General features: G+C 43.2%; 8 protein-coding genes across 27 annotated transcripts; 5 read left to right on the top strand and 3 right to left on the bottom strand.

Annotated features, from left to right (window-relative positions):
* Window positions 1-3,379: 3,379 nt before the first annotated feature.
* On the bottom strand, window positions 3,380-38,618 carry rnf157 (ring finger protein 157). Of its 2 annotated transcripts, XM_021581018.2 has the most exons (18): window positions 38,129-38,618; window positions 35,805-35,923; window positions 31,686-31,774; window positions 31,279-31,428; window positions 30,852-30,969; window positions 30,574-30,684; window positions 30,145-30,192; window positions 29,846-29,917; window positions 27,219-27,378; window positions 26,877-26,989; window positions 19,092-19,324; window positions 17,490-17,592; window positions 17,299-17,407; window positions 16,974-17,182; window positions 11,933-11,981; window positions 9,998-10,105; window positions 8,613-8,647; window positions 4,358-4,449 (listed from the first exon to the last, which is right to left on the bottom strand). In XM_021581018.2, the coding sequence occupies exons 1-17, from the start codon at window positions 38,214-38,216 to the stop codon at window positions 8,613-8,615; spliced, it is 1,914 nt and encodes a 637-aa protein (XP_021436693.2). In that variant the 5' UTR covers window positions 38,217-38,618; the 3' UTR covers window positions 4,358-4,449. The 2 variants fall into 2 exon arrangements, with proteins under 2 accessions (XP_021436692.2, XP_021436693.2); XM_021581017.2 differs by lacking the exon at window positions 8,613-8,647 and having other exon boundaries at window positions 3,380-4,449.
* Window positions 38,619-49,805: 11,187 nt separating this feature from the next.
* Window positions 49,806-55,220, top strand: srsf2a (serine and arginine rich splicing factor 2a). 6 transcript variants are annotated; one of them, XR_002470366.2, is made up of 4 exons: window positions 49,806-50,312; window positions 51,774-52,048; window positions 53,066-53,685; window positions 54,655-55,220. XR_002470366.2 is itself a non-coding variant. In XM_021581015.2 (3 exons), exons 1-2 carry the CDS (start codon window positions 49,951-49,953, stop codon window positions 52,021-52,023), a joined length of 612 nt encoding a protein of 203 aa, XP_021436690.1. In that variant the 5' UTR covers window positions 49,806-49,950; the 3' UTR covers window positions 52,024-52,048; window positions 53,066-55,220. The 6 variants fall into 6 exon arrangements, 3 of the variants coding, with proteins under 3 accessions (XP_021436690.1, XP_021436691.1, XP_021436689.1); XR_002470367.2 differs by having other exon boundaries at window positions 51,774-52,056; window positions 53,589-53,685; XR_002470365.2 differs by having other exon boundaries at window positions 49,807-50,312; window positions 53,589-53,685.
* A 1,876-nt stretch (window positions 55,221-57,096) lies between these two features.
* On the top strand, window positions 57,097-80,024 carry LOC110502750. 4 transcript variants are annotated; one of them, XR_002470364.2, is made up of 5 exons: window positions 57,097-57,758; window positions 75,927-76,086; window positions 76,362-76,464; window positions 77,386-77,475; window positions 78,790-80,024. XR_002470364.2 is itself a non-coding variant. In XM_021581013.2 (4 exons), the coding sequence occupies exons 1-4, from the start codon at window positions 57,372-57,374 to the stop codon at window positions 78,902-78,904; spliced, it is 765 nt and encodes a 254-aa protein (XP_021436688.1). In that variant the 5' UTR covers window positions 57,098-57,371; the 3' UTR covers window positions 78,905-80,024. The 4 variants fall into 4 exon arrangements, 2 of the variants coding, with proteins under 2 accessions (XP_021436688.1, XP_021436687.1); XR_002470363.2 differs by having other exon boundaries at window positions 57,098-57,776; XM_021581013.2 differs by lacking the exon at window positions 77,386-77,475 and having other exon boundaries at window positions 57,098-57,758.
* An 11,829-nt stretch (window positions 80,025-91,853) lies between these two features.
* On the top strand, window positions 91,854-99,207 carry trim8b (tripartite motif containing 8b). Its single transcript, XM_021581011.2, has 5 exons — window positions 91,854-94,633; window positions 96,066-96,161; window positions 96,298-96,563; window positions 96,779-96,894; window positions 97,024-99,207. Exons 1-5 carry the CDS (start codon window positions 94,031-94,033, stop codon window positions 97,686-97,688), a joined length of 1,746 nt encoding a protein of 581 aa, XP_021436686.1. The 5' UTR covers window positions 91,854-94,030; the 3' UTR covers window positions 97,689-99,207.
* An 11,687-nt stretch (window positions 99,208-110,894) lies between these two features.
* Window positions 110,895-132,762, bottom strand: arl3b (ADP ribosylation factor like GTPase 3b). Its single transcript, XM_021581010.2, has 6 exons — window positions 132,626-132,762; window positions 121,488-121,631; window positions 113,059-113,175; window positions 112,869-112,919; window positions 112,587-112,772; window positions 110,895-112,485 (listed from the first exon to the last, which is right to left on the bottom strand). The coding sequence occupies exons 1-6, from the start codon at window positions 132,626-132,628 to the stop codon at window positions 112,438-112,440; spliced, it is 549 nt and encodes a 182-aa protein (XP_021436685.1). The 5' UTR covers window positions 132,629-132,762; the 3' UTR covers window positions 110,895-112,437.
* Window positions 132,763-132,804: 42 nt separating this feature from the next.
* Window positions 132,805-138,933, top strand: sfxn2 (sideroflexin 2). 2 transcript variants are annotated; one of them, XM_021581008.2, is made up of 12 exons: window positions 132,805-133,154; window positions 135,879-136,182; window positions 136,559-136,729; window positions 136,871-136,969; window positions 137,092-137,167; window positions 137,254-137,339; window positions 137,448-137,508; window positions 137,635-137,701; window positions 137,896-137,945; window positions 138,147-138,196; window positions 138,345-138,392; window positions 138,514-138,933. In XM_021581008.2, exons 2-12 carry the CDS (start codon window positions 136,028-136,030, stop codon window positions 138,611-138,613), a joined length of 963 nt encoding a protein of 320 aa, XP_021436683.1. In that variant the 5' UTR covers window positions 132,805-133,154; window positions 135,879-136,027; the 3' UTR covers window positions 138,614-138,933. The 2 variants fall into 2 exon arrangements, with proteins under 2 accessions (XP_021436683.1, XP_021436684.1); XM_021581009.2 differs by having other exon boundaries at window positions 133,015-133,154; window positions 135,966-136,182.
* Window positions 138,934-148,622: 9,689 nt separating this feature from the next.
* On the bottom strand, window positions 148,623-162,612 carry timp2a (TIMP metallopeptidase inhibitor 2a). The gene is made up of 5 exons (XM_036960448.1): window positions 162,164-162,612; window positions 153,061-153,161; window positions 152,847-152,955; window positions 152,040-152,164; window positions 148,623-150,063 (listed from the first exon to the last, which is right to left on the bottom strand). The coding sequence occupies exons 1-5, from the start codon at window positions 162,291-162,293 to the stop codon at window positions 149,866-149,868; spliced, it is 663 nt and encodes a 220-aa protein (XP_036816343.1). The 5' UTR covers window positions 162,294-162,612; the 3' UTR covers window positions 148,623-149,865.
* Window positions 162,521-226,646, top strand: LOC110502744 (cytohesin-1). 10 transcript variants are annotated; one of them, XM_036960446.1, is made up of 15 exons: window positions 199,490-199,674; window positions 201,789-201,885; window positions 202,393-202,474; window positions 205,846-205,928; window positions 214,047-214,111; window positions 214,828-214,894; window positions 214,997-215,115; window positions 215,504-215,584; window positions 215,684-215,796; window positions 215,904-216,052; window positions 219,833-219,945; window positions 221,789-221,867; window positions 221,992-222,063; window positions 222,173-222,327; window positions 225,010-226,646. In XM_036960446.1, exons 6-15 carry the CDS (start codon window positions 214,835-214,837, stop codon window positions 225,086-225,088), a joined length of 1,020 nt encoding a protein of 339 aa, XP_036816341.1. In that variant the 5' UTR covers window positions 199,490-199,674; window positions 201,789-201,885; window positions 202,393-202,474; window positions 205,846-205,928; window positions 214,047-214,111; window positions 214,828-214,834; the 3' UTR covers window positions 225,089-226,646. The 10 variants fall into 10 exon arrangements, with proteins under 10 accessions (XP_036816337.1, XP_036816338.1, XP_036816339.1 ...); XM_021581006.2 differs by lacking the exon at window positions 201,789-201,885 and having other exon boundaries at window positions 199,657-199,674; XM_036960441.1 differs by lacking the exon at window positions 199,490-199,674 and having other exon boundaries at window positions 201,421-201,885; window positions 219,833-219,944; window positions 221,791-221,867.
* Window positions 226,647-241,732: the final 15,086 nt, after the last annotated feature.

The following is a 241,732-nucleotide window of genomic DNA, read 5'->3' as shown; positions in this document are numbered from 1 at the left end:
TAGTTTGTGTCACGGGGCTAGGGTATGTTTGTTATATTTGGAGTACTTCTCCTGTCTTATCCGGTGTCCTGTGTGAATTTAAGTATGCTCTCTCTAATTCTCTCTCTCGGAGGACCTGAGCCCTAGGACCATGCCTCAGGACTACCTGGCATGATGACTCCTTGCTGTCCCCAGTCCACCTGGCCATGCTGCTGCTCCAGTTTCAACTGTTCTGCCTGCGGCTATGGAATCCTGACCTGTTCACCGGACGCGCTACCTGTCCCAGACCTGCTGTTATCAACTCTCTAGAGACAGCAGGAGTGGTAGAGATACTCTTAATGATCGGCTATGAAAAGCCAACTGACATTTACTCCTGAAGTGCTGACTTGCTGCACCCTCGACAACCACTGTGATTATTATTATTTGACCATGCTGGTCATTTATGAACATTTGAACATTTTGACCATGTTCTGTTATAATCTCCACCAGGCACAGCCAGAAGAGGACTGGCCACCCCTCATAGCCTGTTTCCTCTCTAGGTTTCTTCCTAGGTTTTGGCCTTTCTAGGGAGTTTTTCCTAGCCACCGTGTTTCTACACCTGCATTGCTTGCTGTTTGGGGTTTTAGGTTGGTTTCTGTACAGCACTTTGAGATATAAGCTGATGTACGAAGGGCTATATAAATACATTTGATTTGATTTCGTGTAACAGGCAAGCTCCTCGTGAGGCAGGTGGTTAGAGCCTTGGACTAGTTAACCGTAAGGTTGCAAGATTGAATCCCTGAGCTGACAAGGTAAAAATCTGTCGTTCTGCCCCTGAACAAGGCAGTTAACCCACCGTTCCTAGGCCATAATTGAAAATAAAAATGTTCTTAACTGACTTGCCCAGTTAAATAAAGGTGTAAAAAAATATATCCAAAAATACCGATTTCCGATTGTGATGAAAATTTGAAATCGGCCCTAATTAATCGTCCATTCCGATTAATCTGTCGACCTCTAGTCGCCACCATATAAATCTCCATTCTGGAATGTAAGCATGGCTTTTCTGTTCTATTCTAGAACCCTGACCAAGCTCATCCACAATCTCAATGCTCGAGACATTGCTCCCTTCACAAATCAATCAAGGGCACTATATAGGAAATAGGGTTACATTTTGGAAGCATCCCATGCTTTCTCTGGTCTACAGAAGTGAACCACGGTCCATATACCGTAGATCAGAGGGATACAGGTAGGGGTGTTTGAGCTGACAGTGTGTAAACACTAGCTAACTGAGAGCTGTTGCCAGCTTGTAGTTGGGGATAAGGAAGAGGGCATCTATAGTGTGTCTTATTGACAATCTGTGCATCTCAAATGGCACCCTATTCCCCATATAGCTTACTACCTTTACTTAAAGGGGAATTGGGCTCTGGTCAAATGTAGTGCACAATATGGAGAATTGGGCTTGGGTCAAAGTAATGCACTATATAGGGAATAGGGTGTCATTTGGAGACAATGGGAAGGTCTCAATTGCATACTCCTCACATACTCTCTCCTAATTTCCTTCTCAAAACCCATTGGATGAGAAAGCCAGAGGTCCCTCCACTCTGACCTCCTCCAATGGGTTTTGAGAAGACAAGGAGAGAAGAGAGAAGATGCAAGGAGTATACAATTGAGATCGTCCCATAATGACAATACAGAAAGGTCAGAGGTGTGTACCACTGTGGGTACAGGGTACACAGGGTTGTTGAGACTGACCTAGACTTTCATGTTTTACTCTACAATCGCCTCATGCACTGCAAAGTCTGTTGCCTAGGTAACAGCTAGAAGTGCATTCATTGTTGCACTTCAAAACAATTAATCATTTCACATACAGTACCAGTCAAAAGTTTGGACGCTCCTACTCATTCAAAACTATGAAATAACACATATGGAATCATGTAGTAACCAATAAAGTGTTAAACAAATCAAATATCATATGTTTTATATTTGAGATTCTTCAAAGTAGCCACCCTTTGCCTTCATGACAGCTTTGCAAACTCTTGGCATTCTCTCAACCAGCTTCATGAGATAGTCACCTGGAATGCATTTCAATTAACAGGTGTGCCTTGTTAAAAGTTAATTTGTGGAATTTCTTCCCATCTTAATGCGTTTGAGCCAATCAGTTGTGTTGTGACAAGGTAGGGGTGGTATACAGAAGATGGCACTATTTGGTAAAATACCAAGTCCATTTTATGGCAGGAACAGCTCAAATAAACAAAGAGAAACAACAGTTCATCATTACTTTAAGACATGAAGGTCAGTCAATGCGGAACATTTCAAGAACTATGAATGTTTCTTCAAGTGCAGTCGCAAAAATCATCAATCGCTATGATGAAACTGTCTTTCATGAGAACCGCCACAGGAAAGGAAGCCCCAGAGTTACCTCTGCTGGAGAGAATATGTTTATTAGAGCTACCAGCCTCAGAAATAGCGGCCCAAATAAAAGCTTCAGAGTTTAAGTAACAGACACATCTCAACATCAACTGTTCAGAGGAGATGGCGTGAATCAGGCCTTCATGGTTGAATTGCTGAAAAGAAACCATTACTAAAAGACTCCAATAAGAAGAAGAAACCTGCTTGGGCCAAGAAATATGAGCAATGGACATTAGACCAGTGGAAATCTGTTGTTTGGTCTGATAAGTTAATATTTGAGATTTTTGCTTCCAACCGCCGTGTCTTTGTGAGACACAGAGTAGGTGAACGGATGTTCTCCGCATGTGTGGTTCCCACTGTGAAGCATGGAGGAGGAGGTGTGGGGGTGCTTTGCTGGTGACACTGTCTGTGATTTATTTAGAATTCAAGGCACACTTAACCAGCATGACTATCACAGCATTCTGCAGCGATACGCCATCCCATCCTTTTTGTGCTTAGTGGGATTCCTCATTTGTTTTTCAACAGGACAATGACCCAACACACCTCCAGGCGGTGTAAGGGTTATTTGACCAAGAAGGAGAGTGATTGAGTGCTGCATCAGATGACCTGGCCTCAACCCAATTGAGATCAAATCTAATTTTATTTGTCACATGCGCCGAATACAACAGGTGTAGTAGACCTTACAGTGAAATGCTTACTTACAAGCCCTAAACCAACAATGCTGTTTTAAGAAAATACCTAAGAGTGTGCAAAGCTGTCAAGGCAAAGGGTGGCTACTTTGAAGAATCTAAAATCTAAACTATATTTTGATTTGTTTAACAGTTTTTTTACGACATGATTCCATGTGTTATTTCATAGTTGTTTACTATTATTCTAAAATGTAGAAAATAGTAAAAATAAAGAAACATCCTTGAATGAGTAGGTGTGTCAAAATTTTGACTGGTACTGTATAATCATCCACATAATAAACAACACATTTTTGTTTAAACAAATAAAACACAAGAACATGTGACAAAATTACCAGGAGAGCTTTACACTAAAAACAACATAAATTAAACAAAATAAAGGTTTTCACAAAATGAGGAGAAAAAGGTTCAGGTTTGTCTATCAAACAGCACGTGTTTTTGTAGGGTGGTGTATGTGTTGGGAAAGGTGTGCAAGGGGTACATGGGGTAGTTCAAAGTTCAGAGGTCATTCTTCTAAAGTTAATAATCCCCAAACAAATCATTACATTACATTCCCCTCTGAGTTACACATACTCCATCGGCATCGGACATTCTCCCCTGTCTCCTTTACAGTTGAGTATCTACCACCATTTTGGAGCAAATCAAGTCCTCCATTTTGGATCAAATCCTCCATTCACCACCACATACAGCACATCCAGTTTCTTAGCTAACAAGGATAATCCCATTCAGACCAGGTAGTTGTGGGAGGACAGAACACTGCTGAGTACAGTAGGGCTGCTTGGAGACATCAGAGCGCTCTATGCAAAACCACAGCCAGAGATTTCTGGTTCATGGACCGGAGTACACTGACCGGTTGGTTGTTAGAGGCAAGGGGAGGCATCTCAAAAGACGAACTCGTGACACAAAACACAAGAAAGACATTATGACACATTGAGGGGGGGAGTGGTCTAACTCTACCAGTCTCCTTCTTGGACTGTGGATTGGTTAAATCCTTGTCTTCAAAACTTCCCTTTTAGAATTAGCAACTGAGATAAATGTTCCTCCTCTTTAGTCCAGAGTGAAGAGAAGTGTGGGATGGTTGAGTGAGGACACTGCCTCAGGATGGATGAGGGACATGGGAGTTGGTTAATCAGGTGAGGAGATGCAGTAAGGAACGTCTACTGCGCAATCATGAGGTTGCCTAAAATGAATAACATATCAGTGTGTGCTGTTATAGCACTGAGGTCGAAATTGGACGCGTGTGTGTGTGGTCAGCGGCGTAGTGTGGGAGGTATGTGTTTGGGACTCTGACTGTCCATTGTCTTCACCCTCTGCTCCTCCAGGTTGATATTACTGGTGGAGGCATGGTGGGAGAGGGGCTCCAACACTGGCCTATATCCTCCCAGATACATCAGACCTGAGAGAGAGAGAGAGAGAGAGAGAGAGAGAGAGAGAGAGAGAGAGAGAGAGAGAGAGAGAGAGAGAGAGAGAGAGAGAGAGAGAGAGAGAGAGAGAGAGAGAGAGAGAGAGAGAGAGAGAGAGAGAGAGAGAGAGAGAGAGAGAGAGAGAGAGAGAGAGAGAGAGAGAGAGAGAGAGAGAGAGAGAGAGAGAGAGAGAGAGAGAGAGAGAGAGAGAGAGAGAGAGAGAGAGAGAGAGAGAGAGAGAGAGAGAGAGAGAGAGAGAGAGAGAGAGAGAGAGAGAGAGAGAGAGAGAGAGAGAGAGAGAGAGAGAGAGAGAGAGAGAGAGAGAGAGAGAGAGAGAGAGAGAGAGAAATAAAGGATGTAAAATAAAAACAACATGCAAGGCCCTTGTGTTGAGAACTGCTCGCTGGTCTCTCTCCACCTAGTGGTCTCTCTCCACCTAATGGTAGTCTAAAGTCTGTGGCTGGCCAGTCTAACATGCTGACCAGACCACTTGCCCGTGCGCACCCGCCATCGAGTGCATGTTAATTTTGTCCACCCACACCAGACGTGATCAGGACATGCAGGTTGAAATATCAAAACGAACTCTGTACTATATTAATTTGGGGACATGTCAAAAAATCCTTAAACATTTATGTTAATTTAGCTAACTAGCTTGCTGTTGCAAGCTAATTTGTCTTGGGAATATAAACATTGGGTTGTTATTTTACCTGAAAAGCACAAGGTCCTCTATTCCGTGAGTTAATCCACAGATAAAAGGGTAAACCGAGTTTGTTTAGAGTAATCTCTACTCCTTAGGTTTCTTCTTTTTGTTTGGACTTTATATGGCGGTTGGCAACCAACTTTAAGGTGCATTACCACAACCAACTGGACTGGATTGGGGACCTCAGTTCATCTTTCAATCACCCAGGTGGGTATATGCTCCTAAAAACCAATGATGAGATAGGGGAGGCGGGACTTGCAGCGCATCAAGTGTCACAAATAGAACCAAGTTCTATTTTAGCGCCTGGCTAAGCAGACGCTAGTTGACGCCCTCGAGCAGTGTGGGTGCAATGATTGAATAACATGTAGAGTGGCAAGAAAAAGTATGTGAACCCTTTATAAATACCTGGATTTCTGCATAAATTGGTCATGAAGATCAGATCAAAATTTATCGAGGTCACAACAATAGACAAACACATCCTGCTTAAACTAATAACACACAAACAATTACACGTTTTCATGTCTTTATTGAACACACCGTGTAAACATTCAAAGTGCAGGGTGGAAAAAGTATGTGAACCCTTTGATTCAATAACTGGTTGACCCTCCTTTGGCAGCAATAACCTTAACCAAAAGTTTTCTGTAGTTGCGGATCAGACCTGCACAACGGTCAGAAGGAATTTTGGACCATTCCTATATACAAAACTGTTTCAGTTCAGCAATATTCTTGTGATGTCTTGTGTGAACTGCTCTCTTGAAATCATGCCACAGCATCTCAATCGGGTTGAGGTCAGGACTCTGACTGGGCCACTACAGAAGGTATATTTTCTTCTGTTGAAGCCATTCTGTTGTTGATCTACTTCTGTGTTTTTGGTCATTCTCCTGTTGCATCACCCAACTTCTGTTGAGCTTCAATTGGCGGTCAGATAGCCTAACATTTTCCTGCAAAATGTCTTGATAAATTGGGAATACATTTTTCGTCGATGATAGCAAGCTGTCCAGGCCCTGAGGCAGCAAAGCAGCCCCAAACCATGATGCTCCCATCCACCATACTTTACAGTTGGGATGAGGTTTTGATGTTGGTGTGCTGTGCCTTTTTTCTCCCGACACATAGTGTTGTGTGTTCCTGCCAAACAACTCAACTGTAGTTTCATCTGTACACAGAATATTTTGCCAGTAGCGCTGTAGAACATCCAGGTGCACTTCTGCAAACTTCAGACGTGCAGCAATGTTTTTTTTGGTCCACAGTGGCTTCTTCTGTGGTGTCCTCCCATGAACACCATTCTTGTTTGGTGTTTTACGTATCGTAGACTCGTCAACAGAGATGTTAGCATGTTCCAGAGATTTCTGTAAGTCTTTAGCTGACACTCTAGGATTCTTCTTAAACCTCATTGAGCATTCTGCACGGTGCTCTTGCAGTCATCTTCACAGGATGGCCACTCCTAGGGAGAGTAGCAACAGTACTGAACTTTCTCAATTTATAGACAATTTGTCTTACCGTGGACTGATGAACATCAAGGCTTTTAGAGATACTTTTGTAACCCTTTCCAGCTTTATGCAAGTCAACAATTCTTAATATTATGTGTTCTGAGATCTCTTGTGTTCGAGGCATGGTTCACATCAGGCAATGCTTCTTGTGAATAGCAAACTCAGAATTTGTGAGTGTTTTTTATAGGGTAAGGCAGCTCTAACCAACATCTCCAATCTCTTCTCATTGATTGGATTCCAGGTTAGCTGACTCCTGACTCCAATTAGCTTTTGGAGAAGTCATTAGCCAAGGGGATCACATATTTTTTCAAACCTACACTGTTAATGTTTAAATTATGTACTCAATAAATCATTTCTGTGTTATTAGTTTAAGCACACTATGTTTTGTCTATTGTTGTGACTTAGATGAAGATCAGATCAAAGGATTCACATACTTTTCTTGCCACTGTATGTGCACAATTATTTTGCAACGCACGTGACATGAGCAGTGTGGTCAGCATGTAACTGGTCATAGAGATGGGGGGTAAAGTGAGCCCTGCTGGGCTGGATGCACATTCAATAAGGGACCAATCCCAACTTCAGAAATGTGCACAAAACACTTTTACTAGACGTGTTTCTCAAGTTGGATTCGTCCCTGAAAAACAGGAGAGCTGCGGTAGCTAGATGCAGGGTTTTGTACCAGCCCAACACTGACTGCACCTGATTGAACTAATCAAGGTGTCCTTGAGGATTAGTCAAAATGGGTGATTGAGTGCTGGACTGAAACTAATATAAACTCTCCACACCATTTGACTCTCCAGGACCAAGGTGATAGGTCACTGCTCTACATCATGCAGCTACTAGTGGTTAATAACAGGTAGTGCATCTCCTTTGTTTTGTTGACGTTGAGTGAGAGGTTATTATCCTGACACCACACTCCGAGAGCCCTCACCTCCTCCATGTAGGCTGTCTCGTCGATGTTGGTAATCAAGCCTACCACTGTAGTGTTGTCTGCAAACTTGATGATTAAGTTGGAGGAGTGCATGACCATGCAGTCATGGGTGAACAGGGAGTACAGGAAAGGGCTGAGAAAGCATCCTTGTGAGGCCCCAGTGTTGAGGATCAGCGGGATGGAGATGTTGTTTCCTACCTTCACCACCTGGGGGCGGCAAGGAGTCCAGGACCCAGTTGCACCCAGTTGAATTCCCAGTTGAATGCTGAGCTGTAGTCAATGAACAGCATTCTTACATAGGTATTCCTCTTGTCCAGATGGGATAGGGCAGTGTGATGACGATTGCATCGTCTGTGGACCTATTTGGGCGGTAAGCAAATTGGAGTGGGTCTAGGGTGTCAGGTAGGGTGGAGGTGATATGACCCTTGAATAGTCTCTCAAAGCACTTCATGATGACAGAAGTGAGTGCTACCTGGCGATAGTCATTTAGTTCAGTTACCTTTGCTTTCTTGGGAACAGGAACAATGGTAGCCATCTTGAAAAATGTGGGGACAACAGACTGGGATAGGGATTGATTGAATATGTCCGTAAACACACCAGACAGCTGGTCTGTGCATGCTCTGTGGACGCGGCTAGGGATGCCATCTGGGCTGGCAGCCTTGCGAGGGTTAACACGTTTAAATGTTTTACTCACATCAGAGGAGAGCCCACAGTCTTTGGTAGCAGGCCATGTCGGTGGCACTGTATTGTCCTCAAAACAGGCAAAGAAGTTTAATTTGTCTGGGAGCAAGACGTCGATGTCCGCGATGGGGCTGGTTTTCTTTTTGTAATCCCTGATTGACTGTAGACCCTGCCACATACGTCTCGTGTTTGAGCCATTGAATTGTGACTCTACTTTGTCTCTATACTGACGCTTTGCTTGTTTGATTGCCTCCTTGCCATGATTAAATGCTGTGCTTCGCGCTTTCAGTTTTTCTGAAAGTGCGAAGTTTAGTGAACAATCTCTAACCTATCAGCTAGCCACAGCTATAGCCATACCTATTCCTCAATGTGCACAGGGCATGAGTCCGCATCTGTCCATCCGAAAGAGAGATAGAGAGGAGGGGCATCAAAGAGGAGACAGAAAATATTAAATGATGGATAGAGAGAAACAAAGAGAGAGAATAGAACACATTTACGGCACAGAGAATTCATCTGACAACAACCACAGTAGGGGGAGCGAGGTGGGGGGGCAGTGGGGGAAATACGTTGGGAGTTACAGGAATGGGAGGAGCTAAGGCTTCGTCTGCAATTATTATAATATTTTTAAATTTAAGCAGAGTCCTTAAAGATTGACTTCCTTTTAAGACACAGCTTTTTGATAAAAAGTCTGGAAAACAGGGACTAGTCGTTTGAGAGTTGGTGGCCACGGAAACAGCACCCATGTTAGAGTGCTACAGACTTAGAGAAACAAAGCTAAAGGGCAGTTTTTACACCTGTTTTTGGATACTAGTTGTTCTTGCCAAAACCAGCACCTGGATCTTGACAGACTGCACTGGGTTTTCTCTTGCTCTTTGCATAGAGAAAAAAGCCTTTCACTCGCCTTCCCTCACTGTAACTTTCTTCAGCACAGCAGAGAGAGGACATCAGGCAAGCGAGGGAGAAGCAAAGGAGAAGGAGAGATGGAGGGATGAGTCGCAGACGATAAGCAAAGCGGCTCAGAGCTGGCAGACACTGAACATGAACTTGGAACTCTGGGATGGAGCAAAGAGAACAACCACACACCCACACTCTCACACACACACATGCTCTCACATACACGCGCTCACACACAAATGTGAAGACACACACACTTTGTCACACACACAGGAGCTTTTTGCTGGGAGGAGAGGAGGAAGAGAATGCATAACTACCCACTATTGAGAAAAACAACAAGAACGAACAACAACCACAGCAGTGAAGGATGGGGGGATGATAAGAAGAAAGAAGCCTCCTGTTCTAACTGCTGAGAAAGATACACTGTCTTGTGTTTGGTATGGATGGATCACCAATTACAGCCTCATTTATTTTGGGTCAATATTTTCTTCCTTCAATGTCACTGAATCTATTTCCTGAGCCATTTGAGCAAATTGTCAATGAAACAACTCTAGTAGACCGACATTTTATGTGGTATATAATCCGAATAGCTCCCCTCTTCACTTTCTCCATTTATAGTAATTAAAATCTCAGCTAGAAACATAGGAACCTCAGTTTTGACTAAAAACGGTCTCCCTCTCGCTCCACCCTCTCCAATGTCTCTCTACCCTGACTTCTGTTCCACTGTTTCTCCTCTCCATGATCCCTCGCTCCCTTCTTATTTCCTTTCACTGACATCCCCCCTCTCTACCCCGCCCCATGCCCAGTCTCAGCTTTGATTGGTCCATGTTCAGTAGGTTGCCACTCACCGGCGAATCGGCTGACGGGAACCTGCTCATTGTCCAGCCCCCCCAAACAGGGTGTGTCACAGAGGGCGTGATTGTTATTGGCCAACTCTGGACACCTGCTCCGCCCACCTGCAAGCGGGGGCAAAGGTCAAACAACAGTAGCCAGGCACAGCAGGGGGGAGGGAGAGGGGTGTGTAAATGGGGGTCAGTAGCTTTTCGATGACTCTGCTTGTGTTGTTGTGTGTGTGTGTGTGTGTGTGTGTGTGTGTGTGTGTGTGTGTGTGTGTGTAAAAGAGGGCATGGGTGAGATCATGTGATGATAGTTAGCATGTGGCTCAGGCTCAGAGGAGAGAGAAGCAGTGACACAAGCGTGCAAACATACGTCACATGCACATGAACATATAGAGAGACAGGATTCCTTTGGTTTCCTTATTAACTCATTTATTCATTGTTTGTTTATTGTTCACCACTCCACACATGCACACATCCACTACAACTGGACTGGAGAAAAATACACATTAAGAAGGTGCATGGTGATTCAGATAATGTCACAAACAAACACACACAAAAGACACACAAACATGCAGACATAGTATTTAAACACACATTCATAAATAACACACACACACTGACACACACTCAAACTCTGGACAAACAAACACACACACTAACTCTGAGTTCACGCACACGCACATTCATACACACTCAAACTCTGAGGACACTGAGAGGCAGGGTTAGAGATTCAATCCCAATGTATCTGACTTTTGAATGGTGGAATAGAGAAGGGAAAGCAGAGGAGAAGGAGAGGTGGGGAAGCTATGACTCCAAACATATACACACAAAAAGAGAGAGGGAGAGACACACACACACACAAATATACTGTAAACACAATTGCATATCAGATTGTGGAATCTAAGCAGTGCATGCAGAGCACAGCAGGCAAACATACACAAGCATTGGCAAACCAACGACACACACACACACACACACACACACACACTAAACCAAATGCATATGTGCAAACGGATGATTAGTGATGGTTTCACCGATGGTCAGTGTTGTAACACTTTTTCGGATAGTCCATATGTAGATGCTCTAACCCTAACCCTAACCCTAACTCTAACCCTAGCTCTAACCCTAACTCTAACCCTAGCTCTAACCCTAACTCTAACCCTAACTCTAACCCTAGCTCTAACCCTAACCCTAACCGTAAGCTTAGCAAGCAATTGCTTATCAACAGGTAGTTTGTTGATAGTATGACCATTGTTCGAGCATCTACAGACGGAAAGTCCGGACTAGCCAAATAAAGTGTGACCAGTATTTTAGCCCACATTATCATTTACAATAGCATGGCACCCCTTAAAACAGCCTTGCTATCTCACTAATAATGAGCTTTATATGGTAGTTTACTGGATAGGGTGCTGTACCAGGGTAGTCAGTCACTAAAAGGGCATGTTAGAAAGGACAAAAGTGGAAATATTGTAAGAAATGATGAGCGAGTAAACCCCGAGGCATTTTTTACTTAAATATTTATAGTAATTTGAATTCAAAGTCAATGAAAGGTAATTACTACTTAAAATGTATATGTGGTACTGACTCAAAACTAAATGAGAAGTATAATAACAAATTAACTTTTTCCCAGCATGCTCTACTGCAGGTATATTTTTTTGAATTGTTTTTAATATCTGTGTTTTTGCATGTACATTTTGTGATGACAGCACATTGGAGTTTACAGTGCAGTGTACAGGTGATATTTGTTCCCTAATGTAGGGCTTAGGCAAGGAGTTAGTTAGGGTGAGGCTTTAAGTTAGGATTAGTGGGTAACATTGTATTAGTGCTTAGACTGCCACGTACTTCTGTCCTTTCCAGCATGGCCAGATAGTGAGGAGAGTAAAGCAGAGAGAGGGGTCAGAGGTGAGAGGTATAGGTGAGAGGTCAATGAGAGGTCCTATTTACCCTGCTTGTGGAAAGGGGAGGGGCAGTGTTCCTCTGTGACATCATTTCCCTGTGAGAAGGAGAGAGACAGATTCATGTTGTGTTGTATTGTATTGTATATTTGATATGTTTAAAAAAAAATCTATAGCCATTCCTATAGTTTAGGTACAATACGATATATGTAACTCTGAATCCTGCTCTTCTGACACAGCGACTGAGAAGTTATGTTCTTTTGGCTCTATGGGTAGTTCCTTCACTATGAGGAAACACTAAAACAGTACAGAAATGCACTAAGAAAAAATAAGGAACAGCATGTCAGAAAGCTCAATGTGAAGGAAGAACCCATAGAATCAAATCCCTTCTGGGAAAATTGGAACACAAACAACAACACGAAGAGCTACCTATGGATAAAGATGTATGGATAAAATACTTCTCCAACCTTTTTGGCCATATAACAAAGAACCAAGAACAGAAATGTATACATGATAATTTATGAATCAGTTATTAAAAAGTACTACCAGAACCCATTGGATTCTCCAATTACATTGGATAAGCTACAGGACTAAATACAAACCTTCCAACCCAAAAAGGCCTGTATATTGATGATATACTGAACTAAATGATAAAATATACAGACCCCTGAATTCAAATTGACTATTCTTAAACTCAATATTATCCTCAGCTCTGGCATCTTCACAATATTTGGAACCAATCCACAAAAGTGGAGACAAATTTGACCCCAATGATTACCGTGAAATCTGCGTCAACAGCTAAATCTTCTACAGTATCATCAATAGCAGTGAAAACAATGTCCCAAGACAATGTCAAATTGGCTTCTTACCAAAATACCGTACGACAGACCACGTATACACCCTGAAAATCCTTACAAATAAACTAAACAAAAGCTAATTTTTCTCATTTCGTTTTTAAAAAAATTAGTTTTGACTCAATTTGGCATGAGAGTCTGATGTACAAATTGATGGAAACTGGTGTTGGAGGAAAAAAATATGACATTATATAATCAATGTACACAAACAACAAGTGTGTGTTAAAATTGGCAATAAACACACAGATTTCTTTCCTCAGGGCCATGAGGTGAGCCAGGGATGCAGCTTGAGCCCACCCTCTTCAACATTTATATCAATGAATTGGCGTGGGCTCTAGAACAGTCTGCAGCACCCGGCCTCACCCTACGGGACTCGGAAATAAAATGAATACTGTTTGCTGATGATCTGGTGCTTCCGTCCCCAACCAAAGAAGGCCTACAGCAGCACCTACAGTCCTGTGAAAAAGTATATTTGAGATTCTTCAAAGTAGCCACCCTTTGCCTTGATGACAGCTCTGCACACTCTTCGCATTCTCTCAACCAGCTTCATGAGGTAGTCACCTGGAATGCATTTCAATTAACATGTGTGCCTTCTACAGGAGAATGTCAGGCCATCCGTCTTTGAGCTGAAGCTGAAGCACAGCTGGGTCAAGCAGCAAGACAATGATCCGAAACACAATAAAATCTGCATTTATTTAATTTAACAATGAAAATTGATAAAAAGCAACACATTTGAAGTTTTGGAATGGCCTAGTCAAAGTCCAGACCTAATCCCAATTGAGATGTTGTGACAGGACTTGAAATGAACAGTTCATGCTTGAAAACCCACAAATGTCGCTGACTTAAAGCAGTTCTGCATGCATGAGTGGGCCAAAATTCCTCCACAGCGACGTGAGAGACGGATCAACGACTACAGGAACAATTTGGTTGCAGTCATTGCAGCTAAAAATGGCACAACCAGTTATTGAGTGTAAGAGGGCAATTACTTTCACACACAGGGGCATTGGGTGTTGCATAACTGTGTTTATGAAATAAATAAAATAAGTATCCATTTTTTGTTTGTTAAATGTAAACTCAGTTTCCCTTTATCTAATCATGGGTTTCGGTTGAAGATCTGATAACATTCAGTATCAAAAATATGCAAAAGTAGAGAAAATCAGAAAGGAGTCAAATACTTTTTCACGGCACTGTAGATCTTCTGCACAGATTCTGTCAGACTTGGGCCCTGACAGTGAATCTCAGTAAGACAAAAATAATGGTGCCCCAAAAAAGGTCCAGGTGCCAGGACAACAAATACAAATTCTATCTAGACACGGTTGCCCTAGCGCACACAAAGAATTATACCTACCTCAGCCTAGACATCAATAACACAGGTAACTTCCACAAGGTTGTGAATGATCTAAGAGACAAGGCAAGATGGGCCCTCTATGACATAAACTCGACATCCCAATTAGAATCTGGCCCAAAAATACTTCAATCAGTTATAGAATCCATTGCCCTTTATGGTTGTGAGGTCTGGGGTCCACTCGCCAACCAATAATTCACAAAATGGGACAAACACCCAATTGACACTGCATGCAGACTTCTAAAAAAATATACTTTGTGTACAACGCAAAACCCCAAACAATGCATTCAGAGCAGAATTAGGACTATAGTTATCAAAATCTGGAAAAGAGCTGTTAAATTCCACGATCACCTAAAAGGAAGCGATACCCACACATTCCACATCAAAGCCCTCATCTACAGATGAGAAGTTCTCATCTACCTAGATAATTCCCCTCAGCCAGCTGGTTCTGGGGCTCTATTCACACACACAAACAGAACCCACAGAGCCCCAGGCCAGCAACACAATTAGATCTCAACCAAATTATGAGAAAGCAAAAAGATTACTATTTGACACACTGGAAAGAATCAACCAAATAACAGAGCAAATTAGAATGCTATCTGGCCCTAAACAGAGAGTACACAGTACACACTGAGACTGAAAATGATTGACTATGTACAGACCCAGTGAGCAGAGCCTTGCTATTGAGAGAGGTCGCCATAGTCAGACCTGGTTCTGAAGTGCCCACTGTCCACAAAAAGAAACTGAGCTACACTTCCTAACCTCCTGCCAAATGTAAGACCACATAACCACAGATCACACAGACCCACAAAGAATTTGAAAACAAATCCAACATTGATAAACTGCCATACCTATTAGGCGAAATACCACAATGTGCCATCACAGCAGCAAGATTTGTGGCCCGTTGCCATGACAAAAGGGCAACCAGTGGAGCACAAACATTCTAAATACCACCAATATTTATCTGTTTATTTATCTTCCCCCAGTATTCGTACTACAACTATTTGCACATTGCTAAAACACTGTACATGGCTGATAAATATAACACTTGAAATGTCTTTATCTGTTTGAAACCTTTTTGAGTGCAATGTTTACTGTAAATTTCAAATAATTTTTTGTTTATGTTTAAATGTGTTTCTTCTCACTTTTGTGTATTGTTTATTTCACTTGTTTTGGCGATGTCAAACAGACCCCTTGACTTTTTCCACATTTTGTAATGTTACAGGCTTATTCTAAAATGTATTAATCTTTTTTTCCCCTCATCAATCTACACATGTCCCATAATGACAAAGAAAACAGGTTTAAGATTTTTTTGAGAATTTATTGGAAAAAAATGGAATATCACATTTACATAAGTATTCACTCTTTACTCAGTACATTGTTGAAGCACCTTTGGCAGTGATTATAGCCTTGAGTATTCTTGGGTATGACGCTACAAGCTTGGCACACCTGTATTTGGGGAGTTTCTCCCATTCTTCTCTGCAGATCCTCTCAAGCTCTGTCAGGTTGGATAGGGAGTGTTGCTGCACAGCTATTTTCAGGTCTCTCCAGAGATGTTCGATTGGGTTCAAGTCCGGGCTCTGGCTGGGCCACACAAGGACATTCAGAGACTTGTCCCGAAGCTACTGCTGCTTTGTCTTGGCTGTGTGCGTAGGGTCGTTTTTCTGTTTGAAGGTGAATTTTGCCACAGTCTGAAGTCCTGAGAGCTCTGAAGCAGGTTTTCATCAAGGTACTTTGCACCGTTCATCTTTGCCTCGATCACCCTTAGTCTCCCAGTCCCTGACACTGAAAAACATCCCCACAGCATGATGCTGCCACCACCATGCTTCACTGTAGGGATGGTGCCCATTTTCCTCCAGACGTGACACTCGGCATTCAGGCCAAAGAGTTCAATCTTAGTTTCATCAGACCAGAGAATCTTCTTTTTCATGGCCCGAGAGTTTTTAGGTGTCTTTTTGAAAACTCCAAGCTGGCTGTAATGTGCCTTTTAATGAGGAGTGGCTTCCGTCTGGCCACTCTACCATAAAGGCCTGATTGGTGGAGTGCTGCAGAGATGGTTGTCTTTCTGGAACGTTCTCCCATCTCCACAGAGGAAATCTAGAGCTCTGTCAGAGTGACCATTGGGATTTGTGGTCCCCTCCCTGACCAAGGCCGTGCAGCCAGCTCTAGGAAGAGTCTCGTGGTTCTAAACTTCTTCAATTTAATAATGATGGAGGCCACTGTGTTCTTGGGGACCTTCAATGCTGCAGAAATGTTTTGGTACCCTTCCGTAGATCTGTGCCTCGACACAATCCTGTCTCGGAGCTCTACAGACAATTCCTTAAACCTTATGGTTTAGTTTTTGCTCTGACATACACTGTCAACTCTGGGACCTTATATAGACAGGAGTGTGCCTTTCCAAATAATGTCCAATCAATTGAATTTAACACAGGTGGACTCCAATCAAGTTGTAGAAACACCTCAAGGATGAGCAATGGAAACAGGAAGCATCTGAACTCAATTTCAAGTCTCATAGCAAAGGGTTGGAATACTTATGTAAATAAGGTTTTTCTGTTTTTTATTTTTAATACATTTGCAAAAATGTCTAAAAACCTGTTTTCACTTCGTCATTATAGGGTATTGTGTGTCGATTGCTGAGGAAAAACATTTATTTAATCATTTTTAGAATAAGGCTGTGACGTAACAAAATGTGGTAAAAGTCAAGGGGTCTGAATATTTCCGAAGGCACTGTACGTTTCCAATGCCAATACATCCCCATTGAATTGAATTGAGAGAGTGAGAGACAGAGAGAAAGAGAGAGGGGGGTATTCTCTATATCACAACAAACCATTTTTCTAGGAGTACCCCACTCTCTCCTCTCTCATCCCCCTGTTCCCCCTCATGTTTCTCACCTCCCCGTCCTGCTGTAAGGGTCCCCGGCTCTCCATGGGTGCGTCCTGGATCTTCTCCCCCTCTGTGTCTCCCCCCTCCACCTCTCCCTCCGGTCCGGCCAGGTAGGAACCAGACATGGAGGACAGGGTGTCAGTGCTGATCTGAGAGTGCTGGCTGTGGGAGAAAGCCATGGACATGACTGACTGAGCCAGGCTACTGCTCACTGGGTCTGTGTGGGAGAGAGAGCGAGAGAGAGAGAGGAGGAGACAATTAACAGTGTTTTATAATTTGACACATTGGACACATTTTCCTTTGCCCACCCCCTGACAGCCCCAGCAGGACTACCTTCGGGGGAGGTGATGGTGGAGGAGAAAGGTGTCCCAGTACAGGAGGACTGGTCTATGGCTCCAGACGAGGATAGAGTCAGGTTCTCACTCTCTGAAGTTACACCACTCTGGAACAGAGAGAGTAAGGTCAAACATACACCGGACACAGACAAACACGCATACACAAACTATGTCAGAATGTCAGTGTACCTCAAGTTGTTGCTTCCGGCGGCAGGCCTGAACCTCTGATTCACTGTGTTGTGACTTCTTTCCCTCCTCCCCTGGCAGCACTGAAGAATTCTGGGAGAGAGACCTGACACATCCCACAATGCAACAGTCAGAATCATAAACACCACAGCAAACACTCTCCCTTTGTCCGGACATAAAAACACTACATGAATAGTAGCAGGTGTCCATCTGTGGACACATGCTCGCTGAACATCTCATTCCAAAATCATGGGCATTAATATGGAGTTGGTCCCCCCTTTGCTGCCACAACAGCCTCCACTCTTCTGGGAGGTTTTCCACTAGATGTTGGAACATTGCTGCAGGGACTTGCTTCCATTCTGCCACAAGAGCATCAGTGAGGTTGGGCACAGATGTTGGGCAATTACGCCTGGCTTGCAGTCGGCGTTCCAATTCATACCAATGTTGGTCGATGGGGATGAGATCAGGGCTCTGTGCAGGCCTGTCAAGTTCTTCCACACCGATCTCGACAAACCATTTCTGTATGGACCTCGCTTTGTGCACAGGAGCATTGTCATGCTGAAACAGGAAAGGGCCTTCCCCAAACTGTTGCCACAAAGTTGGAAGCACAGAACCGTCTACAATGTAATTGTATGTTGTAGCGTTAAGATTTCCCTTCACTGGAGCTAAGGGGGCTAGTTCGAACCATGAAAAACAGCCCTAGACCATTATTCCTCCTCCACCAAACTTTACAGTTGGCACTTTGCATTCGGGCAGGTAGCATTCTCCTGGCATCAGCCAAACACAGATTTGTCCGTTGGACTGCCAGATGGTGAAGCATGATTCATCACTCCTGAGAAGGCGTCCAATGGCGGCAACCACTCCAGCCGACGCTTGACATTGTGCCTGGTGACCTTAGGCTTGTGTGCAGCTGTTCAGCCTTGGAAACCCATTTCATGAAGCTCCCAACGAACAGTTATTGGGCTGACGTTGCTTACAGAGGCAGTTTGGAACTCGTTAGTGAGTGTTGCAACTGAGGACAGAGACATTTTTTTCAGCACTCTGCGGTCACGTTCTGTGAGCTTGTGTGGCCTACCACTTCGTGTGGCCTACCACTTCACCGCTGAGACATTGTTGCTCATAGACATTTACACTTCACAATAACAGCACTTATAGTTCACCAAGGCAGCTCTAGCTGGGCAGAAAATTGACGAACTGACTTGTTGGAAAGGTGGCATCCTATGACGGTGCCACGATGAAAGTCACTGTGCTCTTCAGTAAGGCCATTCTACTGCCAATGTTCGACAATGGAGATTGCATGGCTGTGTGCTCGATTTTAAACACCTGTCATTAATGGGTGTGGCTAAAATAGCCAAATCCACTAATTTGAAGGGGTGTCCACATACTTTTGAATATATAGTGTATTTTCTATTAGCTAAAACTTTAAAAGTCATAGGAAATTAATTCCTATTCAAATGTACAGTATGTTTGCATCCCAAATGGCACCTTACTCCCCATGTAGTGCACAACTTTTGAACAGACTTCAGGTCAAAACTAATTAACTTTATAGGGAATATGGTGCCATTTGGGACATAACCTATGTCTCCAGGTGTTTGCTCCACTTACTTGGAGCCGCTCTTCTTCAGTTTGAGTCCCTGGCTTGAGGTGGAGTGGTCCAGGGGGGACATGGAGTGTGCCGGGGCGGGGTGGGTCTCACTGCTGTAGGGGGGTAGGGTCCCCGAGACGTGGCACCCAGAGAGGTCCTGCAGAGGGGGGGCAGAGGGAGACACACACAGGGGCCCGTTCAGAGCCTCCAGGAGGGACACGACCTCATATCCGGGGGGAATGTGATCCGACATCTGGGGAAGGGTGGGTTGAAAGGAGAGAGAGGAAGGATGGGACAGGGGTAGAGAGAACGAAAAAAAAGAGATGAGCTGTTATGTTGCTATACGTCAGCGGTCACCAACTGGTCGATCACGACAAGTCGATCACCAAACGATTACATTTTTTCGTGTTGCTCTGTTGGCGGGAAGGTGCACTTCATTCAGAAGCCCAGGACACCGGGTAGGCAAAGTGTTCCCATTTTGAACCATTTCATCTGTCTGAAAAGACAAACTCCACCTACCCTGTGGACCGGGAGATCTGTGGCTAAATCGAGTGCGCCTACTGCCCAGGCCAATCGGATAGCTAAAATCACCATACTTACAGCTGTATATACAGTTGAAGTCGGAAGTTTACATACACTTAGGTTGGAGAGCTAACCATGTCTTGCTCCCAGACAAACTAAACAACTTCTTTGCTCACTTTGAGGACAATGCTCGCTTTGAGGAGAATAGAGTGCCACCGACACGGCCCGCTACCAAAACCTGCGGGCTCTCCTTCACCGCAGCCAACGTGAGTAAAACATTTAAACGTGTCAACCCTTGCAAGGCTGCCGGCCCAGACGACATCCCTAGCCGCATCCTCAGAGCATGTGCAGACCAGCTAGCTGGTGTGTTTACGGACATATTCAATCAATCCATATCCCAGTCTGCTGTTCCCACATGCTTTAAGAGGGCCGCCATTGTTTCTGTTCCCAAGAAAGCCAAGGTAACTGAGCTAAACGACTCACTTCTGTCATCATGAAGTGTTTTGAGAGACTAGTCAAGGATCATATCACCTCCACCGTACCTGACACCCTAGACCCACTACAATTTGCTTACCGCCACAATAGGTCCACAGATGACGCAATCGCAATCACACTGCACACTGCCCTAACCCATCTGGACAAGAGGAATACCTATGTAAGAATGATGTTCATCGACTACAGCTCAGCATTTAACACCATAGTACCCTCCAAACTCATTAACCTCAAGACCCTGGGTCTCGACCTCGCCCTATGCAACTGGGTCCTGGACTTTCTGACGGGACGCCCCCAGGTGGTGAGGGTAGGAAACAACATCTCCACCCCGCTGATCCTCAACACTGGGGTCCCACAAGAGTGCGTTCTCAGCTCTCTCCTGTACTCCCTGTTCACCCATGACTGCGTGGCCATGCACACCTCCAACTCAATCGTCAAGTTTGCAGACAACACTACAGTGGTAGGCTTGATTACCAACAACGACGAGACGGACTACTGGGAGGAGGTGAGGGCCCTTGGAGTGTGGTGTCAGGAAAATAACCTCACACTCAACGTCAACAAAACAAAGCAGATGATCGTGAACTTAAGGAAACAGCAGAGGGAGCACCCCACTATCCACATCAACGGGACAGTAGTGGAGAAGGTGGAAAGTTTTAAGTTCCTCGCGAACACATCACGGACAAACTGAAATGGTCCACAGACACAGACAGCGTGGTGAAGAAGGCGCAACAACACCTCTTCAACCTCAGGAGGCTGAAGAAACTTGGCTTGTCACCAAAAACACTCACCAACTTTTACAGATGCACAATCGAGAGCATCCTGTCGGGCTGTATCACCGCCTGGTACGGCAACTGCTCCGCTCACAACCATAAGGCTCTCCAGATGGTAGTGAGGTCTGCACAATGCATCACCGGGGGCAAACTACCTGCCCTCCAGGACAACTACAGCACCCGATGTCAAAGGAAGGCCAAAAAGATCATCAAGGACAACAACCACCCGAGCCACCGGCTATTCACCCTGCTAGCATCCAGAAGGCAAGGTCAGTAGAGGTGCATTAAAGCAGGGACCGAGACTGTAAAACAACTTCTATCTCAAGGCCATCAGACTGTTAAACAGCCACCACTAATATTGAGTGGCTGCTGCCAACATACTGAATCAAATCTCTAGCCACTTTAATCATTAAAAATGGGATGTAATAAATGTATCACTAGTCACTTTAAACAATGCCACTTTATATAATGGTTAGATACTCTACATTACTCATCCCATATGTAGATACTGTATTCTATACCATGTACTGCATCTTGCCTATGCCGTTCGGCCATCGCTCATCCATATATGTATATGTACATATTCTTATTCATTCCTTTACACTTGTGTGTATAAGGTAGTTATTGTGAAATTGTTAGATTACTTGTTAGATATTACTGCATGGTCGGAACTAGAAGCACAAGCATTTCGCTACACTCGCATTAACATCTGCTAACCATGTGTGTGTGACCAATAAAATGTGATTTGATTTGAGTCATTAAACCTCATTTTTCAACCACTCAACAAATTTCTTGTTAACAAACTACATTTTTTGTAAGTCGGGTAGGACATCTACTTTGTGCATGACACAAATCATTTTTCCAAAAAATTGTTTACAGACAGATTATTTAACTTATACTTCACTGTATCACAATTCCAGTGGGTCAGAAGTTTACATACACTAAGTTGACTGTGCCTTTAAACAGCTTGGAAAATTACAGAAAATTATGTCATGGCTTTAGAAGCTTCTGATAGGCTAATCGACGTAATTTGAGTCAATTGGAGGTGTACCTGTGAACGTATTTCAAGGCCTACCTTCAAACTCAGTGCCTCTTTGCTTGACATCATGGGAAAATCTAAAAAAAATCAGCCAAAACCCCAGAAAACAAATTGTAGACCTCCACAAGTCTGGTTCATCCTTCGGTGCAATTTCTAAATGCCTGAAGGTACCACGCTCATCTGTGCAAACAATTGTACACAAGTATAAACCCCATGGGACCAGACAGACGTCATACCGCTCAGGAAGGAGGCGCGTTCTGTTTCCTAGAGATAAACGCACTTTGGTGTGAAAAGTGCAAATCACTCCCAGAACAACAGCAAAGGACCTTATCAAGATGCTGGAGGAAACAGGTACAAAAGTATCTATATCCACAGTAAAACGAGTCCTATATTGACATAACCTGAAAGGCCGCTCAGCAAGGAAGAAGCCACAGCTCCAAAAGCCCCATAAAAAAAGTCAGACTACAGTTCGCAAATGCAATTGGGAACTTTTTGGAGAAATGTACTCTAGTCTGATGAAACAAAAATAGAACTGTTTGGCCATAATGATCATTGTTACTTTTGGAGGAGAAGGGGGAGGCTTGCAAGCCAAAGAACACCACCCCAACCGTGAAGCACAGGGGTGGCAGCATTGCTGCAGGAGGGGCTGGTCCACTTTACAAAACAGACGGCATTATGAGGTAGGAAAATTCCATGGATATATTGAAGCAACAGCTCAAGACATCAGTCAGGAAGTTAAAGCTTGGTCACAAATGGGTCTTCCAAATGGACAATGACCCCAAGCATACTCCCAAAGTTGTGGCAAAAGGGTTTAAGGACAACAAAGTCAAGGTATTGGAGTGGCCATCACAAAGCCCTGACCTCAATCCAATAGAAAATTTGTGGGTAGAACTGAAAAAGTGTGTGCGAGCAAGGAGGCCTACAAACCTGACTACACCAGCTCTGTCAGGATGAATGGGCCAAAATTCACCAAACTTATTGTGGGAAGCTTGTGAAAGGCTACCTGAAACGTTTGACCCATGTTAAACAATTTAAAAGCAATGCTACCAAATACTAATTGAGTGTATGTAAACTTCTGACCCACTGGGAATGTGATGAAAGAAATAAAAGCTGAAATAAATCATTCTCTCAACTATTATTCTGACATTTCACATTCTTAAAATAAAGTGGTGATCCTAACTGACCTAAGACAGGGAATATTTACTAGGATTAAACGTCAGGAACTGAGTTTAAATGTATTTGGCTAAGGTGTATGTAAACTTCCGACTTCAACTGTATACAATACCAGTCAAAAGTTTGGACATACCTACTCATTCAAGGGTTTTTCTTTATTTTTACTATTTTCTACATTGTAGAATATTAGCAAATACATCAAAACTATGAAATAACACATATGGAATCATGTACTATCCAAAAAAGTGTTAAAAAAATCCAAATATATTTTAGATTTTGTAGCCACCCTTTGCCTTGATGACAGCTTTGCACACTCTTGGCATTCTCTCAGCCAGCTTCATGAGGTAGTCACCTGGAATGCATTTCAATTAACAGGTGTGCCTTGTTAAAAGTTCATTTGTGGAATTTCTTTCCTTCTTAATGCATTTGAGCCAATCAGTTGTGTTGTGACAAGATAGGGGTGGTATACAGAAGATAGCACTATTTGGTAAAAGACTAAGTCCATATTATGTAAAGAACAGCTCAAATAAGCAAAGAGAAACGACAATATATTGTTACTTTAAGACATGGTCAGTCAATGCTGAAAATGTCGAGAACATTGAAAGTGCAGTCGCAAAAAGCATCAAGCGCTATGATGAAACTGACTCTCATGAGGACCGCCACAGGAAAGGAAGACCCAGAGTTACCTCTGCTGCAGAGGATACATTTATTAGAGTTAACTGCACCTCAGATTGCCCAAATAAATGCTTCAGAGTTCACGTAACAGACACATCTCAACATCAACTGTTCAGAGGAGCTTGCGTGAATCAGGCCTTCATGGTCAAATTGCAGCGAAGATACCACTACCAGAACATACCAATAAGACGAAGAGACTTGCTTGGGCCAAGAAACACGAGCAATGGACATTAGACTGGTGGAAATGTGACCTTTGATATGATGAGTACACATTTGAGATTTTTGATTCTGACACTGTCAGTGATTTATTTAGAATACAAGGCACACTTAACTAGCATGGCTGGTTTGCGCTTAATGGGACTATCATTTGTTTCTCAACAGGACAATAACCCAACACACCCCAAGGCTGTGTAAGGGCTATTTGACCAAGAAGGAGAGTGATGGAGTGCTGCATCAGATGACCTGGCCTCCACAGTCACCCGACCTCAACCTGTCACACCTGCTCCTGCTCCCCCTCTCTGGCGCTCGAGGGCGCCAGGCTGCCCATCACTATGCACACCTGTCACCATCATTATGCGCATCAGCACTTCATTGGACTCACCTGGACTCCTTCACTTTGTTGATTGCCTCCTCTACATCTGTCTGCTTCTCAGTTTGCTCCCCGTGTCAGCATTAATGTTGTTTTGTGTTCCCTGTCCAGACGCTGTCTGTGTTTTGTTTCATGTCCGTTATTTATTAAATGTTCACTCCCTTTACTTACTTTTGTCTCCCAGCATCTGTCCTTACAAAATGCTGACACCAATGTTGGAAGCATCAGGGAGTTTGTTTTGTTTTTTGTTTTGGTTGGTGCTGTCGGGTCCAGGTGCCGCTGCCGAAGGAACCGGGGGTGCAGCTGACTCGTCAGGCTCCTACCCCTCAGCCGCCTCGTCATGCTCCCACGCCTCAGCGGGCTCGGCAGGCTCCCATCCCGCATCATGCCTCAGCCGGCTAGTCGGGCTCCCACGCCTCAGCCGGCTCGTCGGGCTTTCACGCCGCAGTTGGCTCGTCGGGCTCCCACGCCTCTGCCAGCTAGTCAGGCTTCCACGCCTCCGCTGACTCGTCCGGCCCCCACGCCTCGACCGGGCCGTCAGGCTCGCCCAGGTGGGACGCAGGGTGGCGCCCCTAGAAGGGGGAGTACGGTCACTCCTGCTCCCCTCTCTGGCGCTCAAGGGTGCCAGGCTGTCCATCATTACGCACACCTGTCACCCTCATTATGCGCATCATTGCTTCATTGGACTCACCTGGTTCCACGGATCTCTCCGTAACTTTTATTACGCACACCTGTCCCCTATTCCCACTGATTAGTACTTGTATAAGTGTGCCCTTTGTTTTCCATTGGGCTGTCGTTTGTTGTTACTATGTCCGTTGGTGCGTGTGAGTACCTGTGCTGTGTGTTTTGGCTTTTTTGCTTTTTTTTGTGGATTGTGCAGATGATTACAGGTCTCGTCCCATGTGTTAATCATTGTGTTATTTATTTGAGGTACTCCTCACTCTTTTGTTTTGGGTTTCTACCCTGTGTTTTGTTAAGTGTTTGTATGGTATTTGTCCCCGTGCCTTTACACAGGACACCGTACTTTGGGCTTAATTTAAATAAAATATTACGTATTCCTGTGCCTGTCTCCCGAATCTCTTCATACCAACGTGACACCTGGACTCTTCACTTTGTTGATTGCCCCCTCTATATCTGTCTGCTCCTCTATTAGTTCCCCATGTCAGCATTAATGTTGTTTTGTTGTCCCTGGCCGTGTTTTGTTTCATGTTCGTTATTTATTAAATGTTCACTCCCTCTACTTCCTTCTCGTCTCCCAGCGTCTGTCCTTACACAACCCAATTGAGATGGTTTGGGATGAGTTGGACTGCAGAGTGAAGAAAAAGCAGCCAACAAGTGCTCAGCATATGTGGGAACTCCTTCAAGACTGTTGGAAAAGCATTCCAGGTGAAGCTGGTTGAGAGAATGCCAAGAGTGTGCAAAGCTGTCATCAAGGCAAAGGGTGGCTACTTTGAAGAATCTCAAGTATATTTGTATTTGTTTAACACTTTTTTGGTTATTACATGATTCCATATGTGTTATTTCATAGTTGTGATGTCTTCACTATTATTCTACAATGTAGAAAATAGTAAAAATAAAGAAAAACACTTGAATGAGTAGTTGTGTCCAAACGTTTGGATGTTACTGTATGTATATACACTGCTCAAAAAAATAAAGGGAACACTAAAATAACACATCCTAGATCTGAATGAATGAAATATTCTTATTAAATACTTTTTTCTTTACATAGTTGAATGTGCTGACAACAAAATCACACAAAATTATCAATGGAAATCAAATTTATCAACCCATGGAGGTCTGGATTTGGAGTCACACTCAAAATTAAAGTGGAAAACCACACTAAAGGCTGATCCAACTTTGATGTAATGTCCTTAAAACAAGTAAAAATGAGGCTCAGTAGTGTGTGTGGCCTCCACGTGCCTGTATGACCTCCCTACAATACCTGGGCATGCTCCTGATGAGGTGGCGGATGAATCTCCTCCCAGACCTGGACTAAAGCATCCGCCAACTCCTGGACAGTCTGTGGTGCAACGTGGCGTTGGTGGATGGAGCGAGACATGATGTCCCAGATGTGCTCAATTGGATTCAGGTCTGGGGAACGGGCGGGCCAGTCCATAGCATCAATGCCTTCCTCTTGTAGGAACTGCTGACACACTCCAGCCACATGAGGTCTAGCATTGTCTTGCATTAGGAGGAACCCAGGGCCAACCGCAACAGCATATGGTCTCACAAGGGGTCTGAGGATCTCAACTCGGTACCTAATGACAGTCAGGCTACCTCTGGCGAGCACATGGAGGGCTGTGCGGCCCCCCAAAGAAATGCCACCCCACACCATGACTGACCCACCGCCAAACCGGTCATGCTGGAGGATGTTGCACAACAGCATGTGAAATTTATTGTCAATCAGTGTTGCTTCCTAAGTGGACAGTTTGATTTCACAGAAGTGTGATTGACTTGGAGTTACATTGGGTTGTTTAAGTGTTCCCTTTATTTTTTTGAGCAGTATATATAATTTTTTTAAAGTAAGTGTATGCGTACATATTACCGAGTGTTCCTCTGAGTCAGAGGTCTGGCAGGTGATGACGGGGTTAAATCTGGCAGGAGAGAGAGGACTCAGCTTCTTCTTCATGGCTCGGATCTGCAGCAGCGCCCGGAACGCTGAAGATGCATTATAACATGCTTAAGTATTGATGTGAAGGTCTTATGCAGCATTATGGACTCACACAGTCTGCAGATAGGGCAGCAGTTAGCCTGATATCTGAGCATGTATTACTGTAGGTATTGCTATGAAGGTCCTAAGCATCTAAAAACTATTGCTATGAAGGTATTAGGAATGCCAACATATGGCTTACAAAGGTCTTATGTAGCATCATAGACATAAACTCACGCAGTCTGCAGATGGGGCAGCAGTTGGCCTGGTAGCGGAGTGTGTCTGCGCAGGCATTGCAGAGACACAGGTGTCTGCAGGGCAGGATGAGTGTGTCGCGGACATCCGACAGACACACCACACACTCCGCACTGTTATCACTGATCTCATCATCCACAACCTGGGGCCAACATAGTCAATCATTCAAACTGCACCTGTACATAGCCCACCTATAATTTAGCCCAAACAACTACCCCTACTGTATTTAATTTATTTATTTATTTTGCTCCTTTGCACCCCATTATTTTTATTTCTACTTTGCACATTCTCCCATTGCAAATCTACCATTCCAGTGTTTTACTTGTTATATTGTATTTACTTTGGCACCATGGCCTTTTTGCCTTTACCTCCCTTATCTCACCTCATTTGCTCACATCGTATATAGACTTGTTTATACTGTATTATTGACTGTATGTTTGTTTTACTCCATGTGTAACTCTGTGTCGTTGTATGTGTCGAACTGCTTTACTTTATCTTGGCCAGGTCGCAATTGTAAATGAGAACTTGTTCTCAACTTGCCTACCTGGTTAAATAAAGGTGAAAAAAAAATCAATACATAAATCAATAAATACATAATTTACATTCACAAAGCAGTATGGTAGCTTGAGCAAGCAATATTGTAAAAATAATTAAATTCCTTTGCATATTCATAGGAAACAACTTTGCCAGCATTATCATGTCATAAAATAGCCAGATGGAAATGTCATTAGCTAGCAAAGTTTGTCAAAAATAGCTAGCAATGCTAACGTTAGCTAGCTAAAATCCGGTGGCCTCAGCTCAATCTTAGCAAGCTAGCTAATGTTTTACTGCATATAAAGTGAATCTGGAGACATCAAAATGATGACAAAGGGGTTTCCTACTAGTTATTTGCCTTCCTTTGAATGTCATTGTATTTCAAAGCCATTGTAATGCACTTTTGATGAAATCTTCTTCAGCGCTAATTGACAATGTATTGAGTGGAATGCTCAGTCGGGCATCAGTCCAAAACGAATGTTCAAAACAATATTGTGACGAAACATGCAACTTATGAATACTCTAACCAATTCTACAGAGAGTGATTTGGAAAGTTTTTAACAAAAAGCATTGTGATCACTACACTGTAACGTAAAACTGTAAATTATACGGTAATTTTGGGTATAATCAACAGTAAAATACTCTGAAACGTTTTAGTGCAGCATACTGTAAATTATTGTGCATTGTGGGAAAATGTTGTGGAATTTGAGTTGTGCTGTGTTTCGATTGGTACTCTAATTCTACCCCACAGAAGACAGTACTGTACCATATCTTTGGATTGACAAAAATCTTTTGACCACTAGTGGATACATGATATAGTTTCTGGCTCATTAACATATTTTGAGGGGCACCTTGTAAGAGGCTATATTTATTGCACCCGTGAGAGAGAATGCAGTTCGAATTGAACTCCTATGTGGTTATAATGCCCCATCTAATGGTATAGGGGGAAGAGTTACAGGGTTTGTTGAGTGGTGGTGTCCTGTCCTCCCAGGCTGTTGGTCTGGTGTAGGACCAGATATAATTAAATTAGGGTGGTGGGTTTTTAATGATGGTAGGGTAAGTTTTTTCCTAATTTTGTGTCATAAAGTATAATGAATTTATACACCTGTCCTGTTGGTGGTGGTAATGAAGAAGGGAAGGGCATGGGTTCCCAAACTTTTTCACTTAGGCCCCCCCTTCCAGCACTGGGGAACATCCCACCTCCCCTGTGCTGGTGTGTGCCAAGTCTATTTCTATGGGCACAAGCACTGTTCTTGACTCAAGTTGTTCACATCCCTCTTTAATTTTCTTATAATGCTACACATTTTGCCATGTCTAATGTGTATTTGTGTGATATTTGAGTGACAGGAACATTACTACAAAATCTATGGCCTACAAAAACTAGCTAAAAAGCGTTAGCTGACATGGGCTAGTTGATTGGAACATTTCTGACAAGTTATAAATAGCTCTCTAAGGTATGCAATGACTGACATGACAAGAGGAAAACTGATGATGCACAACTCATGAGTATGATGCACCCCCGAATCCCCCTGCCGCCCCCTCGCCCCTCCTAGGGGGTACGCCCCACAGTTTAGGAGCCACTGGTATAGGGGAAAAATTGGAGTGGCAACAAGTCTTAAACCTTAAATGGTTGAGCATTTTGCCATGTCCTTTTGGTCTGTTTTGCCCTGTAGTCACTACCAGTTTGGAAGCCTTTGTGAATGTCTCTAGAAGTGCAAGTGATACAAACACCAAATATTCATGAATAAACCTGCTGTAATGTGTAAACACTTCACCTAGCAGCCAATCTGCTTGCACCAATCCCTTGTAATTACAGTAAAATACTGTGAAAAGCAAACTCTTCCCCTCTGTTCATTCATTCATTTATTCCGATGTACTTCTTTTTTTTACAGTAAGATAAGGTCAATTTTACAGTATTGTACTGTGCTTTGATATCCTATTTATATTACAGTAGGTGAACTGTAATATGACACACATCATTTCACTTGCCACTGAGCTGCCTGTAAGCTACTGTCAAATTCACAGGAACCCCTTTACAGTGTAGTCCCTAAACAACCAAATGCTCAGCTGTGTACCTTTGATTCTTGGCTGTTGTACTTGTTCTCGATGCCGTAGATCTCCTGAAGAAGGTAACTCACTCCATCTACCTGGAGAGGACAGGAAACATGTTGGGGATGAGAGAGAAGGTTTCAGTATAAAACATAGCAGGAATGATAGTGAAAGGGGGAGCGAGAGATTGGAAGAGAGAGAGGAAAGAGAGGTAAGCAAGGCAGGAAAAAGGGATGGTAAGGTACAGTTCAGAGTGAGATGAGATGAGATGAGATGAGAGCAGGAGGAGAGAGAGAAGAGGAGAACTTGGTGGAAACAAACTCACCACTTGTTTCTGCTTCAGAGGTTTGACACAGTAGCTTCCGTCCATGTGCTGTGGAACAAACAGTAGATACTTAGCCAATGCTTATACCAATCCAGTCCCACTGGACAAAGACATCAGTTCAACGTCTAGTTTTGATTTACATTTTATTGGGTTGTCAACTAAAATGAATTCAACGTGAAATCAACATAACATTTAACCACGTCACTGGGTTTTAAAAGTTGAATGAAAAAAATACAAACATTCCCCAAATTCCTTTACGTTGATGACACCACTCAGTTTATTTATGTGTTGAAATGGTGTGGAAACAACATTCATTCAACCAGTTTATGCCCAGTGGGATGCTTTTAAATCCAGAGTCAACTGCATCTCAAAACATGATAAAACAAACTTTCAATTAATTGAACACACATCCGACTCCAAGCTCCTTACCTTTTCAAAGGTGGCCAGGAGGACATGGGAGTGACCCATGTGATCTTCCCCCTCGTCTACTGTCGCTTGAATGACCATGGGAAACACATCCTTATCCATGTCAAACAACAACTTTTAAGACGGAGGGAGAGAGAGAGAGAGAGAGGGAGAGAGAGAGGGTGGAGGAAGAGAGAGAAAAGAGGGAGATAAAGATAGGTTATGCACTGAAACACACACACACAGACTTCCTACTAATATGAATAAACACACTCACACGCTCACACACACACAGCCCATACCTCCTCATCGGCCCACTCTGACAGGTTGACAGAGTGCGAGGGCAGACAGAACTGCTGACAGACTCCTCTCTTAAAGTGCACCATTTCTGACTGGAGAGAGCTGTCCTGGGGAAGGTAACTATAGGAGATACACACTCTTAGAAAAAGAAGATGATATCTAGAACCTTAAAGTGTTCTTCAGCTGTCCCCATCAAATAACCCTTTGAAGAACCCTTTTTGGATGCAGGTAGAACGCTTATGGTTCCAGGTAGAACACTTTTGGGTTCCAAGTATAACCTATTCTACATGTTACCCAAAAGGGTTCTACCTGGAACCAAAAAGGGTTCTCCTATGGGGACAGAGGTAGAACCCCTTTGGAAGCCTTTTTTTCTCAGAGTGCAGAAAGATAAACACACAAGCATGCACACACACACACACACAGACTTACATTGGCACTCCGTTGTGGAACTCCTCTATAGCTTGATAGTAGATGGTGATGGCCACCTGTGTGTCAGCATCGAAGGTGAACTCTATGTTGTAACAGGCTTTGCTTTTCCCTGCCACTTCCTCCCCTGGCAGCTTCAGGCCGTCAATACACCTGTCATACCACACCGAAACACAGCTAGCATCATCTACACACCGTTACAATTAGCATAGTAAGAGTAAAGGGAGTAATCACAGGACCCAGAACAAAGCTTGCGAAAGCCTCAGGCCAGCTACTCGACTTGGTTCTGGGGGGGATAAGTGGAGATGTTGGACTAGTGCAATAAAACACAGACTAAGCATAACTGAAATAATAACAGTAAAAGGGCTATAAATTACAAATCAATTGTGTGTTTTGTGAGAGATACTCACCGTACAAGCCTCAGCGTATCCTTACGGATGTTTATAAGGCTTCGTAGCGTCTTCACTGGCTCCTGAGGTGGCGGGGCTGCATAGGGGAACTGTAAAGGAACCAAACACAAAAGGTCACATCAACAACAATATCAACAACAACAAAGGGGTCACATGATCTGATTTACTAATCCCCAAGCCCTTGATCAGTTGAATCAGGTGTGTTGGTGCTGGAAAGCTTGCACACTATCTGCACACCCTATCTGCATACCCACTTAAAACATTAGATATCTTTTCTTTACACAATTGTTTTACTGTACTTTGCACAATCTTTGCACAAACCGTGTTTTTGTTGCTGACTCTGTGTAAGAAGAAAGTTGAGTGGGTCTAAAAATGCTTTTTATGTCAGACGCTTAACTATTTAATTGACATTATTCTTTATTCTTACTGGCACTGATCTTCCTGATACCGGGCTATTCATTTTTTTTTTTTTAAGTGCGATGATCTGGATCTGTGGTTGTTATACTGTACCTGTTTTAGAATAATACACTTACTGTGCACTTAAGTCATTTTGGATAAGAGTCTGCTAAATGACTGAATGCACTGTAAAAATGTGTATAGAATAACCTTTGAAACCCTATTGAACATGCCGTCTAGTAGGAATGGAGGATGTGGTTAGATACCTCCACACCCCTCTTTTGGGACTAAGGGGAGGTGTGTGTGTGTGTGTGTGTGTGTGTGTGTGTGTGTGTGTGTGTGTGTGTGTGTGTGTGTGTGTGTGTGTGTGTGTGTGTGTGTGTGTGTGTGTGTGTGTGTGTGTGTGTGTGTGTGGTTTACAGGAAAGGCTCCTGATGGGCCCAGATGTGTTATTATACTGAATACTGTGCCATTCATTAAAACACACACACAACAGGAAAATTCTGCTATGGGATCTGTAGAGTAGGAACGACAAGGCTGTTTTTCAGTACAGGGAAGACACACACATTCATGCACACACTCACATAAACACTCCCTTCCCTCTCTCTTTGCAGTCTGAATATGACTTTATTACAGCAGTCAACTGCTGTTAAATCCCCAATATATTAGGCCTGAGTGTTTATAGCTGTCGAGGTCCAGCCACACACACAGGCACACATAATGTAGGCTATACATAACTAGTGCAGGGGGACTAGACCTACGCTGCAGATCACAGTTAACAACTCAGGGACAGATGAGAGAAATGTACTGAGTGGGGTAGGGAGATGTGGTTCTGCATTGCCATCTGCTTAGGGAGGGCAGTATGACTTATATAGCAGGATATGACTGAGAGAGAGAGAGAGAGAGAGAGAGAGAGAGAGAGAGAGAGAGAGAGAGAGAGAGAGAGAGAGCGTTTGAACTGCTTTGGCTGTAAGCTATTATGACCCCACTCCTGAAAGCTAAGATCCTCTGGAGCATGGATGTGCTTTCTGTTCCCCTCATAAGAATATAGTTGAACGGCCCTGTCATAGCCCTTCTATGGATAGCCTTTCCACTCCCTATTTAATCTTGCGACTGACTGAGTTCGAACCAGGTCTTCTGCATGTCACAAGACTGTCAGTCCACTATGTTAGCCCATATGGATTAGTTCAGGAAGCGAACAGAAGTCTTCAAATCTCCAGCAAGGTTCATCGAACCCCCTCGGCTACAATTCAACCCCCTTTGACCTCCCACTCAGAGATCACAGCACCAATATAACTGACTGGGTTCTAAATCAGGCCTACTAGACAACAACACTTACAGTGGTAGACAGAAGCAAAAGGATCTGTGCACCCCATTTAATGGAGTGCAACAGAGGTGGTTTGGTGATCCGTCCATGTGATGAGTACCAGACTGATTATCACGTGTAGTGAACCATTCATGTAAGCTCGGGGGATTAGGCCGCTCGCAAGGCTATGAGATGAGCAACCTTGGCTGAGACATGTAGACGTGTTAGTTTGGCTAATGAGGGTCTAACCCAGGTCTCCTGTGCACCAGATAATGCAACTTTTCAGGTCTTTTCAGACAAGTTACTCATCACATGAATGTGGTTACCAAACTACCTGTGTTACACTTCTCCCCCCTTTTACCTCCTCCTTGAAGAGACCTAACCTAACAAGGCGAGACCCAAATGCAGACACATGAGGCAGATGGTTGGAGTCTTACAATGTTTATTAATCCAAAGGGGTAGGCAAAATAATGGTCGTGGACAGGCAAAAACCAGATCAGAGTCCCAGAGGTACAGAGTGGCAGACAGGCTTGTGGTCAAGGCAGGCAGAATGGTCAGGCAGGCAGGTACAAAGTCCAGTATCAGGCAGGGGTCAAAACTGGGAGGACTAGAAAAACAGAGAACGCAAAAAGCAGGAGAACAGGAAACCGCTGGTTGACTTAGAAACATACAAGACGAACTGGCACAGAGGAACAGGAAACACAGGGATAAATACCCTGGGGAAAATAAGCAACACCTGGAGGGGGTGGAGACAATCACAAGGACAGGTGAAACAGATCAGGGCGTGACAAAACGAAGTCAAAGGACCAATGTTTAGGGTTTTAGCTCAACAGGCTAACACATTGTTAAGCCAGTCAGTCACATGTTAACCTTATAATATCTACAATAAATCAGCCCATTCCGGCCCATTATTTACCTTGAGGCCCCCATACCGGCCCCATACCGGCCCTTTTCCTCCAGGCCTCTGAAGACTTGCATTAGTGTAGCAGATGGGGATCCGTGAAACTCACTCCTCAGCCTGAAGTGTCGCCCCTTGCGCAATTGAAGAAGGCCTTTTTTAATAGTAGGATGAGTTGGAATACTTCAGGAGGGTGTTTTCGAGGAAGAAGTTCTTAGTTCGAGTCTATATATGAGCTGAATAAGGGGGAAGCGGTACTTGTTAAGCAAGCTGCATGCCGTCCTTTACCTGAACTTCCTGAACGTATCCCTCCCTATAGGCTTTAGCTAAGTGTACTAACACAATCTTGTGAGATACAGGAGACCTAGTTCAAACCCAGATCAAAGTTAAATAGGGAGTGGAAAGGCTATCATTAGAAGGGCTATGACAGGGCATTTAAACTATATTCTAATGGGGGTCAAATTTAGTTTTTGTGTGAAACTCTCTTCTAATGCATCCTGCCATCATCATAGAGGGAAACAGAAGGCATGTCCATGTTCCGGAGAGTCTTAGCTTTCAGGAATGGGGTCATAGTAGTTCATAGCCAAAACATTTCAAATGCTAGAGCCAAATTCATTGGAAGAGCATTTAATCAACATGCCACATTGACTTCAGAAACCGCCATCAGTTTCTGTTTACCAAAGGAAACGTTTGATTCTATGTGCTGTTCTCTACCTTTCCTGGCTGGTAAAGTACCAGGTGTTGTCTCTGGTTTTGAACCTAAATTTAAAGAACTGAATTTGAAAACTGAATCTGAATGCATCTGAGAAGTTGAATGTATGAAACTCTGATACACTTGAAATTATAGTTTGTAAACTTAATACACAGACAATGAATGCAATATCTACCATAATGAAATTGAACAGGCCTATATAAATATATATAAATGAATTTGAATATTCAATTGAATTTATATATAATTTTTAAATTAATGCAATATTCATTCAATTCCACTTCAATTCATGAAATACAAGTTCAATTTACAAATTCAATGATTAAATTTGTACATTACAAATTTAAAAACTTGACATTTAAATTAAATTTCCTAGTACAAATTCAAAATGATTAAATTCAAATACAATTCCTGTTGTCACTGACATCGCTCCATACCACACCCCCAGTCACAGAATTCTATGGTATTCCCCATGTCCATACAGCAGAGATGATGAGAATTGCGATCGGAGGTATTTGGAACAAAACCTAACGCCCAAATGGGACCCTATTCTCTATATTGTGCAATACTTATAAACAGGACCCATAGGGCCCATAATTAGACAGACAGTATTGTAGCTGGAGACTTAGAAGCTAGTGTAGTGTAGTGTAGTGTAGTGTAGTGTACTGTATTGTACTGTAGTGTACTGTAGAGTACTGCAGTGCACTGTGTAGTGTAGTGCAGTGTAATGTAGTGTAGTGTATTGTACTGTACGGTACTGTGTAGAGTCCTGTGTAGTGTAGTGTAGTGTACTGTGACAATCCGTACCACCACTGGTCTGGTTCCCAGAAAGTTGAGGTCAGTGTTCTCTCCAAACAGGTATCCCTCGGGGTGGGTGGAGTCAAACTTCTCCCCGCCCATGATGAAGTGGCTGGCAAAGTAACTTCCTGTGGGGAAATATGCATATAATACATCCTCCAAATGCAACGTCTGCCTACACCCACACCCATTGTCTCAATTATTTATTTTTATTTTTAATTCCCTCAAACACCAAATTAGGGTTAGCCAATCATTTGATCTCCATCAGTTTCGTGGGAATATGCATTTAGATATTCTTGAATGATCTCAGCCTACAGTGTAGGCCTAACCAGTGGCGGGCGCTGATTGGCTGAATACCCATGGTGGATGGAGTTGTCAAGAAAGCATTAGGACAGAAATATGATGCCAAGTTTTCGAACTCCCAGTAGTTTCTTTTAGAAGATGTATAAAGCAATCTGTGCATTTGAACAGCAGCATGAATACTCATATTTCACATTTGGATGTCATAAACCGAATGACCATTTCTGAACATGCTGCCACTGTTTTGAACAGATTAGAACATACTATTTACCATTTAGAAAGAGCAGCCAGCTCATGAACGCATGCAGATGCAATAAATGAAAACACATTATCTTACTGGGAATAGCTAACACAATGTCACAAAGCATGATGCGCTAGCCAGTTCACTTTCATTCTGAAATAACTTCATATTTCCGAGTTAGAACGATATTAGTTTAGATAGACTTGAAATTGCTGCTTATCAAAGGTAGATAACTAGTTCATTTCACCCAGAAAATGTACCAAACTACTCTCATTGTTTCTCAAAATTACTGCAGCTCGCTAATTAATTTGATCATGCTTTGTGATTACTCCCGGTTTTATGCTGTTTTAATCCACACAACACGTCGCCCTGTCACGTACAATAGAGCATGATGAACACCATGGCATGGTAGGAACAATCAAATTGGCCAGCCACAGTCATGCTTTTTTAACGGATGTGAAACGGCTAGTTTAGTTAGCTGTCGTTCGCGCTAAATAGCGTTTCAATCGGTGACGTCACTTGCTCTGAGACCTTGAATGAGCAGATCTAGTTTCATGTGCGGAAGAAAGCCGTCTGGAGCGAAAGACTCATTGGGAGACAATTGACCACTCCAGTACAGTCCATTTACCTTGTGCTGTTGAAATGTATGCTATGAAATCCTGCGATTTCATTGAGGCAATTCCCCCTCTTAGCAAGTCACTGAGGGGCACAATAGTACGTTTGTTTTTATCAACTGAGTGTACAAAACATTAAGAACACCTTCATATTGAGTTGCACCCCCCCGTCCCCTTCTGAATCATTGTACCATCTCAACCGCTGTGAAATATATTTTACATAACCAAAAATATTAGATTTTCAGCTGTTTGAAGCTGGTGTACACAACTAAAAGTAAAAGATGCAAAAATTTAAGAACGAGAAGCATAAAAATAGTGCACATGAAACAAATCTACCGCTTCTAAGATTTGCTTCAATGCGAATGATATGTATATAACACATTCTAATGTGAATTTGGTCGGGTCACTCAAAAAGTTACATATTGCAGCTTTACATTTTGGCGCATATTTTTTTTCACTCAAGTAATCAACCTAAATCTCATAAGAAATTAGGTGGTGTTTTTGGTTCAATAGTAACGTTATACTATGCTATTCTATTCGGTTATGTTATGTAGAATACAAATAAAACATTATGTGACTTTACAGACATTAATTCAGCTTTGATCTAGACCTAATGGAGCACCATAGTGAGAGGTGTCTGGGCGACGCTTTGTGTGCGCTGCAGCAGCAGTACGTACACCCCTGCACACTGCAATCTTCACTTTTTCCTATTTTAATTGGAATGGTAAAACATGAATGTGGTATAATGCTTTTCAGCGTCATTCTGCTTGGAGGCTGGTGGTCAGGCTGATATTGACCGACCAACATCACATAGGCCTCGTGTTTTTCCATGTGTGTTTCAAACATGACAATTATATGATTGGCACTCGATGTCTGGTAAACATCCACATTTAGCCACCCTAGCACTGAGGCCTATAGGTGCGGACGGGGTATCGGACACCTTGTCCTCTGATGTAATGATTGTGATTCATCATTATATTTAAATAATAGATAGTACAAATAAGTCATAGGCCTATAATTATCTGAATATTAATAAATAGGCCTTATAATATCCTAATAACATATCCCTATGTCTTTTTTACCAAACCGAGAAGGTTTGGGCTGTCCTGGAATATGCTGTGGGTTGAGTGGGATCGCTCCTGTTAGGCTACTGTCGTCTATGGGGAACAGGCACCTACCAGATTTTGGTGGATAGCGGTACACCGAGGTGGACGGTATATCGACCTCTTCCACTCCTGCGTTCTGTCTGCTGGTCAAAGCTCCCATTTCCACAGAAAACAAAAGCTCAAATTAACGAACATAACAAGAAAACATTCGCTATTCTCTAAAACCCCTTTACCCCCTTTCATTTAATCCAGTTCGTGCTGCCATTTCGATTTTTTAAATCTCGGTTTATATCCTTGGTTCCCTGCCGGTGGCAGCTATAGCCTGGTTGTGCTCGTTCTGGGATTAGTTGTTGTTCTTGTCTGCTTTATCCAAAGCCCAGTGGGGTTGGTGCTGTCGCCAAAACCGATCGATAGTTTGTTTTCCGACAGAAAAGCAGTAGTATGCACCCCTTTAATGGCAAAGCAATTTATCCATTCACTTCGTGACGCATTCTTCGCTCCAATTCAGCGCGTTTCGGGGGAAAACGAGGTCTCTCACTATGTATCACTGGCAGGGCCGGCCCTAGCCTTTTGGAGGCGCTAGGGTCCCTCACATCGCAGGCAAAACATTTTAGTGGCCCCCTCTTGACAGAGGAGATAAATAATTGAAGATTCCTGATATTATTAGGCGTAGAGAAATTTCGGCAGTTTTTAAGCTAATTTATTTTACAGTACAGCTACTGTAGGGAAGAGCCAGGATGAAAGTACCATGCCCATTTTCACAAATTACAAGAAACTAGAATTTTGTATTGAGGCATGCATGTGCCAGAAGTTGACCTCCCTGCAAGATATCAGCACGCTGTGTCAACATTTGAAGGTTGTTTTAAGCAAGGTAAAGTAAAAAAGAATGACCCGGAATAGTTTTTCAGTTGTAGAGTTGTGTTTCTTTTTTTACGTTTCCAAACATATGTTATTTTCTTAACCCATCTAGTGACTGTTAAGGGAATTTTTGTCTATAATGACTTAATGACAGCATAGGTTTGAACTATTGTGCTAGATAGTCTTTGATGCTTGCAAGGAGAAGTTTCACAGTGAGAGGGGTTGGACGGAAGTAACAGAATGTTACTTTTGCCCCGCAATAACTTAGAATGTGTTTTCATTTGTGTTTCACTTGTTTATTGACAGAATATTGACAGGACATGCCCAGAAATAGGGTCAAAACAACAGACAGAGCAAGGTTTCATCCAGAGACCTACGAAAGAGCTTCCCAGAAGTGCTGGTAGGAGTCCAGTCAGTCAGGGGTGCAGCAAAAGCACATGGTGTGTACCATGTTACACTCTAAAGATACTGTAGGAGGTTGAAGGATAGTCCTAATGCCCGAATGCCAGCCTACAGAGCCCACAACAAAGTATTTAGTGAGGAGCAGGAGAGGAGTCTGAAGGAGTATCTGTTAAGGGCTGCAGATATTTACTTAAAGAGGTAGTCTTACACAATATAAATGGCCCAAAAGTGCAAACTCACAATTATGATTATTTTTTAATTATGTTTAAAAGGTTCAAAGTTTTTTATTTTTTATTTTATTTTTTTAAAGAAATGTTGGGTTTGTTATTTAGGTAAGGAAATGTGCATATCAGCTTGCCCAACGCTATCGCTTCAAGTATCCTGAGACCTGCGACACCAAGGAGATGTCCGGGAATGATTGGTTCACTTCTTTCCGCCAAAGGCACCCCAGCTTCTTCATCCGCCAGCCACAAGCAACAAGTCTGTCAAGGGCGACTAGTTTCAATCCAACAAACCGCTCCCAGTTCTTGGAACTGAACGACACCGTCTATGACTGTAGCCTATTGCCGCTTTGATTACTTATGATTGGCCAACAACAAGCAACACGCTCCACTCTCATGAAAAGCAAGAGAAGCAGCATAAAATATAAAATGCCTCTCTTTCTCTGCAGCAGTCACATTTGGATCTGTGCAGGCCCTTCCAGTCAAGTCAGTTAAAATTACACAATCCCAAAACCCGTGACAATCATATCAGATTCGACCCAGACCCGTAACATTATTTAGAATTCAGGATCCAGACCCACTCGGGTCCCGGATCGGGTCTCGGGTATTCGGGTACAGGTGGATCCATGAAGACCTCTAGAAGCAGGTCCAAGTCCAATCCACCTCTGAGGATCACTTGCTCCACACTGTCCCAGGTTCATCGATGTTGGACTTCAGCTCTGCGTCTGTCCGACTTTTTCCCAAGGATGGGCCCAGGAATGATGTGATAAAGGGCAGAAGGAGAAGATCGACTGCCATCCTCACTGATACACCTGTTACAGTAAGTGTGCCATGGAAGATGAGAAAATAAATTAAGTGAGACCAAAGGCCAAACCGAAGGCCAAGCGCAGCTTGAATGAGTGTGGCAAGGGCGCTCAAAAGAGAGCTAACCAGAAGCGTGCCAATATCAATGACACATGTCTCGTCTAAAAGGAGTTTTTGGGCTCCTCCAAGCCAGGGAGGTCTGGGTGCAGTGCCTGTTCTGCTTGGGAGGTCACACGAAGACTGCACTAAAAAAGAGCAGCCCATTTATCTCTGACACTTGTAAGGAAGAGTAGAACAAACACAAATGCAAGGGTTAGCTAAGGGTTTTTGTTCTACAGTGCTTCTATAATTCTTTTTTGAAATGGTTATTGTTCATGCACCTCTTATTGCCCTTTCGTTACTGCTGTTTAACCTGGCAGTACTTTTTCATTTAGGCCTTAACTAATTAGGCCTACCTTGAATAATTCTGACAAGAAAAGCTTGAGCGCAACTGATTGGTAAGGCATGATGGATTCAGGTAGAACAGTCATTGAAAATTATGAAAAACATCTCCTACTCCATTGCCATGAACGTGAATTAGGAAATAATGGTTAATATAGCTATAATGTAACCCATTTTAGTCTGATTCATATTGTAAGGCAACATGTGGATGTTATCTCATGGTTAATTTTCATATATATCGAACCTATGGCAATAACATCTGCTAAGCACGTGTATGTGACAAATATTATTAGATTTTATCTGATTACTCAAATCAACACAAACATGAAATTATGGCTGATAGTACATTTGTTGAAGGTAATATTATTACAAACCAGAAATAAGAGCCCTGAGAAGCTCTATCAAATACAAAAGATCTAAAAGTGTTACTTCTATCCCGACTGTTACGGTGAGTGAATGAGGACCCAAAAGCGAACTAACTTAAACAGAGCTTCTTTAATAACCAAACTGTGGTAGGCTCAGATAGACCGGCAGATTCCGACAGGACAGGACAAGGTTACAGCAAACATGACGATAGTCTGGCTCAGGCATGAAACACAACAAACAAGAATCCGACAAGGACAGGAACAAAAACAGAGAGAGATATAGGGGACTAATCAGAGGGAAAAGGGGAACAGGTGGGAGAAGGGGTGACGAGGTAGTCAAGAGGAGACAAGGAACAGCTGGGGGAAAGCGGGGGAGAAAAGGTAACCTAAGACGACCAGCAGAGGGAGACAGGGTGAAAGGAAAGGACAGAAAGACACAACATGACAATACATGACAGTACCCCCCCACTCACCGAGCGCCTCCTGGCGCACTCGAGGAGGAAACCTGGCGGCAACGGAGGAAATCCTCGATCAGCGCACGGTCCAGCACGTCCCGAGAGGGAACCCAACTCCTCTCCTCAGGACCGTACCCCTCCCAATCAACGAGGTACTGGTGACCACGGCCCCGAGGACGCATGTCCAAAATCCTGCGGACCCTGTAGATGGGTGCGCCCTCGACAAGGATGGGGGGGGGGGGGGGGGGAAGACGAGCGGGGGCGCGAAGAACGGGCTTAATACAGGAGACATGGAAGACCGGGTGGACGCGACGAAGGTATCGCGGAAGAAGAAGTCGAACTGCGACAGGATTAATGACCCGAGAAATACGGAACGGACCAATGAACCGCGGGGTCAACTTGCGAGAAGCCGTCTTAAGGGGAAGGTTCTGAGTGGAGAGCCAAACTCTCTGACCGCGACAATATCTAGGACTCTTAGTTCTACGCTTATTAGCAGCCCTCACAGTCTGCGTCCTATAACGGCAAAGTGCAGACCTGACCCTCTTCCAGGTGCGCTCGCAACGTTGGACAAAAGCCTGAGCGGAGGGGACGCTGGACTCGGCGAACTGAGATGAGAACAGCGGAGGCTGGTACCCGAGGCTACTCTGAAAAGGAGATAGCCCGGTCGCAGACGAAGGAAGTGAGTTGTGGGCGTATTCTGCCCAGGGGAGCTGTTCTGACCAAGACGCAGGGTTGCGAAAAGAAAGACTGCGTAAGATGCGACCAATAGTCTGATTGGCCCGTTCTGCTTGACCGTTAGACTGGGGGTGAAAGCCGGAAGAGAGACTGACGGAAGCCCCAATCAAACGGCAAAACTCCCTCCAAAATTGAGACGTGAATTGCGGACCTCTGTCCGAAACGACGTCTGACGGAAGGCCATGAATTCTGAAAACATTCTCGATGATGATTTGTGCCGTCTCTTTAGCAGAAGGAAGCTTAGCAAGGGGAATGAAATGAGCCGCCTTAGAGAACCTATCGACAACCGTAAGAATAACAGTCTTCCCCGCTGACGAAGGCAGTCCGGTGACAAAATCTAAGGCGATGTGAGACCACGGTCGAGAGGGAATGGGAAGCGGCCTGAGACGGCCGGCAGGAGGGGAGTTACCGGACTTAGTCTGCGCGCAGACCGAACAAGCAGCCACGAAACGACGCGTGTCATGCTCCCGGGTGGGCCACCAAAAACGCTGGCGAATGGAAGCAAGCGTACCCCGAACGCCAGGGTGGCCGGCTAACTTGGCAGAGTGAGCCCACTGAAGAACGGCCAGACGAGTAGGAACGGGAACGAAAAGAAGGTTCCTAGGACAAGCGCGCGGCGACGGAGTGTGAGTGAGCGCTTGCTTTACCTGCCTCTCAATTCCCCAGACAGTCAACCCGACAACACGCCCCTCAGGGAGAATCCCCTCGGGGTCAGTGGAGGCTACTGAAGAACTGAAGAGACGAGATAAAGCATCAGGCTTGGTGTTCTTAGAGCCCGGACGATAAGAAATCACGAACTCGAAACGAGCGAAAAACAGCGCCCAACGCGCCTGACGCGCATTAAGTCGTTTGGCAGAACGGATGTACTCAAGGTTCCTATGGTCAGTCCAAACGACAAAAGGAACGGTCGCCCCCTCCAACCACTGTCGCCATTCGCCTAGGGCTAACCGGATGGCGAGCAGTTCGCGGTTTCCCACATCATAGTTACGTTCCGACGGCGACAGGCGATGAGAAAAATACGCGCATGGGTGGACCTTGTCGTCAGAGAGGGAGCGCTGAGAAAGAATGGCTCCCACGCCCACCTCTGACGCGTCAACCTCGACAACGAACTGTCTAGAGACGTCAGGTGTAACAAGGATAGGAGCGGATGTAAAACGATTCTTGAGGAGATCAAAAGCTCCCTGGGCGGAAACGGACCACTTAAAGCACGTCTTGACAGAAGTAAGGGCTGTGAGAGGAGCTGCCACCTGACCGAAATTACGGATGAAACGACGATAGAAGTTCGCGAAGCCGAGAAAGCGCTGCAGCTCGACGCGTGACTTAGGGGCGGGCCAATCAATGACAGCTTGGACCTTAGCGGGATCCATCTTAATGCCTTCAGCGGAAATAACAGAACCGAGAAATGTGACGGAGGAGGCATGAAAAGTGCACTTCTCAGCCTTCACAAAAAGGCAATTCTCTAAAAGGCGCTGGAGGACACGTCGAACGTGCTGAAGATGAATCTGGAGTGACGGTGAAAAAATCAGGATATCGTCAAGGTAAACGAAAACAAAGATGTTCAGCATGTCTCTCAGGACATCATTGACTAATGCCTGAAAGACAGCTGGAGCGTTAGCGAGGCCGAAAGGAAGAACCCGGTATTCAAAGTGCCCTAACGCCGTCTTCCACTCGTCCCCCTCCCTGATGCGCACGAGATGGTAAGCGTTACGAAGGTCCAACTTAGTGAAAAACCTGGCTCCCTGCAGGATCTTGAAGGCTGAAGACATAAGAGGAAGCGGATAACGATTCTTAACTGTTATGTCATTCAGCCCTCAATAATCTATGCAGGGGCGCAGAGACCCGTCCTTCTTCTTGACAAAAAAAAACCCCGCTCCGGCGGGAGAGGAGGAGGGGACTATGGTACCGGCGTCAAGAGCTACAGACAAATAATCCTCGAGAGCCTTACGTTCGGGAGCCGACAGAGAGTATAGTCTACCCCGGGGGGGAGTGGTTCCCGGAAGGAGATCAATACTACAATCATACGACCGGTGTGGAGGAAGAGAGGTGGCCCTGGACCGACTGAACACCGTGCGCAGATCGTGATATTCCTCCGGCACCCCTGTCAAATCACCAGGCTCCTCCTGTGAAGAAGAGACAGAGGAAACAGGAGGGATAGCAGACATTAAACATTTCACATGACAAGAGACGTTCCAGGAGAGGATAGAATTACTAGACCAATTAATGGAAGGATTATGACAAACTAGCCAGGGATGGCCCAGTCAACAGGTGTAAAAGGTGAACGAAAAATCAAAAAAGAAATGGTTTCGCTATGATTACCAGAAACAGTGAGGGTTAAAGGTAGCGTCTCACGCTGAATCCTGGGGAGAGGACTACCATCCAGGGCGAACAAGGCCGTGGACTCCCTTAACTGTCTGAGAGGAATGTCATGTTCCCGAGCCCAGGTCTCGTCCATAAAACAGCCCTCCGCCCCAGAGTCTATTAAGGCACTGCAGGAAGCTGACGAACCGGTCCAGCGTAGATGGACCGACAAGGTAGTGCAGGATCTTGAAGGAGAGACAGGAGTAGTAGCGCTCACCAGTAGCCCTCCGCTTACTGATGAGCTCTGGCTTTTACTGGACATGAAGTGACAAAATGACCAGCAGAACCGCAATAGAGACAGAGGCGGTTGGTGATTCTCCGTTCCCTCTCCTTAGTCGAGATGCGGATACCTCCCAGCTGCATAGGCTCAGCTCCCGAGCCGGCAGAGGAAGATGGTAGTGATGCGGAGAGGGGGGCAACGGAGAACGCGAGCTCCTTTCCACGAGCTTGGTGACGAAGATCAACCCGTCGCTCAATGCGAATAGCGAGTTCAATCAGGGAATCCACGCTGGAAGGGACCTCCCGGGAGAGAATCTCATCCTTTACCTCTGCGCGGAGACCCTCCAGAAAACGAGCGAGCAAAGCCGGCTCGTTCCAGCCACTGGAGGCAGCAAGAGTGCGAAACTCAATAGAGTAGTCTGTTATGGATCGATTACCTTGACATAGGGAAGACAGGACCCTGGAAGCCTCCTCCCCAAAAACAGATCGATCAAAAACCCGTATCATCTCCTCCTTAAAGTCCTGATACTGGTTAGTACACTCAGCCCTTGCCTCCCAGATTGCCGTGCCCCACTCACGAGCCCGTCCAATAAGGAGAGATATGACGTAGGCGACACGAGCAGTGCTCCTGGAGTAAGTGTTGGGCTGGAGAGAAAACACAATATCACACTGGGTGAGGAACGAGCGGCATTCAGTGGGCTCCCCAGAGTAACACGGCGGGTTATTGATTCTGGGCTCCGGAGATTCGAAAGCCCTGGAAGTGGCCGGTGGATCGAGGCGGAGATGGTGAACCTGTTCTGTGAGGTTGGAGACTTGGGTGGCCAGGGTCTCAACGGCATGTCGAGCAGCAGACAATTCCTGCTCGTGTCTGCCTAGCATCGCTCCCTGGATCTCGACGGCTGAGTGGACAGGATCCGAAGTCGCTGGGTCCATTCTTGGTCGGATTCTTCTGTTACGGTGAGTGAATGAGGACCCAAAAGCGAACTAACTTAAACAGAGCTTCTTTAATAACCAAACTGTGGTAGGCTCAGATAGACCGGCAGATTCCGACAGGACAGGACAAGGTTACAGCAAACATGACGATAGTCTGGCTCAGGCATGAAACACAACAAACAAGAATCCGACAAGGACAGGAACAAAAACAGAGAGAGATATAGGGGACTAATCAGAGGGAAAAGGGGAACAGGTGGGAGAAGGGGTGACGAGGTAGTCAAGAGGAGACAAGGAACAGCTGGGGGAAAGCGGGGGAGAAAAGGTAACCTAAGACGACCAGCAGAGGGAGACAGGGTGAAAGGAAAGGACAGAAAGACACAACATGACAATACATGACACCGACTCTACCCTAATCTATTTTACCGTAACAAAAATGTTACTGCAATCTAATTTACAGTACCAAGTCAGATACTGTAATCTAATTTCCAGTTCTAATTACAATTACAGCATATAATTGTAATTACCAAATGCCATATAACTCAGTTGAAAGGTTTAAAGACATTTACATTTTGGTTATTTAGTGGGCGCTCTTGTCCTTTGCAATTTACAATTGGTGTATTCAACCAAGGTTAATTAATAAAACACAGATCACTGTCATAGCAAGTAAAACATCTCTGTAACCATTACTGAAAATGTTGTTTAAGTTAAGGATACACTGGTATTCAAAATAATTTGAAGGTATGCGTCGAAATCGTAGAGCGGTGTACTTCAAAGCCGTGTGCCGAAGCCTGTATCACTTTATCAGAAGCACGTGATCAATGATGTCTGAAGCATTGTTTCGTCTAACAACCAACTGATTGGTTTGGTATTGGTTTCGGTAGAAGACAAAAAAGCTACGCTGTGCATGCGCTATGGAGTGTGGGACATCATCTATAATAATTTGTCTGCTCTGAATTCTTTTGACATGCAGGTGCCACTAGTGTAAACTTTGTTGATCATACTTCTGTATATTTCTGGCCCTTCCTTGGACACTGTGCTATCTAACCTCCAAACGAGCTTCAATGCCATACAACACTCCTTCCGTGGCCTCCAACGCTAGTAAAACCAAATGCATGCTTTTCAACCGTTCGCTGCCTGCACGGGCACGCCCGACTAGCATCACCACCCTGGATGGTTCCGACCTAGAATATGTGGACATCTATAAGTACCTAGGTGTCTGGCTAGACTGTAAACTTTCCTTCCAGACTCATATCAAACATCCCCAATCCAAAATCAAATCTAGAATTGGCTTTCTAATTCGCAAAACAAAGCCTCCTTCACTCACGCCGCCAAACTTACCCTAGTAAAACTGACTATCCTACCGATCCTCGACTTCGGCGATGTCATCTACAAAATGGCTTCCAATACTCTACTCAGCAAACTGGATGCAGTTTATCATAGTGCCATCCGCTTTGTTACTAAAGCACCTTATACTACCCACCACTGTGACCTGTATGCTCTAGTCGGCTGGCCCTCGCTACATATTCGTCGCCAGACCCACCGGCTCCAGGTCATCTACAAGTCCATGCTAGGTAAAGCTCCGCCTTGGTTCACTGGTCACAATGGCAACACCTACCCGTAGCACGCGCTCCAGCAGGTGTATCTCACTGATCATCCCTAAAGCCAACACCTCATTTGTCCGCCTTTCCTTCCAGTTCTCTGCTGCCTGTGACTGGAACGAATTGCAAAAATCGTTGAAGTTGGAGACTTTTATCTCCCTCACCAACTTTAAACATCTGCTATCTCAGCAGCTACCCGATCGCTGCAGCTGTACATAGTCCATCGGTAAATAGCCCACCCAATTTACCTACCTCATCCCCATACTGTTTTTATTTATTTACTTTTCTGCTCTTTTGCACACCAGTATCTCTACCTGCACATGACCATCTGATCATTTATCACTCCAGTGTTAATCTGCTAAATTGTAATTATTCGCCTACCTCCTCATGCCTTTTGCACACAATGTATATAAAAAAATTATACTGTGTTATTGACTTGTTTATTGTTTACTCCATGTGTAACTCTGTGTTGCTGTCTGTTCACACTGCTATGCTTTATCTTGGCCAGGTTGCAGTTGTAAATGAGAACTTGTTCTCAACTAGCCTACCTGGTTAAATAAAGGTGAAATAAATAAATAAATAAAAAAATGTAAAGCCTCAAGTAAAGAACCTATTTTCAACACAATTGTCTGGAAAGCCTCAATGCTTCAGGAAGCTTTGTTTCCCCACCACTAATGAATACTATGTGTTTTATATCACTTGCACTTCTATGGGCCTAAACAAAGGCTTTGAAATTGGCTGTGATTACAGGGCAAAACAGATCAAATGATCATGGTTAAATATTCAACCATTAAACGTTTAAGACCTGCTGCCACTCGGATCAGTCCCCTATATAAATGTAATTCTTAGGGAACTACTACACATATCACTTAAATTGGTACAGGACTCTCAACAAATATGGCCACTTACAAAGCATGCCTTAAAATATGTTAACGAATCAAAAAAAATGTACCTTACACGGGCTAATTGAGTAACTGCAGTGACTGATATAACAAGAGAAAACTGCTGATACACAACCACATTTCAAAATTGCACCTTGTGTATTCTAGTATTCTAACACTCAACAGTACGTTGAGACTGCCAATTGAGTTCCTAAATATATATATTTTTTACTTTGTTGAGGCCGTGGGGCCCTAAGCGGTCGACTCGACTAGGGCCGGCCCTGAGCACCATATAATGTTCCACATATTTTTGTTCCTTCTCTCCCATTTGTATGGCTGTGCTGGGATGCTGATGGCTAGGTTGAAGATTACATATATTTTCGACCAAGGCTGATGGCTATCTGTGCTGAGTGTGCTCATGCTCTCCATGCTCTTCTTGCCCCAAAGAACAAATCTAATGGCTACCCATGACGTCATGCACAAATCTGGACAATGGGGTCTGCTATGGGTTTTGCTCAGTACAATTCAGCAGGCAAGCAGTTCCCACTGGACCTTCCCCAAACGTGGGAATTAATCACTGCCATGCAATGCAAAGTTGCGTAATTATATTTATCTATCAAGTCAAATGTATATTTTACATTTAGAAAGAAATAGATAAACAATCAACTTAGGCAACACAGAAATATTGATAGGCAATTCGACAATAAATGTATAGGCCTGTTTTGTGTTAGAACATGATACACACTGGTAGCATCCCAATAGCTAGTCTCGTGTAGCCAAACTTCCAAAATCAACTTTTTTGTCTCCTCATGCAGTAGTAATAAAAGCCCAGTGCACTAATTCTGTTGAAAACAATATTTTCTAAAAAAACTCAAACAAATTTGTATTCTGATTTATCAGGGGGAGCTTCAGCACCCGCACTTCTCGCGGCTATGGTTGTTGGGGAAGCCTAGATCACAAAGTGTCATTGTAACCGATGTGAAATGGCTAGCTAGTCAGCGGGCTGCGCACTAATAGGTGACGGTGACGTCACTCGCTCTAAGACCTTGAAGTAGTTGTCGCATGAAAATCTCTTGCCAATTGAAAGAAAACCTACTGTAGCTAGAGTTACACGAACCAGACAGTTTTCACAATTATATGCAGCAACATAGTAGTGAGTAGTGAGTAGTGAGACTCCAAGTTTACTTCGATATGATGGTTATTATATAAGTATTTGCGCATAAGGCGTTCCACTACCATTTCTCGAATCATTCATTTTACTAACACAAAAATGTACTGTTTCCATCACAGCTGCCGTGATTTAAAAAAAATATGGTATGCTTTACTGGCATAAAAACTGGATGGAAACGTGGGTTCTGTTGTTATTTTAATCTTGACACCGTCAGTTAGCATTCTAACTGTTCTGCCACTCCAATCCGCTACGGCGCGCTGTAGTTCCAAGAGGGAGTAGTTATTAACCCGCCTACCAGCCAACACAAAAAGGAAGCTCCTGAGCCGCCATTTCATGTGCGAGCAGCTAAGAGAAAGGGGTGAGTTTAGCATACAAATCAGCAAAACAAAAACAAATTTAGTCTAGAATAACGATTTTAATCTTCGTCTGGCTGTCTCATTTTGAGGAGCAAAGATGAGCTACGGAAGGCCTCCGCCCGATGTCGAGGGTATGTCCTCGCTCAAAGTGGACAATCTCACGTACCGGACCTCGCCTGAGACCCTACGCCGAGTTTTCGAGAAGTATGGCCGGGTGGGAGACGTGTACATCCCCCGCGATCGGTACACTAAGGAGAGCCGTGGTTTCGCCTTTGTGAGGTTCCACGATAAGCGCGACGCTGAAGACGCGATGGACGCCATGGACGGGGCCTTGCTCGATGGGCGGGAACTGCGAGTGCAGATGGCGCGATATGGCCGTCCACCAGACTCCCACTTCGGGCGCCGAGGCGGCAGTGGACCCCCAAGGAGGCATGGAGGCTACGGGCGCAGGAGCAGAAGGTAAGCTCTGATTCCAGTTTTAGTTAAATTTAGTAGAACATTGTAGTTGGCCAATTGTAATCTTGATGTAACTACAATATACTGGCCAATTTCAGCTAAATGTGCAATGGTATTTACTTTAGCTAGCTAGTTTAACTTTTTATAGTTAACGTAGCTAGTTAGTAGCAAATAGGCCAGTTGATGGCGATAATGAGGTATTTCATTTTACCAATCCAAAGGCAATGTATTCAGCGGCTATACACATCCCCGTGGACCGATTTTGTAGATAGAATATTCTCCATTCAGGCTGCAAATGTGTTGATTTCCTCAACTCTATTTAATGGCGAGAAGGCGGGTAAAGAGGAGCTAAAATCTTTGTGGCCTGAATGGAAAATGTTCTGTAAAAAACAGACAGCGGGTGATATAGCCAGCTAACTTAAACTCACCCCATTCCGTACAAATGTGCGCAACCGCAACATTCAAACGAGGCTACAAAGAAAACTAATGGGACTGTAGCGACTGTGTTGTCTTCAAAATCGGGGGTGTGAATTTGTTTTCTATTCAAGTGTTGATCGACATGGTAATGGCTCATAGTATTGGAGAAAAGTTGGGGGAAAAAACGGACCCTCTGTTACGTCTAGACGTGTCATGTCGTAACGTACACCACGCATAAAGCAACTATTTCGGTCTTACAATCTCTCTCCACCAGGTGTAGCACTTCTCTCATCCTTTAAAAACAAGAAATGGACAGTGACGGGGATAAGGGGGGATACCTAGTCATTTTTTGCGTCATCATTGCATGCAATCAGCATTCTCAAAGCCGCTGTTTACTTCTAAGATCACTTTAGCACCGCCCTAAAAACCCGATTCAAATTTGACACAAACCTTTAAATAGGTATGTAATGACACATTAGATAAACTCTTTATAGTGTTTTATTTACATTTTAGAGGCGATAAGGTGATACGTTGGACAGATCGAGTGGAAAAAAGCAATTTTCCCACACATCTCTCCTTCTCACTACGCATTAGTTTCTCTTCCCCACCCGCCATTTTTTTTTTAAAAGACCAGACGGGGCTCATTGCCTGCTTGAATTATGCCAAAACAGGCATTGTTTAGGTCATGTAATTGATTCTGTTGGACAGGGGAGAAATTGTGCTTTACAATGGTATTGACATCACAGTTGATCTGGAAGTATTGTGTTTTTGGGGCGCTAAAATAAGGGCAATTGTACAGACAAAGGTGATGTATGAGTTTACGTGAGTTTACATTACATAAATTCCCATTGGATGGTAAGATGAAGCAACATGATATCGCCATTTGCCGGCCTTTGGGCTAGTTAGCTAGCTACTACGTTATCAGTTGAGTTTGCAAGCTGCCATCGCAAAATCTAATTAGTCAATAAAAAACAGACTTGTATGAACCAAGTTGCAGTTATTTTTATCTAACTAAACATTGTTCCATTTTCTTCTGACCCTCCCCAGTCGTTCGGCCAGCCCCCGCCGGCGAAGACACAGCCGTTCCCGAAGCAGGAACCGCAGTCGTGGCCGTGACTACAGCCGCTCACGGTCTCGTTCCTACTCTAGATCCCGTTCCAAGTCCCGCACACCCCGCAAGAGCAAGTCCCCATCCCGATCAAGGTCCCGCAGCCGCACCCCGGCTTCTAACAGAGGCTCACGGTCGAGGTCCAAGAGCATGCCCAAATCCCCCGATGACAACGGAACCGAGTCTTAGTAACAACAGTTCCAAGCCAGACCCAGTAAGACGGTACACAGGGCATGGGAGAATTGGGGTGACCATCAGACAGCCACATATGTTTGAGTCATAGAGATAGTTATAGGATGCCGCGTTGCGTCTGTCCTGTTATGGCGTCTGTGAGAGTATGTGCAGTGCCATTGAGGCCATCTCCATACATTTTTATTCTACTATGAGTTGGTAAACAAACTGAACGGTTGGTGATTTACTGCCACCTGCAGTTATGGAATGTTTGCTCACTAGTATAATTAATTTGCTGTTGACCTGGATGGAATTATGTTTTATTTTATTTTACCTTTATTTAACTAGGCAAGTCAGTTAAGAACAAATTCTTAACTGGGCTGAGGTATCCTTAAACCTTAGGAAGTCCCACCCCGTTGACTACAAAGTGATACAATTCCTCAATGGTGTTGCCCATGCTAAAACTGGCTTCTGGGCACTAGTCTGTCTATGGTTTGAGTATAGTTTGCTGAATGTAGGGCACATAATTATGTAAGGAACAATTATAGGAACTCTATGGTAGGACAGGTTCAATTCAATTGCAGTTGGACAGTGTTCTGCAACCTTAATAGTCCTTTGAATATTAGTGTTTAGTAACCAGAGTTGCAGTGTACCCGTCAGTACTTCAGAATCCTGACCCTGGAATTTTACTTGGTGTTGTAGAGGAAACTGGAAATGTAAGGAGTGTACAAAACAAATGACAAGTTGTGTGTAGAACGTGCAAGCGACACAAAGTAAAGTCAGGAAATAGAGATGGATACCTGCAGTGCACACTGAATGTGCCCACAGATCTAATCAACAGTGTGTGGGTGTCTGCCAATGTTTTATCCCCAAACAGTCACATCAGCTAACATTGGGGTGGATGTTATCTGCAGGTCAGGGGTATAGTTGGCCAAAATTGTTTACAACATTTATCAAATGTGCCAGGGCCTATATCATTTTTTTTGAGATGGGGTATATTTGTTGCGGGGTGCTAAAATCAAACATTCGTTTACCTAAATGTGGAATTCTCTTCTCCAAGCTGCGGTGTCCTGTTGTCAAACCGAGAGGGTGTGGCAGATGGCAGTGTAAGAGCAGTTAGTGTGTTGTGACGCGACCTGCCTGAGGCTGTTGGTGGGGGGCGATGGCGGTTGCTATGGAGCAGGTCGTCACTGGCGGTGCGGTGGTCCGTGCTGTCAGTTGGTGAGGTACTGTATGTTCACAGGACCACAGACAGAATGCTGCTGGCTGTACCGCTCTGTGTCTGGTGTCACTGGTGCAGGAGGGAGGACCCCAAGGTTTGTTGTCCAATAAATGCCTGAGTAAAAATAAGAACAAATTGAGTGGTGGGTGGGGGGGTCCTTGTAGTGAGAAGACATCCCACGTTGTTAGGAACTCTGTTCTATGCCAGTAACGTGGACAACTGACGAGCCCTCAATGGAATGGTTAAAAGGGGGTGTTTTCTATCCGATTTTAGATTGAGAACAGTTGATTGTCTAGTTGTGTCAAGCTAGCAACCTACCCTTTGACCTCCACTAATGCAGCTTGTCTTGTTTTCTTTCCAGATGTCAGACGATTGAGACTTCTTCTCTGTGGACGTCAACCAGAGCTTAAGTCTGCCAGTGGACACCTCTCTACGCCTAACAGAATACTGACCAAAAGGTTGTGACTTGGTCTAAAATGTTTCAGTTGCCCAGAAATAGACTACTATATATTTACCAATGCGTGTAATGCCGTTGACTAGAGTGAAGGACATGTTTTGAGGTTAACTGTATTTTGTCCCATTGTTAGTGCAGGTTTGTTGCATATTAATTTGATTTAAACTTTTATGAAGTAGCCCCCCCCCTCTTTTTTAAAAATGAATTGAAGCCCTTATTTAGTAGTCTAATTCTCTACAGAAGTATTCCCGTATTGAGTTACTGCTGTTCTTCTTTTGGAGAGTTGAATTTAGCAGTTACCCTAAACCAGCAACATGTAGAGGGAAACCATATAAGCCAAAATTGTATAAAAAATATGTAACATTTTACGTAATTCTCTAACCTAACTAGGAGTGCAGATAGTTTTTTCTATTTTTATGTATGTACACCAAACATTAGGAACACCTTCCTAATATTGAGTTGCACCTCCCTCTTTGCCCTGGTGTTGAAAGCGTTCCGCAGGGATGCTGGCCCATATAGACTCCAATGCTTGCCACAGTTGTCCAGTTGGCTGGATCTCCTCTGGGTGATGAACCATTCTTGATACACACGGGGAGCTGTTGAGCATTAAAACCCCAGCAGCTTTGCAGTTCTTGACACAAACCTGTGTGCCTGGCACCTACTATCATACCCTGTTCAAGGGCACTTCAATATTTTATCTTGCGCATTCACCCTCTGAACGGCACACATACACAATCCATGTCACAATGCTTAAAAATCCTTCTTTAACCCATCTCCTCCCCTTCTTCTACACTGATTGAAGTTTATTTAGCAAGTGACACCAATGAGGGATCATACTTTCACCTGGTCAGTCTGTCATGGAAAGAGCAGGTGTTCTTAATGTTTACTGTACTCAGTGTATATTGTTGATACTTTTTTTTGTCTCTGGTATGCATTTACTTAATCCCCTCTTGTGTCATCTTTTGTGCACTAGGCGCAGTTGTGTAGCAGTTGAGTATTGCTGGTTAGCTGTTAAGGTGCGATGCAGTGCTGATGGTGAGGTGGCAGTGCTGTGGCTGGCGGGGGTGTTGCGGTGCCCGGTGAGTGCCCGGTGCAGTTGCCGCCCTGCTATCGACTTGGTGCTGCTGCCGTTTGCCTGGTTCTGGTCTGTAAGAATAAATCAATCACTGCTGTGGTGGCAGATCTGATCATCCCATCTCTCTCCCTCTGTTGTCTTATGGTCTCTTACCATTGTGGATGTACCAATACTATTCTCTTCCTCCCCTCTTTCTTCATCCCTAGCCTGGTGGAACCAGTCTGATCATTGTATTATCCTACACACACACACACACACACCCCCCCCCCCCCCAACTGTGCTTTAGTCCTCTGTTGTGAGCTGGTTGTATCCACTGATGGAAGAGTCTGTTATGGCTCGAAAGAGGAGGGTTGGATAAAGGGCATCCCACTAGCTTGATAAATTAGTCTCATTATTCTTTTGTGAACCCTCACAAGATGTCTTGTAAATGATCCAGGTGAAGGCTAATAAAAATGTCAAATTTGTTTTGTTGTGGACTGTTATTTGAGCAGATCTTGCAAGAGCCTGGTCTATAATGGCAGCTTTGTTCCTTCAAAGTTAGCCAAGACACAAATAAAATAATTTATTGGGCCAATACATTTTTTTGTAACCATAATCCTTGAGTTAATAAAGCCGAATACAAACATGGTCTCTTGGGTAAGGTGAGAGCGCCAACATGAACGTCTGTGGTGGGAAAAGTACCCAATTGACTAAAAGTGGCAGGCCACACCTGCCCAGGATCGGTTCACCTGAACATCACACCAGGTACAGGATGGCAACAACTGTCCAAGTTACATCAGGAACGCACAATCCCTCCATCGGTGCTCAAGACTGTCCGCAATAGACAGAGAGAAGCTGGACAGGGCGTGTAGGCCTGTTGTAAAGGCAGGTCCTCACCAGACATCACCGGCAACAACATCGCCTATGGGCACAAACCCACTGTCGCTGGACTGGCAAAAAGTGCTCTTCACTGACGAGTCACGGTTTTGTCTCACCAGGGGTGATGGTCGGATTCGCGTTTATCGAAGGAATGAACGTTACACTGAGGCCTGTACTCTGGAATGGGATTGGTGTGAAGGGTCCGTTGTGGTCTGGGGCGGTGTGTCACAGCATCATCGGACTGATCTTGTCATTGCAGGCAATCTCAACACTGCGTTACAGGGAAGACCTGACATGACCCCAGCCGTACTGCTCGTTCTGTGCGTGAATTCCTGGAAGACAGGAATGTCAGTGTTCTGCCATGGCCAGCGAAGAGCCTGGATCTCAGTTCCATTGAGCACGTCTGGGACCTGTTGGAAAGGAGGCTGAGGGCTCGGGCCACCCCCCCCCCCCCCCAGAAATGTCTGGGAACTTGCAGGTGCCTTGGTGGAAGAGTGGGGTAACATCTCACAGCAAGAACGGGCAAATCTGATGCAGTCCATGAGGAGGAGATGTACTGCAGTACTTAATGCAGCTGGTGGCCACACCAGATACTGTCTGTTACTTTGTTCAGGGACACATTATTCCATTTGTTAGTCACATGTCTGTGGAACTTGTTCAGTTTGTCTCAGTTGTTGAATCTTATGTTCATACAAATATTGACACATGTTAAGTTTGGGGGGAAAAAACAGTTGACATTTATTTTTTTGCTGAGTTTTAAAAGTAAAATCAATAAATATTAAGTTACCCAGTAAAAAGCACTACTTGAGTAAAAGCCTAAAAGTATTTGCTTTTAATACAACTAAGTATCGAAATGTAATTGCTAAAATATACTTAAGTATCAGAAGTGAAAATATAAATAATTTAAAATACCGTTATATTATGCAAACTAGATGGCACCATTTTCTTGTTTATTTTTAAGTTACAGATTGTCGGGCACACTCCAACATTCAGACATAATTTACAAACGAAGCATTTTTGTTTAGTGAGTCCGTGTTTATTGTGTGAGTTGAACCATTGTTCTGTCCTGCTAAGCATTCACAATGTAATGACTATTTTCGGGTGTCAGGAAAATGTATGGAGTAAGAAGGACCAACCTTCCTGTTCAAGTGAGCACAGCACAACAGCTTTATGTAGGTCATAACAGTTTGTGGGCACCATTATAGTGCAATTCATGTATTCGTGTTGTGTAGTTGCTTTGCTGGCATGCAATATTTACATGCTAAAATCGCCACGGGTCACAAGTATGCTCACTTTCCACTGATAGGATTACCTGTAAAGCACCAACTAAGTGAGAAGCTTGCAATGTGATGGTCACCCTATTTATCCTGTCCTGTGTGTTTTGGTGCTACTTGGGTGAAGCTTACCTAAAGTATTAGCTATGGAGGCGTGGCCTTAGGAAATTACGTTTCGTTTCGAGGCGTGTCAAGGCGATCAAAGTACAGTACATTTTTTCTCCCACTACTGTCTCGGAGCTACAGTGGACACGGTTGTCGGCAGGCTAATATTACAGCAACAAAGCGAACGGGATGCAGGGTAGGAAAACCGACTGACAATTGCATGAGTGAGGATACCAGGGAGAGGCTTTTTTTAACGGTATTTCTCCGGTATAGGCTGTAGAGCCTACATGTTTTATAAGAGACAAAAATAGAAGACAAAAGGACAAACGGGTCATATTTTGCTGCCTCGAAAAGTCGACTCGCTTTCAGTCTGCAACAATGGAATTAAGTTTTATATTGCCTGCTATTCTTTTCACGCTGTTCGCTATTATTCTGGTGACAGCATTGTTCAGCACCAACGATACTTCTACTGTCTCGTCCTCTGGCTCTGCTGCATCCAAAGCGGATCACTCAGGGGAGGGATCTTTGGCGCAGTCCGGGAGAGAGGATGTGAAAACGGGATTAGCTAAATCAGGACCGTCGGTAAATCTTACGGAGAAACAGGGGACAGCAGCAAGGCTAACCTTAACGGACAAATCGGAGGAGGACAGTAAATGTCGATCTGTCGGAAAAATAATGGATCCGATGGCAGCGGACAGAAGGACAGTTGAGGAGGAGGGGCTGCCCGCTGCAGAAGTTAGGACCCATGCTGCTCACGAGAAAAAGGTGAAATCCGGCATTATGGTAGGCTAATATAATGTGCAGTATGAGTAGTGTATATGCCTAATATTTTTCATCAGGTTTGGGGAGTAGCGGATTACAATAAAACTAGATGTAATCCGTTACATTATACATTTAATCCGATTACATATATTTGAAAACATTACTTCTAGGATTACTTTTCAATTCAGAAGGGATGTTTGCGAAAAAAATATTTGACACTTATTTTTTTCTGAATAGGTAGGTTTTTATCCAAGTGGTGACAGATTTTAATGAGAAGACTCTAGAATCCACATAAGAAAATATGTGCATTTTCCAACCAGTGGTGTTTTCACCAAATATACTTTTTGCTGATAAAAATCTGTGCTTGATGACAGTGCACACAAATTGTACTTTTTCAGTTGAAGTTTTCATGTATCGAATAAAAATCTAAAATTCAATATGTTTCCATCCCATTTTCAACTCTTCCTATAGTTTTGTCACAAACACGGTTGCAGGTATAGTCTACACATGATGAGATTATTATGGACAGGAGCGAGGTTATTTTTATTTGTCAAACGGCAGCCAAACGTCGATGATCATGTCACCAGAATAAGATCCTCGATATGTATTCCATTCAACTGGCAACAGATTTTCATGCAAGTATAAAAAAATCGGTATAAAACAATATGCTAATTTTCTCACTAGAGATGTGTTTCCATCAAATTGACGTGTGGTTAAAAGTCTGTGCGTGATGACGTAGTGCATATAAAAATACATTTTGCGGTTCAATTCCCATGTACCTAATAAAAAAATACAAATTAAATGTTGCCATCGCATTTTCAACATTACTGATGGTTTTCTCAAAAACAAAAACAAAAATGAGTTATAGCGAGCGTGTCTACTCTGGTATTGGCAGGTGTGCTCTAGCCAACAGCTCACATAAATAGTGCGGATAGGCTACCAACATGATGAGATTATTATGGACAAATTATTAAAATTATTTTTATTTGTCAAAAGGCAGCCAAGCATAGATGATCATGTCACCAGAATAAAACCCGTTGATATTTATTGGAAAGGAGCATCAACCTCATCACCTTGCACTTTCACCACCCCTTGAAGTTATTTAATCTGTAGCCTAATAAACTGTATGCTTTCCCGAGTTGTAGTGGACATTTCTCGCATAATTCATTTTACCGACACAGAAAGAACCCACCATGTCTAACATATTTATTTTGTCGACATTTGGAACGTTTACCTACAATTTTCTGTTTCTTTCAGGCCTATCATGTCATGTTTTATACGAAAACTACGTTGCTCATAAAAAGGTTGGATGGAGACCTGGTTAGTGATACCAAATTAATTTGATAGATCGTGGGAAAATAGCCGGTATGGGTTTTTGTAGGCTACAGCATGTCTTCCAATGGTGCGATTGCTGTCGGCATCAAAAGATTATCAAATTTTAACAAACACTTGGAGGTAAAGACGACAGCAGTGATGTAGACTACGTGCGATACGGATATAATTATTATTGATATCTACATAGCACATTGATGGGAATTACACTGCTGCTCTCTCATTTAACTATTTGCTCCGTACCGATTGTGGTTGTTGTTGATGGCTGTTCACAAATGTATGTGTATTTTAACCCAATAATGGTTCAATTGAAGAAGATTAAGCTACCTATCAATCATTGTTTTTGCGACCAGTGGACAGCCAGTGGAACAATGCTCTCTTGCAACAGCCGCAGTACGGATCCCAAACTATGGAATAAAATTTAAGAGAGTTCCTCTCTTCTGAACTGAACCGTGTTGTAGTGCTCCAAAAACTTCTTTAATTTAAGAAGTCCACGAGTAGGGCTTTTATTGCTCAATCTAATTCGTACTGATTCCCCACCCCCCACAAAGTCCATAGGCCAAAGTCCATAACCACATATGCGCAAACTCGCGCACTTTTGATAGACTTCCACAGCTGCAAATTATCGAGATATCAAAGTGTCACAAACAAAAAAGTTAACAATAGGCCTATAGCAAATGCTGCACATGGCATTAATTGTTCATCTGCAAATAGCACTTTTCGGTAGTGCTCAATGCATGCCATTCCAAAAGCAGCATTTCTTTTTCAACTCGACGCAATGAGCTCAATCAATCCTCCATGACAACAAAATAATAAAATCATCTGATTTTCTGGCTCTGCCAGCTACTGGCCGCTCTGCAGAACTGCCTCCAGAAAAAGATTCATGACGAAAATCGCTAGCCTGCGCCTCTTAAGGGAAAAGTAATCAAAGTAATCAGGTTATGTTACTGAGAATGGGGTAATCCACAAATTACGTTGCTGATTATAATTTTGGACAGGTAACTCGTAACTGTAACGGATTACATTTAAAAGTAACTTACCCAACCGTATATTCAAATATAATATAATTTATATATTATATTAGTCACAGAATACATTTTACATTACTTTTTAGTCATTTAGTAGATGTTCTTATCCAGATCTAGTTACATGAGACAACAACACATTACAATTGTATAAAGTACAGATTCCCTCAACAGAATACACCACTTCTCTCCTTGGTCAGGTAGGTATTGCAGGTAATGCACATTATATGCAGCTTTCTGGACCAATAAGTCAACACTGTTTGCTACACAGCCAACTCAATGGGCTTGTTCGCAATTGCAGCTGACAGTGCAGGCGACTGTCAACTGACTGATCTAGAAAGAACCTTGCATCATAAATAACTCATTATTATTTGTAGATCAGTCACTCACAATCGCTGCCGGTCTTGTGGTAATTGACCATTCATTTGAGTCATTTAGCAGATGTTCTCATCCAGAGTGATTTACAGTAGTGAGTGCACACATTTTCATATTGGTCATATAAGCTCGATCCCTGCAATGTCTCATTGAAGATCTAGATAACTTTTCTGGACTCTGGACTAAAACCTAATTATGATAAGTGTACAATATTACGTATTGGATCTTTATAAAAATACAACTTTTACATTACCTTGCAGTTTACCTAAAGAATGGGCTAACGGTGAAATAGACACACTTGTTATTCATATCATTAAAAGATAGAAATGAGCTCTCCACAACAAATTTCAATAGAAAACTAGTATTAATAGACAAGTTCCTGCAACCATGGAGAAGTAAATACGTCTCTGTTTATGGAAATATTACACTGATGAACCCCTTAGTCATATCTCAGTTTACACACTTACAGTGCCTTGCGAAAGTATTCGGCCCCCTTGAACTTTGCGACCTTTTGCCACATTTCAGGCTTCAAACATAAAGATATAAAACTGTATTTTTTTGTGAAGAATCAACAACAAGTGGGACACAATCATGAAGTGGAACGACATTTATTGGATATTTCAAACTTTTTTAACAAATCAAAAACTGAAAAATTGGGCGTGCAAAATTATTCAGCCCCTTTACTTTCAATGCAGCAAACTCTCTCCAGAAGTTCAGTGAGGATCTCTGAATGATCCAATGTTGACCTAAATGACTAATGATGATAAATACAATCCACCTGTGTGTAATCAAGTCTCCGTATAAATGCACTTGCACTGTGATAGTCTCAGAGGTCCGTTAAAAGCGCAGAGAGCATCATGAAGAACAAGGAACACACCAGGCAGGTCCGAGATACTGTTGTGAAGAAGTTTAAAGCCGGATTTGGATACAAAAAGATTTCACACGCTTTAAACATCCCAAGGAGCACTGTGCAAGCGATAATATTGAAATGGAAGGAGTATCAGACCACTGCAAATCTACCAAGACCTGGCCGTCCCTCTAAACTTTCAGCTCATACAAGGAGAAGACTGATCAGAGATGCAGCCAAGAGGCCCATGATCACTCTGGATGAACTGCAGAGATCTACAGCTGAGGTGGGAGACTCTGTCCATAGGACAACAATCAGTCGTATATTGCACAAATCTGGCCTTTATGGAAGAGTGGCAAGAAGAAAGCCATTTCTTAAAGATATCCATAAAAAGTGTTGTTTAAAGTTTGCCACAAGCCACCTGGGAGACACACCAAACATGTGGAAGAAGGTGCTCTGGTCAGATGAAACCAAAATTGAACTTTTTGGCAACAATGCAAGACGTTATGTTTGGCGTAAAAGCAACACAGCTCATCACCTTGAACACACCATCCCCACTGTCAAACATGGTGGTGGCAGCATCATGGTTTGGGCCTGCTTTTCTTCAGCATGGACAGGGAAGATAGTTAAAATTGATGGGAAGATGGATGGAGCCAAATACAGGACCATTCTGGAAGAAAACCTGATGGAGTCTGCAAAAGACCTGAGACTGGGACGGAGATTTGTCTTCCAACAAGACAATGATCCAAAACATAAAGCAAAATCTACAATGGAATGGTTCAAAAATAAACATATCCAGGTGTTAGAATTGCCAAGTCAAAGTCCAGACCTGAATCCAATCGAGAATCTGTGGAAAGAACTGAAAACTGCTGTTCACAAATGCTCTCCATCCAACCTCACTGAGCTCGAGCTGTTTTGCAAGGAGGAATGGGAAAGAAATTCAGTCTCTCGATGTGCAAAACTGATAGAGACATACCCCAAGCGACTTACAGCTGTAATCGCAGCAAAAGGTGGCGCTACAAAGTATTAACTTAAGGGGGCTGAATAATTTTGCACGCCCAATTCTTCAGCTTTTGATTTGTTAAAAAAGTTTGAAATATCCAATAAATGTCGTTCCACTTCATGATTGTGTCCCACTTGTTGTTGATTCTTCACAAAAAATACAGTTTTATATCTTTATGTTTGAAGCCTGAAATGTGGCAAAAGGTCGCAAAGTTCAAGGGGGCCGAATACTTTCGCAAGGCACTGTACTTAGCCTACTCCTGATGACCAGTTTTTCAAATAATACGAGCAAAAAATATTTTGTTCTATCTGGGCTGCTAAACCAGACAAAGCGGGTTGAGATGATTAAATATAAAAGCACTATACCTCTCTATAAAAGCTTCACTTACACAAAAGTTTTACTTGAAACCTAAATGGTTCTCAAGTAGATTACTAAGAAAAGCTCATCCATTGTTTAAAAATGACCTTTTTGCCTTTGTGCAGATTGCCATGTCTCATTTTCAATTAATTGAAGATGAAACGTTTTTCAAAGTGTCTCTTTTTTGAACAAACATTGCAGAGATGTTTACAATTTCAATTTCATCCCCCTGAAAAGATAGAACAAATATTAAAACAAATATTATGGTTGAACTCAAATATGCTGGTTGATAAAATACCTGTATTTATGGAAAAAGGGTATTTTGTTTTAAAATCATGATGTAAATTAGAATGGTAGAATTATGTATTTCGTGGAGTTATCAGAATTGTATGGGAAGGTCTGCTCAATCCAAGATTACAACCAATTGATTACAGAATTACCACAAAAATGGAGGAGGCAGGTGGCAGCGGGAGGAGGTAGGGAATTGGTCTATCTGCCAAATATAAACAATCAAAACTCGCTGAGGAATAAAAATAGATTTTTGATGTACCAACTCCATGGTACAGGGTGTATGAGTTGATATATACAATTACGTAAGATTCAAGACTTCGTGCCTTTCAGCTAAAATTATTGTACAGAATTCTTGCCACCAACAAAATGTTGAATATTTGGTGCATACAATCATCAGAGCTCTGCATATTTAGACCATTTGTTATGGTATTGCCCTAAGGTAGCCTGTTTCTGGTCTCAAATTCAGGAATGGCTGAAAAACACTACAATAATCTAAAATTGACCCTAGAAATCTGGAGAGATCTGGAGAGACCGGGTCAGTCAGTTACTAATATACTAATAATCTTAGCAAAATGATTTATCTTCAACTCACAATCTGTGGATTCAATTCGATTAGATAGATTCCAATTGTATGTTAAACATCACAGCGTAGTTGGAAGATATATGGCGCATAGAAATCGGAAGAGGGTGGCCAGCAGAGATATGTGGGATGGGTTGAGGGAAGGTGAGGGTTGGGAAGTGGAATTGGAGACAAGTGGGAGTGGAGTTGCTAGGTGGGAGATTGAATGACTGTCAAAAAGTCAAAAGTTAAAAGTCAAAAGTAAAGACAAATAAAAAAAAAGTAAGTAAATGACACTGAGGGGCAACATTGTTACATCTAATGCCTGTTTTTGTTGTTGAATTTTACCCCTTTTTCTCCCCAATTGTTAGTAGCTACTATCTTGTCTCATCGCTACAACCCCCGTACGGGCTCGGGAGAGACAAAGGTTGAAAGTCATGTGTCCTCCGATACACAACCCAACCAAGCCGCATTGCTTCTTAACACAGCGCGCATCCAACCCGGAAGCCAGCCGCACCAATGTGTCGGAGGAAACACCGTGCACCTGGCAACCTTGGTTAGCGTGCACTGCGCCCGGCCCGCCACAGGAGTCGCTGGTGCGCGATGAGACAAGGATATCCCTACCGGCCAAACCCTCCCTAACCCGGACGACGCTAGGCCAATTGTGCGTCGCCCCATGGACCTCCCGGTCGCGGCTGGTTACGACAGAGCCTGGGCGCGAACCCTGAGTCTCTGGTGGCACAGCTGGCACTGCAGTACAGCGCCCCCACTTCGCCACCCGGGAGATCTAATGCCTGTTTGCCCGAGGCTGATGCCGCGCAGGTGTTTGTACGCGTGTACACATGCACACACTCGCATTCAAATGTGCACACATACACACATGTAAATAGTGCCATACATGCACTAAAACATATTCAGTTGGCCTTGCTGTTATGATTTTTTGTTGTCCTTGATGTCTTTTGTTTTTGCATTGTTGATTTCTGTTTTCCTTTGTTTTTCTCCTTTTTGTCTTTTGTTAATTTTGTTGGTTGTTGGTGCATTGGGAGTCTGTTAGATGACTGAATGTAATGTAAATGTTTAGCGGCTTCACTGCAAATAGATTGTATGTTTTAATATTAATATTACTAACTCTATTTTATCAATGTACCAATCGGGCTTCAGGAACAAGCATAGCACAATTACAGCAGCCATGAAGGTTTTAAATGATATCACTGAAGCCATTGACAAAGAACAGCACTGTGTCTCACTTTTTATTGATCTCTCTAAGGCTTTTGATACAGTTGATCATGCTATACTAAGGCAAAGATTGTCGAGTGTAGGTCTTTTGGAGCATGCAGTTGCATGGTTTGCTAACTATCTGTCTGATAGAACTCAGTGCACTCAATTTGATGGGCTTATGTCTGTTAAATTGTCTGTCTTGAATGGTGTGCCCCAAGGCTCTGTACTTGGTCCTCTCTTATTCACTATTTATATAAATGATTTAGACAAAAATGTCCAAAATGCACAAATTCATTTTTATGCTGATGATACTGTTATTTACTGTTGTGCCTTGTCTCTTACAAAAGCTTTCCAGAACATGCAAACTGCTTTTTATACTGTTCAACATACCTTGTGTCAATTGAAGCTTATCCTCAATACTGAGAAACTAAACTAATGCTGTTTTCTAATGCAAGAAATAGACCTCTGAACCTTTCACCTATTACTACCTATCAGGGCAAGGAGATTGAGGTTGTAACCTCATATAAATATATTGGAATTTTAATTGATGACGGCCTCTCTTTTAAATTGCATATTCAACAACTTACAAAAAAATTGAAGCTGAAATTGGGATTTTATTTTAGGAATAAGGCCTGTTTTTCTTTTGAAGCCAGACGGAGGCTAGTATCAGCTACATTTATGCCTTTACTAGACTATGGGGATATTTTATATATGAATGCTTCCACTCCGTGTTTGAGATTAATTGACACTCTTTACCATGGCACTTTGAGATTTATTTTAAACTGCAAAACCCTTACGCACCACTGCACTTTGTATACCAGGGTTGGCTGGCCTTCTCTAGTCACTCGTAGGCTCAGTCACTGGTATACTTTTATTTACAAAGCCATTTTGGGTTTACTACCTTTTTATTTGTGCATTTTTATTGTTCAGAAATGTGGTGGCTACTCTCTTCGTTTGCTGGACTTTATCCTGCTAACTGTTCCAAATGTCCGAACTGAATTTGGTAAAAGGGCTTTTATGTACTCTGCGCCATCGTCTTGGAACACCTTACAAAATACTTTTAAACTGGAAGAATTTGTCCCGATTGGTGTTTTTAAATCACTGATGAAGGATTTTGAGGCTGATTCCCTGACCTGACAATGTTTTTAATTTGCTGTTTTATACTCTTGTGAATTCAATGGTTTTTACTAGATTACTTGTAGTTTTTCATGTTGTTTGTCTGTATTTTTTTTGTAACGACTTGGTGCTGCCTATCTTAGCCAGGGTGCTCTTGAAAAAGAGATTTTAATCTCAATGAGCCCTTCCTGGTTAAATAAAGGTTAAATAAAATAAAAAAATCAATTAAAAAAAAATACTAATTAAACATCAGTGGCGACCCGTCATTCAGGGCAGGTTGGGACGAGCCCCACCAGTTTTGAACCGTACCTGTTTAGCAAAATACTATACATATTTATATTTATATACTGTACATATTCACCCCTTGGGTGCTGTCATAGATTTACATTAGAAGTGCCCGTCCAAGAAGGCACAAGGTCATTGACCACAGATAAAATTACATCAAATCACGTTATATCTACTGTAGCTTTGATTAGACTGATCATGTCAACATCATACTTAAAAAATCTTAGATATACTGATAAAAAAATATATAAACGCAACATGCAACAATTTCAATGATTTTACTAAGTTACAGTTCATATAAGGAAATCAGTCAATTAAAATAAATTCATTAGGCCCTATCGATTTCACATGACTGGGGAGCCAGCCCCAGCCCCAGCCAATCAGAATTAGTTTTTCCCCACAAAGGGGCTTTAATACTCCTTAGTTTCATCAGCTGTCCGAGTGGCTGGTCTCAGACCATCCCGTAGGTGAAGAAGCCGGATGTGGAGGTCCTGGGCTCGCGTGGTTACACATGGTCTGTGGTTGTGAAATTAACATTAAATTATCTGGCAACAGCTCTGTTGGACATTCCTGCAGTCACTATGCCAATTGCAAACCTTGAGAAATCTGTGGCATTGTGTTATGCGACAAAACTGTACATTTTAGAGTGGCCTTTTAATGTCCCCAGCACAAGGTGCACCTGTGTAATGATCATGCTATTTAGTCAGCTTCTTGATATGCCACACCTGTGAGGTGGATGGATTATCTTGGCCAATGAGAAATGCTCACTAACAGGGATGTAAACAAATTTGTGCACAACATTTGAGAGAAATAAGCTTTTTGTGCATATGGAACATTTCTGCGATCTTTTATTTTAGCTTATGAAACATGGGACCAACACTTTACATGTTGTGTTTATATTTTTGTTCTGTATAGATAAAACGTATCGGTGCTCATCGGCCATAAATGTTACAAAACAAGTCAGAAATCACAAATTCAACAGTAAGTGGTTTGGAAGGAATCAGTGGCTAACTGATTCAAAGCCATCACTATTTGGTGGAGAGGGTGTATGTTCCAAGTCTGGGTTTAAGGATTTGAAACATCTGTCTGAAAGGGTACCTTTTCCAACCTTAAAAGGATAAACATTCACACTTAACACCATGGCCAGATTGAATACATTCAGCATGATTTCAGCCGTGTTCATAACAACTGAGAACTCAGAACTTTGACTTTGGTTCTTTCAAGGCAACTGGGAACTCGCATAAAAAACGAGCTCATACTGGGAAAATACGTTTTGAACGGTCATCCAACTCTGAGTTCCAAGTCAGGAACTCAGGTCTCTTTCTAGAGCTCCGACTTTCCAACCTGAAGATCACTGACGTTATGATTCAACCTCGTTTTTTCCTGAGTTCCCAGCACCATAAATCCAGAGAATGCCAGATTTTGATGACAAAGTTTGCCCACAAGGACAACCGTGCCACCTTCCTGTTCAAGTGAGCTCAGCACAACAACGATGAGTCCAAAAATAGGCCTAGTCCTTGTATGCTGCTACATAAATGATGTAATATACCAGGGATATACAGTGCCTTCGGAAAGTATTCAGGCACATTGACTTTTTCCACATTTTGTTATATTACAGCCTTATTCTAAAATTGATTAAATTTCCCCCACCCCATAATGACAAAGCCAAAACCGTTTTTTAGAATTTTTTGCAAATGTAAAAAATAAATAAATAAATACAATTTCACATCCCGTTGGCTTTGTTACTGTAATATTAGACTACCGACAACCATGTCCACTGTAGCTCCCAGGCAGTAGTGAAAAGGTACTTTGATCGCAGTGACACGCCCCATAGCTAATGCTTTAGGAAAGCTTGACCCAAACAGCACCAAAACACGCAGGACAGGATAAATAGAGTGATCCAACACGTTGCAAGCTTCTCACTTAGTTGGTGCTTTACAGGTAATCCTATCAGTGGAAAGTGAGCATACTTGTGACCCGTGGGGATTTTAGCATGTAAATATTGCTGGGGAAAACGCATGCCAGCAAATCACTACATAACACTAAACAATACAGTAATTGCACTATAACGGTGCCAAACGGTGGCCACAAACTGTTAGGGCCTACATAAAGCTGCCCCGACAGCGGCACTTTCCTTTAAGCACTATGGAGTATATTATTACACCGGCTACACCTTGCTATCAGCTGAGCCTCCAGTGTCAGCGAAACAGTTCATTCAGCCTCATTTACTGCGTTTTTACATAGCTAATATGTCTGAATTGATTAAATACATACAGTGCATTTGGTAAGTATTCAGACCCCTTACAAAAAAAGATAGCAAAAAAGTGCAGTAACTGCAGTCAACTGGTATTTTGGACACAGTACATGCAGAATAACTGCATTGTACTGCAGTTGAGCTGCAGATATACTGCACTCTAACTGCAGTTACACTGCAAAATTACTGCAGTAAAAAAATGTTATTTTGGATGCAGTATTTGCTGCAGTTATACTGCACTCTGAATGCAATCTTTTTTCATAATGAACACCTTGACTTTTTCCACATTGTTTTTTCCCCCCATCAATCTACATACAATACCCCATAATGACAAGGCAATAACAGGTCTTTCATTTTTTTGTTGCAAAATTATTAAAAATAAAAAACGGAATAATTACAGTGTATTCAGACCCTTTACTCAGTACTTTCTTGAAGCACCTTTGGCAGCAATTTACAGCCTCGAGTCTTCTTGGGTAGGACACTACAAGCTTAGCACACCTGTATTTGGGGAGTTTCTCCCATTCTTCTCTGCAGATCCTCTCAATCTCTGTCAGGTTGGATGGGGAGGGTCGCTGCACAGCTATCTTCAGGTCTCTCCAGAGATGTTTGATCAGGTTCAAGTCTGGGCTCTGGCTGGGCCACTCAGAGAAGCCAGTCCTGCGTTGTCTTGGCTGTGTACTAAGGGTCGTTGTCCTATTGGAAGATGAAACTTCACCCCAGGCTGAGGTCTTGAGCTCTCTGGAGCAGGTTTTCATCAAGGATCTCTCTGTACTTTTCACCGTTCATCTTTCTCTTGATACTGACTAGGTTCTCAGTCCCTGCTGCTGAAAAACATCCCCAAAGCATGATTCTGCCACCACCATGCTTCACCGTAAGGATGGTGCCAGGCTTCCTCCAGACGTAATGCTTGGCATTCAGGCCAAAGAGCTCAATCTTGGTTTCATCAGACCAGAGAATCTTGTTTCTCTTGGTCTGAGAGTCCTTGAGGTGCCTTTTGGGAAACTCCAACCGGGCTGTCATGTGCCTTTTACTGAGGAGTGGCATCTGTCTGGCCACTCTGCCATAATGGCCTGATTGGTGGAGTGCTGCATAGATGGTTGTCCTTCTGGAGGGTTCTCCTTTCTCCACAAAGGAACTCTGGAGCTCTGTCAGAGTGACAATCGGGTTCTTGGTCACCTGTCTTTATGGGGCCAAACTTCTTCCATTTTAAAATGATGGAGACCACTGTGTTCTTCGGGACCTTCAATGCTGCAAAAATGTTTTGGTACCCTTCCCCAGATCAATCCTGACTCGGAGAACAATCCTGTATCCTTCGACCTCATTGTTGATTTTTGCTCTGACATGCACTGTCAACTGTGGTACCTTATATAGACAGGTGTGTGCATTTCCAAATCATGTCCAATCAATTGAATTTACCACAGGTGTACTTCAATCAAGTTGTAGAAACATCTCAAGGATTATCAATGGAAGCAGGATGCACCTGAGCTCAATTGAGTCTCATAGCAAAGGGTCTGAATACTTATGTAAATAATGTATTTCTGTTTTTTTATATGGAATACATTTGCCAAAATTTCTACAAATCTGTTTTTGCTTTGTGGAAAAAGTTTTAAAAAAACAGTAATTCTAAGTGTATGTTGTGTAGTAAGCTGTTAGTAGCCCATGTGTCTCACCCTAAGAATTTGGTCCCTCTTCCCCTCAGAACTTAGCCTATACTGTTCAGACTTTGTGGTGCACATTTGTATTATTGTATTTATTAAGGATCCCCAATTGTTCCTGCCAAAGCAACAGCTACTCTTCCTGGGGTCCAGCAACATTAAGGCAGTTATATACAATTTAAAACATTACATGACATTACATTTAAAAACACTTTTTACACATTAAGTGTGTTCCCTCAGGCCACTACTCTATCACATATCTACAATACAAAATCCATGTGTACGTGTGTGTAGAATGTCTTATCATCTGTATGTGATTCTCTGACTCCCCGCAGTTCCCTAAGGTGTAGTTTTATAAAAATAAATGATCTGATTCTACTGCTTGCATCAGTTACCTGACATGGAATAGAGTAACATGTAGTCATAGCTCTATGTGGTACTGTGTACCTCCCATAGTCTGTTCTGGACTTGGGCATTGTGAAGAGACCTCTGGTGACATGTCTTGTTGGGTATGCGTGGGTGTCTGAGCTGTGTGCTAGTAGTTTAAACAGACACCTTACAAAAACAAGTAGTGATGAAGTCAATTTCTCTTCCACTTTGAGCCATGAGAGATTTACATGCATATGATTAATGTTAGCTCTCCGTGTACATTTAAGGAATGTTCTTTTTTTCCAAGGTTCCTCTTTGTGGCACCTGACCACACGACTGAATAGTAGTCCAGGTGTTGAAAGTCACTAAGTTCTTCAGTAAGGCCATTCTACTGCCAATGTTTGTCTATGAAGATTGCATGGTTGTGTGCTTGATTTTCTACATCTGTCATCTGTGGCTGAAATAGATGATTTTAAAGTAAGAATAATGTAATTGAACTTAGCTGAATAAAATCAAAAAGGAAATTTTATTTTATTCCTGAGAATAAAAAAGTATGCAAATGAAGTGGCTCTGTTGAGCGTAAAAGAGATCATTTGAAACAGGTCCTATACACTAGATGAAGAGTTATTTGGCAAATTTGAATTATACAAACCTTAGAATGTCTTGAATATATAAACATATATGGGCTGCAAAGATTATAGCCTATTGACTATTTGAAAAAGTCGCAAAAAAAGCTTGCTCTCTGTTCCTTGGCTAAATCAAATCAAATTTTATTGGTCACATGCAGATGTTAATGTGAGTGTAGCGAAATGCTTGTGCTTATAGTTCCAACAATGCAGTAATATCTAACAAGTAATCTAACAAAGTAATCTAACAAATTCATAACAACTACCTTATACACACAAATGTAAAGGGATGAATAAAAATATGTACATATAAATATATGGATGAGCGATTGCTGTGCGGCATAGGCAAGATGCAGTAGATGGTATAGAATACAGTATATACATATGAGATGAGTAATGTAGGATATGTAAATATTATTAAAGTGCCATTATTTAAGGTGACTAGTGATACCTTTATTAAATCCATTTATTAAAGTGGCCAGAGATTTGAGTCTGTATGTTGGCAGCAGCCTCACTATGTTAGTGATGGCTGTTTAACAGTCTGATGGCCTTGAGATTGAAGCTGTTTTTCAGTCTCTCAGTCCCAGCTTTGATGCACCTGTACTGACCTCGCCTTCTGGATGGAAGCAGGGGGAACAGGCAGTGGCTCGGGCGGTTGTTGATCTTTTTGGCCTTCCAGTGTAGCTACGGCTGGCTGTACATTCATTGTGTTCTTTCATCAAGTGATCATATTTTCACCCATGAGACTATTCTCAATTTAATATTGTCTTTACTAATATGTAAAATGTGTTTCGATTTAGAATGGCCCATTATCAAACGGACAGGAACAAGAGCAGGGGAAAAAATACATATAAGGTAAGGCAATAAATATGCCATGGTGGCGAAGTAAATACAATATAGCAATTAAACACTGGAATGGTAGAAGTGCAGTAGATGAATGTGCAAGGTAGAAATACTGGGGTGCAAAGGAGCAAGATAAATAAATACAGTAGGGGATGAGGTAGTTGTTTGGGCTATTTACAGATGGTCTATGTACAGGTGCAGTGATCTGTGAGCTGCTCTGACAGCTGATGCTTAAAGCTAGTGAGGGAGATAAGTGTCTCCATTTTCAGTGATTTTTGTAGTTCGTTCCAGTCATTTGCAGCAGAGAACTGGAAGAAGAGGCGGTTAAATAAATACCTGGTTAAATAAAGGTGAAATAAATAAATAAAAATAAACACTCCGATAGCGAATGGAGGCCACATTCCCACATTTAGTTTTTAAGCCTGGTATACTTCTCTGGTTTTATAATGGAGCAGCTGAGAAATAAACATAGTAGCAGTTGGGATCCTCCTCTTTTTAGTGTCAACCATCGAAACTCTGCTTTCACATGGGACTGCATATAAACTCAGCAAAAAAAGAAACGTCCTCTCACTGTCAACTGCGTTTATTTTCAGCAAACTTAACATGTGTAAATATTTGTATGAACATAACAAGATTCGACAACTGAGACATAAACTGAACAAGTTCCACAGACATTTGACTAACATAAAGGGAATAATGTGTCCGTGAAAAAAAGGGGGGTCAATATCAAAAGTAACAGTCAGTATCTGGTGTGGCCACCAGCTGCATCAAGTACTGCAGTGCATCTCCTCCGCATGGACTGCACCAGATTTGCCAGTTCTTGCTGTGAGATGTTACCCCACTCTTCCACCAAGGCACCTGTAAGTTTCCGGACATTTCAGTGGGGAATGGCCCTAGCCCTCAGCCTCCTATCCAACAGGTCCCAGGCGTGTTCAATGGGACTGAGATCCAGGCTCTTTGCTGGCCATGGCAGAACACTGACATTCCTGTCTTGCAGGAAATCACGCACAGAACGAGCAGTATGGCTGGTGGCATTGTCATGCTGGAGGGTCATGTCAGGATGAGCCTGCAGGAAGGGTACATGAGGGAGGAGGATGTCTTCCCTGTAACGTACAGCCTTGAGATTGCCTGCAATGACAACAAACTCAGTCCGATGATATTGTGATACACCGCCCTAGACCATGACGGACCCTCCACCTCCAAATCGATCCTGCTCCAGAGTACAGGCCTCGGTGTAACGTTCATTCCTTCGACGATAAATGCAAATCCGACCATCACCCCTGGTGAGACAAAACTGCGACTCGTCAGTGAAGAGCACTTTTTGCCAGTCCTGTCTGGTCCAGCGACGGTGGGTTTGTGCCCATAGGCGACATTGTTGCCTGGTGAGGACCTGCCTTACAACAAGCCTACAAGCCCTCAATCCAGCCTCTCTCAGCCTATTGCGGACAGTCTGAGCACTGATGGAGGGATTGTGCGTTCCTGGTGTAACTCCGGCAGTTGTTGTTGCCATCCTGTACCTGTCACGCAGGTGTGATGTTTGGATGTACCGATCGTGTGCAGGTGTTGTTACACATGGTCTGCCACTGCGAGGACGATCAGCTGTTCGCCCTGTCTCCCTGTAGCTCTGTCTTAGGTGTCTCACAGCACAGACATTGCAATTTATTGCCCTGGCCACATCTGCAGTCCTCATGCCTCCTTGCTGCATGCATAAGGCACATTCACGCAGATGAGCAGGGACCCTGGGCATCTTTCTTTTGGTGTTTTTCAGTCAGTAGAAAGCCTCTTTAGTGTCCTACATTTTGTGACTTGAATTGCCTACCGTCTGAAAGCTGTTATTGTCTTAATGACCGTTCCACATGTGCATGTTCATTAATTGTTTATGGTTCATTGAACAAGCATGGGAAACAGTGTTTAAACCCTTTACAAGGAAGATCTGTGAAGTTATTTGGATTTTTACAAATTATCTTTGAAAGAAAAGGGGATGTTTCTTTTTTTGCTGAGTTTATTAAGGTACTGTATCTTTACTTTTAGTGAATTGGGTACTTTTCCACCACGGATGTTCAGGTTGGAGCTTTGGAAAGAGGCCAGAGTACCCGACTTAGAATTCTGAGTTGGATGACCATTCAAAAATGTATTTCCCCTGTCGGAGCAATTTTATCTGTGGCCAATGACCTTGAGCCTTCTTGGATGGGCACTTAATGTAAATCTATGATAGCACCCAAGTGGGCTTGAACTACCTAGCTCTCCATGTAGATTCTGTGGTGACGTAGTGTCCCCACAAATGACAGAACACTGAGGCAATCACGGCACAACTTGACAAAATTAACACCTACGTGCTGTGCTTTCGTTGGCTGAACCACCATAACAGAGCTAGCCAGAAACACCTGCATTTTGGAGCTGCCTTACTCAAGTTGACATCAGCAAACCTGTCATCCACACGATGCCATACACATGGCCTGCCATCTGCCCGGTACAGTTGAAACCGGGATTCATCCATAAAGAGCACACTTTTCCAGCGTGCCAGTAGCCATTGAAGGTGAACATTTTCCCACTAAAGTCGGTTTCAATGGCGAACTACAGTCAGGTCAAGACCGTGGTGAGGACGACAAGCATGCAGATGAGCTTCCCTGAGGCGGTTTCTAACAGTTTGTGCAGAAATAAGGCGGCTCATGGTAGAGAAATTATAATTAATTATCTGACAGCAACTCTGGTGGACATTCCTGCAGTAAGCATGTCAATTGCAAGTTACCTCAAAACTTGAGACATCTGTGTGTTGTGTGACAAAACTGCACATTTTAGAGTGGCCTTTTATTGTCCCCAGCACCAGGTGCACCTATGTAATGATCATGCTGTTTAATCAGCTTCTTGATATGCCACACCTGTCAGGTGGATGGATTATCTTGACAAAGGCTAAATGCTCACTAAAAGGAATGTAAACAAATTTGTGCACAAATAAGATTTTTGTGCGCATGGACTTTTTTTCTGGGATATTTTATTTAAACTCGTGAAACATGGGACCAACACTTTACGTATGCGGTTTGATGTAGTTTACAATTAAAGTTACCTTTTAAAATTGTTTTAATTTATTTAACGAGACAAGTCAGTTAAGAACAAATTCTTATTAATAATGACGGCCTACCGGGGAACAGTGGGTTAACAGCCTTGTTCAGGGGTAGAACGACAGATTTTTACATTGTCAGATCGGGGATATGATCCAGCAACCTTTTGGTTCTGGCCAAATGCTCTAACCACTAGGCTACCTGCTGCCCCTGCTGCAGTATATCTCCGACTTCTATGCTCAGCTCTTTTGCCGCCAGTTACTCTCATACAATGTGTCCATATGGCAGAGGGAGACACATTCATAACTAGAGTGTAGAGGCCTGTCCGCTGTCTCACAATAGATGGAGCCCCATCTGTGCAAAAGCCCACCATTCGATCCCATGGAATCTGTTTTTCGGGAATATTGCCACGCAGCACACTGAACATCCCCTGTGCCGTTTCTTGCTCGGGAATCGTGAGACAGAAGAATATGTCCTTGTGAATAGCATCCCCTGACATGTATAGCGAACATAAGTCAATGAATGGGCATCTGGGCCCTCACAACTAACGTCCATTTGGAGAGCATTAGGAGTTTTTGAGTTGTTCAGTCAGAGTTTCCTCTTGATTGCTAGCAATAGCATATATTCTTCATTGCAGTGTTATCTGACAAAGGTATTGATGTGAGTTTCTGTGCCTCTGCCTCCCCACACATTGTTTTCACCATATCAATTACAGCCAGTAAAATCAAAGTCTCTGCAATAGTGTGTGGTTTCATAGCGTAGCGGGCCTAGCCATTCACCGTGGGAATAATATATATGTATTATTGATTTATTTTCTCCGGATTTTGGAAATTCTCTTGTGACCCCATTTTCATTTCAGGCGAAACCACGTGTGGTCGCGACCCCTAGTTTGGGAACTGCTGGTTTAATCCAATGTTTCTCAACCTCTCCCTTTCTGTTTATCTTCCTCTCTGACAGTCTGGCCAACGGTACTCAACCTCAAACCCTGCCTCAGCACCAGTGGATATTCCAGGTAGAGACTTTGGTCACCTACAGTTCCCTGAGGGGGGGTCGTTACTGTGCCCTTTCTCCTACCGACAGACAGTGGGTGCCACAGAGAGCCCAGAGTACAGCAACGGTGAGTAAGCCACTGCTTCAATCACTGTGGATAGAGCAATGGCCACCAACTTTGGTCCGGTTGACTTATACAATTTGCCAGCTTTTGTTTCAGCCTAGCAATAACACACCCTGATTTCAGCTAATCAAGGTCTTGGTGATCAGTTGATCAGTAGACTCAGGTGTGTTAGTGTTGGCTGGGAAAAAAGCATGCACAGCATGTAGCTCTTCAGGACTTGGGCTGGTGAATGACCACTGGGATTCAAACAGCACCAAGAGAGCCTTTTCTCTCAGCAGATATGGAGGTAGTGGAAGTGCCCCTGAAATACGTCCCTGGCATGCTGCGGACCAGCCAGATGGAGAAGATGATGACCAAAGAGGAGCTGGAGGAGGAACAGAGGTCAGTGCTGGGCTGCATCTCAATTCTCTGGCGTGGCTTCCTCTCCTAGTCTCCTCCCCTTTCCCCATATTCAACTGCTACTGCATACCAGCAGTAACTGGCCGTGTCCGAATACCCACACTTGCGTTCTAAATAGTAGGCTTTTTGGGTATGCGAATATATAACGTTTAGGATGGGATGTGACAATTTCAAAAGTTAGTATGCTTTAAATGCCAGTTGACATACTAATTTCAGCTTTTCATCGAATTTGCTGTACACTTTTGAAGAATACAATTGTCTTTTCAGACCCATGTGCGTTTGACAACAACTGATAATCAGAATAGGGGACACACTCTACCAAAACAAATTAATGGCGTAGAACAAGAACAATTGCGCATTACATGGCACTTTCTCAGTATGGACGAGCTTAGTATGTTATTATTTGTTACTTACTGCATACATTTTAAGTAAACAGTACATCCTAAATAGTATGTAGTAAGATTAGTACACAGTATGTAGTTTTAGTAAGTAGTACGCAAGACAGATTTTGGACATGGCCATTATAAATTGTCTTTCCCACTGTTTAACCCTCTCCTGTCCAGCGTCCTCTGCTACCTTACAGCCCCTCTCCTCCTCTCCAAGCGTCAGTGTGTGTCAGTGTGTTGTCTCTGTGAGGCTGGCTGTGCTTAGCAGCTGCTTCTATCCACGGCACCACTGGGGACTTAGGACCAGGGCTCCGAAAACAAGGGACAGGAAAAAAAGAAAGAAAGAACAAAAGGAAACACCCCCATGAGTTGTGGGAGATAACACAAAACTGACCTTAGAACAGTGTTCCAGGGCAGCTTCATCTTACTCCAGCAGAAACCTAGGCCTCCTATTCAGAGACGCACCCAGGCCTGGTGTCTGTCTGTAACATCTGTGTCCTGCTCTCTATTTCTGCAGGGTAGAGTTCACCACTGACTTTACCTCTCTGTAAGTCCCTCGGACAGACAGGCAGACATGCAGACAGACAGGGGCTGTAGTAAAAACATGGTAATGTATGAACATAAGAATTGCGCTAATTCATTAGGGTCGTCATTGCCTGACCATGCTAGAACGGATGGATGTGCTTAAACTCTAACCTCCGATGTGATTTTTAACCTTAAACTAAACTGACACCAAAAAGCAAAGGTATTTAAAAGTTTCAGTTCTGAAGCCCCTTGTCTTTTCAAGCATGGCCATCTAGTGACCTACCATCCAGTCCCCTGGCCTCACGCTTATACCAGATGTCTCTCAACTGCATTCCTCGAGAGACCAGCAGACGCTGCTGCCCTCAAGGACTGGACCAGTCCCATGTCCCCATGTCTCTCATCCGTACCTCATGCTCCTCAACCATTACCCCCCTCCTCCTCCTCTTTCCTGCTCCATCCCCCCAGCTCCCATGAGGACGTTGCCATGGTTCCCATGTGTTAAATATAAATCAGATGTTTCTCAGGGGTGGGTAAGGTGTTGATTGGGACCTAACAGTTGATGGATCGCCTCAAACCAGATGACACTTCCCCTATTTGATACAACTCATATGACAATTCCCCATTTGACCAAGAGGTGGTGCATTGCATCACCAAAATCAGTTTGCTGTTTTTTGTCATGAGTCTTGTTCTGGAGGCAGCTCTGCAAAGGGGTCACTAGAGCTTTTTTTATTTATTTTAGGTCTGGCACAGCCACAGTCATAAAAGCTGATATGAAACCTAACCTTAACACTAATCCTAGCCACACTGCTAACCCTAATGCCTAACCTTAAAAACATTTTTTACAATATAGACAATTTTGACTTTGCAGCTGGCCCATCTAGCGGAAATCGCTTAGTTCTGCCTCCAGGACAAGACTCATCCCAATAAATGTCAATCCGCTCACCAAACTCTATTTGGTAGTTATTTTGCGTCTGGCTTGCTGTTTTGATAATTTAGAGCAAACAATGCAATTATTGTATTTTGTTTAAGATTTGATCCAGACAAGGCGTGTAGGATGATTGTATGATACCACCCTCTGCCTGGTCATATGTTTTTGTTTTTAGAGATCGGTTCAGTGGCCAATTTGCTCACACCATATTCCCTGTTCTGTGTTGGCTGTGTTTCTCCATGCTGCACTTGGCTGTGTTTGGCTGGGCTGTACCATCATCTAGCTTTGCTGACCTATGTTCTGTACTTGTATCATGAACCACTTGTCGTTAACCATCTGTGCATGTGTGTATACTAGAGTTAATTTTTTTAAACCTGCCTCTGTCCCTGTGGGCTCTATCTCTATCATTGACCAGGTGAGAGCAGCAGGGTGGAGACTCAGATTTGTTTACTTGTGTGTTTTTCCCAGGGTGCAACGGGAGCAGCTGGCAGCCATCTTCCAGCTGCTGAAGGAGAACCAGGAGACGTTTGGGGAGGTGTCAGAGGGAGACGTGGAGGAGCAGCTCAGACTCTACTCCATCTGATCCCCTACTCTACTCACACCCTACTACAACTGACTACAACATCTGAACCCCTACTCTACTCATTTCCTACATTAACTGACTACAGCATCTGAAACCCTACTCTACTCACACGCTACTACAACTGACTACAGCATCTGAAGCCTTACTCTACTCACACCCTACTACAACTGACTACAGCATCTGAAGCCCTACTCTACTCACACCCTACTAGTTTTCTGTACTAATTCTAACTCTACTTTCCCCAAACTCTACTCTGTTAATCCCACATGAAACTGACAATCAAGATTAAGGGGGCATTGTTTCAATGGTCCACTCTATTTTGAACCGCATACCCTTCTCTGAAGACTCTGAGGCGTTGAAATAACCAATAAGGTTTTGTATAGTTGGACCTGAGTCATTTGATTGGTCTGATACAATCTAAGACATTGGTATTCAAAGTCGGGGTCGCGACCAGGGGAACTGCAGTGGGGTCGCCAACATGATTTATTTTTTTTGTATAGTTTTTCGTAACAAAAAAATCAAGATTATTGTATGGGACAATATACAATATAACGTTTTTGAGAAAGATCATTTGAAAAATACAATTTTATTGAGTAAATGTATTTATTGGTTTCTTCATTTTGATAAGAGATGAAAATATAATTAATTGAAGTTTTTTTGTTGATGTAAAAATCTAAATTTACAGATTTGAAGGTGTTGTCATTAGATTTGGGGTGGAGTCGCAAGATATTATTGGGAGAAAAATGGGGTCCCGACAGAGTTTGAATACCACTGATCTAAGAGGTTCTTATACCGTACACACCCATGAAAGCCAATAGTTTCGGCAAGCCTCATGGTGAAACAACATACACTTATCTGAATGCACCTTTCTCCTTTCACCTATTCCCTACCTTTCCTCGCCCATATCCTTCTCTCACCCATCGCTATCACTCCTACCGTTTCCAATGCAGCAGATGTCCTTCTCTAGACAGCTCTGTGCAAGCAAACACAACATTGGCACCAACACAAACATGTACATTAGATACTCCTATGTACATTAGATACTGCTGTTTATTACTTCTTAATGGTACTTAATGGTTTAATACCATTCAAAACAATAAACACAGTGTATTTGATACAAGTAATGGTGTCATCATTGTATCAGGGTTCTTTACTGCTGTGATGGTTGTCAAGAATCATCTTGTTCTTTCTCTCTCCACCATGTTTTTCTTTATGCCATGAAATGCTACTCTGTTAAATAGTTACTATAATTTTTGGGTACACTACAGGTTGCAGTGAAAGTACATGAAACAAGTTATTACATTTTTTGTATTTATGCCAACCGTCAGTGGCAGTGTTGTATCGGTTTAAGTAGTTGATGGATATGTTGTCAAAGTTTGAGTACCTCTTTTAACATTGTCAGTACTGTAGTCTTTGTAAAAGCATGTGACAATAAAGAGCTGGAGTGTTAAGAGGATGTGCATTTCACAGTAACTTAATGGAAGTTAGTTGCCTGGAAGTTTCTGTGAATTTTATCAAACCGAACTGGCAACTAGCTGCCAGTAACTTATTGTACTTTCACTGACCTTTTTTCATTACAAGATAGCTTAACATTACATAACAACTACTAAGCATTCTTTGTGGTGAGCACACTTGGGACTCACTTGGCCTGAATCTCTTGGTTGGCTGCAAACTGACCTTCCTGCTACACAATCAGGCCAGTGAGCGTGACAGAGATCACCCTCAGTAAGTTACTGTGAATTTTACAATAACTTCTTGCAGCAAGCTGAGAGTTAATTTTTCAATAATTGACTATCTTCCTGCTGCCCAACTGCCATTAAGTTAATGACAAATACACAGTAAACCCTCTTAACAGTGCAGCTCTTGATTTTCACAAGCTTTTACAAAGACTGTAGAACTGGGAGTGGAGAAATTAAGTGCTCAACCGTCATCAACATAATGAAAAATGCACATATGTACCCTTAACGGTACCGACCCGTACCAGTACCTAACAGTGTGTGCCATAAGCACATCTGAAGTATCCTATAAGCAATGTTTCCTCTAAACTGCGCACGTGCGAGTTGTTAACATGTTGACCTGAAGTAAAGGTGTTCAGTTTAATTGCATGACGAGCCTCCTTGCATTTGTAACATTTGGTGACAAGGATGGCCGAGTTTAGCTTACCTCCACCATCTCCATTTCTCCCTGTCCCTGGAGATCCACCTGTTCCATGGAATCCCTGGTTTCAATCCTTTCAGTTGTATACGGTAGCTATCAATCTGCATGGAGCTGCCGACGCATGAAAACAGGAGATTTTACTCCACTGTCTCGGAGCTGAGGGACAACTTGTCTTCTCCACTCAACAGCCAGTGGATAACAAGTTTACATTGGCATTCCAAGCTCTTGAGGAACACTACAGTGGCACACGAAGTATGATCATGCATCGTTTTCTCTTCAGACAAGAGCTCAACTGCCGGGTGAGTCCGTAGCACAGTTTCCTCCTCTTTGAGAGAGCTAGTGGGACCATGCATATTCGGACCACTCAAAAACGAGTTTGTAGGTGATCAGTTCATTGAAAAAATATAAAGTGCTCCACTGAGAGAGAAACTGTTGTTAGAGACTGATGATCTGACACTGAATGTCACGCCCTGACCATAGACAGGTTTTATGTCTCTATTTTGAGTTGGTCAGGGTGTGATTTCGGTGGGCATTCTATTTTCTATGTTTTTGTATTTCTTTGTTTTGGCCGGGTATGGTTCTCAATCAGGGACAGCTGTCTATTGTTGTCTCTGATTCGGAATCATACTTAGGTAGCCCTTTTTCCCTCCTTTCAGTGTGGGTAGTTAACTTTGTTTGTGGCACTTAGCCCTGTAAGCTTCACGGTTGTTTCTTTCGTTTGTTGTTTTGTTGGCGACATTTTAAAATAACAGAAAATGTATGCTCACCACGCTGCACTTTGGTCCACTTCTTTTGACGGCCGTGACAGAAGTACCCACCACCAAGAGACCAAGCAGCGTGCGCCAACCTGGAGGACGAGCTGGACCGGGGAGGAGAGAATGGCAGGGGACAAGACCCGGTCACGGAAGCCTGAGAGGCAGCTCCAAAACAATTTTTTGGGGGGCACACGGGGAGATTGGCGGAGTCGGCGTTTAGACCTGAGCCAACTCCCCGTGCTTACCGTGGGGAGCATGTGACTGGTCAGGCACCATGTTATGGGGTGATGCGCACGGTGTCTCGAGTGAGCATTCACAGGCCGGTGTGCTCTGTGCCAGCGTCCAGCATTTGCCGGGTGGAAGTGGGCATCCAGCCAGAACGGGTTGTGCCAGTTCTGCGCTCGAGACTTCCAGTGCGCCTCCACAGCCCAGTGTATCCGGTGCCCGCCCCACGCACCAGGCCTCCTGTGTGTTTCTCCAGTCCGGTCAGTCCTGTGCCTGCTTCAAGGACCAGGCCTCCTGTGTGTCTCCCCAGCCTGGTGAGTCCTGTGCCTGCGCCCAGAATGAAGCCTCCAGTGATGATCCATGGCACGAAGCCTCCAGTGATGATCCATGGCACGAAGCCTCCAGTGATGATCCATGGCACGAAGCCTCCAGTGATGATCCATGGCAAGAAGCCTCCAGTGATGATCAATGGCACGAAGCCTCCAGTGATGATCCATGGCAAGAAGCCTCCAGTGATGATCAATGGCACGAAGCCTCCAGTGATGATCAATGGCACGAAGCCTCCAGTGATGGTCCATGGCAAGAAGCCTCCAGTGATGATCCATGGCACGAGGCCTCCAGTGAGGATCCATGGCACGAGGCCTCCAGTGATGATCCATGGCACAAGGCCTCCAGTGATGATCCATGACAAGAAGCCTCCAGTGATGATCCATGGCACGAAGCCTCCAGTGATGATCCATGGCAAGAAGCCTCCAGTGAGGAGTCATGGCACGAAGCCTCCAATGATGGCCTCCAGTCCGGAGCCTCCAGCGACGGCCTCCAGTCCGGAGCCTCCAGCAACGGCATCCAGTTCGGTGCCTCCAGCGACGGCCTCCAGTCCGGGGCCCGCAACGAGGGTGCCCAGTCCGGGGCCCGCAACGAGGGTGCCCAGTCCGGGGCCCGCAACGAGGGTGCCCAGTCCGGGGCCCCCAACGAGGGTCCCCACACCAGAGGCGCTACCAAAGTAGGGTGAGCCAGAGGTGGAGCGGGGTCTACGTCCCGCACCAGAGCCACCCCCGCAGATAGATGCCCACCCAGACCCTCTCCTATTGGTTCAGGTTTTGCGGCCGGTGGCCGCACCTTTGGAGGGGATACTGTCACGCCCTGACCTTATAGAGCTTTTTATGTCTCTATTTTGGTTTGGTCAGGGTGTGATTTGGGTGGGCATTCTATGTTCTATTTTTTGTTTTGGAATTTCTTTGTTTTGGCCAGGTATGGTTCTCAATCAGGGACAGCTTGTCTATCCTTGTCTCTGATTCGGAATCATACTTAGGTAGCCCTTTTTCCCTCCTTTCAGTGTGGGTAGTTAACTTTGTTTGTGGCACTATAGCCCTGTAAGCTTCACGGTTGTTTCTTTCGTTTGTTGTTTTGTTGGCGACATTTTAAAATAAAATTAAATGTACGCCCACCACGCTGCACTTTGGTCCACTTCTTTTGACGGCCGTGACACTGAAGCAAAAGTGTCACTTTTGAACAATGCCACTTAAGAATAATTTTTCTCACATGTTCCACTGCAGAGACCAGCAGTCGCCCTCTAAAGCTACAACCACACACCGATCGCAATCATTGGGACTGTCCCACTGCCAGTCTGTTACAAATCCACACTGGCCACACAGTTCTGCATTGCAATAGATGGCGCTAACATCCTGGGACTGGACTTATTTCATGCCCTAGGATTGCACATGTGCAGCACTTGCCTACACCAGTGTGTATGGAGTACTCACAACTGTTTGAGGGGTTAGGTAACCACTGAGGTTTTGTCCATTGGCCTACAGTCACCAAAGAGGTCAAGCCAGTAATCCAGCCATTGCGGAGGAAGCCCATTCTCAAGGGACTTGACAACCTCCTGGAGGATGACATCATCAAGCCCATTGATACCTTGTCCTTGGGTCTCTAACCTGGTCGTTGCGCTCAATTAAAAAGGTGATCTTCGAATCTGCCTGGACCGCAGGGCCATGAACAAAGAGATTATTCCCGACAAGTACCCGCTACCAACCGCTGAGGGGCTCACAACCCATTTTTATGGACACTGTGTTAACAACCCTCCAGGCAAGCTTCAATGCCATACAACTCTCCTTATGTGGCCTCCAATTGCTCTTAAATACAAGTAAAACTAAATGCATGCTCTTCAACCGATCGCTGCCTGCACCTGCCCACTTGTCCAACATCACTACTCTGGACGGCTCTGACTTAGAATACGTGGACAACTACAAATACTTAGGTGTCTGGTTAGACTGTAAACTCTCCTTCCAGACACACATCAAACATCTCCAATCCAAAGTTAAATCTAGAATTGGCGTCCTATTTCGCAACAAAGCATCCTTCACTCATGCTGCCAAACATACCCTTGTAAAACTGACCATCCTACCAATCCTCGACTTCGGCGATGTAATTTACAAAATAGCCTCCAATACCATACTCAACAAATTGGATGCAGTCTATCACAGTGCCATCTGTTTTGTCACCAAAGCCCCATATACTATCCACCATTGCGACCTGTACGCTCTCGTTGGCTGGCCCTCGCTTCATACTCGTCGCCAAACCCAATGGCTCCATGTCATCTACAAGACCCTGCTAGGTAAAGTACCCCCCTTATCTCAGCTCGGTGGTCACCATAGCATCACCCACCTGTAGCACGCGCTCCAGCAGGTATATCTCTCTGGTCACCTCCAAAACCAATTCTTTCTTTGGCCGCCTCTCCTTCCAGTTCTCTGCTGCCAATGACTGGAACGAACTACAAAAATCTCTGAAACTGGAAACACTTATCTCCCTCACTAGCTTTAAGCACCAGCTGTCAGAGCAGCTCACAGATTACTGCACCTGTACATAGCCCACCTATAATTTAGCCCAAACAATTACCTCTTTCCCTACTGTATTTATTTTATATTTTTATTTATTTTGCTCCTTTGCACCCCATTATTTTTATTTCTACTTTGCACATTCTTCCACTGCAAATCTACCATTCCAGTGTTTTACTTGCTATATTGTATTTACTTTGCCACCATGGCCTTTTTTGCCTTTACCTCCCTTATCTCACCTCATTTGCTCACATTGTATATAGACTTGTTTCTACTGTATTATTGACTGTATGTTTGTTTTACTCCATGTGTAACTCTGTCATTGTATGTGTCAAACTGCTTTGCTTTATCTTGGCCAGGTTGCAATTGTAAATGAGAACTTGTTCTCAACTTGCCTACCTGGTTAAATAAAGGTGAAATAAAAATAAATAAATAAATGTGTCCACGGTATTCAGCAAACTTGACCTGAGGCAGGGATACCTACAGGTTCCACTGGCACATGATAGTCAAGATCTCACTGCATTAATACACACATGGGGCTGTTCAGGTACAAACGCATGCCATTCGGACTCAGCTCCGCGCCCAGCTGTTTTCCAAAAGATTATGACTCTTCTTCTGGCAGGCATCCCTGGAGTGTCAATCTATCTGGATGACATTGTGGTGTACGCTGCATCACAGACAGAGCACGAATCTGACTTGCAGCAGGTGTTTCATCAGCTCTTCGAGAACTGGGCCAGAATCAACACTGAAAAGTGTTTGGGGTGTCAAACGTTGAGTTCCTTGGATACAGGCTCTCCAGCCAGGGCATCACCCCCATCCTGTCCCATGTGGATGCCATTCTCACCTTGCCTGAGCCTCAGTCCGCAGCCCAGCTGACGTCATTCCTTGGCATGGCAACATACTACTTACAGTTCCTTCCAAACTACGCTGAGACAACCGATCCTCTTCGACGGCTTCTGAAAAAAGACGCACCATCAACATGGTCTCAGGACTGTCGGAATGCTATTTATTTACATTTTTTTTACCCTTTATTTATTTACAATGACGGCCTACCCCGGCCAAACCCGCTACAATAACTGCTACGCAGGAGCTCAAGGTAGAGCTCGCATCGATCCCAACACTGGCTCACTTCGACACATCAGCACAAATGATTGTCACCTGTGATGCCTCGGCACTCGCCTTGGATCTGTTTTGTCTCAACTGCATGGAGGTGTGGAACGGCCAGTGGCTTTTGATTCACGGGTTTTGTCTCCGACTGAACAAAAGTACTCTGTGGAAGAGCTGGAAGCCCTGGCTTGCATGTGGGCATGCGAGCGCTGGCACTTGTACTTGTACGACAGACCATTAAAACTCTGTACAGACCATCAAGCCCTCAGGCCCTCAGCACTTCTGGTCACACAGGGTTCCAGACACAAGCCTCTATGGCTTTTCAGATGGGCAGATCATCTGAACCAGTACGATCTTGAGTTCACCCCAGGATGCCACAATGTTATGGCTCCTGCTGTCCAGGATGATCTCACCTGCATCAATGGTGTGCATGACAACAGGTGGGGACGACAACATCTGGGTCCACATGCTACATGCCCCACTGGAAGCTACAGTCACAATGCAGGAACTCAAACAGGCATCACAGGATGACAAGCTGCTCACAAGCCTTCGCGTCCTACATCAGGTAAGGATGGCCTGCTATGGTGGACGAAGACCTACTGCCGTTTTCTTTATTTTGATTGTTTTCTACATTGTAGAAATAACACATATGGAATCATGTAGTAAGTGTTAAACAAATCAAAATGTATTTGAGATTTGAGATTCTTCAAAGTAGCCACCCCTTGCCTTGATGACAGCTTTGCACACTCTTGGCATTCTCTCAACTAGCTTCATGAGGTAGTCACCTGGAATGCATTTCAATTAACTTCTTGGCACACCCATCCCGTTAGCGGGATCATTTTCGTCAACATCCGCTGAATTGTAGAGCGCTAAATTCAAATTAAATTACTAAAAATATTTCATTTTCATTAAATCACAAGTGCAATATAGCAAAACACAGCTTAGCTTGTTGTTAATCCACCTGGCATGTCAGATTTCAAAAAAGCTTTACAGCAAAAGCTATCCAAGCGTTTATGTTAGGACATCTCTCTCAGCAGACAAAACATTACAAACAGCTAGCAGCAAAGTAGATTGGTCACGAAAGTCAGAAAAGCAATACAATTAATCGCTTACCTTTGATGATCTTCGGATGTTTGCACTCACGAGACTCCCAGTTACACAATAAATGTTCCTTTTGTTCGATAAAGATAATTTTTATATCCAAAAACCTCCATTTGGTTGGCGCGTTATGTTCAGAGATCCACAGGCAGGTCATGACGGGGAGATGAAAATTCCAAATAGTATCCGTAAAGTTCGTAGAAACATGTCAGACGTTTTTTATAATCAATCCTCAGGTTGTTTTTACAATAAATAATTGATCATATTTCAACCGGACCGTAGCTTTTTCAATAGGAGAGAGAGAGAGACAATGTCTGCTCCAAGAGAGACAATGTCTGCTCTATTCTGATATCTAATTACGTGCATATTCTACATTCTGGGCCTGAGAAATAGGCAGTTTCATTTGGGTACATTTTTCATCCAAACATCAAAATACTGCCCCCTACACTCAACAGGTGTGCCTTGTTAAAAGTTCATAATACTTTTAAAACAATCATTTGTGTTGTGACAATGTAGGGGTGGTATACAGAAGATAGCCCTATTTGGTAAAATACCAAGTCCATATTATGGCAAGAAGAGAACAAATAAGCAAAGAGAAATGAAAGGCCATCATTACTTTAAGACATGAAGGTCAGTCAATGTGGAAAATATCAAGAACTTTGAAAGTTTCTTCAAGTGCAGTGGCCAAAACCATCAAGCCCTATGATGAAACTGGCTCTCACCCTTACCTGTATTAATGGCACCTGTTTGAACTTGTTATCAGTATAAATCTCAAACAGTCACACTCCAAACTCCACTATGGCCAAGACCAAAGAGCTGTCAAAGGACACCAGAAACTAAATTGTAGACCTGCACCAGGCAAAAAAAATAATAATAAAAAAAAAAAATGTATGAAAAATAGGTAAAAAAAAAAATATTAAAAAAAAAAAAATAATAAAAAAAAAATGTATGAAAAAAAAAAAATAGGTTAAAAAAAAAATATATGTAAAAAAAATTATGAAAAAAAAAAAAAATGTATGAAAAAAAAAAAAAAAATGTTCCAATTTTTTTGGTCTTCACCTTCACAGGCGACCCTTACCTTGAGTGGGACTAGGCTGGAGAGCTAGCCCTCACCGGGGCTAAACAACAACAACCACTTGAAAGTGGGAATCATCTCCTGAGCTGAGGTCGACAGCCTTCAAACATAGTGCAAAAATAGTGACTTAGAATATTTTCTGGTCAAAAATTTTTTTTGAAAATTAATAAAAAAAAGTTGCAGCTGTCTTTATTAAGATCAAACTGAACTAACTGCTATCTTGAAATGTTGAAAAAGTGTTTTTAAATAGATTAGGCTGATCATTTACCTAGATCACTTTTTTAGCACATTCCAGGAGGGCTCATTTTGTCAAAAATGCAAAAATGATAAAAATTTCAACTCACATGTACTTTATTAAACCAGACAAAAACATCTGTCATCTCGAAATGTCCAAAAAATATCTTTAAACAGCCCCCCATGGTCATCACCTTGAGAGAGGAATGGCATATCACCACCAGAGGTGAGAGGACTGGAAATATCATCTTGAGAGGTGAGAAATCACCTCTGAAGGTGTCGGAGTCAGTTTCCCAGACTGACTCTGCAATAGGTAAGCAGCTTGATTAGAAGAAATCAACTGTGGGAGCAATTATTAGGAAATGGAAGACATACAAGACCACTGATAATCTCCCTCGATCTGGGGCTCCACGCAAGATCTCACCCCGTGGGGTCAAAATGATCACAAGAACGGTGAGCAAAAATCCCAGAACCACACAGGGGGACCTAGTGAATGACCTGCAGAGAGCTGGGACCAAAGTAATAAAGCCTATCATCAGCAAGGGCATTGAAGATGAAACGTGGCTTGGTCTTTCAGCATGACAATGATCCCAAACACACCGCCCGGGCAACGAAGGAGTGGCTTCGTAAGAAACATTTCAAGGTCCTGGAGTGGCCTAGCCAGTCTCCAGATCTCAACCCCATAGAAAATCTTTGGAGGGAGTTGAAAGTCTGTGTTGCCCAGCAACAGCCCCAAAACATCACTGCTCTAGAGAGGAGATCTGCATGGAGGAATGGGCCAAAATACCAGCAACAGTGTGTGAAAACATTGTGAAGACTTAAAGAAAACGTTTGACCTCTGTCATTGCCAACAAAGGGTATATAACAAAGTATTGAGATCAACTTTTGTTATTGACCAAATACTTATTTTCCACCATAATTTGCAAATAAATTAATTAAAAATCCTACAATGTGATTTTCTGGATATTTTTTTCTCATTTTGTCTTTCATAGTTGAAGTGTACCTATGATGAATATTACAGGCCTCTCTCATCTTTTTAAGTGGGAGAATTTGCACAATTCGTGACTGACTAAATAGTTTTTTGCCCCACTGTATATATTATATATACACTGCTCAAAAAAATAAAGGGAACACTTAAACAACACAATGTAACTCCAAGTCAATCCCACTTCTGTGAAATCAAACTGTCCACTTAGGAAGCAGCACTGATTGACAATACATTTCACATGATGTTGTGCAAATGGAATAGACAACAGGTGAAAATTATAGGCAATTAGCAAGACCCCCAATAAAGGAGTGGTTCTGCAGGTGTTGACCACAGACCACTTCTTAGTTCCTATGCTTCCTGGCTGATGTTTTGGTCACTTTTGAATGCTGGCAGTGCTTTCCCTCTAGTGGTAGCATGAGACGGAGTCCACAACCCACACAAGTGGCTCAGGTAGTGCAGCTCATCCAGGAAGGCACATCAATGCGAGCTGTGGCAAGAAGGTTTGCTGTGCCTGTCAGCGTAGTGTCCAGAGCATGGAGGCGCTACCAGGAGACAGGCCAGTACATCAGGAGACGTGGAGGAGGCCGTAGGAGGGCAACAACCCAGCAGCAGGACCGCTACCTCCGCCTTTGAGCAAGGAGGAGCAGGAGGAGCACTGCCAGAGCCCTGCAAAATGACCTCCAGCAGGCCACAAATGTGCATGTGTCTGCTCAAATGGTCAGAAACAGACTCCATGAGGGTGGTATGAGGGCCCGACGTCCACAGGTGGGGGTTGTGCTTACAGCCCAACACCGTGCAGGACGTTTGGTATTTGCCAGAGAACACCAAGATTGGCAAATTCGCCACTGGCGCCCTGTGCTCTTCACAGATGAAAGCAGGTTCACACTGAGCACATGTGACAGACGTGACAGAGTCTGGAGACGCCGTGGAGAACGTTCTGCTGCCTGCAACATCCTCCAGCATGACCGGTTTGGCGGTGGGTCAGTCATGGTGTGGGGTGGCATTTCTTTGGGGGCCGCACAATCCTCCATGTGCTCGCCAGAGGTAGCCTGACTGCCATTAGGTACCGAGATGAGATCCTCAGACCCCTTGTGAGACCATATGCTGGTGCGGTTGGCCCTGGGTTCCTCCTAATGCAAGACAATGCTAGACCTCATGTGGCTGGAGTGTGTCAGCAGTTCCTGCAAGAGGAAGGCATTGATGCTATGGACTGGCCCGCCCGTTCCACAGACCTGAATCCAATTGAGCACATCTGGGACATCATGTCTCACTCCATCCACCAACGCCACGTTGCACCACAGACTGTCCAGGAGTTGGCGGATGCTTTAGTCCAGGTCTGGGAGGAGATCCCTCAGGAGACCATCCGCCACCTCATCAGAAGCATGCCCAGGCGTTGTAGGGAGGTCATACAGGCACGTGGAGGCCACACACACTACTGAGTCTCATTTTGACTTGTTTTAAGGACATTACATCAAAGTTGGATCAGCCTGTAGTGTGGTTTTCCACTTTAATTTTGAGTGTGACTCCAAATCCAGACCTCCATGGGTTTATACATTTGATTTCCATTGATACATTTTGTGTGATTTTGTTGTCAGCACATTCAACTATGTAAAGAAGAAAAAAGTATTTAATAAGAATATTTCATTAATTCAGATCTAGGATGTGTTATTTTAGTGTTCCCTTTAGTTTTTTGAGCAGTATATATATATATATATAGCACAAAACACACATCATGACAAGAGACAACACAACACTACATAAAGAGAGACCTAAGACAACATCATAGGCAGCAACACATGACAAGACAGCATAGTAGCAACACAACATGACAACAACATGGTAGCAACACAACATGGTAGCAGCACAAAACATTGTACAAACATTATTGGGCACAGACAACAGTACAAACGGCAAGAAGGTAGGGACAACAACACATCACGCAAAGTAGCCACAGCTGTCAGTAAGAGTGTCCATGATTGAGTCTTTGAATGAAGAGAATGAGGTAAAACTGTCCAGTTTGAGTGTTTGTTGCAGCTCATTCCAGTCGCTAGCTGCAGCGAACTGAAAAGACAAGAAACCCAGGGATGTGTGTGCTTTGGGGACCTTTAAAACCTCTACAGGATCGGTGGGTATGTGGACGATGAGGGCTGCAGTAGATATCTCAGATAGGGGGGAGTGAGGCCTAAGGCCACCACCTGTAATAACATCTGCTAAATATGTGTATGCGACATATACCATTTTATTTGGCTATTTTTTAAATGATTTTATCTTTGAATCGTGTCAAAAAATGTATCTCCTTTTAAAGATTTACGTGGAGAGAAACATTTGAGTATAAACATGTTTTTTCCTATACTTGTGAAAAATAAAAACGTATCGTAATTTCTTAATAGATATTTGAATATGCTCCTCTCCAGTTCTTGCACATCAACGCCTTCCTTTAAAAACGTGACACGCATAGGTTGTGTGACAGGTCACGTGATGGTAGAGGAGCAACGGGACCAGCCGGAAGGAGGGGTGAGCCGATGTTTAACCCGATTGAACGACTAGTCTATCTAGCTAGCATTCCTCCTTGCCCCTACGCTCAGTTAGAAAGAGGGAGAGAGAGATTTAAAAACGAGGGTCGCAAATTAGAATTCAGAGACGGATTGGATTTGGATGATCAAGGTAACTCGGCTATTAACAACGGGACAGAAGGACTCGAAAAATGGCCACATATACACCGCTGAACCCGAAAGAACTGGCGAGGCGTGTTTGAACGCGACGGAATCTTTTTGTTTCGGTGTGATTTGCAAACCAAACGAGTTTTGGGAATAACCGAGGCCCTATATCCTCGGTGGATTCTTTCTTTTTCTTTTTTTGATGAGGAGCGCAAGATTGATGACCGCTACCTTTAACAAGGCCAGAATAGCGACATCCCCTTTAAATTAAGATTAGACTGGTGCATTTATATGTAATAATATGTAAAACCGTGGTAGTCGTAAATATTCTAAGGTAGTCTTATTTGTTTGTGCAGCGACAGAAAATGGTGAGATGACTTCTCAGAATTAAAACGATTTCATTAAGCTTACGAAGTCAGTGGAGTGAAATGGTTTTAGCTGAACGTGAGCTGATAATAGTTATGATCCGTCCCTGATAAACCAAAGGAATGAAGCCAGGACACATCTTTGGGCCTGGATACGTTTTGATCGGTCTGTGTGTATGATCCGAAGGCTCGCTACAGAAGCCAACATTCCAGTGGATTCTAAAAACCCTGGCCTTTGTTTTGTGCTTATGAACTGAAGTCGGTTAAACCATAAACTATGCAGTAAATCGCCTTCTAACGAAGTATTGTTGGACCTTTTTACTAATTAAGTCTTTATTAGGCCCAAGTAGCCGAGAAGAGTATTTGGTGAGAAAAGTCTAGGCCTTGTGTACAGATATGCGAGTGTTGCCTGTGGAAGCTTTATAGCTGACGACGTTACACATCAAACAAATAGGCTGTAGTTATGTCGCTATTGTGAGGATCAAAGTCCGTCGCAACGTGGTGCAATGTTTATTGAAGGGCTAAGGACACTTGTCACATGTATCTGATTTGCAATCCTTGTATTTTTGTTTAATCCTTGTACCAAAAAGATGTCACGAGCGTAGTCGTATTAATTGTGAACGTACCCAGAATAGTCGGTGTATTACTGGAAGAGGATAAAATAACAATTAATGTGCCCTTTGGAACATCGCCGTTGTATCAACCTTGGGCAAGCTTCATCGATTTACAGATAGCTTTATTCAGGGTGACGGTATCGGAATAATTTCGGCAACGCAATCTTTTACTTATGTTCATTTCTGGACCTCAATCGATTGAGAAACAAACATAAGCGGACGAGGAAGTCAAGGCTAGCTTGTCAAGCTAAAGTGAAGGGCTACGCAGACTGAGAGGAAAAGGTGAGCGTCCGCCTTTCATCAGCTGTATAGAAATAAATTCGGCTCGGCGGTGATGTAACCGTACAAACGACCCTAATTTAGACCGATTCAATTTAATGTCTGAACCGTGTTGCTTGGTAGATCTCTGTGCCTTTATTGCTATCATACCGTAGCTGGAAATACGAACAATTTTTAGCTGCGATAACTAGGCCTAGGCTATACTACGCACAAAGTGAACCATTCGTCAGCCGTTACAGTAGCCGGTTATTGCCTAACCGTGTGATTTCAGAGAAACGAAGGCCTTGCTAACCCTTTACGGTAATTTGCATAACGTCAGCCCGGACCGTGTGTCGTAATCACCGGGGTGTTTTCATCATTTCCCTGAGGCCTTTCCTGGTGGCTGTGGAATCTGCCTAGGTTTACCTGCTCTGCACAAACAGGATGTGCACTGCTGCCTGGATTTAAAGCAATAGTTGAGAGCTGAGGACATTCATTCACCAGTCGGTTGGACTAAACTGGTTGAAAGTGCTAGTGATAATAATAACACTTTATTGCTGAGTTTTTTTGCACAATAGACAAATATCACTAAAGGACTAGTAACATATTGGACTTAGGTCTTCCCTCAGTCCTCAAGACATTTGATCTATAGTCAGGGGCTTAGTTCATGGCTACAAATCCATAGTCAATCCATAGGATTGTTATTTTTTTTCATGTGAGAAGGTCTTCGTCGCGTGTCTGTCCGCCGCTCCCAAAATGGCCTCCAACATGGCGACCTCCGATCTGTCCGAGACATGGAGGAACTGTTTCGAAGAGGAGCTGATCTGCCCCATCTGCCTGCACGTCTTCTCCGAACCTATCCAGCTGCCCTGCAAGCACAACTTCTGCCGGGGCTGCATCTCCGAAGCCTGGGCTAAAGACTCCTCCCTGGTCCGCTGCCCTGAGTGCAACCACGCCTACAGTCAGAAGCCTGCTCTGGAGAAGAACCACAAGCTGTCCAACATCGTGGACAAGTTCAACGCTTTGTCTGTAGAGAAGGCCGCCTCGCCGGTGCTGCAGTGTATTCTGTGCCGCCGTGGCCCCCCACTCCCGGCTGTCAAGGTTTGCCTGCGCTGTAGCGCCCCCTGTTGCCAGAGCCATGTCCAGACACACCTGCAGCAGCCCTGCTCCGCCCTGGGACACCTGCTGGTGGAGGCTGAGGCAGTCAAGGCCTGGACGTGTCCTCAGCACGACGAGTACAGACTGTACCACTGTGAGGCAGAACAGACAGCCGTGTGTCAATACTGCTGCTTCACACGATGCCACCCCAGTCACGGACACGGAGTCACTGACGTGGAGCTACGCCGCAACGATATACGGGTAAGATTAAAATCTGTCTTTTACACACACTCCTTTGATTTAAGAACAAAGCGGCTCAAATTGGGGATAAGTGTGTGTGTCGGACTGTCAGTCCTCGAGTGTATGCATTTTTCCAATTGTGATCCAATCCAACCCCCATTCTCATCTGTTGAGAGTGACAAACAATGAGGGGTCTAAGCCAGCCTTATCTCCCCAGCACAGGTGCATCCTCGCCTGGGACCGCCAGCCAGGAGAAGGGGGGGTTGTATGGAGGGGGAGGAATGAAGTGCAATTCTTCTGTGGTAGAAGAGGAGGAATGGTTGTTTATGGTTTCCTTTTTGTTTTCTTGTGATGCTCTTATTTCCTGGGTTCTAGAAGGGAAAGTTGTGGTTGGTTTAAAAATGACCAACTATCCCCAGGTTGGGGATATGAGGGGCTAGTCAGTCATACAGGCTTTCCTCCTGACTCATATTGGTGACTACTTCTGGCCTCTGACTCTGTTTTATGGCTCTGTTAATACTCTGTGTGCATTAGCTTGTTAGTAGCCTACTCTCTGTCTGTGTTTTTGTGGGGGGGGGGATCAACCACATTGGAATGGTTAGGAAGGTTCTTGTATAATGAACTACAGTGTGAATTCCTGTCCTCTGATTTTTCGCTGTGACTACCATCTCCATTTTTGTAATGAGTGACTCTGGGAGCCTGAAGTTAATGTACTGTGACAGTGTTACTGCTTAAGTGCATCTTGTGTTGGTGGCAGAGGGGGTAGAGATGCTCCCCATGACCTCTCCACCATGGTCCCCAGCTCCACCCCACCTCCTCAGGGCATGACTGACCTACCTCCCCATATCACTCTTTTCCACTGGGGGTCCTGGTGGAAAATATGTTAGATATGCCATTTCTATCCATCAGTCACCCCCCAGTACCCCTTAAAGGTACTGAACATCCCCCATCATCCCTGCCCCAGGATTCTGCTCTGAGCCTGAATCTATCAGCATTCAGGTGACAGACCACTACTACCGTGGGCATGCAGGAAGATAGTATAAGAGCAGTGTCCTGCCCTACTTATAATCTTTGCCCCCAGGAAGTGTAATTGTGGCGTGGCACTCTGGCCAAACCAATCTGGGCATGTGTGTTGTAGCCGTGCCAACACCAGCCCAGAATAACTAGTGTTTTGACAACAGTACCATGAGTGGGCCTAGTGTATGTGGTGTTCTGAGAAAGGAGGAGAGAAGAGTATCTCTCTCGCTCATTCCTCATTCACCAGAAATAGCGATTGGTTGCCATGACAGCTCCCTCCCTCAGATAACTGTTTGTTAGATGGAGACTAAATTGGCTGCCTCAGCCACCTAGAGGCCTGATGGCGTTTCTCTTCTCATATGATTTTATTTGTTCAGCTATGTATGAGGAGTTATCGAACCCAACTATTAATGACATTACCATTTCTCTCTCTCAGCAAAATCTATTGCGGCAGCAGGAGAGGGTGGAGGAGAGAGTTCAGGACATCGATGAGCAGCTCTGTAAACTCGACTCTGACAAGTGTGTGGTGGAGGTATGTCTGATTTCTCTCACAAACACTCTTTCTTTCGCACACCTCAGCCAGTGAGCACAGGCTGCACACACCCATGCACATGCATGTATACCGTGTGTGTGTGTGTGTATAACGGTGTGTGTGTTCTCTCCTACAGGATAGAGTGTGTGAGCTAAAAGAGGAGGTGCGTGTGCAGTACCAGCGGATGCAGCACTTCTTGGAAGAAGACCTGTCCCGAACACTGGAGGTTCTAGAGCGGGCGCGTTCTAGGTTCTGCCAGGAGAATGCGGGCCAGGTTCTAGCTCTGGGAGAACAGAGACACGAGGCCCAGAAGCTGCTCAGCTCGGTCCACACAGCCTTCGGCAAGGCTGAGGAGCTGGGCTTCATGAAGAATACTAAACCTGTCAAGATCCTCATGGAGAGGTGAGAGATGGCTTATTGCACACATTACAACTGTAGTCATGTTACAATTGTCATGATACACATTACTATTTTATTTATTTAGAACAGAATTCCAAACTCCTTACATGTCTGATCCTGTCATAAAAAGATATGTAACAGGGAGACAGAACCGGAACTATATTTTTAATGGAGCGCTAATATATCAGGCTTGTTGCATACATATTTGTGTGTTGCAGGTCTCAAGCGTGCGTGGGAAGTGCACTCCCTCCCTACAAGGTGGGCAGTCTCAACTCTAAGCTGTTCCTGTCAGAACTCTCCAAGAGGGAGAAGAGCCTACGGAAAACACTGGAAGGTAGGATCAAGAGAATCATCTTTACAGAATCTTCACACCTGTATCTGATTGTTTGTTGGTAGATCAAGGGAATTCATATTTAGCTTTGTAAGTCTGATCCCCCTCTTTCTCTACCTCTCCCCCCTCCAGCCCCCCTAGCCCCTCCCTCCTCGTTCCTCCAGTCCGTCCAGGCGTATCCCAGTGGCCTTGGCTCCGGGGCAGAGAAACGCAAACACTCCTCTGCGTTCCCAGAAAGCAACGGAAGCACCGGGAAAACGTCTGCTTCCGGGTTCAAGGACTCCTCATCCAAGCAGCCCTACCTAGGCCCAAACTCTGCCCCCGGGGAGGGCCAATCCTCCAATCAGCAGCCTCTGGTTCCCTGTGGCTCCTCCCACATGAATGAAAATGGCGGAACAGGAAGTGGAAGTGGCTCTCTAACAAATCACCATTCAGGGTCTGTGTTCGGTCCCTCCCACTTCCCCCCTGCTGGCGGTAGCTCCTCCCATACTTCTCAGCAGGCAGTGCTCCCCCAGTATGGCGGGCGTAAGATCCTGGTGTGTACCATGGATAATTGCTACTGCTCTGGGGTACCCTCTGTGTCGGGCCACCGCGGCCACCCTCCCTACCCACGTTCAGGCTCCTTTCCCTGGGTAAGCACCCAGGACTACCCCCCTCCCCCTGGCCTGGCCTCTGGAGCGCCAGCCATGCAAGGGCTGGCTGTCAGAGACTGGATAGATGCACAGCAGACGCACAGACACACAGACTTCTATGGCCTGTATGGGCAGCCCTCCACCAAGCACTATGTCACCAGTTAACACGCATACATGCATTTATCTATACACACACATACTTCTACAGGCAAACAGCTCTCTACTAAGCACTACGCTACTAGTTAAATAAACGCATGTCTACATATGTAGACAAACACAGAACCTACATACATACAGGTACACACAGACATTCACTTCTACATGTTATACGGACAGTCCTCTGCTAAGCACCATGTTACGACTCGTATAGATGCACTTACAAGCACTCTCGGGGGCAGGGTTGACATGTGTTCGTTTTCTCTGTCAGACACACAGTGTACTGTATGATGATATACGTGTCTTTGTGCAAAAACTGTTGACGCTGAAGCACTTCGGCTCGACTGAAATGTTTTAGCGACATCTCCTTCCCCGTTGTAGTGAGATCGATAGCCTTATGTTATAATTATTTTCCATGTTTATTGAACATGGTCTGATAACTGTAAAGAGAACAATGGTTTATTACTGTTACAGCTCTGGTTTTGTCTCCTCTCCTTGCTGAGTTCAGGGATGTACTGTGCAGCTTGAACACACTCGCTCTTCCAAGTTCTCTTCTGTGTGTGGACTGGGACCCCCTCCCATGCACTTTGGGGGGGGATGGGGGTGTGTTGGGATTTCTCTCTGTGTAGAAGTTGCTCTGTAGACAGGCCTAGGATTAGCTACCCTCCCTGTAGACACAGGTCCAAGATCAGCTGACCTGTACCCCAGTCCTAACCTTAAACATCAGTGGGTCAAATGGCAGAACCTGTCCCTAGATCAGGGTTTTGGGGCAACTGTAAACCTACTTCATTATGGACCTTCTTTGTTCCCATTTATCCAAATCCCATCAGAGAGGGGATCCGACCCCCTTCCGTTGTGCTGCCAGGCTTCCCATCGGATTGAATTCTTCCATCTGAGAGATCCTTTTTTTTTTTTTAGTTTTATTAATATTCAGATCATGACATGAGTGATTCCCATATGGCATATGAGTAATCATACCATATCAGCAGGTATCATGTTTGTCTTGAAGACAATTGGACTCGTAGACAGGATGGTGGCTCGGCGAGCAACTACATGGCCTGGACTGTACTGGACAGACCAAACAAATCAACTCAAGCATCTGGGAGTGTGACGGTGACTATGCGTTAATAATGTACTTCCTGCAGGGTGACGTCACTTCCTTTTAACAAGCACACGCTCTCGGCTTCCTGTTTGCAGCTGTAAGCATGCGGGGAAGAGTTTTATAAAGCACTCTGGAATAAAAAAAAAATAAAAAACAAGAAGTGAAAAATAAAAAAGATGAGTGGAAGTAATGGTTGAGGTTTTTTTTTCATGAACTTTTTCTATGAGAAACTGGACTGTTTGACTTAAGCATTGGTTTTAAAAAATGCTGGAAAGGAACTGTTACAAGAACAGTCAACCAATAGAAGAAATAAATGGGAAACTTTTTTTTTGTAAATATTTTGAAATGAAAAATAAAGGACGTCAATTGGAGGGTTCCAAATAAATCAAGGCATTTAAGATACTTCCCTCCATTTCTTGATCACAACTCAAGTCTCTTCCTCTTTTCTCTTGTCAGCCTTTATTTTTAGATCTGTGAAGTAAATAGTTTTACTTACTGATACTGAACTACACTTCTATGTGAATGTGGATGCTACCATGATGGTGGATAATCCTGGCTGAACCGTGAATCATGAGTGAGAAAGTTAGACGCACAAATATCATACCCCCAAGACATAACCTCCCACCACTACAATAACAGGTGGTGAGCATTTTGTTTTTGGGGGGGTTATGATATTTGTGTGTCTAACTTTCTCACTCATTCATGGTTCATTCAGGATTAACCATCATGGTAGCATCCACATTTATGTAGTAGTGTTTAAACATATTCTTATTTACATTAAGTGACCCCTACATGATTTACCGTTCATTTCTTTTGGGCACTAAATAATCTGAAACCACCAAAACACACAGCAAATGCATCCAACAAATGTGCAGTCACAAGCTTGATCATTGTGTGCTATGAATATGGGACCAAATACCTAACTTTTCACTTTAATACACATATGTGAATTTGTCCCAATACTTTTGCTCCCCCAAAATGGGGGTGAATATGTACTAACAGTGATGTAATTTCTAAAAGGTTCACCCAATATGCATGAAAATACACTCATTAAAGCTGACAGTCTGCACTTTAACCTCAGTCATTGTTTGATTTCAAATCTGAGTATAGAATCAAAATAAAAGACAATGCTTCACTGTGACAAAAATTAGAGGGCACTGTAAATATCATTGCTTGGTATGTAGTGGGTTGAAGGGGAGACTCCTATAAGAATACAACCACCACACATATTGTAAGACATCCAACTGACCCTGTCATTTACTGGGTGTTCGTCTGAGTGAAGCTGCCAGAAGACCCTGTGGTCAGGGGTGGTAGACAAAGTTGTGCTGCTCTTTCTCTGTAGTGATGAGTTATGGGTGGGAGCCTCTCTCTTTCACTCAATCTCACACACTGGATCAAAGTCGTTCAGCTCTGTCTCTGGTGGAGTCAGGGGTGGGGAAGTTGGTCAAACCTTGAGGATAGGTTATAAAGAAAGCTGAGCTCCAGTAAACAAACTGGTTGGAGAAGTCATCTTATCTCTGAGGCGAGGTTGGTCTGTGGAGGGCCGGGTGCCTGAATCTGGGTCAGAATCTTGAGTTGGCTGTCCGCCCCCTCACCCGTACAGCTCACACACACAGTCGTCTGTTAACCAGAGAAATTACCGAAAGAGGAACCTGAGATCCACCCACTTCGCCCACCAACAGAACTACATACTAACATCAGTAGTGTAATATCAGCAGGTTTTTATTGCAGTGGAAACTTCATGGGTAGTGGAGGCACATCTGAGAAAGAGAGAGAGGAGCTGTCTATCAGGGTGGGTGTGTTTCAGGCTGACTAAGCTGTAGCTTTAAAGCTTTCTGCCACCTAGCACTTTGGACCTCAATCCTCTTCAGCTAGCAGGGATGATCCACTATTAGTGTGTGCGCTTGTGTGTCAGAGAGAGAGTTTTTATTTTTGTATTCATTTTATTAGCCCATCAGCAAGCTAGCTCATTCTCCTTCGGATGATGATGATAAGTGTTTTACATTTGAGTTCTTTACAGCTATTTTGTTACATATACATTATTCATACATTTCACATTTATGATATTTCTATACACAGTATTACATGACAGAAAATAGTTTGATTTACACATTAAATGGTACATTAAATGGTACTCAGAAATATCCAGTATACATGATACAGTAGGGGAGGGGAGATAGGGGAGATTTTGTGTATGTGTGAAGAGAGGAGGACATTACTATCTGCTCATCGTCAACAAGGTTTGGCTTGACTAATACGTTTCTTTAAACCCATATTCCTAGCTAGGCCATGCATGTGCAGGTTCACTAATCTCTTCATCATCAGCGTGTCGATACCTAGCTCTGGTCCAGGGCATTAGTGTGGCTTGTTTACGCTGAGCTCAGTATTAGCAAGCTGCACTTAATGCCCTGGACCAGAGCTAGTTGATGTACAATGGTTTGGACAGTGAGGTGAATTGTAGATCAGATAATCTGCAGCAAAGCACAGAGTTTAGGCCGACCCTGGCCAACAAACAGTATCACATGACTCTGTTAATAAACAAGCCAGCATAGCACCGATAGAGATGGTCGCCTCGCTTCGAGTTCTTAGAAAACTATGCAGTATTTTTTATTTATTTATTATTTCTTACATTGTTACCCCGGGAAATCTTAAGTTATTACATACAGCTGGGAAGAACTATTGGATATAAGAGCAATGTCAATTTACCAACATTACGACCAGTAATATGACTTAGCCAAAGCGGAAGCTCTATTCGGACCACCACCCAGGACAATGGAGCTAATTCCAGTAGGCGATCCAAAACAACGACGCAGCAGAAGGAGCAGACGAAGTGGCCACTTGGCCAGGCTCCGCAGACGTGCACACCGCTCCCGAATATACTAGTAGCCAATGTCCAGTCTCTTGACAACAAGGTAGATGAAATTCGAGCAAGGGTTGCCTTCCAGAGAGACATCAGAGATTGTAACATTCTCTGTTTCACGGGAACATGGCTCTCGGGATATGTTGTCGGAATCAGTTCAGCCACCGGGCTTCTCCATGCATCGCGCCGACAGAGATAAACACCTCTCTGGGAAAAGGAAGGGCGGGGGTGTATGCTTTATGATTAAGGACTCATGGTGTAATCATAACAACATACAGGAACAAGTCCTTCTGCTCACCTGATCTAGAATTCCTTACTATCAAGTGCCGGCCATTTCTCGTCAGTTATAGTCACAGCTGTGTACATTCCCCCTCAAGCAGACACCAAGACGGCCATCAAGGAACTTCACTGGACTATATGCAAACTGGAAACCATACATCCTGAGGCTGCATTTATTGTAGCTGAGATTTTTAACAAAGCAAATTTGAGAACAAGTCTACCTAAACTCTTCCAGCATATTGATTGCGCTACGCGCATACGCAATACCCTCGACAACTGCTACTCTAACTTCCGCGATGCATACAAAGCCCTCCCCCGCCCTCCCTTTGGCAAATCCGACCATGACGCCATCTTGCTCCTTCCATCTTATAGGCAGAAACTCAAACAGGATGTACCAGTGACGAGAATCATTCAACGCTGGTCCGACCAATCGGAAGCCAAGCTTCAAGATTGTTTTGATCACGAGGACTGGAAGATGTTGTTCTCTTGAGGCTGACCGGAACATCAACCTATACGCTGACTCGGTGAGTGCGTTTATAAAGAAGTGCATTGGAGATGTTGTACCCACTGTGACTATTAAAAGCTACCCTAACCAGAAACCGTGAATGGGTGGTGGCATTTTGGCAAAACTGAAAGTGCGATCCACCACATTTAACCATGGAAAGAGGTCTGAGAATATGTCTGAATATAAACAGTGTAGCTATTCCCTCCGCAAGGCAATCAAACAAGCAAAATGCCAGTACAGGGACAAGGTGGAGTCGCAATTCAATGGCTCAGACATGAGACGTATGTAGCAAGGTCTACAGGAAATCACGGACTACAAAAAGATATCCAGCCACGTCACGGACACCGACGTCACTCTTCCAGACAAACAGACGGCAGACGGCAACCTAGCCACGTCCTTAAAGCAAGCGCAGACCGGTGTATTTACGGACATATTTAATCTCTCCCTGTTCCAGTCTGTTGTCCCCACATGCTTCAAGATGGCTATCATTTTTCCTGGACCCAATAAGGCAAAAAAAAAACTGAACTAAATGCTCAACATTCAACACCATAGTACCCTCCAAGCTCATCATCAAGCTGGAGGCCCTGGGTCTCAACCCTGCCCTGTGCAATTGGGTCCTGGACTTTGACAGGCCACCCCCAGGTGGTGAAGGTAGGAAACATCTTCACTTCGCTGACCCTCAATACTGGGGCCCCACAAGGGTGCGTGCTCAGCCCCCTCCTGTAATCCCTGTTCACCCATGACTACGTGGCCATGCACGCCTCCAACTCAATCATCAAGTTTGCGGACGACACAACAGTAGTGGGCTTGATTACCAACAACGACGAGATGGCCAACAGGGAGGAGGTGAGGGCACTCGGAGTGTGTTGTCAGGAAAACCACGCTCACTCAATGTCAACAAAACAAAGGAGATGATCGTGGACTTCAAGAAAGAGCAGAGGGAGCACCCCCTATCCACATCGAAGGGACAGCAGTGGAGAAGGTGGAAAGTTTTAAGTTCCTCGGTGTACACATCACGGACAAACAAATTGTCCACTCACACAGACAGTGTGGTGAAGAAGGCGCAACAGCGGCTCTTCAACCTCAGGAAGCTGAAGAAATGTGGCTTGTCACCCAAAACCATGACAAACTTTTACAGATGCACAATTGAGAGCATCCTGTCGGGCTGTATCACAGCCTGGTACGGCAACTGCACCACCCTCAACCGCAAGGTTCTCCAGAGGGTGGTACGGTCTGCACAACGCTCCACCGGGGACAAACTACCTGCCCTCCATGACACCTACAGCACCCGATGTCACAGGAAGGCCAAAAAGATCATCAAGGACATCAACCACCCGAGCCACTGCCTGTTCACACCGCTACCATCCAGAAGACGAGGTCAGTACGGTGCATCAAAGCTGGGATAGAGAGAAATTGTTTTTCAGTCTCTCAAGGCCATCAGACTGCTAAACAGCAATCACTAATTCACAGAGGCTGCTGCCGGAATTGAGTCCCAATCACTGGCCACTTTAATAAATGGATCACTAGTCACTTTCTACAATGCACTCTAAATAATGCCACTTTAATAATGTTAACATATCTTACATTACTCATCACATGTATATACTGTATTTTATACCATCTATTGCACCTTGCCTATGCCGCTCGGCCATCGCTCATCCATATACTTACATGTACATATTCTCATTCACCCCTGTATATTTGTGTGTATTAGGTAGTTGTTGGGGAATTGTTAGATTACTTGTTAGATATTACTGCACTATCTGAACTAGAAGCACAAGCATTTCGCTACACTCGCATTATCATCTGCTAACCATGTGTATAAAATTTGATATGCTAACCCTATTATCTGTAGCGCTCATGGGAGGATAGACTCAGGGAGACATGGGCTTGGTGGGTGAGGTAGGAAGATGTATAAGGTGTATTGAGAGTATGGCTAAATTTTTCTTAACATTTCAAAGTGATTCACATTCTTATAATGCATGATCCTTTTCCCCTCCACGTCTCCCCCACCTTCTGTACAACTCCCACCTATATCCTATCTGTTGGTGGGATATGAAATCTGTTTCCTGTTTCATCTGTAATCATCGCAACTCAGACGTGATTGGTCGAAGAGAAAGAGGCCGGTATGAAGCGTGCTGGTTTCTCTCTCTCTCACACACACACAATCTTTCTCGCTTTCAGCTGTCTTGATTCAAGAGGAGAAAAAGGCAGTAATCCTGTCGCCTCATAGATAGGCATCACACTCCCCTCTGTCTGGCTCCCCACGTCGCCCACACACACACACGACTTTTATGCACAGATAAACCAACCACAGAACTTACTCATTCAGATTGTTGTAGATAACAGGCCTTTAAGGCCCAGATTGTCCTGTATTTTATATATATTTTCACACTATACATTTTTCAAATTTAACCTCTAACTAGGCAAGTCAGTTAAGAACAAATTCTTGTTTACAATGACGGCTTACACCAGCCAAACCTGGATGATGCTGAGCTAATTGTGCGCCGCCCTTTGGGAACTCCCAATCACGGCCGGTTGTGATACAGCCTGGAGTCGAACCAGAGTGTCTGTAATGGCACCTCAAGCACAGGCAGTGCCTTAGACCACTGCGCCACTCTGGAGGTTGGAATAATACTGTGAAATAGTGAAAATTATCATGTCTTTTTAGTGTAAGCTGTTTGAAAGACTGCCTGAAATGTCAGCCTGTTAGGGTGGGACAAAGTTTTTGCCTGCCTGGTGTCATCCCCAGGCAGTAAATTAGTTAATAGACCAATAAGAAAGAGTTCCAAACCTTTCTGCCAATAACAGCTCATTTTTTAGCTTTCCGCTGCCCACTTAGAAATCTCCCAGAAAATTCTCGCTTGAGAAATTGCTCTATGCCGAGATGTTATTTTTGACCATTTTAATTGAAAACATTCACAGTAAGGTACACTATATATACAAAAGTATGTGGACATCCCTTCAAATTAGTGGATTTGACTATTTCAGCCACACCCATTGCTGACAGGTAAAAAATAAAATTGAGCACACAGCCATACAATCTCCATAGACAAACATTGGCAGTGGAATGGCCTTACTGAGAGCTCAGTGAATTTCAACATGGCACCGTCATAGGATGCCACCTTTCCAACAACTCTGTTCGTCAAATATATGCCCCGCTAGAGGTGCCCTGGTCAACTGTAAGTGCTGTTAATGTGAAGTGGAACCATCTAGGAGCAACAATGGCTCAGTCGAGAAGTGGTAGGCCACAAAAGCTCACTGAACGGGACCGCCGAGTGCTGAAGCGAGTAAAAATCATCTGTCTTCAGTTGCAACACTCACTACAGAGTTCCAAACTGCCTCTGGAAGCAATGTCAGCACAATAACTGTTCATCGGGAGCTTCATGAAATGGGTTTCCATGGCCGAGCAGCCACACATAAGCCTAAGATCACCATGCACAATACCAAGCGTCGGCTGGAGTGGTGTAAAGCTCGCCGCTATTGGACTCTGGAGCAGTTGAAACGCGTTCTCTGGAGTGAGGAATCACGCTTCATCTGGCAGTCAGACGGACGAATCTAGGCAGATGCCAATGCATAGTGCCAACTGTAAAGTTTGGTGGAGAAGGCATAATGGTCTGGGGGTGTTTTTCATGGTTTGGGCTAGGCACCTTAGTTCCAGTGAAGGGAAATCTTGACGATACAGCATACAATTACATTCTAGACTATTCTGTGCTTCCAACTTTGTGGCAACAGTTTGGGGAAGGACCTTTCCTGTTTCAGCATGACAATGCCCCTGTGCACAAAGCAAGGTCCATAAAGAAACGGTTTGTCAAGATCAGTGTGGAAGAACTTGACTGGCCTGCACAGAGCCCTGACCTCAACCCCATCAAACACCTTTGGGATGAATTGGAACGCCGACTGCAAGCCAGGCCTAATTGTCCCACATCTATGCCGACCTCACTAATGCTCGTGGCTGAATGGAAGCAAGTCCCCACAGCAACATTCCAAAATCTAGTGGAAAGCCTTTCCAGAAGAGTGGAGACTGTTAAAGCAGCAAAGGGGGGACCAACTCTATACTAATGCCAATGATTTTGGAATGAATGTTCAACGAGCAGGTGTCCACATAGTTTTGGTCATGTAGTGTACTTAATTGTTACCCAGAAATGATTTGATATTGAAATAAAAACTGCTGCTCTGTGACCAAATATGTCTTAAAAGATGTTTGTTTATTTAACTAGGCAAGAACAAATTCTTATTTAGAATGACGGCCTACCAAAATGCGTCCTGCGATGAATAAAATAAATAAAATGTTAAAACATATAGGACAAAACACACATCACGACAAGAGACAACACAACACTACATAAAGAGAGACCTAAGACAACAATATAGCAAGGCAGCAACACATAACACAGCATGGTAGCAACACAACATGACAACATGGCAGCAGCTCAACATGGTAGCAACATGGCAGCAGCTCAACATGGTACAAACATTATTGGGCACAGACAACAGCACAAAGGGCAAGAAGGTAGAGACAGCAATACATCAAGCAGCCACAACTTCCAGTGAGTGTCCATGATTGAGACTTTGAATGAAGAGATGGAGATAAAACTTTCCAGTTTGAGTGATGGTTGCAGCTCATTCCAGTCGCTAGCTGCAGCGAACTGAAAAGACAAGCGACCCAGCGATGTGTGTACTTTGGGGACCTTTTACAGAATGTGACTGACGGGTGTTGAATGTGGAGGATGAGGGCTGCAGTAAATATCTCAGATAGGGGGGAGTGAGGCCTAAGAGGGTTTTTTAAATAACCATCAACCAGTGGGTCTTGTGATGGGTAAACAGAGATTACCAGCTTACATAGGAGTATAGAATGCAGTGTAGTGTCCAATAAGGAGCATTGGTGGCAAATCTGATGGCCGAATGGTAAAGAACATCTAGCTACTCGAGAGCACCCTTACCTGCCGAACTATAAATTACATATTTGTTATCTAGAATGGGTAGGATGGTCATCTGAATCAGGGTTAGTTTGGCAGCTGGGGTGAAAGAGGAGCGATTACGATAGAGGAAACCAAATCTAGATTTAACTTCCGCCTGCAGCTTTGATATGTGCTGAGAGAAGGACAGTGTACCATCTAGCCATAATCCCAAGTACTAGTATGAGGTGACTACCTCAAGCTCTAAACCCTCAGAAGTAGTAATCACACCTGTGGGGAGAGGGGTATTCTTCTTACCAAACCACAACCTTTGTTTTGGAGGTGTTCAGAAGTTAAGGGCAGAGAAAGCTTGTTGGACACTAAGAAAGCTTTGTTGTAGAGCATTTAACACAAAATCCAGGTAGGGGCCAGCTGAATATAAGACTATCATCTGCATATAAATGGATGAGAGGGCTTCTTACTGCCTGAGCTATGTTGTTGATGTAAATTGAGAAGAGCGGGGGCCTAGGATTGAGCCTTGGGGTACTCCCTTGGTGACAGGCAGTGGCTGAGACAACAGATGTTCTGGCTTTATACACTGCACTCTTTGAGGTAGTTAGCAAACCAGGCCAAAGACCCCTCAGAGACACCAATACTCCTTAGCCGGCCCACAAGAATGGCATGGTCTACCGTATCAAAAGCTTTGGTCAAGTCAATAAAAATAGCAGCACAACATTGCTTAGAATCAAGGGCATTGGTGACATCATTGAGGAACTTTAAGGTTGCAGTGACATACATAACCTGAGCAGAAACCAGATTGCCTACCAGGGAGAATACTATAGACAGCAAGAAAGATTTCCCAACACTTTTGATAAACAGGGCAAAATAGAAATAGGCCTGTAACAGTTTGGATCAGCTTGATCTCCCCCTTTAAAGTCGCATTAGAAGAGATTAGTAAATGTTGGACGGGCAAGGAGGCATGGCTGAGTCAAATAGGAATCCTGACTTAATGAAGTGGTGATTAAAGAGCTCAGCCATGTGCTTATTGTCAGTAACAACCACATCATCAACATTAACGGACATGGGCAGCAAATTACACCCTATTACCTATGTAGTGCACCACTTTTGACCAGGGCCCAAAGGGCTGTAAGGGCACTGTGTAGGAAATAGGGTGCCATTTGGGACGTAGCCTCTCGGTCTGTGCCCAGAGATTTAAAGACATCTACACTTTGATCTTAACGTCTGAGCATAAATACCTAGTTTAACAGACACTTTGAGCCAAAGTCACATACAGTTAGCAGCATATGTATACAGTGCCTTGCAAAAGTATTCGGCCCCCTTGAACTTTGCGACCTTTTGCCACATTTCAGGCTTCAAACATAAAGATATAAAACTGTATTTTTTTTGTGAAGAATCAACAACAAGTGGGACACAATCATGAAGTGGAACGACATTTATTGGATATTTCAAACTTTTTTAACAAATCAAAAACTGAAACATTGGCCGTGCAAAATTATTCAGCCCCTTTACTTTCAGTGCAGCAAACTCTCTCCAGAAGTTCAGTGAGGATCTCTGAATGATCCAATGTTGACCTAAATGACTAATGATGATAAATACAATCCACCTGTGTGTAATCAAGTCTCCGTATAAATGCACCTGCACTGTGATAGTCTCAGAGGTCCGTTAAAAGCGCAGAGAGCATCATGAAGAACAAGGAACACACCAGGCAGGTCCGAGATACTGTTGTGAAGAAGTTTAAAGCCGGATTTGGATACAAAAATATTTCCCAAGCTTTAAACATCCCAAGGAGCACTGTGCAAGCGATAATATTGAAATGGAAGGAGTATCAGACCACTGCAAATCTACCAAGACCTGGCCGTCCCTCTAAACTTTCAGATCATACAAGGAGAAGACTGATCAGAGATGCAGCCAAGAGGCCCATGATCACTCTGGATGAACTGCAGAGATCTACAGCTGAGGTGGGAGACTCTGTCCATAGGACAACAATCAGTCGTATATTGCACAAATCTGGCCTTTATGGAAGAGTGGCAAGAAGAAAGCCATTTCTTAAAGATATCCATAAAAAGTGTCGTTTAAAGTTTGCCACAAGCCACCTGGGAGACACACCAAACATGTGGAAGAAGGTGCTCTGGTCAGATGAAACCAAAATTGAACTTTTTGGCAACAATGCAAAACGTTATGTTTGGCGTAAAAGCAACACAGCTCATCACCCAGAACACACCATCCCCACTGTCAAACATGGTGGTGGCAGCATCATGGTTTGGGCCTGCTTTTCTTCAGCAGGGACAGGGAAGATGGTTAAAATTGATGGGAAGATGGATGGAGCCAAATACAGGACCATTCTGGAAGAAAACCTGATGGAGTCTGCAAAAGACCTGAGACTGGGACGGAGATTTGTCTTCCAACAAGACAATGATCCAAAACATAAAGCAAAATCTACAATGGAATGGTTCAAAAATAAACATATCCAGGTGTTAGAATGGCCAAGTCAAAGTCCAGACCTGAATCCAATCGAGAATCTGTGGAAAGAACTGAAAACTGCTGTTCACAAATGCTCTCCATCCAACCTCACTGAGCTTGAGCTGTTTTGCAAGGAGGAATGGGAAAAAATGTCAGTCTCTCGATGTGCAAAACTGATAGAGACATACCCCAAGCGACTTACAGCTGTAATCGCAGCAAAAGGTGGCGCTACAAAGTATTAACTTAAGGGGGCTGAATAATTTTGCACGCCCAATTTTTCAGTTTTGGATTTGTTAAAAATGTTTGAAATATCCAATAAATGTCGTTCCACTTCATGATTGTGTCCCACTTGTTGTTGATTCTTCACAAAAAAAAATACAGTTTTATATCTTTATGTTTGAAGCCTGAAATGTGGCAAAAGGTCGCAAATTTCAAGGGGGCCGAATACTTTCGCAAGGCACTGTATATATATATTCAGATAGTGCCTGGCCCAAGTAGGAATCGAGAGAGAAAGAGTGTTTCACAATGGGTCTTTGTAAAAGCACAGAGACCTTTTATAGTCCCACAGCCACAAGCCCTCAGAATGCATTGCTCTCTCACATGCACACAGCTGGATGTCAGTGTTTTATGGCCAGTGTTCTCTCCCCTGTAGCAGATGCAACACCCTCACAACTATGTGCAGCAGGCCTGAACCAACCACGGAACAGCTGTGGTCTGACTAGTAGTTAAACATAGGCCTGTAGGAGTCGACTGTGGCGGAAGGCTGCCACACACACACACACAGAGAGGGAGCTGCCCCACTCAGGGGCCAAACCAGCTGGGCCTTTTCAATGTCAAAACCAGCTGACCCCACCTGTGTGAGGCAAGGTTGGTCTGTGACCCCACCTGTGTGTGTGAGACGCTAGTGTTTTGGAGATGGAGAAACCCCACACCAGAGCCCTTTACAAGGACTGGCAAATATACAAGGGCATAGGCAGCGAACAGGTAAAGTGGTGTCCTCCATAGCTCATCACACAGAAGTGTGTGTGTGTATGTGTGTTGGCTGGTCCTCTTTTTACTACCACGACAGCCAGCTCAGAAAACAATGCCATTTTTTCCCATCACATTTTATTCACGGACCTTCAATCCTTGGACAGATCACATTCAAGAATATTAAAAGGAAAGAGCCTTGTTTAAATTCCCTCTAAAACCCAAGACAATGAAACACTTGAGAAATACACTGGTCATTTATCTCTGTTAAAATCTATCAACACCAGTGGGAGGCTGGTGGGAGGAGTTATAGGAGTACAGGCTCATTGTAATGACTGGAATGGAAAGACCGGAACAGAGTCAAACATGTGGTTTGTTTGATACCGTTCCAATTATTCCATTCCAGTCTATCCTCCTATAGCTCCTCCCACCAGCCTCCACTGATCTACATATGCAAATACAATAGATTACATAGTACAGGTGTAATATATGCTCTACTGCATGCACATAACATATGAATAGGGGTGGCAGGTAGCCTAGTGGTTAGAGCGTTAGACATGTAACCGAAAGGTTGCAAGATCAAAACCCCGAGCTGACAAGGTAAAAATCTGTCGTTCTGGCCCTGAACAAGGCAGTTAACCCACTGTTCCTAGGCCGTCACTGAAAATAATAATTTGTTCTTAACCGACTTGCCTAGTTAAATAAAGGTAAAAAATTGGGGCGAGTTATATACAATTGATCATCAAAAATGTAGTATTTTTCTATTTTATTTATTAGGTTCTGTCCAAAATGGCACACTATTCACTAGATAGGGCTCTACTCATATGGGCTGTGGTCTACTCTAGTTAATTATTTAGGGAACAGAGTGCCATTTCAGAGTTGTCCTATAGCGTTTTTGTGTGTGCGTTTTTTAAATGTACATATTAACACACGTAACCTTTTCTCAGGGGAGTAAAGCACAGTATACAATGTTGCCCTGTCATCCTAGTAAACCAGTAACCACACACCGTATCTATTATTTGTAAGCAAATTACCCTCTACTTCACCATAAATAGAGAATTACAAAAATATACCCTACTTCCAACAGAACTGCAGCGAGAAAAGAGCTTGGAGCATGGAATAAAAAACTGAGCAAACTGTACAAATAAGAAAAATATGGAAAGAGAGGAAAGAAAGATCGAATGAGAGGTGGAGAGAGGTAGTCTGGGTAACAGTCTGTTTTGATATCATTCCACTCCTTGCCACTCCTGTTATGCTTTGGCATACAGTATGACAGTACAAGGAGTGGAATATAAGACAAACGGACTGGTACCGAGGATAGGAGAGAGGGAAGAGGCTGGTGTTGTGGTGAAGGACAGTAGAAAGGTCTGGAATGTCCTGGGACGGAATTTCTTATGATATGGTTAGGCTGGTGGGTCTCCTGGGATGGGTTTCCTTCCCTTTGTACCCCCAAATACAAATAATCAATTTTGAAGAGCAACAATGGAAGTTGTAGTTTTCGCGAGAAATTTAGTTTAGTAAACAATGTGTATTGACCAGCAAGGCAGTTAAAAACTTTCTTCAAGTCCATGTTTAGTGTGTACATTCACAAGTACAACCCGTCCTCCCACAGGCTTAGGGTGTGTGTGTGTGTGTGTGTGTGTATGAGAAAGCAGACAGCTGTGCTACTTCTTCTTAGCATTGACACTCTTGCAGACCCAGTTCATTCCATCCTGAAAGGAAACAGAAATAATAAAATGTCACTTCCTGAAGTGAAAACATGAATTGACCCCAACCCCTGTTGTAGATTGATGGGTTAGGGCTGGTGTCTCACCTGTACACCCTCTCCAGTGAGGGCGGAGCAGGACTGGATCTGCCAGACGCGGTCCCGGATAGTGTGCAGGTTGAGTCCCTCAGCAATCTCAGAAGCTGGGGCAGCCGTCAGCAGGTCTTGCTTGTTGGCAAAGATCAGCACTGGAACCCCACTCAGCTTCTCCTCATCCAACAGCTCAGCCAGCTCCTAGAACACAAACCAGCATGGGGTCCCCAATATAAACGTATGTATACGTCGAATGTGCACATTACACAAACATCACTGAAGAGAAAGAAAACTCACCTGTCCCGTCTCTTCAAATCTTTTTCTGTCCGCACTGTCGATGACATAAATCTGAAATACGGTAGTATCTCCATTCAAAATGATTATTCACACACTACTGGTGGTGTGTGTATGTATATATACACACACACACATATATTTATTATATAAGTCATACCCCCATAAAGGAAGCTACGGTTGAGCCACTCACCAGCACATCAGTGTTCTCAAAGTAGTTTCTCCAGTAGGGTCTGATCTTCCTCTGTCCCCCGATGTCCCACACATTCAGCTTAAAACCCTGAGACTGAACACTCTTTATGTTGAAGCCCTGGAGAGAGAGGGGGGGCTTGGGTTTAGAAGTGTTAGGACTCTATTTTAACAAACCTAATACAATGGTAAAACTAAGTGCTGGCAGCAAGGCTGGGTTTCGCTGAATAAACAAGCTGTAGGTGTGACAAGGGCTTGGCCACTCACTGGCCAATCAAGGCGTTCCATGGCTTAATACTGGATGAGTTTCTCTTAAGTTCTGTAGGTTATTGACTGTTATGACTAACATACTCTTTCACGGAATCATGGCTCTCTCCAGATATACAGTCACTGTCTATACAGCCAGATGGGTTCTCAGTACACCGCGCACAGGAATAAAGAACTCACCGGGATGAAGAAAGGCGGGGGTGAATGTTTCATGATTGGTCATGGTGTGATTGTGATAATGTACAGAAACTCAAGTCCTTTTGTTTACACAACCTAGAATACCTCACAATCAAAATGGTGACCGTATTACCTCCCAAGGGAATTCTCTTCGGTTATAGTCACAGCCGTGTATATTCCCCCTCAAGCCGATACCACTAATGCACTCAAGGAACTACACTGGACTTTGTTCAAACTGGAAACCACATATCCTGAGGCTGCATTTATTGTAGCTGGGGATTTTAACAAAGCAAATTTGAGGAAAACGCTACCGAAGTTCTATTAACAACTTGACTGTAGTACTCGCCTGCTTTATAAAAATAAAACAAATAAATCAAAAAAACTTGACCACTGCTACGCCAACTTCCGGATGTCTACAAGGCCCTCCCCCACCCCCGGCAAATCCGATCATGACTTAATTTTGTTCACCCCATCCTATAGGCAGAAACTCAAACAGGAAGTACCCGTGCTAAGGTCTATTCGACGCTGGTCTAACCAATTGGAATCCAGGCTTCAAGATTGTTTTGGTCACGCGAACTGGGATATGTTCCTGGTAGCCTCTAGAATAACATTGAACACTGAAACGGTGACCGAGATCATCAGGAAGTGTATGGCGGATGTTGTTTCCACTGTAACTATTAAAACCTACCCAAATCAAAATCTGTGGACACTAGGCAGTATTCGCACAAAACTGAAAGTGCGAACCACTGCATTTAACCATGGCAAGATGACTGGGAATATGGTTGAATACAAACACTGTAGTTATTCCCTCTGTAAGGCTATCAAAACAGGCAATACATCAGTACAGAGACAAAGTTGAGTCGCAATTCAACGGCTCAGACACAAGACGTATATGTGGCAGGGTCTACAGACAATCATGGATTACAAAGGGAAAACCAGCCACGTCGCGGACACCGACGTCGTGCTCCTGGACAAGCTAAACACATTCTTCACCCGCTTTGAGGATATCACAGTGCCACCGACGCAGCCCGCTTCCAAGGACTGTGGGCTCTCATTCTCTGTGGCTGACATGATTAAGACATTTAAATGTGTTAACCCTTGCAAGGCTGTCGGCCCAGACGGCATCCCTAGCCATGTCCTCAGAGCATGAGCAGACCAGCTGACCAGCTGGTAACTGAACTAAATGACTATCACCCCGTAGGACTCACTTCTGTCGTCATGAAGTGCTTTGAGAGACTAATCATAGATCATATTACCTCTACCTTACACGCTACCCACTTCAATTTGCATACTGACTAAATAGATCCAAAGACGACGCAATCGCCATCGTATTGCCTTATCCCATCTGGACAAGCTGAATACCTATGTAAGAATGCTGTTCATTGACTATAGCTCAGCCTTCAACACCATAGTACCCTCCAAGCTCATCATTAAGCTTGGGGCCCTGGGTCTGAACCCCGCCCTGTGCAACTGGGTACTGGACTTCCTGACGGTCCGCCCCCAGGTGGTGAAGGTAGGAAACAACACCTCCGCTTCGCTGATCCTCAACACAGGGGCCCCGCTCAGCCCCCTCCTGTACACCACAGCTGTCGTCTACAAACTTGGCGCTGGAAGAAATGGCAGCAGTTTTAATGTGTTTTTTCCACGTTGTAACTTATTTTGTACATAATGTTTCTGCCACCGTATCTTACGGCAAAAATGAGCTTCTGGACAGCGATCACTCACCTCAGGTTAGACAAAGATTTTTTCTTCAGCAAGCAGGAAGCACAGGATATACTGCGAACACCCGACAAGGCCAACATCCCCGTTATTGGCAAGAGAAAGAGATGCAGGTACAGAGGACAGATCGGGGTGCCTCGTAAGGATCCGGAGAAGGCGAGTGGGGAAGCTGCCGTTACCGTCAATATTACTCGCCAACGTACAATAAATTATATGAGGTACAATCACGAATATCCTACCAACGAGGCATCAAAAAAAAAAAAACATCTTATGTTTCACAGAATCGTGGCTGAATGAATGATGACATGGATATTTAGGTAGCAGGATATAGATATTATATATATATATACACACACACAGTGCCTTGCGAAAGTATTCGGCCCCCTTGAACTTTGCGACCTTTTGCCACATTTCAGGCTTCAAACATAAAGATATAAAACTGTATTTTTTTGTGAAGAATCAACAACAAGTGGGACACAATCATGAAGTGGAACGACATTTATTGGATATTTCAAACTTTTTTAACAAATCAAAAACTGGAAAATTGGGCGTGCAAAATTATTCAGCCCCCTTAAGTTAATACTTTGTAGCGCCACCTTTTGCTGCGATTACAGCTGTAAGTCGCTTGGGGTATGTCTCTATCAGTTTTGCACATCGAGAGACTGACATTTTTTCCCATTCCTCCTTGCAAAACAGCTCGAGCTCAGTGAGGTTGGTTGGAGAGCATTTGTGAACAGCAGTTTTCAGTTCTTTCCACAGATTCTCGATTGGATTCAGGTCTGGACTTTGACTTGGCCATTCTAACACCTGGATATGTTTATTTTTGAACCATTCCATTGTAGATTTTGCTTTATGTTTTGGATCATTGTCTTGTTGGAAGACAAATCTCCGTCCCAGTCTCAGGTCTTTTGCAGACTCCATCAGGTTTTCTTCCAGAATGGTCCTGTATTTGGCTCCATCCATCTTCTCATCAATTTTAACCATCTTCCCTGTCCCTGCTGAAGAAAAGAAGGCCCAAACCATGATGCTGCCACCACCATGTTTGACAGTGGGGATGGTGTGTTCATGGTGATGAGCTGTGTTGCTTTTACGCCAAACATAACGTTTTGCATTGTTGCCAAAAAGTTCAATTTTGGTTTCATCTGACCAGAGCACCTTCTTCCAGATGTTTGGTGTGTCTCCCAGGTGGCTTGTGGCAAACTTTAAACAACACTTTTTATGGATATCTTTAAGAAATGGCTTTCTTCTTGCCACTCTTCCATAAAGGCCAGATTTGTGCAATATACGACTGATTGTTGTCCTATGGACAGAGTCTCCCACCTCAGCTGTAGATCTCTGCAGTTCATCCAGAGTGATCATGGGCCTCTTGGCTGCATCTCTGATCAGTCTTCTCCTTGTATGATCTGAAAGTTTAGAGGGACGGCCAGGTCTTGGTAGATTTGCAGTGGTCTGATACTCCTTCCATTTCAATATTATCGCTTGCACAGTGCTCCTTGGGATGTTTAAAGCTTGGGAAATCTTTTTGTATCCAAATCCGGCTTTAAACTTCTTCACAACAGTATCTCGGACCGGCCTGGTGTGTTCCTTGTTCTTCATGATGCTCTCGCCATAAGAAGTTAAAGTCCCCGGCCTCTAGGAGCGCCACCTCTGGGTGAGCGGTTTGCTGTTTGCTTATTTCCTTATACAGCTGACTGACTGTGGTGATAAATAAACAGCCACAAAAAGTATAGATGAAAACTCTCTTGGAAAATAGTGTGGTCTATAGTGTGTCTCCTTAGATTTCGTGCACCAGCTGTTTACAAATATGTACAGACCGCCGCCCCCCCCCCCTCGTCTTACCAGAGTGTGCTGTTCTATCTAGCCGGTGCAGCATATATACAGTGCCTTGCGAAAGTATTCGGCCCCCTTGAACTTTGCGACCTTTTGCCACATTTCAGGCTTCAAACATAAAGATATAAAACTGTATTTTTTTGTGAAGAATCAACAAGTGGTGCACAATCATGAAGTGGAACGACATTTATTGGATATTTCAAACTTTTTTAACAAATCCAAAACTGAAAAATTGGGCGTGCAAAATTATTCAGCCCCTTTACTTTCAGTGCAGCAAACTCTCTCCAGAAGTTCAGTGAGGATCTCTGAATGATCCAATGTTGACCTAAATGACTAATGATGATAAATACAATCCACCTGTGTGTAATCAAGTCTCCGTATAAATGCATCTGCACTGTGATAGTCTCAGAGGTCTCCAAAACTGTCAAAATATTGTCTGTGAGTATAACAGAACTGACATTGCAGGCGAAACCCTGAGGAAAATCAAACCAGGAAGTGGCTTCTATTTTGAAAACTCCATGTTCCATAGCCTCCCTTTGCTCCATTTAAAGGGATATCAACCAGATTTTTCCTATCGCTTCCTCAAGGTGTCAACAGTCTTCAGACATAGTTTCAGGCTTTTATTTTGAAAAATGAGCCAGAAAGATAACATCGCGTCAGGTGGTCGCATGAGTTTTGCTCGCGCAACATAGTTTGGGCTGCGATTGCCTTTCCCTCTCCTACTGATAAAGACATTTGCGGTTGATATATTATCCATTATATATTTTAAAAACAACCTGAGGATTGATTATAAAAACCGTTTGACATGTTTCTGTTGAGATTATGGAAACTATTTGGAATTTGTCTGCGTTGTCGTGACCGCCCTTTCCTGTGGACTTCTGAACATAACCCGCCAAACAAACGGAGGTATTTTGGATATAAAAATAATCTTTATGGAACAAAAGGAACATTTATTGTGTAACTGGGAGTCTCGTGAGTGAAAACATCCGAAGATCAAAGGTAAACGATTAATTTGATTGCTTTTCGCGACCAAGCTACTTGATGCTAAGTGTACATAATGTTTTGTCGAGTGATACATAAACTTAAACGCTTGGATTGCTTCCCCTGTAAAGCATATTTTCACGACAGGTGGATTAACAAAAGGCTAAGCTGTGTTTTCCTATATTACACTTGTCATTTCATGAATATAAATATTTTTAGTAATATTCATTGAATGTGGCGCTATGCAATTCAGCGGTTGTTGATGAAAATTATCCCCTTAACGGGATTGCAGCCATAAATTAATACAGGGAAACTTGATAGAAATTAGGTAAAATTGATTTAATATGCTAAATGCACAACCAGAGGAATAACATTTTTTTTTTAAGTCTAGATCACCTGTACTCCACACACAGAGACGCGTACAAAGCTCTCACCCACCCTCCATTTGGTAAATCTGACAACAATTCTATCCTCCTAATTCCTGCTTAGAAGCTAAAATTAAAGCTGGAAGCACCAGTGGTCAGATGAAGCAGATGCTAAACTACAGGACTGCATGGCTATCACAGACTGGATTATGTTACCTGATTCTTCCGATTGCATTGAGGAGTACACCACATCAGTCACTGGCTTCATCAATAAGTGCATCGATGATGTCCCCACAGTGACTGTACACACATACCCCAACCAGAAGCCATGGATTACAGGCAACATTCGCACTGAGCTAAGGGGTAGAGATGTCGCTTTCAAGGTGGGGGACTCTAACCCGGAAGATTATAAGAAATCCTGCTATGTCCTCCGACAAACCATCAAACAGGCAAAGCGCCAAAACAGGGCTAAGATTGAATTGTACTTCACCGGCTCAGACACTCGTCTTATTACAGACTACAAAAGGGAAGCACAGCCGCGAGCTGCCCAGTTACACATGCCTACCAGACGAGCTAAATCACTTCTATGCTCGCTTCGATGCAAGCAACACTGAGGCATGCATGAGAGCATCAGCTGTTCACTCTCTCCATAGCTGACGTGAGTAAGACCTTTAAATAGGTCAACATTCAGACGGATTACCAGGAAGTGTGCTCCAGGCGTGTGCTGACCAACTGGCAGGTGTCTTCACTGACATTTTCAACATGTCCCTGATTGAGTCTGTAATACCAACATGTTTCAAGCTGACCACCATAGTCCCTGTGCCCAAGAACACTAAAGGCAACCTGACTAAATGATGACAGACCCTTACGTCTGTAGCCATGAAGTGCTTTGAAAGGCTGGTAATGGCTCACATTAACACTAGTATCCCAGAAACCCTAGACCCACTCCAACTTGCATACCGCCCAAACAGATCCACAGATGATGCAATCTCTATTGCACTCCACACTACCCTTTCCCACCTGGACAAAAGGAACCCCTACGTCAGAATGCTATTCATTGACTACAGCTCAGCGTTCAATATCATAGTACCCTCAAAGCTCTAAACTAAGCTAAGGATCCTGGGACTAAACGGCTCCGTCTGCAACTGGATCCTGGCCTTCCTGACGAGCCGCCCCCAGGTGGTGAGGGTAGGTAGCAACACATCTACCACGCTGATCCTCAACACTGGAGCCCCTCAGGGGTGCGTGCTCAGTCCCCTCCCGTACTCCCTCTTCACCCATGACTGCGTGGCCAGGCATGACTCCAACAACATCATTAAGTTTGCCGATGACACAACAGTGGTAGGCCTGATCACCAACAATGATGAGACAGCCTATATGTAGGTCAGAGACCTGGCCGGGTGGTTACAGAATAACAACCTATCCCTCAACGTAACCAAGAGTAAGGAGATGATTGTGGACTACAGGAAAAGGAGGACCGAGCACACCCCCATTGTCATCGACGGGGCTGTAGTGGAGCAGGTTGAGAGCTTGCTGCTACTCTCCGTTTACCATATATACACACATAGTCACTTTAACTATACATTCATGTACATACTACCTCAATTAGCCCGACTAACCGGTGTCCCTGCACATTGGCTACCTGGACTATCTGCATTGTGTCCCGCCACCCCCCAACCCCTCTTTACACTGTTGCTACTACTCTCTGTTTACCATACCAACATGTACGTACAACCTCAATTAGCCCGACTAACCGGTGCCTGTATATAGCCTCACTACTGTTATAATTCACTGTCTTTTTACTGTTGTTTTTTATTTAATTAATTATCTATTGTTCACCTAATACCTATTTTTTTTACTTAAAAATTGCACTGTTGGTTAGGGTCTGTAAATAAGCATGTCACTGTAAGGTCTACACCGGTTGTATTCAGCGCACATGACAAAAGAAAAAGCTTTTATTTGATTAATAGGCCTGATTACCAACAATGATGAGACAGCCTACAGGAAGGAGGTGAGGGCCCTGGCGGACTGGTGCCAGGAAAATAACTTATCCCTCTACGTCAACAAAACGAAGGAGCTGATCGTGGACTTCAGGAAACAGCAGATGGAGCACCCCAGTATCCACGTCAACCCGACTGCAGTGGAGAAGGTGAAAAGCTTCACCAACGACCTGAAATGGTCCACTCACACAGACAGTGTGGTGAAGAAGGCGCAACAGCATCTCTTCAACCTCAGGAGGCCGAAGAAATGTAGCTTTGGCCCTAAGACCCTCACAAACTTTTACAGATGCACAATTGAGAGCATCCTGTCGGGCTGCATAACCGCCTGGTACGGCGACTGCACTGCCCACAACCGCAGGGCCCTTCAGAGGGTGGTGCGGTACCCATAACGCATCACCGGAGGTACACTGCCTGCCCTCCAGGACACCTACAGCACTCGATGTCACAGGAAGGCCAAAAAGATCATCAATGACATCAACCACCCGAGCCATTGCCTGTTCACCCTGCTACCATCCAGAAGGCGAGGTCAGTATAGGTGCATCAAAGCTGGGACCGAGAGACTGAAAAACAGCTTCTATCCCAAGGCCATTCGTCTGTTAAATAGCCATCACTATGTAATTCTGCACCTTAGAGGCTGCTGCCTTAAGACATGGACTCACTGGTCACTTTATTAATGTTTACATACTGCTATACTCATTTCATATGTATATACTGTACTCTATTCTACTGTATTTTAGTCAATGGCACTCCGACATTGCTCGTCCTAATATTTATATATTTCTTTATTCCATTCTTTTACTTTAGATGCGTGTGTATTGTTAGATATTACTGCACTGTAGCTAGGAACACAAGCAGTTCGCTACACCCTCAATAACATCTGCTAAATATGTGTGTGAGACCAATATATTTGACTTGATAAATACCAATTCGACTGGGGGCACAGAATATTCTCATCATAGTACAGTTTACAGTACTAAATAGCATAGGCTACAGTAATGAGTGATAGCAAAAACATCCACTGTTTGATATTACTGCACTTCTACCGCAAAAAATAATAATGCTAGGCTCCCCTAAAGGTGTGTGTTCCTCATTACCTGTGTGGGAGTGATGTGACTGATGTCCTCAGAGGCCAGTTGTTTCAGTAGCGTGGTCTTTCCTCCGTTGTCCAAACCCAACAACAAGATCCGAACCTCCTGATCAGGTGTGCTCTTTAGCTTTCGAAGGATTGACAGCAAACCCTGCAATATATCAAAACACAATCCATTATGGGTTATCCCGAGTCGTGACATGACCAACGGAGGAGCATACCTGCTATTTACCAGAAGATTCCGACCCTACCGTTATACTAGTTTACAAGGGTTCAGAACGCAAACATGGTTACATTAAAGGAAAATCCACCCAAAACCAGTAATAACTGGTTAACCATTCCGGCGCCGACAGAGATGGCCGCCTCGCTTCGCGTTCCTAGGAAACTATGCAGTTTTTTGTTTTTTTACGTGTTATTTCTTACATTAGTACCCCAGGTCATCTTAGGTTTCATTACATACAGTCGAGAAGAACTACTGAATATAAGATCAGCATCAACTCACCATCAGTACGACCAAGAATATGTTTTTCGCGACGCGGATCCTGTGTTCTGCCTTACAAACAGGACAACGGAGTGGATCCTATGCAGCGACCCAAAAAAACGACTCCGAAAGAGAGGGAAACGAGGCGGTCTTCTGGTCAGACTCCGGAGACGGGCACAGCGCGCACCACTCCCTAGCATTCTTCTTGCCAATGTCCAGTCTCTTGACAACAAGGTTGATGAAATCCGAGCAAGGGTAGCATTCCAGAGGGACATCAGAGACTGTAACGTCCTTTGCTTCACTGAAACATGGCTCACTGGAGAGACGCTATCCGAAGCGGTGCAGCCAACGGGTTTCTCCACACATCGCGCTGACAGAAACAAACATCTTTCTGGTAAGAAGAGGGGCGGGGGCGTATGCCTCATGGCCAACGTGACATGGTGTGATGAAAGAAACATACAGAAACATACCCCGCCCCCCTTTCGGAAAAGCTGACCACGACTCCATTTTGTTGATCCCTGCCTACAGACAGAAACTAAAACAAGAGGCTCCCACGCTGAGGTCTGTCCAACGCTGGTCCGACCAAGCTGACTCCACACTCCAAGACTGCTTCCATCACGTGGACTGGGAGATGTTTCGTATTGCATCAGATAACAACATTGACGAATACGCTGATTCGGTGTGCGAGTTCATTAGAACGTGCGTTGAAGATGTCGTTCCCATAGCAACGATTAAAACATTCCCTAACCAGAAACCGTGGATTGATGGCAGCATTCGTGTGAAACTGAAAGCGCGAACCACTGCTTTTAATCAGGGCAAGGTGTCTGGTAACATGACCGAATACAAACAGTGCAGCTATTCCCTCCGCAAGGCTATCAAACAAGCTAAGCGCCAGTACAGAGACAAAGTAGAATCTCAATTCAACGGCTCAGACACAAGAGGCATGTGGCAGGGTCTACAGTCAATCACGGACTACAGGAAGAAATCCAGCCCAGTCACGGACCAGGATGTCTTGCTCCCAGGCAGACTAAATAACTTTTTTGCCCGCTTTGAGGACAATACAGTGCCACTGACACGGCCTGCAACGAAAACATGCGGTCTCTCCTTCACTGCAGCCGAGGTGAGTAAGACATTTAAACGTGTTAACCCTCGCAAGGCTGCAGGCCCAGACGGCATCCCCAGCCGCGCCCTCAGAGCATGCGCAGACCAGCTGGCCGGTGTGTTTACGGACATATTCAATCAATCCCTATACCAGTCTGCTGTTCCCACATGCTTCAAGAGGGCCACCATTGTTCCTGTTCCCAAGAAAGCTAAGGTAACTGAGCTAAATGACTACCGCCCCGTAGCACTCACATCCGTCATCATGAAGTGCTTTGAGAGACTAGTCAAGGACCATATCACCTCCACCCTACCTGACACCCTAGACCCACTCCAATTTGCTTACCGCCCAAATAGGTCCACAGACGATGCAATCTCAACCACACTGCACACTGCCCTAACCCATCTGGACAAGAGGAATACCTATGTGAGAATGCTGTTCATCGACTACAGCTCGGCATTCAACACCATAGTACCCTCCAAGCTCGTCATCAAGCTCGAGACCCTGGGTCTCGACCCCGCCCTGTGCAACTGGGTACTGGACTTCCTGACGGTCCGCCCCCAGGTGGTGAGGGTAGGCAACAACATCTCCTCCCCGCTGATCCTCAACACTGGGGCCCCACAAGGGTGCGTTCTGAGCCCTCTCCTGTACTCCCTGTTCACCCACGACTGCGTGGCCACGCACGCCTCCAACTCAATCATCAAGTTTGCGGACGACACAACAGTGGTAGGCTTGATTACCAACATCGATGAGACGGCCTACAGGGAGGAGGTGAGGGCCCTCGGAGTGTGGTGTCAGGAAAATAACCTCACACTCAACGTCAACAAAACTAAGGAGATGATTGTGGACTTCAGGAAACAGCAGAGGGAACACCCCCCTATCCACATCGATGGAACAGTAGTGGAGAGGGTAGCAAGTTTTAAGTTCCTCGGCATACACATCACAGACAAACTGAATTGGTCCACTCACACAGACAGCATCGTGAAGAAGGCGCAGCAGCGCCTCTTCAACCTCAGGAGGCTGAAGAAATTCGGCTTGTCACCAAAAGCACTCACAAACTTCTACAGATGCACAATCGAGAGCATCCTGGCGGGCTGTATCACCGCCTGGTATGGCAACTGCACCGCCCTCAACCGTAAGGCTCTCCAGAGGGTAGTGAGGTCTGCACAACGCATCACCGGGGGCAAACTACCTGCCCTCCAGGACACCTACACCACCCGATGTCACAGGAAGGCCATAAAGATCATCAAGGACATCAACCACCCGAGCCACTGCCTGTTCACCCCGCTATCATCCAGAAGGCGAGGTCAGTACAGGTGCATCAAAGCTGGGACCGAGAGACTGAAAAACAGCTTCTATCTCAAGGCCATCAGACTGTTAAACAGCCACCACTAACACTGAGTGGCTGCTGCCAACACACTGACACTGACTCAACTCCAGCCACTTTAATAATGGGAATTGATGGGAAATGATGTAAATATATCACTAGCCACTTTAAACAATGCTACCTTATATAAATGTTACTTACCCTACATTATTCATCTCATATGCATACGTATATACTGTACTCTATATCATCGACGGTATCCTTATGTAATACATGTATCACTAGCCACTTTATACTATACTATGCCACTTTGTTTACATACTCATCTCATTTGTACATACTGTACCCGATACCATCTACTGTATCTTGCCTATACTGCTCTGTACCATCACTCATTCATATATCCTTATGTACATATTCTTTATCCCCTTACACTGTGTACAAGACAGTAGTTTTGGAATTGTTAGTTAGATTACTTGTTATTACTGCATTGTCGGAACTAGAAGCACAAGCATTTCGCTACACTCGCATTAACATCTGCTAACCATGTGTATGTGACAAATAAAATTTGATTTGATTTGATTTACAGTGTTAAATAACAATGTGAAAACAATATGTTTTGAGAACAAATGTTTCATTTTGGCGTTATAATAAGGTTGGTAGCAACATGGAAAATCGTGGTGACAATCTGTTGCAGCTCAAATAGACTACAAATTCCACAACGCAATGCTCGCTCTATGGGCGGGCTAGCTAGCAAATGTAGCTACACACAATAATACCAACAACAATATTAGCATGTAAAGTAACTAGTTAGCTGTAAAAAAATAGCCTAAACAAACTGCACCATCAATTTAGGGGTCTACAATCTCACCATATTCAACCTGCAGATAGATGTGCCGCTAACATTCGCAACGGCAGATATACTTTTGAGGAAATGGGAAACGTTGCCCACGCTAAGTCAATGGGCCGTGCGGTGCATTCTGGGCGATTCTGGGACAAGGAGCACTCTCCTTCAAGGAGTGAATGGGAGTCTTGGGCGCTAGTTTAAAAACCCAACATGGAAAACAATTTCGTCAACAAGAAGCACAACATTACAAATATTTTCCGAGATTTGAGATAATTAACCTGCTATCTGTAATATCTTATAGCTTTGGAATCATAACATTACGTACTTTTAAAGAAAATATGCACGTTTCTTGAGAAGGGATTACGTGACGAATAGTTTAGCAACCGCTTGACGCATCATGTCAACATCAACGCGATTGGTCGACAGTCTGCTGGGTGGGGCGTTGTGTTCCTTAATTAATTAGATTCCTATATCCTTGATATGATATCTCTAGCAACGGCATCATGCTATGCACCCTGAATTAAACAGGCAGACAAATAAGAAAAATGTTTTAGACGCTCCGTTAAATAAAAAAAAGATTGGAATATCGGTAGGAATATCGCAAAAATATTATCAATGGTTCATTCGAGAGAAGACATCGGCCAGTATTGAAATCATTTTCGCGATCTAAAGGTCTTATTAACTTCCAGTATTCCTATTAACTTCCAATGTAGTGAGAGCGACTATCACAGTGCCACGTCAAACAGGCCGGATTTCTGCCTGCTTGAATGCCAATAACTTAGATACACAATCTTGAAATGACCCGGGGAATCGATAGAACATCACTAGGAAACGCACAAAAACAATATAACATTCAAAATGGGTGAATCTTTCCTTTAAGACACCATGGAGGTGGCGCTAAATATACAGTACCAGTCAAAAGTTAAAAACATTCCAGGGATTTTCTTCTTTTTTTTCTTTACATTGTAGAATAATAGTGAAGACATCAACACGATGAAATAAGACGAGATTCTTCAAAAACCCTTTGCACACTCTTGGCATTCTCTCAACCAGCTTCATGAGGTAGTCACCTGGAATGCATTTCAATTAACAGGTGTGCCTTGTTAAGTTCATTTGTGGAATTTCTTTCCTTCTTAATGAGTTTGTGACAAGGTAGGGGGGTATACAGAAGATAGCCCTATTTGGTAAAAGACCAAGTCCATATTATGGCAAGAACTGCTCAAATAAGCAAAGAGAAACAAAAGGCCATCATTACTTTAAGACGTGAAGGTCAGTCAATCAGGAAAATGTCAAGAACTTTGAAACGTTCTTCAAGTGCAGTTGCAAAAACCATCAAGCGCTTTGATGAAACTGGCTCTCATGAGGACCACCACAGCAAAGGAAGACCCAGAGTTGCTTCTGCTGCAGAGGAGAAGTTCATTAAAGTTACCAGCATCAGAAATTGCAGCGCAAATAAATGCTTCACAGAGTTCAAGTAACAGGCACATCGCAACATCAACTGTTCAGAGGAGACTGCGTGAAATCAGGCCTTCATGGTTGAATTGCTGAAAAGAAACCACAACTAAAGGACATCAATAAGAAGAAGAGACTTGCTTGGGCCAAGAAATACGAGCAATGGTCATTAGACTGGTGGAAATCTGTCCGTTGGTCTGATGAGTCCAAATTTGAGATTTTTTGGTTCCAACCGCGGTGTTGTGAGAAGCAGAGTAGGTGAACAGATGATCGCCGCATGTGTGGTCCCCACCGTGAAACACAGAGGAGGATGTGTGATGGTGTGATGGTGCTTTGGTGACACTGTTGGTGATTTATTTAGAATTCAAGGCACACTTAACCAGGAAGGCTGTTTATGTTATCCAGAGTGCTGGTGACTGACTGTGCTGCTGGCAACAATTTAGTTACGCTTTTTTTTGCCTATGTTTACTGACACCAGCCATATTCAACGGGTGTTGAGTGTTCGTAAATTCATCAGTTATTCTGCGCTCTGGCACACAGACGAGTGCTCTGAAGTAGATGGCCAGACTGAATTTACGAACGCATCCAAAATGGTTACTTGCATAGTGGAGTATTTTGTTAAGACATGTGGCTAGCTAGTTCTGCAGGTAGCTAATCAACCAGGTTCAATGTTAGATAGCTAACATTAGGCTATAGCTAGCCAAGCAAATAGCTCTGAGATACAAATAATATGGTCATACACGTAACGTTACCTAGCGAGCCAGCCAGCTAATGTTCGCTGGCTAGCTAGATAAACAATTAACCATAATCACAACTCATGACATTACAATCCTGCATGAATCTACAGGTAGCTAACCAACCAGGTTCAATGTTAGCTAGTTAACATTAGGCTATAGCTAGCCAAGCAAATGGCTCTTTCTGTCAAAATTAGAAATGTGTCATTTCTAAAAATGTAGCTAGCTAGACTATCTTACCCGTACATCATTCCTGGTTGGACGAGTCTCCGCTCTGATGCCACAGTTGCCCTTAGTTTGAATATGTAATCCTGAGACACGTGTTGTTTTCTCAATCTCCTTAGCTATCATACTCGAAATCCACTGATTTCAAAACTCAGACCTCCAGAAAGTGGAGAGCAACACTTATGCAGTGTTGGATTACCTAGACATACTGACAGGCTCAAATAGACAGAAGTGTGCTATGTGGCAGACCAATCCCAAATCATCTCTCGGCATGTCCGGCCCACTCGGGGCGGCAGGTAGCCTAGTGGTTAGAGCTTTGGGCAGGTAACCGAAAGGTCGGTAGATCGAATCCCCGAGCTGACAAGGTAAAAATGTGTCCTTCTGCCTCTGAACAAGGTTCCTAGCCCGTCATTGTAAATAAGAACTTGCTCTTAACTGACTTTCCCAGTTGAAAAGGTTCCATTCGGTATTGGCTTTTTTGGTCCTCCAATAATCAGTATCGGCGTTGAAAAATCATAATCGGTCGACCTCTAAACCAAAGCCATGAAAATGTTAAAATGGACCCATCATCCATGTCTTGCCCACACAATCAACCTGATTGTAAGAGATGCTCTGAAGGTGATGAAGCACACTGTGGACAAAGTGAAAGCAGCTGTGGAATACTTCCACAGGAGCACAGTAGGTGGTGAAAAACTAAAGTCTACACAACGCCAGATGGGGATGCCTGAGCTGAGGCCTAGGCTGCACTACTAGGTGGAATTCAACATTTTATATGTTGAAGCGGTTTCTTGAGTCAAAGGATGCCATAATCTCTACCCTGGCCATTGTCAATGCACCTGTTGATGCTCTGACCCAAGAGGAATGGGAGGTGGTGGAGGAGATGTGCAGAGTCCTGGAACCCTTTGAGCAGGTCACTGTGGAGATCAGTGGAGAGAGGTACAGTAAGCAGTTATTACTACATCATTATTTAATCCAGTATTATATATGTATATGAGCAGTAGATGAGAATGTAGTATTAGTAGATAAACCATGAACCTGAACTAGTAAGTTGCTGTTCTCTCTTTTCAGCTATGTGACAGCCTCAAAAATTATACTCCTGTGTAAGGGTCTGCAGCAAATCACAGCCAGCCGCGAGAGAGAAGCAAATGTAACCACAGGACATGTGACAGAGTTGATGGACACCCTATGTTCATCAATGGACAGAAAGTTCCACAGAATGGAATATAATCACGTGCTATCAGAAACCGCTGCACTTGACCCCAGGTTTAAGAAGTTAGCCTTCAGTGATGCCAGAGCGATTGATGAGGCTCTTCAAAGAATAACCTCCGCAGCAGGGAGGGACAGCCCCAGCAGTCAGCTGGCTCAGGCACCAGGGCAACAGGAAGAAGAGGGATCAGATGGAGCAGAAGCACCAGCAGTAGTGCCATAAACGTCTGCTGTTTGGATGCTGTTTGACGAGAGAGCAACTGGGGAGGCAGCACAAAGGAATCCCTCAGCAGATGCCATAATGGAGGTCCGATCCTAATTGGAGTAGCCCCTCCTCCAAAGATCTGCAGATCCTCTGAGCTGGTGGAAGAACAAGGCCTCTGTCTACCCACGGCTTACCAAAGTCATGACAGGGAGACTCAGCATAGTGGCCACATCCGTTCCCTCTGAGAGGGTCTTCTCGAAAACGGGACAAATAATTACTGAGACCGCATCAGCACCTCGAAAGTGAGGCAGCTTGCATTTCTGAATGCAAATCTCACATAAAAGCAACCAGCTGCTGTGTGCAGCTGGTTATAACAGGCAGCAGGTAGCCTAGTGGTTAGAGCATTGGACTAGTAACCAAAAGGTTGCAAGATCAAATCTCCGAGCTGACAAGTTAAAAATCTGTCATTCTGTTAACAAGGCAGTTAACCCACTGTTCCTAGGCTGTCATTGAAAATAAGAATTTGTTCATAACTGACTTGCCTAGTTAAATAAAGGTAGAATAAAAAAAAACATGTCAATAAAGGAGAGAAGAGGGAACAGTTTAAGGTTTTATGTGGGAAGCTGCAGTTTTGCACATTTATTTATTTTTCTTTGATATGGAACAATATTCTATTATTTTGTTCAGATTGTATTAGTTTTGAATTGTTACATTTATATGCACTTTGTTTATATACATTTTAAAAAGTTATACTTTAGAGGTCGACCGATTAATGGGCATGGCCGATTAATTAGGGCAGATTTCAAGTTTTCATAAGAATCGGTAATTGGCATTTTTGGACACCGATTATGGCCGTTTACATTGCACTCCACGAGGAGACTGCGTGGCAGGCTGACCACCTGTTACGTGAGTGCAGCAAGGAGCCAAGGTAAGTTGCTAGCTAGCATTAAACTTATATTATAAAAAACAATCAATCTTAACATAATCACTAGTTAACTACACATGGTTGATGATATTACTAGTTTAACTAGCATGTCTTGCGTTGCAAATAATCGGTGCCTGTTAATTTATTATCGAATCACAGCCTACTTCGCCAAACGGGTGATGATTTAACAAGCGCATTCGCAAAAAAAAGCACTGTCGTTGCACCCATCATCAATGCCTTTCTTAAAATCAATACACAAGTATATTATCTTTATACCTGCATATTTAGTTAAAAGAAATTCATGTTAGCAGGCAATATTAAATAGGGAAATTGTGTCACTTCTCTTGCATTTTGTGCAAGCAGAGTCAGGGTATATGCAGCAGTTTGGGCCGCCTGGCTCGTTGAGAACTGTGTGAAGACCATTTCTTCCTAACAAAGGCCGTAATTACTTAGCCAGAATTTTACATAATTATGACATATCATTGAAGGTTGCGCAATGTAACAGCAATATTTAGACTTAGGGATGCCACACGTTTGATAAAATACGTAACGGTTCGGTATTAGAGTTTACGGATTTGACCATATTAATGACCTATGGCTCGTATTCCTGTGTGTTTATTAATATAGAATTAAGTTTATGATTTGACAGAGCAGTCTGAGCGGTGGTAGGCAGCAGCAGGCTCGTAAGCATTCATTGAAACAGCACTTTCCCACGTTTGCCAGCAGCTCTTCGCAATGATTGAAGCACAGCAGTGTTTATGACTTCAAGCCTATCAACTCCCGAGATTAGGCTGGCAATACTATAGTGCCTATAAGAACATCCAATAGTCAAAGGTATATGAAATACAAACAGTATAGAGAGAAATAGTCCTATAATAACTACAACCTAAAACTTCTTAACTGGGAATATTGAAGACTCATGTTAAAAGGAACCAGCTTTCATATGTTCTCATGTTCTGAGCAAGGAACTTAAATGTTAGCTTTTTTTCCATGGCACATATTGCACTTTTACTTTCTACTCCAAACACTATGTTTTTGCATTATTTAAACCAAATTGAACATGTTTCATTATTTATTTGAGACCAAATTGATTTTTATTTATGTATTATATTAAGTTAAAATAAGGGTGTTCATTCAGTATTGTTGTAATTGTCATTATTACAAATATCTATATATATATATATATATATATATATATATATATATATTATACACACACGTACAAAAATCGTCCGATTAATCGGTATCAGCTTTTTTTTGGTCCTCCAATAAATCGGTATCGGCGTTGAAAAATCATAATCTGTCGACCTCTACTTTAAATGCACGTGTAATAGCATCCTTTTTTAGATTTATTTCAATTTGTGGGATGTTGCCGTTTTGCAAATTGTTATTTATTTTTCTTTGATATGGTGCAATACTCTATTATGCTGTCCTGATTGTATTCATTTTGAATGGTTAGATTTATATGCACTTTGTTCATATACATTAAAAAGTTATACTTTAAATGCAAATGTTTAATATCATTCTTTTTCATAACAACCCAATGCATTTTTAAATACATTGTGGTTAAGGTATAGTATGATTTAATTTAATAATTTAATTATAGAATTGTTTTAACACCAATCATAGTCAAATTATCGCAAACTGTTTGACTTGAAAAAATACAAAACATTTTTTTTAAAAGAGCCGTTTGTGAGCCAAAAGAGCCGGTTCATTTTGGTGAGCTGAGCCGAACGAGCCGGCTCACTGAAAAGAGCCGGAATGCCCATCACTACCAAAGATTATAGGGTCGCCTAGGAAACACGTTACATCCCTTTGGATCCTACCCTGTTCAATTACTCGTCCATGGCATTTTCATTCGTTGTCATGTAAAACAACACTGTATTCAAAATGCTCACTATTATTTATATTCTAAATATAGAATTACAATAAACTTTCTATTTCCATGATTCCAAAAGTTCACCCAAGTGTTTTGATCTAAATCGCAATTGCAACGTTTGGTTAAAAATAAGGCCCATATCGTGGCAGTGTGGAAATAATCTCAAATGAGTGCAGGAAATGCAAGAATTGATGGAAATGCAGGAAATTATTTTAGTTTGAAGTTGAATTGAACAGTATAAAACAATCCGAATGGAGAAAGACCCATTGAAATAATGTAGAATATATGTGTTCCCACCCTAGAGTCACACACTACTCATACAGCAAATGCAGAACTTTTATTAATCAAAAACATAAAATACCGTAACATTTGAAAAATACCATGATATGATATTTTGGCCATGTCGCCCAGCCCTAAGAGGATACAGAAAATAGAGAACTATTCTCGAAATAATGACGCTCTCTTCAGGATGACACCGTGGTTTCAAAGAGGGAAAGTGTTCTGAAGCGACTGAACTAGCTAACTAATTATGCAGCTAGCAACAGTTTCAATTGAGTTTACCTCGCTAGTTAGCTATACTACTAGGCTGCACATCTCATAATGATGCTAGCTAAACCAATAGAGCAACAAGACCGCTGGCCCTGCAGTCAGCTTTTCCAACATCTTAATTGTTCACCAATTTATGAAGGGTACAGTGGCAGTAATTTGAAGAGGAAACATTATAATACATTATAATAGCAACGTATCACAGTAAATTTACCTCACCATATTGTTGCTTTAGCTAGCGATCTACCTTCCCAAGACCCTGTCGAGGTTACTAGGGCGTGATGACGTTTTACACAAACTCACACGTAAAGCAAATGAATTTATCGTTACAATTAGCCACTTTCGCTAATATTAACATCTCTGTGAACAAAACATTCCTCACTTCAAAAATACAAGCGGAGGCATAAATAGCAACACTGTGTATTTATCTATATTGTCTATTTATCATTGTGAGGTCGCTTTAGCCATAATTATGTATTTTGCCGTTGCTTTAGAAATACAAAGGTAAAGATTTACTGCATACAGAGTTTAAAAGATGAGATGACTGAAAGTACATATGAGTATATATTTTATTTGATTAAAAAGTATTTATTTATGGAGGCCGAAGTTCGGAAAGGGAGCTGCCCCAGGCTGTGATTGGAGGAAGCGGTGCCACGTGCACCCTCCCCTTACTACACCAACTGCTGAGATCTTGACTTGAAACATTTAGCAAGTGACATTGTGTCATCTTGCAGTACAGCGCTGAAAGGTAACGTATGTTTCTTCTGCTACTTTGTTGCAGATATTGATACAGTTAGTGTTTTTGTTGCCAGCTATCTCTTCTCTCATTTCTGGACAAAGCTGCTAGCATGCTTCGCAAAATGCGGGTAACGTGACAGGCAAGTTGCATCAGTCTGAACGATAGCTTTTTTTTATTTAATTTAACTAGGCTGGTCAATATGATGGTCCAATGCATAAGGATGAGTGCAGCTGTTCTAGACTTGGAGGCACAGGATGGATGTCAACAATTAATCTAGCTTCTCGACAGTCTTGCACAATTGCTTTGAATCTAGCTAGCTACTTGTTTACTGCTGCAGATAATTGCACATCGACATGTCTTTACTAAAGCCTTTTTAGGTTACTAGTTCTCTCATGTTTTAACTACACAGACTCGGAACATCTCATTTATCTTTGCTTCTCCTCCTCATTTCCTTTCCTTTATTTGCACCGGTTCTGAAGAACAGGTTTCACTTGCATGTCAACCCAACCACATTGCTCCCATAGACCTTAACCAGTAGCTAGTGTTAGCGCTTACGTCATACACGTAATCTTAAAAACATCTCCCGATGGTGCATGAATCCGGAAGTATTTGAAATTGAAGCATGCCGCCTTCAAAAATCTCCGACTTCCGGGCGTTCAAGACATCTGGGAACTCGGGAAAAAACGAGCTCCGACTGAGATTTTCGAGTTTCCAGTTGTTTTGAATGCGGCATTTGAGTAGAGAAACCAGCCTAAGTCATGTCACGATTCCAAAGCTATACGATATTACTAGAACAATTTAACTATCTCGGAAAATATGTGTAATGTTGTACTTCTTGTTAGCGAAATTCATGCTAATGTTTCTTTTTTGACCTAGAGCTCAATTCACTCCCATTCACTTCCTGAAGGAGCTCACTCCCTGAAGGAGCGCTCGCCTTGTCCCAGAATCTCCCAGAATGCACAGCGGGGCACATTAACGACGCGTGGGCAGCGTACAAAATGGGGATTAATAAGATTCTAATGGAGTTTCCCATCTCCTCAAAATGATCTCTGGCTGAATGGCACCAGCAAAGGATTATTTATGGTCGACATAGTAGTTTTCATCCTGCTTGAGAGTCAACCAGAGCCTCTAGACTGCAGCCCATGGTTGGTCTGTCAGCATGTGGTCCTGTGTGACGACAAATGTAGTAGTCAGAATTGATCACTAGTTAATGAAATATCTCAATTTGTAGATGACTTTCCAATAATTCACAGTGGGAATCGAACATGATCACAATAAACAGATTTTAGAGCCCCAAAAAGTAATGACAATCGTAAATTACATAGGGCAGATCAGGGCTTTTGGACCTCTATGCTGCTATGCAGTAGCCGACCAGTAGAGCTTGTGACTTCACCCTCCAGACCAGACACTTGGGGACCAACTGCCCAGCCACACCCACAAACATGTATTTTCTGCGATCATATAGCAGAGGAAGAATTCAGTTTGAGTCGTCAAGCAAAGGTTTCACACCCTGTGTTTTCAGATAAGTGCAGATGAAGGAGAGGAGAGGGGCCACTCTAGAGTATTGAGATGTAGCCGTTGATGATTGAAGTCCAGTCTAACTAGCCCGCCCTGGGGGAAATAAATACCTGTGGTTGATAATATCCTTACTTTATTCTCAACCTCATCACATCACACACTTTCAGGCTTCTCTTCAACTCTGACCCCCTTATTAATTCACATCTTCCTCCCAGTCCTCTCTCTCTCTCTCTCTCTCTCTCTCTCTCTCTCTCTCGGCCCTTACTCTATCTCTCTTCACACCATTCATACAAAACGTTTGTTCATTAATTAATGTTTATTCATCCATTTACTTGGTCAGTGATATAGTGATATGTCGCTGTACTGAGATGCTGGGCTTGGTCTGGGTTCATTCCTGCTCATTGTGCAGCTACAGCAGAGAGTGCATGACCCTGCTGTTCAAACAAACAGCTCTGACCAGCTCTGGATCCAGCCTGCTTCTAGCCTGGCTGTCCTGGGTGCATTTCAATACTCTCTAGAATGGCCTCCTTTCCCTCCTCCCCTAGTCTTTTTGCATGCACTGATCTAAAAAACCTTAGAGGTTATACTTTAATCTGGAGATCTGTTTGAACTTATCCATTTTTTTAACATCAATACAGATGAAAGAAAGGAGACAAGTAGAGGAAGACATTTTCAGTCTATTGAGATATAACCCTGGTCAACATACTGTTTTTTTGCTGCTTCAGATGCTACACACTCTCTCTGGCTGTTTGAAATGGGTAGGAAGGAAATGCTCTGATGCAGACAATGCCACACTGTGACCCCAGATGAACTTTGAGGGAACTCTGGAAGGGTGGTTTATTAATTAAACTGATTCTGTTACTCAGTCTCCTGTGAGAAAATCAACTCTGATTAGTTGTTTGCTGAGTGAGAAACAGAGAGACACCGCAGGAACCACAGGGAGGGCTACCCCAAGGCTGGGTTCAAAAGTTATAGCTCTCTGCTCTGAGCAGGTCTGATTGGTTAGAAAGTAGGTTACCCAGAGAACCCTGGGAGGAGAGATTTTATTATTTTATTTTTTACAAAGGATACTGAGGATGCAAATTATGATACTATAATAACATACTGTATGTGGTCCCAAGATTAGTTCTACACCTTTTTTTTAAAGCTTATACTAAAGTCAAGGCTATTCTAACAACTGAAAACAGGAAGACTCAGGAGTTTCTGTATTTACAGAGTCAGACTGGAAGAGCTGAGTGGACCAGGTTGGTACAGGACCAAGAAGCCAAACATTGACTGCAGGCTCGACTCTGTTTTGGACAGGTGAGGTGGTTTGGAGACCATATTTGTGACTTTAGACCTAGGTTGTGAGGCGGAGGGTCACGATGGCAGTGAGCGGGTTTGACATTGACGTGCCACGGTGGGATCAGTCCACGTTTATGGGAAGATTGAAGCACTTTGCCAACATCACAGACTGGAGGACAGCACTACTGCCGGACTCACGACTGGATGAGGCTAAAGCACTGGTGGAGAGCTGCAGGTAACGCACACACAGACACCATGAGGTTAGAGCATTTGGCAGGTAACCCAAAGGTTGCTGGTTCGAATCCCAGAGCCGACAAGTAGAAACATCTGTTGTGCCCTTGAGCAAGGCACTTAGCCCTATTTTCTCCAGGGACACTGGTTAAATGCTGGACCCTGGCTCTGACCACAACTCTCTGCTGGTGTCTCAGGTGGAGTTAGGATAATATGGAAACACATTTCCAATACACACTTGTACATGTGTCTAATAGGACAAATATAATTAAGCACCACCAAATTATATTATTATAGCACTGAAGTTGTAATTCCATTATGTCTGCAGTTTTTGTTCCCTGTGATGAGAATTTGGGTTCTGTGTGGTTCTCCTGTTCTAGAGCGGGGTCCGTTCCCCCCGGCACCACAGAGGAACAGCTGCACTACGCCAAGAAGCTCTATGACTCTGCCTTTCACCCTGACACTGGCGATCGCATGAACCTGATTGGTCGGATGTCCTTCCAGGTGCCCGGAGGGATGGCCATAACGGGCGGTATGCTTCAGTTCTACAGGTACACACACACACACAGATTTGACAACCGATCTTTACGTTAGCCGACCATAGGTGAGTTTGGAGCGGTGACTTCTAATCCTACATTTATATTCCTCTTTCCCCACTCTCTTCCTCTTTCTATCATTTTCTCTCTCTCTAGGACAGTCCCTGCTGTAGTGTTCTGGCAGTGGGTGAATCAGTCGTTTAATGCTCTGGTCAACTACACCAACAGAAATGCTGCTTCCCCCATCACACCCAAGTAAGACCCTGCAGACCACACACACCCATACACTGCTGTGGTGAATGTATTGCAATGTACATGGAGAATATTAAGAGCTATTTAAATGTCTTATACTCAATCTCTTTTCTCTACCCCTTCAGTCAAATCGGAGTAGCCTATTTAACAGCAACTAGCACTGCTCTAGCCACTGCTGTGGGACTTAACTTCTACACAAAGGTACAGTTCAAAGAACACAACACAGACTGGTTTGATTTGATTACATGTTCAACTTCCCCTTGCCGTCTTGTCTCCGCCCTCTGTAGAGGGCCCCTCCGCTGGTGGCGCGCTGGGTTCCGTTTGCAGCCGTGGCGTCCGCTAACTGTGTCAATATTCCAATGATGAGGCAACAGTGAGTACATGCTTAATTGAAGTCACTTGAGTATTAGCATCTATTTTGATAGTGTATTAGCGTCCCCCATGAAGACAACAGTGAGTTGTTGACCTTCTCTTTTCTCAGGGAGCTTCTGAATGGCATAGCTGTAACAGATGAGAATGGAAACAAACTTGGCCATTCCAAGGTAGCAGCACTGGGAATGTCTGGATATTTAAATATTCTACTAAATATCCTATTTCTGACTGTTACACAAGAGCAGAGCAATTACATTGTACCTACACCTCCGTTCCCACAATTTCTTTCTTTCCAGAAAGCAGCTGTGAAGGGCATCACCCAGGTGGTCATTTCCCGAATTACCATGGCAGCACCAGGCATGAGTACGTTTCAGAGGTTTAAGGAGGAGGGGAGCTGTAGAGTTTGAGTTAAGTCCTCGCTCCATAGACAATGGAAAGTGGAGCTGTGTTGGTGTGACCCTGTTGCTCCCTTCAATGACTCATTCCTCTCCTCTTGTTTCCACCTGCCACCCTCTCCTTTATCAATTTTTTTTCTCCCTTTCCCCCTCTCCTCCTAGTCATTCTCCCCGTCATCATGCAGAGACTTGAGAAATTCAAGTTTATGCAGGTGGGTCTTTTATTCAAATACACCAAATACTGCTACTAGACATGCATATGCTAGCTAGCTACACAGTTATTGAATAAGCATTCCTAGTTACAGTGCTATTGACTAAATATCCACAGTTACGTTGTTCTTGACTAAACATGCTGACAGTGCAGATTCTGTCTTGCAGTTTATCGCTAATAAGCTCTATCTTTCGGTTAACAGAGGATCACCTTCTTCCACGGACCTTTACAAGTCATAATGGTGGGAGCGTTGTAAGTAGTACTGTTTTAGCAGGTTGCACCAGGAAGATTTGTTTGGTTCAGGGTTGTTTTTTTTTTTGGGGGGGGGGAAATAGGGTACCATTTGGGATGTAACGTACATGTCTCAGTAGGCACAGTCACCTAACTGTCTGTTTTGCAGCCTGGTCTTCATGGTGCCTGCAGCCTGCTCCCTGTTCCCTCAGCAATGGTAAGTAGCCTGTCGACTGGGCAACATTCAGTTTTGCACGTTCATGATGTTAGTAGCTGTTTTAGTATTAGGCTCTCCCTTGGTTTAGGTCTCTCTCACTCTTCCTCTCCCTTTCTTTCAGCTCCATGGCTGTGTCTAAACTGGAGCCAGAGCTAAGAGAGTCCATCTTGTGTCATTACGGGGACAGTGTACAATACGTCTACTTCAACAAGGGCCTATGAACACACGCACACCTGCCTTCTTAATCGTTGTCCAATCAGGGAGAGCATCTGAAAGTTTTTATAGATGAGCCAATCAGCATCTTCGGTTCATAGGATAAATAGCTTTCTCCTTGTTTGTCTTTATTTTCAAAGAATCTTTGTAATTCTAAGGGAGATGTTCAAATGTGTTTGAATTCTCTTTTTGTACCACAAACCACCTTTTTATGCGAGTAAAGTACATGTTGGATAAAAAAAAATGTCACGAGGCCTGATGGAAACAGCAGATTTGTCTGTAAACTTTCGAAATGTTGACAAAACAAAATACACTTGACAAAGTGGGATCTTTTTGTGTCTGTAAAATTAATTCTGTGAGAAATGGTGGTGGAAACACATATTTATAATAACCATCATATTGAAGTAAACTTGATATGTTGTGTGGTCCTCCCACTATGACTCAGAAAAGCATACAGTTTATTAGGTTACAGAGGAAATAAGTTGTGAGTAACTGATGAAAGTGCATGGTGAGGCGCTTGATGCACCTTTCCACTAAATATCGAGGGTCTTATTCTGGTGACAGGATCGATGCTTGGCTACCGTTTGATAAATATAAATATACTGAACCAAAATATAAATGCAACAATTTCAATGATTTTACTGAGTTACAGTTCATATAAGGAAATCAGTCAATTTAAATAAATTAGGGCCTAATCTATGGGTTTCACATGACTGGGCAGGGGCGCAGCCACGGGTAGGCCTGGGAGGGCATAGGACCACCCACTTGGGAGCCAGGCCCATCCACTGGGGAGCCAAGCACAGACAATCAGAATGAGTTTTTCCCCACAAAAGTGCTTTATTACAGACATAAATACAACAACAAAAAATGGGTATGGCAAAAAACAGCAGTTGAGTTGAAAATGCAATGGAAACCCATTTAACTTGTATTTTTTATTCAGTCCATTGGAATTTAACTGCAAAAGTTACTTTGCACTATGTCATCACACACAGACTTTTATCCGCAACAAGTCAATTTGATGAAAACATCTCTAGTGGGAAATAAGCTTTTTTTTTAAGCAGTTTTTAGAATATTTGCTTGAAAATCTGTAGCCAATTGAATTGAAACCTAGCTACTATCTCAATGTTAATGTGACACAGTGTATAATTCAAGTGATGCTATTCATCATGCACTGTTTGTACTGTCTGAGTATCTCCAATCACACATTCCATAACTGGCTGGAAGGACAATTACTTTTTGGACATTTTGCATGCATTCCAAATGGCACCCTATTTCCTATATAGTCCACTATTATTGACCAGAATTAGAGCACTATATAGCAAAATAGGGTGCCATTTGAGAAGCAGCCTGTGTTAGTGACTCTTGACCTTGGATTCAAATATGATTACTCTGTGTGTGTACACATCTCAGTGTTGGGTGCAAATAAAGAGTAGTGTATTACTCAAACAATGCAATGCCATATCAGGAATAGATCATTACTTAAGCCTTCATGCAGGTGTTCTATAGAATGTTCTTAGGTTTTGCCCTCGGCTCTAGTCATCAGTGTTCTGAGTCTATGGTTCCACAGTTTTTAGTGTTCTAGAAGGTTTGTGTTCACATGCTCAGAAGTGAAGCAATTGAGTTGTGAAGAAGTCAATAATGACAACCGATTGTTATTGACAAGTAGAATTGATTCTCATTGACTAAGCTGCCTTGGTGCGTGCTGTGACAGTCTAGTTCCTCCCTCTCTGTACTACAGTCACGACATACTGAGGTATGTTGTGGTGATACAAAAGAACCACCAGGGGGCAATGTTTCCTTATGGACAGATCAGCTACACAGCAGCAAATATTTTTATAACTAACCCAGTTTTCAATGGGAGCATATTACACATGGTGGGCAGAACAAGCATAAGCTAGCGAGATCCTATTGGCGCGTTCTAACATGTATGCATATTTTCGGTAGGGAACGCCTTCCGTCTGAAATGCTCGTGGGCATTAACTCAATTTGCCCTTGCACTCATTGTAAACGATGTAATTTTGAGAAACCTTGACAAAGGGTCACATTTACCAAACCTAGCGCACTCTCTTCGTAACAGATTTTAGTTTTTGGAACAGAACTGTATTGAGATCGGGTTTTTCTTCAATTAGAATAAAAGAATGTCGGCTCAACTCCATACTCCCACTGTCGGCTACTGGGTTTACTATCCTCATCATATTTGGCCGGATGCTTCAGATTTATCCAGCAGGTGAAATCTACAGCAGGTGTAGACTTTACAGTGAAATGCTTAATTACAAGCCCTTAACCAACAATGCAGTTTTAAGAAAAATACCTAAATAAAAATAATAAATAATTAAAGAGCAGAATAAAATAAAATAATAAATAAATAAAATAACAAGGCGAGGTTATATAAAGGGGGTATCGGTACAGAGTCACCGGTTAGTTGAGGTAATATATACATGTAGGTACAGTTATTAAATTGACTTATGCATAGATAATAACAGAGAGTAGCAGCAGCGTAAAAGAGTGGGGGGTAGAAGCTGTTTAGAAGCCTCTTGAACCTAGACTTGGCACTCCGGTACCGTTTGCTGTGCGGTAGCAGAGAGAAAAGTCTATGATGAGGTTGACTGTAGTCTTTGACCATTTTTAGGGCCTTCCTCTGACACCGTCAGGTATAGAGGTCCTTGATGGCAAGAAGCTTGGCCCCAGTGATGTACTGGGCCGTACTCACTACCCTCTGTAGTGCCTTGTGGTAGGAGGCCAAGCAGTTGTCATAACAGGCAGTGATGCAACCAGTCAGGATGCTCTCGATGGTGCAGCTGTAGAGCCTTATGAGGATCTGAGGCCCCATGCCAAATCTGTTCAGTCTCCTGAGAGGGAATATGTTTTGTCGTGCCCTCATCCCGACTGTCTTATTGTGTTTGGACTATGTTAGTTTGTTGGTGATGTGGACACCAAGGAACTTGAAGCTCTCAACCTGCTCCACTACAGCCCTGTTGATGAGAATGGGGGCGTGCTCTGTCCTCCTTTTCCTATAGTCACAATCATCTCCTTAGTCTTGATCATGTTGAGGGAGAGGTTGTTGTCCTGGCACCACACGACCAGGTCTCTGACCTCCCTATATGCTGTCTCGTTGTTGTTGGTGATCAGGCCTACCACTGTTGTGTCATCGGCAAACTTAATGATGGTGTTGGAGTCGTGCCTAGCCATGCAGTCATGCGTGAACAGGGAGTACAGGAGGGGACTGAGCACTTATCCCTGAGGGGCCCCTGTATTGAGGATCATCGTGGCGGATGTGTTGTTACCTACCCTTACCACCTGGGGGCGGCCCGTCAGGAAGTCCAAGATCCAGTTGCAGATGGAGGTGTTTAGTCCCAGGGTCCTTAGCTTAGTAATGAGCTTTGAGGGCACTATGGTGTTGAACGCTGAGCTGTAGTCAATGAATAGCATTCTCACATAGGTGTTCCTTTTGTCCAGGTGTGAAAGGGCAGTGTGGAGTGCAATAGAGATTGCATCATCTGTGGATATGTTGGGGCTGTATGCAAATTGGAGTGGGTCTACGGTTTCTGGGATAATGGTGTTGTGAGCCATGACCAACCTTTCAAAGCACTTTATGGCTACAGACGTGAGTGTTATGGGTCGGTAGTCATTTAGGCAGGTTACCTTAGTGTTCTTGGGCACAGGGACTATGGTGGTCTGCTTGAAACATGTTGGTATTACAGACTCAGAAAGGGAGAGGTTAAAAATGTCAGTGAAGACACTTGCCAGTTGGTCAGCGCATGCTCGGAGTACACATCCTGGTAATCTGTCTGGCCCTGTGGCCTTGTGAATGTTGACCTGTTTAAAGGTCTCACTCGCATCGGCTGTGGAGAGCGTGATCACACAGTCGTCCAGAACAGCTGATGCTCTCATGCATGTTTCAGTTTTACTTGCCTTGAAGTGAGCATAGAAGTAATACAGCTCGTCTGGTAGGCTCGTGTCACTGGGCAGCGCTCGGCTGTGCTTCCCTTTGTAGTCTGTAATAGTTTGCAAGCCCTGCCACATCCGACGAGCATCGGAGCCGGTGAAGTACGATTCGATCTTAGTCCTGTTCTGACACTTTGCCTGTTTGATGGTTCGTCGGAGGGCATAGTGGGATTTCTTACAAGCTTCCGGGTTAGAGTCCCGCTCCTTGAAAGCAGCAGCTCTACCCATTAGCTCAGTGCGGATGTTGCTTGTTATCCATGACTTTTGGTTGGAATATGTACATACAGTCACTGTGGGGACGACGTCATCGATGCAGCACATTATGGTGTTTTTGTTTGACCCACGTGCACGTGACCAAAGACATGACAAAAACAGGAACTAAATTTACTGGGATTACAGTGGATATGTATAAATTAATGTGGTATTTGAGGCTCTCACCAACTGATAGTACAATGTACACACACATACATTCACTGGTCAGTTTATTAGGTACAGCACCCAGTTTATGAAAATAGAGCCCTCCTACAGACAGTGAGTCACATGGCTTGCTATATAAGACAGGCAGACAGGCATCGAAGGATTCAGTTACTATTCGATTGAATGTTAGAATGGGCAAAAAGAGTGACCTAAACGACTTTGAGCATGGTATGATCCAGTATCTCATAAACAGCCGCCTACCTGGGCTTTTTTAATGCACAACAGGGTGTAGGGTTTCCCGAGAATGGTGTGACAAACAAAAAACATATAGTCAGCGGCAGTCCTGTGGACGAAACAGCTCGTTGATGAGAGGGGTTGAAGGAGAATGGCAAGAATTGTGCAAACCAACTGGCTGGCCATAAACAGACAAATAACGGTACAACAGTGTTGTGTAGAACGGCATCTCGGAACGCACAACTCGTCGATCCATGTCATGGATAGGCTATTGCAGCAGGGTTCCATTCCTATCAGCTAAAAACAAGAAGAAGCGGCTCCAGTGGGTACGTGATCACAAACACTGGACAATTGAGGAGTGGAAAAACATTGCCTGGACTGACAAATCCCGGTTCCTGTTCAGTCATGAAATTTAATTTGTTCCGAAATCAAAATGAAAGAAAAGTTAACTTGCAAATTCATTAGGCTATGGTGTGAAATAGGCTTTTAGAAGTGCCGCCATTATTTTATTACTTATCGTTAATGCTGTCTTTGGCGTGCTTATCAATGCACAACCACCTTTTTTAATAGATTTTTTTATTTATTTAACCTTTAGTCAGTTAAGAACAAATTCTTATTTACAATGACAGCCTTCCAAAAGACAAAATTCTATCTGTGTGGACAGGGGCTTTTTACCCACTCCTGTCAATGTATTTATTATGAAGTCATAAAGTGTTACATTGCATTATGTTTAAAATGCATTCTGTCATTACTGATATATTTTAACATTGCTATTAAAAAAAAAACAAGTTGTAATTTATAAAATATTGCATTTGTTGTCTTCCTTAAATGAAGGGGATGATGATGCAATCTTCGCAAGAAGGACGGAATCTGATTTCATTGGTCCTTAACTCAGTCATTTCATTCAGGGTAAGTGAGTTAGCCTGCCCCGGAGCAGGTTAGTTCTGAATGATTTGTTGCCATAGAAATTTACCTGGCTAAAAGGTGAGACACTTTGGTATGACCGCTTATCCCAGGTTGAACCAAAGTAGCCTTGCTAACTCCTCAAACCTGCTTCGTAGGATTCTCCTCATGGCTCTCATCTCCTCCCGGTAGGCTGATCCGTCGTTGTTGATAATCAGGCCTAATACTGTTGTGTCATCAGCAAGCTTGATGGTTGAGTTGGAGATGTGCGTGGCCACACAGTCATGTGAACAGGGAGTACAAGAGGGGGCTGAGCATGACACCCCTGTGGGGTCCCCCATGAGGATCAACGAGGGGGAGGTGTTGTTGCCTACCTTCACCACTTTGGGTTGGCCCGTCAGGAAGTCCAGGACAAGATTCACAGGGAGGGGTTCAGACCCAGGGTTCTGTGTTTAGTGATGAGCTTGGAGGGCACTATGGTGTTGAAGGCTGAGCTGTAGTGGATGAACAGCATTCTTACATAGGTACAGTATTTCTCTTGTCCAGGTGGGATAGGGCAGTGTGCAGTTCAATGGCGATTGTGTCGTCCGTGGATCTGTGTGGGCGGTATACGAATTGTAGTGGGTCTAGAGTGTCGGGTAAGGTGAAGGGATATGGTCCTTAACTAACCTTGCAAAGCACTTCATTATGACAGAAGTGAGTGCTACGTGGCAATAGTCATTTAATTCAGTTACCTTCACTTTCTTGGGTACAGGAACAATGCTGGACACCTTGAAGCAAGTGGGGACAACAAACTGGGATATGGAGAGACGGAATATGTCCATAAACACTCCAGCCAGCTGTTCTGCACATGCTCTGAGGACGCAGCTTGGGATGACGTCTGGGCTGGCAGCCTGAATAGGATGGGATGATGAAAGAAAGATTGGCTTACTCACATCAGCCATGAAGAACCCGAGCAAGCACACAGTTCTCATGAGTGATGGGGGCCCGCGTCGGCGGCTCAATGTTATTTTCCTCTAAGCAGGATGAAGGTGTTTAGCTTGTCCTGGAGTGAGGTGTCGGTGTACGTGATGTGGCTGGCTTTCTCTTTATAATCGGTGATTTTCTGGGTCTCGTGTCTAAGCCGTTGAATTGACTCCACTTTGTCCCTGTACTGTCGGTTTTCATCTTAAATTGCCTTAATTAAGGTCATAGCTGGTTCTGGTTCGTCACAGTGGAGTTCTAATCATCACAGTGGAAACAACATCCACAATGCACTTCCTGATTAACCCAGTTACAGAGTCAGTGTATTGATACTATTCTCACAGGGTTACCTGGAACATTTCCCAGTTTGCGTGATCAAAACAATCTTAAAGCATAGATTCCGATTGGTCAGACCAAGTTTCTGCCTAAAGGTGGGTAGGAGCAGAATGGAGGCATGATCTGATTTGTCAAAGGGAGGTGAACAATGTTTACTCCAACACACTGGTCCTGGTTAAGCAGGTGGGTGTTAAGCGTGGTTTGGCGGGTCATAATTCGGGGGAAGCATGACTCGACCTTCGCCTCCCAAGCCCGTTGGGGAGTTGCAGCGATGATAGAAGATCGAAATTGGGGAGAAAAAGGGGGTAAAGTACATTTTTTATAATAAATAAATGAAGCCTAATCGAGCTGTAGATTTCATCTTACATTCCAGTGTTCGAACTTGTAAACAAGGCTGCATGCGATTTCTCTTAATGTGACTCATTGCCAAAGGCAATGTCCACTTCAGGTATAATGCCAGGAGGTGTTTGTGGCTTTGACAGCTCTAATGCAGTCCCACCTCTGACACTGTCGGCTAAAGTGGATCTGATTGAGCAGAGCCCTAAAACAGCCTGCTCTCCAGACCCTATATAGTGCACTTCTTTTAACGATAGCCCTATATAGCGTGCCAAACTCTGTTCACACTTAAGTTTTTCAACTAATGTAGAACACATTTGGCAGTTGTGATGAGTTTTTTGCCAAAAATAACTTGAGGTAATATTTGAACCAGGCTATAACCTGGACAGTGAGACTGATCAGCAGCTTTATGCTGCCATCTATCCCACTGAGGTGTAATAAATACTGGAGACTGTCTGCCCAAGATGTCCGCCTGTTGTTTTCAAGGTAACCTACTCATGTTCACATACACCAATCCATGGACCGTCTATATCCGGGTTGCATCCGGTTTATACGGACTAACAGCAAATGTACACTTGGTGTGCACAGGGATCAGCGACATCACGTTATCCAAAAACATGGCAGACATGTGGATGAATATAAAATGATATCTTAGGCTATAAGTGCTAGAAAAAAAAGATGTCTGTGACAACGAATTGAATAATTAAATCGATGTTAAGTGCACAAATTTCAAATCTGACATCTCTATATGCCCATCTATGGAAATTGTCTTTCAGTTAAAACTGTAGTACCGAAGCAAAACTGTAGGAGTAGTCAACTGTTCTTCTAGACCGGAACCCTGGCCCCTTGATCTATCCATTAATTTTGGTTTGGATAAGTTCTAATTGCCACAGTGGGAACAACATTCTCTATGCACTTCCTGATTAAACCAGTCACTAAGTCAGTGTATATGTCGATACTATTCTCAGGAGGTGACCCTGAACATTTCCCAGTCCATGTGATCAAAACAATCTTGAAGGATAGATTCTGATTTGTCAGACCAAGTTTCTGCCTATAAGTGGGGAGGAGCAGAATGGAGGCATGATCCGATTTGTCAAAGGGAGGGCGGAGGAGGAGGGCCTTGTAGCCAACCCAGAAAGGAGAATAGCAACGACTAGCGAGTCCTCGATGCATTTGATGGTTGTGGTACAACGGAGAGTTTTATGCACAAAAATAAATGTGAGGTAGTATTTGAACGAGGCTAGAATCTGGCCAGTGAGACGACAGCTCCATGTTAGCCACCATACACTGTCAACAAGAGTCGTCACCATTTACATAACTTATCGTCACACCAAAATGTCAATTCCCTGAGCAGGAAAAAAAGCAGAGCATTTCTTGAAATGTATTAATCTATGTTAGCATTTAAGCCTTCTGATACATTTAGAATGGCATTTCCAACATAAGGCCCCATTATTGACCACTGCAAGAATAACAAACAGCACCAAAGTTCTTTCACCAGAAAAAGTGATTCAAGTACTCCGTGCAATTTGGGATGCAGGCTCTATTTTCAGACCCAAAACAGCAATAGTCTCTATTTAGTCAGCACCCTTTAGTGGTGCAACATGGGAAACACTAAATCAAGGGCTGATAACTACCAACAGCACAGAGACACACAGAGAAAGTTATTTCAAAGGTTTGGTTTTATTTGATAATACTGTTGTATATTTTTGTACATTGGCTGAACGTCCACAAGGGACTTACAAAGCACTAAACACATGCATAGTCTGGTTGTCTTCACACTCCACCTTTACACCCACAAAACCCCATCAACCCTTCCCTACCAACTTAGCACGTGTACATCTGAAAGCATTGGATAAGGTAGAAGAAATATGGTATTACCAAGGGATTGCCTTCTGAAAGAGAATGAGCACCATGTTTATTATATCCAATCCGCTTTAGATCTATACAAGGGTGAGATTCACAGGAGGTTGGTGGCACCTTAACTGGAGAGGATGGGCTCTTGGTAATGGCTGGGGCGGAATGAGATCAAATACAAACAGTTTCCATGTGTTTGATGTCATTCCATTGACTCAGTTCCAGCCATTGTTATGAGCTGTCCTCAGTAGCCTCCACTGGTGAGATTCTTTCTCTCACATGCTCCCAGCGCAAGAAGACTTTCACCACTTTAAAGAGAACGACAGACTTGATGGGGAGACAAAAAAAAAAAAAAGTTACATCTAAACACTGGAAAACAAAAATGTACTAAAAATGGAAAGTCCACTTTTGTTATTCCATAATTCTTTAAATCCAAATTAATATAATATAGCAATCTACTGAGATCTGAGGAGTATGTGCCTCAGACCTCAGAAGATGCCATTTCATTTCGATGTGGTTTCCTGAGAAGTTACACTTCTCCAGGCATTGTGAGATCTGATCACCTGCACAATGCAACTGACTGCAGTTAAGACGACCTGGCTGTCTGGTTGAGTCCCATAAGACACCCTATTTCCTTTGTAGTGCTACTTAATTCCCCCCCTTTTCTCTAAAATTAGTAATTACAGTCTTGTCTCATCTCTGCAACTCTCGTATGGATTCGGGAGAGGCGAAGGTTGAGAGCCATGCGTCCTCAGAAACACAACCAAACCAAGCTGCACTGCTTCTTGACACAATGCACATCCAACCTAGAAGCCAGCCGCACCAATGTGTCGAAGGAAACACCGTACACCTGGTCAGTGTGCACTGCGCCCGGCCCGCCACAGGGGTCGCTAGTAACCCCTGGACAACGCTGGGCCAATTGTGCACCACCCCATAGACCTCCCGGTCACGACAGAGCCTGGGCTCGAACCCAGTGCCTTAGACCACTGTGCCACCTGGGAGACTTGTAGTACTACTTTTGACTAGGGCCCATATAGTGCACTATAAATAGGAATAGGGTGCCATTTGGGATACACAGTCTGCCTGACTGCAGTACGATATTAAAAACACTAGAGAATCACATGGTTTGGTCTTTACTGGAATTCCTCTTCAAAGTGCAAATCTAGTTCTAGATCTAATGATGCAAATAACAAACAAAAAAGTATATGCATAGGTTCTGTACAGCAATCTAGAGGGAGTGGGTAGAGACAGTGAGGAGGGGTGAGGGGGTTGTTGAGTCTAGAAGGGGCATCGAGGTGGGGGGGGGGGGGGGGGGGGGGGTGCAGGGGTAATATGTGATACCATAGGCATCCATCTCTATCACATGCCATAGACTGGTCCGGTGAGACATGCATTCAAGAAGGTTATTTTAAAATGTTGTTATTCCCATATTTGTCTGACTGGTCTGCTTTGGTTATTCAGACAAAATGAAATGCAACTATTTATAAAAAACTAAACACCTTTCTTACCAAATGTCTATTAGAACAAGCTGGGAAGTCCCGCCTCGCCATCAATCTGATTGGTCCTAACAGCATGGTTATGAGAAGCAACAAATAGCGTTTGACTAGTTAAAAAGAAAAAAGGCATCTTGGAATATGGGTTTGAAATCAAACAGAATGAGGAAACATAAGTAATGTTGAGCCATCATTGAATAGATATGGAGTCGTTCTAACCTGGGTAGTTTGACAGGGGTAGAGAGCGCACTACTTTTGACCTGGGCTCTGTTGCCATAACCCCAAGAAATTATCTGTCCTCCTGACGCCAGCCTCAGGGGAATGTGACATCATCACCACCACACGACCTGTATAGACGGGTCTTGTGGCACTAAATAGCTACACAAACATCCTGAGCCCCTGTCTAGCTCCTTCCCCTAGCCTCTAAACCTTCTGTGTTTTGCAGTCCTGAAGGAACCGGATGGGTGTAAGCAATTTGACAAATACCATTTAGGGGGCTAGGTGGAGCCATCACCATACTATCAACATATCCAGTCCCTTTAGATCTGCAAACACAAGGGGTAGTAGCTGGGAGTTGTTTTTGGACCAGTACATTGTTAACCAAGCTCTCTTAAATCATTCTGCTTTGCCTCGTTATATTTTATATGTGTATCAAATTAATGTTGTCCTTTCACAAGGAACTTATTTTCTCCCCTAATATTTCATGAAATGTTTAGAAACATTTTTCTTTAATCAGGTTGTGCAGTGGGCAGCTGGAAGGGGGTAGGGGCAGAAAGTGACTAGGGGTCCTCGATGTCCAGGAACTCCTTCTTGGGCGGAGTCACACCGCGATACCAGGAACAGGAGCCATCGGCCCTCTTGACGCAGGTGTAGTGGTTAGCTTGGCGACCGTGCACCTGCTTCTCTATCATCAGGTCTGTCCACAGACACTCCTCTGGAGCAGAAATGGCACAGGGCAGGGAGGGGCAGCGCACAATCTACACAGAGAGCGAGACAGATACACAAGTTAAAAGGACCAAGTACCTTACTGTAATAGATCCATTTAAAAATGGGCAAAAATACAGTGGAAAGAAAAGGTATGTAAACCTTTTGGAATTACCTGGATTTATACATAAATTAGTCAATTTGAGCTGATCTTCATCTCACAACAATATACAGTGTGCTTAAACTAATAAAAACAAATGGTTTAAATTATGTATTCAATAGACAAGAAAAATACATTCACAGTGTAGGTTGTAAAAAGTATGTGAACCTCTAGGCTAATGACTTCTGCAAAAGCTAATTGGAGTCAGCTAACCTGGAGTTCAATCAATGAGACAAGATTGAAGATGTTGGTTAGAACTTCCTTGCCATATAAAAAAACCCCACACAATTTAAGTTAGCTATTCACAAGAAGCATTGTCTGATGTGAACCATACCTTGAACAAACGAGATCTCTCTTAAGAACTGTTGACTTGCATAAAGCTGGAAAGGTTTACAAAATTATCTCTAAAAGCCTTGCTGTTCATCAGTCCACGTTAAGACAAATTGTCTATAAATGGAGTAAGTTCAGCATTGTTGCTACTCTCCCTAGGAGTGGCCATCCTGCAAAGATGACTGCAAGAGCACAGTGCAGAATGTTCAATGAGGTTGAGAAGAATCCTAGAGTGTCAGCTAAAGATTTACAGAAATCTCTGGAACATGCTAACATCTGACGAGTCTACGATACGTAAAACAAGAATGGTGTTTATGGGAGGACACCACGGAAGAAGCCACTGCTGTCCAAAAAACCATTGCTGCAAGTCTGAAGTTTGCAAAAGAGCACCTGGATGTTCCACAGTGCAACTGGCAAGATATTCTGTGTACAGATGAAACTACAGTTGAGTTGTTTGGAAGGAACACACAACACTATGTGTCAGGAGAAAAAAGGCACAGCACACCAACATCAAAACCTCATCCCAACTGTAAAGTATGGTGGATGGGAGCATCATGGTTTGGGGCTGCTTTTCTATCAGACAAACATTTATTCCCAAGTTTATCATTTTGCAGGAGAACGTTAGGCCATCTGTCCACCAATTGAAGCTCAACAGAAGTTGGGTGATGCAATAGAACAACCCAAAACACAGAAGTAGATCAACAACAGAATGGCTTCCACAGAAGAAAATACGCCTTCTGGGGTGGCCCAGTCAGAGTGCTGACCTCAACCCGATTGAGATGCTGTGGCATGACCTCGAGAGAGCAGTTCACACAAGACATCATAAGAATATTGCTGAACTGAAACAGTTTCGTAAAGAGAAATGGTCCCAAATTCCTCCTGACTGTTATGCAGGTCTGATCCGCAACTACAGAAAACATTTGGTTGAGGTTATTGCTGCCAAAGGAGGGTCAACCAGTTATTAAATCCAAGGGTTCACATACTTTTTCCATCCTGCACTGTGATTGTTTACACTGTGTTCAATAAAGACATGAAAACGTGTAATTGTTTGTGTTATTAGCTTAAGCAGACTGTCTATTGTTGTGACCTAGATGAAGATCAGATCAAATTTTATGACCAATTTATGCAGAAATCCAGGTAGTGCCAAAGGGTTCATATACTTATTCGTGCCACTGTAGCTTTTTAGCAAAAAAAAACTTGTTCTTAAGCAAGAATTTTGCTAAGTCAGAGTAGGGAGGGGAAAACTAAACTAGCTGTTATTATTGGCAGAGAGGTTTGTTACTGGTCTATTAACCAATTTGCACTGTAAAGCCAAAACTCCCACCCAAGCAAACTTGCTGATTAGAAGGCCCTCTAGATAGTTGCTGGTTGAAAATACAAAAATCAGGAAATAACTGAAAAAAAAAAAAAATGAAAAGTTGTACAACAGCTGATGAAACTAGGATAGAAAACACAGGGAAACAGAATTGACTGCACTAGGCCTTTAAGATTGTTGTCCTAGCCACATTACTCCTTGCTTCCCACCACCTCCCTCCCTACCTTGCAGTCACAGCCCATCTGATAGCGCTGAGTCAGACTCTTCTTCTGAGTGGGGCTCATGGACTCCCAGGGCGTTATGTAGTCACACAGGGTCACATGCATCTTCCCACCTGCCTCCACCTTGCCTACAGGGAGCAGAGGGAGAAAGAGAAGGAGGGTGAGAGCAAGGTGGGGGGGACATTTAAAAAAAAAAAAAAAAAGAGGGGGTGGGGTAAGGAGAGGGAGCACGAGAAAGAAAGGTTCTCTAAAACAGCAACAACAGATGTGGTTCTGAAACGTGATAACTGAGTCACTGAAATCAGACAGCAGCTTCTCTTTTACTGCCCCCTATAGATCGGGGCAGACAGCGATAAGAAAATGGAGAAGAGATGGTGAGGAGGGACGAGAGGGGTGAGTTGTTGAAATGCTTGTCGGACAGAAACTGGTTTTCACCATACTGAGGTCCGTCCGGAGTCCTAAAGAATCCAGAAGGAGGAAAACGCTAGCCTCAGCAGTTCCAGTTCTGGTGTTCCCTGTAATTAAGCCGAGTGTGTGTGTAGGGAAACCAGAGCGTGCATGATCTAATGCCCCTCTGTATGTCTACTCCGTCTGCTCCAGTTGTGCTCACTCAGCACCATCTAGCATAGCCTCATCCCAGATCTGTTTGTGCCGTCTTGCCAATTCCTATGGTCATTGTAATACCAATAACCGTAGGAGTAGGCACGAGAACACAAACAGCTCTGGGAGCAGACTACTTCTAGCACACAGCGGAGGGAGATTATTATGCCATGTCATCAGTGTCTGGTCAGGTCAGATGACTAGCCTTACCGGATATTAGGTACTCCTTCTTGCCGCTAGTATCCAAGGTAACACCACACACAGCAGAGACCGGTGAAGTGAAGATCGCCTCAATGTCCTGGTCAGGACCCTTAAACATCTACAACACAATAACAGATAAGGGGTTAGATGAACACAGGTCTTAGAGCTAACAACCCCAGGTCAGGGGGGGGGGGGGGGTTAAAGTTCATGGATGTATTCTCACCTTGATCTGCTTGACCTCATACTGGATCCTCTTGATGGGGTTTCCATAGATATCATTCCCAGTATCCACCTCCTTCTCCCCCACCACCTTTGCTCGGATCACTGCAGGGAGACAGAGATATGGGGTCAGAGGACATCAAGAATACACACACACACACAAAACAAAGCAAAGCTTCTGTTTGAATACTTCCTGCAACAGTACAGCTCATTAACCACCTGCAGATGGAGCCCAGGCAGCCTAAACAGCAGCTTGTAGTTCCTACATCAATAAGCCCCAACACAACCCACAATACAGTGAGTCAAAACAACTTTGTTTTGACTGTTTCAGGTTGTGAACTAGCTGCCAGTACCATTCCACATCACAATTTGTTAGCACATATTGTCAGGGAGGGATGTGTGCTTCACTGAAACAAGGGAGTGATTGAAGCACATTATCAAGGAGAAAGAGAGCACGCAAGAGAGACAGGGACAGCAATAGCAAGAGAAAGAAATCAGAGGACACAATATAGGGACACTGAAGGATAGAGGACAGAAAGTGTGAACGAGCTGTAGTTCCTGTGTGTGTGTGTGTGTGTGAGAAAGACCTCTCAGACTACATCATGCTTCAGCTATGGGAAGGGAATGGAAAATGAGCAATAACGTAAAATCACCAGAGAGACACACACACTCCACAGGGGTGACTGCCATTGCTCTACACCCTTGGGTTCTCTTTATGGCATGGAACAGACAAATACAGAGGGGTTCACTGCTCCCCCCCCCCCCCCCCCCCCCCCCGCTCTCTTTCGCATGCTTTTCTGCACATGTAACCACTTCAAGTTCATACACATGGTGCGGACTGAGGCTGATGCAAAACACACGCCAGCGGTGTACCTGGCTGGCTCCCTTTCCTGCATTCCGGGGAGTTTTTCCCCTCTCATTTCCGGACCTCATTCAGGTCCAGAGGCTAATGAGCACTAAGGACCCTGGGTATACAACAGTGTAGAGAGAACTAGTGATACATTTTTGGGGGAAACCATCACATATCGGGATATTATTTTTGACAAGATATATCGTTTTGACAATGTGGCAATATTATTTTTTGCGCTAGTTGGCTGCAGTATTTATGCATTTCCATCACTGATCCAAACTCGTTTGTGGCTCTCTTGTCCCTCTGCAGCAGACATACAGTGAGCAATTTGTTTGGACTATGGAATCGCAACAGTCACAGTATTGAGTCGCAATACATATAGAAGCGTGAGAATAGCAATACATATTGTATCGGCACCTAAGTATCGTGATATCGTATCATGAGGTCCCTATCAATTCCCAGCCCCAGAGAGAACGCTCAGCTCAGGGTAAAAGTGTAGGGGCGGCAGGTAGCATAGCAGTTAAGAGCATTGGGCTAGTAACCGAAAGGACGTGGGTTCAAATCCCAGAGCTGACTAGGTGAAGAATCTGTCGATGTGCCCTTGAGCAAGGCACTCAACCCTCCTGTAAGTCACGCTGGATAAGAGCGTCTGCTAAAATGTAAAAGTGATTCAGGACTGCTGCCTGTTTAACGACTTTTGCAGGAAATATGTTGTTTTCCTAAATAGGCACCATTTCCCCTGCTTGCGATTTCTTAACTAGGTCATATGAGCACCCCGTGTTGAGTGCAGCAGAAACTCTAGGGTAGCAGAGAAAGCTAAGAGGTTAAAACACACACACACACAATAGCTATGCAGAATTACTTATACATCCCAGCACTAAGCAATGTCTTTCCATGAAAACCATCCTGAGTTCACCCAACCCTCCACCACACCCCATCTCTCTCCATCAGAGCAGTGGTTCTAGGGGGTGACATGGCCTCCCCCTTCCCAGCCCCTGCTGGAGCAGGCTGGGAAGTCCCCTGTCTTTCCCAGGGAATAAAGATGTAACATTAGCTGTAAAATAAATCTGGTGCAATGCGTCACTTCCCACTGGTTGATGCAACATTGTTTCCGTGTCATTTCAATTAAATTACATTGAACCAAGGTAGAATAGTCATGTGTCCAGTGAGTTCTCACTTCGGAGTGATGCTTTTGTTGTACATTGTCCCTGTCCAAATAAACGTAATAAATAAAATCTGCCTACAAGTTAGACATGGGAGCAGGGAGGTGTGTGACACCAGGGACAAATGTTAATCACTTAGCTGTTAGTGCCACTACTCTGTGTGTGTGGGCTGCAGAGGATACGGACTCTGTTCTATCAACTGGCGGTAGTACACATCCTATCATACCATCCTCTCCCTCTTCTTATTTCCTCTGAATATGGACGGGAGCATAGCTTAAGCATATTCTTGGCCTCCCACTGCAGTCCAACTCATTTTGATGAGCTTGGTGGGACTGCTACACTAAGAGGTAGAGTATGCTCAAAATGACCAGGACACAGAGGGATTCTGAAGAGGAGTCAACACTTGAAAGTCAGAGGATCCCATCCTGTAAGTCAATAGTGTGTGTGTTATTTAAATTTAACTAGGCAAGTCAGTTAAGAACAAATTCTTATTTACAATGACGGCCTACCCCGGCCAAACTCTAAACCAGACGACGCTGGGCCAATTGTGCACCGCCATATGGTAGTTCCAATCACAGCCGGTTGTGATACAGCCTGGAATCGAACCAGGGTCTGTAGTGACACCTCTAGCACTGAGATGCAGTGCCTTAGACCGCTGCGCCACTCTGGAGATGTTTGAGAAAGATGATCATAGAGGGAATGGTCAGAAGGATAGGAGGGAAGGTTGTGCCATTTCCATGGATACCATGCATATGTGAGAAGTCCTTAACTTTGTTTTTTTCTTTTGAGTACCCAAAACTGACAGCCAGATGTTATAAGCTGCCATGTCAATGCATTAGAGAGAGAAAGATATAAATTTCTTTGTAGTGTATGCATGTGTGTGTACTGTATGTCTGTACAGTAGTGTGTGTGCACAGCACCCATCCCACTGGGCAGAGACGTAATTTCAATGACTAGTTTTGATTTACACTGAAAAATATTTTAAAAACGCAACGCAATGTAAAGTGTTGGTTACACACGCATACAAATATTATTTCGCTCAGATTTTATCCACAAATTTGATTACAATCAGGAAGCTGAAGAAATTTGGCTTGGCACCTAAAACCTTTACAGATACACAATTGAGAGCATCCTCTTGGGCTGTATCACCACCTGGTAAGGCAACTGCACCGCCCCCAACCGCAGGGCTCTCCAGAGGATGGTGCAGTCTGCCCAATGCGTCACTGGGGACAAACTACCTGCCCTACAGCAACCAATGTCACAAGAAGACCAAAAAGTTCAAGGACAACAACCTGAGCCACTGCCTGTTCCCCCCGCTATCATCCAGAAGGCGAGGTCAGTACAGGTGCAAAGCTGGGACCGAGAGACTGAAAAACAGCTTCTAGCGCAAGGTCATCACACTGTTAAATAGCCATCACAAGCATATTAGAGGCTGCTGCCTAGACTTGAAATTACTGGCCACTTTAATAATGTTTACATATTTTGCATTACTCATCTCACATGTATATACTGTATCTTAGTCTATGCCACTCTGACATTGCTTGGCCAAATATTTATACATTCTTAATACACACAATCTGAAGTAAAGGAATTGTTAGATATTACTGCACTGTTGGAGCTAGAAAACAAGCATTTTGCCGCAATATCATCTGCTTAACATGTGACCAATAAAATGACATCCGTGTTAGTGAGAATTTCTCCTTTACCAAGATAAGTCATCCACCTGACAGGTGTGGCATATCAAGAAGCTGATTAAACAGCATGATCATTACACAGGCGCACCTTGTGCTGGGGACAATAAAAGGTCACTATAAAAATGTGCAGTTGTCACAACACAATGCCGCAAGTTGAGATTGTGCAATTGACATGCTGACTGCAGGAATGTCCGCCAGAGCGTTTGCTAGAGAATTGAATCTTTCATAAGCCCCCTCCAACGTCGTTTTAGAGAATTTAGCAGTATGTCCAACTGGCCTCACAACCGCAGACCACTTGTAACCACGCCAGCCCAAGACCTCCACATCCAGATTCTTCACCTGTGGGATCGTCGGAGCCCAGTCACCCAGACGGCTGATGAAATCGTGGGTTTGCACAACCAAAGAATTTCTGCACTGTCAGAAATTGTCTCAGGGAAGCTCATCTGCTTGCTTGTTGTCCTAACCAGAGTCTTGACCTGAATGCAATTTGGTGTCGTAAGTGACTGTCGCTTCATTTGGCAAACGCTCACCTTCGATGGCCATTGGCACACTGGAGACGCGTGCGCCTCATGGATGAATCACAGTTCAAATGTACATTGTCATTTAGCAGACACTCTTATCCAAAGCAATTTACAGGAGCAATTATGATTAAGTGCAGATTTTTGACCTAGTTGGCTCAGGGGCTTGAAACAGCGACCTTTCGGTTACTGGCCCAACGCTCTTAACCGCTAGACTACCTGCATCAGGTATATGGAAGACAACATGTATGGCATCATATGGGCGAGCGGTTAGCCGATGTCAACATTGGTGGACAGAATGCACCATGGTGATGGTGGGGTTATGTAAGGGGCAGGTATAAGCTATGGACAATGAACACAATAGCATTTTAGTCGATGGCAATTTGAACGCTCAGAGATATCATGACGAGATCCTGAAGCCCATTGGTTTGCCATTCATCCGCTGCCGTCACCTCAAGTTTCAGCATGATAATGCACAGCCCCATTTCGCAAGGATCTATAGACAATTCCTGGAAGCTAAAAATGTCCCAGTTCTTCCATGGCCTGCATACTTACCAGACACGTCACCCATTGAGCAGGTTTGGGATGCTTTGGGTCAACGTGTACAAGTGTGTTCCAGTTCCCGCCAATATTCATCAACTTCGCACAGCCATTGAAGAGTTCTACAACATTCCACAGCCCAAAATCAGCCTGATCAAGAAGGAGATGTGTCATGCTGCATGAGGCAAATGGTGGTCACACCAGATACTGACTTGTTTTCTGATCCACACCCCTACCTTTAAAAGGTATCTGTATTCCCAGTCATGTGACATCCATAGATTAGGGCCTAATGAACTCATTTAAATTGACTGATTTATATCAACTGTAACTCCGTAAAAATCTGACATTGTTGCATGTTGACTTCATATTTTTGATCAGTGTACATTTGGTTAAGTTGTCAACTAACTTGAATTCAACAAATGTCACCATGTCAAAAAAAATTATATGCAATTCCCTTATGTTGATGACTTCTTGAAACTCCAATCTTTTTCACGTTGATTCAACGTTGTATTTATTTTTGTTGCTGAAGTGACGTGGAAACAACGTTGGCTCAACCAGTTTTCCCCAGCAGAATCTCTTTGAAGTGGTCTGTGTGTCTGTTGCTGTCCCACTGCATTAGTCTGGTGCGGAGCGGGAAAACCCCAGGAACATTCCTGTCATTCCTCGCAGCTACACCCCTCAGAGGAAGGAGGGAAAGAAGAAAGGAGGATAGAAAGAGAAAGAGCGAGAGAGGACTTGTGCGAGACTGTAGTTCTTAGAGGGACTCTAAAGCAGAATTTATACTAACCTACTTAGTCCATCTTATCCTCCCTTGCTCGCTCTTTATGTCTTCCTCTCATCCTGCTGTGCCACGTCCACAAACCAGGCAATACTCCTAGCCCCACAGCAGACGCTGAAGCACTAAACTCATAGGGGACTGTGTGCAGTGTTTCCCCTGTATTATTTTAGCAGCAGCTCACCACCCCTGCTAAATTGTTGCTGCCACACACAAAAAAAACACAAAAGTATGTGGACACCTGCAAAAACATCTCATTCCAAATATCATGGGCATTAATATGAGGTTTGTCCCCCCCTTTTCTGCCATTACAACCTCCACTCTTCTGGGAAGGTTTTCCACTAGATGTTGGAACATTGCTGCAGGGACTGGCTTCCATTCGGCCACAAGAGCATTAGTGAAGTCAGGCAATGATGTTGGGCGATATGGTGTTCCAATTCATCCCAAAGGTGTTCAATGGGGTTGAGGTCATGGCTTTTGTGCAGGCAAGTCAAGTTCTTCCACACCGATCGACAAACCATTTGTATGGACCTCGGTTTGAGCACGGGTGCATTGTCATGCTGAAACAGGAAAAGGCCTTCCCCAAACTGTTGCCACAAAGTTGGAAGCACAGAATCGTCTAGAATGTCATTGTATGCTGTAGCATTAAGTGTTCCGTCAATGCGCCAGTCCAATGGCGGCGAGCTTTACGCCACTCCAGCCGACGCTTGGCATTGCGTATGGTGATTTTAGGCTTGTGTGCGGCTGCTAGGCCACGGAAACGGATGGAAATTTCATGAAGATCCCGATGAACAGTTCTTGTGATGACATTGCTTCCAGAGGCAGTTTGGAACTCGGTAGTGAGTGTGACAACCGAGGACAGACACTTTTACGCGCTTCAGCACTCGGCAGTCCCGTTCTGTGAGCTTGTGTGGCCTACCACGTCACGGCTGAGCCGTTTTTGCGCTAAGACGTTTCCACTTCACAATAACAGCACTCTAGCAGAGCTTGAGATGCGTGTGTGAATGTGTGTGTGTGTGCGCAGAGTCAAAGTTGACACACCTAATCATTCAAGGAGTTTACATTTTACTATTTTCTACATCAAAACTATGAAACACATGGAATCATGTAGTAACCAAAAAAAAAAAGAAAAAAAAAAGCTTCAAACAAAATCTAAATATATCTTATATTTGCTTTTCTTCAAAGTAACCACCTTTGGCCTTAATGACAGCTTTGCACTCTTGGCATTCTCTCAACCAGCTTCTCCTGGAATGCTTTTCCAACAGTCCTGAAGGAGTTCCCACATATGCTGAGCACTTGTTGGCTGCTTTTCCTTCAAGCTGCAGTCCAACTCATCCCAAACCATCTCAATTGGGTTGAGGTCAGGTAATTGTGGAGGCCAGGTCATCTGATGCAGCACTCCATCACTCTCCTTGGTCAAATAGCCCTTACACAACCTGGAGGTGTGTTGGGTCATTGCCTGTTGAAAAACAAATAATAGTCCCACTAAGCGCAAACCATCACACCTCCTTCATGCGTCATGGTGGGAACCACACATGGGGAGATCATCCGTTCACCTACTCAGCGTCTCAAAGACAGGGCAGTTGGACCCCCCACCCCTCCAAAAAAATAAAAATAATACATTTGGCCTCATCAGGCCAAAGGACAGAGTTCCACCGGTCTAATGTCCATTGCTCATATTTCTTGGCACAAGCAAGTATTCTTATTTGTGTCCTTTAGTAGGGGTTTCATTGCAGCAAATTGACCATGAAGCCTGATTCACGCAGTCTCTTCTGAAATGTTAATGTTGACATGTGTCTGTTACTTGAACTCTGTGAAGCATTTATTTGGGCTGCAGCTTGAGGCTGGTAACTAATGAACTTCTCCTCTGCAGCAGAAGTAACTCTGGGTTATCCTTGCCTGTTGCGGTCCTCATGAAAGCCAGTTTCATCATAGGGCTTGATGGTTTTAGCAACTGCCCTTGAAGAAATGTTCAAAGTTTCTCCCAGACTGACCTTCATGTCTTAAAGCAATGGACTAATTTCTCTTTGCTTATTTGAACTGTTCCATAATAATGGACGGTCTTCTACCAAATAGGGCTATCTTCTGTATACCACCCCTACCTTGTCACAACAAAAAAACTGATTGGCTGAAATGCATTAAGGAAAGAAATTACACAAATTAAACAAGGCACACCTGTTAATTGAAATGCATTCCAGGTGATTACCTCATGAAGCGGGTTGAGAGAATGCCAAGGGTGCAAAGCTGTCATCAAGCCAAAGTGTGGCTACTTTTAAGAGTCAAATATATTTTGATTTGTTTAACACTTTTTTGCTTACTACATGATTCCATATGTGTTATTTACTAGTTGATGTACTCACTATTTTCCACATTGTAGAATGATAGTAAAAATAAAGAAAAATCATTGAATGGAGTAGGTAAGGCCAAACTTGACTGGTACTAATATAAATAAAAACAAAAATAATTGGTTTAATATAACTTTTTGGGATGGAAAAACACTTTCAGTGTACACTTAAGAGTATAACCAGATAAAGTTTGTAGAAATGATAAAAAAGGTCAATCATTCAATCTTCGACAACTTGAAATGACCCCAGAAAAAGCTCAAGCAATGAAACCAATTGATTTTGTTTGAGCATAGGAACACATAATTAGCCATGGCAAAATGTGTAGAATTGCAGGAAAGTAGCCCCTTTGATCCAGAAAAAAATCTTGCTTATTTCTAATAGCACACCTACCTGATAATATTGTATGGTGCCATGTACAGGCTAAGAGCCTTAATATTTGTTTTGCCAATATTGGGCTCATTTTTGGGCCGGGATTATAGATAGTTGGTGTTGGCATCATTCAGTTTCATTCACTGGAGTAAAAAACACCAGAAATTAGCTTCTCACAGTTCTACAAAAAAATAAAACATTCTGGGGGCATGTCACACTCTTTGCCACCACACGCAAAAAAAAAATCTAGGGGAAACAATGGCATGCATGTGTCACCTCTGCCTTACTATCAGACCCTGTCCAATATGTCTGCAGAATTCTCAGGTAGAGACAATGCAAGCCTTCAAAGCTCTCAAGCAAAGTTACTAATCATCTCCTGCTTACATTTGAGGTTGGAAATTGGTCAATCGATTCTCATCAGTCAACAGCCAGTGTGGAAAAGGAGGGTGGTTCCATGTCATTTCAGCAAACCATGACACCAACCATCTCAGATTGTTATGAAATTAGTTGGTTGTTTTTTTTAAACACATAAAAATGTTTCCTTATGCTTGTTTTAATATCATTTGATGAGACATCAAGCTAATTGATTGATTGGACACAAATTGGCCATTTTAATTTAAATTATTTAACATATTCAATAAATATAGTACCTAACATCCGATTTGGAACAAACTTTTTCTACTAATGAGTAAGACCCTGAAGAAGTGACCAACTCTGCCACCAGTGTAGTGACTTTGGGAAAACAGACAGAACTGGCAAGCACACCTTAAAGGACCAGACTTCTTGACAGAGGCTATAGTAATGACGCAACAACAGAAGGTACACGTGAGGGCGTAGCCTGTCAATCACTTACCAACGTCCGCGTTACAGAAAGCCTGTTGCGGATGCACGGGTGCACAGCTGCAAGCTTCCACTAGCTCCTCTGCCCGCCACAAAATCAGTACGGTCAGCGTACAGAGGACGCCGTTAATTGACAACGCCATTTTCTCCCGCGTTGTTTACCTTCCTTTGAAATGCGGGGGGGAAAAAAAAGTGTCCCTATTGAGAGTGAAATCCGTTGAGCGCTGTCTGTGTGCGTAGGCGATCTGTGTGTGAGTACAACTACAATGAGTGTGTTGCTCCGAGACCAATGACAAGAATAACGGAAGAAGACCGCAGGTCCTGGGTCCCCACACGCAGTTTAGCAGTTCTGAGCAGGAGGAAACGAAAATCCACCTTCAGAACGTCGTGAAGGAACCGCTGATGCACTGTCGAACAGTGCGACCGTTCACTGGAGTCTGTTGCTCTTCCTTTCGGGATCAGATGGGTTTTAAAGGCTGCTGTATGTTGGACTCCTCCCCCCTCGGTAACGATTCGTCCTGCGGTAGGCGCTGAAGCTTCTCATATTCTCCTCTCTTCTGAATCGCATCCCTCTTCTCCGTCTGTAGCTGCTGCTGACGTTATCAGCATATTCAGAGAGAGTGAGAACATTATAAATACCACCAATATTTATCTGTTTATTTACAGTGAAAATATTCATACCCCTTGACTTATTCCACATTTTGATTACATTTTTGTTATCTCACCCATCAACCCGATAATGACAAAGTCAAAAAATGTTAGACATTTTAGAAAATGTATTGAAAATTAAATACATAAATATCTAATTTACAGAAGTATTCTCACCCCTGAGTCAATACATGTCAGAATCATATTTGCTAGTGATTACAGCTGAGTCTTTCTGGGTACATCTAAGAGCTTTAGACACCTGGATTGTACAATATTTGCACATTATTCTTTTTAAAATTATTCAAGCTCTGTCGAGTTGGTTGTTGCTCATTGCTAGGCAGCCATTTTCAAGTATTGCCATATATTTTCAAGCCAATTTTAGTCCAAACTGTAACTAGGCCACTCAGGAACATTCAATGTCATCTTGGTAAGCAACTCCAGTGTATATTTGGCCTTGTGCTTTAGGCTAGTGTCCTGCTGAAAGGTGAATTTGTCTCCCAGTTACTGTTGGAAAGCAGACTGAACCAGGATTTCCTCTGGGAGTGTGCTTAGCTCTATTCCATTTCTTTTTAACCTATAAAACTCCCTAGTCCTTGCCGATGACAAGCATACCCATAACATGATGCAGCCACCACCATGCTTGAAAATATGAAGAGTGGTACTCAGTGATGTGTTGTTGATTTTGCCCCAAACATAACACTTTGTTTTCAGGACATAAAGTTAATTTACTTGCCACATATTTTGCAGTTTTTTAGTGCCTTATTGCAAACCGGGATGCATGTTTTGGAATATTTGTATTCTGTACAGGCTTCCTTCTTTTCAATCTGTAATTTAGGTTAGTATTGTGGATCAACTGCAATGTTGTTTATCCATCATCAGTTTTCTCCTATCACAGCCATTAAACTCTGTAACTGTTTAAAAGTTACCATTAACCTCATGGTAAAATCCCGAGCGGTTCCCTTCCTCTCCAGCAACTCAGTTCGGAAAGAGGCCTGTAGTATCTTTGTAGTGACTGGATGTATTGATACACCATCCAAAGTGTAATTAATAACTTCACCATGCTCAAAGGGATATTCAATGTCTGTTTTTTATTTTTATCCATCTATAAATAGGTGCCTGTCATTGTGAGGCATTGGAAAACCTCCCTGGTCTTTGTTGTTGAATCTGTGTTTGAAATTCACTGCTCGACTGAGGGACCTTACAGATAATTGTATGTTGCACACAGAGTGAGTCCATGCATCTTATTATTTGACTTGTTAAGCAAAGTTTTACTCCTTAACTTATTTAAGCTTGCCATAACAAAGGGGTAGAATACTTATTGACTCAAAACATTTAAGCCTTTCATTTTTTTTTTATTTGTAAACATTTCTAAAAACAAATTCCACTCTGACATTATGGTGTATTGTGTGTAGACCAGTGACACACCATCTCAAGTTAATCATGAAGGCCTGATTCACGCAGTCTCCTCTGAACAGTTGATGTTGAGATGTGTCTGTTACTTAAACTCTGTGAAGCATTTATTTGGGCTGCAATTTCTGAGGCTGGTAACTATAATGAACTTATCCTCTGCAGCAGAGGTAACTTTGGGTCAATGTATCTTCCCCCACTATTCGTACTATAACTATTTGCACATTGGTAAAACACTGTATATAGCTGATAATATACTGAACAAAAATATAAACATAACATGCAACAATTTCAAAGATTTTATATGAGTTACAGTTCATATAAGGAAATCTGTCAATTGAAATAAATTAATTAGGCTCTAATCTATGGAATACAGATATGCATCTGTTTGTCACAGATACCTTAAGAAAAAGGTAGGGTTGTTGATCAGAAAACCAGTCAGTATCTAGTGTGACTACCATTTGCCTAATGCGTTGTGACACATCTCCTTCGCATAGAGCTGATCAGGCTTTGTGGCCTGTGGAATGTTCTCCCACTCCTCTTCAATGGCTTTGCGAAGTTCCTGGATATTGGCGGAAACTGGAACACGCTGTCGTACACATTGATCAACAGCATCCCAAACATGCTCAATGGGTGATGTCTGGTGAAGTATGCAGGCCATGGAAGAACTGGGACATCTTCAGCTTACAGGAATTATGTACAGATCATTGCGAAATGGGGCCATACATTATCATGCTGAAACATGAGGTGATGGTGGTGGATGAATGGCACGACAATGGGCTTCAGGATCTCGTCAGGGTATCTCTGCAGTCAAATTTCCATCGATAAAATTGTTTCATTGTCCATAGCTTTTGCCTGCCCATACCATAACACCACCAAGGAGAAATGCTCATTTGTGCACTAAATTTGAGAGAAATAAGCCTTTTGCGTGCATGGAACATTTCTGTGTTCTTTTATTTCAGCTCATGAAACATGGGACCAACACTTTACGTGTTGAGTTTCTATTTTTCAGTATAAAACACTTGAAATGTTTTTATCTTTTTGAAATCTTGTTTACTGTTAATTTCTAATAGTTTTTTGTTGATGTTGTTTTTGTTTATTGTTTATTTGCTTTGGCAATGTATACATACAGTATGTTTCCCATGCCAATAAGGCAAATTTGAATTGAACGAGAGAGAGAGACCCTCTGAAAGGCCAGAAGAGTAGGGGTTTTCTTTTGACCCCACTGTGCGCTGTCCCTGACCCCTGACCTGATAGAGATAGAGGTCAAGAGGTCAGGATTTACATCAGGCTTTCGACACTGCGGCTGTTGGTCACCAAAGTTAGGATTTAACGACCGAGAGTTGACCTTTAAAACAGAATATGTTGACGTACATCTATGACAACAGTTGAATGTATGGGGACACCTCTGGAAGTGACACACAAGACATAGTATGACAGACAGTACAGAAGTACAAATATGTGTCACTGTCACCATGGAAACCCCAACAGGGCTGAGTCAACCCAATCCAGACAAATAACCTTTTAACCCTGCAGAACTTATCTTTCCCCCTTTTAAAAACGTGCACACAAGCACATACACACACGTTTTAAAAAAGTGCTTCTGTATAACAATGCAATATGGTGGCTTGACTATCTGGATGCCTCTGTTGGTGTCGCTGATGTGCAGGGTGTGTGTATGTTTGTCTTTGTTTGTGCGTGTGTGGTTGTGAGAAAGAGAGAGAGAGCAGGGAGGACAAATGTACTTTAATGGCTGTGGTGATCGACTCAACTGGGAAACTATGCAGAGAATGTGCAGTGTGTGCCCAGAACTGGTGGTTTAGTCATCTTTCTGCTCTCATCTCACTATGAAATGACCCCAAAACAAGATGTCTGCTCAGTAGTCAGTGATCATAGTTCATTTGTAAGCACCAACTCTATCAGCACAGGCAATTAACCGTCATGATAATAAGGTGTGTGTGTGTGTTCATGCGAGTGAGTGAATCAAAGCTAGATTCCGGTCTGACAGCAAAAGTGGATGTTCCATGTCTGAAGCAAGGCTCATCATCACGTGAGGCTGCAACACTACTTCTAACTCTTCTGCTTTCTGATGATAGGATGTTAGGGGGTGAGGAAATGCAGATAATATACAGAAGCTGTGCCCAGAAGAGATGTGTAGCAATACCAGGGCATGACAATTGTGAAAGTTACAGCTTCGTTGGTACACACTCACACATACACATGCATTTGCTCAGTACACAGCGTCTCAAACACACACAGGTAATCACACACAGACGCAACCTTCCATTGCTGTTTTGCTCAGTCCATGGTGAGATTTTACAACCACTTTAGTTACCGAAATGTATGAATCGTAAATGTAAATAAGGTTGTTTTATGAATGTTGAGGACAAAGCTTTTGTCACTTGAAGCAATAGCACCACCGTGTGGAGAGCAAAACATTTGGCTAACATTTGGCTAAAAAAGACCTGGCAACCAAAGCCATTTCAATGAGTTGCTGACTTTAAAAAGTAACCAGAAATAACTATTGATTTGTGGCCTCTCGAGTGGCATAGCAGTCTAAGGCACTGCATAAGGCACTGAGTCGTCACTGCAGACCGGGAGTCCCATAGGGTGGCGCACAATTTTGTAATTTTACCTTTATTTAACCAGGCAAGTCAGTTAAGAACAAATTCTTATTTTCAATGACGGCCTAGGAACAGTGGGTTAACTGCCTGTTCAGGGGCAGAACGGCAGATTTGTACCTTGTCAGCTTGGGGGTTTGAACTCGCAACCTTTCGGTTACTAGTCCAACGCTCTAACCACTAGGCTAACCTGCCACCAATTTCCCCACCATCATACAATTGCCCCAGCATCATCTGGGTTAGGGGAGGGTTTGGCCGGGGGAGGCTTTACTTGGCTTATTGGGCTCTAGCAACTCCTTGTGTCATGCTGGGCGCCTGCAGGCTGACCTCAGTAGTCAGTTGAATGTTGTTTCCTCCAATACAATGTTGCAGCTGGCTTCCGGGTTAAGCTGTTAAGAAGTGCGTTTAGGTAGGTGTTTTGGAGGACACATGACTCGACCTTCGCCTCTCCCGAGCCCATTGGGGAGTTGCAGCGACGAGACAAGATAGTAATTGGATATCACGAAAAAGTAGTTATGTTTGAATATTTAGATTGTTAGCTGGTTAAGTCCTTGATCCTACTTTGTAATATACCCCTCAGGCCAGTGTATAAAACCCTCTGGGTTTAGAGTCGTGTTATCCACCAGAGAGATGAAGACTTCGAGAAATAAGGTTATTACAGTTGAAGTTGGAAGTTTACATACACCTTAGCCAAATACATTTAAACTCAGTTTATCACAACATTTAACAGTATTCCTGACATTTAAACCTAGTAAAAAATCCCTGTATGATATCAGTTAGGATCACCACTTTATTTTAATTATGCGAAATGTCAGAATAATAGTAGAGAGAATGATTTATTTCAGCTTTCATTTCTTTCATCACATTCCCAGTGGGTCAGAAGTTTACATGTACTCAATTAGTATTTGGTAGCATTGTCTTTACATTGTTTAACTTGGGTCAAACAATTCGGGTGGCCTACCACAAGCTTCCCACAATAAGTTGGGTGAATTTTGGCCCATTCCTCCTGACAGAGCTGGTGTAACTGAGTCAGGTTTGTAGGCCTCTTTACTCGCACACACTTTTTCAGTTTTGCCCACAAATTTCCTATACGATTGAGGTCAGGGCTTTGTGATGGCCACTCCAAAACCTTGACTTTGTTGTCCTTAAACCATTTTGCCACAACTTTGGAAGTATGCTAGGGGTCATTGTCCATTTGGAAGGACCATTTGCGACCAAGCTTTAACTTCCCGACTGATGTCTTGAGATGTTGCTTCAATATATCCACATCATTTTCATGATGCCATCTATTTTGTGAAGTGCACCAGTCTCTCCTGCAGCAAAGCACCCCCACAACATGATGCTGCCACCCCGTGCTTCACGGTTGGGATGGTGTTCTTCGGCTTGCAAGCCTCCCCCTTTTTCCTCTGAACATAACAATGGTCATTATGGTCAAACAGTTCCATTTTTGTTTAATCAGACCAGAGGACATTTCTCCAAAAAGTACAATATTTTTCCCCGTTCAATTGCAAACCGTAGTCTGGCTTTTTTATTGCGGTTTTGGAGCAGTGGCTTCTTCCTTGCTGAGCGGCCTTTCAGGTTATGTCGATATAGGACTCGTTTTACTGTGGATTTTGTACGTTTCCTCCAGCAACTTCACAAGGTCCTTTGCTGTTGTTCTGGAATTGATTTGCACTTTTCGCACCAAAGTACGTTCATCTCTAGGAGACAGAACATCATCTCCTTCCTGAGCGGTATGATGGCTCCGTGGTCCCATGGTGTTTATACTTGCGTACTATTGTTTGTACAGATGAATGTGGTACCTTCAGGCGTTTGGAAATTGCTCCCAAGGATGAACCAGACTTGTGGAGGTCTACAATTCTTGGCTGATGTCTTTTGATTTTCCCATGATGTCAAGCAAAGAGGCACTGAGTTTGAAGGTAGGCCTTGAAATACATCCACAGGTACACCTCCAATTAACAAAAATTATGTCAATTAGCCTATCAGAAGCTTCTAAAGCCATGACATTTTCTGTTTAAAGGCACAGTCTGTTTCTGTTTAAAGGCACAAGCTGTTTAAAGGCACAGTCAACTTAGTGTATGTAAACTTCTGACCCACTGGAAATGTGATACAGTGAATTATAAGTGAAAAAATCTTGTCTGCAAAAATTATTTAAAAAATTACTTGTGTCCTGCACAAAGTAGATGTCCTAACCGACTTGCCAAAACTATGGTATGTTAACAAGAAATTTGCGTAGTGGTTGAAAAATGAGTTTTAGCCTCCCGGGTGGTGCAGTGGTTAAGGGCGCTGTACTGCAGCGCCAGCTGTGCCACCAGAGACTCTGGGTTCGCGCCCAGGCTCTGTCGTAACCGGCCGCGACCGGGAGGTCCGTGGGGGGACGCACAATTGGCCTAGCGTCGTCCGGGTTAGAGAGGGTTTGGCCGGTAAGGAAATCCTTGTCTCATCGTGCACCAGCGACTCCTGTGGCGGGGCGGGCGCAGTGTGCGCTAACCAAGGTTGCCAGGTGCACGGTGTTTCCTCCGACACATTGGTGCGGCTGGCTTCCGGGTTGGATGGCACTGTGTTAAGAAGCAGTGCGGCTTGGTTGGGTTGTGTATCGGAGGACGCATGACTTTCAACCTTCGTCTCTCCCGAGCCCATACGGGAGTTGTAGTGATGAGACAAGATAGTAGCTACTAAACAATTGGATACCACAAAATTGGGGAGAAAAAGGGGTAAAATTCAACAACAAAAAAAAGAGAAAAAAAGAAAAACTAGTTTTAATGACTCCACCCTAAGTGTATGTAAACTTCCAACACTTAGACACTTAGATTGCACACAGGTGGACTTTATTTAACTAATTATGTGACTTCTGAAAGTAATTGGTTGCACCAGATCTTATTTAGGGGCTTCATAGCAAAGGCGGGTGAATATATATGCACACACAACTTTTACGTTTTAAGAATTTTTTTAAACAAGTTATTTTTTTTTATTTTACTTCACCAATTTGGACTATTTTGTGTATGTCCATTACATGAAATCCGAATAAAAATGAATTTAAATTACAGGTTGTAATGCAACAAAATAGGAAAAATGCCAAGGCGGATTAATACTTTTGCAAGGCCAATGCAGTGTATGCAACTAACTAAGTAAAACACATAGACCTAAAGCCGACAAATAAAAACAGTAGAAAGTATCCTGATGAAAATGCAGGTTCTTTCAATTGCATTAATGTCTCTACTCTGCCTGTCTGCCTCCCATTTGATCTGTCTTGACTTGAGCTCTCTCTAGTGTAGTGCAACATTGTATAAATTCAGCAGGTTGGTGTGTTTGGGCGGCATGCTCCATCAAAGTTATCAGGACAGAAAAACCACACACATGATCACTGCTCACATGGAGCACTCCAAACAAAAGACAATTAAAACATTGACAAAACTCCCAAATGATGATTATGAAATAAACCAAAGTTGTTCCTCACACGTGTAGCAGGTTGTGAACTCAACGTTTTCACTCCGAGAATGACAATGGTAAAGGACTGTAATACAAGAATTAACAGAAATTAATGTAACCAAATGACGGGGATTAACGGTATATTTAGCAGGCCTACTGGTTATTTTTGATATGGGGAATTTATAAAAATGTAACAAACAGTCAAAGGGCAAACAATTCACACAATGAAACAATGAGTGTACATGTCATGTATTGTCATGTTGTGTCTTTCTGTCCTTTCCTTTCACCCTGTCTCCCTCTGCTGGTCGTATTAGGTTACCTTTTCTCCCCCGCTTTCCCCCAGCTGTTCCTTGTCTCCTCTGACTACCCATTCACCCCGTTTCCCACCTGTTCCCTTTTTCCCTCTGATTAGGTCCCTATATCTCTCTCTGTTTCTGTTCCTGTCCTTGTCGGATTCTTGTTTGTTGTGTTTCATGCCTGAACCAGACTATCGTCATGTTTGCTGTAACCTTGTCCTGTCCTGTCGGAATCTGCCGGTCTATCTGAGCCTACCTATGTTTGGTTATTAAAGAAGCTCTGTTTAAGTTAATTCGCTTTTGGGTCCTCATTCACTCACCGTAACAGAAGAATCCGACCAAGAATGGACCCAGCGACTTCGGATCCTCTCCACTCAGCCGTCGGGATCCAGGGAGCGATGCTAGGCAGACACGAGCAGGAATTGTCTGCTGCTCGACATGCCGTTGAGACCCTGGCCACCCAAGTCTCCAACCTCACAGAACAGGTTCACCATCTCCGCCTCGATCCACCGGCCACTTCCAGGGCTTTCGAATCTCCGGAGCCCAGAATCAATAACCCGCCGTGTTACTCTGGGGAGCCCACTGAATGCCGCTCGTTCCTCACCCAGTGTGATATTGTGTTTTCTCTCCAGCCCAACACTTACGCCAGGAGCACTGCTCGTGTCGCCTACGTCATATCTCTCCTTACTGGACGGGCTCGTGAGTGGGGCACGGCAATCTGGGAGGCAAGGGCTGAGTGTACTAACCAGTATCAGGACTTTAAGGAGGAGATGATACGGGTTTTTGATCGATCTGTTTTTGGGGAGGAGGTTTCCAGGGCCCTGTCTTCCCTATGTCAAGGCAATCGATCCATAACAGACTACTCTATTGAGTTTCGCACTCTTGCTGTCTCCAGTGGCTGGAACGAGCCGGCCTTGCTCGCTCGTCTTCTGGAGGGTCTCCGCGCAGAGGTAAAGGATGAGATTCTCTCCCGGGAGGTTCCTTCCAGCGTGGATTCCTTGATTGAACTCGCTATTCGCATTGAGCGACGGGTTGATCTTCGTCACCGAGCTCGTGGAAAGGAGCTCGCGCTCTCCGTCGCCCCCCTCTCCGCATCACTACCATCTTCCTCTGCCGGCTCGGGAGCTGAGCCTATGCAGCTGGGAGGTATCCGCATCTCGACTAAGGAGAGGGAACGGAGAATCACCAACCGCCTCTGTCTCTATTGCGGTTCTGCTGGTCATTTTGTCACTTCATGTCCAGTAAAAGCCAGAGCTCATCAGTAAGCGGAGGGCTACTGGTGAGCGCTACTACTCCTGTCTCTCCTTCAAGATCCTGCACTACCTTGTCGGTCCATCTACGCTGGACCGGTTCGTCAGCTTCCTGCAGTGCCTTAATAGACTCTGGGGCGGAGGGCTGTTTTATGGACGAGACCTGGGCTTGGGAACATGACATTCCTCTCAGACAGTTAAGGGAGTCCACGGCCTTGTTCGCCCTGGATGGTAGTCCTCTCCCCAGGATTCAGCGTGAGACGCTACCTTTAACCCTCACTGTTTCTGGTAATCATAGCGAAACCATTTCTTTTTTAATTTTTTGTTCACCTTTTACACCTGTTGTTTTGGGCCATCCCTGGCTAGTTTGTCATAATCCTTCCATTAATTGGTCTAGTAATTCTATCCTCTCCTGGAACGTCTCTTGTCATGTGAAATGTTTAATGTCTGCTATCCCTCCTGTTTCCTCTGTCTCTTCTTCACAGGAGGAGCCTGGTGATTTGACAGGGGTGCCGGAGGAATATCACGATCTGCGCACGGTGTTCAGTCGGTCCAGGGCCACCTCTCTTCCTCCACACCGGTCGTATGATTGTAGTATTGATCTCCTTCCGGGAACCACTCCCCCCCGGGGTAGACTATACTCTCTGTCGGCTCCCGAACGTAAGGCTCTCAAGGATTATTTGTCTGTAGCTCTTGACGCCGGTACCATAGTCCCCTCCTCCTCTCCCGCCGGAGCGGGGTTTTTTTTGTCAAGAAGAAGGACGGGTCTCTGCGCCCCTGCATAGATTATCGAGGGCTGAATGACATAACAGTGAAGAATCGTTATCCGCTTCCTCTTATGTCTTCAGCCTTCGAGATCCTGCAGGGAGCCAGGTTTTTCACTAAGTTGGACCTTCGTAACGCTTACCATCTCGTGCGCATCAGGGAGGGGGACGAGTGGAAGACGGCGTTTAACACTCCGTTAGGGCACTTTGAATACCGGGTTCTTCCTTTCGGCCTCGCTAACGCTCCAGCTGTCTTTCAGGCATTAGTCAATGATGTCCTGAGAGACATGCTGAACATCTTTGTTTTCGTTTACCTTGACGATATCCTGATTTTTTCACCGTCACTCCAGATTCATGTTCAGCACGTTCGACGTGTCCTCCAGCGCCTTTTAGAGAATTGTCTTTTTGTGAAGGCTGAGAAGTGCACTTTTCATGCCTCCTCCGTCACATTTCTCGGTTCTGTTATTTCCGCTGAAGGCATTAAGATGGACCCCGCTAAGGTTCAAGCTGTCATTGATTGGCCCGCCCCTAAGTCACGCATCGAGCTGCAGCGCTTTCTCGGCTTCGCGAACTTCTATCGTCGTTTCATCCGTAATTTCGGTCAGGTGGCAGCTCCTCTCACAGCCCTTACTTCTGTCAAGACGTGCTTTAAGTGGTCCGTTTCCGCCCAGGGAGCTTTTGATCTCCTCAAGAATCGTTTTACATCCGCTCCTATCCTTGTTACACCTGACGTCTCTAGACAGTTCGTTGTCGAGGTTGACGCGTCAGAGGTGGGCGTGGGAGCCATTCTTTCTCAGCGCTCCCTCTCTGACGACAAGGTCCACCCATGCGCGTATTTTTCTCATCGCCTGTCGCCGTCGGAACGTAACTATGATGTGGGAAACCGCGAACTGCTCGCCATCCGGTTAGCCCTAGGCGAATGGCGACAGTGGTTGGAGGGGGCGACCGTTCCTTTTGTCGTTTGGACTGACCATAGGAACCTTGAGTACATCCGTTCTGCCAAACGACTTAATGCGCGTCAGGCGCGTTGGGCGCTGTTTTTCGCTCGTTTCGAGTTCGTGATTTCTTATCGTCCGGGCTCTAAGAACACCAAGCCTGATGCTTTATCTCGTCTCTTCAGTTCTTCAGTAGCCTCCACTGACCCCGAGGGGATTCTCCCTGAGGGGCGTGTTGTCGGGTTGACTGTCTGGGGAATTGAGAGGCAGGTAAAGCAAGCGCTCACTCACACTCCGTCGCCGCGCGCTTGTCCTAGGAACCTTCTTTTCGTTCCCGTTCCTACTCGTCTGGCCGTTCTTCAGTGGGCCCACTCTGCCAAGTTAGCCGGCCACCCTGGCGTTCGGGGTACGCTTGCTTCCATTCGCCAGCGTTTTTGGTGGCCCACCCGGGAGCATGACACGCGTCGTTTCGTGGCTGCTTGTTCGGTCTGCGCGCAGACTAAGTCCGGTAACTCTCCTCCTGCCGGCCGTCTCAGGCCGCTTCCCATTCCCTCTCGACCGTGGTCTCACATCGCCTTAGATTTTGTCACCGGACTGCCTTCGTCAGCGGGGAAGACTGTTATTCTTACGGTTGTCGATAGGTTCTCTAAGGCGGCTCATTTCATTCCCCTTGCTAAGCTTCCTTCTGCTAAAGAGACGGCACAAATCATCATCGAGAATGTTTTCAGAATTCATGGCCTTCCGTCAGACGTCGTTTCGGACAGAGGTCCGCAATTCACGTCTCAATTTTGGAGGGAGTTTTGCCGTTTGATTGGGGCTTCCGTCAGTCTCTCTTCCGGCTTTCACCCCCAGTCTAACGGTCAAGCAGAACGGGCCAATCAGACTATTGGTCGCATCTTACGCAGTCTTTCTTTTCGCAACCCTGCGTCTTGGTCAGAACAGCTCCCCTGGGCAGAATACACCCACAACTCGCTTCCTTCGTCTGCGACCGGGCTATCTCCTTTTCAGAGTAGCCTCGGGTACCAGCCTCCGCTGTTCTCATCTCAGTTCGCCGAGTCCAGCGTCCCCTCCGCTCAGGCTTTTGTCCAACGTTGCGAGCGCACCTGGAAGAGGGTCAGGTCTGCACTTTGCCGTTATAGGACGCAGACTGTGAGGGCTGCTAATAAGCGTAGAACTAAGAGTCCTAGATATTGTCGCGGTCAGAGAGTTTGGCTCTCCACTCAGAACCTTCCCCTTAAGACGGCTTCTCGCAAGTTGACCCCGCGGTTCATTGGTCCGTTCCGTATTTCTCGGGTCATTAATCCTGTCGCAGTTCGACTTCTTCTTCCGCGATACCTTCGTCGCGTCCACCCGGTCTTCCATGTCTCCTGTATCAAGCCCGTTCTTCGCGCCCCCGCTCGTCTTCCCCCCCCCCCCCATCCTTGTCGAGGGCGCACCCATCTACAGGGTCCGCAGGATTTTGGACATGCGTCCTCGGGGCCGTGGTCACCAGTACCTCGTAGATTGGGAGGGGTACGGTCCTGAGGAGAGGAGTTGGGTTCCCTCTCGGGACGTGCTGGACCGTGCGCTGATCGAGGATTTCCTCCGTTGCCGCCAGGTTTCCTCCTCGAGTGCGCCAGGAGGCGCTCGGTGAGTGGGGGGGTACTGTCATGTATTGTCATGTTGTGTCTTTCTGTCCTTTCCTTTCACCCTGTCTCCCTCTGCTGGTCGTATTAGGTTACCTTTTCTCCCCCGCTTTCCCCCAGCTGTTCCTTGTCTCCTCTGACTACCCATTCACCCCGTTTCCCACCTGTTCCCTTTTTCCCTCTGATTAGGTCCCTATATCTCTCTCTGTTTCTGTTCCTGTCCTTGTCGGATTCTTGTTTGTTGTGTTTCATGCCTGAACCAGACTATCGTCATGTTTGCTGTAACCTTGTCCTGTCCTGTCGGAATCTGCCGGTCTATCTGAGCCTACCTATGTTTGGTTATTAAAGAAGCTCTGTTTAAGTTAATTCGCTTTTGGGTCCTCATTCACTCACCGTAACAGTACAAGGGTTGGCAGGAGACAGCGGAGCACATTCTGGAGATTTGCCACACACCCCTCCCCTTCTTCTTGTCTCAACATTTTAAAATATACTCAAGACACATTATCTTCACACATAGATGCTTTTCACTGACAGCCGCAACTCAGTAACCATCTAGGCCTATTGCCACGCACGCTGCCCAAATAGGCATTTTTATTGTACCTTTATTTAATTAGGCAAGTCAGTTAAGAACAAATTCTTATTTACAATGATGGCCTACCCCGGCCAAACCCTAACCAGGACAAACCTGGGCCAATTTGTGCCGCCCTATGGGACTCCCAATCACGGCCGGTAGTGCCGCCTCTAGCAGTGCCTTAGACTGCTGCGCCACTCGTGAACCGTAGGACTATGATTTAAAACAATCCACTGCTATTTAAAAAAATATTTAAAAGCTAATGATCCTCTGTGGCTAAGTCATGCTCTCTGGTATAGTATTTTACAGTAGTAATTATATAATTTTGGCAAAACATCAATTTACTTTAGGGGAAGACAGCATCTGAACAGTGTATATAATGACGAGATGCTCATGTCTCCGCCCTAACAATGTGTGTCGTGGTCCCAAAGGTGGGAATGCAGGCATAGTATGCCCATAGAAACACATTGGGCTTATTCAGGACACATTTTGGCGAGAGTGACTCATCTCGTTTCGCCTCCTCTCTGCTGGAACTAGCGAGCGAAACAGCGCCTCTCTGTCTGACTATATCTAGCCCATGCATCTGATGCTGTTCGGCCAGAAAAAGTACGACGTGCCATACTCCTTTTGTACATACAGCATCAGATACATGGTCTACTCGTAAGGAGACACAGGGGCGCTGTTGCGCTCGCTCTAAATGCTTTTTCTGAGATTGATTCATCTTTCTGTTGGTGCGCGTCCCGAGACGCTCAATATTTAAATATTTTATTTAGAGGGGCATGGAGGTACGGGTAGGGTGGGCCAGACTCCCTATGCCCCGCCCATAATGCCAGCCCTGACACACGGACACAAATCCCAACCATCTGCGTGCAACTGCTTTTAGCAGGAGAAAACATTTGACCTTTCTCTCGTTTTAGACAAAGAACAGAAAAACGCAACACATTGTGTCTGGCCTTTTCTATATTTTTTCTTCCTCTTCCTCTCACCTCTCCCTTTTGGCTGTGTTGGTTGGCATGACAACAATATTTGATTCATTTGTGAGAAGTGTTTGGGGTGGATGGATGGTAAGCTAGAGAGAGGGAGGAAGAGAGAGAGGTTGTGTTCACTCCCTGGACCACATACTGCATTTTATAGTAGAAACATCTCTATCTCATTTTTGATAATGAGATACCTAATTGAAACAGGTGACCAGGACCAGGCCAGTGGTAACTGTGCTTTGTTCTTTTGACACAGTTAAAAATGTTCTGTTCAATTTCCCACCAGGGCTCTTTAGATATAGCCTGGCTTACGCGAACCACGTGACCACACAGCGAGGAAGAGCATTTTGCTCAAAATCATAATGAGGAATAGCTTTTTTCTCAATTTTTTTTTTTTTTACACTTTTAGTGTGTGTACTAGAGGAGGCTGGTGGGCCGAGCTGTAGGAGGACCGGCTCATTGTAATGGCTGGAATAGAATTAAAGGAATGGTACCAATCACACCTAACAGATGGAAAAAGTGTGTGGGACTCCTTTCCATTGATTCTATTCCAGTCATTACAATGAGCCTGTCCTCCTATAGCTCCTCCCACCAGGCTCCTCTGGTGTGTACTTACCTGTATTTATACTTGGGATTCCGCTTTTCAACAGTAAAAGTAAAGAAAATTGCTGGAGGACTTCTTTAAAGGGACATTTCTGATTGAGACGACATATGCAGCACCGTGAAAGTGTTCTCCGTGAATGTGGAAGCATTGCCGTTTAAAGGTGCATAGCCAACAAAGTATGATCGGATTGAATACCGGCCTGACTCTATGGTTGTGTGTTTTTGCGTGTGTGCGCGTGGTATATACAGTATGTGTGGCTTGGGAAGGAGACAAAGTCACAGACTCTATTCTTCAGTCATTATGACTGGTTCTTAGTTGAAGCGTCACTTTGTCCTTGAAAGTAAAATAATTCAGGCTTTTGATTGGCGATAGAAAATACATTTACTTTGAAAATTAGATCGAGGCCTTTCCAAGTAGGTCCTCCATACATAAGTGTGTATGTGTGTGTCTTTCTCTTTCTTTTCTCCCTCTATCTCAAACTACTCATTTTCAGAAGTTGGCACTCTAGAGATGAAACCTAGAGCCTTAGGCCTGTAGGGGCCAAGGAGAGTGCTAGTTGTTTGAGGTCAGGGGCAGTCAAGGTTGGGGTAGAGGAGGGAGGTGGTTGAGACAGGTTGAAGGCGGCCACAGAGGAACTACACTGGATATTTCAGAAATAATTTGAATGGGAAAGGAGAGAAGAAGAACAGAGAGGAGAGAGAGAAGAGGAGGAGAGAAGAGAATATGTGAAAGAAGATTGAGCAAAGGGAAAAGAAAGAGTGAATGATACAAAAAAGAGGAGGGGGGGCAGAAGACAGTACACCAATAAAAAGTGAACCCATTATAAAGGGAGTTGTTGGTGGGAATGCTACTAGGAGATAGCAAGAGAGCGATAAAAGGAAAGAAAGGAAGGAAAGAAGGGTGTTGGGCATACAGACAGAGAGAAGGAGATAATTGTGAGTGTGTGTGTTCTGGCCTCATATCCTTGATGATGCATGTCAGTGGAGGCTCTTCAGATGAAGAAGGGGAGGACCATCCTCCTCAATGAATTTCATTAAAATGGTTATCCTTTTTAAATAAAACTATACTAAATATAGCCATATCACTAAATAACTGATTAAAACACTATATTGTAAAGAAGGTCTACAGTAACCTCAACAGCAGTCTGTAGGGTAGCACCATGGTGTAGCCAGAGGACAGCTATCTTCCATCCTCCTCTGCGTACATTGACTTCAATACAAAACCTAGGAGGCTCATTGTTTTCACCCCATTCCATAGACTTACACAGTAATTATGACAACTTCCGGAGGACATGCTCCAGCCTATCAGAGCTCTTTCAGCATGAACTGACATTTTGTCCACCCAATCAAAGGATCAGATAATCTAGTACTGAAGGCACAAGCTACAGCAAGCTAGCACTGCAGTGTATAAAATGTGGTAAGTAGTTGACTCAAAGAGAGAGAAAGCCAATAGTTGAATAGTTTTGAACAAATTAATTTCTTCCAAAATGAAAGAGAAGCAAGACAGAAATAGAGAGAGTTATTACGTAATGTTTTTTCACTTTCAGTTTCTCTTACTTAGCTAGCAAATGCAGCTCGCTACTTTAGCCTACTGAAACACCCTGCTCAAACAGAGGGATGCTAAGTTAGCTAGCTGGCTATGACTTTCCAACACAACACTGGAACTCTTTCAAGTCAAGATAAGCTTTTGGTATTACTAAACAGAGCAAAAGAAGAAACGTCCTCTCACTTTCAACTGCGTTTATTTTCCCTAACTTAACATGTGTAAATATTTGTAGGAACATAACAAGATTCAACAACTGAGACATAAACTGATCGAGTTCCACAGACACGTGACTAACAGAAATGGAATAATGTGTCCCTGGACAAAGCGGGGGTCAAAATCAAAAGTAACAGTCGGTATCTGGTGGGGCCACCAGATGCATTAAGTACTGCAGTGCATCTCCTCCTCATGGACTGCACCAGTTCTTGCCAGTTCTTGCTGTGAGATGTTACCCCACTCTTCCACCAAAGCACCTGCAAGTTCCTGAACATTTCTGGGGGGAATGGCCCTAGCCCTCACCCTCCGATCCAACAGGTCCCAGACGTGCTCAATGGGATTGAGATCCGGGCTCTTCGCTGGCCATGGCAGAACACTGACATTCATGTCTTGCAGGAAATCACGCACAGAACAAGCAGTATGGCTGGTGGCATTGTCATGCTGGAGGGTCATGTCAGGATGAGCCTGCAGGAAGGGTACCACATGAGGGAGGAGGATGGCTTCCCTGTAACGCACAGCCCCAGACCATGACGGACCCTCCACCTTCAAATCAATCCTGCTCCAGAGTACAGGCCTCTGTGTTAATGTTAATGCCTTCTATGATAAACACAAATCCGAACATCACCCCTGGTGAGACAAAACCGTGACTCGTCAGTGAAGAGCACTTTTTGCTTGTCCTGTCTGGTCCAGCGATGGTGGGTTTGTGCCCATAGGTGACGTTGTTGCCTGTCATGTCTGGTGAGGATCTGCCTTACAACAGGCCTACAAGCCCTCAGTCCAGCCTCTCTCAGCCTATTGTGGACAGTCTGAGCACTGATGGAGGGATTGTGCATTCCTGGTATAACTCGGGCAGTTGTTATTGCTCTCCTTTACCTGTCCCGCAGGTGTGATGTTCGAATGTACCGATCCTGTGCAGGTGTTGTTACATGTGGTCTGCCACTGTGAGAACGATCAGCTGTCCGTCCTGTCTCCCTGAAGCTCTGTCTTAGGCGTTTCACAGTACAGACATTGCAATTTATTGCCCTGGCCACATCTGTGGTCCTCATGCCTCCTTAAAGCATGCCTAAGGCATGTTCACGCAGATGAGCAGGGACCCTGGGCATCTTTCTTTTTGTGCTTTTCAGTCAGTAGAAAGGCCTCTTTAGTGTCCTAAGTTTTCATAACATAATTGCCTACAGTCTGTAAGCTGTTAGTGTCTTAACGACCGTTCCACAGGTGCATGTTCATGAATTGTTAATGGTTCTTTGAACAAGCATGGGAAACAGTGTTTAAACCCTTTACAATGAAGATCTGTGAATTTGTTTGGATTTTTACGACAGGGTCCTGAAAAAGGGACGTTTCTTTTTTTGCTTAGTTTAATTTATTGCCACCGGGGCCAGCTGGTGTAACTGCTTATTGTCTGTCCACTAATGTTACTGCATGATTGTGGCAGGTTTACTAACGCGTTGGTTCTATTATCTATGCTGACTATGATGTTACTTTAGCTAATATAATGACAATGATGTAGCCTGTGTGTAGTGGTTTGGCTTGGAAAGGTGTTTTCGCCTGGTCACATACTGCTGATGTGTTATGCATTGATGTCCACAAGCGAAGGGATGAGGTGAGAGGAGAGCGCATAGATGCGAGAAGGAATACAACATGGCTGCTATGAAAGTGAACTGTGTTTAAATGTGATCAGGGGTGTATTCATTCCGATTCTATTGAAATGTTTTCTTAAATTGAAGCAAACGGAACAAAACAGGGATAAACATACCTGGATTTGTCCAATAGAAACACTTGCTAGATGCAGGCAAGAGTGTGCAAGGCGGTATTGAATGTTACTGTCTGTTCATGTGTCACTGTCTGTCACCTCAAATTTGTCTCTCGACCTGTGTGCACCTACATTGTAAACTTTCATTCATAGGCTAGGTTGTAGCAACCTCGTGATGGGTATAGGGAAATTTGAGTATCATGTAGTAGCCTAAACCTATTGCTGTTACATTGAACTGGGTACATTGAATATGAATGAGAGTCATCCAACATGCTGTAATAGAAATAAGGCCATGCTCATGAGATTTTTTTTTGTCCTCACTCATCTTAAACGGCACTGGTACATGTATGATTGTAAGTGCTGTATATAGCCAGTGTGTGTGTGTGTGTGTGTGTGTGTGTGTGTGTGTGTGTGCAGTACCTATAGTGTGACTTGGATGCCTAGCAGGTCTGAGTGGGGGATTCTGATGTGTGTGTGGGTGGATGTGAAACAGGAGGTGTGTTTATGAGTCTGTATGAGTGGAGCAGCAGGCGTGTGTGTGTGTGTGTACGTGTGTGTGTGTGCGCACGCACGCGTCTGCATGTGTGTGTGTCTAATATGTCATCAGCTCAGAATATCTCAGCAACTGCTAGAGAGAGAGGGTGCTGGAGAGAGTGTGTGTAAGCAGCACCTTGAAAAATATAGAGGTCAAGTGAACGAATGAGATTGAAGAGGAGAGAGAGAGAGGGGAGTGAGAGAAAAAGAGAACGTACTAATTGTAGTCAGTTAGTGTGTGGCAGAGGAGGGGAGAGAGCACTGGAGTCTGGAAAGCTGAACCTAGAGAGGATGCTTCACTTTTGTGATTCATAAACTTATGCGTGGAGGGGGGGCTGCTTGGAGGGACAGACAGAGACAGAAGAAGAGAGAGGACAGCAAAAAGAGGAGAGACGCTAAGAACATTGGGGCTCTTAGCTTCAACACCTAGTTCAACTCACACAGGCCACACAAACACACACACAGTGCTATGATGGGGACGGTTAGTGAGCTGTGTGCCTCCAGTTTCCAGACTTTTCTTTGTCCAACAGCAAGACCTGCAGCAACTCAAGGTAAGTCATCCCTCATCTCTGATGATCAAGGATAACACAGAAAAGCTGAACAACTTATTTCCTACTGGCCAAAACAAGAGGACCACAATGGAAATAAGTTGATCAACTTTCGTCTGTTATCCGCAATGATTTTAAATACATTGTTTTCAAATGTGTAGTTGAATTGTGCTTTTAAATTGTCAAATAAATTAACACATTTCAAGAGAGAGAGAGAAAGTGTGTCTGAGTGTGCGATGAGTCTTTATCTTTATTTTTGTCTCGCTTTCCCCCCCTCTCTCTCCCACTACCTCTCTCTCTTTCCCGCTCTGTCATTTCTTTCTTCAAAGCCAAACTCTGTAAATAAAGTTCTAATTCAAGCACAAAGCTGCCAAGTCCCTCTCTACTTCCATCCTGTTTATCGGTTTCTCTTCTCAAGTGCAAGTGATTTAAAACACAGACTATATAATTACATATTTACTGTGAGCAATTGCTAACAGTGAATATGTAATTACATTTTTATTACATTTACATTTTGGTCATTTAGCAGACTCTGTTATCCAGAGCGATTTACAGTCAGTATATTAAACTAAGGTAAACAAGAATATAGCAAGTAAAAAGATTGTGTTACTGTTATCGTGAATGTTGTAGTTAAGCAGGCTACTTGCAGGTATATATTTGTATTAGAAAATACCAAAAACATGTATTCTACTGTAATTAAACTGTTAGAAAATAGGCTACATGAATTGTAGTTCAGGTTAGTGAAATACAAATGACAAAATAGGTATTGAAAGTATTGAAATACCTAATGTACTGTACTGTATTGCCTGCTGTTGACACTAGCTACCTGCACTGTAAATCTGCAACAGTTTACTTACCACTGTGCATCCAGTAATGCACTGTAAATTCTAGAAATACAGCATGTTACTGTAATCAGGTGTTCCAAGAATATGCAGGCAATTTGTGTTACAGTAAAGGTCCTGTAAATCTACAGTAATTTACTGGCTTCTGTGCTGCCAGTAATTTACTTTAAATGTACAGTAACCTACTGCCTACTGTGCTGCCAGTAATTTACTGTAAAAATGAAAGGATTTTTTTTTACAGTAAATCTTTCGCTGACTAGGAGCTTACACAAGATATTTTCAGATTTTCAACCGAGTATGGCAGGTAAGCATTACTCTATATAAATATACTTAATGTGATATGTTACTGAAAACAACTGGGAACTATTTTCTCTCTTTCTTTTGTATGTACTGTATCATAGCACGGTAATGAAGGGAGAGAACACACTCGACTCTTACACTCTTGCAAATGAAAGGGTGCCTGGAACCAAAATAATGATCACATCAAAAGTGAAAAAGGCTAGCATTGTTTTAAAGTACTAGTAAAGAGATACAAATATGTATTTAACATGTTTGTTCTACATAATGGCCGCGTTCCTGCCCGATAACATTGCAGATGCTTGCCAAGCCTTACAAAGCCTGCATAGGTATTTCAAATATAATCTATAAGCTAACCATATGATATAGAAATCTGGTGCCCGACAGCACCAGACAGCATGTATTAAATGTGTAATATCAGGGTAACAGCAATGTATGCTAACAAGATACTATGTAGGCTAGCAGTGCAATGGAAGCAGTACAAAGACAGGTATGGCATAGGGCCTACATTGTGGATAATGGCATCACAGGTTTCGCAGACTAAACGTAGCACTCAATATAAACAATATGGGCAACAAGTAGCATTAGTAGTGCTGGGCTAACAGTGTTGGCACAGTATACAGTATATCAATTAACAGTTGGCTAGAGTCAAGGCTCTAAATAAACTTTTTTATTTGGTAGCACTGGTGCTTCTAACGTTGAAAAGTAAGGAGCACCAGACAAAATTTAGGAGCACAATAATTTATATATTTTTTTACTGCAAATTACTGTTCTATCATTCTTTCTTAATGTAGAATGTAACATACAAAACTGAACATTAATTGTATTCAAACTTGCAAATTTATAAAGTTTAGGCGACAAAATCTTTATGCATTTAAAAGTACAGGTAACAGATAATGAAAATAATAATAAAAAACTATGTAACTAATAATGTTAATGTTGTAACAAGGCAACATGCTGACTATTAACTGACACTTGGATAATGTAATAAATGTTTAGTCTCCTCTCACAATAACTAATCAATTTCTTTGATCTAGAATTTAGCTAATACATCAACTTGCTTTTAGGGTTAGGGTTTAGGGTAGGAGTATCCCAAGGATCCCGGATGGCACTAATCCTTTTCCCAGATAGTGTCTTCAATTGTGCCAATAATGTTTGCGAAGGACACCTCATATCCATATGTCGGGTTGATTTATAATCCATTATTTTCTGGGTGAGTAACTTGGGTCTGAATTTGGTTACAGCCTCTTTGGCAATGCAATAAACAGTGTTAAATTTAATCTCCAGCTCAGTTAGCTCCGCCTGTTGACCGACTTGGGCTGCCACCTGTTGCCTGTCAAATACGGCTACCTGGTAGTAGACATATTGATGTTGCTCCAGCCTTGGCTACTGATCATGACTCTCATTGCTATTATATTACACATAAGAGTCATTGGAAGAAGGCGTCTTCTGTGTGATGGAGTTTTGTTGTTGAATATTAACACGTTAAAAGGTTACATTAATACACACCTTTTACAGGGTTAAGGTTAGTGTTACAGCACTTGTTACAGCACTTGTTTACGGGAAACAGACGGAAGTCAGAGGCAACCTTCTGTGCTAATTAGCTATCTAGCTTGCTCCGAACAATTCTGTGTAATTATAAGTGTATCGGAAGTAAAGTTTCATTGGTTGGAGGCACGCATAGCTGTATGGATCTGTGCACAACTGCTACAGCAAGTGTGTCTTTTTTATTTGAATAATTATTTATCCCTGATGAAAGTTAAGGGCCATATGTTTCGAAAGCTGTATTGCAAGCGATGACCTTTCTAAATGTTAAACCACAGTGTCGGGATTGTAGTTCACATGAGCTAGTCGTGGGCGAAACTAACCACTGAAAACTGTAGGGAAAGGCAGAATGCAACCTAGAGTTTTGGAGAGCTACTCCAGCCCCTGCCCCAATGCACTTGTCCCCGCACTTTATGTGCTTTTGACTTGTTATGTTTTTTATTGGACAATTTTTTTAGCCACACGGTGCTCCCAAAACAAAAGTACTGGTCATGGGGGCAAAAATTTGGTCACACTTTAGAGCCATGGCTAGGGTACCGGGTGGCTAGCATAGGCGACAGTGGTGAGCTAGCACGATAGGCTAGCAGGCCGCAGGCTGTGGATAGTAGCACACAATAGACCAGTATATACAATGGGCTAGCATGCTAAGCTAGGCCATCGGCTAGCAGTAGCGGACAGTATATACAGGGGGCTAGCACGCCATAATAATTATCAATTATGAATCAATTATTGATTCACTACTTTAAGGCCACACCCTGACACCAATGTGTAATTCTAAACTAGTATAACACTTTTATCACTGCTATTTTAATTTTACATCCTGTATTTTTCTTTCTACAGATTACGTCGATATGAGAATGACTGAAGAGGAGACAGGACCACAGTTTAAAGCCTGTGCATGCCTGCTGTGCTTATATCCCGTTGACTCCAGAGTACAACCAGATGAGAATGTTGTTGCTCCAGGAACCAACGGTAGCTTGTTCGTTGCTGGGCTACTATTGGGCTGAAACATACAGTAAATGTCATATGTCCCTGCTACTTGATGTATAGAGAACTAGATTGGACTACAGTATTTTAGCTTTTTTTACTATAGATTTTAGGGTAGGTTTTGCAGTTATATATATATATCTAAAATCTAAAATTGTTGGTCCCATGTTTCATGAGCTGAAATAAAAGATGCCTGAAAATGTCAATAAGCACAAAAAGCTTATTTCTAAATGTTTGTGCACAAATTTGTTTACATCCCTGTTAATGAGCATTTCTCCATTGCCAAGATAATACATTCTCCTGACAGGTGTGATATATCAATAAGATGAATAAACAGCATGATCATTGGCCTTTTATTGTGCTGGGGACAATCAAAGGTCACTCTAAAATGTGCCGTTTTGTCACAGAACACAATGCCACAGATGTCTCAAGTTTTGAGAGAGTGTGCAATTGGCATACTGGCTGCAGGAATATCCACCAGAGGTGTTACCAGAGAATTTAATGTTAATTTCTCTACCATAAGCCACCTCCAATGTTGTTTTAGAGAATTTGGCAGTACATCCAACTGGCCTCACAACCGCAGACCACGTGTATGGCGTCATGTGGGCGAGTGGTTTGCTGATGTCAACATTGTGAACAAAGTGCCCCGTAGTGGCGGTGGGGTTATGGTATACAGAGTGCCCCGTAGTGGCGGTGGGGTTATGGTATGGGCAGGCATAAGCTACGGACAACGAACACAATTGTATTTTATCGATGGCAATTTGAATGCACAGAGATACCTTGATGAGATCCTGAGGGCCATTGTGGTGCCATTCACCCTCTGCAATCCCCTCATGTCTTAGCATGATAATGCACGGAGTAAGGTCTCAAGGATCTATACACAATTTCTGGAAGCTGAAAATTCTCAGTTCTTCCATGGCCTGCATTCTCACCAGACATGTCACCCATTGAGCATGTTTGGGATGGTCTGGATCAACATGTACGACTGTGTGTTCCAATTCCGAACAATATCCAGCAACTTCGCACAGCCATTGGAGAGGAGTGGGACAACGTTCCACTGGCCACAACCAACAGCCTTATCAACTCCATGCAATCAACAGCCTGATCAACTCTATGCAATCAACAGCCTGTCACGCTGCATGAGGCAAATGATGGTCACACCAGATACTGACTGGTTTTCTGATCCACGCCCCTACTTTTTTTTAAAGGTATCTGTGACCAACAGATGCATGTCTGTATTCCCAGTCATGTGAAATCCATAGATTAGGGCCTAATGAATTTATTTAAATTGACTGATTATCTCAGTAAAATCTTCAAAATCGTTGCATGTTGTGTGCATGTTGTGTTTATATTTTGGTTCAGTGTATATATAATAATACTTTCAGGTCTATATTTCTGCTTATAGGAACAGGGGCTTCTGTTTGTTCTGTACGGGGATATGTGTTTTCAACCAAACTGAACAATACAATGTCATATACACACCAAAAAATGAGGGTTCCTTAAGGGTTCTTTGGGAAAGGTGATTGTTTTATGTGAATCCATAATGACTCAAATAAAACTTTGAGCTCTTAAGTGGTTCTGTACATTCGTCAAAAGGGTTATTTTCTCTCTGAGTGATAATTAAATGTAGAGGAGGTGGCTCATTAGACTATTTTGGTGCGTGATTTGTGCACTGTTCTTTTTGTGCAACCGTAAGAGTGTCTTTCCAGGTTATCTAATGTGTTGTGTACACTGAATTCACAAAACATTAAGAATACCTGCTCTTTTCATGAAATTGACCTCTCATGTGAATCCAGGTGAAAGCTATGATCCCTTATTGATGTCACTTGTTAAATCTGCTCCAATCAATGTAGATGAAGGTGAGGAGACAGGTTAAAGAAAGATCTTTAAGCCTTGAGATAATTGAGACATGGATTGTGTATGTATGCCATTCAGAGGGTAAATGGGCAAGTCAAAGGATTTAAGTGCCTTTGAACAGGGTATGGTAGTAGGTTCCAGGTGTATCGGTTTGTGTCAAGAACTGCAAAGCTGTTGGTTTTTTCACGCTCAACGGTTTCCGTGTGTATCAAAAATGTTCCACCACCGAAAGGACATCCAGCCAATTTGACATAACTGTGGGGGCATTGGAGTCAAAACGGTGCCAACATCTTTGTGGAATGCTTTCGACACCTTGTAGAGTCCTTGCCCTGATGAATTGGGGCTGTTCTGAGGACAAAAGGGGGGGTACAACTCAATAATAGGAAGACATTCTTAATGTTTTTAACACTCAGAGTATGTGGAATCATAATGACTCAAAGGTCTTCAATGATCTTCAAAAAGATAATGGTGCCGGAGGGGTTGGCTGCCCTTTTAAGGGCTCTTAACCAATTGTGCTATTTTGTATGGTTTTTTGTATTGTTTGTAACTTATTTTGTATATAATGTTGCCGATACTGTCTCTTATGTGGCGCAGCAGTCTAAGGCACTGCATCTCAATGCAAGAGGTGTCACTACAGACCCTGGTTGTATCCAGGCTGTATCACATCCGGCTGTGATTGGGAGTCCCATAGAGCAGCGCACAATTGGCCCAGCGTCATCCGGATTTGGCCGGGGTAGGCTGTCATTGTAAATAAGAATTTGTTCTTAACTTGCCTAGTTGAATAAAGGTTAAATTAAATAAATACAAAATACAAAACAAATATGACCGAAAAGAGCTTCTGGATATCAGCGATTACTCACCACTAACTAGACAAAGATTTTTTCTTTAATGAGTCTGATGCGAAGGATATACTTTTGCAGGCCCAAATCCCCACTATTCGCATGAAGAAAAGATGGAGATACAGGGGGTGCAAATCCGAGTACCTTGTGAGAATTTGTTGGCGAATGAGTAACCCGCCTCTACCATCCGTTCTATTGGTCAATGTGCAATCACTGGAGAATAAACTGGATGACCTCCGTTCGAGACCATCCTACCAATGGGACATTTAAACACTGTAAAATCTTATGTTTCACCGAGTGGTGACTGAACGACTATTCGGATAATATACACCTGGCTGGGTTTTCAGTGCATTGGCAGGACAGAATCGCTACGTCAGGTAAGATGAGGGGTGGTGGTGTGTGTCTATTTGTCAATAACAGCTGGTGCGCAATGTCTAATATTAAGGAAGTCTTACCTAATGATAAGCTGTAGACCACACAATCTACCATCTATCTATATTTTTCATAGCCGTCTATTTACCACCACAAACCGATGCTGGCACTAAGACCACACTCAACGAACTGCATAAAGCCATAAGCAAACAAGAAAATGCTCATCCAGAAGCGGCGCTCCTAGTGGCCGGGGACTATAATGCGTTTTACCTCATTTCTACCAGCGTGTCATCTGCAACCAGAGGAAAAAAATCTCTAGACTACCTTTACTCCACACACAGAGACACGTACAAAGCTTTACCTCCCCCTCCATTTGGCAAATCTGACCATAATTACATCCTTCTGATTCCTGCTTACAAGCAAAAGCAGGAAGTACTGGTGACTCACTCAATGCGGAAGTGGATGCTAAGCTACTGGACAGTTTTGCTAGCACTGACAGGAATATGTTCCCCGTATTCATCCAATGGCATTGAGAAGTATAACACCTCAGTCACCGGCTTCATCAATAAGTGCATCGACAACACCGTTCCCACTGTGACCGTAAGCACACATCCCAACCAGAAGCTATGGATCAAATCAAATCAAATGTATTTATATAGACCTTCTTACATCAGCTGATATCTCAAAGCGCTGTACAGAAACCCAGTCTAAAACCCCAAACAGCAAGCAATGCAGGTGTAGAAGGATTACAGCTGCTGCTTTCAAGGAGCGAGACACTAATCTGGACGCCTATAAGAAATCCCACTATGTCCTTAGACAAACCATCAAACAGGCAAAGAGTCAATACAGGACTATAATTGAATCCTACTACACCGGCTCTGACGCTCGTCAAATGTGGCAGGGCTTGCAAACTATTACGGATTACCAAGGGAAACCCAGCCGCGAGCTGTCCAGTGATGCGAGCCTACCAGACGAGCTATATGCCTTTTATGCTCGCTTCGAGGCAAGCAACACTGAAGCATGCATAAGAGTGCCAGCTGTTCTGGATGACTGTGTGATCACACTTTCCGTAGCCGATGTGAGCAAGACCTTCAAACAGGTCGACATTCACAAGGTTGTTGAACAGACAAATTACCAGGACGTATACTCAGAGCATGCGCGGACCAATTGGCAAGTATCTTCACTGACATTTTCAACCTCTCCCTAAGTCTGTAATACCTACATGTTTCGAGCAGACCACCATAGTCCCTGCGCCCAAGAAAGCAACGGTAACCTGCCTAAGTGACTACCGCCGCATAGCACACACGTCGGTAGCGATGATGAGCTTTGAAATGCTGGTCATGGCTCACATCAACACCATCATCCCAGAAACCCTAGACCCACTCAAATTCCATACCGCAAGAACAGATCCACAGATGACAAAATCTCAATCGTACTCCACACTGTCCTTTCCTACCTGGACAAAAGGAAGAACTACAGTTGAAGTCAGAAGTTTACATACACTTAGGTTGGAGTCATAAAAAATATTTTTCAACCACTCCACAAATTTCTTGTTAACAAACTATTGTTTTGGCAAGTCGATTAGGACATCTACTTTGTGCACGACACAAGTAATATTTCCAACAATTGTTTACAGACAGATTATTTCCCTTTAGAAGCTTCTGATAGGCTAATTGACATCATTTGAGTCAATTGGAGGTGTACCTGTGGATATATTTCAAAGCCTACCTTCAAACTCAGTGCCTCTTTGCTTGATATCGTGGGAAAATCAAAGGAAATCAGCCAAGAATTGTTGACCTCCACAAGTCTGGTTCATCCTTGGGAGCAATTTCCAAATGCCTGAAGGTACCACGTTCATCTGTACAAACAATAGTGCACAAGTACAAACACCATGGGGAACATGCAGCCATCATACCCCTCAGGAAGGAGACGCGTTCTGTCTCCTAGAGATGAACGTACTTTGGTGCGAAAAGTGCAAATCAATCCCAGAACAACAGCAAAGGACCTTGTGAAGATGCTGGAGGAAACAGGTACAAAAATAACTATATCCACAGTAAAACGAGTCCTATATCGACATAACCTGAAAGGCCGCTCAGCAAGGAGCTCCAAAACAGCCATAAAAAGCCAGACTACGATTTGCAACTGCACATGGGGACAAAGCTTGTACCTTTTGGAGAAATGTCCTCTGGTCTGATTAAACAAAAATAGAACTGTTTCGCCATAATGACCATCGTTATGTTTGGAGGAAAAAGGGGAGGCTTGCAAGCCGAAGAACACCACGGGGGTTTGTTGCAGGAGGGACTGGTGCACTTCACAAAAGAGATGGCACAATGAGGAAAGAAAATTGTGTGGATATATTGAAGCAGCATCTCAAGACATCAGTCAGGAAGTTAAAGCTTGGTCGCAAATGTGTCTTCCAAATGGACAATGACCCCAAGCATACTTCCAAAGTTGTGGCAAAATGGCTTAAGGACAACAAAGTCTAGGTATTGGAGTGGCCATCATCATGTCCTGACCTCAATCCTACTGAAATGTGTGGACATTACTGAAAAAGTGTGTGCAAACAGGGAGGCCTACAAACCTGATACAGTTACACCAGCTCTGTCAGGAGGAATGGGCCAACATTCACCCAATTTATTGTGGGAAGCTTGTGGAAGGCTACCCGAAATGTTTGACCCAAGTTAAACAATTTAAAGGCAATGCTACAAAATACTAATTGAGTGCATGTAAACTTCTGACCCACTGGGAATGTGATGAAATAAAAGCTGAAATAAATAATTCTCTCTACTATTATTTTGACATTTCACATTCTTAAAATAAAGTGGTGATCCTAACTGACCTAAAACAGGGCATTTTTACTTGGATTAAATGTCAGGAATTGTGAAAAACTGAGTTTAAATGTATTTGGCTAAGGTGTATGTAAACTTCCGCCTTTAACTGTATGTGAGAATACTGTTCATTGACTACAGCTCAGTGTTCAACACCATATTGCCAACAAAGTTCATCACTAATCTAAAGACCTCCCTCGGTAACTGGATCCTGGACTTCCTGACAGGCTGCCCCCAGGTGGTAAGGGTAGGCAACAACAAATCTGCCATGCTAATCCTCAACACGGGGGCCCCTCAGGGGTGCGTGCTTAGTCTCCTCCTGTACTCCTTGTTCACCCACGACTGCGTGGCCAATCACGGCTCAAACACCATCATTAAGTTTGCTGTTGACACAACGGTGGCAGGCCTGATCAACGACGACCATGAGATGTCCTATAGGGAGGAGGTCAGTGACCTGGCAGTGTGGTGCCAGGACAACAACTCAAAGTGAAAAGGATAAAGGAGCTGATCATGGACTACAGGAAAAGGAAGGCGAACCACACCCCCATTAACATCGACACGGCTGTTGTGGAGCTGGCCGGGAGTACAAACTATCATGGTCCAAACACACCAAGAAAGTCGTGAAGAGGGCACAACAATACCTTTTCCCCCTTAGGAGACTGAAAAGATTTGGCATGGGTCCCCAGATCCTCAAAAAGTTCTACAGCTGCATCACCACCTGGTCTGGCAACTGCTCGGCAACCGACTGTAAGGCGCTACAGAGGGTAGTGCATATGGTGCAGTACATCACTGGGCCAAGCTTCCTGCCATCAAGGACCTATACACTAGGCGGTGTCAGAGGAAGGCCCCAAAAATGGTCAAAAACTCCAGTCATCCAAGTCATAGACTGTTCTCTCTGCTACCAAATGGCAAGCGGTACCGGAGTGCCAAGTCTAGGTCCAAAAGGCTTTTTAACATCTTCAACCCCCAAGCCATAAGACTGCTGAACAATTAATCAAATGGTCACCCAAACTATTTGCATTGACCCCTCCCCCCTTGTTTTTACACTGTTGCTACTCGCTGTTTATTAGCTATGCCTAGTCACTTTACCACTACCTACATGTACAAATTACCTCGACTAACCTGTACCCCCGCACATTGACTCGGTACCCCGGTATATAGTCTCGTTATTATTATTTTATGGTGTTATTTTCTTTTTTATCTTCATTTATTTTCATATTTTTAGTTTTTTAAAGATTTTTATACTAAATGATATGCAGTACCAGTCAAAAGTTTGGACACACCTACTCTTTCAAGGATTTGTCTTTATTTGTACTATTTTCTACATTGTATAATAATAGGGAAGACATCAAAACTTTGAAATAACACATATGGAATCATGTAGTAACCAAAAAGAACCAAAAACAAATCTAAATGTATTTTATATTTGAGATTCTTCAAAGTAGCCCCCTTTGCCTTGATGATAGCTTAGCACACTCTTGGTGTGTCCAAACTTTTGACTGGTACTGTATATATATATATATATATATATATTTTTTTTTTTTTTTTTAGTAAATATTTTCTTAACTCTATTTTCTTAAAATGTTATAGTTGGTTAAGAACTTGTAAGTTAGCATTTCACGGTATTTGTATTTGGTGCATATGACAAATACAATAGTTCACAAAAGGGTTCTTTACAGTTCACAAAAGGGTTCTTTACAGTTCACAAAAGGGTTCTTTACAGTTCACAAAAGGGTTCTTTACAGTTCACAAAAGGGTTCTTTGCTCTTTTAACGCTAATTAAATATAAGGGGAGGCGGCTCATTCAATTATTTGGGGGCGTGGTTTGTTCACAGCACTTTTTGAACACCCGTGCGTGATTGTGTCATTCCAGCTTATCTAATGTGTTGTGTTATGCTTTTACACATTATATATGATTGTAGACAATTAAGCTGTCTTTTGGAAGACTCAGGTATGGCCTTGTTTCAAATGAGAATGGTTGACTAAATCAGACAGTGGTTTTCAATTCTCTTCTCAGGGACCCCCAGCTGTTCCAGAGGTAGCTCACCTGATTCAACTTGTCAATTAACATAAAAGTAACATGGATGGAATATTAACAATATAATATTGGCTGAACAGAATAAAAAACCCTGTATGGTTCTTCAAAAGGATCTACAAAGAACTTCTGATACAGTTTTTCCGTATATAGCCCCAAATTGGGTTGTGACCATAACAGAACCCTTTTTTGGTGCTATATATAACCTTTTTTAATGGTTATTTATAGAACCTTGGGAAATTGTATTTTATAGCACCATACAGGTTACATTTAGAATCGCATGAGCATGGTTCTTTATGTAACTTTAAAAATAGGGTTCTATATTCAGTAGCACCAAAAAGGGTTCGGATTTGGTTACAAGCCAAATAACCCCTATCTGGTACTATTTAGAACCATCAGTTTTTGGTGTGTACATCATATGCCAATTTGCTTATTCTTCCCTCTGCCTGCTTCACCCAGAGCCATATAACCTGACATTCTCCACTGTGTGCCTCATTTATGCATAGACAAATGTAGCAGTTTTAAAACAAACTCACCAAATATAACTTAACAGTGAGATTGAAGAACAGTAAGCCTATCTAGTGCCTATTCCTGTACTTAAAACCTTCCTCAATAAAAATGTCCATTGAATGTGTTTTTAGTCCTCTCTCTTTCTTAGCTCTTGCCCTCTCCTGCCACTGTGGTAAAATCACCATTCACCATGGTTTAAATAATCTTACTGATAAACTCCTTAAGGAGAAAGGTCAGATTTGCTATTGAAATATATTCCTTCCAATAATATATATAGTGCCTTACAAAAGCATTCAGACCACTTGGATTTCTTCACATTTTATTGTGTTACAAAGTGGGATTAAAATGTATTTAATTGGCCATTTTTTGTCAACAATCTACACAAAATATTCTGTAATGTCAAAGAGGAAGAAAAAATGATACATATTTTTTAAAGATTCATATAAATTATTTTGTATATTTGTATTATTCTCACTCTGTCCTTCAGGTGATTATTGATGAGTCAATACAATGTTGTTAATCCATCACCAGTTTTCTACCCTCACAGACATTGTAGCGGTTTTAAAATCACCAATGGCCTCATGGTAACATCCCTGAGCAGTTTCATTCCTGTCTTGCAGCACCGTGCAGAAGGACAACGGTATATTTGATGTGTCTGTGTGGTTTAATATATAATACACAACATAATTATTAACTTGACCATGCTTAAAGAGATAGTCAATGTCTGATTTGTTATTGTTACCCATCTACCAATCACTGCCCTTCTTTATGTGGCATTCAAAACCTCCCTGGTCTTTGTAGTTGAATCTGTGCTTGGAATTCAAATTCAATACTGTTTGATGTATGGGGGACAGAGGAAGGGTTAGTAATAAAAAAATCCATGTAATTTATTATGTGATTTGTTAAGCAAAATTTTACTCCTGAACTAATTTAGGCTTGCCTAAACAAAGGGACTGAAAACTTGTGCAACGACTATATTTTAGTTATGCATTTTTTTGTTTATCAAAAAAAAAGACAATTAAATCAATTTTGATCCCACTTTATAACACAATAAAATGTGAAGAAATTCAATGCAAGGCACTCTAAGTAACTTTTTCTCCTTGGTTCTGCAGATATCAGTGGCATATCATGTAATGCTCCCTATGACTATATTCCTCCCCGGTTCTCTCCCTATCTCAGCATATCCTGTTTTCCTCTCTTTGTGGCCAAACTTAGTGAATGAAGCTCTGATTCAAGCACACAGCTGCTCTTTAAAACCCTCTCCCTCCATTATCCCATTTTTCTCCCTCTTCCTCTCTCTTTTTCTTCCCCTCTCTCGTCTATCATTTTCTCTGTCCTTGTATACTCTCACCTCTCTCTCTTCACATTTCTCGGTTTTAGCAAAGCATCTGATTGACTACCCAGTAGCAAGTGTTCCTAAACCACGCCTCATTTCTACCGCATGGGACGCCCCAGTTCAGTATCAATTCACAGCTGTTACATTTGAAGATAGAAAGTCTACAAAAAGTTATCATCAAAAAAATATTTATAATCTGAGCTCTTAAATAAAGTGGTGCTAAGTAAGTAGCAATCTGTAATTTGTTTTAAAATAATTCGTAGTTTACAGAAAGGCTACACGATGGTTCTGAAGTCGGAAGACGGAGTGGGTAAGTAGCGACCGACCTAATTAGCCTAACGTTGTCTAGCTGAGGCTATTTGGCCCTAGCTTTATAAACAGTTAATACTTGTCGGCTATTTCTCTTTCATCTAAATTCTGTTGGCTTCTGTTGGCTGTTAGTCAAATGTTTTAGCTGTACGTTTTCAAGTTGACTGGCTAAATTAATTTAATTTACCCAGTCTGCAGCGCAACAGGTCTGCAATCTGGTTTCCTTCTTATGCAAATTTCCAGACGACCTTAGAACAATAGGTTCATTTAGCAGACTGAATTGAGGCCATGCAGCTATGTGTGCGTTGTGTAACACGGAATTCATAATGAGTCTGTCTATAAATATGATGAAAGGGTCCATTGATTCAGTTAAAAGGATATGATATAAAGAGGCTACATTTGCACACACGTTGTTGGGATGCTCTTCTGGTTGTGTGGGGTGGTAGAAGTCAATTTAATCAATCAAATGTTTATTTGTATAGGTAAACAGTTGTTTACCTTTACCCCCCCAGCCCTACATCCTATGCCTGGTGTCAGAGACTCCAGCCACCCTAGTCATAGACTGTTCTCTCTGCTACCGCACGGCAAGAGGTCCAAGAGGCTTCTCAACAGCTTCTACCCCCAAGACATAAGACTCCTGAACATCTAATCAAATGGCTACCCAGACTATTTGCATTGCCCCCCCCTCCTCTTTTATACTGCTGCTACTCTCTGTTGTTATTATCTATGCATAGACACTTTAATAACTCTACCTACATTTACATATTACCACAACTAACCGGTGCCCCCGCACATTGACTCTACCGGTACCCCCCTGTATATATTCTCGCTATTGTGATTTTACTGCTGCTCTTTAAGAAATAAAAGTAACAGGTAATTATTCTTATTTAAAAAATGTAACTGCATTGTTGGTTAGGGGCTCATAAGTGAGCATTTCACTGTAAGGTGAAATGCTGTTGTGTTCGGTGTAACAGTATAACTTTAGACCGTCCCCTCGCCCATACTCGGGTGCGAACCAGGGACCCTCTGCACACATCAACAACAGTCACCCACGAAGCATCGTTACCCATCGCTCCACAAAAGCCACGGCCCTTGCAGAGCAACGGGTCACGGCACATGTGTCTAATAACATTTGATTTGATCTGAGAGGATTTGATTGGTATAAACAATATGGTGAAACTTCCACTTAACCTATCAGAGGGCAAGGTGGAGCTATTACCATATTGCTTACATCTGTCAAATCCTCTCAGACCTCCGCAAGTGCATAGGGTTTAGGGCTCAATTTGGGATTGGGCCCGTGTCTCTCTGGGTCTCCCTCCAGTCTGACCTCTAAACCCTGACCCCGGGTCATACAGTCATAGAGAAGAGAGGGAAAGGAGAGATGATGGGTGAATCGAAGGGATGCTGATATCTCACACTCTGCACTGCTCTCGTGAGATTCTTAATTGGGCAAAAATCTGTCCTCTGCTCCTCCTTGACCCCGGAAACCGAAAAGTGGTGAAGAGTGTCATTCTATAGTAGATGAACCGAGGTGTATGATTCCCTCCTCGATTGTCTACTCAGTGTTTTTTTCTAGATCAAAAAGGGTGATGGGTGTGGCAATGCGCATGGTTGTTGAAAGAATTTTAGAGAACATTATTATTTTTCTCCCCAATTTTGTAGTATCCAATTGGACAGGCTTATCCCATCGCTGCAACTCCCGTACGGACTCGGGAGATGCGGAGGTCGAGAGCCTTGTGTCCTCTGAAACACAACCCACAATGCCTGCTTAACCCAGAAGCACCAATGTGTCAGAGGAAACACGGTGTCAGCGTGCATTGCGCCCAGCCTGCCACAGGAGTCGCTAGAGCGCAATGGGACAAGAACATCCTTGCCAGCCAAACTCTCGTTAACCCAGACGACGCTGGGCCACTATTTTATTTATTATTTGACCTTTATATAACTATTTAAGAACAAATTCTTATTTTCAATGACGGCCTAGGAACAGTGGGTTAACTGCCTTGTTCAGGGGCAGAACGACAGATTTTTACCTTGTCAGCTCGGGGATTCGATCTTGAAACCTTTCGGTCACTAGTCCAACGCACTAACCACGAGGCTACCCACTGCCACATGGGTCTCCCAACCATGGCCAGCTGCGACAGAGCCTGGACTCAAACCAGGATCTCTAGTGGCACAGCTAGCATTGCGATGCAGTGCCTTAGACCACTGCACCACTCGGGAGGCTGAGAACATTTAAAATTATGCTGTTTTAAAGACAATTTCCTTAAATTGCCAATGCTAATGGTGTGTTATTTTGCTCGATCTTAATAACAAGACCAATACTGTTAAATTAATTGTTTTTGGTATTTTCAATTGCCTTGACTGTCTAGCTTTTATTTTGGAGATTGTTAGTTCTCAAAGATTATATTATACAAATAAATAGGTCCATTTATCTTTTCTGCATACATTTATATCTACTTTGAGTCACTTTTAAGTTTACACTGAAAGTGTTTTTTTATCCCGAAAATGTATTAACCATTTTATTTTTTTAAACGCTTAGGCGGACTGCTCAAAGATTTCTTTGGCAGAAAAATCCCTGCCTACTTCAGCAGAGGATTCACAAGAGTATCCTCCCGGCAACTACCGCAGGCAGAAGTGTTTTAAATCCTCCACACCCCCTTTGAATCGGCTGTTGTTTTCTCGAAGGAGAAAAGCATGCACACATTTAATAATGATACCATACTTATCCTTTTATCTATAAAATGTCTTGCATGAGTTATATACAACAAGCAAAGTGATCATACTGTTTTTACTTGACTGCTATGGAAGTGATTTGCGTGTGATCAGGGGTGTATTCATTCCACCGATTCTGTTGAAAAACGTTTCTTAAATGGAACGAAACGGGGATAAACATACCTGAATTTCTCCAATAGAAGCTCATTTGCGACTGTTGGACTAATGATTACTAGAGGTCGACCGATTTATGATTTTTCAACCCCAATACCGATTCCGATTTATTGAAGGTACAAAAAAAGCTGATAAAAAAAATGAATAATAATAATGAACATTTATTTGTAGTAATGACAATTACAACAATACTTGTTACATGATGGTTCTGTTTTTAAGTCAGAGATCATATTCAGAGCTGGAGGATATTGGTGTACAATCTGACAGTCATGAGCGGAAAGAAGAATCAGACACACACACACACATATATCTCATCTAGGCCTGGGTGTGTGTGTGTCCACAGGGTGGAGACTGTGTATAGGCCTAATATTTGGAGGGAAAGAGGGAGGAGTTGAGAGGGAGGGAGGGAGGGTTTCACCCCCTGTCCTGTCAGTGATCTTTCAACAAAAGGTAAGTGATTGAGCTGAACACTCCTCTTGCTCTCTCTCCCTCTCTCTGGTGTGGTGGAGCAGCCAACCTCGTGCCTTGTTCTTTGTCATCCTCCTTTCTCTTTGTGTTGGATTAGGAGCCTGTAGTGTGCTGGTGTGACAGACAGTTGGTGAGCCTGGCAGGTTAAGAGTTAAAGACAATCTGCCCGGCTGCTGAGGAGAGAGGGGGGCCGTGTTGGTTATTTTAGTATCGCACCACAGAATTGGAGGGCGAGACGGGTGCAGGAGGGCTCAGAGTGACTGGGACAGTCGGTTATACAGCTGGTACTGGACTGGGATACAATTGGGTTATACTGGGAAATAACTAATAATACTCGTCTGTTGTACTGGGAGAGAAGTCTGGACTATATTATTGATAGTGAGTGTTGCTACTGTGTGAATGAATTAGACAAGGACTAAGACTGGACTATATTTAAACTGGACTAGATTAGACTGGACTGGACTCAGGCATAACTCTTTTTAACTGCGAGACTCGCTAATACTGGTGAGCTTTACTGGGCTGGACTGGCACAACGCTCTGCTACTGGAACTGCACGTCTACTGGAACAGTAGACCAGGCTAGAGAGTGGGGTCTGGATACTGGTAGACAGAATAAAGGGTTACTAGGAGACAGCTGCTTCTGGACCGGTGTTATACTGGGAACAGTGGGAGGACTGGGAGAGACAAACTCACTCAGGTAGGAAAACTATAGTATAAGCTGAGGAGAAAGTGTGTGTGTGTGTGTGGCTCAGTTGGTAGAGAATGGTGCTTGCAACGTCAGGGTTGTTGGTTTCAATTCCCACTAGGGGACGGTATGGAGAGGGGGGGAAAAAAGAAGTATGAAATGTATGCCCTCACTACTTACTGTAAGTCACTCTGGATAAGAGCGTCTGCCAAATGTGTGTACTAGGTCTGTCCCCAACAACAACAAAAAAGTATTGGTCAACCAAGAGCTGTCTGTTCTTTCGACCAATTGATTGGTCGACATTATTTAAATGTGTACTTTTCCATATAGAGACGCATCCTATGTGCTTTAATCAAATCAATTACAGTGCCTTGCGAAAGTATTCGGCCCCCTTGAACTTTGCGACCTTTTGCCACATTTCAGGCTTCAAACATAAAGATATAAAACTGTATTTTTTTGTGAAGAATCAACAACAAGTGGGACACAATCATGAAGTGGAATGGCATTTATTGGATATTTCAAACTTTAACAAATCAAACCTGGATATGTTTAGTTTTGAACCATTCCATTGTAGATTTTGCTTTATGTTTTGGATCATTGTCTTGTTGGAAGACAAATCTCTGTCCCAGTCTCAGGTCTTTTGCAGACTCCATCAGGTTTTCTTCCAGAAAGGTCCTGTATTTGGCTCCATCCATCTTCCCATCAATTTTAACCATCTTCCCTGTCCCTGCTGAAGAAAAGCAGGCCCAAACCATGATGCTGCCACCACCATGTTTGACAGTGGGGATGGTGTGTTCAGCTGTGTTGCTTTTACGCTAAACATAACGTTTTGCATTGTTGCCAAAAAGTTCAATTTTGGTTTCATCTGACCAGAGCACCTTCTTCCACATGTTTGGTGTGTCTCCCAGGTGGCTTGTGGCAAACTTTAAACAACACTTTTTATGGATATCTTTAAGAAATGGCTTTCTTCTTGCCACTCTTCCATAAAGGCCAGATTTGTGCAATATACGACTGATTGTTGTCCTATGGACAGAGTCTCCCACCTCAGCTGTAGATCTCTGCAGTTCATCCAGAGTGATCATGGGCCTCTTGGCTGCATCTCTGATCAGTCTTCTCCTTGTATGAGCTGAAAGTTTAGAGGGACGGCCAGGTCTTGGTAGATTTGCAGTGGTCTGATACTCCTTCCATTTCAATATTATCGCTTGCACAGTGCTCCTTGGGATGTTTAAAGCTTGGGAAATCTTTTTGTATCCAAATCCGGCTTTAAACCTCTTCACAACAGTATCTCGGACCTGCCTGGTGTGTTCCTTGTTCTTCATGATGCTCTCTGCGCTTTTAACGGACCTCTGAGACTATCACAGTGCAGGAGCATTTATACGGAGACTTGATTACACACAGGTGGATTGTATTTATCCTCATTAGTCATTTAGGTCAGCATTGGATCATTCAGAGATCCTCACTGAACTTCTGGAGAGAGTTTGCTGCACTGAAAGTAAAGGGGCTGAATAATTTTGCACGCCCAATTTTTCAGTTTTTGATTTGTTAAAAAAGTTTGAAATATCCAATAAATGTCGTTCCACTTCATGATTGTGTCCCACTTGTTGTTGATTCTTCACAAAAAAAATACAGTTTTATATCTTTATGTTTGAAGCCTGAAATGTGGCAAAAGGTCGCAAAGTTCAAGGGGGCCGAATACTTTCGCAAGGCACTGTATATCCACTGAGCTTGTCTGATGCTTTAAGCAAAGTTTTTGATGAAATAATTAAGACACACAATTGACTAAAGGGGAGTTTGACCGCAATTGATTTGAAGATAAACCATGGTAAAATTTCTGAAGGTGAGTATTAGTTTCAAATTTGTATTATCATTAAAACTGTGTTTGATTACCGCTGTTTGAAAAACTCACGGTAAATACTCTTCAGCATCAACCAAAGTTAGCAACAGTCTGACGCAGGTGCAGCATGCAACTTAGGGTTTGTTTTGTGTGAGAACATGGCGGAAGGCAGTGACAGTGCTCTGGAGATTTTTCAGCCTCCTAAGAGGACCAAATCTGAAGTGTGGTTGTATTTAGGGTTTTACAAGAGTACTGAGGAAAACTTAATTGAAGGTGGTCACCCTGTCTGCAGAACATGCAACAAAAAATTTGCTGCGAAAGGGGGCAACACTTCAAATCTCTTGAGTCATCTTCGTGACCACCACCCACTACTTTATAGCGAATGCAAGGTCAGTTGACTTTTAGCTCAATGCATGATGTGGGGACTTCGAAATGGGGGAAAATGGCATGGTTTGTCTGTCTAACTTGAAGCTTTTAGTGTTACCTCCTCTTGTAAAAACACTACATGTTGTTCTGCTGATGTATGCATTGTCTGCAGACTCTATTCTCCCATTGCACATCATAACACGTCATGTAGTTTAGTCACACAACCAACATATTTTGTTCATTTAAAATCCGGCAGTCATCGACTTGGTTGTAAAACTGTTCCAACAGGAGGAACACTATAGAGTCCTATACAAGACCCTATACAAGACTGTATTTATGTCAATTGTTGGGCTCATTGCATTTACTGTCACTGTCTTCTTAAGACTCATTTGTATTTATGTAAATTGTGCATGGGGTCATTGCATATACTCAAATGCAACACAGAATATAGACGTGTGTATGTTAATAATGTAACAACACTAATAATAATAATAATAATAATAATACATTTGCTATTCCTTTGTTTACAGAGTGGGCGTGCAGCAGGCAAGCCCAGTGGTGCTACTGGTCCCTCATCTACAGTTGTGACACAGGCACTCAAGCATTTAACAGGCAGGCTGCTTATGCACACACATCAAAAAATGCTCGACCTCACTGCAGCCCTTTCATATTACATTGCAAAGGACATGATGCCATTTCAAATTGTTGAGAGGCCTGGCTTTCTGAGGCTGATGAAGGTTGCCGTGCCTCACTACAAAGTTCCATCACAAACATTATTTTCCTCCTCCACGCTGCAGCGACCACCACAGGACATCAACAGTATGTATCGCGCTGTCAGTGTTGCTGAAGCTGCAACATAATTACAGCCATTTCTGACTGAGAAGTTTTGTTTCCGAAATCCCTAATTTGTTTAGGAAAAACATTCCTTCAACCCTTGCTCTCTTTACGTGACACATGTATGCATCGCAAAAGGGCCTGACCGATAGCATATAGCATATCCTAATCACACCAATAAATTGGTTAGAACAAACTCTGAACACCGTAACACGTGACAGCAAAATGGAGGCAGAGCACGTGACAAACTCGAAACGGGAATGTTTACTGGTTGCTCAGGCAGTAAAGGGGAAGTCTATGTGGAATACATTTGACTAGTTGTGGAAAAGGTAAGGAGCAAGCGCTGCATGCATATTATGTCTGCCAAACAGGTACTGTTCGTTTACAATATGTTTTCTGACCATTTGGAGCAATGTAAACAACACTAAATAAATGATAAGGGTACCAGATAGTCTGTTGAAACCTTTTTTTGTAAAGCCTTTATTACAGCAAACACAGTCACATTCATTTGTGAATGCAATTTCCGAAATGTAATGGTTTCGGCCTATTTATTGTTTATGCAAATTATTCAATGGTCGCTTAGGTATTTTAAAACTAAAGTGCTTGATTGCATTTCAAATCATGAATGAATCCTATGCTGTGTGATGACATGAACAAATAAATTATTGATCGATTACGGCAGGGTAGCCTAGTGGTTAGAGCGTTGGACTAGTAACCGAAAGGTTGCAAGTTCAAATCCCTGACCTAATGAGGTACAAATCTGTCATGCTGCCAGTGAACAGGCAGTTAACCCACTGTTCCTAGGCCGTCATTGAAAATAAGAATTTGTTCATAACTGACTTGTATTCTGACACCTTGAGCTCTGTCAGTGACCATCGGGTTCTTGGTCACCTCCCTGACCAAGGCACTTCTCCCCCTGATTGCTCAGTTTGGCCAGGCGGCCAGCTCTAGGAAGAGTCTTGGTGGTTCCAAATGTTTTCCATTTAAGGATGATGGAGTGTTCTTGTTCTTGAGTGTTCTTGGGGGCCTTCAATGCTGCAGAAATTGTTTGGTACCCTTCCTTAGATCTGTGCACACAATCTTGTCTTGGCGCTCTACGGACAATTCCTTCAACCTCATTGCTTGGTGTTTGCTCTGACATGTACTGTCAACTGTGGGACCTTTTATAGACAGGTGTGTGTGTGCCTTTAAAAATCATGTCCAATCAATTGAATTTACCACAGGTGGACTCTAACCTAGTTGTAGAAACATCTCAAGGATGATCAATGGAAACAGGATGCAGCTGACGTCAATTTCGAGTCTCATAGCAAAGGGTCTGAATACTTATGTAAATAAGGTATTACATGTTTTAATGTTATACATTTGCAAAAATGTTAAACTGTTTTCGCTTTGTCATTATCAAATTGTATTTGTCACATGCGCCAAAAACCACCTTACAGTGAAATGCTTACTTACAACTCCTTAATCAACAATGCAGTTTTAAGAAAGTGTTAAGTAAAAAATTAAAGTAACAAATAATTAAAGAGCAGCAGAAAGTAACAAATAATTAAAGAGCAGCAGAAAGTAACAAATAATTAAAGAGCAGCAGTAAAAAAAACAATAGCGAGGCTATATACAGGGGGTACCTGTACGGCGACACCGGTTAGTCGAGGTAATTGAGGTAATATGTACATGCAGGTAGAGTTAAAGTGACTATTCATAGATAATAGGCAGAGTAGTAGCAGTGTGAAAGTGGGTGGGGTGCAATGCAAATAGTCTGGGTAGCCATTTGATTAGCTGTTCTGGAGTCTTATGGTTTTGGGGGTAGAAGCTGTTGTCTTTTGGACCTAGACTTGGCGCTCCGGTACCGCTTGCCTTGCGGTAGCAGAGAGAACAGTCTATGACTAGGGTGGCTGGAGTCTTGACAATTTTTAGGGCCTTCCTCTGACACCGTCTGGTATAGAGGTCCTGGATGGCAGGAAGCTTGGTCCCGGTGATGTTCACAATACTTTGAGGTATTGTGTGTATGTAACAGTATAATTTTAGACCGTCCCCTCGCCCATAACCGGGCGCGAATCAGGGACCCTCTGCACACATCAACAACAGTCACCCTCGAAGCATCGTTACCCATCGCTCCACAAAAGCCGCGGCCCTTGCAGAGCAAGGGGAACCACTACTTCAAGGTCTCAGAGCAAGTGATGTCACCGATTGAAACGCTATTTAGCGTGCACCACCGCTGACTAGCTAGCCGTTTCACATCCGTTACATGTAGATTGATCTTAGAATAAGGCTGTAATGTAATAAAATTTGGAAAAAGTGAAGGGGTCTCTTCTGAATGCACTGTATACACATGTCTTAGTTCAGTACTAGGCCTACGTGTACAAAAGACACATCACAACAGTCTTCAATGGATAAAATTGAGAACTTTAGCAGGTAATTTCAATTTATTTTGTAGAAGACCTAAACTGTTGTTCAGTAGCCTAAATTACTTTGTGGATTTTTCTTGTGTGTGTGTAAGGACAGTAAACAGGCAGAAGCCAACAGTGTGTGTGTTTTGTTGTTGAAGGTGCAGCCACCACACATCCAGTGGCAGTAGAGCTATGACAGTGTGTTCTGTCACACACACTGACCTCTAAACTATACCACTGGCCAGATTACTTCATAAGCTGATATGTAAATCCATTCTGTTCTCCTCCCCTGATGAAATTTGGGGCTCATGTAGTGGGTGTGCACGCACCAGGGAGATGTTATTCTCATGTCCATGTTTCAAAATGGGAACTGATATTTTGGTCTACAGCTTCAGCTTCTCTGATTAGTTGGTCTACGGTGTGACGGGTGTCCTTTGTCCAGCTTTCTCTCTCGGATGGACACGTGGTGTTCTGTCTTTCTCTTATTTTTGTAGTGCAGATATTGTTCAGGTGTGTGTCTGGGAGGGTTAGTTTGGTCTTGTGAGTGAGTACTTGGTGTGGCGCTTGAGTGCTTAATTGGCATGGGGGGGGGGGGGGGGGCTGGTTTGTAAGGTGTATGTGGGGGTATAGTAGTTGGCTAGAAGGGGGTTGGAGTTTGGGGTGTAATTTGATGGATGTAGGCTCTGTGTTGCCATGGTGACCCAGAGCACTATTATCCTCACTTTCTACTTCACACACTTGCTCTCTCTCTCCCTCTCTCAGTGCCTCATGATCTGAGTCCCAAGGAGAAACAGGAGTTGGAGAGCATACGCCGCAGGAAACAAGAACTACTGCAGGACATACAGGTAACACACTTCAGTAGCGGACCGCTGGAGCTGATTCTGTTATTGAATGTCAATTTTCTCTCTCTGTGGTTTTAATTGGTTAAACCTGAAAGAGCATGTCCTAAGAATTAGGACCTCCTCCTCAATGCTGGGCCTGATTTCTACTCGCACGGTATGCCCTCTTCACTGGCCAATCATGAAAGTGGTAGAGAAGGAGAGGGGAAGGGAGAAGGAAAGGGGGGTACTGAAGGAACACATTTGTCCACTAGAGCGTTACATTCTAGATCAGGGGTTCCTAACTATTTTCCCCAGAGCCCCCTTATTCACTTTTGCAGTATTGTTTATTGAGAGAGTCTATATTAAATACAACACCAGCTTTATTTCATTTGAGGGACTGATGCATTTTTTCATTTTTTTCTAAGATCATTTTCTGCAATTCTACCTGGTTTTACAAGACTCATGATATCTTTTAGGCAGGCTATTTAATAATGGATAAGGAAAATAAAGTCTAGAACCGATTTCCCCAAATGTTATTCCATGACCAAATATATTTTATTATGATAATTTATATGAACCCTCAATTTAATAAAAAAAAAACAATCTGAATACCTACAGTGCCTTCAGGAAGTATTCATACCCCTTGACTTCCACATTTTGTGTTACAGCCTGAATTCCAAATGGATTACATCTATTTTCTCAAACATTACCCCATAATGACAAAAAACACAATACCCCATAATGACAAAGTGAAAACATGTTTTTAGAAATGTTTGCTAATTTTTGAAAATTAAATACAGAAATAACACATTCACATAAGTATTCACACCCCTGAGTCAATGCATGTTAGAATCACCTTTGGCAGCGATTACAGCTGTGAGTCTTTCTGTTCTGAGTAAGTCTCTCAGAGCTTTGCACACCTGTATTGTACAGTATTTGCACATTTATTATTTTTTAAACTCTTTAAGCTCTGTCAAGTTGGTTGTTGATCATTGCTAGACAGCCATTTTCAAGTCTTGCCATAGATTTTTTCTGTCCTGATTTTAAGTCAAAACTGTGACTAGGCCACTCTGTAACATTTATATCTTCTTGGTAAGCAACTCCAGTGTACACGAAGTGTACAAAACATTAGGAACACCTGCTCTTTCCATGACATAAATCCTTCCAATTCAATTCTGGACCTTGAAGCCAGTTCCACTGCTTTTTTAAATTGTTCCCCTCTAATCACAGACTGATTTAGACGTGGGACACCAGGTGGGTGCAATTTAAATATCAGCTAGAACAGAAAACCAGCAGGTGCCAGACCTCGTAGGGTGAGCGTTGAATACCCTGACAGACTGACCAGGTGTATCCAGGTGAAAGCTATGATCCCTTATTGATGTCATCTGTTAAATCCACTTCAATCAATGTAGATGATGTGGAGGAGAGAGATTTAAATAAGGAATTTTTTATCCTTGAGACATGGATTGTGTGTGCCATTCAGAGGGTGAATGGGCAAGACAAAAGATTTAAGTGCCCTTGAACGGGGTATGGTGGTAGGTGCCTGGCACACTGGTTTCAGGGTGCCTGGCACACTGGTTTCAGGGTGCCAGGCACACTGGTTTCAGGGTGCCAGGCACACTGGTTTCAGGGTGCCAGGCACACTGGTTTCAGGGTGCTAAGAACTGCAACGCTGCTGGGTTTTTCACGCTCAACAGTTTCCCGTATCTATCAAGAATGGTCCACCACCCAAAGGACATCCATCCAACTTGACACAACTGTGGGAAGCATTGAAGTCAACATGGGCCAGCATCCCTCCCTGTGGACGCTTTCGACACCTTGTAGAGTCTATGCCCCAATGAATTGAGGTTGTTCTGAGGGCAAAAGGGGGTGCAACTCAATATAAGTAAGAGGATCCTAATGTTTTGTACACTCAGTGTATATTTGGCCTCGCATTTTAGGTTATTATCCTGCTGACAGGTGAATTTGTCTCTGTCTGTTGGAAAACAGACCTGAACCAGGTTTTCCTCTAGGACTTTGCCTGTGCTTTGCTCTATTCCTGGATCTGTACAAATCAGCTGGGCTAGACAATCTGGACCCTCTCTTTTGAAAATGATCCGTCACCATTGTTGCAACCCCTATTACCAGTCTGTTCAACCTCTTTCGTATCGTCTTTCGACTTTGTCAATCACCGTATTCTTATCGGCAGACTCAACAGCCTTGGTTTCTCAAATGACCGCCTCGCCTGGTTCACCAACTACTTCTCAGACAAAGTTCAGTGTGTCAAATTGGTGGGCCTGTTGTCCGAACCTGTGGCAGTCTATGGGGTACCACAGGGTTTAATTCTCTGTCCGACTTTTTTCTCTGCATATATCAATGATGTCGCTCTTGCTGTGGGTGATTCCCTGATCCACCTCTACGCAGACTACACCACATCTGGTCCTTCTTTGGACACTGTGTTAACAAACCTCCAAACGAGCTTCAATGCCATACAACACTCCTCTGTGGCCTCCAACTGCTCTTAAACGCTAGTAAAACTAAACGCATGCTTTTCAACCGATCGCTACCCGCCCGACTAGCATCACTACTCTGGACGGTTCTGACAACTACAAATACCTAGCTGGACTGTAAACTCTCCTTCCAGACTCATATTAAACATCTCCAATTCAAAATTCAATCTAGAATCTGCTTCCTATTTCGCAACAAAGCCTCCTTCACTCACGCTGCTGAACATACCCTCGTAAAACTGACTATCCTACCAATCTTCGACTTCGGCGACGTCATTTACAAAATAGCTTCCCAGCAAACTGCATGCACTCCACCACTGCGACCTGTATGCTCTTGTCGGCTGGCCCTCACTACATATTCGTCGCCTGACCCACTGGCTCCAGGTCATCTATAAGTCTTTGCTAGGTAAAGGTCCACCTTATCTCAGCTCACTGGTCATGCGCTCCAGCAGGTATATCTCACAGGTCATCCCCAAAGCCAACACCTCTGGCCGCTTTTCCTTCCAGTTCTCTGCTGCCAATGACTGGAACGAATTGCAAAAATCGCTGAAGTTGGAGATTTATATCTCCCTCACTAACTTTAAGCATCAGCTATCTGAGCAGCTTACCGATCGCTGCAGCTGTGCACAGCCCATCTATAAATAGCCCATCCAATCTACCTACCTCATCCCAATATTGTTTTATTTTACTTTTTTGCACACCAGTATTTCTACTTGCACATCATAATCTGCACTCCAGTGTTAATCTATCACTCCAGTGTTAATCTATCACTCCAGTGTTAATTTGCTAAATTGTAATTTACTTCGCTACTATGGACTATTTATTGCCTTACCTCCTCACGCCACTTGCACACACGGTATATAGACTTTTTCTATTGTTATTGACTGAACGTTTGTTTATTCCATGTGTTGTTGTTTGTGTTGCAGTGCTTTACTTTATCTTGGCCAGGTCGCAGTTGTAATGAGAACTTGTTCTCAACTGGTCTACTGGTCTAACTTGCAGGAAGCTGGTGGCAAGTTCCTGTGAATATTACAGTAACGTACTTTCCACTAGCCAGAGATGGGCAAAGATCCTTCAAAGTAACTTGTTACAAATACAAAATACCTTGAAGGCCAATGTATCCTTAATTTCAACACAATTCTCAGTAAAGGTTGTACTTGCTATGATGTGTTTTCTTATCAACCTTAGTATAATGCACTGACTAAGTCGCTCTGGACAAGAGCACTTGCTAAATGACCGAAATGTAAAAATGAACTTGCAAAGCACACAGCTGGGTATTATTATTATTATTATTATTATTAAGTTCAACCCTTAAACTACTACTGATCAAATTAAGGCCTAGTTCAGGGGCTGATACCCAAGCATGTTCTTTGCAAGTGTTCATTTTTCCATTTTGGTAATTTAGTAGACACACTTATCCACAGCGACACTGTCAGTGCAAGAACATAGCACAGTCATGGCAAGTATAAAGGTTATGTTACCGTTACCGACAATGTTGTTATAGTTAAGCGGGCTTTTTGCAAGTTCATTTTTGTATTAGGAAATGCATGCATGCATTATTAAACTGTTACAAAATGGGCTACATGAATTGTAGTTTAGGCCAGTGAAATACAAATGACAAAATAGGTATTGAAATACCTAATGTACTGTACTGTATATCAAATACATGGAGCAGAAATACTGCCTGTCGTTGATACTAGCTCCCTGCACTGTAAATCTGCAACAGTTTACTTACCACTGTTTCCGGTAATGCACTGTAGATTCTAGAAATGCAGCATGTTGCTGTAGACAGGTGTTCCAGTAATATGCTGTGCATTGGTGTTTCAGTAGATGTGATGTGATAATGATAAATGGAACGGTAGCCAGTAGGTTGCTGTAAATTACTGGCAGCACAGAAGTCGCAGGCAGCAGAGCGGTTAGAGCTTTGCGCCAGTAATCAAAAGGTTACTGGTTTTAATCCCTAAGCCGACTAGGTGAAAAATCTGCTGACGTGCCCTTGAGCAAGGCACTTAACCGTAATTGCTCCTGTAAATCGCTCTAGATAAGAGTGTCTGCTAAATGACTCATTTTTATTTTTTAAAGACAGTAAATTACTGGCAAAACAAACTACTAAAAAAAGTAATTTAGCAGGCGCTCTTATCCTGTGGGTGTGTGCAAACATTAATATTAGTATTGTGCTAAAGTTGTCTATTGGTAAAGGATGGTAGGACCCCAGGGGGGCTGATGGAGTGGTAATGGAGTGTGTAATGTCCCTGTTACCGAGACTGGCGGCGTGTCAAACTGGTAACCCAAACACAGATGAAGGATACATCAGAGTCAGCAGACTCTCTCATGCATATTGTCCTCCGATGATTATCCCTCTAATCTGTTAGAAACCGGTCTGTAACCCCCTCTGGGTGCGTCCAAATGGCACCCTATTCCCTATGAAGTCCACTGGTAGTGGTCAAAAGTAATTGACTATGTAGGGAGTAGGAAGCCATTTGGACGCAACGTCTGTCTCTTCATCTCACCCTATAATAATAAATTATTATTATTTTAGGAATAAGGCCTGTTTTTCTTTTGAAGCCAGGAGGCTAGTATCAGCTACATTTATGCCCTTACTAGACTATGGGGATATTTTATATATGAATGCTTCTGCTCAGTGTTTGAGATCAATTGACACCTTTTACCATGCAGCTTTGAGATGTATTTTAAACTGCAAAACTCTTACGCACCACTGCACTTTGTATACCAGGGTTGGCTGGCCTTCTCTAGTCACTCGTAGGCTCAGGCATTGGTATACTTTTATTTACAAAGCCATTTTGGGTTTACTACCATTTTTTTATTTGTGCATTTTTATTGTTCAGAAATGTGGTGGGCACTCTCTTCGTTCGCAGGACTTTATCTTGCTAACTGTTCCAAATGTCTGAACTGAATTTGGTAAAAGGGCTTTTATGTACTCTGCGCCATCGTCTTGGAACACCTTACAAAATACTTTTAAACTGGAAGAACTTGTCCCGATTGGTGTTTTTAAATCATTGATGAAGGATTTTGAGTTTGATTCCCTGACCTGTCAATGTTTTTAATTTGCTGTTATATGATTTTGTTATACTCTTGTGAATTCTCTTTTTATAACTAGATTACCTATAGTTTTTCATGTTGTCTGTCTTTAATTGTGTAATGACTTGGTACGGCCTATCTTGGCCAGGATGCTCTTGAAAAAATATTTCAAATCTCAATGAGCCCTTCCTGGTTAAATAAAGGTTCAATATTTTTTTAGATTCTCAAAGCGCTATGTGTCTCATCTCACTCTCTCATTCCTTCATCCTCCCTCTCTGTTGCTCTCTCCATCTTATTTATCCCTCTCAAATTTCTCTATCCCCCTCTCTCTCTACATTCACAAAACAATGTTTTCAATATCCCCCCCTCTTTCTCTTTGTTTCATCTCTCTGTTTTTGTGTCTTTGATCTCAGTGGTAGTCTCGCTATTGTAATTTTACTGCTGCTCTTTAATAACTTGTTTATTTTGTTTCTTATTCTTATCTGTATTTTTTTAAAACTGCATTGTTGGTTAGGGGCTCGTAAGTAATACAATTTGATTTGAGTCCCATTGCTTTAGGACTTGCTCTGGTGGTTTAAGCATGTCCCTGTTTAGGTCACCTAATAGGACAAATTCAGACTTGGTGTAAAGGGCCAGGAGAGAGCTTAGGGCATTTAGGGTACAGGCCGGTGCTGATGGTGGCCGATAACACCCAGTATCAGTCAACAAAGTTTAATGTGTAAAACCAGCAAATCAAATTGTTTGGGGACAGACTTGGTGGAGACAACCGAGCACTGAAGGTGATCCTTGTTAAAGATTGCCACTCCATCACCTTTGGAAGATCTGTCTTGCCAAAAAAGATTATAACGAGAAAGGTTATCATTGCTCAAAACTCTCTTTCTTAACCATGTCTCTGTAATGACCAACACATCTGGATTGGAGCTGTGAACCCACACTTTCAATTGATCAATTTTAGGTAATAAGATTCTAGTATTAACGTTTTACAAGACCAGAAATAATTGAAGCAGATATCAGGGCACCAATCAGAATTGGGGCTAGCAACAGCAAATGGCCAGGGTGTTCATGCACATTTCCAGATATAATTGGAAGTAATACAATCAGGGCAAGGCAGAGGACAGGGAGAGCTCTGCAGTGTTGATTTTATAACATTTGAATGTGCATTAGATGGCAACAAGATCATATTGTACAGCAATTTCATCAGGTAACATGAATACAACGCCGGCGAGAGGTGGTTAGAATTGGATGAGAGGCCAAGAGTCCGTGTAACCAATAGAGAGTCAGAGTCCCGAGTGTGGGAACAAACAGTCTGTCACACGGTTGGTCTAAACAAGCAAGTTCATAGTCAACTAAGCATGCAGGAGTCATGAGGCAAATAGCATAAAGCACAAGAGAAAAATATAACAACTTGGGGCTAGCCATTGTAAGTTCAGAGTCACTCGCCTCAACAGTGCATGTGTGCTGGAGACTAGCGAAAGCTCGGGGGAGGGGGGGAAGTGTGGCGGGGGTACCTATACCAGACAGGGGGAGACAGGCCGGGGGAGACGGTGAACCGATCGCCAGGTGGAATCCAAGCAGCAGTGCAGCAGGCAATCAGAGTAGGTGTCACACCCACTTGGGAGAAGCTTTTTTCGAAAGGCTAACGTAGCTGGTAAGTCTCTGACCGTCTTTTCCACGTAGAAAAGGAGGTTGTTAGCTAGCTATATCTTTTCAGTGTTGGTGAATGGTCCTTTACGACGTCAAAACAAAGTTCTCCTGTGGCTGTTGTGTTTTGGGGATTCGGAGGAGGTTATCTTCTCTGCACAGATGGAGGGGGCTTCATAAGCCAATCAATGTTTAGAGCTGCACATTTGTTATGTCAATCCTCTCATCCTACAATTTGACCTTTGCACTGCACCCAATTCTATAGCTGAATGCTACAGCAAATCAGTAATCTGTTCGCTAGCTCACCGACCTGTGTTGATTGACAGTTTTCTGGTCCAATCACAAGGTCGAGTGTGCGTTTTACTAGCCAATCTGTCGCAGGTTTCTTTTGCAAGAGCGACGCTGCGGCTACTGTCTCTGGCTGTGTGTAGAGTAATCCACATTGACTCCGTGCCACAAAATGAGTGACAGAGGGGGGGAGGGAGGGAGGGGGAGGGTTGTCTGGTTTGACCCTAGCTAGCAGCAGGTGCATCAGTTCCCAGTGGGACCATCTGTAGACGATTCACCCACTTACCTCCTACACAACCCATAGAACTGTCTCCAATTACCTCTTACACAACCCATAGGATTGTCTCCACTTAACTCCTCCCAAACAGTATATAAAGTATGTCTCCTGTCAGAAACCTTGAAACCCCTTTTTCAAAGGCAGATATTTCAGTTGGTTTACGTCTTGTAAACATACTCCATCCATACACCAATTACATATACACAATAAACTTCTCTCACTCTTCTTTCTCACGCCTTCATTCCTCTCTCTTCCTCCCTCCCTCTCTTTTAGTGCCATGGGTATGAGTATTAGCTGAGGCTGCATCAAAGCTGCTCTGTGGGGTTGAGGGATGGTCAGACATCACGAGACAGACAGAGTAATGTGATCTCACTGTACCATACACTTATCTCTCTCTCTCTCTCTCTCTAGAGGCTGAAGGATGAGATAGAAGAGGTGACGAATGAAATTGACAACCTGGGCATTACCAAAGAGAGGTATGATCTGTGTGTGTTTCTATGTCTGTGATTGTGTATCACTCTACTGAGGATTGTCCTGTGTGTGTACTGTATGTACTGTGTGCGTTTTACCCTTTGTGTGGTGATGGCTCTGCCCCTCCCTGCCTTCAGGCTATGCTCAAACCTTACACCCCAACCCTAGCACTCTGTTCTGCCACCTGTGGTCTCAAGGGCCATCCAAGCCCGCCCCCTGAAAAATAAATAATAGTTGCACTTGTCTTTTCCTACTAGCACTTTGCAGATAACTTTTTATTGAGGAAAAAGTTACTTACTACTACTGTGATATGTGTGGCTGCCTTACCTAGCTATCTTCAGATGAATGCACTAACTGTAAGTCGCTCTGGATAAGAGCGTCTGCTAAATTATTCAAATTAAAAAATTGTTGGGAGAGGGAGAAGAATCATCCTTAATGATTGGTAATGATGTCAGTGATCGGGTGTCTGTGTGTGCCTCGTTTAAGAGTCATTGGTCTGGGCCAGTTGTTGCCCCGAAGCTACAGACATCTAAATGAGTTAATGGGGCTGTTAATTGAGGGATGGTGTTAATAACATGTATGAAGTGTGTGTTTAAATGGTTTACAAAGATTTCTGTCTGTTATGAGGGTAATTGGAATTGTGTTTTGAAGGTCCTATGTAGTGTTTAGGTACGCTCTATGAATGTGTTATACAGACTTCATAACTGTGTTTTGTCTGTAGAAAAAGCATGCAGAGAAACAAGCAGGTGTCCATGGGCCGTAAGAAGTTCAACATGGACCCCAAGAAGGTGAGGGAGAAACCCAATGGCAAACCAGCCCCTAACCTCCACTCTGTGCTGTGGTTTGTGGTTGGGATTCTGTGTTTTGATTGGCTGTGTACCATCAATCAGGGGATCCGGTTTTTGATTGACAGCGGTCTGCTGAAGAACACCAGCAATGACATCGCCCAGTTTCTCTATAAAGGGGAGGGGCTTAACAAGACCGCCATCGGAGACTATCTGGGGGAGAGGTGAGAAACGGGTGGGTGGGTGAACAGTATTGAGTGACCTCTTAAGTGACCTCTTAAGTGGGTTAATGCATTCTCAACTCAGTGATATTGATTTGGCCCATCCTCCCTAGACAGACAGACACACACACACACACATTGGCCACAGAAAGGAGGTCAGTATTAGGAGATTATAGATTATATTTGAGTTTCCATGTTTCTGGTTGCAGAGCTGTTCTCTGAGAGATCTCAAAGCAACATTTTGAAAAAAGGAGAAACAGAATGAACAGGAAATGCAAATGTTTGTTTTTAAAACGTTTAATTACAGTATTCCCTACTGAACATGATCCTGATCTATTCAGTTTTATGGCCATAGACTTGAATACTGTCTGTTGGTATGTGTTTTCTGTAGAAATGACTTCAATCTTGAGGTTCTACATGCCTTCGTGGAGCTGCATGAATTCACAGACCTCAACCTGGTCCAGGCCCTCAGGTAACACACACACACACACACACACACACACACACACACACACACACACACACACACACACACACACACACCCTTATGATTGCATGTTCTCTCACCCAGGCAGTTCCTTTGGAGTTTCCGGTTGCCAGGCGAAGCTCAGAAGATCGACAGGATGATGGAGGCTTTTGCCCAGAGATACTGTCACTGTAACCCTGGGGTCTTCCAGCACAGCGGTATAGAAAGGCCACCATTCAGTCACACATACACACACACACACACATATACACACATACACACACACACACACACACAAACCTTCCTGTCCCTCTCTGTGCTCCAGATACGTGTTATGTGTTGTCGTTTGCTGTGATCATGCTGAACACCAGTCTCCATAACCCCAATGTGAAGGACAAACCCTCCCACCAGAGATTCAGCGCCATGAACAGAGGAATCAACGATGGAGGTGACCTGCCTGAGGACCTACTCAGGGTATTTATCTCTTTCTCCATCCCGCTGTCCTTTTATAAAGCTCTCTCTCTTCCCCTCCCATTATCTATACCTCTGTCTCTTCCGCCCTCTATCCATACAATACTAGAGGTTGAGGACCTGGTCACACATGACAACGTCTGTCTATATACAGTGTCGTAACGATGTACAAATAGTTAAAGTAGAAAAAAGAAAATGAATAAACATAAATATGGGTTGTGTTTACAATGGTGTTTGTTCTTCACTGGTTGCCCTTTTCTTGTGGCAATAGGTCACATCTTGCTGCTGTGAAGACACACTGGTATTTCACCCAATACATCATATAAAATCAAATGTTATTGGTCACATATACATATTTAGCAGATGTTATTGTGGGTGTAGCGAAATGCTTCTGTTCCTAGCTCCAACAGTGCAGTAGTACAGCGCCCTCCGCTAATAATGGCACCCTTGGTAAATATATCCTTTTGGTCTTTCATTCAAAAATATTCACAAAAATCAAACATTTTATTAAAGTAAAATAATTGAAAGAAAAAATATGTTTTTATCATAAAACACATATTTTTCTCAAATATATGTGTGCCACAGTTATTGGCACCCTTCATTCAATACTTTGCGCAAGCTCCCTTTGCCAAGATAACAGCTCTGTCTTCTCTTATAATGTGTAATGAGTTTGGAGAACACATGGCAAGGGATCTCCTCTTCAGCACATCCTGTTGATATGGATAGAGTGGGAGTTTATCAAAATTGGATTTGTTTTCGAATTCTTTGTGGGTCTGTGTAATCTGAGGGAAATGTGTCTCTAATAGGGTCATACATTTGGCAGGAGGTTAGGAAGTGCAGCTCAGTTTCCACCTCATTTTGTGGGAAGTCTCTCTCCTCTCTCCTCTCTCAATTCAATTTGCTTTAATGGCATGATGTAACAATTAATTTATTGCCAAAGCATACTTTGGTGATTAAGTGATACATTTTACAATATTAACATAATTAAAATAATAATAATCAACATTGTCAATGGGACAATCAGTAACAACAATAATCAAGGATAAAAATAACCATACAATGGACAATAACATAGAGGGCATGTGCAGGTTGGTTGGTCTGTAAGACACTGTCCCTCATTTTATGGCAGCTATGTAGTGCTCTGCCAACCCACAGCGCTTTGCGTCCTCCCCCATCAGGACGGGTAGCCTATTCTCATCAGAGAGGTCTTTGAAACCTTGAATAAGGAAATTACACTATTTGTTTTATATTTTGGACATTTTGTCAGGAAATGCAGCTCTGTCTCAGGTTATGCTGTGGTGTAGTGGTTGCACAGCCTTTCCTCTAAATGGAGTAGGTTTCCTGTGTCTACCCTTCTCAATGACAAGGCTGTGCTCATTGAGCATCTACTTTGTCAAGGTTTTTCTAAGGTTTTGATCAGTCACCATGGTCAAATAGTTTGCCATGGTGCCAGATGGCACTGCTTTGTGCTTGTGTATCCCAATAGGATAATTGTTTTGACAGTTGTCATTTGGTTTATTCTGATTCATTGGATGTTTGGTCCTGAGGCTTCAGTGTGTTAGTAAAACAGGTTTGTGAACCTGGACCAGCTAGATGAGGGGACAGCTATGCTCAGCTCTTGGCATTGCAGGGCATGGTAATGATATGAGAGGGGGTCACTGTATTTTAGATGTTTCCAAAACAGAATTGCTCTTTTTTTTGTTTTTATTATTAGCGGATGTTGGCCTAATTTTGCCTTGCATGTATTGTTTGTAATTTTCCTCTGGACAATCTTACAAAACTCTGCATGCAGGGTCTCAATGGGGTGTTTGTCCCAATGGGTGGAATCTTGTTTTGCAAGTGGACCCCGCACCTCACTGCCATATAGTGCAATTGGTTCAATGACACAATCAATTCGTTTTTGCCAAATTTGAGGTATTTCGATTTAATTTTGTTTTTTAGAATGCCCTGTGTGCTTTCTCTCTGTTCATTCACCGCCTCATAAAGGTGTCCTGTAAATATTATTTTTAAACCTAAGTAATTGTAGTGTGTGCCCTACTCTATATTTTGTACCAATTATGCACTTTGGTCTAATTCCCTGAGATCTACATCTTCTCTGGAAAATGGTCCAGGCCCAGGTCTGGCAGTACTGTCTGTTAGTACTGCTCTAGCAGTCTGGCAGTACTGCTCTAGCAGGTCCAGGCTCAGCTGTAGGCCATGTGCTGTGGGTGACAGCAGGCACAGGTCATCTGCTTTTTCTAGAATACCACTGTTGATGTAAATATTGAAGAGCGTGGGGCTCAAACCTGGCGAAGGCCCCGCCTCTGGTTAAAGAATTCTTATGTTTTTTCTTACCAGTTTTCATGCTGCGCATATTGGCAGTTTTGATGCTGCGCATATTGGCAGTTTTGATGCTGCGCATATTGCCAGTTTTGATGCTGCGCATATTGGCAGTTTTGATGCTGCGCATATTGCCAGTTTTGATGCTGCGCATATTGCCAGTTTTGATGCTGCGCATATTGCCAGTTTTGATAATGTCATGTTTTACCCCCTACACCACCTTCAATAACTTTTTAGAACAGTCCTGTAGGCAAAATATAATTCAATGCATTTTGAAAGTCGATAAAGCAAGCGTAAATTTTGGTGCTATTTTGGTGGACATTTTTATCTATCAGGGTGTGTAGGGTGTAAATATGATTGGTCATGGAATATTTTGGTATAAATCGAATTTGGCTTTTTACTTGACATTGTGCTTATTAAGGAAGTTTAGAACTCTTGCATTTATAATACTACAGAAAACCTCCCTCAAATTATTGTTCACACAAATGCGTCTGTAATTGTTAGGGTAAAATATGTCTCTGTTCTTAAAGATTGGGGTTATGAGTCCTTTATTCCAGATGTCAGGGAAATAACCTACAGTCAGGATAAAATTAAACAGTTTTAATATAGCGAATTGAAATTTTGCACTAGTGAATTTGAGCATCTCATTTAGGATGCCATCAGGTCTACATGCTTTTTTTTTTTTACATTTAAGGGCCTGAAGTTTCTTATAGAGCTCCTGGTCAGTCATTGGGGAGTCCAAAAGATTTTGATTGTTCTTTATAGCTTTTTTAAATCCATTCAACCCCTCATGAATTTGGCGTTGTTCTGTGTTTGTATCAGTTTGAACGGTGTTGTAGAGTGTTTTAAAATGGGTTGTCCATAAGTCACCATTTTGTAATGCTAATCCCTCTAGTTTCCAATTTTGCCAAAAATGGTTTGTTCATGGACTACTCAATTTGTGTCAGCTGCTTGCTGTTGTACTGGGATTTTTTTGGTTCTGAGCGTATGTTTATAGAGTTTTAATGTCTCACAGTAATAAGGCTTAAAGCGTAATTCACCATTATTTGGGTCTCTGTGCTTTTGGTTTGATAGTCTTGTCATCTGTGGGGGTTTTTGGTTTGTTTTTCATAAATCCAGTTGTCCACCTCTCTCTTTCCATACCTTTCTATTTTCTCTCTCTCTCCATCCCTCTTTCTCTCTCTCATATATATATATATATATATATATATATATATATATATATATATATATATAATATCCCTCTTTCTCCCTCTTTCTCCATATATCTTTCTCCATATATCTCTCTCCATATATCTCTCTCCATATATCTCTCTCCATATCCCCCTCTCTCCATATCCCCCTCTCTCCATATCCCCCTCTCTCCATATCCCCCTCTTTCTTTCTTTCTTTCTTTCTTTCTTTCTTTCTTTCTCTATTTCTCTCTTTCTCTCTTTCTCTCTTTCTCTCTCTCGCTCTCTGTAGAACCTGTATGAGGGTATAAAGAACGAGCCCTTTAAAATTCCAGAGGATGATGGGAATGACCTCACACACACTTTCTTCAACCCTGACCGGGAGGGCTGGCTACTCAAACGAGGTGAGAGAGTCAACTTTGCTGTAAAAGTCTTATAGAACACAGGACAGCAAGCTTTATTGATACTTCCACTCCCTCGTATGGACAGATGCAGAACTACACTCTCCTGTTTGGCCTTCTCATTCATACCAAGAATATAGCCTATATAATGAGTATAAACATATATAACTGGTAAAAGTATTTATGACTCAATGTAGTTTGTCTTTGTGTTTTTTCTTCCTCATTTGTTTTGGATGATTTTGGTCTCCAGGAGGTATGTATGTAAATATGTATTTATGGATTGGAAGCCTGATGCCTTGATCACGCCAACAGCGTCATTTTGGTACACTAGAAGTACATTCATTTCCAATGGAACGCTGCATTTGCCTTGCATCGCAGTGCGTTCTGTGTGGTGCATACGTTGGATTTGTGGAACATATGCGTCAAACTGAATGCGTAGACGGCTTGACAGAAATGGTAGCAGAAGGTGAATGTTGAACATTTGTTGCACACATATCCAGATGATGCTGCTTACTATTTTGCGTAATAACGCTATCAGTGTGATCAAGGTGTTAACCTCCTCAGCCTGTATGTGCTTTGCTTCTTGGTGCTGCTTCCCATACTCTGCCATGCAACCCATGCCATGCAACACAGCCCATCTGTAAACAGTCTATCTATCTACCTACCTCATCCCCATACTGGTATTTATTTATTTATTTTGCTCCTTTGCACCCCAGTATCTCTACCTGCACATTCATCTTCTGCCAATCTACCATTCCAGTGTTTCATTGCTATATTGTAATTACTTCGCCACCATGGCCTATTTATTTCCTTATCTTACCTCATTTGCACTCACTGTATATAGACTTTTTTCTTTTGTTCTACTGTATGTTTTGTTTATTCCATGTGTAACTCTGTGTTGTTGTATGTGTCGAATTGCTACGCTTTATCTTGGCCAGGTCGCAGTTGCAAATGAGAACTTGTTCTCAACTTGCCTACCTGGTTAAATAAAGGTTAAATAAAAAAATCAAGGTTTTGTCTAATGAAAATCTACTGTTAACTATGATTTCATTATAAAGAATGAAATGGTGTTTAATTGTTGGTAAAATGTGATTTATCTGCTCTTTAATCTGAGCAAGATGTCATTGACTTCAACGCAAACAACCTTTAAACCTAACCCTACCATCCAATCAGTATCTCAACCATAGAGATATATAGAGGACTCTAGTGCTCAAAAGACCATTGCAGCATTGTCAGCGCAATTGAGGACTTTTACCATTTTGAAGTAGTCAACTGGGTGGGACTTCCTATGGGTTAGAAAATGATCACATTATTCCATCTGGGTCATCAGGAGGGATCAGCTAATGAATTATACTCGTGAGCAAATATTCCATAACTGCAGGTGGCAGTAAATCGGCAACCTTTATACCTGTTCAAACAACACACTCCAGGTGGCAGTATGCACCCTTTCAGTTTGTTTAGCAACTCACAGAAGTAGTAGTAGTAGAAGAAGAAAATGTACTACTTCAAAATGGAGATGGCCTCAATGGCACTGCCTGTGCACTTATAGACGCCATAATGGGACAGATACAAAAAAAGAGTTCTCTATCATTCTGTATGATCTCAACTAATGCATTGCATTCATGGTCAACTTTGTTGCTATCATGCTGTGTCTTCTGAGAAACATGAGTGCATTAAAGACTACCTGGAATGCGTCCATAGCCTCCTGCCTGGTACTGGCTGATGTCTGGGCTGCCGTCTGCCTGGACTGTCTAGGGGCACCTTTTTAATCTGTGGATTTTGCTTGTTCTAACCCTTTAATCTAATGAATCCTGATTGAACTCTGACCTTTAACCTCTAACCCCCCCAGGAGGGCGTGTGAAGACATGGAAGAGACGATGGTTCATCCTCACAGACAACTGCCTGTACTACTTTGAGTACACTACTGTGAGTTGTTCTCTCTTTCTATTCCTCTCTCTTTTTCTGTTATGCTTTTTCTCCATTACATGCAATGTACCAGTTGTGAGCTGTAATGCTCTCGCTGTGTTTTCTCTCTCCTCCCTCCCTCCAGGATAAGGAGCCTAGGGGTATCATCCCTCTGGAGAATCTGAGTATTAGAGAGGTGGACGACTCCAAGAAACCAGTAAGTTACTTTCTTTCTCTCTCCCTCTTTTCCTGTGCTCTTTCTTCCTGTTTCCTTTTAAAAGCCTCTGAGTCACATCTATCTCTCTCCCTCGCTTTCTCTCTCTCAGAACTGTTTTGAGCTGTTCATCCCTGACCACAGGGATCAGGTGATCAAGGCATGTAAGACCGAGGCGGACGGACGTGTTGTCGAGGGCAACCACACTTTCTATCGAATCTCCGCCCCCACAGCCGAGGAAAAGGAGGAGTGGATCACCAGCATAAAGTGAATTCTTGGCGGTGTCCAAATAACCTCTCATTCTTCCTGAAGTGTATATGCATTCAAAAAACACCATTGGATTTGTGTAGGCATGCTCTAGAGGGACTTTCCATATACAGTTGAAGTCGGACGTTTACATACATCTTAGCCAAATACATTTAAACTCAGTTCTTCACAATTCCTGACATTTAATCCAAGTAAAAATTCCCTGTCTTAGGTCGGTTAGGATCACCACTTTATTTTAAGAATGTGAAATGTCAGAATAATAGTAGAGAGAAGGATTTATTTCAGCTTTTATTTATTTCATCACATTTCCAGTGGTTCAGAAGTTTACATGCACTCAATTAGTATTTGGTAGCTTTGCATTTAAATTGTTTAACTTGGGTCAAACGTTTCGAGTAGCCTTCCACAAGCTTCCCACAATACGTTTGTTGAATTTTGGCCCATTCCTCCTGACAGAGATGTTGTAACTGAGTCAGGTTTGTAGGCCTCCTTGCTCGCACACGCCTTTTCAGTTCTGCCCACAAAGTTTCTATTGGATTGAGGTCAGGGCTTTGTGATGGCCACTCCAATACCTTGATTTTGTTGTCCTTAAGCCATTTTGCCACAACTTTGGAAGTATGCTTGAGGTCATTGTCCATTTGGAAGACCCATTTGCGACCAAGCTTTAACTTCCTGACTGATGTCTTGAGATGTTGCTTCAATATATCCACATCATTTTCATGATGCCATCTATTTTGTGAAGTGCACCAGTCCCTCCTGCAGCAAAGCACCCCCACAACATGATGCTGCCACCCCGGTGCTTCACGGTTGGGATGGTGTTCTTCGGCTTGCAAGACTCCCCCTTTTTCCTCCAAACATGACGATGGTCATTATGGCCAAACAGTTCTATTTTTGTTTCATCAGACCAGAGGACATTTCTCCAAAAAGTATGATCTTTGTCCCCATGTGCAGTTGCAAACCGTAGTCTGGCATTTTTATGGCGGTTTTGGAGCAGTGGCTTCTTCCTTGCTGAGTGGCCTTTCAGGTTATGTCGATATAGGACTCGTTTTACTGTGGATATAGATATTTTTGTACCTGTTTCCTCCAGCATCTTCACAAGGCCCTTTGCTGTTGTTCTGGGATTGATTTCCACTTTTCGCACCAAATTACGTTCATCTCAGGAGACAGAACGCATGCCCTTCCTGAGCGGTATGATGGCTGCGTGGTCCCATGGTGTTTATACTTGCACAGTATTGTTTGTACAGATGAACGTGGTACCTTCAGGTGTTTGGAAATTGCTCCCAAGGATGAACCAGACTTGTGGAGGTCTACATTTTTTTCTGAGGTCTTGGCTGATTTCCTTTGATATTCCCATGATGTTAACTTCTTATGGCTGCAGGGGCAGTATTGAGTAGCTTGGATGAAAGGTGCCCAGAGTAAACGGCCTGCTCCTCAGTCCCAGATATGTGTACCTAACGTGCTAACAAAAGTAGGTACTTGGACATAAATAATGGACATTATCGAACAAATCAAGCATTTATTGTTTTCTGAGCTCCGTCTCAGATTATTGCATGATTTGCTTTTTCCGTAAAGTGTTTTTGAAGTCTGACATAGCGGTTGCATTAAGGAGAGGTATATCTATAATTCCATGTGTATAACTTGTATTATCATCTACATTTATGATGAACCATCGATGTGGCTATGCAAAATCACTGGATGTTTTTGGAACTAGTGAATGTAACGCGCCAATGTAAACTCAGATTTTTTTGATATAAATATGAACTCTATCAAACAAAACATACATGTATTGTGTAACATAAAGTCCTATGAGTGTCATCTGATGAAGATCATCAAAGGTTAGTGATTAATTTTATCTCTATTTGTGCTTTTTGTGACTCCTTTCTTTGGCTGGAAAAATGGCTGTGTTTTTCTGTGGCTTGGTGGTGACCTAACATAATCGTTTGTGGTGCTTTCGCGGTAAAGCCTATTTTAAATCGGACACTGTAGTGGGATTAACAACAAGATTACCTTTAAAACGGTATAAGATACATGTATGTTTGAGGAATTTTCATTGTGAGATATCTGTTGTTTTGAATTTGGCGCCCTGCACTTTCACTGGCTGTTGTCATATCAATCCGTTAACGGGATTGCAGCCCAAAGTTAAGCAAAGAGGCACAGAGTTTGAAGGTAGGCCTTGAAATACATCCATATGTACATCTCCAATTGACTCAAATTATGTAAATTAGCCTATCAGAAGCTTCTAAAGCCATGACATCATTTTCTGGAATTTTCCAAGCTGTTTAAAGCCACAGTCAACTTTAGTGTATGTAAACTTGATACAGTGAATTATAAGTTAAATAATCTGTCTTTAAACAATTTTTGGAAAAATGACTTGTGTCATGCACAAAGTAGATATCCTAACCGACTTGCCAAAACTATAATTTGTTAACAAGGAATTTGTGGAGTGGTTGAAAAATGAGTTTTAATGACTCCAACCTAAGTGTATGTACACTTCTGACTTCAACTGTACCAGTCATTTACTTTCAAATCCATTCCGGGAAGTGAACAAGTGCACATTTTGGGAGAAAGGCGAGAGTTTTGGTTCTTATTTCTTCCAAGTCATGTCCTATCCTTCATCTGTATGATCCTGCTCTAGTCTCATGCCAAAAAGTTAAATTCATATTGTTCTCCCCTCTCTTAATGTAGAAATGCCATCAGCAGGGACCCCTTCTACGAGATGCTGGCAGCCCGGAAGAAGAAGGTGTCTGCCCTGACAAGTCTGTAGAAAAGACCCAGGCTCCAGCACTTCAGCAGGAGGAGCAGGCCTCACTCTATTCTACAGCCCAGTGTTTGTGCCCATGGACCTGAACTAAAGGACCTATGGAACTGTATACACAAGAAAGCAGAAGATCCCCCAAGCCTGTTGGAAGTCTAGGTGGACGCTGTCATCATATTGATCTTGTTTTCATCAGATTCATAAACATTGGAGGGGAAGGATTATGAAGGGGCACAGGGTTGGGACAGGAATGCAGAGAGGATTAATGTCCCTTTTCAGCGCCCTCTACAGGAAGTTAAATAATGCAATATTATGCTTTGATAAAAATTAACAGAGAAAGGCAACATGAACCTATTTTTACACAAACCTCTTTTTCTGAGGGTTCTTGTCATAGTGCTGTTGTAACTACATACAATTTCTTTCTGAATGGTTCTCATAACAAACCACCACTGTTTCTCCTCTCTCTCTGTCTCTCTGTATGTGTTTCTCTCGCTGTCTCTCTCTCTCTGTCTCTGTTTCTCTCTTTCTTTGGTTCCATGTTTGTTTAAATGTGTCCAGGTAATTGATAGGAATTGCCAGGGACTGACCTCACGATGCAATATCACGCTACTTAGGTGCCGATGCGATTCTCACGATTCTATATGTATTGAGATTCGATACTGTGATTTTGCAATTTGATATTCCAAACATATTTCTCAGGATATGTCTGCTGCAGAGGGACAAGAGAGCCATGAGATAATGAGTTTTGATCAGTCATGGAAATGAAAGTGATGAAAACAAATTGGCTCCCCATTTCAAAATAAGATGGAGAACAAGCTATAAAGGAGTTTTGGTGCAGGTTAAGCCAACTAGCGCAACAGTAATATTGCCATATTGTCAAAACGATATGATACATCATCAAAATTAATATCCCGATATGTAACCGTACCGATTTTATTGCCGCATCACTAGTAATTGGGCTGTCAGTGAGTCAGGGTTTGAGAAATGGGAGCTGAGTTGGGAAGTTGCAAAAAACTGTCTCTGCCCAAAGCCTTTCTCTGCCATCCCTCTGTTACTGCAACTGCACAGTCACGTGGAAGGAGGAGGAAGAAATGAGGGTGAGAGGTAGACAAAGGATCAAAACATATCACTTTGTTTCGGGTTGAACTATTCAGTCTTTTATTCTGATATTGTGACAATTAAAAGTACTTTGTAGAAGCAGCAATATGTTTGCAGAGAAAGGATTTGTTTAATAAATAAAAGACCTAAGGTCTAAGACCTTATTACAGTGTTATACAGTTGTGTGCTGTCTGTTACAAATGTGTTATAAGAGATGCATTTCTGTCATATCAATGTGCTCTTTGGAGGGCTGTGATTTCAGTTTTTATAATGGCAAATAAATTAATCGACAATGGTTTTGTTCTCAATGTACTGATTATGAAATGCAAGTCAAGCTTGAATTATAGGTTTATTTACCTATAATGCACATCATTTATTGTTTGTTTTGTATCATAAAGGTTTGTGCTGTATGCCATCATGTGTTTGTTCATTTGATTTCAGATTACCAAAAATAAATCTCCAATGCTCATTTTTCCTTTCTTTGTTTAAGATTTGACTTGGCAAGTGAGGTTAAACTCAGTAAAAACTTTATTTTGACATTGGATATAACCACACTAGACACAAAGACACGGTGATATATGGTCCACGTTTCATAGCACCAGCCTTTTGAGCTGATTGACAAGCACAACAAAAACTTTTGGAATGGGTGAATTTTTAGGACAACGTTTTGTCAGCTGAAGTTTTGATGTCAAGCTAGCTAGTAAGATTGATGTCCACCAAAAATGCGGGAATAGCTAGCAAGCAAACAGCTGACAGTGGCTGTCAGAAAACTAGGATGACATGGAAGGTTGAGAGGGTTGAGTTTTTACAGAATGTCACATTAAAAGGCACTAAAATTGAAGCCGGACAAATGGCAGAAATGTACTGCAGGGGAGACCTTACAGAAATTAAATATGTATACAGTACAATCGGAAATTATTCAGACCCCTTCACTTTTTCCACATTTTGTTACGTTACAGCCTTATTCTAAAATTGATTAAATCGTTTTTTCCCTCATCAATCTACACCCCATAATGACAAAGCAATTTTTTTTTTGCCATTTTTACAAATTACAAATAAAAAATGGCAATATCACATTTACATAAGTATTTAGACCCTTTACTCAGTACTTTATTGAAGCACCTTTGGCAGTGATTACAGCCTTGTGTCTTGTTGGGTATGACGCTACAAGCTTGGCACATGTATTTGGGGAGTTTGTCCCATTCTCTGCAGATCCTCTCAAGCTCTGTCAGGTTGGATGGGGAGGGTCGCTGCACAGACATTTTCAGTTCTCTCCAGAGATGTTCGATCGGGTTCAAGTTCTGGCTCTCGCTGGGCCACTCAGGGACATTGAGACTTGTCCCGAAGCAACTCCTGCTGTGTGCTTAGAGTTGTTGTCCTGTTGGAAGGTGAACTATTGCCCCAGTCTGAGGTCCTGAGCGCTCTAGACCAGGTTTTCATCAAGGATCTCTGTACTTTGCTCCGTTAATCTTTCCCTTGATCCTGACTAGTCTCCCAGTCCCTGCCACTGAAAAACATCCTCACGGCATGATGCTGCCACCACCATGCTTTACAGTAGTGATGGTGCCAGGTTTCCTCCAGACCTGACACTTGGCATTCAGGCCAAAGAGTTCAATTTTGGTTTCATCAGACCAGAGAATCTTGTTTCTCATGGTCTTAGAGTCCTTTAGGCCAACTCCAAGCGGGATTTCATGTGCCTTTTACTGAGGAGTAGCTTCTGTCTGGCCTCTCTACCATAAAGGATACTGCAGATATGGTTGTCCTTCTGAAAGGTTCTCCCGTCTCCACAAAGGAACACTGGAGCTCTATCAGAGTGACCATCGGGTTCTTGCCCTGACCAAGGCCCTTCTCCCCTGGTTGCTCAGTTTGGGCGGCCAGCTCTTGGAAGAGCCTTACTGGCTCCAAACTTCTTCCATTTAAGAATGATGTTCTTGGGGACCTGCAATGCTGCAGAAATGTTGTGGTACCCTTCCCCAGATCTGTGCCTCCACACAATCCGGTCTCGGAGCTCTACGGACAATTCGTTCTCTCTGAGCTCTATGGACAATTCCTTCGACCTCTGACATGCAATGTCAATTGTGGGACATTACTCTATAAAAACAGTAACGTAACGTAACGTAACAAAGTGTGGAAAAAGTGAAGGGGTCTGAATACTTTCCAAATGTACTGTATATATTTACATTTTGTTAAATGTATTGTGTAATATATTAGAGTAACAATATGCTAAAATATATTGTACATATATAAATACAATATATTTGAGATATATTTTTGGTAATGTAGACAGTGTTGAGACCATATTATACATGTATTATTCACAATATATTTGAAAATGTATTGATATAGGAATATTTTTTATATCATTGGAACTGTCACCATTCATATAACATTTTGAAACTGAACAAAAATATAAACGCAACATGTAAAGTGTTGGTCGCATGTTTCATGAGCTGAAAAAGAAAATCCCAGAAATGTTTCATATGCACAAAAAGCTTATTTCTCTCAAATTGTGTGCACAAATTTTTCCTTTACCAAGATAATCCATCAACCTGACAGGTGTGTCATATCAAGAAGCTGATTAAACAGCATGATCATTACACAGGTGCACCTTGTGCTTGGGACAATAAAAGGCTACTTTAACATGTGCAGTTTGTCACACAACACAATGCAACAGATGTCTCAAGTTTTGAGGGCGTGTGCAATTGGCATGCTGGCTACAGGAATGTCCAACTGAACTATTGCCAGATAATTTGATGTTAATTTCTCTATCATAAACTGACTCCAACGTCGTTTTAGAGTATTTAGCAGTACGTCCAACCGGCCTTACAACCGCAGACCTCGTGTAATGCCAGCCCAGGACCTCCACATCTGGCTTCTTCACCCACAGGATCATCTGAGGTGGTGCTGAAGGGTATTTTTGTCTGTAATAAAGCCCTTTTGTGGTGAAAAACTCATTCTGATTGGCTGGGCCTGGCTCCCCAGTGGGTGGGCCTAAGCCCTCCAAGGCCCACCTATGGCTGCACCCCTCCCCAGTCATGTGAAATCCACAGATTAGGGTCTAATCTATTTTTTCCAATTGACTGATTTCCTTCTATGAATTGTAGCTCAGTAAAATCGTTGAAATTGTTGTATGTTCCATTTATATTTTTGTTCATTATACTAGATAATATTACTGAGACAATGCATATATAATACAACCTACACAATACAACTATATAATTGTAGTGAATTCAGGGGGTATCCCCGACTGGGAGTTGAAAGCAGGTGCAGTGACTGTCAAGCCAACAGCTGAGCGCCAAGAGGCCTGAACCTCTTGACAAGGTTGCTAGGTGTTGGGTTAAGGTCGCTACTTTAGCCCCTTCCTCCTCTGATGACCACCATCCCAGTTTTGACACCGATGTAGCAAATTCAGGGGGCAGCCCTGACTGGGAGTCGAACCCAGGTCCAGTAACTGTCAAGCCAACAGCTTAACGCCAAGAGGCCTGAACCTCTTGTCAAGGTTGCTAGGTGTTTGGTTAAGGTCGCTACATTAACCCCTTCCTCCTCCGATGACCACCATCCCAGTTCTGACACCAGTGTAGCAAATTCAGGGGGTTGCCCCGACCGGGACTCAAACTCTGGTCTAGCAATTGTCAAACTAACACTAACCGTTATGCCAAGAGGTCTGAACCTCCTGACGAGGTCGCTAGGTGTTGGGTTAAGGTCACTACAATTTTCAGATAATGCTTCATTATTGATTGCTGTACACTGAGAATTCACAAAAAAAAACACTTTAAAAAAGGCAGCAGATACACGTTAATATGTTTCATTTTAATAGGCAGTAGATATAGGTTAATATGTTAAAATGAATATGTCCGGACCTTGACAAACTATGCAGTGAATGAGTGATGACCATGAAAACGACTGCTGGCTATAGCTATGCTCAACAAGTAAAGCATTCTTCTGGCTTTATCTAGCTCTATTTGTGATATTTTAATTGGCATCGCTGGCTTGCTACTTGGTAAAAAAAAGTATAATAGAGGCACGTGAGGTCAGTTGTGCACATGTAAACCCGTATATTCCCGTGTTAAATGTAGAGTGAACATGTTAACACCATCTTTTCACATGTGAAGAGAATACGATGTTTTAACCTCACATGTGAATTGCAGGAATTGCAAGTTCACATGTGGGGGTGAAATAATGTTATTCTCCTCACATTGGAAAAGGTGGCGTTAACATGTTCACTCTACATTTAATACGGGAATATACGGTGTCTGTATGCGGGGCGCTGTCCTCAGATAATCGCATGGTCTGCTTTCGCCGTAAAGCCTATTTGATATCTGACACTGCGGCTGGATTAACAAGTAGTTAAGCTTTATTTTGATGTATTACACTTATATTTTCGTGAATCTTGAATATTGATATTTCTGTAGTTTGAATTTGGCACTCTGCAATTTCACTGGATGTTGTCAAATCAATCCCGCTAACAGGATTGGCGCGCGAAGGGATCACTAACAGGTTTAATGCCAAAATAACATGCAAAACAGGCACTAGAAAAATGACGGGTCTCCACTGACATGGACCCATAGAGATGTATAGAGAGCCCACTTGTCACTAGATGGGAAAGCCTTCTATGGGCTTTGCTATCACAGAAGCGATCAATGGCAAAGATCAGAGCTCAATACATTTCCATGGACAGCAGCTGTCATGACATTTCTCCAAACAGCCTTTCTAAATTTGCACGATAACTAAATTAGGAAACAAGCCAAGATTGGATCATGGAAACACATGCCTGGTAGAGATATGATTCTGAAAGTAGCACACGTGTTGTTTGACAAAGTCGTTTGAGGAGAGCAGCTTGTCTACTCCCATGTTCTTCATTCTCTCCCCTGGAGTCAACCCCCCTCAAAGACATGGAAGGCCAGTATATGTATATATATATATATATATATATATATATATATATATATATATATATATATATATATATATATATATATGTATATATATATATATATATACACACACACACACACACACTATAGCACTTTGAACCCTGTCTGTCGTGGCGGAGGCTGCTCTAGACATGGTGGCCACACTCTTAGAAAAAAGGGTTCTTTGCAGCAGGATAGGATTCTACCACGAACCGTTTTTGATCAGAAGATCCAAAGGGTTCTACCAAGAACCTTTAACATCAGAACCATTTTTGGAAGAAAGGGTACTTTGATGATTCTTTGGGAGGCAAGAAGGGTATATAATATTTCCCAGCATGCTTTACTGCAGGGAGATTTTCAGAATTGTTTGTTTTACTGTAATATGTGTTTTTGCATTTACATGTATTGGTTAATACAATTGATGCTAGACAAAGATAAATAATATACCGTTTTCTAAACTAATCCAATCTGTTGGATTTATTGCACCCGTTACTGAGATGGTTGTTCAAGTTTAGATGATTGAGGTAGTCTCATTATTCAATGTTTCCTACCCTGCCAATCATTCTGAATGTAGCTGATTAACAATTCCACTTGTTGGATATTCTAACTCCGGCTGGAATCCAATAGGAATTACACATCAATTTGCAAGCCAGCATAATGTGAATTGCAGGCCTGATGTGGCCTGTAAAACCAGGATATTCCTGAGTATAAATAGGCCCTCACAGAAAGGCTTTGTGATATATGTAATGTATTGTCATGCATAATACAATTTTAAAGGCTAATAAGGCTGGTGAAACCATTCATAGAGGGTTTTAGGAAGAACCCTCCAAAGATAAGGGTTCTTGGTAAAAACCCTTCAGAGACAATTCTAGGAAAAACCTTCAGATTATGAAATGTTTCTTGGTAGAACCCTTCATAGAAGGCTCTAGATGGAACCCTCTGCAAAGGGTTCTACCCAGCACCAAAAAGGGTTGTCCTATGGGGACAAACCGAAGAAGTTCTACTTGGCACCTTTTTTTCTAAGAGTGTAGAGAAGGACACTGGGTTATACTGCAGGTACACTGTCTGTATGGGAACCATTTACTTTCTACTGACAGGCTGGAGTTTGAACAGCCAGCAAGTTACTTTCTGCATATCAAATTACACCCTATTCCACTTTATAGGGAATAGGGGTGCCATTTGGGATGCAACCATTGTCATGGAATATTTTGTGGCAACATGAAGGATATTTTTGCCTAATGCTTTATCTGGCTCTGGTTGTTATTAAACTACAATTGCAACCTCATATAGAGTAATTATATACTAACTATACAGTATAGACTATTTGCCAGGTATTAAATAATAAACCCTCTATTTTGTAGAACATCCACCTGGTGGCCAAGTGGCTGGGCATTCTGGATAAACTAGTGGAGCGCTACAGCATGGGTAGCCATGACAACTATCGTGTGCAGAGGGGATGGCTGCCGTTTTACAGGCTCCTAACCAACTATGCTATTTAGTTAGTTTTTTCGCAATGTTTGTAACTTATTTTTGTACTTATTTTGATCAAAATGTTGCTGCTACCGTCTCTTATAACTTCTGGACATCAGAACAGAGATTACTCTCCTCAAACTGGACAAAAAATGTTTATTTAACTAGTCCTATGCAACGGATATACGGCTTTGTTGGGAACGGGCCCAAATCCCCGTCATTTGTGAGAAGAAATGACGGAGAAAAGGGGGGCGGAGATCGGGCTGCCTTCTGAGAATTCGTTGGCGAGTGAGTAAACCTCCACTACCATCTGTTCTATTGGCCAACGTGCAATCATTGGAAAACAAAATGGATGATTTATGAACAAGACTATCCTACCAATGGGACATTGAACACTGTAATATCTTATGTTTCACTGAGTCATGGCTGAACGACGACACGGATAATATAGAGATGGTGGGACTTTCCATGCATTGGCAGGACAGAGAAGCTACGCCTGGTAAGACGAGGGGCGGGGGTATGTGTCTATTTGTCAAGAACATCTGGTGCGCAATGTCTAATATTAAAGAAGCCTTGAGGTATTGCTTGCCTGAGGTAGAGTACCTTATGATAAGCTGTAGACCACACTATCTACCAAGAGAATTCTCATCTATATTATTAGTAGTCCTCTATTTACCACCAAACTGATGCTAAGACCGGACTCAACCAGCTGTATAAGGCCAGAAGCAAATAAGAAAATGCTCATCCAGAAGCGGCGCTCCTAGTGGACTTTAATGCAGGGAAACTTAAATATGTTTTACCTAATTTCTACCTGCATGTCACATGTGCAACCAAAGCAGTCTGCTTCCTGCTCAGTGTGCAATAGAGAGGAGAGAGAGAGAAACACAAAAACAGACTTAAGTACTTTCATCTGAAATACTTTAAATAACAAAAACATCAATGTTGCTAAAAAAACAAACAATATAAAATATTTATGTCATACATGTCTATTGGAGGGATGTGATGCTGATTACAGTTATCAGTGAGGTAAGAGGATGTGTAGGGGGGGAGAAAGATGTGTGTTGAGCTTGGAAAGCATGAAAAAACTCCACTATCACAGTGCATCTTTGTCACTGTTCCTATAATCTCCACTAGAGGGCAACCTGTACCAGCATGGCTAGTACACACAGAGGCACTGTACAATACACACAATACACACACTTCTTATCTTCAGGAGTTCTATCTTTAACGCCTTAGCTATTGTTAGAGCTAGTGTTGTTTTCCTCTGCCAGATCACCAGATTGCAGCTAAGTACTTCAACTACAACCATAGCCTTATATAAACCAAGTTTCTCTTTTATTTATATCTTTTTTTTTATCTGGGATCCTGAAAGGACTGATCTCCATAATATATAAATAACTTTTGGAAAGCTCTAATTCTGAGCTAGCAATTTAAAAAAAGTATGGTCCACAGATCTAAGTGGATCTGAACAACCCTTTAACTGGAACGGAATATGGAAAAATATGACCTTGGCATCCCGAACCATCAACATACATTTTACATTTGTTCACAGACTGTACTTAACACCAAGGAAAAGTTTTACCATTAAATTTGCCCCAACTCCCAACTGTTCATTGTGTCCCTTAAATAAGGCAGGCACATTCCTTAATATGATGTGGGACTACCCTGCAGTTAAATTCTTCTAGGACATAGTTAATTTTGAAGTGCATGAATGTAAATATTCAATGCTATGTTACTTAACGATGATAACTCATTGAATCTCTCAATTAATCAGAGGCAATTACTACTGGCAGGCAGCACTGCTGAAAAAAAAATGTTGGCTCTTAGATGGCAATCACCTCACTCTCTCCCAATCCGCCAGTGGATACAGTTACTATTAGAAGTTATAACATTATCATTATCGACAGCGAGAATGAATAGTGCTTGTCAAGGGACAATTGAGGCCTGGACAAATATGCTTGACTCTATAAAGAAAGATCTCAGCTAAAGCCCAACACATAAAAATAAACAAACAATCTTTAAAGCTCAACACATATACTGAGTGTAAAAAAAAACCATGAGGAACACCTTCCTAATATTAAGTTGCTACCCCCTTTGCCCTCAGAACAGCCTCAATTCATCAGGGCATGGTCTCTACAAAGTGTTTAAAGTGTTCAACAGGGATGCTGGCCAGTGTTGCCTCCAATGCTTCCCACAGTTGTCAAGTTAGATGGATATCCTTTTGGTGGTGGACCATTCTTCATACACAGGGAAACTGTTGAGGATGAAAAACTCAGCAGCGTTGCAGTTCTTGACACACTCAAACAGGTGCGTCTGGCACCTACTACCATACCCCGTTCAAAGGCACTTAAATATTTGGTCTTGCCCATTCACCCTCTGAATGGCACACAGACACAATCAATGTCTCAATTGTCTCAAGGAATAAAACTCCTTCTTTAACCTGTCTTCTCCCCTTTATCTACACTGACTGAAGAAATGGAGTTAAGAAAATACAGAAGTGAAAAAAAAAGCGGTACCGGGTCAATGTGCGGTTAGTCGAGGTCATTTGTAAAGTGACTATGCATAGATAATAAACAGCGAGTAGCAGCAGTGTAAAAATAAAGTAAATAGTCCAGGTGGCCATTTGATTCATATTTGAGCAGTCTTATGGCTTGGGGGTGAAGCTGTTAAGGAGCCTTTTGGTCCTAGACTTGGCGCTGCGGTACCTCTTGCCATGAGGTTGCAGAGAAAACAGTCTATGACTTGGGTGACTGGTGTCTGACAATTTTTTGGGCCTTCCTCTGACACAGCCTAGTATATAGGCCCTGGATGTCAGGAAGCTAGTCATGTACTTGGCCGTACGCACTACCCTCTGTCGCGCCTTATGGTCAGATGCTAAGCGGTTGCCACACCAGGCGGTGATACAAACGATCAGGATGCTCTCGATGGTGCAGCTGTAGAACGTTTTGAGAATCTGGGGACCCATACCAAATCTTTTCATGGAAGGAGCAGGTGTCCTTAAATGTTTTGTACACTCAGTGTATATACAGTGCTGTGAAAAAGTATTTTCCCCCTTCCTGATATCTTCTTTTTTTGCACGTCACACTTAAATGTTTCAGATCAAACAAATTTAAATATTACACAAAGATAACCCAAGTAAACACAAAATGCAGATAAGTGATGATTTTATTTATTAAGGGGGAAAAAGCCATATGAACCTTCTTGGCTCTATGTGAAAAAGTAATTACCCACTAAACCAAATAACTGGTTGTGCCACCCTCAGCAGCAACAACTGCAATCAAGCGTTTGCGATAACTGGCAATGAGTCTTTCACATCCCTGTGGAGGAAGTTTGACCCACTATTCTTTGCAGAATTGTTTTAATTCAGCCACATTGGAGGGTTTGAGCATGAACCGCCTTTTTAATGTCACGCCACAGCAACTCAATCGGATTAAAGTTCGGACTTTGACTAGGCCACTCCAAAACCGTCATTTTGGTTTTTTTAAGCCATTCAGAGGTGGACTTGCTGGTGTGTTTTGGATCATTGTCCTGCTGCAGAACCCAAGTGCGCTTCAGCTTGAGGTCACAAACTGATGGCCGGACATTCTCCTTCAGGATTTTTTGGAAGAGCAGAATTCATGGTTCCATCAATCACAGCAAGTCGTTCAGGTTCTGAAGCAGTAAAGCAGCCCCAGACCATCACACTACCACCACCATATTTGACTGTTGGTATGATGTTCTTTTTCTGAAATGCTGTGTTACTTTTATGCCAGATGTAACGTACACCTTCCAAACAGTTCAACTTTTGTCTCGTCAGTCCACAGAATATTTTCCCAAAGGTCTTGGGGATCATCAAGATGTTTTTTGCCAAAAGTGAGACGAGCCTAGATGTTATTTTTGGTCAGCAGTGGTTTTCGCCTTGGAACTCTGCCATGGATAACATTTTTGCCCAGTCTCTTTCTTATGGTTGAGTCATGAACACTGACCTTAACTGAGGCAAGTGAAGCCTGCAGTTCTTTAAATGTTGTTGTGGGTTCTTTTGTGACCTCTTGGATGAGTCGTTGCTGCGCTCTTGGGGTAATTTTGGTAGGCCAGCCACTCCTGGGAAGGTTCACCACTGTTCCACATTTTCTCCATTTGTGGATAATGGCTCTCACCGTGGTTCGCTGGAGTCCCAAAGCTTTAGAAATGGCATTGTAATCCTTTCCAGACTGATAGATGTCAATTACTTTGTTTCTCGTCTGTTCCTGAATTTCTTTGGATCGCGGCATGATGTCTTGCTTTTTGAGATATTTTGGTCTACTTCACTTTGTCAGACAGGTTCTATTTTCTCCCCAATTTCGTGGTATCCAATTATTAGTAGCTACTATCTTGTCTCATCGCTACAACTCCCGTACGGGCTCGGGAGAGATGAAGGTTGAAAGTCATGCGTCCTCCGATACACAACCCAACCAAACCGCACTGCTTCTTAACACAGTGTGCATCCAACCCGGAAGCCAGCCGCACCAATGTGTCGGAGGAAACACCGCGCACTGCGCACGGCCCACCACAGGAGTCGCTTGTGCGCGATGAGACAAATAAAATGATCACTTAAAAACTGCACTTTGTGTTTACTTGGGTTATCTTTGTGTAATGTTAACATTTGTTTGATGACCTGAAACATTTAAGTCTGAGAAATGTGCAAAAAAATAAGAAATCAGGGAAGGGGCAAATACTTTTTCACAGCACTGTATAATTATTACAATATATACAAACTCAGCAAAAAAAAGAAATTCCCCTTTTTCAGGACCCTGTCTTTCAAAGATAATTCGTAAAAATCCAAATAACTTCACAGATCCTCATTGTAAAGGGTTTATACACTGTTTCCCATGCTTGTTCAATGAACCATAACAAATGTATGAACATGAACCTGTGGAATGGTTGTTAAGACACTAACAGCTTGCAGATAGACGGTAGGCAATTAAGGTCACAGTTATGAAAACTTAGGACACTAAAGAGGCCTTTCTACTGACTCTGAAACACACCAAAAGAAAGATGCCCATGGTCCCTGTTCATCTGAGTGAATGTGCCTTAGGCATGCTGCAAGGAGGTATGAGGACTGCAGATGTGGCCAGGGCAATGAATTGCAATGTCTGTACTGTGAGACGCCTAAGACAGTGCTACAGGGAGACAGGACGGACATCTGATCATCCTCGCAGTGACAGACCATGTGAAACGACACCTGCACAGGACCGGTACATCCGAACATTACACCTGCGGGACAGGTACAGAATGGCAACAACAACTGCCCGAGTTACACCAGGAACGCACAATCCCTCCATCAGTGCTCAGACTGTCAGCAATAGGCTGAGAGAGGCTGGACTGAGGGCGTGTAGGCCTGTTGTAAGGCAGGTCCTCACCAGACATCACCGGCAACACCGTTGCCTATGTTACAGGGAAGCCATCCTCCTCCCTTATGTGGTACCCTTCCTGCAGGCTCATCCTGACATGACCCTCCAGCATGACAATGCCACTAGCCATACTGCTCGTTCTGTGCGTGATTTCCTGCAAGACAGGAATGTCAGTGTTCTGCCATGGCCAGCGACGAGCCCGGATCTCAATCCCATTTAGCACGTCTGGGACCTGTTGGATCGGAGGGTGAGGGCTATGGCCATTCCCCCCAGAAATGTCCGGGAACTTGCAGGTGCCGTGGTGGGAGAGTGGGGTAACATCTCACAGCAAGAACTGGCAAATCTGGTGCAGTCCATGAGGAGGAGATGCACTGCAGTACTTAATGCAGCTGGTGACAACACCAGATACTGACTGTTACTTTTGATTTTGAGCTCCCGTTTGTTCAGGGACACATTATTCCATTTATGTTAGTCACGTCTGTGGAACTTGTTCAGTTTACGTCTCAGTTGTTGAATCTTATGTTCACACAAATATTTACACGTTAAGTTTGCTGAAAATAAACAGTTGACAGTGAGATGACGTTTCTGTTCTTGCTGAGTTTACTCACACACACACACAAATATAGTGTTGTTTCATCAAGCTTATTTCTCTCAAATTTTGTGCACAAATTTTATTACATCCCTGTTCGTGAGCATTTCTCTGCCAAGATAATCCCCCTGACAGGTGTGACATATCAAGAAGCTGATTCCACAGAATTATGATTACACAGCTGCACCTTGTGCTGTGGACAATAAAAGGCCACTTTAAAATGTGCAGTTTTGTCACACAACATAATACCACAGATGTCTCAAGTTTTGAGGGAGTGTGCAATTGGCATGCTGACTGCAAGAATGTCCGCCAGAGCTGTGGACAGAGAATTTAATGTTAATTTCTCTGCAATAAGCGACCTCAATTGCATTTTAGAGTTTCGCAGTAGGTCCAATCGGCCTCACAACTGCAGACCACGCGTATGGCATCGTGTGGGCGAGCCGTTTGCAAGGTCAACATTGTGAACAAAGTTCACCAAAGTGCATTCGAAGGCAATCTGAATGCACAGAAATACTTTGATCCTGAGGCCAATTGTCGTGTCCTTCATCCACCGCCATCGCCTCATGTTTCAGCATGATAATGCACGCCCCATGTCGCAAGGATCTATACACAATTTCTGGAAGCTGAAAATGTCCCAGTTCTTCCATGGCTTGCATACTCACCAGACATGACACCCATTGAGCATGTTTAGGATGCTTTGGACCAAAGTGTTCGACAGCATGTTCAAGTTCCCGGCAATATCCAGAAACTTCGCACATCCATTGAAGAGGAGTGGCACAACATTCCACAATCAACAGCCTGTGTCACGCTGCATGAGGCAAATGGTGGTCACACCAGAAATTGACTGGTTGTCTGATCCACGCCCCTTACCATTTTTAAAGGTATCTGTGACCAACAGATGCATCTGTATTCCCAGTCATCTGAAATCCATAGATTAGGGTCTAACAAATGTATTTCAATTGACTGATTTTCTTAAATGAACTGTAACTCAGTAAAATCTTTTAAAATTGTTGCGTGTTGCATTTATATTTTGTATATACAGTGATATACAGTGAATTTGGAAAAGTATTCAGATCCCTTGACTTTCTCCAGATTTTGTTACCTTACAGCCTTATTCTAAAATTAATTACATCGTTTCCCCCCATCAATCTACACACAGTACCCCAGAATGATAAAGCAAAAACAAATTTTTATAGACATTTGTGCATATGTCTGGAGGAAACCTGACACCATACCTACGGTGAAACATGGTGGTGGCAGTATCATGCTGTGATATTTTTCAGTGGCAGGGACTGGGAGACTGGTCAGGCTTGAGGGAAAGATGAACGGAGCAAAGTACAGAGAAATCTGGAGCAGGTTTTCATTGATTTCTCTGTACTTTGCTCCGTTAATCTTTCCCTCGATCCTGACTAGTCTCCCAGTCCCTGCCGTTAAAAAACACCCCACAGCATGATGCTGCCACCACCATGCTTCACTGTAGGGATGGTACGAGGTTTCCTCCAGAGATTACGCTTGGCATTTAGGCCAAAGAGATCCATCTTGGTTTCATCAGACCAGATAATCTTGTTTCTCATGGTCAGAGTCCTTTAGGTGCCTTTTGACAAACTCCAAGCAGGCGGTCATATGCCTTTTATTTAAAAGTGGCTTTCGTCTGGCCACTCTACATAAAAGGTCAGATATTTGGAGGGTTGCAGAGATGGTTGTCCTTTGGGAAGCGTCCCCCATCTCAAAAGAGGAACTCTGGAGCTCTGTCAGAGTGACCATCGGGCTCTTGGTCACCTCCCTGACCAAGGCCCTTCTCCCCTGATTGCTCAGTTGGGCTGGGTGGCCAGTTCTAGGAAGAATCTTGGTAGTTCCAAACTTAATTTAAGAATGATGAAGGCCACTTTGTTCTTGGGGACCTTCAATGCTGAAGACATGTTTTGGTACCCTTCTCCACATCTGTGCCTTGACACAATCCTGTCTCGGAGCTCTACGGACACTTCCATTGACCTCATGGCTTGGTGTTTGCTCTGACATGCACTGTCAACTGTGGGACCTTAAATAGACAGGTGTGTGCCTTTCCAAATCATGTCCAATTAATTGAATTTACCACAGGTGGACTACAATCAATTTGTAGAAATATCTCAAGGATGATCAATGAAAACAGGATGCACCCGAGCTCAATTTTGAGTCTCATAGCGAAGGGTATGACTTATGTAAATAAGGTATTTCTGTTATTATTTTTAATAAATTTGCAAACATTTCTAAAAACCTGCTTTCGTTTTGTCATTATGGGGTACTATGTGGAGATCGATGAGGGGAAAAAACTATTTAAACAATTATAGAATAAGGTTGTAAAGTAACAAAATGTGAAAAGTCAAGGGGTCTGAATACTTTCCAAATGCACTGTATATTAGAGTACTAGTCAAAAGTTTGGACAAACGTACTCATTCAAGGGATGTTCTGAATTTGACTATTTTCTACATTGTCGAATAATAGTGAAGACATGAAAACTATGAAATAACACATGGAACCATGCAGTAACTAAAAAAAAGTGTTAAAAATACTAAAATATATTTTAGATTCTTCAAAGTAGTCTTCCTTTGCCTTGACAGCTTTGCACACTCTTGGCATTCTCTCAACCAGCTTCACCTGGAATGCTGAGCACGTTGGCTGCTTTTCCTTCACTCTCAATCTCTCCTTCACTCTGTGGTCCAACTCATCCCAAACCATCTCAATTGGGTTGAGTTCGGATGACTGTGGAGGCCAGGTCATCTGATGCAGCACTCCATCCCTCTCCTTGGTCAAATAGCCCTTACACAACCTTGAGGTGTTGGGTCATTGTCCTGTGAAAAACAAATGATAGTGGGACTAAGTGCAAACCAGATGGGATGGCGTATTGCTGCAGAATGCTGTGGTAGCCATGCTGGTTATGTGTTTTGAATTGTAAATAAATCAGACCATGTCACCATTACTTCTTGCGACTCTCAAACCCGGATCCGGGAGCGTAATCATCACTAATTAGCATAACGCAACGGACATAAATCTTCCTAGAAAATCTTCCTTTTCATGAAAATCACAAATGAAATATATTGAGACACAGCTTAGCCTTTTGTTAATCACCCTGTCATCTCAGATTTTCAAAATATGCTTTACAGCCAACACTAGACAAGCATTTGTGTAAGTTTATCATGGCATAATGCTATGCTAGGCTCTGCTAGCGGCAGGCAAC

This window comes from Oncorhynchus mykiss, chromosome 23 (genome assembly GCF_013265735.2).
Source record: "Oncorhynchus mykiss isolate Arlee chromosome 23, USDA_OmykA_1.1, whole genome shotgun sequence".
NCBI lineage: Eukaryota > Metazoa > Chordata > Actinopteri > Salmoniformes > Salmonidae > Oncorhynchus > Oncorhynchus mykiss.
This window is presented reverse-complemented; position numbering and strand designations above follow the sequence as displayed.

Bases quoted from the DNA above. Each gene is read 5' to 3' on its own strand.
- sfxn2 (XM_021581008.2), top strand. From the start codon at position 136,028: ATGGCAGTGAGCGGGTTTGACATTGACGTGCCACGGTGGGATCAGTCC. The intron at 136,730-136,870 runs GTACACACACAC...CTCTCTCTCTAG, and splicing joins GGTATGCTTCAGTTCTACAG to GACAGTCCCTGCTGTAGTGT. The intron at 137,702-137,895 runs GTACGTTTCAGA...CTCTCCTCCTAG, and splicing joins CATGGCAGCACCAGGCATGA to TCATTCTCCCCGTCATCATG.
- LOC110502744 (XM_036960441.1), top strand. From the start codon at position 201,655: ATGGCGGAAGGCAGTGACAGTGCTCTGGAGATTTTTCAGCCTCCTAAG. The intron at 215,116-215,503 runs GTGAGAAACGGG...TGTTTTCTGTAG, and splicing joins GGAGACTATCTGGGGGAGAG to AAATGACTTCAATCTTGAGG. The intron at 219,945-221,790 runs GTGAGAGAGTCA...TAACCCCCCCAG, and splicing joins GGGCTGGCTACTCAAACGAG to GAGGGCGTGTGAAGACATGG.
- arl3b (XM_021581010.2), bottom strand. The intron at 113,176-121,487 runs GTAATGAGGAAC...CTCTCTCTCCAG, and splicing joins GTCACATCACTCCCACACAG to GGCTTCAACATAAAGAGTGT. The intron at 112,920-113,058 runs GTGAGTGGCTCA...ACCGTATTTCAG, and splicing joins TTGAGAACACTGATGTGCTG to ATTTATGTCATCGACAGTGC.
- LOC110502750 (XM_021581012.2), top strand. From the start codon at position 57,372: ATGGAATTAAGTTTTATATTGCCTGCTATTCTTTTCACGCTGTTCGCT. The intron at 76,087-76,361 runs GTGAGTAAGCCA...TTCTCTCAGCAG, and splicing joins GAGCCCAGAGTACAGCAACG to ATATGGAGGTAGTGGAAGTG. The intron at 76,465-78,789 runs GTCAGTGCTGGG...TGTTTTTCCCAG, and splicing joins GAGCTGGAGGAGGAACAGAG to GGTGCAACGGGAGCAGCTGG.
- timp2a (XM_036960448.1), bottom strand. From the start codon at position 162,293: ATGGCGTTGTCAATTAACGGCGTCCTCTGTACGCTGACCGTACTGATT. The intron at 152,956-153,060 runs GTGAGAATACAT...ATTGTGTTGTAG, and splicing joins ATGAGGTCAAGCAGATCAAG to ATGTTTAAGGGTCCTGACCA. The intron at 152,165-152,846 runs GTAAGGCTAGTC...TGCTCCCTGTAG, and splicing joins GAAGGAGTACCTAATATCCG to GCAAGGTGGAGGCAGGTGGG.
- rnf157 (XM_021581017.2), bottom strand. From the start codon at position 38,216: ATGGGAGCTTTGACCAGCAGACAGAACGCAGGAGTGGAAGAGGTCGAT. The intron at 30,685-30,851 runs GTATGGGCTGTG...CCGTCTTAAAAG, and splicing joins CAGAGTGGGCCGATGAGGAG to TTGTTGTTTGACATGGATAA. The intron at 30,193-30,573 runs GTAAGGAGCTTG...TTTGTTCCACAG, and splicing joins TCCTGGCCACCTTTGAAAAG to CACATGGACGGAAGCTACTG.
- srsf2a (XM_021581015.2), top strand. From the start codon at position 49,951: ATGAGCTACGGAAGGCCTCCGCCCGATGTCGAGGGTATGTCCTCGCTC. The intron at 50,313-51,773 runs GTAAGCTCTGAT...GACCCTCCCCAG, and splicing joins TACGGGCGCAGGAGCAGAAG to TCGTTCGGCCAGCCCCCGCC.
- trim8b (XM_021581011.2), top strand. From the start codon at position 94,031: ATGGCCTCCAACATGGCGACCTCCGATCTGTCCGAGACATGGAGGAAC. The intron at 94,634-96,065 runs GTAAGATTAAAA...TCTCTCTCTCAG, and splicing joins TACGCCGCAACGATATACGG to CAAAATCTATTGCGGCAGCA. The intron at 96,895-97,023 runs GTAGGATCAAGA...TCCCCCCTCCAG, and splicing joins CCTACGGAAAACACTGGAAG to CCCCCCTAGCCCCTCCCTCC.